This window comes from Borostomias antarcticus, assembly GCF_949987555.1.
Source record: "Borostomias antarcticus genome assembly, chromosome: 10".
In the NCBI taxonomy this organism is placed as follows: Eukaryota; Metazoa; Chordata; class Actinopteri; order Stomiiformes; family Stomiidae; genus Borostomias; species Borostomias antarcticus.
The window spans coordinates 22,119,608-22,407,965 of NC_140243.1; the positions used below are offsets into that span (position 1 = coordinate 22,119,608).

General features: G+C 44.4%; 5 protein-coding genes across 5 annotated transcripts; 2 read left to right on the plus strand and 3 right to left on the minus strand.

Moving 5' to 3' along the window:
- Positions 1-21,948: 21,948 nt before the first annotated feature.
- Positions 21,949-28,383, minus strand: gprc6a (G protein-coupled receptor, class C, group 6, member A; the record flags this gene model as incomplete). The annotated part of the gene is made up of 6 exons (XM_084444626.1): positions 21,949-23,027; positions 23,494-23,620; positions 23,771-23,935; positions 24,243-25,052; positions 25,380-25,680; positions 28,187-28,383. 6 exons carry the CDS (start codon positions 28,381-28,383, stop codon positions 21,949-21,951), a joined length of 2,679 nt encoding a protein of 892 aa, XP_084300752.1.
- Positions 28,384-37,350: 8,967 nt separating this feature from the next.
- On the plus strand, positions 37,351-98,348 carry znf236 (zinc finger protein 236; the record flags this gene model as incomplete). Its single annotated transcript, XM_084444627.1, has 33 exons — positions 37,351-37,402; positions 38,352-38,485; positions 40,159-40,323; positions 40,615-40,793; positions 41,230-41,360; positions 42,081-42,253; positions 44,260-44,382; positions 44,574-44,747; positions 46,021-46,180; positions 48,167-48,439; positions 49,857-50,060; positions 50,502-50,634; positions 54,895-55,155; positions 57,642-57,868; positions 59,366-59,467; positions 60,445-60,584; positions 60,703-60,806; positions 63,539-63,690; positions 63,990-64,166; positions 69,051-69,199; positions 70,560-70,699; positions 79,885-79,988; positions 81,002-81,403; positions 85,731-85,876; positions 86,080-86,290; positions 86,492-86,671; positions 89,196-89,366; positions 89,530-89,687; positions 90,640-90,768; positions 91,356-91,550; positions 93,322-93,451; positions 94,451-94,624; positions 98,218-98,348. 33 exons carry the CDS (start codon positions 37,351-37,353, stop codon positions 98,346-98,348), a joined length of 5,484 nt encoding a protein of 1,827 aa, XP_084300753.1.
- A 2,958-nt stretch (positions 98,349-101,306) lies between these two features.
- Positions 101,307-116,554, minus strand: LOC311314399 (myelin basic protein-like; the record flags this gene model as incomplete). Its single annotated transcript, XM_084444742.1, has 6 exons — positions 101,307-103,060; positions 105,856-105,939; positions 107,010-107,039; positions 107,877-107,903; positions 107,989-108,093; positions 116,465-116,554. 6 exons carry the CDS (start codon positions 116,552-116,554, stop codon positions 103,025-103,027), a joined length of 372 nt encoding a protein of 123 aa, XP_084300868.1. The 3' UTR covers positions 101,307-103,024.
- Positions 112,928-168,767, minus strand: LOC311314398 (myelin basic protein-like). Its single transcript, XM_084444741.1, has 4 exons — positions 168,561-168,767; positions 150,765-150,823; positions 137,160-137,229; positions 112,928-116,989 (listed from the first exon to the last, which is right to left on the minus strand). Exons 2-4 carry the CDS (start codon positions 150,807-150,809, stop codon positions 116,691-116,693), a joined length of 414 nt encoding a protein of 137 aa, XP_084300867.1. The 5' UTR covers positions 150,810-150,823; positions 168,561-168,767; the 3' UTR covers positions 112,928-116,690.
- An 8,760-nt stretch (positions 168,768-177,527) lies between these two features.
- On the plus strand, positions 177,528-184,944 carry LOC311314288 (galanin receptor type 1-like; the record flags this gene model as incomplete). The annotated part of the gene is made up of 3 exons (XM_084444628.1): positions 177,528-178,199; positions 178,349-178,414; positions 184,627-184,944. 3 exons carry the CDS (start codon positions 177,528-177,530, stop codon positions 184,942-184,944), a joined length of 1,056 nt encoding a protein of 351 aa, XP_084300754.1.
- Between the last annotated feature and the right edge of the window lie 103,414 nt (positions 184,945-288,358).

The window sequence follows — 288,358 nt, forward strand, 5'->3', positions numbered from 1 at the left end:
GGGGGTAGAGAGACAGCAAGAAGAGAGAGGAGGGGGGGAGAGAGGGAAGAGAGAGAAAAGAGAGAAGAGAGAGACGGAGAGAAGAGGAAGAAATAGGGAGAAAGAGAGGGAGAGAGAGATAGAAAGTAAATGAAGGGAGGGGAGAGAGCGGAGAGCAGAGAGAGGGAGGGGAGAGAGAGGGAGGAGAGATAAAGAGAGAGAGGAAGGAAAGGGAGAGAGGGAGGGGAGAGAAAGAGAGAGAGGGAGGAGAGAGAAAGAGAGACGAAGGAAAGGGAGAGAGGGAGGGGAGAGAGAGAGGAAGGGGAGAGAGAGGGAGGGGAGAGAGAGAAGAGGAGAAGGAAAGAGTACTGTGCTTCTGTGTGCTTTACTTGTGATGTCAGAGACAGCTGTTGTTTGGGCAGACCTGAGACACACACACAGAACTGAGAGCTCTACCAGTAATTAGACAAATGCTTCACTGTGGTGAGGGCTTATAGATGGAGGAACTTGATTCCTCTATCACTGATCTTACCCCCTCCCCCTTTACACACACACACACACACAAACGCACACACATACACACACACACAACACGCACACACACACACCACACCCTCCCAACCACAAAACACACCCCTCCCCCATCTCCAACATTTCTCTCTTTTTCTCTCTCTCTCTCTCTCTCTTTCTCTCTCTCTCTCTCTCTCTCTCTCACACACACACACACACACACACACACAAACACACGCACACACCAGAGGGATTCCACACAACACACACACAACACACACTCCAAATGAAGACAATAGCACAGAATTGAGCACAGAAGCCACGTACAAAAACAGCTGACTCTGAAGGTATCGGATCTCACTCACCCTATACTGAGTGTGACAGAGGGAGGAGAGCAAACCTCGCGTGTGTTCCTTTCCACTCAACTGAAAGGGGGATTTCTTTACAGCAAGTTCCTTTCCATCACATGTGCATTTGGAACCTGTTGCCTGAGTAGAATAGCTTTTAGACCAGTGCCGTTGTTAGTGATTTGCTGAAAGTGCTGAGCTGTAGAGGAGCTCATTAGAGTGAGATAGATGAGCCAGGGCATACATGAGGAGGATCAGGAGGAAGAGAGGGAGGAATAGAGGATAGAGGGAGTGGAGGGACTCACAGAGGCACCACTACACTCTCTCTCTCTCTCCCTCTCTCTCTCTCTCTGAGAGGGGGAGGGGAGCTTTAGACCCTCCCTCCTCCCTTTTGCTGTCTCTCTTCTCTCTCTCTCTCTCTCTCTCTCTCTCTCTCTCTTCTCATCTTTGTTGGAGCGCCTCATATACAACACCCTCTGCACCATGACAGCCAGCTGGTGCAATAGTTTTCAACTGCACACAATTCAGAAAAATGACAGGATAAACATGTTCAAAGACTGAGTGTTGCTATGGGAGATGTTAGGACACTTCCGGGGACAAAATTCCGGTTATGTGAATGTGACCTGTTTAATGAGCTAGTGCTAAAATGACGATACTGGAAGATCAACATGTGTATTACACTGGCAAAAACTGTATGAAGACGATATAATGTAGAACATAGCTGTCTTTGACTAGGTTATAGGTGAAAATAAAGATAAAGACAATATACATGGTTTTGTTCAGTATTGGCAATCTGCTCTTTATGATGCTTACTCATGAAGGAAGCTACTGGTGGTGTGATGCCTTCAGTTCGTGACATTCAAATCCCCTTTGTTTGAATGTCAAACAAAGGAGTCTTGTCAACAGCCATATCCTGTTGGGATACCCTTAGTGTAGAATGGGAATGACCCAAGGTTTTTGATCATGTGGTCCATCAATGTTATCAAGTGGCTGAGCCCAAGGCTATGTTTTGACTCTAAACGCAATGTGAACAGATTGGCTATCATTGAGACTACGGCCTGGGGACTGGCACACATAATGCTGCTATCTTGCACCATCTTGATCACCCAGATTGAATGCGTTCTATATTTTGCGCCCTACGTCTAATATGGTGATTGTTGTTTGCACATGTTGATCAACAACATCAAAACAAATAGATTGTGACATCTCAAAGTGAAACAAGCACCTTGCACCACCCCAAGCTTTCATGATATACCATAGAATATGTTCTAATGAAATATTGATGAGGTGTACTTTGTTGACGGATCAATTATTTATTCCATCTCAGCTTGAGGTTTCCACACCACCATAAAAGCCACTCTCACACTCCTCACATACAGTACACACACACACACACACACACACAAACATACTCATTTGTTTATTCAGTTAGCAAGGACAATGCTGTCTGATATAAGACCATCAGGTTCAACCGCAGACCATAAAGCTAACTGATCCAATAGCTACTATGGACTGTAGCATTACATAATGAAGAAGCATCTTGAAAGAAATGTTGCCGTACATACAAAGTTTATTCAATTCTGTTTTCTTTTTTTTGGTGGTTCTGCTTTGTGCCTCTTCTAGCGCTCTTTCCCTCTCCTCCCTCCCTCCCTGCTCTCTGTTTCTCCATGTCTGTTGTGCTCCTCACATCAGGCCCATTGTCATGTTAATGACATGTTTGTTCACCCCGCAGCCCAAACACCGTCCATCAAAGAGGCTGCTGGCGTTTCATCTGCCGTAGCCTATCTGCACCTGTAATTAGTTTGGGCGGAGGGAGTGGCCGGGTCTGGTTAGCACCCAGGGCAGACTCTGGCTACGCGCGGGCCGAGGGAGGGATCCGTGGGGGGCCGCCATGGCAGGGCATATAGTCAAAGGAAAGCCATCTCGAGGCCCCACATGGCCTAGAGCCGGCCCTGTTAGGACCAGACAGAGACACACAGGACATCAGAAAGAGCCAGTGCTGTTCTGGGAGCAGATCTTAATGCTTTCTAACTGATGGGGGACATCATGTGGTGATGGGTTCACAGCCCCGTTATCTTCACCTTCATCCTGAGAGCATCAGTATTAGTACAGCAGCCAGCTCATTGGCAGGAAGATAAGGTGTGTGTATGTGTGTGTGTGTGTGTGTGGGGGGGGGGGGGTTGTTACAATAATTGCCTGCCAGATGTGTGTGACTCAGGAAAACATGACCATTCCTGACCACAAGCCGATCCCATAAAGAACATGATATTATGATACTGTGTATGTAGAATTACAACAGAGGCAGACGGCTGAGCCAGATCTATACAGAGGAAGAGAGTAAATCAAGCTCTCATTTACTTCCTGCTGTAGTGTGTCTGTACTGTGGACAAACATAAACACACACTTGTGCGCGCGCACATACACACAACCACACATACTGTACAAACTCACAAATGGTACACGCACACACATACAGTACACACACACGCATACGCACAAACAAACAAATACACACACACTCACACACACACACACACACACACACCGCTCTAGTGACCTTCAGGATGAAATGAAAGCAGAGCAGGATGGAGTGCGTGTCGGACAGCCGCCGCTCTGCTCTCAAGACAGAAGCACATGCATTATTAACCAATAAACACTCATCCATGTTTCATATCTCGGAGCAGACGTGAGGCGGACACCAGCTCATTGGATCTGATCAGTCGTTAGTGTTATTGTGTTTATGTTCACAGAGTTCTGCAATGGTGATAACTGATTGCATAAGTTTGTTTGTTCGTTGTTGCCACTCTCTCCACATCTCCCTCAGTGAAACTCCACTCCCTTGTGGCAACCCCCCCCCCCCACACACACACACTCTCTCTCCTCTCCCCCTCCCTCACATACTCTGTCTCTCCCTCCGGGAATCTAATCAACAGTGTATTTGCAAAGTAATTCGATATCCCTGATTATTTTGGTCACATTCGGTTATTATTTACTGTAATGCTAATTTAGCAATTAGCCACAATTAGCAGTTAGTGTGTTTTGAATGTAACAACATGTGATACAACAGAAACACCAGCCTGCAGAGACGCTGGTCTGGGTAAAGGTCTTTCTCGTGATGCAGACAGACTGAGAGAGAGAGGTGCAGAAAGAGTCTCTTCACATCTCAGGCCCCCCCAGATAGCAAGCGGATCTGGGCCATATACAGGCCAGATCTGGCCCTTGTGGCTTAGTTCCGGCCCATATATGACCCAGAATCAATACACATCCGCTTGCTATCTGGGCCTTGTTGATGAGGCCACAGAGGAGAGGGGGACCATGGCGCCCGGTGCTGTCAGCTCTGATCTCGGTGATGGCTGTGAATGATGGGGCTCATGGAAGCAGCAGCTCCAGTCTGTCTGACAGCACGGCGGAGGCATCAGCACACCTGGGACAGGAAGCACTGGCAGGAAGTGGCACGTCCACGACAAGGTCACGCCTGAGGTTGTTTCCATAGCAGTCACCTGTCACCCAGTTTATGCCAAATCTCCAGATTATTCACTGGGAGATTTATCTTTGGGTGTGTGTGTGTGTGTGTGTGTGTGTGTGTGTGTGTGTGTGTGTGTGTGTGTGTGTGTGTGTGTGTGTGTGTGTGTGTGCGTGTGCGTATGCGTGCATGCGTGTGAATCATACACAACAATGTCTTTGTTCATAAGTGAAGGGTATGAGTTTTTCATTAAGTCTCCTCTCAGAAGCCTAGTACATCATTGTCCTGTACCCGTGAGCGAATGTTCTAATGCCACTAAAACATCACATAAGAAGTCTCAAATACAGAGAGATCATGTGATCAAAGTGACATCACCAACTCCAGGGCATGCGGAGGCGGGTCGAGTACAGAGGTGGTTCACTCGTCCTATTGTGGGGTCTGACTCAACGCCTGCACCTCCCTGGGCCTCGGCTTGACTGATCCAGTCTCTGCGGGCGGGGAGGCTTGTTAGTACGGGTTTCTGGGACTGGGTGCAGGGTAGGAACTCTGGCTGCTGCGCTGCGCACGGAGATGGGCTCTGCTATCCACCCCGTTGTCTCTACCAATGACAGTGACAATCTCCATGATTGATAGCGGCCCTCTTGACCACAGAGAGCGAGGGAGAGGGAGAGAGGGGGGAGGTGTGTCAGAGAGAGAGAAACAAGGGAAGAGAATGAGAGAGAGAAGAGAGGAAGAAAGTGTCAGAGAGAAAGAGGAAGAGGAGAAGGGAGAGAGAAACGGAGAAAGAGAGAGAAACAGAGTGAGAAGGAGAGATATAAACAGACACACAGAGAGAAAGAAAGAGCTATGTGAAACAGACCACAGGATAAAAAGGAGGGGTGAAGCAGGGGTGTGTGGACCATCCCTGAAGGTCAGAGCTGTCCAGTCTCTTGTTTTCAGTGGTGGTGAGAACAGTGGTCCAGGCCAAGCAAGCCACCAGGGGATATGAATAGCCGGTTAGCAGGCAGGAGCAGATGCTCCAACACAATGGTTTTGGACACTGCTGGAGCAAAATGTAAAATTACAAGCAATTACATTCAATTCAAATCAGTTCAGTTCAATTTAGTGCCTTATTGGCATGACAAAAACAGATTTGTATTGTCAAAGTTTATATTATACATCATTAGAAGCAGACATCATGTTAGCATGTCTCTCTTGCAAAATACCATTGTATCTCATTGAGATGATCCTAGATACATGTTGAATATGCACCCCTGCTTATCTTAACTAGAACTTCTCCTTTCTGTTAAGAGTGTTCTCTGCCCGCCTGCATAGCCACCGCAGTCTGTATCCTATAGACAGATCTACTCTGTGTGTAAATCTTACACTGAATCAAGAACATTCCACTTAATATCATTCCGCACAATTCATAGGTATTATCCAACTAACAGCTTTCTATGTAAATTTAAACCTGACATTGATGTGAACTGTTCGTTTTGTAAAGATCATCCTGAGAATGTTTATCATTTGTTTTGGTATTGCTCGTGTACAGAATTCTTGTGGAAAGACTTTTCTCACCCATCCATCCATCCATCCATCCATAAAAATATTTTATTTGGTTTTACAAATATTAGCTATACATACAAGAATCAGTATTTTCTTATCAACCTCATCATCATCCTTGCAAAGTTTCATATTCACAAATGTAAATTTACGAAAAGTAGCCTACTCCTTTGTTTACAGTTTTTGTAAAGGAAATTAAATAAGGTATTTGTCTAAAATTATTGGTGCTCCCTGGTGTATTATTATTTTTATTTTTTTTATTATTTGTTACATTATATCTTTGTATTGTTTAATTGAATTGTATTGCTATGCATGTCCACTGTGTAATGTTGGTTATATGTATGCTGACCTTGATTTAATTTAAAAAAAAGAGAAAAAAAGAGGGAGATGTAGGAGAACAACAACAACAACAACAACAAAAAAGAACATTCCACTTCCTGTCATAGTGACAGTATGAAAGCTTTCTTATTAATACTCATCTCGGTTCATTTATCCTCAAGGACAAACGCTGAGCAGTAAGTGAGACTGGGCTAACATACACAAGTGGTTTGCAGGACTACAGTAGCACTGAGATCAACTGTCCCCTCCACTCCCCATTTGTGCATTGGCAGAAAATGGAATGTCAATTGGTCTTGAATGAACTGTTAAAACAAGGGTTTGATAAATAAAAAATAAAAAAATAAAAACTTTACCAAATAGCTACACACAAAGCTAAAACAAATGTGTGGTTTATAAAGAGTGAGAGACGACTGAAAGTAAAAGGTAAGTCATAAGTATATGGTGTAAATGACGGTAGGCTAGTTTAATTCTGTCAGGAAATTGAGATGGCCAACAGGCAGTTATCTTATTTTAGCAGCACCGCTAGCTTGCTACCACCAGATCACCACAACAAATCTGGAGCCAACAAGCCAACACATTCATAACGCACTGGCTCCATCTGCTGGTGAGATTCTATTGTGCCTCATAAAACAAACTTCAACTATTACATGGTGAACAATGCATTACCCTTTTTCCTGGAAGTCATCCAAAATAAGAACAACTTTTTAAAGGTAAGAACACGAGAATACGAACTAACTGTCCTCAATGATTAGCTAAAAAAAAAAAAACTATTATAGGTTAGGCGGCTACTCCTTGGGTGTATTTTCATTTCCATAGTCTTCCAATGTTCTGTTCTGCTCTTAAACTGTCCACTAGATGGTGCTCTCCAGCTAGAGAGTCATAAAGGAGGGTTACAGTAGTAGACATTAGGGGCTTTTCCATGGTAGGGCCGAACGGGAATGGTTCCGAATGGTTCCAAATGGTGTTTCCTCCTGAAAACGGTTTGGTGCAAAATGCGTAAAAGCCATGCCGACGGTAATGCTGCGTTCCATTTGCTATGAGCGTGGGACACACGCATTTCAGACTACTGTCACGCTCACACGCCACACTTCACAATTCTCACGCAGACAAGCAACAAATCACCAATCGCCCAAATACTAGCAATTCAATTGTTTATAGGACCTTTATTTTGAAATTCATTGAAGAACGCTCATCTCGCCTCCCAGTCGTCCCTCGCGCTCAAAGAACACTACCAGATTTGTGACAGGTGACTGATTTGTGACAGGTGACTGATTTGTGACTCGAGGTGACTGATTTGTGACAGGTGACTGATTTGTGACTCGAGGTGACTGCGCGCTCGAACCGAACGGATGGTGGACGTTGGTTTTCAGTAAAATGGTAAGTAAGTTAATCACCTCATTCGAACCATTAGTATTTAAGAATACAAATACAAAGAGATTATATTGCTTAACTCCATGTGAGGTATAAATTGATACTGTGAGTTGGTAATTTGATTTTAATTGTACTAGTGCTAATTAGCTTGCTAGTTAGCTAACGTTAGCTTGCCGCAGTTAAAGGAGAAGGCTCTTTTTCGACAACCTGGACTTTATTTACGGCATATTATAAGACGCTTGACTCACCGAGATCACTTTGGTGTAGTTCGGAGGCCTGTAGAAGAAATTTAAAATCCAGCGCGAGCCAGTATATCCATGTAATGGCGGCACCGAGAATGCAGCTTCTAAAAAATCTACTTTCTTCCCTAAACGATTGTTTTCATCAATCTATTTTTATGAATCGCTAGTTGTGCTTCCATAGAGTGAGGGCTTGTTGTGGTTTTCACATGCCTCTGTAATATGATCTTTAGAAACGTCTTTAGAAACGAAATAAAGCTTCCCCACTTGCTCACATTCTCTACGCTATCGGCTTGTTGGTGCCTGGAATATTGTGTGCAATATGGCTAAATATTTATCAGATTTTGAGGATATAGAAGATGACTTAGAATATGATGGAAGCCGATCATAGTGTAGAGAATGTGAGCCGGGAGTGTAGCCTACAGATGGAGAATAGCCATCTGCGCGCTGTGCGCATGAGTGCTGGAGCAAGTGTTGAAGCTTTATTTAGTTTCTAAAGACCAGGGCTGTACGTTAACTTTTTTAGCTCCTAGCACTGGTGCTACAGAGGTAAAAAATTTGTAGCACAGGCCAAAATCTTTTAGCACAGGCCAAAAGTTTGTAGCACAGGCCAAATTTTTTTTGCACAATTTTAAAATGTCCGTTATCACCTCTAAAAACAATAAGTAATGCATTTCATCACTTATACACACTAGCAAAGGATATTTGGGGTAGTGAGTGACTTTGTGGTTGCCTCAAAGGGTGGGTGAAGGTTGAGAGAAGGTTGTGGGTTCGAATCCCGCTTGTCTCAGGTCCTTTCTGTGTGGAGTTGCATGTTCTCCCTGTGCTTGCGTGGGTTTCCTCCGGGTGCTCCGGTTTCCACCCAACACCAAAGACATGCATGTTAGGATATTCCTGTCAGTGTCCCTGACCAAAGGCACTTGCAAAAACATCTGGAGTTGGTCTGATTGTGAGGAGTTGCGACCCACAGCCATAACATTACATAGTAAAGCTAGTCTGTGGACAACTTAAACCATACGAATGCATACAAAGCACACCCAAACAACCTTGCGTTTTCAGAGAAAAACATTTATTTGCTCCCATTTAAGTGTATATATATATCTTTTACATAAATGTGCAAAATGTACATAAAAACCATTAAACACATAAATTGCTTATGAAACTGTGTGAAACATGTCACAGCTCTACAGTGTCTCATGTCTCTGTGTGAGCTCTACAGTGTCTCATGTCTCTGTGTGAGCTCTACAGTGTCTCTGTGTGAGCTCTACAGTGTCTCTGTGTGAGCTCTACAGTGTCTATGTGTGAGCTCTACAGTGTCTCTGTGTGAGCTCTACAGTGTCTCTGTGTGAGCTCTACAGTGTCTCTGTGTGAGCTCTACAGTGTCTCTGTGTGAGCTCTACAGTGTCTCTGTGTGAGCTCTACAGTGTCTCTGTGTGAGCTCTACAGTGTCTCTGTGTGAGCTCTACAGTGTCTCTGTGTGAGCTCTACAGTGTCTCTGTGTGAGCTCTACAGTGTCTCTGTGTGAGCTCTACAGTGTCTCTGTGTGAGCTCTACAGTGTCTCTGTGTGAGCTCTACAGTGTCTCTGTGTGAGCTCTACAGTGTCTCTGTGTGAGCTCAGTGTCTCTGTGTGAGCTCTACAGTGTCTATGTGTGAGCTCTACAGTGTCTCTGTGTGAGCTCTACAGTGTCTATGTGTGAGCTCTACAGTATCTATGTGTGAGCTCTACAGTGTCTCTGTGTGAGCTCAGTGTCTCTGTGTGAGCTCTACAGTGTCTCTGTGTGAGCTCTACATTGTCTCTGTGTGAGCTCTACAGTGTCTATGTGTGAGCTCTACAGTATCTATGTGTGAGCTCTACAGTGTCTCTGTGTGAGCTCAGTGTCTCTGTGTGAGCTCTACAGTGTCTCTGTGTGAGCTCTACATTGTCTCTGTGTGAGCTCTACAGTGTCTCTGTGTGAAACATGTCACAGCTCTAGAATGTCTGCTGGCCACTGCTTGGATAGTGGCCTCCTGGTCCTCTTAGAAGAGGACAACCATTTTGCTGCTACCTGACTAGGGTTGAATTCCTCCAATGGGCAGCCTTCTGTGCTGATACGGATCAAGTGCTCAGTAGTGGAGACATGGAGGCTGCTGCGGGTTGTGTTCTTGATGCGGTTTTGTGCTGAGAATCCCCGCTCACACTGAGCGGAGGAGATGGGCAGCACAAGCAGGATTTCAGCCAGGTGTAGAAAGTTCTGAAATAAAAGAAGTAACCTTAAATTATTTATTCATGAGAGTAGACTTGACTTTGTACATTTTGAAAAATGTAAAATGTTGCCCACACACCGCAAAGTCTGAACGATATGGCTCCTTGGTGAGGAGTGTCTGCCACAGCCCTAGGTAGGACTTGTCAGCAAAGCTGTTCATGATGAGGGGCTTCAGCAGCTCCCATTCCTGATGGACCTTGTCTAACTGACATCCAGCACTTTGTCGATAGAGATACAGGGAGAGACATAGGGAGGGAATAATGGGAACATTTTAGACATAAGAAATATGTGGAAAATGTTTTAATTAATTAATTAAAATAGGCTACATCTAATCCTGGTGTCTATTCTTAATCCATACTAAAATGACTTAAAAATCTGCTCACTTTCTGAGGAGGTTGCCATAATGCTGGAGGAGAGACTCAACCTCTACCCTGCCATAGTCCAGTAGTGCACCCTGACTCTCTGGCCATGCGTCATGGTTGAATATTCTGAAGCAGTTGACTACATCTTCCCCTGACTGTGTCAGAAAGCAGCTGAAGCGTGATCTCATCTCTGTTACTGCAATGTCAACAGCTGCTGCCACGTGTGGGTTACTGAAAACACCGTCAGTCAAAGGAACTTGCCCTTTCAGCTCCATGGCCTGAAAAGCATGGCAACACCAAATAATACCAACAACTGAACTGAAAAATGTATTGAAAATAGTTTCTCTTATCTGCTATAGGGAGCAGAAGTATGACATCACTTTGTAGGCAGAAAATGATCACAAAATGGCTTCCCCATTCAAATATCTCATTGACTTTTGGAAAAATGCTTCAAATAAGGTGTGTGTTTTACTGAGATGCACGAGAGTGGAGATGTTCTGTTCTAAAAGTTGTATGCTACTCACACAAGTTATTTTGGTGGAGTTTGGAGTGGAAACTCCACTCCAAACTCCACCAAAAGAACTCATGTGAGTAGCATACAACTTCTAGAACAGAACATCTCCACTCTCGTGCATCTCAGTAAAACACACACCTTATTTGAAGCATTTTTCCAAAAGTGAAGTCAATGAGATATTTGAATGGGGAAATAGAACTACACCACAGCAGCCATTTTGTGATTGTTTTCTGCCTACAAAGTGATGTCATCACTTCTGCTCCCTATTGTAACGCACCTGAAAGGTAACACTCTCTCCCTCAGGCTGTATGCTCAGAAACTTCTCTAACTTCCCTCCTGGCTTCGACCTCAACTTCATCCCTTCCAGTTCAGACACTGTTCTCTGGAGCTCAGCACAAGCCTTGGGTAGGATCAAGTCATTTGCCTGTAGGGTCCTGCTAAGGCTCCCTAGTACTCCAAAAACATCAGCCATGAAATGGCAGAATGCACAGAACTCTGCACGCTCCATCTCACACTTGACCTAAAAATAATTCAGAGATTGCAGCAAATTAAATAACTGGGGAATTTTCATGCTTTTTTCAGTTGTTTATTTGGATTATATGTGTGTAGGCCTTTTTAAAATCACTGTCAGTAGTCGTTTCCTATATATGGGGAATTACAGGCGCAAAACGTAAGAGAAAAGAGTCCAGTGATGTCATTGAGCTCTTTTCTCTTTGAAGTTTTGCAACTGTAATTCCCTATATATAGGAAAAGGCTACACCGACGGTGATTAAAAAAAAACCTGCACACATAATTTAAGCATCTAATCCAAATAAGCACAACTGAAAAAAGCATGAAAGTTCAGGAGAGGGAGAGACGACAGACAGGTGGTTCATGTGCTGAAGAGTTGCAGCATACTGGCCGCTGTCCTGTTCACCCGATCCAGCTTGTTTGAGAAGTGCATTCAATGCACGCTCAACATGAGGAATCCAGCGTGTGCCTTTGAATAAATGAAAATGTAATCTTGATTCTGAACAAAGCAGCAACAAACCAAAGAAATTACAACTAATAAACAACATCAACTTAAAGGTGTACAGTCGTGCTTTTTTCAGTTGTGCTTATTTGGATTAGATGCTTAAAGTATGTGTGTAGACCTTTTTAAAATCACTGTCAGTATAGCCGGTTCCATATGTGGAATTGCAGGTGCAAAACATTCAAGGAGAAAATGAGTCCTTTGATGTCATTGGTCTCTTCTCTTTGGTCTATTTGGTACAGTGCAGTGGTGGTTCTAGACCTTTTTGACTGGGGTGGCACAAGGGGGGCACAGAGATATGCCAGGGTGGCACTTCAGATTGTTTTTCACGCTTGTATTTGGGGTTCAGTTCAGGCTGGGGTGGATTAAACCATTTTGTACATTTTGCTAAGGGGTGTGTAGGCTCAACTATGACTTATCTCAACCTAGCCCTTCACTACTCACTGAGAGATTAATAATCACCTTTGACACTTGAAGGATTGCTGATGTTGACTCCCAGCATTTCGCCCACTGCCTGGAGCTCCCTCTGTGATTTGGGGCTAAAGTGGTAGGTTTTCCACAGTAGGTGTAGGAGATCATAAACTTTAGCTACCATGGGCTCCTTCTTTTGGACAGTCAGCATGGCCAATTCCAATCTAAAATTAATGACATCGTGAAATTAGATTTGATTATAAAAATCTAAATTAACTCCTTTCTTGATTTTATGTATATTAGATCAAAGTCAGTGTATTTCTAAACAGCATTAAAAATATTTACCGATGAGGCATGCAGTGGAAGGGAATGACATGCTCCCCGACCTCTTCTTTCAGCAGGGCAATGACACCTCCACGATGACCCATATTGACCGCTGCTCCATCTGCTCCGAAGCCCACTAGCTTCTTCATCCACCCAGTCTCCTCCGGTCCCAGCTTCTCAAAAGCAGTCTTGGTGCCTTGTAGTACTCCTTGAATGAGATGGATGAACATGTATCAGAAATAACATAACTTGCATTCAGTGTCCAAAATTAACTTTTTGCACAGCCAAATGGCTAGTGTGTGTTCAAATGCTATGCAATAGATAACTATTGTTGTTGCTGTATTCTTTTTGGGGGATGGTGAGCAGAAAATCTAACAGCTAGAATGTCACACCTGACACAGCACATGCGCGCACACACACACACACACACACTCCCACCCATTACATTACAGCCCCCCCCCCCCCCCCCCACACACACACACACACACATACATACAGGCAAGCACACACACTTGCTTTTGTCTGGCGACTGGCGCTAATTCTGGACCCTTAGCCTTATTGTCGCCGTCTCATAATAAAAAATATATATATAGTGGGGCTACTCACCTACTGCATGGCCGTGTTCTAGCTCCTGCTGTCCGACCAGCATATTGGCTGGTTTTCCGTTTTGGATGAGACGCACGTACACCATCTCACACTCCTTGTTAGAGGCATCTGTGTCACCGTCGATCATGACAGAGACATAGTGGTTTTGTTTGATTTCCTCAGCCAGGTTGGACTTCATTTGTTCTGCTATGGTCTGAACCATCTCTCCACAACGAACATGGTTGTCATAGGATGGCGTGATATCTGCTCCATTCTTTTTGCATAGTGAAATTAAAGGCCTAAACTTTGTAAAAGGAAGTTCTTCTTTTGCGATGCAATAAGCAACATTCATCTTCATCTTTACTTCACGGAGAGCAGCCTCGTCTGCTCTGGTGAGCCCAGCATTGAGTAGTTTAGAGACAGTACCAGCCCGGTTCGGTTTTTGTTTAGCATTGAATGCATCTCTGGCCAAAAGATGACGGTGAGAAGTGTTGTGTTTGCTAACGTTATCTCGTTTAAAAATGTTATTGCCTACAACATAAGGACTGTTGTCGCTCTTTTTCGAAGTTTCCTTACAGTACGAACAAAACAATAGCCCTTTCGCTTCGTCGAAGATTAGCCAAGGGAAGTCTTTTTTCCACTCTGGGTTGTACTTGTATGTTTTCTCTTTAGTGGTAACGTCTTTTTCTGTTTCAGCTGGAACAGTTATGATGCTGGGTTCTTCTCTTCCATCCCTTTCTTCCTGGCGAGCTCGTTTGCCATCTTTCTCGAGCGGCAGAAAAAAGCGCTTCATCTTTGAGCCTAGCTCACCTGCTCAACTTAAAGCGTTCCTTAAGCGGAAGTTGTGAAATGGACCCACTGCATTGTGGGAAATGGTGTTTGGTGAACAGGCAATTCTATGGTGAGGGAAGGACAAAAGGACTACAACTGAAAAACAAATGGCAACAAAACAGCCGGTAGCACGTGTGCTAGTATGCAAAATAAGTCATAGCACTGCCCATTTTTCCACTAGCACGTGCGACATATATGTCGCACTGTACAGCCCTGCTAAAGACGTTTCTAAAGATCATATTACAGCAGCATGTGAAAACCACAACAAGCCCTCGCTCTATGGAAGCACAACTAGCGATTCATAAAAATAGATTGATGAAAACAACCGTTTCAAGGCAGAAAATAACCAAGATGCTTCAAGTGGGAGCCCCCTACCTATGTCAGTATCAGCAACACACAAGTACAACAAGGAGCACCATATGTAAGATGCTGCGGTTGATGTGCTAGAATCTAGAAAGGCTGAATAGGAAAGTGTTGTTTTTGAGAGAGCTTCTCTTTCTCAAAAGTCTCCTGACAGTCTCTCAAATTAGGAAACTCTAAATTAATTTATCTGCAAATGAAATAAGGTATTATTTATAGTCATAAAGTCGCACTGAAACGGACATTTGAGATCATCTAACTTCCTAGTTTGATGTATTTCCGACACAAACAAGTTATGAGGGTGGGACATATGTTTAGAGGAATTTGATTGGAACATTGACAAGTGGACGGGTTTTAAGAACTTTAGACAGATTCGATAGAAGGAAAGCGTTGATTGACGGGTGGATGTCGTGAGATTATTGGCCTAAAATCGAAGGTACCTGTTGTCGTCATTGCACGTGACCTACCGTTTTCCAGGAAGTAAAAAATTATATACTTTGATTTTGTATTTTTTTGCGCATACATCGGTATAGGTGAACACTATGACCAATTATGTGAACCAAAATGGGACAGAATGCTTTTTTCATTTCAGTGCGACTTTAAGGCTGAGAGAGCTTTCGTAAGATCAAGGAAGAGGTGGCTGGAGGAGGGTGAACAGAATTTGTCATATTTTTTAGACTGTATAGATCATTCAAGAGTCAATACTATACAACAGCTGAATGGTTCTGTTACTGACAATCCAACAATAATTTCGGAGTACTGCCACAGTTTTTACTGTATTGTCTTAATTTGTATGGGTCTAGATATTGTGCAGTATCTGAGGCAGTTTTCTTAAATTCCCTCACGAATGTGAAAATGATTAATATGGATGAGAGAGCTTTGTGTGATAACTATTGCTATTGAGGAGATTGTTGCTGCTATACAACCTCTTAAGTGTAATAAGTCTCCTAGGACTGATAACATCACAGCAGAGTTCTCTAAATATTTCTCTGAGAAACTGGCTCCTTTTTGTTGGAATTATTCTGTGAATACATTCGGAAGCAATCACTTACAGAAAGCATGACTCAAGGGTTAATCACACTGATCCCTAAACCAAAAAAGGATTTACTTTTAATTGATAATTGGCATCCAATCAGTCTTCTACATTCTGATTATGAATGCCCATCCACATCCATTGTATGACCAAAACGGTGGTAGAGCAATTATCAACTTTCTCGAAAATGCTAGTTTTGTCAACGTTTTGATCTGAACCATTGTATATGATCATAAGTAACCTTAAAACAGGGCTAAACATGCATTTTCCCTTTACTACTCCTTTACTTGATTACTCTGATCTTATATCAGTTGATTGGTTTTGGAGAGTTTTTTGTTAATGTGATTAAAACTTTATATCACAATGGTAACAGCTCTGTCAAATTGAAGTGTGGTACCTCTCCAACATCTCATTTAAAAAGAGAAATTCGGCAAGGATGTCCTATCTCCTTTCCTTATCTCGACTGGGTGGTTTGGGATTGTGCTGGTTGTCTGTGTGGGGAGAAATCAATAAATTATGCTTATGTTGTTGCAAACTGTGAGATAATCAGAAGAACTTGAAAAGCTTATTATTATTATAATTAATTAATTAATTAACCCAGGCCTATTGAAGCATTTTTGCTATTCCAAATTATCAGAAATGGTCTCAAGAAGCAGGTATTGATTTTTTTTGTCACACGTGCGCTAGGCATAGAGCTAGGCTTTCAGCTATGCTAGCTAAAAGTCTCATGATATGGATGAAAATTAGCTTCTCTAGCTATCATCTGGTGCAATAAATGTATTGTGCATTCATACATCCAAACTTAAGGTAGGCTAAATATCCTTCGGTTGTATACAGTACTGGTGTTGCTGCTGTGTGTATCTTATCTTCTATCACATTCGCTAACCTGTCGCTCTTTGAATTGTTTGTGTAAGTCGGCATGTCTGTATGTCTGTCTGCAAGATGCTTTGCCAGGTTGGTCGTATTGGCTCCCTTGGTTTGTATAGATTTGTAGCATCGTTTACAGATGGGCTTTGTAATGTCTGTGGGCTTGCCCTCACTGTCAGCTCTGTAAGCAAAATATGCCAGATTTCGCTGCGCGCATCAGCTTTATCGACAAGCTGTGGACGGTCGACATTTGTACTTGTAGCCATCTCAGGTTAGCTACCGTCCTCTCGAACATGCTGCGTGCATATGAGGGGGGAAAACTGTTGCGCTGCTCGCTGCAGAGTGAGAGAGCGAGGAGAGAGAGAGAGTGCACTCACACCCACACACACACATACTGCCCCGCGACTCAGGGATCTTGGGAGAGAGAAGCAGAGCGCTATAGCCTACAAACAAACACGGCTTCACTGTCGCATGAACGCAACTTAACATATACAGCTCTTATTAAAACACTGTCTTTCTTAAAGTATCGATACTTTAAATTTGGGTATTGTACCGTTTTTGACGACAGTATCGCTGTACTTTCCTAGTATCGATACACCGTGCAACACTATTTGTTCTGGAACATTATGTTATGGAAGCTGCTGCTAGTTGTGACCTCAGTGAGCTTGTGAGCTAATAGTTCCTTCCTACAGCTGAGGTTTTATTAACAAACAGGCGGATAGGAAGCTGGCTGGACATTTGCAACTAACATTACGATGATTCTTGTAATGTTAGCTGTTTTTCCTGCTAATGTGAGTTTGAGTTTGCCGTCGTTTATGCCCAAGAAACAGCAGTTGAACCAACAGCAGTAAAATAGCTAACATGGAAGCTGCTAGTTGTGAGCGCATGAGCTAACTGGCTTTCACAGACTTATTGTGCTGGATTCGCATTGGAACTAATGTGTCCAGGTAATAAGACCTTAATTTAGCAGATGTCAGATTTCATGTTCTTTCAGTTCACAGCTAAAGAAACAAGCTGGCTCCAGCCCCTAAACCAGGCTGGATCTGGTATAGTGTTAGTGTAACATGTGTCACTGCGTCGCTTGTCAGTATAGCTACTGCCACACAGTTTGACCACACTGGTTTAGAATTTGGGTCCTCTCACACACATGACCAGCTCTGATAAACTTAGCTACCAGCTAAGCCAGCGAAAAGCTAGCAATTCGATGGCGCGGGTGTGCGGTATTTATACCATGGAGTGAGTTTAACCAATTAAACTCTGTTACACTCACCCCTCTACACACCACAGTGACACCAGTTGGTCGAGCTGAGCTCAACTGGGTATTCGGGTCACGGCACCACTTGTAACAGGTGTCACTGCATATGTTGCTCGTCAGTATAGCTTCCACCCAGAATTTGGCCACACTTAGTTCGAACTTGGGTCCTCTGACTTACACATGACTACCTCTTATTAACACCGCTACCAGTTACACCCCGAAAAGCCAGCAATTCGATCGTACAGGTGGGTGGTATTTATACTGAGGAATTCAACTTGGTTACACTCACCCCTCTAAACTCACTACACATACTACACATACTGTACAGTGCGTGAGCCAGGATCCCAAATTTGGGCCACCATTGCCATCTGGAGGGAATCATTCTCATTGTGATTTTTGGCAAGGTATACACCCCTAGTGCTAGAAAATATGTGATAGCATTGCAGCTCTGGTATCTTTCTCTGTGTTATCACTCCAAAACACACTTTTCAAAACTTTACATAGAACAGATTAGAATAAGGCATTCTGCTTCAAACTGATGGTTCTCTATTATTATTGACCCTTTCGCTTTGAAATGTGGTGGGAAGTTGTTACAATTAGCATTTCTACGAATGTTATCTATTACTGGCATTGACAACACAGTGACTACACAGTACATAAGATGTACTTCTGTTTTCATGAAAAATGTAACACAAAAGTTTCCTCTTTACATAACCTAAAGAATGAATACCTTGTTTACATACAGTACAGGGATTTGAAGGACATTTATTATGGAATTCAATAAACTAAATATAGTGTAAGTATGATCAGTGTTTCCCCTAGAATCCTTTTCAGGGGGGGTGGTAAACTGTCACGGATACAGTACATGGAGGGTCAACTCATTTACAGAGAAGTGGGACCTCACAAGGGCGCCGTCTACGTGTGGAAGATATCCTTTCTCATTCCCTTGGACCATTGCCCTGGGCCCTATCCACACCAGATGGGTTGCTGGGAAAGACAAATAAAGCTATACTTTGGCCACAAACTTACAAAAATGTAGTAGCAGACTCCCAGGAAACTCTGCTACAGTGGTTGATGGAATGAACTTGGTCCAAAGAGTGAAAGGTGATCAGGTTACTTTCAGAGATTCTGGGTATGACTCTGAGGGAAGGCAGTCAGAGCAGCCGAATTATTGAGCCAGCACCTGATGCTGCACATTTGCAGCAACAACTTTTTAAAATTAAATTGCTTTTCATTTTTGAAAGTGATGTAGCTGTCGGTCAGTATTTATTTCAGCAAAATCCTCTTGTTTTTTCAGGGAGTGGTGGTCCAAATATTTGGGTCACCAAAAATGCCTGGAGGGCAGCAATGTTTGCAAACAGTCCTATATCTGGTACACACCCTTTTGATGGGGGCCTTCAGTACGGAGACACTGTTGAAGAGAAACCTCAGAGGTAAATTAACCAACAAATTGTGGGGGATTACTGCATTTTAGGCACCAATGTGTACAAAACTCTAGCATTATGAAACACAATGTGTAGTGAAGTGTTTTTTGCTTTGACTGAGGATTAGAAAATGTAGTAAATGTCTTCTGAGGACCCTTGCTATTAGAGGACCTAATCATTTGTGCACATGTTAAGGAGGAAAGTCTCAGAGAGCAGCTGGGGAGAAGAGAGAGTGCAAGGACCCTGAAAGAATTCAGGCCAAAAGGGTGCGCTTTGTTTTTTATCTCTGTCTTAGCCATCACCATACACATCAGTTGTTTCCATACTTGTTCACCTGAACTATCTTTTTGTCAGTAGGTTAATGTCTGATATTTTCTGTCATTCCAGATGCTGTCATTAAAAGGTGTCCAGGCACTTCAAGAGGTATACTGAGCCAGGCCATGCATTCAAGTTACAGAGCTCAGGGTCCAAAATAAAAACTGTGAGGATAATGGGTGAGTTTATTTTTCTTATCTATCACCATGCACATTTTTCCATAGTTAAGCACACATGGACTGACTTTTTGTTTTCTGCGTGCTGTGCACATGCTTGCTGGAGCAAGTGGGGAAGCTTTATTTCGTTTCTAAAGACGTTTCTAAAGATCATATTACAGAGGCTCATATAGCTCACACTCTGCATTAGCTCTAGTCCAGGGCGTAGAGCTTTTTGCATGACATGTATTTCGTAGCTCTCTTTTACACCGTGCCAGGGGACAATACATTTCTCCATAAGCACTTTGGATTACTATTTTAATGACAATACAAATGGGTTGGGTATTCTAATATTATTCTGCAGGAGAAATGTCCCAATACCACCATTAATGAAGGTCTGTCTATATATATTTGTATTCTTAGACAAGATGACATGCCCGACAAGTTCCTGAAGGGGAAAGCCTTTGATAGAAAACAATTGACATGCCACGTTTTAAAAGATGGAGCACAGTGTTTATTGTTGGTTTTAGGGACAAGTAAATTCCACACATCAACCTGGACAGATTATCGTTCAGGTTGATGTGTTTACCGTGGAGCATTACACCTGTCAAGAGTCTTCTCATACATGAATAGGCCAGATGCAAAGCCCAAACTGAATAGTGGTCAATGGGTTCAAGGGTCGAGACGGAGCCAATGGTGCCCCCCACTTGACATTTTGTCAAGACAAGTTCCTGAAGAGGAAAGTCCTTGATAAATAGAAAACAAACATGCAGCTTTGTGAAAGATGGAGCACAGTGGTTAATGAAATTCCACACGTCAACCAGACTCCATTTTCATGTGCTCACCAAGAGTCTTCTCCTACACGATTGAAGAAATGAATAACACTTAAAACATTTAATATATTCATATTAATTAAGAAAATATCATGTTTCCACTCCATTACCACAAAGGAGCATGAGACATGGGTGGGGGACAACATACAGTATTTACTGTTCATCTGGCTTGTTTTCCAAAAGCTCTGAAATATTATCTAACAGTGTTACTTATTGTTGATTTGGATCGCCATTAACTGCCTAACTTATATATCTTTAATCTGTTCTTTGTTCCCACAATAATAACTATCTATCTTAACTAGTTTGAACAAGTACTGCATTTTTGGATGGAGCCATCAGGCAGTAATACATGATGCAGATATAAGATATTCAAGACTTTTAGAAATGTTCAGCAACTCTTCAGAATTATGATTTAAGAGAACAGAAATTAATGTTAAAGGAGAATGTTCTTTTTCGACAACCTGGACCTTATTTACGGCATATTATAAGACGTTTGACTCACCAAGATAACTTTGGTGTAATTTGGAGGCCTGTAGAATAAATTTTATGGCGGCGGACGGGGCACCGAGAATGCAGCTTCTAAAAAAATTATTTTCTGCCGCGAAACGGTTGTTTGGCTACACTCGCGGCTCACATTCTCTACGCTAATCCTGTAACTGTAATCCAGTTTTGAAATTATCCAAATGCAGTAAATTACAATTATAACGTGGATTAAAACTGGAGCATTCACAATGCAGACATTCACTGATTACAAGTGGCACCATTCAGAGCTATAAGGTTTTGTAAACAACAAGCTTTAGAAAATGAATAGATGCCAGGGATAGCCTACAATGCACTTGCTAATAAGATACATGGCCAATTCGATTATTGCGTTAAACCATCAACAGCAATGACCAGACTAAAGATAGCCTACCATGTTAGTCCTTATAATTTAAAGCAGTCAATTACACAGAGGTATCCTAATTATGGACAAAGCCAGACTGCGTACTGCAAGTCGCTATATGTTCCCCACACACATTACGGTTTGAGGGCGGTGACATGCGTTGATTGCGCACTGAGGCGCAGACTTTATTCATCCAACGCAACCTGAAGATGCACAGCACTCTTTCTCTGGACTGCCCAAGGCGCTGTTTACGCTGCGCTCGCAAATGTTAGTACATCAGCCCCTGTAGTGCGTTGTTGTCATCTGGTATTGCTAACAATGACTAACTTTGCGAGGAACTACAAAGATGGGGTGAAAGTGTGTTTTGACATCACAACCTTGGAAAATCCGATGTAACTGGAACACAGCAATAGGCCTCCGCGTGGCCTGCAGCCGGCCCTGTGTTCGTTAAAGATGTACTTTCAACGATCATAATGTCTGCCGTATCAGCTCCCAAAGCAAAGAAAAAATCCCATATATACAGTAATATGACATATAATATATAGGTCATAGTGTATTTACAAATAATGTGCACATATACATGCATATACAGTATGTACAGTACATGATACAAAAAACTGGATCAGGTAGAAAGCTGTAGAAATCATACACAAAAAGTTATTACATAAACAGCTACAGAATAAAAAAGCATGGAGGCATGGCCAGGGTCTCAAGTGGGATTGAGGTCTGGGTTTCAGAGAGTAGGTGAGGTCAGATGCTGCTGCTTCTTCTGAGAAGACCACGCCCAGTCAGCTGGCCCTGGTGTGCGGCTCTGTCCAGGCTGATGCAGAAAGGGGCACTACTGGAGGAAGGGAGGCTGCTGGATGAAGGGGTACTTGCGGATTTGGCTTCGTATGTTGACGTCTCCGAGATGGAGTCCACTCCACGGTGGGAGTACTCATGGATATCCTGTATGAAGGCGTCCTTGGTGTTGTGCTCCTGCTTGAAGAGGATCACGTAGCACTTGGGGATGAAGTGGGAGCCAAGGATACCGTAGGAGGAGATGAGGATGACCACCATCTCCACAGCTGGCAGGTACTTCCCCGAGGTGGTGATATACACGGGTACGAAGATCACCCAGGAGATGAGGTAGAGGAGCATGCCGAAGGTGATGAACTTGGCCTCGTTGTACTTCTGGGGCAGTTTGCGGCCTTTGAAGGCGCAGAGGAAGCAGACTAGCGCCAGAAGAGCAATGTAACCCAGCATCACGCCAAACGCCACTTTTGAGCCTTCGTCACACTCTTCCAGCACAAAGCGGGGTTGGGGCGTCGACTTGTGCTGGGGGCTCTGGAGAAGCAGCCAGAGGAGGCAGGTGAGCAACTGCAGACCCAGGCAGCCTCCGATGATGGCGTAGGGATGGTAGTGCCGGCGTAGCACCTGGTGGACCACTGGGTTGATCTGGAAGGCCAGCAGGATATTCAGGGACTTGACCAGGATGCAGGAGACACATAAGGTGAAGCTGAGGCCGAACAGCACCTGGCGGACCTTACACTTCAAGTTGCTGGGCTTGTCCACGAACAACACGACACTGATGAAGCTGCCCACCAGAGACAGCAGAATGACCTGGCACAGCGGGCCCCCTGCCGCCTTCACCACAGGGGTGTGGCGGTGTCGCAGGAACAGCGGCCCCACCAGGAACACCAGAAGGATGCCTAGAGCCGCCAATGCCAGCAGGACTATGGCAAAGCCATCGTTCCAGCAGAAGAACACCGTCTCCTTAAGGGTACATACAGAACTCCCATTGAGAGACCACTCACTGTCTTTGTCGCATGCCAGGCAGGCCAGGCTGTCTGCAGGGGAAAGGAGGCTGGATAAGTGTGTGTGCTTTTTATATATATATATATATATATATATATATATATATATATATATATATATATATATATATAGGTCACACTTTACAATAAGGGTCACAAAAACATTAATTAACTGTTAACTAATGCTTATTTAGGGTTAGGTTACTAATGTTAATTAATACCTTAGTTAAGGTTAGGGTTAGGGCTAGGTGAGTTAACCTTAGTTAACATAAATAACATTAGCAAATGGTTAATAGAGACATTAGTTAACTGTTACTTAATGCTTAATAATGCATTAACTAATGCTTATTAATGTACCCTTATTGTAAAATGTTACCTATATATATATATATATATATATATATATATATATATATATATATATATATATATGTAAGTGTGTGTGTGTGTGTGTGTGTGTGTGTGTGTGTGTGTGTGTGGAGAGATGGGGAACTCTTGCCTGTGGTGTTGGAGTACTGGTTCTCTGAGCAGTTGATGCAATCGTAACAGCATTTGTGCAGCTGGTCCTTAGCAGTCTGTATCATCTTTCCAGGGGCACAGCTCTCTACGCACTTAGACACCACATTCTGGTGAAATAACAGATGACATGACACAATACTTAAGACATTTTATTAAAAAGTGAAAACAATAAAATTGTATTAATAAGAATTAAAATTTAGTTTTTTGTGTTGCTGTGTGTGTGTGTGTTGTGTTTGTGTGGAAGAATGAATCATTACCTTCAGGTCTGTGAGCTGTGCTCTGCTGGACTGGCTGGTGTATGTGAAGCTGTTGTTGGAGACATGGTACTCAGCCACAGTGACCATCCCGTCTGACCTCCACAGAGTGACATCATAACCCAGGTCAATGTCCCCATACTCGTTAAATCTGTAGTTTCTCCCATCCTGCACAAATTGAGTGCTCCGTAGAGCTGCCAGGACCTAAAAATAAAATAAAAAAAAGTTTGGAATTTTGGATTCTAGCTCTACCATGCAGCTTGGCACTATGATATTGATTGATTGACCCAGCCAGTCCCAAAAACAGAAGCACACGGTCAGGATAAGGTCAACCTAAACCAAAGTAAACAACACTACAGTGCTTGGCTCCATCTGGGTTTGGGTCAAAGATGAGAACATCTTTATATGAGTAGCAGTGCTGATGATTGATGAGTGATGATGACATTTGATAGGTACAGGCCTAGGTGTGAATTACCTCCCAGGGCTGGACAGTTCCAGGACTTGAACAGTCACTCCTCTTGCCACAGACATCAGCCACAGCTCGAGCCACGGCCTTCACAGCCATCTCCACACTGAACACTCCACTTGCCTGGATGTCCTTCAGGAGACTCTCGGGGTCCCTGCTGCCACCTATCTGACTGTAGAACTCCTCCAGGAAGGAGTTGTGTCCTCTCGTCTCATCTCTAGTCTCCCCTAATTTCTTCAGGTAGTGATGGAAGGATGTCAGGTCACCCTTCTTGAAGGTGAAGCCCACCACCTGTCCAATGCTCTCCAGCTTCAGATCTCTCAGCACAATTTGTGAAGAAGACCAGATGTCACTAGCCAACCATACCCTCCCCCCTGACCCTGGTCTGGGCCTGGACCCCAGATCTGCTGACCCTGGATTAGGATGTGACCTATTCTCCAACAAGTTCAGCTTCTGGAACAGGAGCATCATGTGTTCAGGTTTGACAAACGCCACCACAACCTTCACCTTGGGGTTACTCATGATGGTGTTGGCAGCCCGTCTCACAGCTTCATGGATGCCAGAGTTGGTTACAGAGTTTGGGAGGACCTCCTCAAAGGCCACACAAATGCCCTCAACAAAGGCCTGTGACACCAGGTTTTCTCGAGCAGAGCGGCCATAGTCGCCGTCCATGCTGACCACACCCACCCAGTTCCAGCCACTGTCGCTGAGCAGCCGGACCATGGCACGTGTCTGATGCAGGTCACTGGGAACTGTCCGGAAGAAGCCGGGGAAGCGCCTCTTGTCGCTCAGGATAGAGGCACTGGAGGCATAACTGATCTACAAGGGCGTCAACAACATGGAGGATTTTTAGAAGCTAGGAACATGGAGCAAAACTAACCTTACGACACCAACCTTACTACCCAACCCTTCTAACCCTTACTAACCTCATCTAACCCTAATTAAACCTGACAAACCCAGACTAATAGCCCTAACTAACCCGGACTATCCCTAACTAAGTCTTACTAACCTAAATAACCCTGACTAACCCTAAATATTCTGGACTAACTACACATTACTCATCTAACTAACCCTTACTATGCGGGACTAACCCTGACTAAGCCTAACTAACCCTGACTCCTCTCAAGGCTGAATGGGTCTTTTTACCTGAGGAATGAGGTTCAGGTTCAGTTGCCTTGCAACTGCGATGGTCATTTCTGAATTTGCAGCCCCAACGACGGCTATGACAGGCAAGTCACAGCGAGAGGTGTTGGCCCTTCCCTCACCACACTCAGCAGGCCCCTGGTTGAGGTCTGTAGTGGCCCTCAGGGCCATGGTCACGTCAGAGCAGGAGTCGTGGATGCGGTAGCCAAGAGTCACACCCAGCTTGGTCAGAGCTGGAGACTGGTTGACGTTCTCCACCATGTTAATCATGGCGAGAGCATTGCTGAACACACCCCTGTTGAACCTGTTGGAATGGAGAGGGCATTAAACTCTAATTAAAGCTGCTACTCAGCGATGAGGCGGGGCCAGGCAATTTCCGACAAGTTTAGGAGCAATAAGCGAGAGAATAGGAGGACAACAAGAAAGTTGACATTCCAATGTTCATTTTGTACATTCGTATCGTATCGTAAAACATTTGTAAAACATTTCGATGCATTGTAAGCTCGATTTTGATAATTCAACAATCTGGTCAATGAGTTTGTGAATTACAGTCTGAAGATCCAGTGTAGCAAGTTTGGTGTTAATTGATTGAAAAATGTGGGATGAGATATGTTTATTAATTTTTACAGGTTTTGTTTGCTTTTCTTCATAATTGAACATTAACTTCAGCAGCTGTGTACTCAGTCAGTTGCCAATCAATCGATTTAGTCATTGTAATCCTCGGCGGGGGTTGGGTAGGGTTGCCAACAGCGATGTCTCCGATTTGTGGAGCTTGCGTTGGATTGTGGGTAACGTAGTTTTCTCTGTATGAAGTGTTGGTTTCAGAGGACAGAATTAAACATATTTTTAACAATTCAATTTTTGAGATAAAATTCTGAAGAAAATCACACTACATCTTGGATATGTGGCCAATGTTGTCACTTTTTATGAGGATGATCAGACATTGATTTGGCGAGAATTAATAGGAACTGTATACAGAACTGTTAACAGTAAAAGTTTTTGATGTGCTGTTGGCTCAATTTTTCATATTTCAAAAATCTGTGAGGATCGTTTGGTAAGGACAGTCTGAAGATACTCGCACAGAGCCAGAAATGTATTCATGGGCAGAGGTCTGTGCTCAACGAATCTGATGAAGCCCTTGCTAGGGGAAACGTTATGTAGGTTACTTGATGGGTGAATAAAGCATAGGAAAGCAGTATACTGTGTGCGGACATTTCCTTTTCTTTCATTTGAGTCTTTCTTGATCTAGCACTTTTTTGGGGGGATGTGCATGCAGTATACTTTATCTTTTCTGTGCTCTCCGAGCTAGGGATGCCCCGATAACAAATGTTGTGTCCGATACCGATCATTTATAATAATAGTCTAATAATAATAATAATAATAGTTAATAGTAATAATATATATCATATATAATAATACAACTTTATTTGTATAGCACCTTTCATACAAATAAATGCAGCTCAAAGTGCTTTACAACAGAGAATTTACATGCATGGAGTGCTTCACATAAAATAGACATAAAATGAACAAAAAGCAGGAAAAATAGGGCATTCTGATAGACATTTCATCTCTGACAGGATGCACTATCCATGGTTTAAGTACAATATAATGGGTAGTAGGGCATTCTGATAGACATTTCCTACCTGAATGTCTATCAGAATGCCCTATATTGTGCTTAAACCATGGGTAGCACATCCTATCAGGTAGGACATGTTGAAATGTCTATCAACATTTCCTACCTGACAGGATGTGCTACCCATGAATTAAACATAATATAATGTAGGTCATGTAGGAGGTAGGCCAACTTTTCAGAACGCCGGCCCTGCAAATGACGTCACATAAATCTGTACACACTGTCCCTGCAAATTATGTTACATAAATCTGTACACACTAGGGCTGTAAAATAAATACTTGAGTTTGGGGGGGGCATAATCGATCTTGAAAATGTAGATTTGATTAGTATTCTACCGCAAAGCAGTGTGTCACACAGCCTCCCGAGTCACACCCATCTTCTAATCATGCCAAAACACATTACGTTAGTATTCATTCACTTCAACATGGCCAAACAACAGCCAAACGACTGTATCTACCCAGTTCTGTATCTAGCCTATCTATCTAGGTAGCGAGAAAATAGCCTACCTTAGGCCTAACAACTTCCATAAGATCCGAGCGCGTCTTCAAGTCTACAAGCACTATAATTTATGAGCTCAGTTGACAGCCCTAGTACACACATACACCCAGACATATACTACACACATATACAGATGCATCTCCAAAAATTTGAATATTGTGGAAAAGTCCACTATTTTCCGTAACTTGATTCAAAAAGTAAAACTTTTATATATTCTAGATTCATTGCACATAAAGTTAAATATTTCAAGGTTGATTGCCTCCATGCCACACTTCACTTTGATGCAGTAATTTGTGCAAAAGGAGCCCCGGCCAAGTATTGAGTGTATAAATGAACATACTGTGAACATACTTTTCAGAAGGTCAACACATGTATTCACTATTCTAAAACCTTTTTTGGATTGGTTTTATGTAATCTAATATTTTTAGACACTGGATTTTGGATTTTCATGAGCTGTAAGCCGTAATCATGAAGATTAAAACAAAAAAAGGCTTGACATATTTCACTTTGTGTAATGGATCTAGAATATATGAAGGTTTCACTTTCTGAATTAAATTAGGAAAATAATGAACTTTTTCACAATATTCTATTTTTTTTAGGATGCACCTGCAAACACACACACACACACACACACACACACACACATATTACACAGTAGTGCCGGTAGATTTGCACTCACCCTACACACTTGGGTACATGGGGAGCTGAGAGTGTTTGTTCTTCCTCCACATCTTCATGGATAGGGAAAATCCCCCCGATGATGATGTTACCAGACCTTGTAGCGCCTGCTTGTTGGAGGTGTTCTCCTCTGGCATGTCCAGGCTCCTCCAGGGACAAGAGGATGGACAGAAACAGTATACTGCACACACTTGTCATCATGACCCTCTGAATTCTCCTCTGTGTTTCTGTGTCTCTGTTTCTCCTTCTCTCTCTATTGCTCTCTGTTTCTCCTTCTCTCTCTCTGTCCGTGCTTTTATCTCTCTGCCTGCTCTCTCTCCTCTACCCTCTCTCTGTCTCCTTCTCTCTCTTTTCCCTCTCTTTCCTTCACTGTCTCTTCTATTCCCTCTCTCTCAGTGAGTCTCTCTGGTTAGATATCCTTCTGTCAGCATCTTCAAGAAAACACACCTGTTGTTCCCTCCTACTCACACTTCATCACTGTGGGGCCCCTGCCCCCCCTCAGCCACGCCCCCTCAGCCCCACCCACTAGACTTGAGTGACAGGTAGCTGGACTGACTCACTGGCCTCAGGCGACATGGCATGTTTATCAGCTCACATGATCAGCATTGCTACGTCATCACTTCTCAGAGAAAATGAATTATGAAGGGGACTGTTAGTCATGCTGGTTAAAGGTAAAATCAACCAGGTGGCATCAGTGGCTGCCGGCATAATGTGAGAGCAGTGTGTATGAGTATACCTACAGACACTGAAAGAGGGAATTTCTTCCTTTATAACAATATCTCTGGTGGGAAAATGTCCTGTTTTCCAGCAATGGCATCACAACTTTACCAACCTTAGCTGACAAAAAAAGATCTTGTATCTCCTCTGCCTTAGGATAAAGTCCAGTGGAGGAGCTCCTTCCTCTATGACAGCCATCACTGATCATCTGCTACGCTCTAATTGTTGACATGACTAGAGCAGTCTAAAAGCTGTGAGTCACTCAGGTTGAGGGAAACTGTTGTCTGCCCCAAATGCCACATGACAGGAAATGATGAAAACGAACAGGAATGAGGAACCAATAATGAAAGGCCCAAGGGGTTTTTCACACGCACGCACACACACACACACACACACACACATCATTGAGCTGTGGCACCATCAAACCATTTGGCTTCTCTAAAAAGGGTTTATCTGCCACCTTATACCTCTGCCAGGCAGTAGACAGTGCTCATGCTCTTTTACATAGACAGTACTGTATACAGTGTATTACTGTACACTATAAATACACACAGGCAAAACAATGCTTGTTTTTACAATAAACAGTGGCTATAATACAGTACCTGTAACTTGTCTGTGTGAGAACCCTCAGGCAAACGTGCTTGTCATTTTCATCAAGTTTCTATAAACCAGCCCGTCTGGTTAGGTCACCACAAAACCAATGGGGGTTGGAGAGAGAGGATGTTCATATTTACCTCACTATGAGGTCATGTCACCAAATCAAGATCTTGATGTTCCCATCACAAAGATTATTTTTCCTCAGAAGCAACGGTTAAGCCAGGGTTTCCTCTGAACCGAGTACACACACTTCAGAAAGAGTTCAGCAGAAACTGATGGCACCCAGCATTATTACTGGGACCCCACCTGTGTGTGTGCTGTAATGTCAAACCCAGCTGGACTGGGGCTAGGACAGGACAAAACCCAGGGTGAAACAGGAGAGCAGTGGGATTTCTGAGGTACGAGCCCTATTGTCACTAAACACTTGAGAAAACGATCCCTTTTACCTTGAGGATGAAGAGCCACGGAGCTGTTCGCCTGAGGAAGAGCTGGTTGTGATCTATATAGTAGATAGTTTTGTGGGAATCTACCTTTATTCTTGTACAAAAAGCAAATATCTATGTTTATCAAAATCTCCTTTGCAGATGGCCTACTACTGTACATCCTTAATCAGGTCTTCCACTCTCCTGATTCTGAATGCTGAGTAAATAACAGATTGGACTGGGAGGACTGTATGGCAGACACCTGGCAGGACATGAAAAGTGGTGCATGTGCGTGCACTAGCGGATTTAGGTATGGGCGACATGGGCAGCCGCAGACCTGGGCAGTCCCGGAATGGTGACATTTGCACGTTCAGGATCGGTATCGCTCATTTGCACGTCGTCACGTCAATGATATGTCACATGAATACACACATTACCCTGCTATCTACTGTGTGAAAAAAAAAAATGAAATGTATCTACTGTGAGAAAAAAACGTATCTACTGTGAGAAAAAAACGTATCTGTGTGAGAAAAAAAAAAAAACGTATCTACTGTGGAAAAAAAAAAAAGTATCTACTGTGTGACTAGTCTGGTTTCATCATGATCATGAAGGTAACCTGCAGCAAAACGATTACAACCTAACTACTGTAGCACATTATTCATTTTAGTTAACTTTCATTGAGGTGACATCATAGATTGTTTCATAGATACATTGTGTGATTGTGTTGTATTGACTAGGTCCTGAGCTCAAAAAGGGGAATTTCCAATGCTGTAGACAACTTAAAAGACGGCTATAATATTGGGCTGATATTTTGTATCTTTTGTTATGTTATATTTTGTTATATATACAGGCCTTTTCAGAAATGAATTATAGTAATGATCAGGTTATTCTCTTTTTATGTGTATTATTCTATTTGTGTTATACTGTTTGTACTGTACTGTTCAAACACCAATGGCGGCAGCTGCCATGCAAGGTGCTAGCCTGCTCATTAGGAGCAATTTGGGGTTCAGTCAGTGTCTTGTCCAAGGACACTTTGACATGTAGACATGCGGACACCGCAGACCCGATTATTTATTTGTATTGTTCCAAATGAGTTCGCCCACGCGGAACCATACTACGTGTGTGTGTGTTTGTGTGTGTGAGAGAGAGAGATAGGCATGCAGACAGGTAGAGAGAGAGCAGATTGGTGGGTACCATTTCCTCACCTGCATGTTCTAAATATACCTGCTTCAGTCACCACTCACACAGACAGACTATACACCCCTGGAATGGCTTTTATTCTTGGCAGCGGTTGTGGTGTCTGAGCAGGGCCAGTGACTAAGCTTTTGTTGTCTTGTTCTGGCTGACGTACATATAACAACAGACGAGAGTAAACACCGCTGTCTGAATGCATGTCAGTAGACCATAACAGAGTGAAACTGGACCTTCCTCCCTGACTGAAACATTGTATCCATCAATCAAGGAAGTTGCACACTCCTGTTCTCTACATACAGTAGATTAAATGTGAAACCTATGAGATGTACAGTGCTGTATGTATGCATGTCAGCAGGACTGTCTTTATTCATTCAATAACTGCTCTGATGACAGTTAAGCTGGGTTCGCTGTTGTTCCCTTGTTGTTCCCAGTCAGTGGAGGAACTCAATCTTATCCAGGCCTGGGGGGGTGAGACAGAGAGAGAAAGAGGGGGGAGACAGAGAGGGGAGAGAGACAGAGGTTACAAACAGATTACAAACACCCAATACATCCTTAAAAACATATTTTTATATCTGCATCTGTATGCTTGCACTATCTGCACCACACTGACCTCTGTACATAGACTTACTGTACAAAACTGATACACTTCAACAGAACAGCTACACTTTAAATACATTTGTCTTTTTTTTGTGTGTGTGTGTTTACACTAATCTCTTATTTGTATTTATTTGAATTTTATGTTTAAAACTGCAATGTCCCATTCTTTTTAGCTTAGGTTATCTTTACTCATCTGTATACATACAGTATACACTATATGGACAAATGTATTGGGCCACCACATTACACCTACAGGAGCTTTTATGACATCACCTTGTAAATTCATAGGTATTAATATGGAGTTGGTCCCCACTTTGCAGCTATAACAGCTTCCACTCTTCTAGGAAGGCTTTCTACAAGATTTTGGAGTGTTTCTGGGGGAATTTTTGCCCATTCGTCCAGAAGAGCATTTGTGAGATCAGACATTTAGGCTATGTGGATGCAAAACAATCCCAAAGTATTAAAGATTCACCCCCATGTTTCACCTAGGCATGAGGTGCTTTTCAACATACTGTAATTGAATTTGTTGGATGCCAAACATATCAATGATGTGTGTATCCAAAAAGCTACATTTTTGTTTCATCTGACCACAATAAATGGTTCTAATTGTAGTTCAGATGTACAGTAGTTTGTCAAGTCACATTTTTCAGTCACCTGTCTTCAGATTCCTTCTTGGAACTCTGCCATGAAGGCCATTGCCATGTCACTTTTGCAACAAAATATCAAACTGAAGACCACGATTGATGTGTTTCACTATGTTTAACCCTAAAACATAGGTATTAAGCTGAAATAAGGTTTCACTGTAAAGTTACTGTTTAATATAGGGGGCAGCAAGGCAACAACACACAGCTATGGCGAAAAATCACAAATTAACACATTGAAAGTTTAAAGTTGTGGCTGGGCCGAGCCTCATCGACTGTTCTCCATTGTAACAGAGTTAACAGAGGAATGCTCAGCAGCGTTCTGGCAATGATTAACATGGTGGAGAACATCAACCAGACTCCAGCTCTGACCAAGCTGGGTGTGACTCTGGGCACAGCATCCATGACTCCTGCTCTGACGTGACCATGGCCCTGAGGGCCACAACAGACCTTAACCAGGGGCCTGCTGAGTGTGGTGAGGGAAGGGCCAACACCTCTCGTTGTGACTTGCCTGTCATGGCCGTCATTGGGGCTGCACATTCAGAGATGACCATCGCAGTTGCAAGGCAACTGAACCAGGGTCTCATTCCTCAGGTAAAAAGACCCATTCAGTCTTGAGAGGACTGAACTGAACAGGACTCTTGAGAGCACTGTTACAGCCTCAAAAGACAACAAAGTAACACAATCCAGACTAGAACATTTCGTACTTATATACACCAATATCCACTCAGCTATTATGGTATCCACTAGTCTGGCTTCGCGACCCTAATCACGTGGTCTCACATGCTGTTTCTCAAGAGATCACATGATCAGGGTTGCAATGCCAGGCTAGTAGACATCAGTAGATATGTGCTATTTAAGTGCTTTTTATATAAAAGGTGGGGGGCTACAGTAGCCTCCTTTGAGAAAAGGCTTTCATCTTACTAAAAATGTCTTTACTTCTGTGAGTAAAAAAAAGAATATTGTCCGTAGATGCGGTAATGTAGACCAAGTGAAACACGCGCAAATTCGTAATAGCTGCGACCACATTATGTGCAATTTTTGTGGACCAACCAACCGATAACCTACCGATTCAAGCGAGCTATAAAGCTGCTAGTCGCAATGCCTTTGCATTAGCTTCCCAATTTGCCAAAATGGTAAAATTTCAAATGCCTGCCATTTCCTTGTTTTTTTTAGATATCTGCAAATGTTTTGACATGGTAGAACATGGTAGTAGGCTACGCATGCACGGTCAGTTTCCTAGATTATTGTTGTAAAAATAAAAGCAAATTGTATCCAAATTATTTTTTTATTTTTTTATTTTTAAAGCCAATATCTCCTCCATCTTGGATTTGATCTCTCAGAGTGCATCTGCTTTGTAGAGTCAATGGCATAGTGGTACAGGTCAATGTCTATGGACCACATCTGCCAAGAGCTGAGCTTCCACATATTGAGAAATATGTTGTTGTTAAGGTGGAAGGCGGCCGCCGGATGAGTTTGCATCTGCCTTCTCATAATGTTGAATCCCATTGTTTCGCAAATTGAATGCGCGTGGCTGCACACCCGAATTAGCACAGGTAAACTCCCCCCCAGGCCCATATAAGGACATGTTTCCCATATATATCCCATATAAAGATATGTGACTAAAGGGTGGTACGCAGATGTCACTTGTCAGTATGAATACCAGTCATCCGCGCCCTTGATTCATCAACCTTTCGGTAGCCGGGGGCGGCTGTAGCTCAGTTGGTAGAGTGGGTCGTTCAATGATCAAAGGGTCAGTGGTTCGAATCCCAGCTCCGACTGTACACATGTCGAAGTGTCCTTGAGCAAGACACCTAACCCCAAATTGCTCCCAATGAGCAGGTTAACACCTTGCATGGCAGCTACCGCCATTGGTGTGTGTGTGTGAATGGGTGAATGAGAGGCCATTGTAAAGCGCTTTGAGTGCCGGTAAGGTGAAAAAGCGCTATATAAGTGCAGTCCATTTACCATTTAGTGTAGTGGTTAAGTCGGTGTTGTGTCAGGTGCATTGGCAAGTCAGTGGACTGCAGGTCAAATCCAGCGTAGGCAATCAAAATCAGATTTCTATTCAAAGGCTTCCTCCCACAAGGTATTTGCCTTAGTGCATGGCAATAAACATAGCAAGACAGGACGGCAATGGCAAAGTGATAGCCTACAGTCTACAAAAATGTTGGATATAAAATACACAGAAAGTCTGTCAAGCTCAAACAAAAATCTAAATGCGGTGGAGCACCAGACTCAACGTCATATTTAGTAGCGTCAGTAAGATGCATGGGATGATATTGATAGCCTCCTCATTCAGTGAACGCTGTATCTGGAGGACACACAGTTAGACTGGGTGCATCAGGGATATTATTGGAAAGACGGCACTCTCGCTTTGTAAAATAATGAAATAATAGAAGATATGTTAACACTTTAGAATAACTAGCCATTATAAATAGTTAAAAGACCAACCACAAACTGATAGTTCATGAGTTATTAATAATGTGTTAAATGTTTGTTAATAGTCAGTTAATGATTTACAACTATCCCTTATAGTTAGTAGATCCTCCACAAACTGTTAGTTAATGACTTATTAATGACTTATTAAATGTTTGTTAATGGTTAATGATTTAAAACTGACTTATAATGAATAAGCAATTAGTAAACTACAGTAGGACTCCACTTATCCGAACCCAACGGGACCGAAGGTCGTTCGTATCTCTGAAATGTCCGGATGACTGAAACTTATGTTAAAATGCACCAAATTCAATAAGTGGTATACTTGTTCCATATAGACTCATAATAGACCAATAAATAGGCCTACCCTTAATTACTTGTGAAAATGCATCAAAATTGCAATCAAATAGCCAACTAAACTCATATAGCCTAGCCTATATTAGACCTACAGTAGCCTATAATAAAATAATCGAATTTCCAATTGAGTGCTTGCTTTGATCAAATACTGTACTTTATTCTCAAATGAGGCTTACGCTGCATCGATAGGCTACTGTATTTGTAGAACAAAATGGTATAGCCTAAAAACAACCCAACATTAGAACAATTAGAGCAAATTATAATCAATAAATAAATAAATGAAATGACAGACAAGTTGTCGTGTCTTAGGCTATTGTAGCCTAAAATAAAGTCTCTAAAACAACCGATGTAGGCTAACGTGGCCTAGGCTGTAGGCTATTATTTAACAAATACAGTAGGTTTAGTAGGCTAATCTACATGCTCACAACACGTCTGTGTTCCTGAAGTCCATTAACTGGGAACGAAAAATGACTCGATGCTGCTTCAGGTTGCTGACGCGCTTTCTGGCTACCAAGGAATGCAGCTCTCGCGCAGCAGACTCGTTTGCGTTTTGCGCTCGACATTAAAGTAACAAAGAAATGAAACGTGACAGTAGGCTACAGCCTACAGGCAACATGTAGGTCTACATATAGTTCTGTTTTTATTCACAGTAGGATACAGTACTGTAATGAAAATCCCACCAGTAACCAGATAGCAGGCAAAAAAAAAGTAAGCCTGTCCGGTAGACCGGGAGGTTCGGATCTCTGAAGTTCGGATGAGTGGGGTCCTACTGTACTTACTATTGACTTGTTACGTATTTGTTAATAAATTAATAAATCTTTAGTGAGTGAGTAACAAGTCATTATGTAAAGGTTAGTAGGCCTAAATATATTTGTTAAGACCATGTCAATAGTTTATAGACCATATTGGGACGTTATTGTAAAGTTACAACTATTCCTCATTTGTTAATAGTACCAACTTCTGTTGTACACTTGTTTATTTGTACTTTTGTACATTTGGGTTTCTGTATCTATTGTAATTCTAGTCTGTGTTACTATCCTTTAATGCTGTAATAGTGCAATTTTCCCAGAGGATCAGTAACATAGCCTGCTACTACTACTAGGTCTACTAGGCAACTACTACTCCTACTACTAGGTCTACTAGGCAACTACTACTCCTACTACTAGGCCTACTAGGCAACTACTCCTACTACTAGGTCTACTAGGCTACTACTACTCCTACTACTAGGCCTACTAGGCTACTACTACTCCTACTACTAGGCCTACTAGGCTACTACTACTCCTACTACTAGGCCTACTAGGCTACTACTACTCCTACTACTAGGCCTACTAGGCTACTACTACTCCTACTACTAGGCCTACTAGGCTACTACTACTCCTACTACTAGGCCTACTAGGCTACTACTACTCCTACTACTAGGCCTACTAGGCTACTACTACTCCTACTACTAGGCCTACTAGGCTACTACTACTCCTACTACTAGGCCTACTAGGCTACTACTACTCCTACTACTAGGCCTACTAGGCTACTACTACTACTACATTCTGCTTTGCTCTAACTTATTTAATTGCATTTTGTTTTGATTGACCTGCTTTGGCAATATTTACTGTGCGGACTACTTCATGCCAATAAAGCAAATCTGAATAAGAATTTGGGAAAAAAGAAAGAAAGAAAGAAAGAACCATATAATAGAATAGAATACCACATAATTTAAAAAAAGAAAAAAAGGAGATGAAGCAGTTGTGGACTATCAAGGTAAGAGTGATGTCCAAACTCTTTTTTTCTGTGCAGTGGTCAGTGGTCCAGATCGGGCTTGAGTAATATGATGTGCTGTTTAAAGGTGGCATCTAGTTGCATTAGGGTCTATAACACTTTAGTCAATTATTGCTGTTTCCACGTGTTGAGAAAAAATGCCAATTAATGTAATTTATGGCAGAGATATTGCAGACACCCTACTATAGGCCTATAATAGGTCTGATGGATGAAACAGATAAATCAATGGGAATTTAGTCACGATACACAAGCTACCCGCTAGATGTCTCCCTTCTCCGTACTAAGGGAGCCTCGCAGGAGAAGCACGACGAGCCGTGTTCATGGGTCCGTGCCGCGGCTCTCTCCCTGTCCGCGGGTGCTGATCATGAAGCAGTAGCCATTTTGAAACACAAATCGTTCACAGTACACCCGCCCTGAAACCTGGAACTATGCCGCGGGGCCGGCCTCGCAAACTGAGGGATAAAACCAACAACGGAACAGGTAATCAGTACCAAAATCGCATCAATAAAAAATGCAGAATTTAGGCTATACGAGGAGGCTCGTGTTTTACCAACAAGCCACTGCGTATGTGATATAAACTGACTTGAATATAGTACATATAGTCCCCGGATATAGTATTGCTGGCGTCCATGGCTTTGTGCTAGAAAGGAGTGATTGAGGCGGAATGATATTAATAACATTCTGGTGGCTCTACTTATTCGGTTTCAGTCTAATTTAACACGCCGAGGGTAGAGCATCTGTCGTTAAGCATGGTCCAAAATCGACAATTAGGGTGTTTAATGGCGTGTTTATGGGTCGTGTTTTTGCTTGATGGCGCAAGCTAAGCTTGCATTGGCTACAGTTAGCTCAGGTAGCTAGCTACCGTCTCTTTGTTAGCTGTTTTAATTTGAATCACTACGTTAGTGCTACCTAACGTTAGCCCGCAATTGGGGCCACTGGTAATCCTACGCCGTCCAAGACCGAATGCTCTGCCAGCCACTATGCTCCTAACTCCAACATATCTTGCATGCTGGCTAACATTGGTGGACTATCGCAGTCATTAAGCAAGCTAACGTTAGCCATGGCGTAGTGTTTGCTTCCCTCTCTTGTCACATGGCTAATGTAAACATTCACGGAACCACACTGACTCGCCCGTGGACGAGTGTCTTTGGGCTGGTCATGATCTCAGGCATTTCCCCACAGTCATCACTAATCACACGTCCCTATGTTCACGGTTTCTTTAGTAAGCGTTATGAGCTACACGATGCATAATGAATGACAGGTTTATAACCTAAGCCTTATTTCGAGTCAAATGTATAGTACGATAGTGAGAAGTGGGTTAGGGTTAGAAGTGGATTAAGGTATGGGCCTGTCACCATTCTATTACCACCCCCTTGACTTCACTGTATCATCGTTGTAGCAGTTTCTTTCTCTCCTGCTCTGTCATCAGATCTATCTGAGTTGAAGTCAGACAGCTCCAGTCATGGAGAGCCCAGGGACATCAGGTGCTCTGTGTGTTCCCAGAGCTTCACCACAGAGACCCAGCTGCTGCGACACCAGAGGGACCACCAGGCCAACGACAAGGTCAGAACCAGCATGGAGACAAAGCCAGGGCCAGAGACAAAAGCTCACTCAGCAGAACATCAAGACCTGCGTCCAACCAGTAGCGGTTCTAGCAAGTTCTACCTGGGGTGGCAAAAGGGTGGCAAGGGTTCCCGCTATCTCCCTATATACACAAATAGGGTGGTAACTGGGGTGGCAAAGCCTTTTTTGTCCCCAGAACCACCACTGCTTCAAACACAGCAGATGTTTAAGTGCATTTGACTGAGGCATAGCTACTGTAGTCCACTTTATTTGATTAAGGCATAGCTACTGTAGCCTAGTTTATGCTAACCAAATCAAATGCGCCCCAAGTTACTATTATAATGAGGTAGAAAAAACACTAAATGAGTGGAAATATCAGCACTCCAAAGAAATATAGACAAGACCTTCGGCTCAGGTTCACTTTTTAAAATGTATTCAGCTTTATCGCGTTTCGGCACCGTGCCTTCATCAGAGCATCATAAAAATAAACATGATGTTACTGGCTCTTTTTGTATATTTCATGAAATCATCCCCACCCGTGTACAACACGTGTATATATATACAAACATCAGCTCAAGCATAGGAATTGTCAGGGAACCATAGATATCCACCTCGATTGTGCAACAAGTAGGTCTAGACCTATTGTAAAATCAGCAGTGTAAGAGTCCCACCCAGTACATAGGAAACCAAAAAACTAAACAAATTAAATAAAACCAAAAGTACACCTAAGCCCAATGGCTATTCCCAGCATAGTGGCACAATACGTAACACTGTTGCCTCACAATAAGAAGGTCCTGGGTTCAATTTCCTACTAAGGATGCTGTTATCACTGGGAGGGGGCAAGTTCTCCCCAGGGTAGTCAGTTACCCAGGTGGGGTATCTCCCGGGCCTTTCTGTGTGGAGGTTGCATGTTCTCCCCGTGTTTACAAGGGTTTCCCCCGTAAGAACCCATACAAAAAAATGTGCTGTAAACTAGACCGAATGTTCCTTGATAACTCCTATAACTCCTATGCTTGAGCCGATGTTTGTATTTATAGATGGTTTCCCTGTTACCCTGTATTCTGAGACAGTGTTACGTAATTATCTCATTGCTATAATATTTGTACAATATTAATAGTGCCGAAATGCATTAGCCTGATGCAGCCAAATACAAAATGTGAACCTAAGCCAAAAGTCTTGCATCTATTTTCTCTGGAGTGCCTCTATTTCCACTCATTTGGTGTGTTTTTCTACAAAGTATGGAATGTAGTTGAGCACCCCCAGCCAATTAGGCAATTAGAGGAAGCCTACCTGCTCTGCATCCCAACGTATTGTTCTAAGGTGCCAGGCTGTGTGTAGACGTTGCTATACAGAGTGTGTATAGCAACTGGCTCTGTTCCCAGCTCTCTCTAAGTCCTGAGAACCCAGGTGTTTCTGGTCCATTGAGATATAAGAGGATCTGAGGTATTGAAGTGCTGAATTAGCAGCTGTGAGGTTGGGGCAGCTCTTTTGTAGTGTGACACCCACACGCACGCACACACACACACACACACACACACACACATACACACATACACATATGTATACCCACGCATACGCATGTACGCACATACTCACACTCTCATTCATTAATTAATTCACGCACACACACACACACACACACACACACACTTTACCCCTTCTCTTTCCTCCAGCCTCATCGGTGTGACCAGTGTCCTCAGACGTTTAACGTGGAGTTCAACCTCACCCTTCACAAGTCCACACACACCACCTCAGACCCCAGCTGCCCTGTGTGCCAGAAGAGGTTCTCCCGCGTGGCCAGCCTCAAATCCCACATCATGCTCCACGAGAAGGAGGAGGTCAGTGTGACAGTCTCAGTGGCTCAGCTCTTCACCCACCCACATAGTTAGATCAAGGCTTAGATCAAATGTAGGCCACTGGTACACAGCAGGGTGTACACAGCACAATGGAGTTCTTATTTCTTGGCTTCCACATTGAGAGCTGTTACTACAGATCGGATATCTGGTCTTTCTATGAGTTCTTCCTGTCACATCACCCTCATCTTGCCTTTTCCCCTTTTCTCTTTCCTCTCCTCCATCCTTCCATCCTCCTCTCCTCCATCCCTCCATCCTCTCTTCCTCGTCCTCCAGAATCTGATCTGTACGGAGTGCGGAGATGAGTTCATCCTGCACAGCCAGCTGTCTCTGCACCTAGATGAGCATCGTAAGGAGCTAGCCGGCATCAAGGTCTACACCTGCAAGACATGCAGCAAGGAGTTCAAGATGGCCGCCCAGCTCAAAGAGCACATGAAGATCCATGTCAAGATGAGGTCATAGGCAACATCCAAACACCGTGTTAATTCATGTATATTAACACACTGACTGAAGACAACATCCAAATAGGGTGTTGGTGAACAATGCGCTGGCTGAAGAAAACAATCTTAAATATACTTATAGTATAGACCGCGGTATACTTGCTGCTTAGCAACGAGTCGTCATGTCAAGTTTTTGCGGCGCGTTAATTTCTGCGTACCTGCACATTCAACCACACCTGATGCTCCAAAGGAACACAGTAGACGTGCGTTAGCCACGCAGGAGACGCGGGGTAGACGCGTACGCATAGTTAAAATCAAGTATATTGTGGCCTTTAGGCCCCATTTTGAACAGTCTAGAAATGGATCCTTCCTTCCTCCTTTCCTTGAGGTAGTCTCTGATCTACTGCATATGTTTGTGTATTGTGTTTTATATGTTTGTTTCTTTGTCCAGGGCGTTCACGTCAAATTCCAGAAACTACAAGAAGAACATAGATCGCAGTGGATTCACCAATCGATGTCAGCACTGTGGGAAGACCTTTAAAAAGCCCAGCCAGCTAGTCCGACACATACGCATCCACACAGGTAAGCAGAGACACACAGGGAGCAGGGACTCTGGGTTTGGGAGTTTAAAAAAAAGATAATATGTTGCTTTTATATGGTGCCTTTCCAGATGCCAGTTCTTATTATATTTTCTAATTTCCTCTCATTTCCACTCAATGAAAGGTACTTTCAGAGTTGGTAATGGCCTAATTGGTTAGTGACCCTTGTCTGGGTGCCGCTGGGTGCTGTTCCAGTGTTGGACAGCAGGGGTAGCTGCTGACTGGGATCCTTCATTCACACAGGGTTTCTAGTTTCTCAGTCACAACAGACCTTGACTGAATGTAGGGAGATGCAGTACGAGAGTGCATGCACATCCACTTAATTCCAACAGGTGCAGGAAAGAAAGATGATTATATAGATAAAGAGACTATTCGCACAGTGATTTATTAGCTAGTACAACGTTTCGACCTACAAGGTCTTCGTCAGGTGCCTTGTTATATGTTGTAATAGCTGATAAATCACTGTGGGAACATAGAAAACAGTGTTATATTCTCCTTTTCTTCCGAATGGACACAGGATGGAATATGCCAAGGAAAAAAAACAGAGCTTCAACAACAGGATAAAAATGGATTCATAGATTATTAAGAATAATTGATTCTACAGACACTTGGTATTGAAATCATTTTTAGTTGTCTCTTCTATCCTATTTCTGCCCCCCCCCCCTTCTCGCTCTCTCTCTGCCCCCCCCTCCTCTCCATGCAGGTGAGAGACCCTACAAGTGCTCCCACTGTGGGAAGGCGTTTAATCAGAAGGTGGTTCTGCAGACTCACATGGTCCGCCACACAGGGGAGAAGCCCCACCTCTGCATGTTCTGCCCTGCCTCCTTCTCACAGAAGGGAAACCTACACTCCCATGTACAGCGGGTCCACTCTGAGGTACACACACACACACACACACACACACACACACACACACACACACACACCCTTGCCACCCCCTAGAATTGCCACTGAGAAAGACAGAGAGAAGCATCAACCTAGCCACTAACGGACCCGGAAGCAGTGCTGGCTCCTGGTGACTGGCTGTGGTTTCATGGAGAGAGTGGGCCAGTTTTAGGGAGCACTTACAGCATGTATGAGAGAGATAAACACCACTAGACAGCCACAGTAATGCTGTGTTCTTCTGTGATGCTGCTCCACATTGTAGCACTCAGGAAAAACACCCTGTCTGACCCACAAACAGAGCTCAGCATTCAGTCCAAAAAGCCTTTTCTTACTGTGGTCTAAATGTATCCTTCCCACCTGCTGTTTTTTTAGGGCCCTATTAAATCCATGTTGTTTTCCCCCAGATTCTCATGTTTTCCATTTTCTCCGTTTTATTTTTTCACAATTCAGATTTTTACATCTTTACCAAATGTTTTTATCAAGCAAAGTTTAAAAAATCACTTCACTGCTCCCCCTCGGCATAATAATAATAATAATAATACATACATAAACAATAGTAATACAGCTACCGGGTGGACACGCATTTATATATAAAAAAAACAAACAGCTAAAAACAACAACAACGCTATCCAAGGAGTTCACAGAAACCAGCGGCCATGACAAAACAGAGGGATATTGTGTAGACAAGCTGTATTTTAGAGCTTGCACTGTTGTCTCCTTGTCTGAAGTGAGTAATGAGCTTTAGGGTGCTGGAGACGAGAGCTGTATTCCAAGCGCGTTTTAGCGCTATAGCACCATGAGCTCTAGGCTTTTTTTGCAGTTGAAAAAAGTTGAACTTTTTGGGCTAGAGCCCAGGCTGTAAAAGGCTTTTCTGACTGTTCTGACGACGTCAGCGGCCATTTTTTTGCAAAACTGCAGAGACAGCAAACATTAGCACGAGCTAGCTATCTTAACTTGGCTAGTTAATCTGCAGGAACCTAGCCAGTGTGTGCTCTGAGTAGCTGTAAACTTGGCGCTGTTCAGCTACATACAGCTGGTGGACACATGTCATAATATTATTCGCAACATTGAAATGGATGTATTATTTACAATGTGGAAATGATGGATGGACGGATGGAGATGGATGGAAGAAAGAAAGAAAGACTTTAATAATCCCTAGGGGGGATTTGTGAATAGGGCCCTATGTTTGGTAGCAGGGGTGGTTTGGCCTGTGTGATGATGGCCTGTCCTGGCTGTAACGTCCCTAGTCATTGTCCAGCAGAGTGTGTTTATGTGTCCTCCTCAGCAGCCAGGCCTTGGTACACCTCATCCATATCACCACTTAAATGAGTGTTTTCACAAATCAGGGATTTTACATGACAGCACTCGGGTTGAACCAGCAAGCAGTGGCTGTAATTAGCACAGGGGAGCTTCGCTGCTGAGCTGTCCGCGTGAGCGCCTGTGTCTGCCGGGTCCGTTAGTATCCGCTGGGCGCCGTCGCCTATCGCATCTCGCATCTCGCTAATGACCATATTAATGAACAGTCCCGTCAGCTCTCGCAGAGTGACCAATCCAGTCAGCCTGCCTGTGAGCTCCCCCTACGGCCAATCATATGGTGTCTGTCCTTCTTAATAGAGCCTGTCATATTAGAGCGCTTTGGAGGGAGCAGCAGATGGAGAGGGTTTTGGCCGGCGTGTTTTGCCAGCGTCGGCGTTAAGTGGGCCTGATGCGGGGAGCTGATTGATTCAGTTCAAGGACATTAGAGAAAAGCTGGAGCTCAACTGGCCTCATGAGTACATTGTGTTCAGATGTGATGTGGAATATATTTCACAAACAGATGCACACAGCAGGGGTGGTTAGTTTAATATTAACAGCATAACAAACTGTGTATTGATGTGAATGTAGGGAGAGGGAAAGGGTCTCTTGGTTATTTTGTATGATAATGTATGACTTTTAAGACTTAAGTTGTTATTCATTACTGGTTTTCTTCCTCCGTGTGTGCGTGTGTTCAGGCCAAGGGTCCCGGGGTCCCCCTGTTCCCCTGCATGGACTGTAGCTGTGTGTTTAAGAAGCTGGGCAGTCTTAACGCCCACATCAGTAAGATGCACATCTCCATCATAGACGAGCCCTCCATCACACAGGTGAGCACGCCCCGCCCGCGTTGCACCTCTGATACATTTTTAAATGCAACAACGGCTCCCTAATCGCATCTGATTGACTTGGCCTCTAATACCTTTTTCCTCTCTCCTACTATTTTTGGTCCACTCTTTCATCTTTTCACTTCTATCCTGTCCTCTCTTCTGCCCTCTCATCCCTTCTTCTGCCCCGGTAGGAGGTGGAGGAGGCTGGTGGTGGTGGAGCAGGGGAGGAGGGCAGTGAGGTGGTCACAGATGTGATCCAGCAGCTTCTAGAACTCTCTGAGCAAGTCACCGCGGAGGGCACCCAATCACAGCCCCCGGAGCAAGCCATTGCCATGGAGACCGCAATCAACCAGGACATCCTGCAGGTGAATGTAGCCATACAATAAACACACACACACACACTAACAAATGTGCCACTTTTACTCCCTGGAGTAAGGGACCTAGCCTGGTATGACCATCCTAATGTAGCGAGCTCACTGCTTCGCTCCGCAATATCGGTGTGGCCTTCGCCCCATAGAGAGCGATTACGTGGGCGGGGGTACTTGCCTTGACAGACAAACACCTTCAGCCAATCAGCGTTCAGCAAACTTTTGCCAAATCCAGTCAAAAGAACGGCAAAAACGTATTTTCCACCGAGAAACTCCGCTAGTGCATACTCTTGTTCTTGTTTAAGTGTTGTGATTAAGTCTATTTCTGCAACAACTGCACTTAAAGCTGCGTTTATTCTTCTCACGTTAACGTTACCACTCGTTGCTTCGGGAGCCGCCATGTTTGTTTAGCGAGCGGCAGGGACACGAACCAATCAGGGGCTGCTTTCCACTGTGGGGCGGGACAGCAGTTAAAACGCAGTCCCTGATTGGCCTGGTATGGTCTGGATTTTGGCATAATCGCTCTGGAGGAGGTGAAGGCCAGACCGTTCTGCGTTAGTGAAACAGAATGTGAGCTCGCGAGAACAAGATGGTTGTATCAGGCTATAAGGGACCATGAATGTGGACATTTTATTTACATTGGTTAATTGTGGCCCCAAGGTGTGTACTGTATACTGTTATTCGTAAATGTACTGTATACATCAGTTCTGCATGGTGCTATTAGTTGACAGCTGAGAAAATAAACGTAAAAATAAACTTTGAAAAGTTTTCTCCACTCACAGAGCACGCACGGCTTTGGTCTGTGAATGGCTCATTTAGAGACAGAGACAGAGAGAGAGGCCATTGTAGATTGCTACTGCCTCAGATGTGAATGGAGAGACGTTCCTTTATTCCCACACACACAGTGAACCAGGGTTTGGCTGACATCTTTCATCTCTATCATGTATTCATCTCTTAATGAGTTCCCCGTCCCTATTTTACCCTTTTTTCTTTCGACCTTGCTAGAACACTTTGTATCTCACATCTAAATGAATCTCATGAACTCAGACTAGTAGTCTATTACACTCTCTGTTCAGTTCAAAGGTATATTTTAAGGTTTTATCTCTGACGAAATACAACTGACTTTCAACAAAAGCTCAACTAACTATCCTCTAACCTCTATTGGGTTTTGTTGCCTAACTACCATACGTGATGTACGTGTTGTGTCCGCAGCAGCACAGTCTAACATACACACGTTTCACATACGTGTGCTGTGTGTGTGTGTCCACAGCAAGCCCTGGAGAACAGCGGTCTGAGTGTGGTCCAGTCCCAGACCAACGGGGTGTCCGGCAGGCAGAGCCAGGTCCCAGACTCTAAGAAGCTCTCAGGCCAAGAGAAACCTGCCAGGAAGGAGAAGAGGAGCATCTTCAAGAAGCCTGTCCAGATGCCAGGTGAGGACACAGCTGCTGTGACCAAGGCTCCGAACTGGTTCAAGGAACGGAAACGAAAACAAAAAACGAACGGTATTTTACGAGGAACAGAAACAGGAATGAAAACAAAATGGTCTTTAATTGTTCAAGAACAGAAACGTTAATTTTAAATCTTTTAAACCGGTTAATAACCGTTATTTTTTCGTTCTTTGTAGTAGGCCTATATAACTTAAAAATCATTTTAAAAAAGAAGAAAAAAAAAGAAAAGCTGAGCCTTTTCCCGGTTGTATTGTTCCCCCGCGGAATACCGCTACCCGATTGGTTCGTGGAGCGCACATACTGTAGCCGTGCCCTGACACAGAGCCGAAGGCTCTGCTATAACTGTGGGCTCTGCCCTGACTGACAGTAAGTTTCTAATGGCTCTCGGAGAATGGCTTTGCCCTCGTGGGCCATGGCTAGCCTGGCTCGGCTCGCAACAAGTGCGGAACGGTGAACGGAACGTTATTTTTTGTTCTTAACCGGTTCAGGAACGCTATGTTGGTGGCGGAACACAAGAACGGAAACATTAAATATGCTGGTTCTGCTCGGAGCGAACCGATTGAAAAATAATGTTTTTAAGCTGGCTGTGACAGACCATCCCTCAATGTTCAGGATTAACAGATGAGCTAATTAATTTGTATCCAAAAAAGAGCAATTCAATTCTCTAAACAGTCAACCACAACAAGTTACCCCCACATATACCACCGTTTCTCTCTGGAAAGTTAGGGGTAGGATCAGTACAGACTGCCTAAGCGGAAGCAGGAAGAGAAAAACCCCATGGGGCAAAAAATATGAACGGTAGTCTATATCGAGAGATAAATAATTTCTTGATCCCGTTTGAATTGTGCCATGACCATAAACCTACTGTATGATGTTTGTCAATTTATCTAGCTGACATTACACTGGTTTAGCACTCACCAAAACCTTGTAAAGCCGATCACGCGTGTCAGCTCTCACAGAACTGACTAACTCTTCTTACGCATAGCTGCAACTCTCAACATGGCCAGACTAATAGTGATTTTAACCACTTTTAATAATTGTAAACTTTTTCTGGAATAACTGAGTTGTACAACAACATGCGACTTTCCTTGGACAGCGCTTTCTGCTTCCGCTTAGGCACTCCATATGTACACCCCCCCCCCCCTCTTTTCTTTCTGCAAAGTGCATTGTGTTACCTTTGTGTATGAAATGTGCTATATAAATAAAGTTTGATTAGATTCGATCACGTCCTGAACTGCTGAAAGGAACACAATACGAGTTCCCTCAGTCAGCTGGTCCTGAGGCTCCTCAGGTCGCTCAGGACATCACCGTCAGTCTGGCCTTACTCAGGGTAGCTGCGGGTCCTTAAAAAGTCTTAAAAGTATTACATTAGTTAGTGTAAATTAAAGGCCTTAATAGGTCTTATTGTTTTGAATTCATTACTCAAAGGTCATAAAAACACCCAGCAGAGGACTATTTCTTATTAGGCTCCTTAAAAACCTTTTCAATGTAGCAACCGGTCAGTGGGAGTGTTGGGGACTGTGCAAAATGATTGATTTCACTATTTAGCTTAAAAATCGATCAAAAATAAATTGGGTCGTAAATTGCACTCCAAGTGGCATTAAAAAGGCCCTAAAATGAAAAAATACATTAGGAAGGAAATTACAAAAACACAAAGTAAACTATTTGGATCAGACTTAGTGAGCACAGCTGGCCATAGAGACAGGTCCTCACAGGCAGCCCTGGATACCCAGGGACGACAGGCTGTGCTCACTCTGCTGACAGGGAGAGGTGGAGACAGAGCTTTATTTTATTTTACATTTCCCCATTTTCTCCATCCATGATGAATGTCGTCAGCGTGAACAGTGACATTAGGGTACCAATACTTAGGAGACATCTCTCTCTTTCTTTCTCCCCCCCCCCCCTCTCTCTCTCTTTCTCCATCCCTGCATTCCCTCGGCATCTAACCTACGCCAACCTTCCCCTCAGGCTCCATCCGTGAGGTGAATGGTGTCCGCTGGCACGGCTGCCCCTACTGCTCCAAGGAGTTCAAGAAGCCCAGCGACCTAGTACGCCACATCCGCATCCACACCCACGAGAAGCCCTTCAAGTGTAAGCAGTGTTTCAGGGCCTTCGCCGTGAAGAGCACCCTGACGGCCCACATGAAGACACACACCGGCATCAAGGCCTTTGAGTGCCAGTGCTGCCTGAAGTGCTTCTCCACTTCTGGGAGCATGAAGGTTCACATGAGGCTCCATACAGGTGAGACCGCTCACTTCTGCCGGGGAGACCACTCAGTTATTCTACGGGTGAGATCACTCTTCAACTGTCTGGCTCAGTTCAGTTTGACTGTTGAACGTTGTTAAGCTTAACTCTTTTATTTCTGTAATTAGGCTCAATGCAGTGTATGTGTCATATCTCTAGATCCCTTGCTATCGTCTGGTGAAGAGAACAGCAGGATGCAGCATCAGTCAGCTATGTGGGAGTTCTCTGGTTCTCTTAGCATTTAGACTCCACACCGCAGTAAGCAAACCCCACGTGTGTAGGATTAATGTTGTAGATTAGTCAGACTAAAGGTCAATAAGAGTTCCTTGCAACAGAGACTGCGTTGCAGAATGCCATTACAGGAAACCAAGCGCTGATTAGCATAATTACGCTAGACAAGGTTAATGAATTAATCGACACAGGTGGGTAGGATGTGTATCTAATGTAATTGTATTCATCCTGGCCCTGATGAAGATGTAGTTAGACCCAACGCCAGCTCTTAAAACACATCTGCTATTTGAGGATCATGTTGGGTGTTAATGGCTGTCTAAAGTGCTGACCTTAACATGTCTGCCTGTGTGCATCGGGTGGGGGTGTTAGTGTTGATTGATGTGGAACTGCTTCTCATGTTCATCACATATTTCTGTATGGATGCATCATGGTTCAACCTTTGGTATTTTTATTGAAACACTTGTTGAGGTGTGTGTGTGTGCCCGCGCACGCTCGTTCGTGCTCGTTCGTGCACGCTCGTTCGTGCTCGTTCGTGCTCGTTCGTTTGTGCCCGTGTGTGTGTGTATGCACACACTAGTTTGTGGTGGGGGTGTCTCCGTTCAAGATCCCTAGAGACAGTACTCAAATGGCAAAATATTCATTACCTTTTTGTTTACCCTATAAAGTGTTATTATTGTGAACGCAGTATAGGTCACTGAATATTCAGCTTCTTACAGTATGTTAAATAGATGTAATAGTCAATATAATGGCATCTGTTCAGTGTTTTCCCCAGCTGTCCTTAGAGAATAATCCCATGAATCATATATTTTTAACTATTCAGAAAAAACTTTTTTCAATGAAATACCAATGTTTTAGGCTTACACATAGTGATACGCATGGATCCTGGTCTTCATGTCAATATTTTGTTGCAAAAGTGATTGTGGTCTTTTATTAGGGAATCTGGCTCATTTCTGCTCCTAGTGGTTCATGATGTAGTTAAGCACCCTTTTCCCACGGTGCGATTTATGTATTTTTTATTTTACTTGAAGGGGTTGAGCAAAAGCTGGGGTAGATAGTTGGCCATCAATTCCAAACAGTTTTATACCTTTTCCTGTTTTTTTTCCTACATCCATTCATACATTCCTACCTGATTTTCCACTTCATGGATTTTGTGCCAAATGATTTCTTGTTCTGCTCTGGGCAGGCGTGCGTCCGTTCCCGTGCCCCCACTGTGACAAGATCTTCCGTACGTCAGGCCACAGGAAGACGCACATTGCCTCGCACTTCAAGATTCTGCAGCAGAGGAAAGGAAAGTTCATTCGCAAGACGCATAAGACCAAGGTGTCCAAGAGCAGCCTGCCTCTGCCTGATATCCACCTGCAAGAACCCATACTCATCACTGACCTTGGTGAGGGCATACACATTCACCTAACCACACTGCAGCCACGCAGTAGCCCAGTCGGGCAGCCGGAAACCCTGGTGCTCATGCATAATTCAGTGGGTAGAGAATAATAATGTTAATAACTTTATTTGAATAGCACCTTTTATCCATGAAATGCAGTTCAAAGTGTTTGTAGTACTTACGCCACTGTGGTTAGGGGTTCAAATCCCACAGGGGCTGCCCATACTGATGTATGCACTCACTGGCTGACAGTCATTTTTAAATGTCATACTTTATGTGTATTATCCTCCTCCCTCTCCTCCTCCTCCTCCTTCCTCTTTCCTCTCTCCTCCTCTTTCCTTCTCCTTCTCCTCCACCTCTTCCACCCTCTCCTCCTCTTCCCCCCCCCCCCTTAATCCTCCTCCTCCCTTTCATCCTCTTTCTCCTCTTTCTCCTCCTCCTCCGCAGGTCTGATCCAGTCTCAGAACCCTCGTCTGTCTCTGCAGCAGTATCTGGACATGGTGGATAACGACCGGCCTTATAAGTGCGTCTACTGCAGCAAGGCCTACAAGAAGTCCAGCCACCTAAAACAACACGTCAGGTAAACAAGCTCCAAAAAATTACATTCTTCCCTTTTTGTGACACCATTGTTTTGAACACACAAGTTTCATTTGTGTCTGAGTTGAGAAGTGAATCATCATCATAATTATCATGTATGATATGCATGCCTCTAGGCAGTGCCTGACTTGGCCTGAAATAGGTGCCGGTATGCATGTGTGGTACAGTTTATATTTACATGCTGGAGGAGCTCCACAACACCTTTGAGCTGATTCTACCATTGGCTCGGCTGGGGCAGTACTGTACAGTAGGTAGCCCAGTGGTTAGAGCCGAACCAGTGAGTGAAGGTTGCTGGTTCGAGACCGGGCCAGGCCACTTCACAATCATTGCCTACTGTTGTGCCCTTGAGCAAGTTACTTAAACCCAACACTAGCCTAAAACATTGTAAGCATTTCTTTGGATAAAAGCATATTGTGATCAAATTGTAAGTTGGTGCAGCAGCCTTTGAGGTGCCAGTGCGTCTGTGAGCTCCTGCCCAAGTGAAGCACTGCCTCAAGGAAATTAATAATTATGAACACAATAATTACTAATTATGTATCTGAGTTGAAGCATTACAGTATAAAGAAAAAAAGTGGTGGACTTAGAACAATGCCTTGCAGTATGCCCAGTTGAACTGATACAGTCTGACAGGCCATATGTCTGTCCTGTAAAACCTCCTGATCATGTCTCAGTGGGGTGTGTGGTGGAGGTTATGGCCTCCGCTTGGCGACAGCTGTTTTTGCAAAAAATATTATATTATCTTTCTATAAATGTAAAACAAAATAATATCTGACTCATGACAAACAAATCAGATAAACACTGACTGTATTAGGGAAACAAATACATTTTCTTACATTCGCCTGGAACATGTGGTATTACATATATATTATATGCTACATATAAATTATATTGCACTATGAAGAGCAAATTATTGATCAATTAATTATGTTAACAATGTTAACAATACTATGGCATCCTTTCATTTGATCTTATGATCTACAGTTCTCAAATCTATGCATTGTAACTCAGGTAAATATCAAGTAAGATAAAATCATTGCTTTATAACTTTTATTTGAAAACAAAACAACAGTTTTTAACAGTGCAGTTAAATAGCATATACTTCTATAAAAAAAAGTACATATTCAGTAGACGAAAGTAAGTCAAGTCCACTGAACAGGTGTGTATCCACTATTGACATAATCAACACGGGATATGTTTGGACTTGATAGACGTATATTAATACACTATACACAGATGGCATAACTGTACTCTTTTGACATAGTCAAGTAATATGGACATAACATGCATATTGTGTATCAATACACTATGTACAGATGGCATATATACTACTTTGAGGATTGTTGTTTGAATCAAAACCCTTATTAATACATAAAATAAGAGGACATGCTTCTTTGTTGTGCGATTTTCCACTTGAACAGACGCTATCAGACTCATACAGAAAGCTAAAATGAAGCACTGTGTAGTGGGTATTGAGAAACTACCTGCAACAGACACAGTTGCCTCTTCAATTTTATGGGCCATCTCAAACGTTAGCTGCAAGCTCTTCAGGTGGAAGTGCTCCTCATCTGTGTACACAAAAACACTCCTTTGGGGCAAGCAGGTAACCTTCAAGTGGTAGAGGTGGGTAAGGCAGTACAAGATGGTGGACTTTTTTGTGTATTGATACGACAGGAGGCTTCCCCTTTGCACCATCCCAAAAACTGATTCCACCAAAGGCATCTTATCTGTGATGCCCATGGTACTCACCAGTTTAGCCAGTGGGTCGAAGTGATGGTACTTGTTTTTTGTATGTGTCCACTGTAGGATTAATAATACATCACTAATATAATGCTCAATAATCAGTAATGTGTAAACACATTTCTGGCAACGACGGGACTCGATCCGGGAACCTTGGATTCAACTTTACTCTGACAGGTAGGGCAATAGCCTCTCCTAACCAGTGCTCCATACTGGGTCCTTGCGCCCTACGGAGGCCTGTGAGCCTGAGCACCCTTTCTAGTTTGTGTGTGGTTTCATTGGGTCTTTATAGGCCCTTTAACATGTTGCTGAGAAAGAAGCCCACATGGAGGAGCTGAGGTGTTGAGCTTGGTATTCAGCTTTTGTCTATTTCTTTGATAAGAAAATGGAAGATGATATATGGTAGGAATGAGTAATGGCACAGCCTCTCATACGTCTTGACCTTTGCATTTTCACCTGTTTCCCTTGCACTCACATTTCTCTTAATTTTATTAGAGAATGGCGACATTACAACTTGACCCATTTGATAAAGGTCACCATCCCGGTAGTGGAGAGGAGATACAGATAAACAATTTAATCTTAATCATGTTGTCACAGCCCCTCCTCTCCTGTCCTCTATTCCTTTCTCTTCATATTCCTCTGGGAGTTCAGTTACAGGGAGTTTATGATTCTAAGCAAACCTACATTTCCTCTGAGCACCACTGCTTCCTGTTGTAAAGATATCTTGCAAACCAACCGGCCGAGCATATATCTATAGAATACGACATAGAAACAACGTTGATGGCCGTATTTGCTAATATAGGTAATGTAGAGGCATCAGTATTAAATTGAGACGGTTTTATAACTCCAATCCTTGTACCGGTAGTTGCTTTATGAACAGGGCCAGTATTCAAAAACATTTGTGTCTCTCCTAATTTTTGTACTCCTAAATTTTTAGGGTAAGAGTATTTCGCTAAAGGTTTAGAGCTAAAATCAGCTCCTAAGTATTGGGTAAGTTAGGGGCCGTCAAGAGGACTTCTAAATTGCTAAAACCTAGTCACAAGTGATCTGAACATGCTTGCTCCCGGTAACATTTTAGGGACAATTGAATGATACAGAGTTTTTTTTTTATTTTATTTTTTAAGATACAACATAGCCTTAATCATAAGGGAATTAGGATCATACTAACAAACATACCAACAAACAAATAGATACAAATAGGTTCTAACAACGCTATTGGCCACAGGGAAAATGACGATACGTAGCGCAGACCAGCTCCTATTCTTAGCTTAAGAGTCCTTTGAATTCCTTGGTAAAAGTTGGTCTTAGCAGCTTTGTGAATAGGTTTTAAGAGGGAACTCTTTAGGGCTGTACCCGATGCTGAATTTTGTGAGTCGAATCCGATTTACCTGTTCAAACCAGAAATTTGAATATATGTCCCCCCCCCTTCACCCCATATGTCTAGGCTGATGGGAGACCACGGGAGTCTGGACAGCTGTCAAACTTTAAACTCAAACTCGCAGGCAGCACAATAATAGACACCTGTTTTTCTTGCTAAACATAATTTTTGTTCAATCATTGACCATATACTTCAAGATGCCCCCACATTTTTATGCAGTGTTTCCCTTAGCTTACATAAGGGTTGAGCGATTTGACGATAGTCTTCTCAACTGAGCATTTCAAAGCATGCGTGAATAGGCTCATGCGTTGGGCAGCAGTCAACAAGGAAATGTTTTAGCTGTCACTGAAGCATTTTCACGGGTGTTAGAGCTCAATCTGTGTATTTTTTCCCCCCTATGGATATCTTAGTTAATTCTAGAAGATTGATCTAGGAAAAGCAGTTTTATGTTGTGACATATTAGGAAATGCATGTGATTGCTGGCGCATAGTAGACAAGGCTAGACGCATAGCGGAGGGGAGAGGGGCTCCCTGCCTTCTTCCCTCCGCTATATCAGTCTTAAGTCAATTTTTCTGCACAACAAATATCTACAGTAATAGCCAAGGTCTAAAACGAATGATTGGCATGTGCTATATAAATCACAAGGCAGGTGAGTCATCTTAGCCCACCAGCGCATCTTGACAGTGGGCCCAAAAAAAGAAACGACTGCTTGACTTCAAGAATCTCAATCGACTGAAGTGTCTTGGACTCAAGATTCGACTCGTCAACTTTCAGGGGGCATCCCTAGAACTCTTAGCTGGGAACTTAAAGTGCAATTTAGGAGTACTCCTAGTGGTAAGATTAAATGTTTTGTGAACATCGGCCCCGGCATACAGCATGGGCGATGCATAATCCAGTATTTATAGTATACAGGATAATATGTATTGTGTGTGTCTACTATATTGGTTTCCTACTAAACTGTTTCCCCAGCCTCTTAGAAACAGTGTTTGTTTACCTCTGTGCTAGATAAGCCACAGAGTCTGCTACTCTTAATGGTCTCATTAGTTGTGCAGGGTTGATGGATGTGTTTTTAGATGTCCAATCATGTTGGCTGATAAATTGTTTTGTTTTGTTTTTTTGTGCTATCAGATCTCACACAGGCGAGAGACCCTACAAGTGCCTGCAGTGCAGTAAGGGCTTTGCATCCTCTGGGGTTCTGAAAGCTCATATCCGGACCCACTCGGGCCTCAAGGCCTACAAATGTCTGATGTGTGACACAACCTTCACCACTAGCGGCAGCCTGCGGCGTCACATGACCACGCACAGCGACCTCCGCCCCTACATGTGCCCCTACTGCCAGAAGACCTTCAAATCCTCGCCTAATTGCCGCAAGCACATGAAGACTCACAGGTACTGATGACCTCTGATATGGAAGCAGTAGGCACTTAGGATGTCATTGATGTTACTACTCTACGGCTGGGCTGGGACCGTTCAGAGATCAGAGATGGGACCGATCAGGTCCAGTATGGTTCACAGATCGGGTATTGATCTGACGTCGCCGATCCATGGCATGTACTGATCCAGATGAAGTGAAAGGGCTCCGGTATTCATTCATTCAATCATAGGTTACAATTCACGTTTCCCTCAGTCCAGCATCTAGTTCACCAAACTAGCCTACCTTCTCAGACCGTTCACTTATGTTTGCAAAACGTTTGGTGCGAAAACAAACGTTACGCTGAAAATAGTTTTCAAAGATTGTTTGCGAGTGAAAGTGAAAGTCTTGACTTGCATGTGCTGCTTGAGTTGGTTACACTAGACAGTGGCGGAGGATTTCCAAGGGCAAATGCGTCTATTTGGCAATATTTTTGATTTAAACCCAATGCTATTAGGGAACCTGATAATATTAATGAGGCAACCTGTAAATTAGAGCCATTTCTCCCTCTCCTTACTCTTGTCGGAAAATATGACACTGTTGCTCTCAACTGAGGCTGAGGAGTCAAGTGTGTCAAGTGTCAAGAGAGCAGAGCAGAGCAGACAGGGTCTCATCCCATGGTTATATTTTACAAATTAGTTATTTTTATTTGATGAAAGTGGGCGCTGATACACGAAAAGGAATATATAGTAGGATTCAAGGATTCTTTCATAACAAGGCCTACATCCAATATACAAGTAGCCATATGTAGGGTAAAATTGATGAGTAAAATTATTATGTTTTGGCTCCTCAACAACAAGATACAAGATATCCTAATAATAAAAACATCAATGCAGTACAGTAGCTATTCAGTAAGAATATGGTGTGTGCAAAGTGGCTAAAGTGCATGTTAATGATAATAATTAATTAAGTTGATAAATAATTATTCAAGAAAAAAGACTGCTGGTATCGGATTGGTATCGGCAGATATCCAAATTCAGGTATTGGAATCGGGATCGGAACTGAAAAAAGTGGATCCCAGTTTAGTCGAAGTTTAGAATTACTGGTGTAACATACTTGAATTTAATCTAGATTTAAATGGCAATTAAACTGAGATTTCCAAAGGGTTAGATTTAACCAGGATCTATGTCTAGAATTTGGTTCAAGTGGATTAAAAGATAAACCTTGTTTGAACTTAGTTTAAGATGTAATCCTTGTTTGTGCTTGTGTTTTACTATTACACTGTACAGCAACCCCAGAACGAGAAACCGAAACAGACAACATAGGCTTAGCAGACCCAACATGCATAATATAATTTCCACCAATATGAATAATAGCTTGTCCCCTTAAAGGAGTAGTAAAGGGAAAATGCATGTTTAGCCATGTTTTAAGGTTACTTATGATCATATACAATGGTTCAGATCAAAACGTTGACAAAGCTAGCATTTTCGAGAAAGTTGATAATTGCTCTACCACTGTTTTGGTCATACAATGGATGTGGATTGGCATCTTGAAAAATCATTCAAAAACATGTTAAACTCTCGATTTCAAAGACAAGAAACTCGCCTAGGTGTTAGTTGGCGTTCTGACATATAATTCGCCATAAAGTAAGATTCTAGTTCATCTGCAAAGACTTTTTAAAATATTTAGCATAGAACTATTTAGTCGCAGCACATACATGTGTAAACCTCCGCAAACTATGTAGCCTAGCAACATAAACAATAACAATAGCTACCATAAGTAGTTCCGCTTCCTGAATCCCCTCTGCGGATTGATCTACACATCTACAACGGTCGCTTCAATACAAGTCAATGGATTTCATAAAATGATCAATAAAACCCTACAGGATTCATACTTTGCGGCGAATTTGATGTCAGAACATCAACGGACACCAATTACACCCTCGGTGAGCTTCTTGTCTTTGAAATCGAGAGTTTAACATGTTTTTGAATGATTATTCAAGATGCCCATCCATATCTATTGTATGACCAAAAAGGTGGTAGAGCAATTATCAACTTTCTCAAAAGTGCTAGTTTTGTCAACGTTTTGATCTGAACCATTGTATATGATCATAAGTAACCTTAAAACAGGGCTAAACATGCATTTTCCCTTTACTACTCCTTTAAGGGGACAAGCTATTATTCATATTGGCGGAAATTATATTATGCATGTTGGGTCTGCTAAGCCTATGTTGTCTGTTTCGGTTTCTCGTTCTGGGGTTGCTGTACAGTGTAATAGTAAAACACAAATGCCATGTTTCTACCCCTTAACATGAATGATACCATGTTTCTACCCGCTAACATGAATGATACCATGTTTCTACCCCCTAACATGAATGGTACCATGTTTCTACCCCCTAACATGAATGATACCATGTTTGTTCCCCCTAACATGAATGAAACCATGTTTCTACCCCCTAACATGGATGATACCATGTTTCTACCCCCTAATATGAATGATACCATGTCTGTACCCCCCCCCCCAGGTATGAGCTGGCCCAGCAGCTCCAGCAGCAGCCCTCAGACGACCCCATGGGCGGGACCACCGTGTCACATGACCTGCAGGTGGAGATTGAGGCTGACGCCCTCCAGCCCCAGGCCCCTCCCACCGTGGGAGCAGAGCAGCAAAGCATGCTGGGGCTGGGCCAGGGGCCGGGGGTGGGCGACGGTCAACAGGTGCCGCTAGAAACCCAGCTGAGTGGCCAGGGAGAGGGTAAGACTGGCATCATTTACCACCACTATCAGAGGGTAAGACTGGCATAATTTACCACCACTATCAGAGGGTAAGACTGGCATAATTTACCGTCACTACTAAGGAAAAGGCAGGGAGAGGGTAGGAGCCTGGAGCAGGGTGAGTCTCATCAGTCTGAACCAGCTGCTCATTGTATGAAATCTGCAGTACCAGTGATGTTCCCGACCAATCCCAGCGGCCCACTGATCTCATTAGCATACATGCTATATCCTAACCTTTGCTGACCTTGCTTTCTAAATATTAACATAAAATGTAAATTCATATGAAACATTTAAAATCATTTTTACATAGCACAAAGGGAAAAGGAATAGCAGGGGAGAAGGATAAGACTTCAAATAGATTTCTACACTAACCTCTGACCTCTCTAGTAAAGGTGACAAAAAGAAAAGAGAACATTTAAAGTTAAACATAAATAGCAGGAACCCGCTCCAGTTTTATCGTTAAGTACTAAAGATTTTGTATTTATTCTGTTAGATTCCAGTAAATTCTGTTTTAAAGTCTGTATCTCCAGTCAAAAGACGGTGTAAAAAAGCTAAATTGCCTGCTGCAACCCCTGCCCTGTTTCCCAGAGACCCATTATCTACCCCTGCAGATTTGTCTGCTGTAAAACATCAGGGACAATGTTGGAAATAAGTGTTTTTAGTTTTATTGTCTGCTATATCCATAAATAACATCAATCAATCCCTGATTCTTCTCTCTGATGCTGGTTGCATGGACTCCCTCCGAAGACTTATATGCATATGGAGGTTTGCTGCCTGATGGAGAAAATAGCCTTGTCATTTCATGCTTGACTTTGGGTTTTGCAAAGACAGGTAGAAATAGGATCCACAAGAGACCCCACTGTGAAACAAAACTCCCACTGTGAAACAAAATGTTTTCTCCTTCCCCTTCTGTCACAAAAGTCATCTTTTTTGTCTTCCTGTAAATAGAAAGGTAGAGAGGATTATCTCCTCCCCCCCCCCCCCCCCCCTCTCTCTCTGTCTGTCTGTCTGTCTGTCTGCCCGGTGCATACCCAAGGTGCACCAGTGATGGAGTGGCTGGGGGTTGAGGTTGGAGTGGGAGAGGTAACCAAATGTCAGGATAGGATGGAGGGATACTCCAGAGGACATGTTGTTGTGACAACAAAAATAACACCAGTTCTGGGTCAATACTCTGTCAAGCTCCTTCCAGGAGAGATTCCCCACTGCGACTCTAAACCTGTCATGTCATCTTGCTAATCTCTGTAGGATTGCAGTTTGGCACAAGACCAGAAAGGACATTTACTGAATTTTCAGATGCTCTACTGTGTGCGTCTGTGTGTGCGCACATTTGTGTTTGTTTGTGTACGTGTACTCGTCTGTGTTTGCCTGTGATCTGTTTTTCAGCTGTTTCTAGTCAGAGACTAACCATGTTCTTTCCTGTTTCTGCCTGTCTGTCTATCTGTCTGTCTCTGTCTCTCTCTCTCCCCCCCCTCTCTAGACACCTTTGTGACAACTCAACACACATTGCCTCAGAATATCAGCCAGTTTGAGACACAGACTCTGCCTCAACCTGCCTTTGATCAGCAAGCACTTACACAAGGTAACACACACAGCCAAGTGTTTTCTACCTGTGTACTGGTTCCTAGTGATGGCGCTCATGGTAGCTGTCTCTGTGTCCAGTGTACTGGTTGTGGTAGCTATCGCTCTGTGTCCAGTGTTCTGGTTGTGGTAGCTATCGCTCTGTGTCCAGTGTTCTGGTTGTGGTAGCTATCGCTCTGTGTTCTGGTTGTGGTAGCTATGGCTCTGTGTCCAGTGTTCTGGTTGTGGTAGCTATGGCTCTGTGTCCAGTGTTCTGGTTGTGGTAGCTATCGCTCTGTGTCCAGTGTTCTGGTTGTGGTAGCTGTTTCTCTCTCTCTGTCCAGTATATTGGTTGTGGTTGCTCCTCTCTGTGTGCAGTATAATGGGTATGATTGTACCTACTGTCTACTGTCTCGCTGTGCCCATTGTTTTGGGCACGGATAGCTACAGGCTGCAGCTTGGCTGTTTTACAGCAGGCGTGGGCGGAAAGCATCTGGTCATTTTCACAGTGGGCACTGCTACCTTTCGTCTCTGAGCAGATGAAACCCCCCCGATCGTCTGTCCTGTTATAGATTTATTCTAGTAATCAAGAAAAACAATAGTCGAGAATGCCAAGTCCAAGCTTAACTATCTAGGGATAACTTTTATTCCAAATAGTTTACGAGTTTGCAAAGTCGGGCTCATGGAAAGAAGGAGCATCTTCAAGAGCCAAGATTGTCAGTAAAACAGAGCATTATAAACAGTGTGGGTGTGACCATACCTGCATATGCAAATACTTCACTAGCCAATTATGAGTGAGTAGGCTAGTTCTGAGGGTCAACAGCTGAAGTAAACATTACAGAGAGAAAAGATAGAAGGAAAAGGAGAGAACCCCTGGTGAGGTCTCCTGCCTTGTTTAGGCCTAGGATAGTGGGGTCAGGGCAATAAACAGCTGCTCACTTTATACAATGTCTTGAGCAGAGAACACACTCATTTGAATGTATCTATCACACTCCGCAGGCTTCACCATCACAGAGAGCTATGCACAGCCCCAGTTTACCACCGTCCAGCAGCTGCAGGACTCCAGCACTCTGGAGTCACAGGCCCTCTCCTCCAGCTACCACCCCCAGAATCTGCTCATCGTGCCCAGCGCAGAGGTGGTGAGTCCTGGGCTCCGTACCTGCCGCTCTGGCCTCTCCTCCAGACAAATGTGTGTATCTTTGTGTGCGGGACGCTTGATGCCGTAGGGTGAACGCGCTGGACGCTGTGTGTGTTCAGGCCAACGGGCTTCTTCAGGAGGCGCCCCAGGAAGACCTCCAGTTGAGCAGCCAGACACAAGACTACCAGGAGGACAGTGAAGACAGCAGCAAGAGGGCTTACAGGTACGCACCTCTGTGCGTGTGTGTGTACGTGTGCGTGTGTGTGTGCGTGGATGCCTGTATCTACCGAGGAGGCAGCATTTCCCTAGAAGGCAGCATTTTCCTAACATGCAGCATTATCAGACAGCATTTTCCTAACAGGTAGCATCATGCTAACAGGCTGCATTTACCTAAAGCCCAATTCACACCAATCGGACAGGTTGGCCAAAAAACAGTTGGGGTTCTAACCAGCGGGCCAGCACGGCTTAGTGTGAATACCTCATCAGCCGATGTTGGAGATGAACGGGAGAGGTCAGACTCACTTTTCCCTTAAAACCCCTGACACACCAGGGCGATAATTGGCCATCGTAAGCATCGTGAGTGTCGGTAGCCCAAGTTCTTGCGATGTGTCCCGTACCGTTGGCGGAGTATGTCTGAGTATGTTTTGGCCGAGTCGGGACAACTGTTGAATCGGCATTGGAGTCAGCGGGGTTGGTAAAGAGAGATCACTCTGATTGACTGTTAGAGAAGTTACAGGAATGACCTGCAGTAGGTTATTACTCCCAGTATTGAAACACATTACAGTAGGCTACTTCAAAGAACAGAAATAAGGCCTATATATAACATGACATTACATTGCAGTCATTTAGCTGACGCTTTTATCCAAAGCGACTAACAATAATTGCATTTAACTTAGGAAAAGCCAATGTACGACTACTTGCCAGAACTCACAAGTGTATCTCCTTTCTAACATATAGGCAACAGTAACAGCTCATATAGCCTAATATACATGGGGCAGGAATTAACCTATATATTAAGCTATAGAAATATATGAATTCAGAGATCGCCAGTGATGAAGACGAATAAATTCCAGTAGCCATCACTTAACTGCTGAACGGAGAACTGGCTACCGTCTAGGTCGCACGCTGCCTGAATGGCGCTCCTGATGAAGCTGATTCTGAAATTTCCAAGCGTTTCTCTTGAAAGCCGGGATATACAGTATCGGTTGATCAAACATGTCGCTCCGCTCACTCACCTTCTCTCCACACGTTTTTCATTCGATTGACATTCAAAATGCCATCGTTTTGACTCGCTTTGAAAAGTCTAAAATTAAAAAGTATAAAAATGAATCATTCTAAATCCCCTCTGTTTGAAGATCCTGAGATCTAGTCCCAAATCCCTACAACAACCAATCAACAACCCGACAAAATAATGATAGAATCAAAACAGCAAGAAACAGGTATTTTATTCTCTTTTTTGATAATACAGACTGATGCTGGTGTGGAGAGTTATTTCATCTCACGCAGGCGCTGAACGCACACGTTAGTTGCCCATTGATTGTCGTCAGAGTGGTGTGTTTGAGTGCAACTTTGCTGAACAGTGCAATTTCTCCCTGGTGATCAGTAAAGTACTATACTATTATCAGGTAACATTAGCTTAGCAGGCAACATTTACCTGCTGTAGCAAGCGACGCGGCCCTGGCAGGCAGCATTATAGCAGGCAGCATGATCCTAGCAAGCAGCATTTCCCTAGCAGCCAGCCGGCTCGGCTCTTTGTGATAACACCATCTGAATCTACTACAGCGGTGATTCCTATCTTCTTCTGCTTCTGGAAATAGAGCCATTATATGGTCCCTACGCATCGTTTTCACCCAGATCAATTAATATTCATAGGCTGAGCAAAAGTCCTGATACAACCTCAGTGTCTACTCTGTCCATTTTGTCTGTCCGTGAAGCCTTATATAAAAGTCCCTTTAAGCCGGGCAGGTAACATATCCTCTGAAGCCTCCTCTCTGTGGGAGTTTTGTTCGTGGGATTTTGTGGATGCATGTATCTGTGCGTCAGACCTGGAGCCTCCCACTGCTAATTCTTCTGCAGAATCCTCATGGAGTGGAAACAGACTGGAGGTGGACTGGAAAGAAGAAAAGGAAGGGAGGGAGGAGTGCTTTTATTCAACTGTGTCTCTGTGCTACAGGAGGCTCTTAGCAACAATGCGAGTAGAGCTTTTAAGCAGGCCTCTGATGTCATAGAGAGATGCACCATTAGACCCTGGCCAAGATCAAACAGAGAGGAGAAGACAGGAGCAGGGAGAAAGGTCGGGTGAAGGGACAGAGGGAGGGGGGGATAGAGTGAGGGAGATGTGTGTTTGGGTGTGAGCAATCCTTTTTTGATGTTCTACTGTCTCCTGTAGTGTTTAATGTTGAGTGAGGACAGTAATCAGTTCCGTCTGGCTCATGTATACACAATGATAGTAGACTAGGCCTTTGGTAGGGAGTACCCTGGAACACCTGTGTTGGTGGAGGAGGATGTATTGATATGCTCCCACGACGATGATCACACCCACCTCTTCCTCACGCACACGCGCCAGTTTTACAGTTAAATTACCCCCGTCGCCCAGTCTGGGGACCTTTTAAAGAATAAGTCTTGAGCTAATTTTCCGATAAAGAGCCAAGTGGTCTGTTGATTGGCCTTTACTTTGTACTCTTAGCATTGGATATGCCTTTGAGTCTATACCGAGGACGGACTGGTTTTCCTATTGAGACAGACAGAGTGTATTCTGTGTGTGTGTGTTTGTGGGTGTATCTGTGTCTGTGTCTGTGTGTGTGTGTGTGTGTGTGTGTGTGTGTGTGTGTGTGTGTGTGTGTGTGTGTGTGTGTGTGTGTGTGTGTGTGTGTGTGTGTGTGTGTGTGTGTGTGTGTGTGTGTGTGTGTGTGTGTGTGTGTGTGTGTGTGTGTCGTGTGTGTGTCCCTCCCTCAGGTGTAGCTGGTGTAACAAGGGCTTTAAGAAGTCCAGCCACCTGAAGCAGCATGTCCGCTCCCACACTGGTGAGAAACCTTACAGGTGTAATCTCTGTGGAAGAGCCTTCGTCTCTGCCGGGGTTCTCAAGTCGCACCTTAACACGCACACAGGTGAGACAGCAGGACACACACATATAGTCACACTTTAGATGAAGCTTATAAAGACTTCAGGACTACATATGTGTCACAAAGCATCTATAACTATATCATGCCTTATAAAGGGTTCAGAAATGTGGTATAACTTAATGACAATGTGGTCTAAACCCGTGAACTCTTTATAAAGCATGAAGTACAGTTATAGATGGTTTTTGACACAAGCTGCACTTTATATCACTTATTACTAAAGCAGGATGAACATACACACGCACACACACACAATATATCTCCCTCCCTCTCACACTCTGTTGCAGGTGTGAAGGCTTTCAGGTGTAACATGTGCGACGCCTCCTTCACCACCAACGGCAGTCTGAACCGTCACATGATCATCCATGTGAGGCCCTACAAGTGTGCCGTGTGTGAGGAGAGCTTCAGGACCAGCCTGCTCTGCCGCAAACACCTGAAGAAGGAGCATGCAGTAGAGGACAGAGGTACACACACACACACACACACATACACATACAAACACATACAAGCACACACACAAACGGTTCCCGCCCTGAGGCCGTTTTGATTAGGGCACCGCTCCATTGCACAGCGCATGCCTTATTGCGGCCAAATTTTTGACATCGATTGAATGATTTTATAGAAAACTGAAATGGTACTTGTTCGTGATCTGTTTTAAATCAATGAATCAATCAATGTACCTAACGGCAAGGGGTGCGTTTCCCAGTTAAGATTGTTCTTAAGAAGTTAAGATCTCTTCAAAGAAGAGGTCAGCTAAGACGAAGCCTTAAGTTAGTAGTGTTTCTCAGACGCGCACTTACTGGCTTTCTTAGGACATCGTTAAAGAAGGCTGGTAAGAAGCGTCTTAACCGGAGCTGTCCCCCACCTCGCTGCTGAAAAGAAATCAATCGTTGCCAGGCTAATCGATTGTTCCACACATTTACATGCAAAATTAGGTTTTGATGTAACAAGTGGCGTCCAACTCACCCCCATCAATAAAATAACACATGGAAATGAGGCGCCCGAATGCGATTATAATACTGATTGCGGGCTGAATCCACACATCTCCCATTCCCCTGCTGTTCTTCCTACCTATTCTATGTAGAATAACGTTATGTCCCATTAATTTGCAATGTGTATCTAATGTGCTAAACAAATTAAAGTGGTCCACGTTTGCAAAGCTACCTTTTTTCACAGTTTTTGCATATAGATTTGAGTGTCTGGGCCTACTAACACACAAAGTATTAAGTGAGTCAACCCAGTCAGTTTTGTTGAGGTCAGCTGAAATGAAAACATTAGAAAAAAAGTCAGTCCCAGCAAGCCGTTCAAATCTCCCGTGCCAAATTACGTCACAGTCGGGGACTCATTATAATAATCCCGCCCCCATTCGAATACCTCCAATCACCTGCATTTCATTACCTGGCTATAAAGACTGACATTATTTGCAGGTCCCGCTAGCTAGCATGTCTTCACACAGAAAATGCTCTGTTCTTGGATGTACTAAGCTGCACAAATCGCTACATCGTCTCCCAAGCACAAAGGGCCGAAGAGCTGAGTGGGTACATTTTATTTTTTATGGCAACCTTCCCGCTATAATAACGTTAGATATTTTATAGATTAAAAATGATCAAATGTTAAGAAGTGGACATCATTGGATTCCACGCGGCCTACAGAATCTAGCTTTCATGATTTGTAGTTGAATGGTGTCATGTAGCCTGATGGTGTCTAGCTAGCAAATGTAGCTAAAGGTAACAGCGTGCAACCGTGGAAATAATAACCGACTGTGTTCTGACTGCTGTTCTGTCCCCCAGTAGAATGTAAAGCCCTTTTTGGTTCCCATGGCAAAACAGTCTCCCGAAGCGACGAGCCCATAGGGGCAGTCTATTGCAGCCCCTAGAACCGTATGGTCAAAAGTTGTGAAATTTGGCATTCAGTACAGTCCCATGACCAAGTCTCTTGTCGACACCTCAAACTCTCTAGAGCCAAGTTGGAGGTGTGTTTATGCATGCAACTTTTGACCCGTATGCCCAATTTTCAAAAATGAGGTACTGTTGGATTCCATGGCCCGCTCAATACATAATTTATGTATTTTAGGAAGGGTATAGAAGGTATGACATACTGGGTGTTGCTGCCACATGAAGTCAAATTCGTTTTTTGATATCATCTGATCATCTTTAGCTTAATTGAGAACAATTTTAATCTCTTGAGAAAATAGTAGAGTAGGATCACAACACAGGGGTCTGTAAAACTCGCTGTTTGACAATTGGCGCAAAGTTATATCCTGTTCAACTAACCTGCAAAAAGTGGCCACCGAGAGATTGTTAGCTGGGGGAATAACGGTACCTTTAGGCTTCAGGTTGGGACCAATAGGATCTCAGATCAAATAACTTAAAAAGTTCTACTCTGGTTTTGAAAGGAACAAAGGATAAACCCTTAGACAATACTGACAGTTCATCAGGCGCCTGTCAGAAAGATTGATGATGTTCAATACCTCCGTCGTCTGTTCCCGATCTAAGGGTTTGTCTTTTGTTCCTTTCAAGTCTGCTGACTCTTTTCAAATCCAGAGTAGAACTTTTTAAGTTATTTAGATCTGTGGAAAAAAAAAGTTCTTTGACATAAGACCTTCCCCATTGCCTCAGATGCAGGCTGCCACTGCTCTTATTGAAGACCTGTCTTTTGAAACCACACCGAAGTACCTTTATTCCCCCTGTTAACAATCCCTCGGTAGCCACGTTTTGCAGGTTAGCTGAATAACGGTACTATTAGGCTTCAGGTTGGGGCCTATAGGATCTCAGATCTAAAGGATGTAAGTTAAATACTCTGGTGTTGTTATCAGACTTGAAAGGAACAAAAGATAAACCCTCCGAGAATACTGACAGTTCATCAGGAGTCTGGAGCCTGATGGAAAGGTTGACGACGTTCAATATGTGGTCTGTCCCAAAACGCGGCCGATTGCCAGATAAATGGAAAGGCTATGTTTTTTATCTGTGAGTACCGGTTCTGTTTTTGTGCATGGCTGTAAGCCAGCATCATAGATAGCGTTTGTCAGGTTGTCACTCCCCTCCCTCCCTCCCTCCCTCCCTCCCTCTCTCCCTCCCTCCCTCCCTCCCTCCCTTACTCCGTTGAATGTTGACCTGCATTTCTCTGTTGGCACCACAAGAGGCAGTAGTCCCAGCACACCAAAATAAAGAAGGACACCAAAATCACCGCCGATCTCCACTGCACAAGTAGAGTAGTGGTGAAAGTGAACTCCACTGCACAAGTAGAGTAGCAGATAAAGTATTGGACTCCCACCCAGGAGATTGGGGACCCGATGGGGATGATTTTATGAGACTATACCCCAAACCTCCACACATTCATCCTTTCATTCCAACCTTTTCCCAGATAGCATCTGTGTTTTGTTTTCTGCGTGGATCCAGTTATAATTAATATAATTCAAAGCATTTTAATAAATATGAGCATTGTGATTTGTCATTTGTGTTTGTCACTGGATGTTATCGAAGTTATGTAAAAATATGGTTACCTGGTGGTGCTATGTCAGTTATTGAATTATTGTGCAGTAATTGAACATTTGAAATACTCCCGTTTTGAAATTGTACCTACAGTATAGGTGTCTCAGTAATTACCCATTGTATATTAGACTATAATTTGCATGTATTTACCAGGTAAATGTTGAGTCATTGGGGGACTATGAAAGGAAGGGTTACCAAAAAAAAATTCAGATTAGGTTAATTTAGCAATAGAAATCCATAAGCCTAGGGCCAATGGGCCTAGGATATAGACAATAAACTACCGGTGGAATGCTGGTGGAGCAATAGCGGGAGCATTTCGGATTACTAGCGGACCGCTGTCCCTGACGCTAATAATCCCCCAGAGGTCTGCTTGCCATTTGATGTGCAAATGGCCAGGAACCCGCCAGCAGATTCGGCCGGAGGTCCGCCAGCTCGTCCATCGGGGACCCGCTGTAGGTCCACTAGCCTTGTGTTATATTGTGCCGGGGTCCGCCAACTCGTCCATCAGGGACCCGCTGTAGGTCCGCTAGCCTTGTGTTATATTGTGCCGGAGGTCCGCCAACCCGTCCATCGGGGACCCGCTGTAGGTCCGCTAGCCTTGTGTTATGTGGGTTTATCCCTTACCGTTGTCCAGAAACAGAAGTTGAACCAATTGCAGCAAAATAGCTAACGTTACAGGAATCATCAGTGTAACTGCTTTAGCCACTGACCGCTACCATTAATGTTATAGAAGCTGCTGCTAGTTGTTATGAGCTCATGAGCTAACTGGCTATCCTGTTCTTATTGTGCTTCATTAGCATTGGAAGCATTAGAACTGATGTGTCCAGGCGACAAGACCTATCTTAATTTATCAGACATTATTTCATGTCATTTCAATTCACAGCTATTCCAGTGGCATGACTTCATGGCATAGCTTCCGTCCTACCAGTCCTGAACAGAAACAAGCCGGCCATGCACATAAGCCAGGCTGGACCTGGCGTGGTTCTTCAGCTATCTCTCCTACCCGGCACCCTTTACTACTCTCAAATCCAGGAGTCATGCTCACTTTTATTCTTCACTTCATCAGTTCCCTGCACACATTTTCTCTCTGACCAAACACCACATATATATGCCCCAGAATCCCAAAACCTTTTCTCAAGGACTGTTTGCTATCTCACGGTACATAGAACCTGTTTGAACACTGGAAATAATTCCTATCACAGGTCGGGCAGCATGATAACGGGAGATGTTTGTAAACTCATTTTCAGCTCCTGAAAAGCTCATTCCAGAGATAAAAACAATCTCTCCAAAAGTTAATTCAAAAGAGACAGTTGTGCAGATATGAGCGGAGAAGCGTGAAGATGGGAGATATCCGCTGCCCCTAGTATATTAGCTGCTACTGAACTTTGGACTGAAGAAGTTTGAAGAGGTATCTTGGTTACAAGTTTGATACAAAGTGCATGCTAAGGGATATGCATGCAAAGGGGTATGCGCATTCATGGTCCTGCACCTTCACAGTTCCTGTGTGCTTATCGAAATGGCACGCTTCAAAACACACAAACACAAAGATATACACTCAAAGGTGAACACACATGCATACACTGGTACCCCCCCCCCCCCCCCCCCCACACACACACACACACACACAGGTATACACACACAAGAACATCACCACACACACACACACACACACACACACACACACCTAGATAGACACCCTCACATGCAACAGAGGTATATAAAGCTGTGATTATGGCCCTAAAACTTCAGGAGCATCTTAGCAACTTGACCATCCCATTGGTCCTGTTTTTGTTTGTTTATCTTTTTATTCTTTTGTTTAAACTGTTTTTCTCACTGCTCCATAATTTACTCTGTCAGTCCTTGAGGAAGAGGATGGCGAGGAGGAAGAGGATGGGGATCAGATGGCAACGAAGAGGAACCGTGCTGACATCATCACCTTCACGGAGGAGCAGGCGGCTGAGCTGGCCAAGACTGACCCTGGAGAGGAGGCCTCTGTCTCTGAGAAGGTGATCTGTTAACCCTGTTAAAGGGCAATGCTCGTTTTTGACAACCTGGACCTTATTTACGACATATTATAAGAAGTTTGACTCAGCGAGATCACTTTTGTGTAGTTCGGAGGCCTGTAGAAGAAATTTAAAATCCAGCGCGAGCCAGTATATCCATGTAATCACGGTGATCGGGGCACCGAGAATGCAGTTTCTCAAAATCTATTTTCGGCCGCTAAACGGTTGTTTTCATCAATCAGATTGGATGAATCGACAGTTGAGATTCCTCAACGCGAGGCATTGTAGTGGTTTTCAAATACGGGGTCTTTAGCCTCTGTAATATGATCTTTACACGCCTTTCCCCACTTGCTCCAGCACGCATGCGCACAGGCCAGCGCGCAGACTGGCTATTCTCCGGCTCACATTCTCTGCGCTACGATCGGATTGTTGCTGACGAATGACGACGACAATATTCTCGGCACCAACAACGATCGTAGCGCAGAGAATTCTCTGTCTCTGAGAAGGTGATCTGTTAATCTAGATACCCTAACCCTAATCTTAGTCCTAAAACCTGGAGAGGAGGCCTCTGCCTCTGAGAAGGTGATCTGTTCATAGGGCTGGGTTAAAAAAAATCGATTAATCGTTTCTGAATCAAATGATTCAGAATCGATTCATGAATCCCAAAATCTATCTTTTATTTAAATCAATACATTGTGATATTTGGACCTTTTCAAACATGTCTGGTGCTAATTCTCCAATTAGATTTACTAAAAGTAAGCTGAATCGTCCAGTCTACTCAGAAAGATAATACATTGACATTTATTACCTTTTAAAACTCGCGCCCCCAGGACGCAAGCATTCAGTCGAAGTGCGCATGCGCAACGTTGTGCTTAAGGGAAGACACTACAGTCAAAATTGTGTTTTTTCTTCTGAACTTAAATTTTCTGATTTTTTGATATTCTTCTACTGTAACATGTATACTATCTCTACATAACTGATATTGTGGAGCGAAGCAGTGAGCTCGCTAGATCGGGATGGTCATACCAGGCTACCACTGCTGAAGAATCTTTCTGGTACCTAGAAACCTCCTGCCAGGGCATGCTTTGAAAAAAAAAAGCCAGGTCTTCCACTCAACGTACAATAAAATAGTTATTATGTTCTTAATCACAATTATTTCTGAGGCAATTAATTGTCTAGCAAAATGTGTAATCATTACAGCCCTAGCTATTGCTTTTGTTGTTTACAGGTGTTGGTGTTGAAATGTTCTTTAAATAAAAGTGTGCTGTGATTGGAAGGTGCTGGAATGCTCTGTAAATAACAGTGTGCTGTGATTGGAAGGTGCTGGAATGCTCTGTAAATAACAGTGTGCTGTGATTGGAAGGTGCTGGCCCAGTCTGCGGCAGAGAGGGACCGCATCAGTGAGATCAAGGACAAGGCCGTGGAGCTGGAGACGGAGCCCAAGTTTGCCAACTGCTGCAGCTACTGCCCCAAGAGCTTCAAAAAACCCAGCGACCTCGTCAGGTGAGCTTCATACTCAGCCTGACGGACGGAGAGTCCTTACGGCTGGTTCCTGTCTGTCTCAATAACACTCTCAGAAACACAGGTCTCTCAGTAAAATAGATAGCCATGCCAAACATGTCGAAACATTCAGATTGAGACACATTTCACAGGAGAGCATACTGAGACTGGTAAGATTACACCCTGTGCTTCTCGTCTTGAAAAACCACTTTATTATCGTTTTTCCAACACATTTACGTATGCCCTATTGACTTCCTTTGTAATCCAGTGAGAGCCTGCATAAAATGTGCATCTAGCTCAATATAGGAACGATTAGTGAAATGATGGTCTCTATGTTTCAGGTTAATGGTAGACAGACCACAAATAGGGCTAAATGTCCAAAACAGCACACTACCCCTTTAACAATTGTAATCTTTTTTTCTGTTTACATGGACTCAAGAGAAAACATGATTCAGAAATAGTTTTCTTTATTAGACGGACCTTTTTGTCTGAGAGAGAATAAATAGTGGAAACATTTAATGGCATTCATGTAGGCCCATGTCATTCAAGAAGGCCATGTCATCTGCTGGCCTAGATGTCCTACAGCAGGTGTAATCAAGTAAAGTTCCAAGAGGTCCAGTTTGACAAAATGGCCTCAAGCCAGGGTCCGGTGGTGATACGTCCGTTTTTTATGCCCTCAACGCAGATTTGTTTCCTTGCATATTCCTATCAAATTGTTGTATAGCAGCAGGTATGTTACTGTGAAATACACATGGAAGTTAAAATATTGTTGACTTCAGTTGTATTCGCCTTATTCACCTCAGCTGCCATATTGGTCAGTCTGACGCAATTAGGGGTGCGGATGCGGAAGTGCCCGTTGCCTTCAATGTTAAAAGTTCACTGTAAAAACACCACTTCAAGAACCAAAATAACAGGCTGAATACACTATCGGGGTTACAAACTCATCATTACCAGACAGATTGTTTTTCGCTGCCGTTGTTTTCGCGTTTGGAAATACATCGGAGTGAATGCAGCTGACGGCTAACTATGGCTCATTCACCTTCATGTATTTCCAAACACGAAAACAACGGCAGTGAAAAACAATCAGTCTGGTGATGATGAGTTTGTAACCCCGATAGTGTATTCAGCCTGTTATTTTGACTATTTCGGTTCTTGAAGTGGTGTTTTTACAATGAACTTTTAACATTGAAGTCAACTTACAGTACTTTAAAATCAAATAAAGTAGGCTACATTTCTCTGAACATATGAGACAAACAGGTTTAGAGCTACCCGCGGGGAGAATGAACAACTCGGTCCACTTGATGGAAGGCCCTATTTTCAACATCTATTTTTCTTATTTTAGAGCACGGCATCAATCAATCAATCAAAGTTTTATTTGTATAGCGCATTTCATACCCAGAGGCAACACAATGCGCTTTACAGAGAACAAGGGAGGTGGGCATACGGCATGTAGAGGCTGACGTTACTTCTGTCTTATATTATATCACTTCCCTCTTCGTTTGTCGTTACGTTTCTCCGGTCATGCAGTGTCCAACTCCAACTAATATTAGCAAGGAATCACTCTGATAACAGTAACGTTAACGATAGCTAGGCTGTCACATGTAGACTGGGTGACGTCAGGCAATGAACACGCAGATTTGATTGGCTAGCGACGCGTGAGATAGTAAACAAATGCTGTAAAATACTCCAAAGGCTCTGCAGGCTCAAACTAGTTGCCTGCGCTCTGTCAAAAGGGAGAAATTCTCATTGATTTATCGGGTTATAAGACGCGGTCCGGATTGGAGGGCTTCTGGCTCCGGATCCGGACCGCGGTCCGCCTGTTGGTGATGGCTGTCCTACAGAGTAGGCTAATGAAAATGACCCAAAAAGTAGAACTGCCACAGAGACGAGTCACATCTCCAAATGAATCCATTCCTCTTTCATTGAGTGAGAATAGCCACCTCCCTGAAAACTCATACGAGATTTTGCTCGTTACCTTGCCGTTTCTCTCGTCAGCACAACCGACAAACAGTTGAGCGATCGTCAGAAATAGGCAGGCAAAGCGGAATATAATTTGAGAGATAAGAAAAATTGGGGGGGGACAAAACCTAGATTTTGAAATGTACCCTGAGAGAACTGCTGGCGTTTGAGTGACTGTGAGGAAGCACTAATATGAATTTTGTAATTTAGGCATTTTTCACATCGTTCAAAAACCAAAACGCAAACTCATCAAATTAATTCCAGATTTCACCCAGCCCTTGTCCCAGTGCTCAGCTTCCCCCGCGCCCGGTGGAAAGAGTTGAAGAGCTCTGGGGACAAAGGATCTGCTGAGTCTGTCCGTTGAGCAGTTCTGTGACAGCAGCCTGCCACCGACCATACTCCTCTGCTTCATTATGATGGCATACAGTGGGGGACTGTCATTGTCCATAACAGACAACAGTTTGCTCTCTGCCACCGTCACCAGAGAGCCCAGCTCCGTGCCGACCACAGAGCCGGCACGCCTGACCAGCTTTTCCAGCCGCATCGCTCCTCTTGATGTTTCCTCCCCAGTGTAACAGCCCAAGATATACCCCCTGCTCAGGCTGTACCGGGGGTTAAAGTTGGCTAGCCCATTTTTTACCCCAGGTATATTCTGGGCTAGTCCAGTTTATACCCCGGGCTATTATTTAGGCTAGGCTTCATACCCAGAACCCACTGGCTTTTAAGAAAAGGATCAAACCAAGGCTGTTAGATACTATCTCAAAATAATTATAGGCATACCAACTAGTGCTGTCAAACGATTAAAAAAATTAATCTAATTAATTACATCCAATCAGCTGCCATTACATGATCTGTAATTAATTAATTGCGATTAATCACAAATTTATCCTATATCCATTTTTTTTCTGGCAAAAGCCCGGAATGAAGATATTTCAATAGACCTTTCCGACCTGTCAATCACGCGGAGAATAAGGTTGCTTGATTTCTTAAAACCACACCTCTGATGTCCCACAAAGAAAGCTGGTCCCATGTTGTGTTCATAGATTAGACATTAGTTTGAAGAAAATGGTTCTTAAAACACACAGAAAACTGGCTTGCAGGCTGCTGTACCATAATGTTATAAGAAAACAACCTGCACTTCACGCCTCCCTCCACACATCAGTTTACAGCAGCTTGATGTACAGTAGCTAATTAGCCCGTAGCTAGTTGTTAACAGATCATTCCCACAGGCTTATTTTCTAAGAATGGATGCCACTAACTTACTCACACTGCTTCACATGTGCAGTAAGACTCCACGATTTTGTCCTGATGAATTTCAATCTGGAGTTTGTGAGGCGTTTGTGCCTTCCACATACATCGCCAACACCTAGCATCAACTCGTACTGTATGTTGTCACCTGCCCCGTCCAGAATCCAAATCTCATGGATATATCCTTGTGTAAAATAGTTCAGGCCTTTGCCTCTGAGGCTGACAGCTGTTAACATGTTTAGCATTGAATTAGGCTAAACATGCTTTGATGGTATGCACATGACCACACTCTTATTAAATCTCCTATCTTGGGAGTTTATTTTTAATTAAACTTTCGGTTTAGAGGGCAAAGCAATTGATTATCCGTCTCTTCGAGTTTGTTTGGCAATGATGCTTTTGCGTGACATACGACGTAGTCTACGGGGTCATTCAGGTACAAATTAAGTTTGTTGCCTCAATGTTAAATCAGGCATTGAGGCAGCAACTTTGCCACCTACAGCTGGATGAAATCGATGAATGCAATTCATTTGCACAAATTTTAATTAAAGCTTTAATGTTTGCATAATTAATTAACCTGATTAACACATTACATTGACAGCCCTAATACCAACATGACCAGTATTTGCACTAAAGAAGCAAACAGATAACCATTTTACTCCATAGCATATTTGAACTGTATGTATTAATTGTGTATACTTTTGAACTAGGATTGTGGTATAAATGTAAATGTTAGTACTGTATCTGTCACTGTTAATTCAATGCAATTAACGTGTTGTTTGATGGCCACCTGGGACCATAATGGAAATAAGTCCTGGACTTTACCATGTACCATGTCTATCCCTGTCAAAGACAAATATGTATTCCTGTCAAAGACAAATACATCTTTTATCAATGCATTCTGCACTTTTTGTATTATGCACAAATAAATCAAATCAAATCAAACCCCCCTAGGCCCACTTATACCCTACACACTCAGAAACACAAAATAATCAAGGAAAAAATATTCCATTTAGATTTTATTTCACACTCTGAAGCCAAGAGGCATTCGGAGCCATCACAATAGAAGTTAGTGTCTGTCCTACCTATCACAATAGAAGTTAGTGGCTGTACAGGTCACAATATAAGTTAGTGTCTGTCCTACCTATCACAATAGAAGTTAGTGGCTGTACAGGTCACAATAGAAGTTAGTGTCTGTCCTACCTATCACAATAGAAGTTAGTGGCTGTACAGGTCACAATAGAAGTTAGTGTCTGTCCTACCTATCACAATAGAAGTTAGTGGCTGTACAGGTCACAATAGAAGTTAGTGGCTGTCCTACCTGTCACAATAGAAGTCAGTGTCTGTCCTACCTAGAACTTAGTGGCTGTCCTACCTGTCACAATAGAAGTTAGTAGCTTCCTACCTAGGGATCTGGATCATTAATTTTTATTGATATTGATACCGTTATCAAGTCTGCTTAATGATCCGGATCCTTATTAAATAAAAAAAATAAACTTGCCTTGCCTTATTGATACCACTATCGATACTTTTCTATGGGAAAAAACGAGACGGACGGCAATACATGTTTAACAGAACTGGTTTTGCATTAATTGCTTTTTCGCCTCGTCTTTATCTTTCACTCTTGTGAAATTAAGCCAAGTACTTGACCGTTTTGCACGCTCTGCCATTTTCTCAACAAGCAAACTTGTGAACGAGTGTCAAGGCAATAAAATAACAGAGGTTGGCATGCAATTTCATTCAAAAACTTTATCAATCATATGTTTGTGCACCACGATCGGACAGGACGTATAATGTTGGTGACCAGACGTCCCGATTGCCTGTGTCAAGCCGGTTGTACCGAGAAATATCTGTAGAACACTCGTTTTCAACATTCACTGCCAACGGTTTTAACCACAACATAATGTGATGCTTGTTAACAGTGCTCACATGACATTTATCAAGTTAATATGATCTTTACATCGGCATTCGTAACAAGACTAAAAGTGTAGTTGAGTGTGTGCAGACCAATATGTTGCTTGCTGGGAAGCTGTCCATGATGCTGAATCTGAAATACTTGTATCATTCTGAATGAAAACACCTGGTTTTGGTGCTCGAGAATTATATATGCCTACTGTACTTGTGCGCTTGCATGAACATGCAGTAGCCTAGCCTACACTTTTGATGGTGCTGGTTAAAATAGTCACTCGGCTGTAGACTCGATAGCAGACCCGATAAGCTCCGACCTTATTGTTTACCGGGTCTTAAGAAATTTGGAACCGGGTCCTTTTGGACCCGGGTTTTGATCCCCATCCCTAGTGCTACCTGTCATAATATAACTTAGTTGCTGTCCTACATGTCACAATAGAAGTCAGTGTCTGTCCTACCTAGAACTTAGTGGCTATCCTACCTGTCACAATAGAAGTTAGTACCTGTCCTACCTGTCATAATATAACTTAGTGGCTGTCCTACCTGTCACAATAGATGTGAGTGGCTGTCCTATCTGTCACAATAGAAGTCAGTGGTTGTCCTATCTAGAAGTTAGTAGCTGTCCTACCTGTCACAATAGAACTTAATGTGTGTCCTACCTGTCACAATAGAAGTCAGTGGCTGTCCTACCTGTCACAATATAATTTAGTGCCTGTACTACTAGTGGCTGTCCTGCCTGTCGCAATAGAAGTAAGTGTCTGTCCTGCCTGTCACAATAGAAGTCAGTGGTTGTCCTACCTAGAGGTTTGTGGCTGTCCTACCTGTCATAATAGAAGTTAGTAGCTGTCTAACCTGTCATAATAGAACTTAGTGGATGTCCTACCTGTCACAATAGAAGTCAGTGGTTGTCTTACCCAGAGGTTAGTTGCTGTCCTGTCACAATAGAAGTTAGTGGCTGTCTTACCTGTCACAATAGAATTCAGTGGTTGTCCTATCTGTCACACATATAACATATAGACCCACTAGTGCATATTTTCAGAATATATAATATATAATATATAAAATGCATGCAAATAACCGACTAGGCCTAGTCGGTATTTGCCTTCAACATGTCATGCACATCCACAAACATTAGTACAGGACTTTGGTTAAGGTATCAAAATACACCTTTACTCTTCTCTATTCTGTGCAAAATAATATAATAAAACATAGGGCCTACTTACTTGGTTGAGTTGTATTACATAAATATGTAGTTTAAAGTTTAAATGAAAGGGGTATAGTCTGGCCTAGCCCAAAATATACCCCGTGGTCTAAACCAGACTGGCCTATTTTATACCCCGGGGTATATTTTAGGCTAGGCCATGCTATACCCGGGTATAGTTTGGCGGGGGGTTAAAGGAGTAGTAAAGGGAAAATGCATGTTTAGCCATGTTTTAAGGTTATTTATGATCATATACAATGGTTCAGATCAAAACGTTGACAAAACTAGCACTTTTGAGAATGTCTGATAATTGCTCTACCACCGTTTTGGTCATACAATGGATGTGGGAGGGCACCTTGAAAAATCATTAAAAAAACATATTAAACTCTCAATTTCAAAGACAAGAAACTCACCGAGGTGTTAGTTGTTGTTCTGACATATAATTCGCCACAAAGTAAGATTCTAATTCATCTGGAAAGGCTTTTTTAAATATTTAGCATAGAACTATTTAGTCACAGCACATACGTGTGTAAACTTCCGCAAACTAGGTAGCCTAGCAACATAAACAATAACAATAGCTACCGTAAGTAGTTCCGCTTCCTGAATCCCTTCTGCGGATTGATCTACACATCTACAACGGTCGCTTTAAAACAAGTCAATGGATTTCATAAAATGATCAATAAAACCCTACAGGATTCATACTTTGCGGCGAATTTGATGTCAGAACACCAACGGACACCAATTACCCCCTCGGTGAGCTTCTTGTCTTTGAAATCGAGAGTTTAACATGTTTCTGAATGATTTTTCAAGGTGCCCACCCACATCCATAGTATGACCTAAACAGTGGTAGAGCAATTATCAGACTTTCTAAAAAGTGCTAGTTTTGTCAACGTTTTGATCTGAACCATTGTATATGATCATAAGTAACCTTAAAACATGATTTATCAACATGATTTATCCCTTTACTACTCCTTTAATCTGGCCTGCTACACCGGCACACGACAGCCAGCCAGTTTGAGATGGAGTACTGCGCCTCGTTAGTGCTTCCTCTCTAGCTCTGTGTCTGTGGGACCGCCCACCTCTCACTACTCTGCTCCCCTGTGGCGATTGTCATGATTGTTCTCTTGGTGAGGAGAGGAGGAGAGGAAGGTGTCCCTCTGGGAGCTCGCACAAAAACAATCCTGGTCAGACTTCATTTCCCGGGGTGTTGGCATAGCCTTTCTTCTCCTCCTCCTCTCGTCTTATCTCTCCCCTCTTCTCCCCCCTCTCCTCCTCTATCTCTCCCCTCTCTCCTCTCATCTTCAAATCAAACTTCATTTATAAAGCCCATTTCATACACAAAGGCAACACAATTTTACTCGCTTTACAGAGAGAAAGGGGGAACGGTATGCACATACTAATCCTACCCCTAATTTTCCAGAAGAAGTAAAAAAAACAGTTCACCCATTTGAGCCAGTATACTGTAGGCGAACAGTACAAATTATTTCCTGACCTCTCAACGAGACGATCGAGCAAACTCCCCCCCCCCTCCTCCCCCCACCATTCCTCTCCCCCTCCCCTCCCTCTCCTCTCTGCTTCCTTTCTCATTCTGCCAGTAGTGTTCCACGGGCGTGTGATTGAAATTAGATTATTTCCTATTGTGAACAGGCCGTCCTCCTGACTCTAGTAAGACTAACTAAGGACAGGCTCGTGTCAGTGGATTGACTGAGGAGAGGGCCGTGTCTGTCGGACACCTCCGACCAGCCAGCTATCCAACCTGTCCAGGCTGAAGCAGAAGTGATAGACAGAGCTGGCAGGTTGGAGGACACAGATCAGACATCTGGCTCTTCTGGGCTCTCACACGGTCTGTTTGATACACTTGAACCAACAGTTGGCTTCACGGTCTAGTAAGTTTGTCTGTCAAGAAAATGGGCGTCCGAACTGGAATTGGAATTTGACGACCATGAAATGTATGGCTGTTATTAATGAAAGAGAAAATTCACTTTGAATTTTTAGATCATCAGTGTTTATAATTAATGCCCTCAGCACTCCCTCCCTCGACTAGGGATGGGATTAATTTTGAGCAATAGGCTATATAAATAAAGTTTACTTACTTACTTACTTACTTACTTACTGTATGTATGTACTTTCTTCCAAAAAAATATAGTTGAACGGTTTAGAATAAGAGCATGTTGGTCTATATGGGGCTCTATACGAAATGTGTCTCTGCCTTTAACCCATCCTATTGTCCTTTCCCACGGGCAGCCGGAAGCAGTAGGTGCATGGGCCGCGCCCAGGGACCAATCCAAGTGCTCCCGTTTGTCTTCGTCAGGGACGGACAGCTTTAGTGATCTGTCCTTCTGCACGTTTCTCATATTGGGTTCTTTATGGGGGAAACCCTTGGGGAGAACATGCAAACTCCGCACAGAAAGGCCTGGGAGAAACGTGACCTGGGTACCGGACAAACCTGGGGACTTGTCACAGCTGCTACGCACTGTGCCACCTTTACTCCAATATACTCAACGTATTACTTATAAGAAACTACACAGTACGGAGAACACTATGCTGAGTCACCCTTGCCTCGGGGATCCTGCTGAGTCACCCTGGCCCTGTGATGTTGAGCAGAGAGAGAGAAAACAAAGAGGGGAATAGGTGATGTTGAGCAGAGAGAGAGAGAGACCAGAGAGAGAGAGGGATATGGCCACATTAGCCTATGGTCAGACTCCGGCAAAGCTCTGGTTGTTATTTGTTGTGGTTATTGTACCATATATCTTTCCTTTACTTCAAATAGAAACATATCTCTCTCCTCTCCCTGTCTCTCGCCTCTCTGTATGTCTCCCTCCTCTCTCTCTCTTTACCTCTCTGTGTATCTCTCCATATCCATCTCTCCATCCAGGCACATCCGAATCCACACAGGAGAGAGGCCATTCAAGTGTGAAGAGTGCGGCAAGACATTCACAGTCAAGTCTACGCTGGACTGTCATGTGAAGACGCACACAGGTCAGACTACCACAGATGGATGGGTGGGTGGATGGAAGGATGAAGGAGGGATAGATGGATGGATTAGACTCCAAGGTAGAACAGGTAGACAAAACTGTCCAGACTGAAGCGGAAGTGATAGACAGAGCTGGCGGGTTTGAAGACACAGATCAGACGTCTGGCTCTTCTGGGCTCTCACACGATCTGTTTGATATGCTTGAACCAACAGTTGGCTTCACGGTCTAGTAACTTTGTCTATCAAGAAAATGGGCTTCTGAACTGGAATTGGAATTTAACAACCATGAAATCTATGGCTGAAATGAAAGAGAACATTCACTTTGAGTTTTTTTATCATTAGCTGTTTAAGATTCAAGATTCATTTATTTGTCCCAAGGGAAATTTGTCTCAGACATACAGGCTGCTACATACAGTACAGTGCAAATGTGCCATAACAAGGACAAAACAAAAAGCAGTGCAAACAGTTTAAAGTGCATTCATACATTCATACATAATACATCAACACTGAGTATGGTCGGAGTTTAGGAGACTGATAATGGAATGGCATTTATGATTAATGCCCTGTGTGTGGCAAGACATTCACAGTCAAGTCTATGCTGGACTGTCATGTGAAGACACACACCGGTCAGACTACGATAGATGGCTGGGCAGGTGGATGGAAGGATGAAGGATGGATAGGTGGATGGATTAGGCTCCAAGGTAGACCAGATTCAGGTAGGTCAGACCTCCAGATAGACCAGATTCAGGTAGACCAGACCCTCATATAAACCATACCCCAGGTAGACTAGATTCAGGTAGACTGGGCCCCATCACACTTGCATACAGCTCCTGTCATCCTTCCTCTCTCCTCTCCCTCTCCCACTGTACTCCCCGATAAATAATAGACTTATAAAATAGCAGCCGTATAATCAGCCTTGTGGAAAACAAGTATACCCATTGCTGTCCACTATTCTGGCCAGAGCATCACTATTGTGAGCTGTTGTGTATTAACAACCATGTTGTTGCCTGCCTTGCAGGTCAGAAGCTGTTCAACTGCCACATGTGCAACACCTCCTTCTCCACCAAGGGCAGTCTGAAGGTCCACATGCGTCTGCACACTGGCTCCAAGCCCTTCAAGTGCCCCTTCTGTGAGCTGCGCTTCCGAACCTCAGGCCACCGCAAGACCCACATCCAGTGCCACTACCGGTCCAGCTCGGAGGGACGCAAGGCCAAGCGGGCTGCCTCGGGCCGAGCCCAGCAGAGCCAGCAGGCTGGGGAGCAGGAACAGAACCAGGGCCAGCCCCAGCAGGTCCAGACCGGCCCAGAGGGGCTCCACCTGCTCCAGACGAGCTCGGCTGACCCCAACCTCTACCTCCCAGCAAACCAGGTCCTCACCGGCCAGTTTGACCAGACTCTTCTGCAACAGGCATCCATGTCAGGTAGAGTCTACATGGTTCTTCATACTCTCATACAGCTTTCTATTGAGGCTTTGAAGTTACGTTCAGAATCACCTACAGTACCAAATACATCCAGCACCGTGTTGGACCACAACTGACAAAATGTGGAAGCAAATTCTATAGGACTATAGGGTATAATGCCCATTTTGGTGTTATTTTCACATGTGATAACAAAAGATAAAGGCTTTGCAGTGAAGAATATACATTCTTGGACCTAAAGATATCCCTCTAGGTCATGGGCGAGAGTCCACTGTAGTCTGTGACAAAAATGTCCCGGAGCCCAACGCACTTTTGATCAGATTTATTGCAAGTTTGCTGGTAGTCGAACCCCCCAGAGAGTTGAGATTCAAATATGAAGATACATTCAAAGACTGTTTCCTTTATAATAGTAAATAAACAAGGTGTGAGCTCATGGATTGCCTTATCTTGGGGAATAAGCGTAACCTGACGCGTCAGATGGTTTGCTTTGATAACCATTTTGATATCTCCGTTCGAAGCTGTTTGGAAAAGGGCAGGTTCAACAATACTTGGCAGCTGATTGGATGAACTGTATGTCTATCACTGTCTATCACACGCTTACTTCACGCTTACTTCACAATAGAATGTGAGCTCGCGAAATCAGGATGGGCTTACAAGGCTAGAATAAGCAGTCCATTCACATAATTCTGGACTTTTCCCTTCTGCTCATTAAACTCATCTTCTGTACTCTGCTCCCTCCTCAAACATTGTGTCCTGTCTGCTACATCTTCCCTAACCCTTTTCTATTGCTTGGTCCTATCTGTCTAGTACTCTCTTTCACTGCTGTATGAGGCTATATCCTTCCACTGCTACTGTATAGACTATAGACCACCAACAAGTGTTTAATAAAAAGTGCAATTGAACTGGAATACAAAATACAAGGAACAGACATTATTCCAAGTCACTCCTTGAGGCTATGATAAGATTTGTTGTCACATTTTGCTGCTGTTATGAAAAGCATGTATTCTCATAATTGTAGGGTAGGCCTAAAGCGAGCACGCACACACATTTATCCTCCATCCTAATCACAGTCAACAAATATTTATCAGGAAGCAGCTGGCTCCTTAGGCAAAATTAAATACGATCCAGCATTTGTCCCCAATGAGACTGAGACGTATTTAGCCTATGCAGGGGACAGAGAGAACAGGCCTCCGTCCATGAATGCATTTTGTTGGTGTATCTGAGTAGAAATGGTTAAACTCACTCCTCAATATCACCCACTTGCACCATTGAAGAGGAAGCTTTTCAGTGGTGTAACTGGTAGTGCTATTTATGAGAGGTGGTCATGTACAGTATGAACGCAAATCAGAGGACCTGGGTATGATGTCAGTGTGGGCAAGTTGCAGGATTTAAGCGATACAGACGAGTGATGTTCTGACGTTACCTGTGAGATCAGCATGTGCAGTTGTTGACTCTGTAAATTGATAAAATAATCACACGGTGATTGATAGATAATAAAGCAGCAAGGTCTCTCTCTCCCTCTGTCTTTCTCCCTAGGATATCAGTGCATTTAGTAGGCGTAGGGTACAATAAAACCTCAAAAATCTTGACACATTTAATAACTATGAATAATTTTACTACTAAAAAAAACACACAAAACACTATAGCATACATGTATATGAAAAATCATGAAACATGATTAAATATTTTTCTTAAACATTGCAAATGCATTATGCCTATATTTGAAGAGTGTAATATTCGGGGGATAGTCAGGAATCAATCACCTATGGTCCATGCTACACCCCTCCACCGAGTATCGTGAAAATCGGTCTGGTATTTTTTGTGTAATCCTGCTAAAGAACCAACCAACACACGTGACCAAAAACATACAGTAGCCTCTCGCCCTGCGACTCAAGTCTATGCTGGACTGTCATGTGAAGACACACACCGGTCAGACTATGATAGATGGCTGGGCAGGTGGATGGAAGGATGAAGGATGGATAGGTGGATGATAGAATCCAAGGTAGACCAGATTCAGGTAGGTCAGACCTCCAGATAGACCAGATTCAGGTAGACCAGACCCTCATATAGACCAGACCCCAGATAGACTAGATTCAGGTAGACTGGGCCCCATCACAATGGGACATCACACTTGCATACAGCTCCTGTCATCCTTCCTCTCTCCTCTCCCTCTCCCACTGTACTCCCCGATAAATAATAGACTGATAAATGATGTATGATGTTACAGAGTGACAACGTCTGGGACATGAACAGACAGTTGGCAGTTCAGTAAGGATTGCTGACATAAACCCATTCAATAAGTCTTGTCATATTTAAAGGACTATGCTCGTTTTTGACAACCTGGACCTTATTTACGACATATTATAAGAAGTTTGACTCACCCAGATCACTTTTGTGTTGTTCGGAGGCCTGTAGAAGAAATTTAAAATCCAGCGCGAGCCAGTATATCCATGTAATGGCGGCGCACGGGGCAAAGGGAATGCAGCTTCTAAAAATCCATTTTCGGCCGCTAAACGGTTGTTTTCATCAATCACATTGCATGAATCGACAGTTGATATTCCTCTACGCGAGCCATTCTTTCGGTTTTCAAATACATAATCTGTAGCCACTGTAATATGATCTTTACACTGGCTATGCTCCCTCACATTCTCTGCGCTACGATCGGATTGTTGCTGACGAATGACGACGACAATATTCTCGGCACCAACTACGATCGTAGCGCAGAGAACGTGAGCCGGAGAATAGCAGGCTGCGCGCTGGCCTGTGCGCATGCGTGCTGGAGCAAGTGGGGGAGAGGCTTCTAAAGATCATATTACAGTGGCTACAGACCATTTGAAAACCGAAAAAAGAATGGCTCGCGTAGAGGAATATCAACTGTCGATTCATGCAATGTGATTGATGAAAACAACCGTTTAGCGGCCGAAAATGGATTTTGAGAAGCTGCATTCCCTTTGCCCCGTGCGCCGCCATTACATGGATATACTGGCTCGCGCTGGATTTTAAATTTCTTCTACCTGCCTCCGAACAACACAAAAGTGATCTGGGTGAGTCAAACTTCTTATAATATGTCGTAAATAAGGTCCAGGTTGTCAAAAACGAGCATAGTCCTTTAAGTCTCGTCATAATATGGGAGCTATAACTTTAAGTTAAAACGTTAAGTTAAGGAGTTAAAACGAAGGGATTATAAGGACTATATATTGGAGCATTTGGACTGAATTAGATTATTGAGTAGAGAATATTATTCAAAAAGAAAAGAGCAGGAGAGCTGGTGTGATGAAGGTACTATTTGGTCGGGGACACAAACTGAGTGTTACAGCTTCTGAACAGTCACAATGGTCAGGTGGCAGTATAGGTCCAAATAGCATTCAAGTTGACTTTGTGTTTTTGCGACGTCTTTCCAGTAGGTGATGTATATTGTACTCCCTGTTCACACCTGGTCTTGGGTGATCCGATCACAAGTGGACAGCTTTTAGTACGTCAGATCAAGTGACCACTTGTGATTGGATCACTTCCCCATCCTACTATATACGCAACTAAACATGTACATCATTTCTTTTTGCAAAGACCAACCGCATCGCTGTTTTTAATCAACGGCTTTTGTTATTAGGTTGAGACCGGGGCTTGATTGGATGTGCCTATCCATGTTCTTTTTTTCAGTGGGACTGAGTATGCATAGTATTTCCATGGCAAGTAAACCCTAGTCCTAAGTAGCACTGGTAAATTCATTTTCAGTGGGATGTCATGTTTGTCAGTGAAAGAAAACAAAGTGAAAATAATGAAATACTGGAGAAGAAATGGGTGACAAGAAACACCAATGAACATGCAGCTTTATTTATTTACAAAGGCAAATTATTTTCATGCTCTTCAATGGTGCTCCTGCTGAGTGCAGAATTGATTTTTAAATTGCATGCAGCTGTTTTTCCTTATAAGCCAAAGGAAAGTGTCTAATCAACTTTGATGGTTCAGTCTTTAATTATTAATATCAAAACGTAGGAATGTAAGTTGTTACTTTAGGTGCTTGTAGAATTTAATGTATTAATTTATTTTGTATGTTTTTTCTGGTATGGTCTCTCTCTCTCTCTCTCTCTCTCTCTCTCTTTCTCTTTCTCTTTCTCTCTCTCTTTCTCTTTCTCTCACCCTCGCCTCTTCTTGCTCCCTGTTGTTTTATCTTCAGCACCAGACTTCAGGAAGTGTTTGTTTCCCCTAGTCTCAGTCTGTTTCAGTCAAATTAATTTGTGTCTTGTCTGTGTGTGCCTGTCTGTCTGTCTGTCTGTGTCTGTGCCCGTCTGTCTGTCTGTGTGCCTGTCTGTGTGTGCGCGCACGCGTCCAGTAGGGGGCGACCTGACGGTGTCTCTGTCAGAGGGCCTTGCCACTCTGGAGGGCATCCACCTGCAGCTGACCTCTGCCAACTTGGTGTGCCCCAACGTCCAGATTTCTGGCATCGACACGAGCAACATCAACAACATTACATTGCAGGTAGCACTAGGAACTGTGTGCGTGGGCGTGTGTGTGTGCGTGTGACTGATGTTTGAGATAAGGCAAAATTGTATTAGGGAAACCCGAACCAATTTTGAAATCTGTATTTCACTCTTTTACTTTATTTTTTATTTCTCTCATTGTCTACTGCCCTCTTTTAATGTTCCTTGAAGTGACTCCTGGCCCCCACCTCTCTCCCCCAGATTGATCCGGCCATCCTGCAGCAGACCCTCCAGCAGGGCGGCCTCCTCTCCCACCCGCTGGCCAACGACCCCGGCCTGACCCCGCACCCCGGAGCCCACCTGCTGGTGCCCGGAGACCCCGTGGTGCTGCACCCCCTCACCAGCCTGTCACTGCAGCCCTCCAGCGTCAACACCGCCACCATGGCGGGCCTCGGCGAGCACGACAGCTCAGGTACGACACAGCGCCTCTCTGTTCTGGAACCCCCCCCCCCTAACCCTAACCCACCCCCACCCCCCAGAAGCGCTGGACGAAGGAGCTAGTTCATTGTACATTAAAGGTGAGGAGAGAAGAAGAAGGGAAGGAGGTGAGAGATTCATGTCATGATGGAAGGTCTTGTCCAAGGCAGGCTGTGCTCTCTGCCGCCCCCTGTAGGTGTCCAGGAGCTGAGTCATGTGCTGAGTGGCTCTGGGTTGGTGGCAGGAGGAGGAGGGGGGCAGGAGATCACGCTGACCATCAACAACTCCAGTCTGACCCAGGCTCTGGCCCAGGCCCATGCTGCCGGGGTTAACGCTGGAGCAGGGAACCCTCAGGAAATCACACTCACCATCTCAGGTAAAGGACCACACACACACACACACACACACACAAGTCGACAGCGTGCTGCACACCTATGGTCACTGGACAGTTGCTGACCAGTGCATCTAGTTTCATAGGCACACATTGTTGTGTATCGCATAAGCGAACCATCTGGTAGTTGAAACAAAGTGAACAGCAGTGAACAAAAATAGAAGCTGGACTGAGGGAAATGTAATTTTATGGTTGAATGAATGAATGATCATTGAATACCGGAGGCCCTTTAACTTCTATTACCAACTGATGTTAAATTATGTTGTACCAGCTGGACTACATCCAAAATATATCAACCAGAAAATCATCATTGATCACAGAACGGCTCTCCAGAAGTCACTGTAGTGTGTATAAACTCCTCAAAAATAGTTTGGAAACGTTATTTTGGTCGATTATTTCTCCCCTTTGGTATTGTATTTTATATTGTTGGAAATCCTGATATGTCACCTTTACAATGAGATACAACTTGTAAGAATTGTGCATTCATGGAAGGAGCAACACAGCTAAACGTATGGATAGCGCCCCCCCAAAGTGTGCCAAAATCCCCTGCAATATTCTTCTCTTGACTGTGTAGGGATGTTCCACACGCCACTTAGGTCCCTGACAGTATAAAATGAATGAAGTGTAAAAATTGCCAATATGTGTTGTTTTTTCCTTATTACTGTGGGAGAGTGCGATCATCCAATCCACCAAGCAACTCAAAACAAGAGTGAATACCAACAGAAGAATTATTCATTAATTACTTCATGACAGGAGGGGGAGTGAGGGAGCTATTGTCCGGGCATGACTTGGACATGCATGTCTTCAACATTATCTCTGGCTGGATAGATTGGATTTATTGTCCAACTCCTTGACTGAAAAACATTTCCTGTCAAGCTCTCCTACTCCTTGCCAATATTATACATAGAGATATTTTAGCACCAAATATCCATCCCAACAGCACTCCGGGACTACCTTAGCAAAAGATCTAATGATAGTGCCTGACACCAGTCACAGTAACCCTATGTAATAACATGAATGTTAAAACAAAATAGGACAGATTTTACCTTTATTTATGAAGTCTAAATCACACATTAGAATACCGTGGACGGGACAATCCTACTTTCTCCTGTTAACGCCTCGTATTGAAAATATGATGAATGTCTGATGTGAAGTATGGTGGACCCCGGGAAGACTAGCTGGTGACATTTGTATCAGCTAATGGGGATCACGTTAAATAAATAAAGTATCCAGCACTCCCAGCACTCACTAGAAAATACTATTTACAGTCTTTCTAGACCTCTGACCTCTCACTCCCAGTGTTCTTTCTCCTTTTAGCCTTTCGACTAATAGTTTGAGAAAGAGCACTGGAAGTTTGTGGGTTAAAGGTCTAGAATCCAGATACAGTAGGTTACTAGAGGGTAAGGAAACAATTTAGCATTGTCTTATCCTCCAGTAACCTATCTGGTTCAGTAGAACTCAAAAATAAATCAAAATGATTTTTTATTAAAGGAGTAGTAAAGGGAAAATGTTTAGCCCTGTTTTAAGGTTACTTATGATCATATACAATGGTTCAGATCAAAACGTTGACAAAACTAGCACTTTTGAGAAAGTCTGATAATTGCTCTACCACCGTTTTGGTCATACAATGGATGTGGGTGGGCACCTTGAAAAATCATTCAAAAAACATGTTAAACTCTCCATTATCCAAAAGGTATAATACAAAAGTAATTAAAAAATTGTCCTCAAAATGTGCACAAAATCTCACTCTAAAATCTCTCCCTAAAAAAGACTGTGTAGTGCTTTTTCACAAGAGTATATTATAGCGCCTGGTACTGTACTTACAGTATGTAAGACCACTTTCCAGAAAAGAGCATGTCACAAACCGGGTGTCTGAAGTGTCCAGGCCAGACTGCTGCATCAGCTGCTCAGACACCCCTCTGAGGTCAGGGGCTTCTCCACCCCTAGGCTGATCATCACAGAAGGGCCAGGTCAACCCTTCACCCCACAGCTCAACAGCCCTCACACACACACACACACACACACACACACACACACACACACACACACACACACACACACACAAGCACACACAAGCATGCTTACAGTACACTCATTCACCTCCAGGCAGGATCACTCAGTGAAGAACAGCAAGTACAAGAGATCACACAAGACAAGATTAATTCTCCTCCTCTCCCCTTCACACCTCTCTGCTTGTCTCTCTCTCTCTCTCTCTCTTATATCTGGTCTAATCTATAAATCCCCAATCCCTGCCATGCTCGCCAGCCTGGAACCTAATCAAACAGTAGCTTACCCCTTTCTCCATCACCCCCCTGGCTCCCCCGGACAGACAGGCACACACTAAGTAGAGCCTCATCCAAACCTGGAGCCTTAAATTCACAAATCCATAAAAATGACAAGGCTGCAAAGCCCCCCTTAGATATAGCCCCCGTTACGGGAGGAAGGCTGAGGGGTTGGGGTTCGGGACGCTGCCTCAGACCGTTTTCTTCTCTGTCCCCTTCTTGTCCAGGTCAGGACCTGCTGCCCCAGCACAGCAGCGCCCCCGCTGGAGGGGAGATGACCGGCAGCATCAGGCTGGCATCACCGCTGGTTACCCAGGCCACCAACGCCACCCTGACCCTCAGCAATGACCACCTCCTACCTCACAGCCACTCCAACGCTGGCATGGCAGGTCTGGACTGTGTGTGTGTGCATGTGTGCGTGCATGCATGCGTGGTGTGTGTGTGTGTATGAGTGTGTGTGAGAGAAAGAGAACCATCTATGACTGTTTATATAATAGAAATAAGCCTATCTGATTATTCACGCTAAGTTAATGAAGCCCCGCCTCCCTCCTCTCCTGTCAGTGGCCAGCCTGCCGCCTAGCACCTCCCTATCACAGACCGCCGCGTCACAGAGCCTGGTGATGTCATCTAGTAGCATGGCCAGCGATGGCAGCGTGACGCTCACCCTGGCCGACACGCAGGGCATGCTGGATGCTGTCACACTCAACCTGAGCACACAGGTACACACACACACACACACACACACACACACACACACAAACACACACAGCCATTCAACACATACACACACACACACACAGTGTCTGAAATACACAGGGGCAAAAAAGAGGTGACGTTATGCCTCCCAAACCACAAGACATCAAAAACATAGATTCAAGATTTCTGTACAGTCACTGTGAAATGTTGCTGCCAATTCCAAGATTATGCTCAGTAACAGATAGACTCAAATATGCAATTTACAAATTACAAATGTACAAATTACACAATAATTACCATTTATATACAGTATAAAATAAGGGTAAGAAAGATAGACATCGATCTGGATGGATGGGGGGGGGGGGGGTGGTTATGTACATGCTATAACTATGATAAATAATCCCGGTGGGGGGTTGAGGTATATAGACATTTGCTGACATTTGTTATGTGCAGTAGATACTCTATATACTAGATGTTCTACAACATGGAAAGTTAAAACCGACTGCATGTTATTCAGAATCAAACACTCATGAAAAATGAGGAGACGAGCAGCTGGCCTCGTCCTCGTCCTCGTCCTTGTGCCTTGTCCATTCATGGGTGCTGGCGTGGACTGGCATTAGGGCTCGCAGGCCAGTACTCTGGGAAATACAATGCTTCTCTGTCTCGGATCACCGCGCAAATCAGGTACGGTATGGCAACTCATCAAGTCGATATCCAGTTACTGAAGCTTGCCACCTTTTGATATACAATTAGCTTGCCTGATGGATTGGAAGTTGCGCTAAAGAGTTAATTGTCTTTCATTCAGGGGCTCTCATTCAGGGGCTCTCATTCAGGGGCTCTCATTCAGGGGCTCTAATTGAGGGTCTTTATCAGAAACCACATTGTTTGTAACAAACAAGCTGGAAACTGCGGCTGAAGAACACACACACAAACACATACACACACACACAGTAACCTGAGTCATGTCTCTTCCAGGGTCAACCGTTTCCTGCAGTGCTGAATGAGTCCGGTCTCCCAGGGCAACTGACAGGCTCCTCCCAGCAGGTCATCCTGGTTAGCCACGCCTCCCAGGGCCCCGAGGGACAACCAGATAACAGCTACAGGGTCTGTGTGTGTGTGTGTGTGTGTGTGTGTTTGTGTGTGTGTATTAGGGCTGCACGATTATGACAAAAAATAATAATTGCGATTATTTGCTTCAATATGGTAATTGCGATTAATAATTGCGATTAATATTTAATATATAATATTAATATATCATTACCAAAATGCTCCCAAATCACAAACGTTGATCCCTTTCTTGCTACTAACTCACTGACCTCGTTTTTTTGTTGTGCAGCCCTAGTGTGTGTGTGCTCTTATGCTTTAGCACTAGATTAGCTCTTATTCACTTGTTTAGAAAGGAGATGCACCTGTGAGTTCTGGCGAGTAGTAGTACACTGACTACATACGTTAAATGCAATTATTGTAAGCGGCTTTGGGTAAAAGCTTCTGCTAAATAACTAATGTAATGTGTGTGCGTGTGTCTGCACAAGTGTGTTTGTGTGTGAGGGAAAGAGCATGTTTGTACGTGAGTGTGTATTAATCTACACAAGATACTTCTGTGCTTATATTGTCTTTGTGTGTGTGTGTGTGCGTGCGTATGTGTGTGTACCTGTGTGTGTGTGTGCGTGCGTGTGGTCTACTGGCTGCAGCTGTGCGAGGAGGGCCAGGTGTGTGTGAAGAGCTCGGAGACGCAGCCCCCCAAGCAGCACCAGTGTTTCTACTGCGATCAGGAGTGCCAGAGCGCCAACACCCTGCGGCGCCACTGCCGGCAGGCCCACGGCAAGGAGCGCTGCCACGTCTGCAGAACCTGCGGGAAGGCCTTCAAGAGAGCCACACACCTCAAAGTAGGCCAACACACACACACACACACACACACACACACACACACACTTCAGTCTATTCCCTCCCTGGTAGGTCCTCTCAGGACTGTCTCTCTCATTTAATCTCAACGAGAGATTAAATGTTTTGGTGAAATGTTTGGTGGGGTGCTGCTGTCTTTTAACTGTGTTGAAATGTTGGAATGTAATTGAACTTTTCACATTCCTTTTTACCCCGCCCCCCACCACCCCACACAAGAGGCTGCTCAAATAAGAAATTGTTCTTAATGACTTGTCTGGTTAAATAAAGGTTAAATAAAAGAGAGAGAGAGGGGGGGGGGTGGGAGAGAGAGAGAGAGACACGTCAAAATAGCTACTGAGAAAAGGGTCTGTTTACCTTAATGGTCTCCCTCACTGATCTCTACCAAGGCTTTTAGGGCAGCTACCCGTCTGACCTCTTCTAAATACACTGCATCTTCTGAGAGGGGTTTTACATCATATAATACGTGTCCAAAATGAGAGAGAGAGAGAAGGGGGAGCACTAGAGAGAGAGAGAGAGTGTGTGTGTTCCTGGCTGTGCTTCAGGACAGGTTTAGTATTTAGGACATCTCGCAGAGGAAAGGTAAATTGGATAGCAGAGGGGTTCTGATTAGGGGACTTTGATGGAGCAGATCAACGGGTTGAGCATTTTCTGGGAGAACGATTAATCAACTGGTCTCCTCCGCTCCCCCTCCCCCCTGCGTTCTCTCCTGCTCGCTCCGTCTCTCTCACTTGCTCTTTTTATCTCTCTTCTTTGTTTCATTGTTCCCCTCCTCTCTCTCCACCCTCCCTCCCTCTCCCTCATCTCTCCTCCCTCTCCCCTCCTCCTCCCTCTCTCCCCTCCTCCTCTCTGATCCTATGTTCCTGACCCCTGCCTCAGAAGAGGAGCCAAGAGACAGTTTATACCAACTAACCCGAAATCAAACTGTATCCTCTTCACATAATTCCCAGACTTCAGACTTCAGGACCTGTGCACGCGCACACACACACACGTATACTGTACATACACACGCACGCACATACATACACACACACACACACACATTAGCGGCAGTCTGAAGGGCCCCGCTGTCTCGGGGAATGAGAGCCTCTCCATGTAATTACCCCTCTCAACACTGAAAACAGTCAGAGCTCCCCCTCTCTCTTCTCCCCCTTCCTCTCTTCTCCCCCTTCCTCTCTTCTCCCGTGTGTCCTGTCCTCCTCTCTCCAGCCCTCAACCTTCTTCTCGTCTCCTCTCTTTTTATCCTCGCGTCTCTTGTTCTCTCGTTCCCTCCCCTGTACTCTCCCCTCGCCTCTCTCTGCCTCTCCTCCTTCTGAAGAGACACCGTCTGCTCTTGGGGCTTTGAGGAGTTTGTTTGCACGACTGTGTTGGCGTGTGGTGAAGAGCCCCCCCCCCCCCCCCCCCTCCAGACTGGTGCTCATTGAAGATCTGAAACACTGTGGTAACCATGGCTGAGACCATATCAGAACTGCTACACTTCTGTTTCTGGGTGGCATCTGCCGAGGCGCTCCACTTCTGTCAACTTTCAAACTGAAAAGTTTCTGTGTCCTGACCCTTATGACCCTTATGACCCTTATCCCGTACGGAGCCCTCTAACCGCAACCCCATCTCTGCTCTCTGTGCCCTTCATGAATTCTGAGAACATCATAAACTGTGATACTATGGAGTTTGTTTGTTGGCGCGTGTGTGTGTGTGTGTGTGTGTGTGTGTGCGCGTGCGTGCGATGGGACATGACCCGTCCTCTCCTCTTCTCCACAGGAGCATGAGCGCGTGCACCAGCGTGGCCCCTCCCTCAGCGCCCACAGACCCCGCCTCTTCAACTGTACCGTCTGTGTCAAGGCCTTCGCCAAGCCCAGCCAGCTGGAGAGACACAACCGCATCCACACAGGTAACTCGCACACAAACACACACATAAACACACACACACACACTAACTTGACTGGCTCACACCTTCCAAAAGACATCACTTGTTGAGACTGAATGGCAGAGTTTGAAGTGGTCGGCCAGAGGACAATCTAATTGGCTCCTTCACCAAACACCATATGATACTGAAATTGAACTGGACGTTGACCGATAAAATGGCTGCCCGCAATCTGCTTTGCTTGCCTTAGAAGCAGGCCGGTGACTGACAGAATTACTTTTGCAAAGTCATTGTCATATTCAAATGGGGGCCTTTTAATATTTTTCTTGCCGTATCGTTGGGACTTCCCGCGCCGTGTCTAAGCCGCCCCCTGACAAGACGAGACCTTAACCGTAATTGAGAAAGAGCCCTGAGGAGCAGCAGCCGGGAGGAGGGCGGCCGGTGGCGGCTATTTGAGGATTTGAAGTTGGTAGCTGATTGGCAGTTGCGGTACAGCAATTAAAGATGTAAATGATGTTTTTCAACTCCAAATATTGAGAGTTTCAACACATATTGTACACCTTTGGGAAGCAGAAAATCTCATCTTTCAAACGATAGCCTATATAAAGGGCAGCTCCACTCCAGGTAATACTAGTCCTGAGCGAATATCACCTTTTAAGAATGTGAATAGATGTCCACAGAAAAAAGTGCCCTACTGTATCAATCCAGGTAAATTTGCACCTGTTAGAATGTCAGTAGAAGGGGGGCTCTTCATTGCCGTGGGTCTAACAGTAATATGCAAGGATACGCAAACTTACTTTTTTTCTTTTTTTTATATATATATTTGGGGGGGGGCTAACCGAACGCCTGTTTGCACGCCGTTTCAGACTAGTGCTGAGCTCAGAGGCAGGTCAGGTCTGCAGATCTAAGCCACGGTAAAACATTAACTCCTCATTTCTCAGAAGGCCTTTATTCACTGAAAATACCATGATGGCATTTGTGCGTGTGTGTGCGTGTGTGTGCGTGTGCACGTGTTTCTTGCTCCAGGTGAGCGTCCCTTCAAGTGTGAGCAGTGTGATAAGGCCTTCAACCAGAAGAGCTGTCTGCAGGTGCACATGGTGAAGCACACAGGAGAGAAGCCCTTCAAGTGTGAGGTCTGCAGCATCGGCTTCACACAGAAGAGCAACATGAAGCTGCACATGAAGAGGCTCCACGACTACGGTGAGTGCCGCACACTCCTCCACACACACACACACACACACACACACACACACACACACACACACACACACACACACACACACACACACTCACACACACTCACACACGCACACACTCATTCACACATACATGCCTACTAGGGATGGGAGAAAAAATCTATTCTGTTACAAATCACGATTTTTGTGTGTGACGATTTTTAAATCGCCATGCTGCCCCAAAATTGATTTTTTTGTTATAAAAAACAACCACCAAAAAACAACTTCCTGCTAGAACGGAACGCTTCGCGTAGTAGCTAGGTTACGGTCATTATTCAGTCAGAAGTAGGCCTAGTGTTGCACGGTATACAGATAATAGAAAGGTACCGCCCTGCCGTCAAAAACGGTACAATACCCCATTTTATTAGTACCGGTATTTGAGCCGTATTTCTGAGTTGGGTCGAGGCAGTGTGTCGGGGCAGTGTGCGTCTCTCTCCCTCTCTGCTAATCTGTCCCTCTGGGGCAGTGTGCGTGTGAGTGTGTGTGTGTAGAGATCTGCTTCTCTCTGTCCCTCTGCTACTCCCTTTCCTCTCTGCTACTCTCTAAGCTGAGTGCGCGTGCCAACTGTCTCTCCAGCTCACCAAACTACTTTCAGTACATTCGCTTATTTCTGCAAATGTTTGGGGCAAACACAAATCTAACGGAAAAAAAGCTGTAAATTAGTTTGCAAAGCCTGAGGCAGATCCAAACCCCCCGGAAACCACGCAGCCCGGCTGAGGGAATCCGGCTAGCCGAGTCAGCAAGGTTGACCGTTTATTTTTGATTTTTCCCTTTGAACGCTTTTCGTTTTGCTCTGAAGAAGCGTAAATTGTGCATACGAGCCGTCCGCCTTCACCTCAACGGCTGTACTCCACTCACCTCCTCGTCTTGCTTGTTACAACACACATAGCATGTATACATTCAAACACACCCACATGCACACATTCACACACACACATGCCCACACACAAATAACAAACAAACACCACACATGCACATATACAAACACTAGGGCTGGAATGATAACTGGCAATCGCAAAATAACAACCGTCACAACCTTTTCCAGCTCTATTCTCAAGTTAACTGGGCTCTAGTTTAGGATAGTCATTTCCAGTTCACGTTCATTCCTGGGCCATGCTCGGCTGCCAGCAGGCGCTAAAGCAGTCACCTCACATCAGCTACAGAGAGATGATGAAATGGAGTTGAGTTGAGTTTCACGCTCAGGGTTGTTTTGGCCTGGAGGCAAAGTCATGGGCGCTGATCTAGCAACATGAACTCACTCTGTCCATAAACCCGAGCTGCCTGTGACGTTGATGCAGCCACCCTGTTGTACAAGGGCATGAGTAGAGGTCGGGGATAGGAGAGTGAGCGTGCATTAGAAACAGATTCTGTTCTTCTATTCTGAGCCTGAAGCTTTGATCCGATGACACACTACTTCAGAGACACACTCACCTACCCACACAAACAGACCCACATGCAGATAGACGCTTGGGGGCCAGTGATGGAATAATTCCATGGGAGACTGGCAATAACTTTAAATTCGTCACGTAGTGGAGCAGATACTGTAGCAGAAAAAAATGCAAATGATGATCACAAGCATGAAATTTGGCTTGGTTGTTCTCCAGGGCTTCTTGATCAAATCTGCCGGATTCGCCATTTGAAAATCCAAGATGGCAGCCAAGTTGTTGTTTTTTTCATAGGAATCTGTGTAGTTGGATGATTTTAGTGATCTTGGTGTCGTTTTGTATGTTTTAAAACATGCTTGAATATTTGTTTTACTAGTTTAACACTGGTATAATTGTAGTGATATAAAATGACAGTAGGCCTAATGGAAAATGTATGGATATAATTATTGATCTCATCTGATTGTCTCTTCAGTTGTAATTCCACATAAAACAACTGTCTGTGAGTGTAAATTGCTGAAAGCCTGGCTGAGTGTTCAAAGCTGTGCTAACTCTTGGCCATGGTGAACCATTACAAACTTTACGCTATTATGGAACTGATAAACAAACACAAAACACAGTGATCAGAACATGTACTCATCAGTTTTAAAACGACAAGTGCAACATGAACACGAACAGTCCCATGAGTCTCTGCGCTTCCGCCAGCACATAACTAACGTGGCTCCGCCCCCGGGTGGTACATAGCCCCCACTAGCCCCCCTCGGTCCTGTTAGGTACGACCAACAACGCTGTCCATATCTACAGTCCCTTGTCCCAGCATAGACAATAACCCATAATTAAGTCTTATCGGCCTAGTCGGCAACGAAAAGCACATCTCAAGGTGTCACAGAGACATTTCAAAGGTACTCACAGTTGCATGAGGGTATCAGGAACATGGGCAGGAGGTTTTGAAAGCTTGGTGGTGCTAATAAACATTTTCAATATTAATCATATAATAAAATCAGCAAAATTTAATCCAACTGGCTCATTCAGATTGACCAACTCCACACATTTCTATGAAAAAATACTTTGAGAGGCCAATTTAGCAGCTATCTTGAAAAATGGCCACCATCTTGGATTTTCAAATGGCCAATCAGGCAGATTTCATCAGAAACCTCTGGAGAACAAACACCAAATTTACTGCTTGTATCTTAATTTGCACAGTTCCTCTCAAATATTGACGTTATCCACTCTGTTAATGGTAAAGTTTAAATTTTAAAGGTGACCTATTATGCTCCTTTTCAAGTTAATAGGCCTCTGGGGTAAAAAATAATTTTATACCCCTCTGTTTCAGCCCTGTTCTGGACACTACGTTTCCGTTTCTAGTTTTAATGCAAATGAGCTGCTGCTCCCCAGCCCCACTCTCAACTGCCTCCAGAAGTTCAAACAAGGCAAATGCAGTAGGACGTTTCTGAATGGCTAGTTAAACAGATAGTGTGGTATTTTGGACATCGCTCAAGTATTGAGCTCATTAAGCACATTGAGTCTGTGCTTGTCGCATGAAATGTGCTATATCAAATAAACTTGACTTGACTTGACTTGAGCTAAATCAGCATTTTCGTCTAGCACAACTTTCTTTACAATGGAAGTGGATGAGGCATAGGAAAACGTGAAAATGTTTAACATTTTCTGAGACAGGAAGCTCATGGTTTAATCTTACTTGGTCTCAGTATGCTGTCCTGTTAAATGTAGGCTATTTGTAAACCGAATGTTGAAACAGTTACATTTGAAACGGTTATTTCACTGACCGCATTACCACTGTAAACTTGTCAGTGAAAACACATTTTTAGACATTTTTTTTCACATTCTGATGGCAGAAGCTCCTGGAGGCAAATCTGAATGGCTGAAATCACGTTGAAATCACGTTTTCAGAATTTGGCTGTACACAAAAAATGATTAGGTTGTCTTGTTTCAAAGTTTGTGTGCTAGTACTGTAGACCCATCAGAATTCAGAAATCATAATGTGTGTACACAAGAGCTGAAGAGGCGAGTTAATCATAATAGGTCAAATATTAAATAAAGTTAAAGGGTTAAATAAATAATATTCTCTCTCTTGCTCGCTAACTCTCATTTTCTCTCTCTCTCTCTCTGTCTCCTGTAGCCCCTGCTCAGATCCAGGAAGTCACATTGGAGCCAGAGGAAGTGGAGGAGGTAGAGGAGGCACAGGCGCAGGTGGAGGTGACAGTCACCCCTGAGCTGGACCTGGAGGAGGTTGTCCAGGAGTCCTCAGGAGACTGGCAATGTGGCATCCCCAATGTCTTCCCCTAGGAGACCCTCGAGTGGCCTGCACGTGACCAACGATGACCACTTAACGGCTAAGCCATTGTTTGCCTATGGAGAGAGCATCTTATAACTTTTTACCCCTCTCTATAACCTAGGATCTCCCACTCTAACTCCTCTTATAAGTTAGGACTCCCCTCTCTAACTTAGAATCCCTCCTATAACCTAGGACCCCCCTCTCTAACTCCTCTTATAAGTTAGGACTCCCCTCTCTAACTTAGAACCCCACTATAACCTAGGACCCCCCTCTCTAACTCCTCTTATAAGTTAGGACTCCCCTCTCTAACTTAGAACCCCACTATAACCTAGGACCCCCCACTCTAATTTAGAACCTCTCTATAACCTTGGAACTCCCTCTCTAACCTAGAACCCCCTTATAACCTAGGATTCCCCTCTCTAACTTGGAACTCCTCTTCAGTTAGAAGCCCCCTATAACCTAGGACCCGCCACTCTATCCTGAACACACCTACCCAGCCTAGCCACACCCCCTTCCCTCCTGGAAGCCCAGAAACTATTACAAACAAATTGCACTTTTCTGAACTAGTTGTCCTTCCCAGGTATATGGAGGTGAAGTTGTCACATCGAGAACAGACATAAATATTAGACAAACCTTTATATTCTAATTTCTCTATCTCTGTAGCAGACATTGATCAAATACAGTGCATTGATTAGACTAAATGCAGGAAAGTATTTGAGGTGTGTTTGATTTATCTCAGGCTTAAAAGTTAGGGACTGTTTCATTGGTTTCTATGCACTGGATAAACTAAATTAAGCTCACCCAATCAGCAAGGCAGAGCCGTGAGTGTAACCAAGTTGGATTGGTTCAACTCACTCCTCAGTATAGATGCCGCCCACTTGCTCCATGGAATCGCTAGCTTTTCGGTGGCGTAACTGGTTAAATCGTTTATTAGAGGTGGTCACGTGTTCAAAAGTCAGAGGACCCGAGATCGAACCCAGTGTGGGCAAGTGAGGGTGAAGCCATACTGACAAGCCACGCAGTGACACGTGACATGAGGAGCATCAAAGGCACCTCAAATGTGATGTATGCATTTGAGCCAGGTCTGGCCATGCTCATCCATGCCACCACACTCAGCTGTAGAGCAGGCAAACACAAAACACAGCACTTTTGTGCAGTTTACTAAGAAAATTATTTTCCTTTTTTTTTTTATTACATATTTTTGCATATTTATATTGCACGGTTTTGTAAAGGCAAGCTAAAGTGACATGTATTTTGGAATGTTTTCAGTTTTATCAAATGTTTAATTGTAAAAAGAATCCAAATGTTTTTGCCATATAATATAAAATAGAAGGTGGCCTTGAATGGTGTGAATAAGTGCTATGAGGATCTTACACTCAAAATGTGCTACATAGACAGGAACAGTTTTGTCCCTATGGGAGAACCCTCATCTTATTAGTATAATGCTTTCAGTTTGAACCTTGCCATGGTTCCACTTGGAACCATCAAGAGGGGTTCAGAGGGTTCTTCCACAGGGACGACCTAATAACCTTCCTACTGTATGAGTGTATTCCGGATCCTTCTCCTGTCCATTTAAATCCCTTTGATGCAGACAAGAATATGTGAGACCACTATAGGTGTGAGACCACTAGCATCTGTAAGAGCTTCAGCAGCACTCTCTAGAACATGAGTGGACATCGACAAAACTCATGCATAGCCATTTTGTACAATGTTTTATTTTGTAAATAGTGTATGATAGATTGCATATTTTTTTGCTCTACCCGTTCTCTTGATCAAGTTGTCAGTGTACAGACCTTAAGCTGTTGAGTTTTTTGGGGCAGGAATATATTTTGTAATGTTTTGCAATGTTTAATAAAACCCAATTCCCTTTTCTATAAATGATATAGCTTTTCTAGTATTTAATTTCAGACCCACACAGAACATGAATTATTGAAATCCAATTGAATGAGTTCCATTCATATTTAATAAGTGAAGGTGGATTCCAGACTGCCCTCTCTCCCAGCCCCCTCCTGGCCAAAGCTGAGGCTGACACATTCCTCAGGCAATTATATTAAATAAAACTAGTTACCCAAGCAACTCTGAGTGAGCGCTGGTATTCCCAGGGAGACGTGGATGGCTGGCTTTAATAACCATGGGGGGGTGGGGGAGTCAGAACACTGGGTTTATTTCAGAAACATTCATGGTTGTGGTGACTGAAAAAGTGAGTTTATATGCTGCAGTGGTGCAGTTTTTACCTGAGTGTTGATCAAGAAGTAAGTATACTCTGTGTATGCATCGGAACATACAGTATGTGGTTCTTCCCTGTACACCTCCACTACACTATTGGACATAGTCCAGCTAACCTCCACTACACTATTGGACATAGTCCAGCTAATCTCCACTACACTATTGGACATAGTCCAGCTAACCTCCACTACACTACTGGACATAGTCCAGCTAATCTCCACTACACTACTGGACATAGTCCAGCTAACCTCCACTACACTACTGGACATAGTCCAGCTAATCTCCACTACACTATTGGACATAGTCCAGCTAACCTCCACTACACTACTGGACATAGTCCAGCTAATCTCCACTACACTATTGGACATAGTCCAGCTAATCTCCACTACACTACTGGACATAGTCCAGCTAATCTCCACTACACTATTGGACATAGTCCAGCTAACCTCCACTACACTATTGGACATAGTCCAGCTAACCTCCACTACACTACTGGACATAGTCCAGCTAACCTCCACTACACTACTGGACATCCAGCTAGCTACCAGGCTGGTCAACAATGTTACTGTGTGGGTGCTACTGTGTGCAAAATCCATCACATAGGAAAGGACAACACACTCAGGCAGGTTTTATGATTTTTAATTGATTTATTTGTTTTTTTTATTTCAAGTTAAGTGGCTGGTCATACATATATCTATCTATTACAGGTATAACAATGAGGGTCTCGAGTTTAATTTACATTCATTCACAGGACCCATATGAAAATACACACGCACACACGTAATACAAATGCACAAGCACACACATACATACTCAGACACATGTACACACATTTAGGCTGTGGGAGGGAAGGGAGAGGCAGAGAATGCTACAGATTACACACGTCTGTTTGACAGAACAGGAAGTCTTTATAAACGAGTAATTGACACTACGGTGGTAGTAAGCTATTTGTCAATCATCACCTCATCAGAGAACACTCAACCACTGCCTCCTAAAACACTTTCCTTTCATCTTTTCTGGTACATAAAAGCTTATTTTTTTACATGTTTAGTTACATTTTCGAGCACCATCGTGAAAGTGTTTGTGTTTTAAAGGTAGGTAGTACTTTATTGATCCCCTAAGGTGAAATAAAATCCACACAAGTCACAGAGAAAACACAGCACATTGTTTTTGGCATTTAGAAAAATGGCATTGCTGCAGCTAGCTGTTTTGTGTTTGTTTGTTTGTTTGTGCCGTGTTTCCAAGCTGGAGACAGTTAAGACAAGTCGGACAAGGCATCTACGGTACACTGCGCTACCGGGGAGGGTCTGAGTCCGGCTTCTTGCTGAGAGTGCCCACAGGGGTGGCAGCGCCGGCAAGAGCTGAGATTCAGAGCTGTCAACGCATGAACACGGGGGTCAATACAGTGCACGTCAGAAGAATAGGGTTAAGTCTTTGGCAGGGACAATCCCACAGCCATCCATAGCATTAGTGTCTTTCCTTTACTCCTTCATCCTAATGGACAGGAAAACATTTTTTTTAATCAATGTTAGAAACGCTAACATTATCCAGTGATTATTACAGTTCAGTGGATACTATTGCATAGACGTTAAGAATATTAACACTTTTTTTTGCAACAGGCTCACAGCCAATAGGAGACCCAGATGTAACATGTGGAGAGACAGCACATTCAAGACCAGACACCATAGAGCAATAGGGTGTGGGGGGGGGTGAACAAAGTCAAACCCATTTTTACACATGAGCGGATGAGTTAGTCCATCAATAAACCATGTTTGGACGTGTTGATAGAGGGACCTGCGTGGGTGGAGCTAGGCTAGGGGCTGAAGAATGAGAGACAGTAGAGACGAGACAGAAAACCTTTCTTCTCTGAGCCAGAGCTGAACCCGGCCTCTCCGGGCCTACTAACCAAGCTCTTGGTCGGGTCAGTGGACCAGCTGAGGCCCTATCCATCCCTGCACCAGGTCCAGTTCAGTCAGCCAGCCAGATTAGACTACTCTTCATAGACACAGACAGGGGGGCGCAGACTAGACAGGTACAGAGTGCTGAGACGGGTAGCTGGATAGCTAAGACAGAGCGAGAGAGCTCAGACAGGTACAGCGATCTACGACAGGTAGCTAACACAGAGGTGGGTCCCTCTAGGCTGTGAGTGTGAGTTGACGACTGCAGCTACAGTTCACATGAGGGAGGAAGAGGAGGAGGAGGAAGGCTACGTGGGAGACTCCGCGAGACAAGGCAATGCTGGGGGTGGGGGGCAGATCAGATTGTGTCGCTATCTACCAGCCAATGAGGGACCGAGGCACTGGGGTTAATGTCTGCGTTAGAGAGTTAGAGTAGCAGGGAGAGTGGTGTGAGCCGAGAGAAATCAACGTTTCCTCTTTGTTTTTTATTTTTCCCCCCCGCTAATAGTCTCTCGGTCTTCCATCTGCCCAGGCGCGGTTGAAGTGGGGTGTAGAGAGGGACCTCAGCGTTTGGCTGGAGAAGCACTCCGACTTCCTCCCTGGAACAGGAACAGGAAACACATCACACATCAGGAAGTAGCCTCAGACCTTGTCATGGTTTGTTACCTAAATCGCTGTTTAGCGCCATCACATTGTCACTAGTTTAGCTGATCAGAAACGGGCGCAACGTGGAGATCTGTAAGCACAGACATGCCGATGGCTACTGTGGGCCGTAGCTTTTCACATCCGTCATTAATATGTGGACTAAACTCTGATTTAGCACAGACACCAATAATCATCTAAAGGCCAAGGCCATTATGGTGGAATGGTGAAATGCTGAGGGATTGTCTAACTATTCCATCTGAGGATTATGAATAGTAATATTGTTCATATTCAAAGCATAATGGACAATGGGTTCTGAAGTTACACAGCAATCAAAATCAAACTGCAGCTGCCTGGGAAGTCCAGTTTAAACTCCAGACCAAGCAGTTGCTGGGCAGCAATCATGGCTTAACTGAAACCTGCGAATGAGAAGATAAACCTGGATTTAAACTCTAAACCAGTAGTGTCATCACCTCCAGATGGTTTCGCATGATCTTAGTGATGAATCTTAGTCTTGAATTTAAATTGAATTTAATTACTGCAATTCACCAATGATGCGCACAGGAAGGAACCCATCAGTGTGTTTTGTCATAGGCTGTTTTGGTCTGCAGCCTATTTTGTTCTGTGGCCTGTATTCTGAACTATATTCAAGTCAAGTCAACGCGCCCTCGAGATAATTAGGTAATTGGCAATTTCCTTTTTCAATGTCTCCAAAGAAATGTCTCCATTGTGAATGGAGACACCAGAAATCTCCATATTCAAGTTTGCCTCTTGGCTAAGGCTGCTGATGTGCTTCTCTGATGTTTACCATAATCTTATTCAAAGAATAGATATGAATTATGCATTTGTTTTGTTTTGATTAGAGAGAGTAACTAGGAGGAGGATTTGAATGGAATGAGCTTATACAAATGAGACAAAGCTTTAGGGAGAATGGTTGGACTAAAGATAATCCATATCGTACAAAGCCTTTAAATCTCAGCACACAAAGGAAACAGCCCCGGCACTGATTCTTCCTTACAGCTGAACTCATTATCTGTCAGAGAGGGAAACTAATTAGATTTGTAGAACTTGAAATAAAGAAAACAAATAAAATCAGAAAGAGCGTATTGGAAATGGAAAAAGCTTCTCTCCAGATGAGATAAGCTTCTGCTGCCTGCCTCCGTTTGGACAGAGACATGGGATTTTATTTAGAGGGAACAGAAATGAAAGAGGCTCTGGGTCTAACTTGACATTAATTAGCTCTGTGAGAGACCTTTGATACTCTTTGCAATAACAATATTTCATGCCCTCCTCACTTATCACCATCATTGTTATGCTTCATCATATAGAGGTGTGGCATAGATACAACATAGGTACACATAGTGTCTTGTTACAGCTAATGCCTTTCTCAACGCCACCCTCTCTCTCTCTCTCTCTCTCTCTCTCTCTCTCTTTCATATGAATAAAATGACTGTATAGACCCTTCTGTTTTTGAGTCAGCCAGGCTGAATGGTTCATTAAAGCTCCGCAGACAGACTTCCAGAGCGTGTCTCAAAGATTAGACTGCACCAATCATCGAGCCCCGCCTTTTGAGTAAAAAAAAAAAAAAAAAAAAAACATTAAAAAAAATCCAATATTTAAACAAGGTGCCTGCCACGGTGCATGACTGGAGTTCTTGCCTGAAATTAAAAGTCAACAGGAGATGTGAGTGGGTGGGCTGGGGAGGAGGTTCAAATGAATTCATAGACTGAGAGAGAGAGAGAGAGAGAGAGAGAGAGTGAGAGAGAGAGAGTGAGAGAGTGGAGGGAGGGGGGGCAAGAAGGAGAGGGAGAAAGAAGAAGAGAGTAAAGGGGTAGCTAAAGTAGAAACTTTTGGGGGGTATCATCAGTGGCAGCAGAAGAGCTTGTCAGGAAGACAGACAGCTGGATTAAGAGGGCAAACAGCTACATGAGCAGCAGCTAAACCTCTGAGCCAGACAGAGTGAATATGGGATGTTCAAATGGGTTCTTTCAAAGCTAGGAGCTAACAGGGCTTATATAAATCTGTGTGTGTGTGTGTGTGTGTGTGTGTGTGTGTGTGTGTGTGTGTGTGTGTGTGTGTGTGTGTGTGAGTGAGAGAGAGAGCGAGATAGAAAGTAAGTGTCCTCCCCCTTGTAAAAGGTAAAATTAAACAGTTTAACAGGACATTGTGTCCAGGTTGAACCTGACCTCACCCCAGTACTAGCAGAAGCCATACATTATAGCAGCGGCCTGTGTGGTAGATTATAGTTATCACTGCGTCGCAGCAGTTAGCAGAGCCCAGCCATTAGATGGAACCTAGTGATGAAAAACATGTTGTTTGCAGCTGATGTCATTTCTTTAATCGCTCTGCAAAGCAGCACAGGTGCAGCAACACTTCCTGTGAGTAAGAAGCGGTCCTGATAATAGTCCATTACAATGCTATCTCTGGCTGTAGAATGCCTGCGGTATGGACTGTTCTTGTGGTGTTATCTCGCTGAAGGTTGAATAATTTCTCTGGAGGTGTGAAAGGATGATAAGCCTGACTCATAGCAGGAACCCATAGTAAGTTAAGCATGTATCATTTATAACTTAGCGGTTACTCACTGAGCTGTGGTATCATCACTGGGGTGGAAAAGAGAGAGAGAGACATAAGGAAAAGAGAGGACATGGGTAGAGGGAAGGATTCCGTCTGTTTGTCTATGGTTGAAGAATAGGTGTTTGTAAAAAGGTTAATAAAATATGAGAGCATTGGTTTAGAGGTTTGTGGGTTTTACCATTTTGAAGATCTTGGACAGGGTTCCCTGGCCGTCAGTAGGGCTGGCCTTTTTAGCCTTGGCAGACTGTGACTTCTGAGACCCCTGCAGTAGAGAGAGAGAGAGAGAGGGGGGGGGGAGAGGGAGAAGGGAGGGAGAGGGTGGTAGAGAAAAGAAAGAACAGGGAGAGGTAGAGAGAGGGGTAAGTGAACTGACACTGTCCTGGACAGACTAATGCGAAGTTGCCACTACCAGCTGACCCAGAGTCAGTGCTCAGTTTCTCTCCCTTGTGATGAAGGCTCAGAGTGTGAGGAGGCTAATCTGACCCCAGAGCAGGGCAGAGGCTCACCCTCCGTCCAGAGAGTGTTGGGTACAAACCAAATCCCCGCCTCAGCGGACACGAGGAGTGGGATGTGGAACCTTAACGTCATATTAAAGGGCTCAACATTCTCTGATACCATAGATGTGACGGCACATTAATTTAAATCTCATCACTTCGAGCAGCTTGCAGTCATGAGGGGATTAAGATGAGGAACTGTTGAGATAAAAATGAGATTCAACATTCACGAGGGGGGGTTACACGGAGAGAGGGAGGCGGGGAGGGACTTGTGTGTGATTTAAAGATTTATTACCTTTGAGAAGATCTTAAAGGAATACTAACTCTATGATCCCTCTCTTTCACACACACATACTCTTTTCGGTATTAGTAAATGACACCCAATACACACACAAGGAGCGAGGGAGGAGGAGGAGCCGGGATGAAGATGACTGTTCACAAACACACAGTGACTCAATGAAATAAAGAGCTAGATGATGATCTAGCCAAAAACACCATGGAGGAAGACTTGATGGAGAGAGACTGATGGAGAGCTAAAGCCTTGGATTGGTGACAGTATTTTCTAAAAATGGCTTTGGCAATGGTTTTACACTTCACAGTTTGTAGTTTACAGTTTGCAGTTTACATGTATTATCCAGACACAGGCATCATGCCCCTGAAGTATATTAGGGTTCGGGTTAGGGGATTAAATTGAAGTATTTTGGGGGGCAGTCTTTAAATCAATCTGTGTTTCCAATTTGCCTCTTATATAGTATGCGATGACTAGTTAGGGATAGAGCGCCCCCTAGAGTCTGGGCACGCATGACGCCTCTGTCTGAAGCAGTTCTGAAACACCTACCAGGCCTAGTTTGGCTTGGAGTCCCCTCCACTGGTCATGTGAGAGACAGACAGACAGACAAACAGACGGACAGACAAACAGGCAGGCAGACAAACAGACAGAGAGGCAGACAGACAGACAGACCGACAGACAGACAGAAAGACAAACAGAAAGACAGACACACAGACAGACAGACCAACAGACAGACAGACCAACAGACAGACAGACAGACAGACAGACAGAAAGACAAACAGAAAGACAGACACACAGACAGACAGACAGACAGACCAACAGACAGACAGACAGACAGAGACAAGACAGAGTGGCAGAAAGAGAGGCAAACAGCCAGACACGCAGAGAGGCAAACAGACAAGGAAGGAGTGAGTGGGGGTGAGTGTTGGGAAGAGAAGGGAGACAGCTAAACAGTGGTCTTACTCAGAGCAAAGGCAGGGCGGCAGGGAGGGACAGGGAGAGGAAGTCCAGATCCGGGGCGGAGGAGGAGGAGGAGGAGGAGGAGGAGGAGGAGAAGGAGGAGGAGGAGGAGGAGGAGGAGAGGAAAGCAGAGGAAAGCAGAGGAGACACAAGTAGAAGACAGGAGAGGCGAGAAGAGGAGGAGAGGAGGAAAGGAGCGTAGAGGACAGCTCAGTGGAGTGGAGAAGAGAGGAATGGAGAGGTTGAGAAGAGAGGAGAGGAAAGGGTAGAGTTGGAGGAGAAGAGAGGAGAGGTGGAGGACAGAGGAGAGGGGCATTTACACAGGAAAGAGCACAGGTTCAGTGACATAAGGCACAGGCCAACATACAGCACTGTACAACTGAGAGAGACATCACATGCCATCTGATAATGGAAGTATAAGCACCCCGAGGCCAGGTGATGGGAAACGGGACTCACCCTAGACTTGGGAGGGGCGGGGGACACCTGAGGAGAAAGAGTCAGGGAAAGGTGACGTTTGGATACAACACTACACGGGAGGTTGCACAGCAGAGGAAATCAAGTGGCTCACCATGGTTCTGAAGAAGGTCACCACTGCGTTCTCCTCTCCGCGCTTACGAGGGGAGGCTGCTGCGGGCCTGGCGGGGGAGGAGGACAGGGCACCACGGAAAGACCCCTGCAGAGAGGAGGAGAGGAGTGGAGAGGCGGAGGAGAGGTAGAGGAAGAAGGAGAGGAGAGGTGGAGGGAAGGTAAAGAGGGCAGAGGAGAGGAGAGGAAGGCAGATGGGAGGAAGAAAGATACAGAGGAAAAGAGGAAGAGAGAGAGGGAGGGAGGGAGGGGTGGTGGAGGGGAGGGGAGGGGTAACATGTTAGGAAGTCACAGCAGACTGACACCCAGAGATGGGATCGTGTGGCCACAGGAAAGTGCCCGCAGGGGCACACACAGCCGTTTCCATGGGAACCAGCTGGGGGCAAATTGCCTAGCAGCAAGGGGGCTGACTCTCTCTCTCTCTCTCCTTCCATCCCTCCCTCTCCTCCTCCCTCCCCCCATCTCTCCCCTCCCTCCCTCTCCTCTTCCATCCCTCTCTCCCTCTCTCTCCTCTACTGCCCTCCCTTCCACCCTCCTTCATGGAGCTCCAGTGGTCTCAGAGTGATAAGCCCTCAGGACCCCTCATTAGCAGCAGTCTCACGACTGAAGCAGACCATGATAACGCCAGACTAAAACTCATTAAAAATCCCCCTTGAGCGGAGTGATTAGCAGCCCAGGAAGGGGTGAGCAGACTCCACAATAGAAACAAATATAGAATTCAAGAATTCAAGCACAATTGTTATTGTTTAGGGATTATCTATACACGGCTAGGTTAAAAGCCTTATATATAGTCTAGTATAATATATACTATAAATGAATTATATGCTGCACAAGTGAAGTGCAGATCGACATAATGCACATCTGGTTGCAGATCGAATTAACAGACCTTTAGAAGGAGGCTTGATACTGATAAACACAGTTACAGTACAGGTAGGTTGGTAGATATTTTATTAATCCCCGAGGGAAAATTGCACTGTTACCACCTCCTCCTCCTCCTCCTCCTCTCTCTCTCTATTTTGCTCTCACATGTACAGTACTTACACCCCCTCTACACTAGAGGCTTGATGAAAATCTGGGATCCTTCAATTATTCCTCTGCTTGATAATGACCCTGATTATGAGAGCTGTTATTTTGTGTGTTTACTTGTGAGTCTTCTGGGAGCACACACCAGCATGTCACATGTCCAACATAGACCTCCCTTGAGCTCAGTGAAACACATCTTGAAAACTCCACACACACACACACACACACACACACACACACACACACACACACACACACACACACAAACACAGTGACCTGAGGCGTGTCTCTTCCAGGGTCAACCGTTTCCTGCAGTGCTGAATGAGTCTGGTCTCCCAGGGCAACTGTCAGCCAGGAGAAAGATGTTGTGAATCTCTCTGATGTCCACCAGAGTGAGTCATCACTCGGACAGCCCAAGGCTTCAGCCCCGGACTTAACATTTCATAGTCTCTCACAGGAGCGGGTCTCCACTGGAATGCAGAGCAGGTGATAACTCCATGGGAAAAATGTGATCTGACCAGCATTTGAAGTGCTCCATCTGTGGTGGTTGCTTGGCTGAGCTGCAAACAGGCTGAGCTGAAGCAGGTGAGCAGAATATCCCGGTCATTGATGTTGTTGTTGTTGTTGTTGTTGTTGTTGCTGCTGCTGCTGCTGCTCTGCTCGCATGTGTGTCTGTGTGAAAGTGTGACCTGGCTGTGCTCCAGTCTCAGTCCTCTGTGACCAACATGGAGACAGAACTGATTGTCCACAGACCAACACTTATCTGCTTCATATAGAGAGACGGAGAGATGGAGGAGAGATGAAGGAGAGATGAAGGAGAGATGGAAGAGAGATGGAGGAGAGATGAAGGAGAGAAGGAAGAGAGATGGAGGAGAGATGGAAGAGAGATGGAAGAGAGATGGAGGAGAGATGGAGAAGAGATGGAGGAGAGATGGAGAAGAGATGGAGGAGAGATGGGGGGAGATGGAGAAGAGATGGGGAAATGAAGGAGAGATGGAGGAGAGATGGGGAAATGAAGGAGAGATGGAGGAGAGATGGGGAAGATGAAGGAGAGATGGGGAAATGAAGGAGAGATGGAAGAGAGATGGAGGAGAGATGGGGAAGATGAAGGAGAGATGGAGAAGAGATGGGGGGAGATGGAGGAGAGATGGGAGGAGATAGATGGTGGATACTGTATGACACATACAACGTCAGGCCTTGCCTCACTAAAGTCCTGTAGGGGGCGCTGTGTGAGAGGCTAGGGCCAGAGTCTCTGACGCTGACTTTGTGCAAATGCAAGATTGGACTCACAAGGTCAGTATCCCTGCACATTCTAAGATAAGATTAAATAAGAATAAATAATGTATACGGAATACAATTCTTGAAAGTATTTCAAGGCATTTGAGTTGTGTTTGATTTATTGGTCTATAGGTTCCATGTGATTTATGTTCCACCTCTGTACTGTTGGTTTTATGTGAACTAAATCTAGTCCACCTAAGAGATTTGAGCATTTGCTATACATTTGATAAATGTAGATCCAGATCTGCCGATGGTCCAGCCTGTTCCTCCTATGTGTGTGTGTGTGTGTGTGTGTGTGTGTGTGTGTGTGTGTGTAAGGAGAGCAGGGAAGCCTAGTGTGTGTGTGTGTGTGTGTGTGTGTGTGTGTGTGTGTGTGTGTGTGCATGCATGTGTGTGAGTGTGTGAGAGAGAGCGAGAGAGTGTGTGTGTGTGTGTGTGTGTGTGTGTGTGTGTGTGTGTGTGTGTGGAGCAGGGCTGGGACCAGGGCAGCAGTTTCTGTAGTAAAACAGAAGGTCAGCAGATACAGAGTGATCACCCCTGGTTGAACGGCTCCTCCCAGAGGGGCTGATTATCCCAGCCAGCCTCAGAGGTGACCGGCCAATCATTAAAAATGCATCCCAGTCAACAGTTCATTCTGATATAGAGAATACAGGCTCACATAGAGGGTCACCACCACCCTAGAGAGACAGGAGGGACGGGAACACACTCACTAACTCATTCACACACACGCACACACAAACCCTCGCACACACGCGCGTGCGCACACACACACACACACACACACACACACACACACACACTCATAAGGGAGCTAGTGGAAGGGGAAGAAAGACTGGATAATATATATATTATTGTTAGTCGCTTTGGATAAAAGCGTCTGCTAAATGACTAATGTAATGTATACTCAAGCACTGTGGAAACACTCATCTATAAATGTATTCATGAGAATGCATACCAATGTTGTTCATGTTTCAGTCCATTATATTGGCCAGGTAAGTCATAATAAAGGATGCTGAACGTTGAATTCAGTGGTGAAAAGCTCTGGGGGAACAAACCACAGGATAACATTTCCTTGGGGCCGTTTAGTGATTCACTTCAGAGGAACATCCACATCAAAGTAGGAAAAGAGCAAGGTTCACTGAAAACAAACAACATTCAGTCCAAAACAGCTCAATAAATGATCTGCTGCCTACACGGCTCAATGCACTCAAAAAGCTGAAGGTCAAAACGAATCTCTTAAGACTCATATCAACAAATGATAGATCCAACTTTGTGACTCAGCTTTAAAAGAGCAGACCTTTTCCTTAAATGCATGGGAACATTTGGATATAAAATGAGTACTGTGTGTAAAAATGCAAAGTGTAGGTCATTTTCATATTCATTAAACTAGCTTTAACCTCAAGTTTTACTGAGTGTAGATCAGGAGGTAAAGCGGACGGCTGGGGATCCAAGGTCCCTGGTTTGATCCCAACTTAAGGAGTGTGCCGAAGTGTCCTTGAGCAAGACATTGAACCCCAAAATCGCACACGTGCGGCACGGTGGCACAGCGCCTCACAGCAAGAAAGCCTCTGGGCCTTTCTGTGTGGAGTTTGCATGTTCTCCCCGTGTTCGCAAGGGTTTCCTCCCAAAAGAACCCAATATGAAAAACATGCAGAATAACAGATACAGTACTCTACAGTCTACCCCTGGAGGAGGACAGCTGGGATGGGTTAAATGCACCAGTCAATTTACACCTGTGACACAAAAACATAGCATGTGTGTGTTGTGTGCCATGTCACCCTCTCACCTGTATGTAATGTGTCACTGTGTGGCCTAGTAAATACCCCCCCTCTCGGGTCCTGTAATTATTATTATTATTATTATTATTATTATTATATCAATGTTTTGAATATCATCCAAATATTTTTTGTCAGTTTCCAAAACAAATTAAAATACATATACAGACAGATTTGCATTCCAAAATCCAGTAGGAATACTAAACTAATTCAAAAGAGCACACTAAACTAACGAGACCAGGGTGTGACCAGGCCATCACCGTAGCGTTGTTTATCATATGTAATGCTTCTCATACCAGTGAGGACCTAGACAATTAACCTAAAATTAACATATAAAATAAGTCCACACGACTGTGTTGTAGGGTAGTGATAAGACCAAAGATCTTCTTTCAAGTTCTAGAAGATTGGCGATTTGATCAATAAACCACGTCTGATACGACAGCCCTGTTCCAAAGGGAGCTCTTAAACGTCCGTCTACTGGAACTGCTAGTTCACCATCGGCACCAACAAGATCCAGACAGGGGATGAGGCCTAAGATCAAATTCTACATGCCTTTAAGCGACTTACTGTATGGTACTTAAACTGAGATAAGCGGTTACTCTTTTAGCATCGCCTATCATGCCGAAACTGCACTGTACTTTGTTTTCATTCTTCCATGTGCTTCCATGTGTTTCCATGTGTATCAGGGCTGTATCCACTACATGGAAGTACTGCATAAGGTACTTGTGTTTGGACTGAAAGTGGCGTTTTCACTGCTGTAGGTCCTGAGAGATGATGTCACATAGATGGTTAGCATCTTTCAAGTGACGGAAAAGTGAACATAACCAATAATGAAGCTGTCTGGGAGAACGTCTGGGTAGCATAGGCCTACATTACTGTACCATTATGTAACAAGGCAAGTTCACTGAGAACATACAGTATTCATAAACAGCCTCAGGGTGGGGGGACACACATACTGTACATACCAGGGAAGAATACACAGGTAGAGGACACACACACACACAGACACACACACACACACACACACACACACACACAGCACCCAAACACACACACAGGACAGCATAATGCTGCTGCATTGCCACTCAGCTAGAGCAGTGCACTTCCCAGTTGTTAGTGGAGGAGTTTAAGGATTGGCAGAGGATCAGACACAGATAAGAGACAAGATAACATAATTCGAGCCACAATAAGACAGAAAGCTGAGGTTATTTGTTAAAGAGTTTAATCAAGCCATAATCTAAACGCTTGGCGACCAGGATCAGATTAGGAAGAGGTCATTGGTCATTTACAATTCACAGGAAGTACACACGAATACAAGCATCGGTTGGATATCTCAAAGCGGTACAAAAGGGATCAAGAAATAGGATCCGCCCTGGGTCGCTGCAGCTCTTAGAAAAAAAAAAAAGGTTCTACCTTCAATCATAATGAGTTCTTTGGCTGCCCTTGGGAACCTTTGATTCCAGGTTGAACCTCTTCATTAAAACCATTCTACCAGGAACCAAAGGAGTGATCTTAAGATTCAACATTCTTTATTTTTACATCCATTATACAAGTATAAGAGAGTAACATTTCTCAGAGGATTCTCCCACAGGGACAAGCAAATAACCCTTTCGGAACCTTTTTTTCCCCCCTATGAGCACACACACATTTCCTGACGGGGTAAAAGACACAGAGTGAACCTGAGGTGTGCTAAATCCAGCAGGAGAGAGGCACTCACCTCCGACAAGCCTCAGACCAACATACTGGAGTGGAGTGCAGTATTAACTGAACCTCATTTATTTTTTGGGTTCTGCATCATCAGCGGAGGTGCTAATAAAGCCTGTGTTATCTTGATGATAATGCTTGATGATAACTCACATTATAACACAATATTTTTGGTATTTCCTGTCCTGTTTTAAAATATGTGGGTAAGTAGCTACAGTAGTAGTGCACACGAACACTCTGTTATCCTCTTTGTCACTAATATCACTAACCTTCCTTATCAGGGATTATTTGGAATTCAGAGAGCCACCAGGGGCAGGCAGATGGCCATTTAGATTAATTTCCTGAGATTTAACATTATTCATATTTTTTGGTGATGCCATGTTCATAAATGTGACATTGTTGCAGTTGTCCATGGTCGTATGTCTACTGTAACCAGGGAGAATGAGATGAGAAACATACGGTGTTAACCCAGACAGGACTTATACTGTATAGACACTGTCAGGACAATTAAAAAGGTTTAATGGTCGTGATTATTTCCATTCTAGCCTGTCACTTATGTTAAAGCCTTTCCAGATTAATTGTGACCCACTAAAACAGGCTTCATCAAGTCTTATAACAAACAATACAGTTTTACACAGTGTTCCACATGGCACGTTTCCAACACTTTCTCTGATCATGGCCAGTAATACTGAAGATGGATATCTAGAAAGAAAATATGTGTGAGAGTCTCAGACTTCAAACTGTTTAACGTTGTATAATAGGCTAGCTCCATCAAAAGCTTGAGTAAAAATATACATCTCTTATTTTCACGTGTTTAACGGTTCATCTGCTTTAGACAACAGAGGTGGGGCACACGTGTCTATGCTTGAGATATTAAACCAGTCATCTGAAGGCATAACCTTGGTTAAAACATAAATATCTTTTTATACCATACTGTATTGTACCTTACAAATTCCTACTATAGAACACATCTTGTTTTCTGAAGAAAGAGATCATGAAGAATGAGAAACTTATACTGCAGCAAAATGGTCCACTTTAAATGTTGTTCTTTCAATTCAGGCAACTGAAATTTTCACTTGGCAGGTGTGAATTTAAGAAGAATATATCTATGAAGATACACCTCCAAAAACCAGACGCAGAGCAGAAAAGGCCCAGGCAAAAAAAAAAAAAAACGTAAAATAACAGAAAACATTACTGTAAACTAGCAACATGAACATGTTTTTCCATCATAATGCGGTTATGTTGGAATAAGGCTTGCAACAATGCCTATTTTTGATACGGTACATAAATCAATCCTACAAGACCGTCTTTTAAAAACAATAAACTCTAAAAACTCTGAGCCAGAGGGTGATCGATCTCTGTCACTGTGCGTTCACCCACAGAGCTCGAGAGCAGGAAAAGGAAGTAAAGAACAGCTCAGTCGAGTTCACTAACCGGACCTCTGACATCTGCTCTGTTGAAATGGAACTCTTATTTACTGGCTCTGCTGCATTTCAACAGTTGACCAGTGTTGCAGAACCAGGGCTCAGAACCAGGACTCAGAACCAGGGCTCAGAACCAGGACTCAGAACCAGGACTCAGAACCAGGACTCAGAACCAGGACTCTGGGACTGGCTCAGGGTTGTATGCAGTGGATTAGCATATTGCAGAGACACAAACAAGGCAATGTAGGCTCCATCGCTGGAGCGTCTCCATGCCACAACGGCAACCCAAATACAGTATCACATTTGCTTAAAGGGTGTAGTCTACACATGCAGTATACAGGGTCGGATCAATGTGTTTTCCTGTATTATGTACAATTTAGGCCAATTAAGAGAGAGACGGGAGAGCGAGAGAGAGAGAGAGAGAGACAGACAGAAACACACTCACACTCTAACTCCACACCCCATTTAGATCCACAGTTTCAGAAGGGCTAACAACTCAATAGAAAATATATCACCATATATGATCAATCTCTTAGTCTCTTATCAACATTACTGATTAATCTCTTCCCAAAGTACACACTGGCATTCTGAAGAGTCTTCCAAATTATGACACCATTACATCTAAATAAGGATATAAGCACTGATGCCTCATGCACTCGCTGTGAAGTCATTCCTCTTTCTAGAAGTACTGTACCTGATACACAGCTTGCAACAAACTCATTAACTTAACATACAGGTACTGTTTAACCTAAACGCGTACTGTATGTATTTACTGTTGATGAATGAAAGCAAACAGTGACATCCGAGAAGAAAACGTCACCAATGCAACCATTCACTTGTACCAAGGTAAGAAACGTAATGTACCACAGATCTTTTGACAAAGTACCTTATTAAAAATAACAATTCCAAAGACTCTGAATCACAGCCTCTTCTGGCTCCACTACACACACCTCCAGCCACACCCACACCAGTTATCCAGTGTCTATTATATGCAACCTTTATGTAATTATACAAATAAACACATTTAGAACAATTTCATAAACAACATCAAATGTATGGAAACTGAAACAAACTCCATTCTGTCAAATTGTTTCATCATCGCAAAATCGCAATCATAATTTTGGAAGGTGTTCTGTAATTGCATTATGTGCTGTGGTAACTGAAGCAGAATATATTAGTCCCATCATTGCAGCGTGAACTGTGGTAACTGAAGCAGTGTATATTAGTCCTGTCAGTCTCCTCTCTCTGTCCTCACCTTGCTCTTCCTCTTCTTGTCTCCTCCAAAGAGGTTCCCAATCTGATCCAGGAGTCCAGGAGCCTTCTTCTTGCTGCCAGCTGATGCCATGGTGGGAGAGGTGCTAGTTTGGGTCGGGTAGCGCTAGTATGTTGGTCGGATACAGGGCTCTGTCTCTCGAGGGAGAGCGTAGAGTGTGAAGGGGAGAAGAGAGAGAGAGAGAGAGAGAAGGAGAGAAGGAGTGACTCTAGTCTAGGTCCTGTTCGGGGCTCTCTGATCCACACTCTGACCCGGCTCCGCTGTGCTCGTGGATGGTCTGCAGCTCATCTGATTCGGAGGGCCGGTCTTTGAAGGTGTTGTCCTCGCGTCCCGGGGCATCTCGGGAGAAGAGGCGGACCAGGTGGGGGCGGGGCGTCGCGGCGTCAGGGTCAGCTGTGCTGGCGTCGGTCCAGACCTCGCTGGGCCCCTCTACGCCCGGGGAGTCGGTCGCCGCCGCCGTCTCCGAGGCACAGCCATTGTTCTGGTTGACATCTGCCTCGGCCAGGCCTGCGCACAAACAACAAGGGTTATCTATGGAGCAGAACAAGCATGGGGGCATCAACAAGCAGCACCAGGACAATGGAGCTTTTTGACCAGGCCCAGCCCTGGGCTTGCTACTGCCTCTGGGTGGGTGGACGTGCCCTCCAGTAGACCCCTCCGTACAGCGGAGCAGAAGCCAGTTGTCAGACGATATCGCTAAAGGTAAAGGTTGCTACAGGTTGTTAACAAGGTACACTGGAACTCCACACACCATTTCACAGTGTGCGTCAATCTCGACTGAAGATTATAATACGTATTCAACTGTACAGGCGTGATATCATGACATCACCATGCACAGCAAGCGACCGCGCATTCATTCCGAAGAACCCGTTACTAGCTCTCTCTAGATTTAGAAACACTGCAATACTTCTAAATACGCACACTGTGTAACAATGACACTGACTAGTTAGCATTGTGCTGCAGTACACCCAATCCTCAAGTCACATCTCATTTCCATTTTATTTTGCCCCCAGCAGCGTGAACTCGTAACAGATATATGGTCTTTTACTGGAGCTGCGCAGACTAACTCTCCAAGGCACAGGGCCTGCGGCACAGGGCCTGCGGCACAGGGCCTGCGGCACAGGCCTCGGTGGAGAACAATCCTCTCTCTGTCCCAGCCTGCCTGAAGGAGCCCTGCGGAGGAACACCAGCCAATCTGCATGGCGATACTGCAGGAACACTGGCCCGTTGTCAGCCCCTGCATAGTTATTTCTGAGGAACAATGTAGCCAGTGTCACTAAAATAACTCCTATAAGTATGGATTTTCAGCCCCATGCACGCTGACACTTATCTGATGCGGGTCCAGTGAGCGGCTAGGCCCGGAGCCCTGCCGGGGATCTGGCTACTGTACGGCCGGACACCAGCTGGACACCCGACACTACGGACCACTACACCGTGATTCTAGAGGCAAGGGTTGTGAGGACAATTTGATGTTGAACAAGAGGGACCCTCTCCATTTGGGATCCCTTTATCAGACACACTGGGGCTGATAGGAGAAATGATGATGTAAGACGTGGAGAATGAGAGAGAGAGAGAGAGACTGGTTAGCCTGCTGGTGTGGAAGATAGGAGCAGTACAAGCCATCAGTCCTCCTCATAGACCACACTTCACTGGGAACCCTGGGTGAACAGATCCCAAATCAAACCAGCCAGTGCTGAATTGAGCAGATCCCTAACTTTGACTGAGTCTGACCAAGGTTAAGCCCTGTGGTCGATCCTTAGTGCCATTTGAATAAGCAAAAGGAGAGTTGATTACCACAAGTCTTTGTTCAAAGTTTATGACCCCTCAACAACTGAACAGTTAACCACCGTCTAACCAGTTGGGTGGGGGTTCAGCTATGAAACTCAGTTCAAAGAAGTTGGTAACACCTCTCTCTCAGCATGAGACTGTGGGAGGATCCTGCATCATGATGAGATGGGTGTGGAGGAGAACTGGGTTTTGATCCTTATCTACCAACATAGTCTTGTCCTTTGTCTCTTCAAACTGTTCAATGATTGGTTAAGAGATATGTAAATACTATGCTTGCATTTAGCTAAATTGATGTTTCGGGTGTATCTAAGTTCCTGTATAAAAATACAGTGTTCTGTAATCCAAACTCCGTTAGGGAACTGTTCACAGACTTGCCTGATAAACCTTCCTCCATTGCAGTGGTAAATTAAACTAGGTCTTATGCAACTCAAAAACAAGGTGACTTTTTTCTTTGTTTCTTAATATTTACAAGACAGCCGAAAACCAACCCGCCAGTCAGACAGACAGAATCGTCCTCCTAACGCTCCGCCGCTACCAAGTGAGAATCATTTCCGAATGCTGCCTAACGTCTGAATCCTTCAAAGCCTAATATGCTGTCTGCCAATCCGATGTGCCGTTCTTCAGCGTGACTGTGCATGTCTGAGGATGGTCTCGTGGGCATCATCCATGAGCCATCCGTTCTACAGCATAACCTCAGAACATCGGTCTCCCCATCAGCAGATGACAGTAAGGACCCCCTCTATATTCCACTGGCACCCCCTCCCTCTGCGACTGAAATGTGCAGAAAAAAAGTTTTCTTTCCCCTCTCTCTTTTACAGTGCTCGTCCTTAAAACTTCACCATCAACATAAAGAAAATGTTATCAGTACAGCGTTGTTTATGGAGGTAACGCCTTTATAAACACATTTCCAACCTTGGTTGGACAATAAGGTTGTATCTTATCTTATCTTAAAGGAGTAACAAGGTGGTTGGTCACACTTTCTAGGTTGTTGTGCTATATGCTGCACAAGAGGGCATTGAAGAAAGACAATGAAAGTATTAAATATGTCTGTTCTTTAGTTTTGGAGACGTAGGTGTGCTAAATTTATCATCCTATTTTCAACTGGTTGAGAATGTTCTCCTTGTAGTGAGTCACATGAGTCACAACCCATGGATAACTTGTGACCCATGGCAAGACACTGCACATAATTTGACTAATGTTAGAGTCACTTAAATCAGACTGCCTTTTAAGGACTATTAGACCACTTAGGTTATATTCACTACTTTGCTTTCATAAGGGGATGTTATTGATAATGTTAGCTAGCTGGTTTGCTTTCATAAGGACATTATTTTAACTAGTTAGCTGCAGTAGCTCTGTACCCGTGTGTCCAGTTCAGGTGCGTGAGACCCAGCCCCCTTCCCCTCGCACCCTTATGAGCGCAGCGCTCGCAAACCTACCCTAGTCTGGGGATGCGTCGTGTAGTGAATTAGTGACACAGGTGTGTCATGTAGTACAAAAGTGGGCATGTTGTGTAGTTTGCGAGGTCACCAGCGAGGATCCAGATAGACCCTTCTCGAAAATTCAGTCTCCCAAGATAAGCGCGTATCTAGGGGGTAGCTATGGCAACAAACAACGTGTGGAAAGTGGCGGCATCATAGCTAACAGACAGTTCTCATTACCAGGCCCAGACAGATTGGGTGAGCTTTTATAGTGGGAAATGTAGGCTTAGAATATACGTTTTAAAATGTATTTATGTAAATGACCGAATGCATATTTGTTTTGTTGTAGCCTAAAGACAACTGACAAGTGTCAAATTCAGCCACCTTGTTACTCCTAAACTGCACTTCATGCAAAGGACCCAGCCAGCTAATACAGAGGTTCCAGTTGGTACCAGCCATTACAGTTTTCTGTGAAGTTTGAACTTCAGAAATCCTGTTAAGCTGTAATGGGTTTGAGGAAGATGACATTTCATTTTCCTGGGAGCTTTAAAGTACATTTTGCTGTGACCCGTCATGGATTGCATCAGAAAGATATTACATGCAAGAGAAAACTCAAAAAATGAAAATTCAGTTCACGTAACCTTTGAAAATGTATCAAAACTTCTAATACACAAGGAGACAAGGGAACAGAGAGAGAGAGAAGGAGACAAGGGAACAGAGAGAGAGAGAGAGAGAAAGATTTAAAGCGAGACATGTCCTTGTGTGATCCTCATCACATTTAGGATGCCAGGCTGGACTCAGCAGATGCCACGGTGCAGATATTAGATATATCATAACACTACGACATGTACAGTAAACAACATTCAGGGTAATTACCCAACACGCTGATGCATAACGCGGGTGGGGGGGGGGGGGGGGGGGGGGGGGAGGAGGACGAGGGAAGGAGGAGGGATGGATGGATAGAGAGGAGGATGAGGGGAGGAGAGGGAGGGATGGATGAGGTGAGGAAGGAAGGAAGGAAGGAAGGAAGAAAGGAAGGAAGGAAGGAAGGAGCTAGAAAGGGGCTTCACCAATGCTGAGGTTATGTACTGTAGTAATCTCTCCCTCTGCCTAATTTCCTGCCCCCCTCATGAATACTGTATTATCCATCATTTGCTGAGATGAGAGCTCCTTCTAATGAGCTTCTCCAGCAGGTCCTTCTGGAGCTGAGGCTGGGGATGAGAGCACATTGAGTCAACTGATAGCACTGCTGGACTACTGGGATTGGTTTAAAGAAATACAGCATCGCCCCTCTCATCACCAAATGGTAATGAGTCCAGCCAGACCTTTCCCCAGCGTTCGCACAGCGTCAACAAAGTGCGGAGATAGATCTGGCTATGCGAGACTAGTCTATAGCACTGATAGCACTACTGGACAGCCAGGTCTAGGTTAGCACTGATAACACTACTGTACCAGGATTAGCCTATCACCGATAACACTACTGTACCAGGATTAGCCTATCACCGATAACACTACTGTACCAGGATTAGCCTATCACCGATAACACTACTGTACCAGGATTAGCATAGCACCGTTAACACTACTGTACCAGGATTAGCATAGCACCGTTAACGCTGCTGGACTACCAGGCCTAGCAGTACTGGAATACTAGGCCTAGTCTAGCACTGCTGTCCCTCCCTCTCCTTTATCCCCCTTTTCTCTGTCCCTCTTCCCTCCCAATCCTCTCTCCTCTCTCCCTCTCCTCTCTCGTTCCTCTCCTCTGTCTTTCTCTCCTCTGCCCCTCTCTCTCCTGTGTCCCTCTCTATTCTCTCCTCTCTCCTCTCCGGTTCCTCTCATCTGTCTTTCTCTCCTCTGCCCCTCTCTCTCCTGTGTCCCTCTCTATTCTCTCCTGTGTCCCTCTCTATTCTCTCTTGTGTCCCTCTCTCCTGTCCTCTGTCCTCTCTCCTCTGTCGGCCCAGCCCAGGCCCGTCGGTGTACAGATGAGCAGTGTGTGGAACAACAAGGAGGGTCCGGTGTGGGCCTGAGGCACGGGAGGCATGCCTCTGTAACGGTCCCCCAGGCATGTGGCCCCGGTCCAGGCCTCCCACCCAGGAGGCCCGCCCCCCCCCCACCACAGCATTCAGCAGGGCCATGCAGCTCCCACAGACCCAGGCAGACAGACCCTCTCTGTCCCGTCGGGCCCCCCGGCATGCCGGCTTATCAACCTTCCGGAAGATTCCTCGGCAGAGGACACAGGGTCTCGGGTGAGATGCGGAGGTTACAGTATAGCGCCTTCCTGTACTTCCACGTCCGGCCAAGCCCAGGTCATGACCCCGGAGCCTTCAGTTCCGGTGGCCTTCAGCAGGCCTGAACAGAGGCAGACCAAGACGGTGAGCTCTGCTGTGTGAGGCTACGTACTGCAAGGGAGGGAAGACCATCATGAAATGTGTCTTTTCTTCTGTTGCTCTGCATTGTGTAATTTTTTTTATAAGCCTTGATACGAGCTTTAGCACCATCTAATTATGAACCATGATGTTAATAGCCTTCTTGTTGTGATAGTTATTGATGAAATCACCCCAACACGGGATCAGAAGCGGCGACAGATGATAGATTAATTGTACAAAGATACAATCACATGGAACACTGGGATGTTTCCCTCGTCTCTCTCTCTCCCTGCTTCTCTGGGATGTTTCCCTCGTCTCTCTCTCTCCCTGCTTCTCTGGGATGTTTCCCTAGTCTCTCTCTCTCCCTGCTTCTCTGGGATGTTTCCCTAGTCTCTCTCTCTCCCTGCTTCTCTGGGATGTTTCCCTAGTCTCTCTCTCTCCCTGCTTCTCTGGGATGTTTCCCTAGTCTCTCTCTCTCCCTGCTTCTCTGCTGGCTGCAGCTGTGGCGCGAAGTCAAGGCCTCAGACTTCCCTCCCCGCATGGTGTTATCAGCACGTCTGCCTGCTGGGAGCAGCGAATCTGTCCGGCCGAGTTGCCTACCGCTTCCAAATCGAAGTCTTAAGGTTTGGTTGAGACGTTAAATAGTGCTCTCTCGGCCCACCCCCCACGCCTAGGCCTGCCCGTTTAGGGCCTAGTGAAGCTAGATTGGTGGGGGAGTGACCAGTGACAGTGTCACCTGTCACCCTAACATGATGTCTTAATCACCATTGGTTGTCAGTCTGGGTTGTGTCTGTTTATAGTGTCCCATAGAGATGTGTCATTGATACCCCAGAGGAGAGACCCCCCCTGTGGCCTAAGTGTGACCTCTTGACACCCACTACCCCGAACGGCCACAGCAGCATCAGCTGTCTCCCTCACTCTATGGACTACACAGTGTCCACGTGAAAACAAACAAACACATAATCAGCTTACATTGACTTTAAGACTCTGTAGATGTTATAGACATTTCTCCCTAGATTCTTCAGTGGGGATCACAGTCACCGAGTCACATTCTACCAGGTCATCATCATGTGAGAGACTTCCTGCTCTAGCATCAGCCTGGAGGGCTATATCAGCAGTAGAGATATATCTCAAGCCTTACAACCCAGTTCCAATCACCATTCTCTCTCTCTCTCTCTCTCTCTCTCTCTCTCTCTCTCTCTCTCTCTCTCTCTCTCTCTCTCTCATATCTCATCTCTAGATCAGTGCAAGCGATTAGAGCACCAACAGGCTCCAGTGGATCTCCAGATGCTGTGCCCAGGGGGCCATGTGCTCATGGCTCTCTGGTGAAGAGACCTGCCATGTTGCCCGGCTGACGTGGGCTGGACTTCAGGCTGCCTCCGGCCCCAGTGCAACACTGGCCTCCTCTCTCCCCCACCAACACTGCCTGGTGGGACAAAGGCAAACTTCAACAGCTAAGGAGTAAATCCAGTTACTCACAATGGCTTGTGTCATGTCGCGGGGACAATACAGCATTATGCTACTTTAACTGAATATACAGTATGGGCTAATGGGGGCATGCAGATGAACTTCATTTCTGCATGTCCTCTGTATTTCCTCTCATCAACTTTTGAATAATAGACCCGGTTTCATTTAGGATTTCAATGGGCCGGGACCCTGATATTGTGCATGCTGACTCACTGGGATGGCTGTGACACACATGTCAAAATAGCTACTGAGAAAAGTGTCTGTTTACCTTAATGGTCTCCCTCACTGATCTCTACCAAGGCTTTTAGGGCAGCTACCCGTCTGACCTCTTCTAATACACTGCATCTTCTGAGAGGGGTTTTGCATCATATAATATGTGTCCAAAATGAGAAAGAATGGGGAGCACTAGAGAGAGAGAGAGAGAGAGAGAGAGAGAGAGAGAGAGAGAGTGTCATATTCACACATAGACAGACACTTCCACATTCTAGAGGTGGGTTGTGCGTACATGTCAGGCTGGGGTAAGACAGCAGCAGAGAGTAGGCTTCAAATCCTAATGAACACCAGAGAGCAACGGTCCTTCCCAGCACCCCATCCTGTCTATCAACATCTACATCTTACTACATGGTCTCTCTACAGCAGGTTTACCACCTGGTCTCTCTACAGCAGGTTTACTACCTGGTCTATCTACAGCAGGTTTACTACATGGTCTCTCTACAGCAGGTTTACTACCTGGTCTCTCTACAGCAGGTTTACTACCTGGTCTATCAACATCTTACTACCTGGTCTCTCTACAGCAGGTTTACTACCTGGTCTATCAACATCTTACTACCTGGTCTCTCTACAGGAGGTTTACTACCTGGTCTATCAACATCTTACTACCTGGTCTCTCTACAGCATGTTTACAACCTGGTCTCTCTACAGCAGGTTTACTACCTGGTCTCTCTACAACAGGTTTACTACCTGGTCTCTCTACAGCAGGTTTACTACCTGGTCTATCTACAGCAGGTTTACTACCTGGTCTCTCTACAGCAGGTTTACTACCTGGTCTCTCTACAGCAGGTTTACCACCTGGTCTCTCTACAGCAGGTTTACTACCTGGTCTCTCTACAGCAGGTTTACTACCTGGTCTATCTACAGCAGGTTTACTACCTGGTCTCTCTACAGCAGGTTTACTACCTGGTCTCTCTACAGCAGGTTTACTACCTGGTCTCTCTACAGCAGGTTTACCACCTGGTCTATCTACAGCAGGTTTACTACCTGGTCTCTCTACAGCAGGTTTACTACCTGGTCTCTCTACAGCAGGTTTACTACCTGGTCTCTCTGTACAGCAGGTTTACTACCTGGTCTCTCTACAGCAGGTTTACTACCTGGTTTCTCTACAGCAGGTTTACTACCTGGTCTATCTACATCTTACTACCTGGTCTCTCTACAGCAGGTTTACTACCTGGTCTCTCTACAGCAGGTTTACTACCTGGTCTCTCTACATCTTACTACCTGGTCTCTCTACAGCAGGTTTACTACCTGGTCTCTCTACAGCAGGTTTACTACCTGGTCTACTATATCTACAGCAGGTTTACTACCTGGTCTATCAACAGCAGGTTTACTACCTGGTCTACTACATCTACAGCAGGTTTACTACCTGGTCTACTATATCTACAGCAGGTTTACTACCTGGTCTATCAACAGCAGACTTCCAACAAACCACAGCTGATTCCCATCCCTTGGGAGTCCTGATAGAGTTCACTCCACGATACAGAAAGCAAACAATGACTTTAGTGTTCCCGGGCTGATCTGAGATGTGTTTATTCTGTAACAGTGAGAGTCAAACCCCTAGGGACCTATAGCTCTGAGTGAGGACCGTCTGTTTCCTGGTCCGGCCTGGCTGCAACACTCACACCGGCTCACAAACTCCGATTGTTCGGCCAGATGGTCAAGACTAGATGACGCTGTGCTTGGGAATCAGAAAGCTACTCCTTCAGTATCTCTCTCTCTCTCTGACACGCACGCGCACGCGCACACACGCACACACACACACACACACACACACACACAGGGTGAGCAAGTTCACTGACATCCTCCCACTTTTGATTTAGCATTTCTAGCGCACAGAGAGGGAGTAGAAAGAGAGTGAACCGGAGGAAGAGAGAGAGAGAGGGTAATGAGAGAGGGTGGGAGAGGAGAGAGAGGAGAGAGATGGAAGAAGCGAGCAAGGAGAGACAGGCAGACGAGAGAGAGAGAGAGGGGAGAGGCGAGAGAGGAGGAGAGAGAGAGAGAGAGAGAGAGGGAATGTGAACGATGGTGTCAAAGTAGAGAACAGTAGTCTAGTGATGGATGGTTCCCTTCAACAATCACAGCTTTTGAGTGCTTAAGAGGCCGTGCCAGGCTCTGTACCAGCTAGTGTTAGCACCAGCCACAGAGGCAAATGCCCAAGACATCAGGGGCCTTTATATATCACTGACAAAACACACACAGCGGCACATCACTCAAGAAATACAAGCACACACAGAGGGATACACACAGGCATAACACAGACGGATACACATACAGGCATAACACACACAAATACACACACACACACACACACACACACACACACACACACACACACACACACACACAAGGATAGCACACACACAAACATATACACACACGCACACACACACATACAGGGATGCACACACGAATAGAGGGATACACACACATACAGGGATACACACACACACACACACACACACACACACACACACACACACACACACACACACACACACACATACACAGGGATCCTCCCAGGACTGTAGTACAGGAGCGGAGGAAATCTAATTCCCTGGGCATGTCATGTCTCTGTGTTCGTTCGCCATCCTGACCCCGGGCTTGCGATGGCCATGCAACTGAGTTAGCAACGACCAGCTGGAGGCCCTCCTCTCTCTCTGGCTCATGCCTCTCCATCTCCCCCATCCCCCTCGGCTCCCCTCTCCCCTCCTCTCTCTCATCCCTCTACTCTCTTCCTCATCCCTCTCCTCCTCTCCTGTGCTCAGCCTCTCTCTGATCCCCCTCCCCTCTCCCCTCCTCTCTCTCATCCCTCTACTCTCTTCCTCATCCCTCTCCTCCTCTCCTGTGCTCAGCCTCTCTCTGATCCCCCTCTCCTCTCCTCTCCTCTCTCTCATCTCTCTCATCCCTCTACTCTCTTCCTCATCCCTCTCCTCCTCTCCTGTGCTCAGCCTCTCTCTGATCCCCCTCTCCTCTCCCCTCCTCTCTCTCATCTCTCTCATCCCTCTACTCTCTTCCTCATCCCTCTCCTCCTCTCCTGTGCTCAGCCTCTCTCTGGTCCCCCTCTCCTCTCCTCTCATCTCTCTCATCCCTCTACTCTCTTCCTCATCCCTCTCCTCCTCTCCTGTGCTCAGCCTCTCTCTGATCCCCCTCTCCTCTCCTCCCATCCAGCCCTCTGTGGGGTACTGGGCCAGATCAATGGTGGGCTGAGTAGTTCCACACACAGGCCTGAGGACAAGCCAAATCCCAAACCCAATTAGGGGCTCTTTCTCGGTCGCCCCCAGGCGAGCCCTCCCTCGGCGCTTCCAGTCCGTCCGATCCTTCATGCGTCTATCTGGCTAGCTTGCCAGTGCTTTCCGCCCCTGCATCTTTCTCGAGTACGTCCACACATGCTCCTGGTCTCTCTGGCAGTGACCAGCGAGCCTCATTCTCCTGGCTGCTATTTTCTCACTCACCCTTGGTGACCCTCCCCATACAGATGCTTGTTGGTAACATGCTCGTTCTTGTTGATGTTAAGTGTAGCACTCATCTAAGGACAGCAGGCTGATGTCATCCGCATAGTCCAGCTCCATTAGGACTACAGCAGGGTGTCGTCTCGACCTCTTAGGTGTAATAGTGAGGTCGAGTTCCTGCTTCCGTCCACTGATGGCCGGCCTAAGTGCGTAGTTCAGGAATGAAGGGGAAGGATGTCAAATGCCTCGCTGTTGTGCATCTTTGCAATGATACATGTCAGACTGATGCTACGGTAGTTGTCTGGTTTCGAGAGATCTCCAGATTTAGGCACTAGGGTTATGTTAGTGAGAGACTACATACTGTATCAGGCTTGTTGTTTTTTTTATCAGAGAAAGATTGCAAATCTCCAGGATGATGTCATCAAAATTACAGTTCTTAATGACCTCTAGGGGAATGCTGTGAGGCCCAGCATATGCATGTGAAAGGAGGCATAATTGACTTAAACTGATATCATTCAATCTTCCTGATGGAGACCGGAAGGTAGGGTGAGACGGGGAGGAAGGGTGAGAATTAGGGTGAGACAGGGAGGTAGGGTGAGAAAGGACTTTTAAGGTGAGACAGGGAGGAAGGGTGAGACAAGGGTAGGGTGAGACAGGGAGGTAGGGTGAGACAGGGTTAGGGTGAGACAGAGAGGTAGGGTGGGACAGGTTAGGGTGAAACCAGGTATGTTGGAACAATTTTGTGTGCATGGGGGGGGGGGGGGGGGTTAGTAATATGGCAGAGGGCACATTAAGCGGGGGTGTGGGGTTCCTCCCCCAGGAAATTTTGAGGGAAACACGTCAATTCCTGCATTCTGGTGAATTTTATTTTTGATGCACCAATTTGTGCTGGATTAGCTTGTCTCCCCTTCTGTGGTTGTATGAGTTCATAATTCATATTCTTATTTATTTTGGGAGTAAAAAAATACCTAGTCTACTAGAGCAGAAGAAAATCAAAAGTCTTTCGGCAAATCATAGGCCCTTGAAGGTACAAATATGTGTAGCCTACTGGAACGAGAGACCACTTCTGAATGAAGGCTGGCTATTCCATGGTCATATGTCTTATTAAATTGAGTGAGACAGAACATGAGGCCAAACGAAAATAGGAAAAAATAGGTAGGCCTACTTGCAGTTAGCTCAGCTGGTGCATTGAACCTTGCACATTTGGACACTTTTCACAACTATACTTTTTGTCTATTATCTACTGTGCATTTTGCCTGCATTGACTGAAATGAGCCGTCATGTGTGCACGCGGTTTATGGCTCTATTCATATCTATTATAATATTATTAACAGAATCCCCTCTCCTACATTTACTTGCGTTTGCATCATTTGGTGCAGTAGAGGGAAGCTGTCAATAGGGGGTGCTAATGCACCCCCGCACCCCTACTTCCAACATCTATGGGTGAAACAGAATGGTGTCCTTGAGAAAAGAACAGGCCAGGTGTAAAGAGGTACAAGTCATATCCCTCTCAATGTTTCTCAGGCCATTAACCAAGGCAGCCCTCTCTCTCTCTCTCTCTTTAATCAGTCTATCCAACACCTTCAGCATTTCATCAAGGGTTCAGCAGACCCGAAAAGTGGCGTTCAATCCAATTAACTGTTCTGGTTTTGAAGGTAAAGGTACGGTACCTACAGTACTATACATCATCTCACATTTGAAATTAGCAATATGAAAAGCTTTAAAAAATAATAATTTGATTAATAATATTTGTGTGATGGATTCTATCCCCTAAAGCAGCTCTGTGCTAAAACAAAGAGCATTATGAGATTATGAGAGAGGGGTGGATTAAAGTAGCTTGCGGTGTGTGTGTGTGTGTGTGTGTGTGTGTGTTTGTGTGTATGTGTGTGTCTGTGTACTGTATGTGTCCTGCTGAATACCTTACCACCAAGTACAGGTTCGGAATATAGCATTATGAGCCATGTTAACGGCCATGTTAGCATTATCAGCCATGTTTACGGCCATGTTAGCATTATCAGCCATGTTAACGGCCATGTTAGCATTATCAGCCATGTTAACGGCCGATATCAACGTTTCAACCGTCAAACGGTGCACTCTCGAGATATAGTCCGTCGCCGCCAACACACTCAATGGATCCATATAAGTGCAGAGACAAAATCCCTCAAAAACACCATAAACTCTAATTTTCAAAGACAGGATACTCACTGAGTGGTCACTGGTGTCTGTTGATGTTCTGACAAACAAATAGCCACAACGTTGCTTCCGATCGGGTTTTATTTATAATTTAGCATAGAACTATTTTCAATCGCAGTACATACATTTGTAAACTTCCACTTAAACTTTGGGAGGTCTTGACTGAGTTTGGAGGCTTCCGTAGAAGACGAAGAGCTGCTTCTTGGTCACAGGTCTACACAACAACAAGAAGTCAAGAAGCCTAGGATTGCTTTGCAGCTTTCATTGATAGTGTTAGGTAGAAGTGTTTGTTGATCAAAACAAATATGGGATGCGGATAAATCTAAATACTGTATCTCTGGCTTTGTTGTCAATCCAAATCAATGGATATAATATGATCAATAAAACCCGATTGGAAGCATACTTTGTGCCCATTTTTTGCCAGAACAACAAGGGACACCAGTGACCACTCACTGAGTTTCCTGTCTTTGAAAATGAGAGTGTATGGTGTTTTTGAGGGATTTTGTCTATGCACCTATGGATCTATTGAGTATGTTAGCGGCGACAGGCTATATCTCGAGAGTGCACCGTTTGACAAAACTTTTGATATCGGCCATTCTATATGATCGTAAATAACCTTATGACATGGCTTATAATGCTTAATTCCAAACATGTCCTTTAAGAGTGGATTAACCGACAGTGAGAGAGTTCAGAGTGACTCATTCCTCTGTGGGCGTGTGGCTGTGTGTGTGGAGTATAGCGAAGAGGTGACTAACCCAGAAAAACAAACTAATGAGGATGAAACAAAGTCAATCTGGTCCAGCGTGGTCTCAGCTAGACTAATTCCTCTTTCCCAGACAGAGAGACAGGGGAACTAAGATGAGACAAGGAAGGTAGGGTGAAACAGGAAGGTAGGGTGAGACAGGGAGGTAGGGTGAGACAGGGAGGTAGGGTGAAACAGGGAGGTAGGGTGAGACAAGGAGGTAGGGTGAGACAGGAAGGTAGGGAGAGACAGGAAGGTAGGGAGAGACAGGAAGGTAGGGTGAAACAGGGAGGTAGGGTGAGACAAGGAGGTAGGGTGAGACAGGGAGGTAGGGTGAGACAGGGAGGTAGGGTGAGACAGGGAGGTAGGGTGAGACAGGGAGGTAGGGTGAGACAGGGAGGTAGGGTGAGACAGGGAGGTAGGGTGAGACAGGAAGGTAGGGAGAGACAGGAAGGTAGGGTGAAACAGGGAGGTAGGGTGAGACAAGGAGGTAGGGTGAGACAGGGAGGTAGGGTGAGACAGGGAGGTAGGGTGAGACAGGGAGGTAGGGTGAGACAGGGAGGTAGGGTGAGACAGGGAGGTAGAGTGAGACAGGGAGGTAGGGTGAGACAGGGAGGTAGGGTGAGACAAGGAGGTAGGGTGAGACAGGGAGGTAGGGTGAGACAGGGAGGTAGAGTGAGACAGGGAGGTAGGGTGAGACAGGGAGGTAGAGTGAGACAGGGAGGTAGGGTGAGACAGGGAGGTAGGGTGAGACAGGGAGGTAGGGTGAGACAGGGAGGTAGGGTGAGACAGGGAGGTAGGGTGAGACAGGGAGGTAGGGTGAGACAGGGAGGTAGGGTGAGACAGGGAGGTAGGGTGAGACAAGGAGGTAGGGTGAGACAGGGAGGTAGGGTGAGACAGGGAGGTAGGGTGAGACAGGGAGGTAGGGTGAGACAGGGAGGTAGGGTGAGACAGGGAGGTAGGGTGAGACAGGGAGGTAGGGTGAGACAGGGAGGTAGGGTGAGACAAGGAGGTAGGGTGAGACAGGGAGGTAGGGTGAGACAGGGAGGTAGGGTGAGACAGGGAGGTAGGGTGAGACAGGGAGGTAGGGTGAGACAGGGAGGTAGGGTGAGACAGGGAGGTAGGGAGAGACAGGGAGGTAGGGTGAGACAGGGAGGTAGGGAGAGACAGGGAGGTAGGGTGAGACAGGGAGGTAGGGTGAGACAGGGAGGTAGGGTGAGCACAGCTTTGTTCTACACTTGTTGCTCTGACACCACCAACATTCTACAGGCACATACTGAAGGCACATCATGCACTAAATGAGGGTACTCTTTTCTGGTTCGTTATTAACTGTTATTAAAGGAGTAGTAAAGGGAAAATGCATGTTGCACCGAGGTGTTAGTTGGCGTTCTGACATATAATTCGCCATAAAGTAAGATTCTAGTTCATCTGGAAAGGCTTTTTTCAAATATTTAGCATATAACTATTTAGTCACAGCACATACGTGTGTAAACTTCCGCAAACTAGGTAGCCTAGCAAGTACACAAACAATAACAATAGCTACCGTAAGTAGTTCCGCTTCCTGAATCCCCCCTCTGCGGACTGATCTACACATCTACAACGGTCGCTTCAATACAAGTCAATGGATTTCATAAAATGATCAATAAAACCCTACAGGATTCATACTTTGCGGCAAATTTGATGTCAGAAAACCAACGGACACCAATTACCCCCTCGGTGAGCTTCTTGTCTTTGAAATCAACAGTTTAACATGTTTTTGAATGATTTTTCAAGGTGCCCACCTAGCCCTTCTCAGTCCTGTTGTCGCATGCTCACTACTGCCAGACAACAGTCCTTTCCCACTCCATTGACTTCGCCGTCAAAATAAATCGGTGTCGGCCTATTTAGGAGAGGTGCTCATGAGTCAGATAAACATGAAACTTCACTTACCTAAGCAAAAGGGTCTATTTAAACAAATGCTGGGTTTTGAAGCCTCGGCGCTACCATTAAATAACTTATTTAGACACGTTCTGTCCGAGTGAATTTATTTTTCCGAGGTAGTCTTCTTCTGTGGTGGTGGCGGTGCTTTGAAGCTTCAACCCAGTATTTGTTAAAATAGACCCTTTTAGTTAAGTGAAGTTTCATGTTTATCTGACACTTGTAAATATGAGCGCCTCTCCTAAATAGGCCGACACCAATTTATTTTGACGGTGAAGTGAATGGAGCGGGAAAGGACTGTTGTCTGGCATGAGCGAGCATGCGACAACAGGATTGAAAAGGGCTAGGACTAAACATGCATTTTCCCTTTACTACTCCTTTAACACTGACTTTTTTGTGGTTAACTTTTCACATGTTAGCCCTGTAAGTACAAAAGCCAACCTATGTTTTACAATGTGACAAAATAAAAGCAAACAATTTTGTTGAGAAACTTTAGAAGTAGCCTGCATGAGCCCTTGATGCCCTGCTGTCAAATAACCATGGTAACTAAAGAGACGACAGGGTCAATCATTGTCATATCTCAGTGACAGGGAGGATGATCATTGAAGCAACATGGTACAGATTATGGTCCAGAAGAATGAAATGTCATTCAGCCGACCGCGGTTGTCAATTGTCATGTCACAGTGAGAATGTAGGTGGATTATTACACTACATTACACTGATGTCACGCAGGTTCTGCAACCAAGATGTGTGTGTATCCCCAATGCATGTGGGTCACAACAAAACACCAATGCATGTGAGTCTGCAAGACATATCCCATTTACCAAGGTTAATTTGTGCCTACCACTGGGTGACAAGCTGTCGTAAGCGGAACATTTTTTTCAATTATCAGATTAGTTCGATAGCTGTCTTCCTGGTTTTCGACATGTGGACAGGAGGAGCCGGGATTTGAACCGCCGACCCTAAGATCATTGGACGACCCGCTCTACCTCCTGAGCCACAGCCGTCCCTAACTTGAACAAGTGTAAGGGATGAGCGAGTGATCCAAACAGGCAAAGCCAGAGCCAGGAGCCTGGACCCTACATGTAGGCTGGACACAGACCTGGTCAGTGGGGTGTGCATAGCGTCAGGGCTAGTAGCAGCAGCATCAGGTAATGGATGCTAATGGCCTTTACACAGGACGCATGGCTGGGGAGCTATTTGTCCAAGACTGGAACATCAGAGCAAACAGAAAGACTAGCCAGGGGACCCACAGACCTCTTGGGGCAGCTGTAACTCGGTCGGCGACACTAAAACCACCACTCACCCTGCCGCCATAAAAACGCTTACTCCACAGCAATGTAGTGGAAATTCCTCTTTTTGCTAGTTTCCACAGCCTACAGTTATAATTATATCCACTGGCGCCAGATTGTTCACATCACAGGAAGTACGTGGTCTAAGTGGATTCGGAGTAGTCTGTTCTCTTCTCTGTGCTCTGATAAGACAGCTGACAGAGAACAGCAGTTTTGAGTGCTTATCAGAATGAAACACTAACACTACAAAGAGGTTACATATTAACCAGTCCTCTGACCCAGAAAGCACCAGACTTAGGGCTGACCAGTAAGACAACAGTGTCCACTAAAGCTTGATCTAATCAGCCTTTACAACCTAGAATGTTTCAAAGAACAGACAATGGATTGTTTTGTATTGTAAAGAAAAAGTGTATTATCAATATTTTCATATGAACTAAAATGTTCTTGAAATATTGTGCTGCTTGCATTTTACCTTGCTTTTATGATAAGTGAGAACAACAATAATTTAAAACCTTGTACAATATTGAAATGGCTTTTGCACACTGTAATGTACTGAAAACATTGTAATATTTATATAATATCTAGCCTAATCAATCAGAAAAAAAAAAAGTTTTCCAACTAATCAATTGTCTAAGTACAGTAATCAAAAGACCAATTTGATCATCAAAACAGTTGCTCCCCTCTAATTACCTTGCAAGGCAGATGCGGTGCGGCTGTGGAGACAGTGACCTAGGATGGCCTCAGCATCAGGCCTCTGTTATCAGCTGCCTTGGTTCGTGGTAATCACTCTAAAAGCCAATTTGCTCACATGTCTATAGGGTGCAGCTGGAGGGTGCGTCGAAATAATGACAGCAATGAAACCTGTCCTCATGATAAATGAAATGGGACCAGAATTTTACCAGAATATTATGGGATGCTGCAGCCAGGTATCTACTCCTGAAGCGATCAACGCTTCAGCTTTTGAGGAAGAGCCAACTTAGCTGTCACCATGACAGCAAAATAGTAATACAGCTACAATCCACCTGGTAAACCATTGACCTGTGTGGTGTTTGGAGTACACTGCTTGTCTGGATAGTTGTTCAATAGCTGTTGATTTGAGATGTTTGATGGTGACGCATGGTGACACAATATATATTCATTAGTTACAGACAAATATCGAACAGATCAACGGAAATGCTGTGTAGTACACACACGCACGCACGCACGCACGCACGCACGCACGCACGCACGCACGCACACACACACACACACACACACACACACACACACACACACACACACACACACACACACAGGAAATGACTACTCCTATTGATCTTCTGCTCATGGTTACTGAGGCACACTGAGCTTTCATCTCCTTGCCTGTGTCTTGGGACACTCTTCTCCAGGTGATATCCTGCTCTGAGGGTCAAAGCAAAACAACAGCCTGTGTGAATTCGGGGCTCTGTTTACATCAAGCTTTGCTCATCACAGCCGAGGAGAAGTGAGAACATGCGAAAGTGACAATTACAGATCTCACCGCAACCTGCAGGCACCATCTCAGCCTTGTGGTTAGTGTCTGCTGCTAGTGTATGCAAGGCTGGGGATTCGATACCAAGCTGAGCCAAATCAACGAGTCCAAAAATATGCTTCTTGTGTTTTCCATACACAGAAAAGTTTAATTTTACCACTGCAGTGGAGGAAAGTTTTCATAGCAAACACAAGTCAAAAGTGTCCTAGAAAAGCAACATTTGAACATTCACATTCTGTTTTTATACTGAAACTTAGATACAACCCCGAACCTTCATTTATCTACAGTAACTAACTTTCCCATCACTATTCCACCACAAGGGAAGTCATCGTGTGAGCAGAGTTGACTCAGCTTGGACATACAGTATGTTGGAAACAATGTCCAAGATAGCTAGCTACCTAGTGCTATAGTTATACAGCATAGAACTAGGCTATAGTTAACCAGCCAGCATTAGCTAGACTAGTAGCTAGCACAATAAGATGGCAAGCTAAGAAATCCAACCCTCGGATTCAGACCGGATGCGGACCTGTCAACCAGTGCTATGTTGGAAACAATGTTGTTAACTAGCATGTTTTTGACGATAATTCATGTTAGGGGACAGTGATAATGAAACTGTAAATGAAATGAAACAAATCTGAAGCATTTTCATGGTGTTGTCAGCGACGCTGTGAACCAGTCAGATTGTATGGTCAGAACCACTCATTATATAATCAAACAACAGCACACAGAGGGAGTGCTTTACCGTGGTTATTGGCACAGCTGTGCTGCCACAGAGGCATGACACGAAGCGGAGGGTCTAGTGAGCCAGACCCTGGTTCCTATCCTATTCACCCCTATACACACCCCCTGTAGAATATATTATGATTTGGTTAGGCTGGGTTACCAAACACATCTCCTGTCCCAGGCCCTAACCCTGTAACAAGACTGACAAGGTGCTATTGGCGTGTTCATCTGATCATCTGAACTCAAAATGGTGCTCAGAGAGCACAGACTTCCGCCCCTGAATGCATTTCATGGCTCTGTGGGTGCCAAAATTGAATGGGTGCTAAATTGGCCCATGCTACACCCCTCCATTTAGTTTCATGAAAAGCGTGGTGGTTTTTGCGTAATCCTAGCCCAAAAAATGAATGGAGGTGAATGGCCGGCCCGGCTGTGTTTGGGCGGCTCGTGGATCCGCCCAATGATTTGGATCGACTTCAGAATGTAATGGGTTGTTAGTTGACCCATGCTACACCCCTCCACCGAGGTTCATGAAAATCAGTCCGGTAGTTTTAGCGTAAAGCTGGTCTAAAGAATGAATGGAGATGAATGGAGATGAATGGCCGGCCGTGATTTGGATCCTCTCCAGAATTGAATGAGCTGTAAGTTGGCCCATGCTACACCACTCCACCGTGTTTCATGAAAATCGGTCAGGTAGTTTTTGCGTAATCCTGCTGACAGACGTACTGTACGGATGTACACAATCCACCGAACACATTACCTCTCTGTCCTGCGCTGTCGCTGGGGCGGAGGTAGTTAAGCGGACCGTACTACATTATAAACTGCCACGGCTTTCAGGGTCTTTCTCGGAGTCATGGAGACATAGAGCCGTGTGAGGAAACGACAAAGTAATTAATTTCTCCTTCAGTAAATATGGGTAAGTGAACAGAGCTTTCATGAAACACATTCCAAGTTAATTTGAAACGCGCTCAGACACTTCAACAAACCTTGACAAAGTGTATGCCAATGAACTTGAATGATTCCTTTTCCTTATTGAATGTCAACTTAATTAGCATTGGGTGTCGTTCCAAAGCTATCTTTTAATGCTGTATGATAACAAGACACCCTCGCCTGCATGAAGAACACACAGAACAGTGAGAGAGTCATTCTGCAGTAAAGTACTACCTACCTACTACTACTACCTAACTCCCATGAGCACTGATGCCTGTGTTCAACTGACGGTCCTGTCCTCCTCAGAGACTTACTGAATGAGGAGAGCTGCAGCGGTCAAAGCACCGCAGGCTGACACGCCTAGCACGGCGCTAGCAACTCTGCCCATCACTCAATGGACTCTGCCCCCATCTGGTGGCTTGCAGTACTACGGAGGCAACGTTACTTAGACTGACTGAATGTGTTTCTGCCCCTAGACAGTTGAGAGAAAATGTCTGTGAAGACGAGGAGGAATAAAGATAGCGGGTGAAAGACTGCAGGTTTGAAAGAGAGAAGCAGGAGGCTTGGGGTGGAATCCATATTCTGACCACTCCAGAGGATGATGAAGCTCCTTACCGAAGACCTCGTCCTGTGACTCAGGTTCTGCTGTGATCTGCTGCTCTGAGACTGGCTCTGGCGATGGAGCCTGCAGAGAGAACACACACACGCGCGCACACACACACACACACACACACACACACACACACACACACACACACACACACACACACACACACACACACACACACACACACACACACACACACACACACACACACACACACACACACACACACACACACACACACACACACACACACAGATGAGGTGCCATGGCAACAGAGTAGATAGGAAAATCACATAGCAGAGCGGCAGAATCTCAAACCAATTAGCTGTTTGTTTAGCAGTCCATCTACAATTTCAGACATAGAAAATGCAGGCACATTTGCCATCATTTGTCTGTCATTTATTAAAAACATCGGTAACTCGAATACCCTCCAATCACCTCATCCAGCTCCACACACACACACACACACACACACACACACACACACACACACACACACACACACACACACACACACACACACACACACACACACACACACACACACACACACACACAGCAGAATCAGTTGATTCAGCTCACGGTGAGCACACTCTCTCAAGGCTGAGACAGAGGACTATCCACTGAGATGATACTGATTGATGAGCTGCATAGAACACGTTACTGAGGCTAAACTTCTAGGAATCATTCTTGTCTATCGTGACAGAATAACCTAGACAAAATAATTGGGTAAATAAAATCAGGCTCACACACGCCAAACCCTACACTGTGTGCGTGCGTGCGTGCGCGTGTGTGTGTGCGTGATGTGCCTGTGTGATTATGTCTGTGTAGTAAATTGTCACTCATAAGAATCCATTTGCAGGAGGAGAGCTGGTGGTGGGCGTTGCGGTGACACGTGACCCCAGCTTGTTCCTAACACACCTCCTAACACCCAGCCTCTGGACCACTGGTCTCAGTCAGAACTACAGTGCACCACGGCCTGCTCTGTAGTCCTGCTCTGTAGTCCTGCTCTGTAGTCCTGCTCTGTAGTCCTGCTCTGTAGGCCTGCTCTGTAGTCCTGCTCTGTAGTCCTGCTCTGTAGTCCTGCTCTGTAGTCCTGCTCTGTAGTCCTGCTCTGTAGGCCTGCTCTGTAGTCCTGCTCTGTAGTCCTGCTCTGTAGTCCTGCTCTGTAGTCCTGCTCTGTAGTCCTGCTCTGTAACGGCCTGCTCTGTAGTCCTGCTCTGTAGTCCTGCTCTGTAGTCCTGCTCTGTAGGCCTCTGCTCTGTAGTCCTGCTCTGTAGGCCTCTGCTCTGTAGTCCTGCTCTGTAGTCCTGCTCTGTAGTCCTGCTCTGTAGGCCTGCTCTGTAGTCCTGCTCTGTAGTCCTCTGCTCTGTAGTCCTGCTCTGTAGTCCTGCTCTGTAGTCCTGCTCTGTAGGCCTGCTCTGTAGTCCTGCTCTGTAGTCCTGCTCTGTAGGCCTGCTCTGTAGTCCTGCTCTGTAGTCCTGCTCTGTAGTCCTGCTCTGTAGTCCTGCTCTGTAGGCCTCTGCTCTGTAGTCCTGCTCTGTAGTCCTGCTCTGTAGTCCTGCTCTGTAGTCCTGCCCTGTAGTCCTGCTCTGTAGTCCTGCTCTGTAGGCCTGCTCTGTAGGCCTCTGCTCTGTAGTCCTGCTCTGTAGTCCTGCTCTGTAGTCCTGCTCTGTAACGGCCTGCTCTGTAGTCCTGCTCTGTAGTCCTGCTCTGTAGTCCTGCTCTGTAGTCCTGCTCTGTAGGCCTGCTCTGTAGTCCTGCTCTGTAGTCCTGCTCTGTAGTCCTGCTCTGTAGTCCTCTGCTCTGTAGTCCTGCTCTGTAGTCCTGCTCTGTAGTCCTGCTCTGTAGTCCTGCTCTGCTCTGTAGTCCTGCCACACAGCCGGTGATGAAGTACTCAGTCTCTAAATAAGTCCAAAATGACCTCTCCAGTCTCCTTCCAAAAAGATAATGGCCCAATTTTCTCTTTTTACAGTCTTAACCCCTCCCCTTTTCTCCGCTCCTCTTTCCTCTCATCCATACCCGTAGGGCGATGAGTAGAGAAAGTCCTAAGCCGCTTCGCTGAAACACTGTCTCATTAGTAGCAACCTGTCACCACCTCCATACCCCCACGCCAAAATGCCACCAGGACTACATACTAAATAAATCTGGCAGAGCTGGGCCTCCCTCGGGGGAAGGATACAGGGGCGTAAGGGTGTAATAGGTCCCCAGAGCCTCGTCAATCAGCAGTTGAGAAGATCTAGTTCTAGGAGACCAGATGGAGGGGTTGGTGTTTACGCAGCATAAGCACTCTCCAGGAAACCGCAGGCAAAAAAACAATCTGCACTGAACTATCTTTAAGGGCTTGGCAATGAATGTGGTTTTTTGTCTCTTTTCAATTGATGCCAGTTTAATTTTCAGAGTGGAGTGGAACTGCGAAACTACTGAATACAACAAAATATGTTTCCCTATTTTCAGCCAGTCAGACAAGGAGAGAGAGTAGAGAAACATTTTGAATAAAGTGGACTGGTCTGGTCTAAGAGGGGAGGAGGAGAGCTGGGAGGTGAACTCATTACATCTCTAGCCTTTTTATTGTGATTTTTACTGTGATGTTGTATTGTGATATGTATTTGACTGGTGTGATCTTACCGAAACAGAATTAATTTCCCTTGTGGACATTAAATACATGTGTAATCTAATATAATCTAATCTAATCTACATGACCTGGTAGTTTTCTTAGAGGACAGGTGAAAGGTAATGTAATCTGTGATACTGTGTTGACTGTGATAACTCTGACACCAGACTGTTGTGACACTGCTCCTGTGAGAAATGTTTTCACACATACACACACCACAATAGGTCTGTTTTTGTATAATATAATGAATAATACATCATCCAACACACCCTGAGTAACACAGTGTGGTGCATTCCAAACGGGAAGGCAGATCAATACTGCCTGTAGATATAGATCTCTTCAGGAAGCAGACACACACTGAGAAGAGTCGCATCAAATTATAAACATGTTTGTCTCAAGGCCAGAATGAAATTACTAGTGGAATCTTCAAGCTTCTGGGAAATCATCTCTCTCTGTTGGAGGAGGATTAAAGGTCATATCGATCATATTTTTATGTAGACAAATCATAGAAAGGTGCAAACTAGGAGGGGTCGTGTAGGACTTCAATATTGAGACACCCTCACACTCACTACTGAAACACTCTTACATTTACTATTGAAACACTCACTCACTCACTCACTCACTCACTCACTCACTCACTCACTCACTCACTCACTCACTCACTCACTCACTCACACTACATACATACATACATACATACATACATACATACATACATACATACATACATACATACATACATACATACATACTACTGAGACACTCACACACCCCACTGAAGCACTCTCGCACACCACTGAAACACAGGTACACTTTTTTCAGTTATGTATATATGCTCTTACATGTAGATGTGGGAGTGTTTCACATCCATTTGTACAAGTAATCTCAGTAGAGTGTGTAAGTAATTTCACTTGCAACGGAAGGTACCAGTAGCCTAGGAGTTCTTTAGGGCGTGACTTGCAGAGCGTGACGGGAAGGCTAACACAGACATTTCAGGCAGCCTTAGCAGAAAGTTGGTAAACGTTAACTATTTCAAATGTATTTTTGTGATTCGATATGAAGAAGCAAATTCTATATCTTTTGGTTTGCAGGCCTTATTCGTAATTGGCAATCGCGATGAGGATGACATTGTTGATTCTTTAAATAGGGTGCTGCGTTGTGTTGAAGGCCTACAGCAAAACCCAGGGGAAGAGAGATGTTTTGGAGAGCTTAATGACCAGTTAATCAGCGTAGGTGATAGGGCTGTACTAGGCTTGAATCAGATTTGCTTGTTCAAACCAGAGATTCACTGATTCGTTCATTCATTCGTTCCTCCTTTTCTCCCTTAGGAATGTATTGGTGTGCTTTTCTGCCTGAATGGCCTGGGGAGTGGAGAGGAGGAATGTGAGAGGAGAACTCTGACTGGGACTGCATATCACAGGGAAAGGGCAGGAGCACGAGCTTGCTAGCTGTTGTTCAAGAGAGGTCAAGGTGGAATCAAATCACCTTTGAATTTAATATCCTTCTTTAACATGCACATGCCACATGGGGCTTTACAATAATCTATGTCAAGAACCAACACCTGTGGATGATAGCAAGGCAGTGGTGCAATACAAATAAAGTTTGATTTGATTTGATCTGTAAATGAGAACTTGGTCTCGGTGGGCTTCCCTGGATAAATGAAGGTAAAATCAAAATAAAGTATCCATGTTGAGTCCCAGGGTGTCTTGTCAGGCAGGAGCAACAGTGGAGCTGAGGCCTTCTGCTGTGGTCTGAGGTCTGAGGCTCCCCCCTCTGGGGACTCCACACTGCTGTTAACACATACTCAGAATCTCAACACTCCTCTAAGCACAGAACCAGACCAAATACTCAAAATACTATCATTTTAATTACTTATCTGTGCACTATGAAACCAATGGGCTGTTGTCAAAGGGGCAAACTTTTGGGAAACTCCACCCACTTACACTCCGGGCTGGCTCAAGCAAACGATAAATCAATTTAAAGGATTTTGGACCCAGGAAGCTGGTAATAGCATTTCTAGATGTCCAGAGTTGGACATATAGCAGGCTGTTGTAGTTGTTGGCAGAGAAGAATAGGCCTGGAGAAGAATACATCACCATCAGATACGGTCTGGCGGGATTGAATGTTCTGGAAACGTTGTTCACGGGATAACAAGCATGGAGTGAATAGCATCACCAAGTGAATTTCATCACGACGAGGTTGCCAAGAGCAATGTGAGGTGAGAAAACGAATTGCAACTTTTTAATCTCAGAACTTTAGCCGAATGTTTCCTCTAAAGGAGAAATGAATGTGCCGTTGTCTCTCTGTAACCTTGTGGTTTTGACAGAGTGGACTCTCAGAGGTAGTTTGTGTGTGCGGTCAGGGGTGAAAAGTGGCAGTCCCTGCCCTGGAGCTTGAGAGCTAAGGTGAGAGATAACCTCCCTATTGAGGGATGGTTAGATGGAGACAGGAAGAGGAGAGCAGAGATTAAACTCTGCTTCCTTCCCAGATAGCAAGCGGATGTGTAATGATTCTGGGCCATATATGGGCCGGAACTAAGCCACAAGGGCCAGATCTGGCCTGTATATGGCCCAGATCCACTTGCTATCTGGGTTTACTTCCATACTGAGTGAACTCCTGATAGCTTCTAGATAGAGAGAAAAGAGAGTAAGAGAGGAGATCAACCTCGCTACCTCTCTCTCCTCCACCCCCTTCTCTCCCTTTAATTTGAATTGCTCCCTGTTGGAGTGTCAACATGACGACCGGCTGTGATGGCCAAAGTCCATGTTATACCCTGATTAATGGGAGAATAAAGAGAGCATGCAAGCTTGTAATATCAAGTGCTCCGTTGTTTGAAGTGAAATGTTTTGATTTAAACAATTATTTTCAGTTTCCTGAAAGTTTCCAGTTGCCAAGAACAACTGGAACTAGAAAGGGTGCTCAGAGAGCACAGGCCAATGAATGCATTTTGTTGGTGTAACCAAGTTGAAATAACGCAGTATAAATATCGCTCTCTCACACCATTGAAGAGTAACAGACGAGTGATGCACTGATAACGTTACCTGTACCTGCATTTGTTGACTCTGTAAATGGATAAAATAATCACGCGGTGATTGAGAGATAAGAAAGCAGCAAGGTCTCTCTCTCCCTCTGTCTTTCTCCCTAGGATATTGGAGTGCATTTAGTAGGAGTAGGGTACAATAAAACCTCAACAATAGACCTTGACACATTTATTAAACTATAAATAATTTACAAACTACAAAAAAACTCAGAACACTATTATTATAACATACACTATATGGACAAAAGTATTGGGACAACAACACATTATACCTACAGGAGCTTTTGTGACATCCCATTCTAAACTCATAGACATTAATATGGAGTTGGTCCCTCCTTTACAGCTAAAATAGCTTCCACTCTTCTGTGAAGGCTTTCTACAGGTTTTGGAGTGTGTCTGTGGGAATTTTTGCTCATTTATCCTCTAAGAGCATTTGTGAGGTCCAGTAGCTTGAAGTTGTTGATAATCTCAGTTTATCCCAGCTGGTTACTGAGCCCACCAGGCAAAATCCAAATAATTATACAAGATCTATCCTTATTGATTTAATCTTCTCTAATAGATGTAACAGGATTTCAGCATGTGGGGTTTTTGACTTGGGTATATGTGACCACTGCCCCACGGCATGTGTTAGAAGTATGAGATTGGTACTGTAAGGAGCTGTTAATCATCCCGACGTTCCCCTCCCGGAGGTTGTGGCTGTGACAGGGCTGCCCTTCTGGAGCGCCGTCTGCTACGGGTCAACCTCCAAGCCTGCGCCTCGTCTCCTCCCGGCTATGCCCAGCCTGGAGATGTTTGTGGAGGCAGGATGGGGCCAGCCTGCTTCCCTGAGAGCTGTTGTAGCTCCTTTGCACAGAGAAAAGGGGGGGGGATGCTTGTGAGTACAGTCGTTCGCTCCTGCCCCATCCGAAAACTTTGCTGTCTTCGGTTCGAGCTGCGGTGTCTTCCCCTGTTATCTCAGCAGACGTGACAGCCGCTGGAATCACTGTTGAGGCAGGCAAAGGTCGATGTTCAATGAGGTCCAGCTGTGCGTTACTGCCCCGTTTTGAGTTTTCACAACCCCGCGGTGGTCATGAACCCATGTCAAGCGTCAGCGCCCTTCCCGGTCTGTCGAACAGGTAGACCAACCGCACGTTTAACAGGCAATGAGTGTAATCTCGGGGTTGTGGGGTCCACGATTCGAGCGGCGGAATGCTTTTCTGCTTCTACAGCAAATAAAACATTCTCTCGTTTCGCTGGGGATAGACAATGTGAGAAACAAGAGCCTTTACTAGCTATGCAAATCAGTGGGCAAGAATCCGGTTTTCTGCGGGGTTTGACACCAGTCCTCAGCCTCCATTGAACAGTAAATCTGTTGTGAATGACAGTGTTCGCACTTTTTTCTCACAAAGTGCATGAGTCGGCTAGCTCACTGTAGCTGTTCTGTACATTACATTACATTACAGTCATTTAGCTGACGCTTTTATCCCAATAATTCCATTTAATGTAGGAAAAGCCAATGTACTACTACTTGCCAGAACTCAAAAGTGTATCTCCTTTCTAAAACAAGTGACTAAGAGCATAATCTACTGTAGTGCTGAAGGCAAAGTGCAAGAATAGCAATCTAACGTCCATGACAATGTCCTTGCGAGTAGGACCGGGACGAGTTTTCCAGTTAGGAAAAATGTTGTTTCTGATTGGTGTTTGGTTTCGCTGGCAGCAGTAAATGCCTTGCCGGTCTCGGCTGCATATGCAAACGAAGTGACAAGATTCCCTGTTCCCAAGTTGTGTGACGTCAGGGATCTGCATTTGTCTCAGGGCACCGCCGTCTCGTCTGAATGGACAAAATTGCGTAAGGTTGCCTTTGTGGACATGGCCACTCACTTCCTCTTTTTAGGACTGAAGTGGTCCCCGGCCAGAATTCCATTCACCCTTGCACAGAGGCACGGGGCTTGTTCACAGAGGCACGGGGCCTGTTCACAGAGGCACGGTATTTGTATGAGTATCTGTTGTCGGTCAGAGCCAAAATCATTTATGGCCAGTTCCTCGATCATGTGCCATGGTCTCCGGCGCGGCTTCTCTCGGACCACTTTGCAGTCTGGCAGGAAAGCTTCTGGACAGCTGGCTACAGCATGTTCTGATCCTTGCATACCTGAATGACCTGCTGGTTCTGGCTCCGTCGCCTCTTCTGGCCTCGAAGCATACCGCCGTGGTGGTGAGCCATCTCACCGACCTGGGGTTCGCTGTCATTTGGGAAAATAGCTCCCTGTGGCTGGCCCGTCAGGTTGTTTATCTACTATACTGTAGGTATCAGCCTGGACACGGGCTCCATGAGAGTGTGCCCATCTGAACCAAGGAGACAAACGCTGGAGAAGAGTCTCAGCGTTTTCCGTCCCTCTGCGAAGGTCTCGGTTCTGTTAGTAATGCGTCTTCTGGGTCTCATGGCGGCAGCCCACGTGGTGGTATCACTGGGTCTGCTGCATTTAAGAAGCACCCAGAGGTAAGGTTGCACAATATAAAGAAACTTCAATGGCATCGCTATACCAAAATTTCCTAAATGTATACTTTCAATAAATATTTTTTGATATGATATTCTATCAAAAGCACAAAATGCACTTTGAAACTGCGCAGCCAGTATACAGAATACAACAAGTAGCACAAGAGACATTTCCTTTTTGGCCCAGCAGTGACGCCATACTCCCACCGGTTGATCTTTTATCAAGAAAAAGAAAACAGCTGTAGTAACATATGGGATTATTTTGGTTTACAGCCCTACAAAGATGGCAGTTGACAACAACAAGCCCATCTGACGAACGTGCTATAGCACTCACCTTTCACATTCTCTTGGAGAAGATCCTTACACTATTATTAAGCTGAAATGGAACAAGAAAAGATAGAATTGAAGAAGCAGAAATTGGATTTATAGAAAACTGCTTCCAGCGCAGGCCATAGGCCTGCACCACACATCTTTGAAGAGGGGAGCGCTCTTTGAGAATGCTGCCTAAAACAAAAATACAGAAAAATAGTAGGCTAGCCCGTAGTACAGTAGTTAGCTAGCAATTAAACAGCTAGTAAAACAACAAAAATAGAATGGAATACAATACAAGGCTATTTATTTATTGAAAAATATTTTCTTAAAGCAGTCAAAACTTCGCTGCCACTGCCGTGGCAATAATAATAATTATTGTATTATTATTATTGTATATTTTTATTATTGTATTACCTATGCACTTTGAGATTTCTCTGAATGTAAAGCGCACTACAAATAAAATGTATTTTATGTATGTATTTATTTACCGTGCTGCTCACAACGATGTAGGACGAATTGTATTGCAGTTTGCATGACTGTATCCTTCGCCCTGCGACATTGTTGCTAGGCGGAGACAACAACAACTAGAACAACACAGTATTTCAGACTTTCAGTCTCTCGGCCTCCTAGTCTCTCAGCCTCCGTTCTGTTCTTTCTCCTCCCTCATGCCTTTTGAAACCCCACGCAGTGCAGCTGTTAATGGCTGCTGTGTTAAAGCTTAATTATGGTCAGAGCTGAATCCTAATTACTCTCACTTTCTCTGCTGTGGTTTGAAAAGCTTTGACAAACCGACTCAAGACAAAGGTTCATCGTCTGATGTCATTAAAGAACATTGCTTCTCACTAACCCCCCCAACCCCCCTCCCCACACACACACACACTCCTCCCACGTGAGCCACAGAGGGCATAATAGGTGAGCTGCAAATTTTACACTTGGAGAGCAAAGAGCTGTGGAGAGAACAAACTCATCTCCTAATCATCCCTGTTCTATTCAATTAAAGGCCCATTATACGCAACTAGCTCACAGATCTGGCCACAGCCAATCAGTTTGGCCACTGTGGTATTGTCAAACCCATTACCGCGCAGAACCATTACCATGCATACCAATTAGCATACAGAGCCATTACCAATTTGTAACATAGATACTGCTTCAATGTACCAAATGTGCTTCAAAAAGTCCTAAACCACACCACACACTTTGTTTAACTTACTAAATTAATATTTTCTATGACCAGCCCGGCCTAATAAAACGTGGAGAAAGTGAAAGGGGTGTGCAGACATTCGGGCTTGACTGTACATAGTAGCAAATATACATACTGTAATAGAGAACAAGGAATATACTGTGTATGCTGTATTCCAAACTATGCTGTACTTTTCCACTGCTGAAACGCCCAACACCCCCCCCCCCACAAGCATTATTAAGGTTCATATCTATCTATCTGAAGCTTGTTCAGCTCCTTTTTGCTGATGGAACTTGGAAAGAGGAGTATCTTCTTACACGTAATACAGTTGATTATTTCTTTCCCCATTTTTTCCCCATTATTTTGTCAAGATGAATCTGCCACGATAGTGGCCCATCATGAATGACTCCTAGAAGTTCAGCCTCAGTAACTTGTTCTATGCAATCAGTCTCATCTCAGTTTATAGGCTTGGATCAGCCTTGAGAGAGTGTGCTCACCATGAGCTGAATCAACTGATTCTGCCGTGTGTGTGTGTGTGTGTGTGTTAGGGCTCTCAAATGAGCTCAGAAATGATGTTCGACTTTATCTTTTAAATATTTTCCGAAAATGGAATACATTCGATTATTGGTATTATATAAATTTGCATAGAAAATGAAACATACAATGGAACAACTTCTAACCACAAGGGTGTACGCCTCCTATTGTCATGAACAAGCGCCAATGGAACTTTCGTGTCCGTCTGTGTTCACAGGATTCAAGTATTCAACTAACATTAATACCCAGTCAACAGTATATTTTACCTACAGTATACTGGTGCTGTGGAGTGGAACAAACTACCTCTCTCCATAAAAGAAGTTGAAAGTGCAGTAGATTTTAAAACAAGGATTAGGAAACTGCTATTCAGCGATCTTCCTTTATAAGCCATGTTTGATGATGTAACATTATGTGAGGATGTATGTATGTATGTATGTATGTATGTATGTATGTATGTATGTATGTATGTATGTATGTATGTATGTTTGTATGGATGTATGTAGTGATTCGGTGCAACTTAGAACTTAGTATTGTAGTACTATTGTACTCTCTATTGTATGAATGCACTCATATTTTTGTAAAATTGCACTAAGCACTCTAAACAGATGCATGTCTCCACTTGGACTTCTGCTACAACAGGGACAACGATGAAAATAAGTCGTGGACTTTTCGTTTTATCCCTGACAATGCAGACACGTAAAAAAAAAAAAAAAAATCTATATACTTATGTATTGCGTTTGTCAATCAAATCAAATCAAATATGGGTGACATTTATCGCAAACAGGGTCCTTTTATCAGGCCTATATCCTAGCCAACTGAAAACAAAATAAGAGAAATAGCCTATAGCTCTGGTCCACTTGATCGTATTCAGTGCTTGTTTACAATGTTGCCTGCCGGCTGCCGAGCAGATGTGCTAGGATTTTAAGGAAGTAAGGTATTTCCTCGCCACCTAGATAGATAGATAATGTAGAGTGGTTTTGCTGATTTTTGGCCATGTTGAAAAGATTGCATGCTAACGTACAGTAATGTGTTTTGGCATGATTAGAAGATGGGCGGGACTCGGGAGGCTGTGACACGTCGCTTTCTGGTAGCATACTAATCAAATCTACGTTTTGAAGCTCAATTATGCATTTTTTCCCCGAAGTCGATAACAAGTCGAAGTTAGAGTATTTATTTGACAGCCCTAGTGTGTGTGTGTGTGTGTGTGTGTATATGTGTGTGTGTGTGTTTGTGTGTATGTGTACTGTATGTGTGCGTGCGTGTAAGATGGGTGATCAGGTCATCCTCATTGGACAGCTGGGGTTTTTAGACAGGTTGACAGATGGGCTCTTGTTGATCATTGGCCCAGAGCTAATGTCAATCTGACTTCTCCCTGGACGGTGTTCAATTGCTCATCTGATCCATTAAATTTCCCATTCCTGGTCACAGAGACACATGGTTCACCAATGCTGATGCTGTTGATACAACTGTATTGTTGGTGTGGTTGTTGTTGTGAGGAGCGTGAGGTGAGCATCGCCAGTGTTGATGAATGGTTTTCATTTTAATGGGTTTAATTGGGTTGATGAATGGTTATTAGATCACATCCCTCATCTCAGTTATCTAACTTTGTCATTGGTGGGAATTCAGCTGTCTACACATGGTGTGTACACGCCCCCTTTGTCCTTAACTCACATGCTCATACTGCTGCACCAGGTCCATTGATACCTGGCCCACAGGTGCCCTGTCTCTGTGCCCTTCAAGTTAACTGGCAATGGGGCATGTCCATCTGTCCTGCTCTATAGCAGAATTTATTTGTGATTAGTCTCTCACAATCTCAATAAAGTCATTAATATAATATCAGTAGTTCTCAGTGTTCAGGTTAGTCATGCTCCATCTGTCTAATCAACATAATGATCATGAATCTCTGCCTAAGAATGAGAACTAAATACACATTCAACATTCACCTCACACAACCTTTGGACATCCCTCCAAAGACCTCCTTTAAGTCTACCTCTGTCCACCTCTTCTGCATCTTCTCCCCACCCCTCACCTCTCCTATTCTTTTGATATTATTGTAGACTTTATTCCACAGAGTGCCTTCTGTTGTGACGAACATTGTAACATGTTAAAGGTCGTATGTCACACCTGGGGGACTGGACAGCCAAAGAACCAGAGCCAGGCCCAAAGTAAAATGAATCAAAAGAAAAGTTTTGCAGCACACCAGGCTCCACTGATAAAGGCCTCCAGCTGTGAGTGAGTAGGCGATAAGGACCAAACACAATGAACCACTTTCACACAAACAATACACACTTCATAACAAAACAATTCACTTGCTTTACTGTTCATTATAAAATGGGTAACTCAAATCAAGACATCTGAATGGTTCATAGCTGTGATATACTGTATTTACCACGTCTAATTAATTTGCACAATTTAGTATCACTTCATGTCTGACAAAAAAAAAGCTGCAGACAAAAGCTGACAAAAAGCTGTTGTAATTTTAGCTCTGCAACTGTAAATATGTCACATTATGAAGTTGTAATATGTTTTCAGGTGAGAAAGTAGCTGCATAGATTCCCAATATGTGGTCAGTAAACAGAGATTTGTCTGAGTTCACAGGCTGGGTCTGTAGCCTGTGGGTCCTCTACAGCTGAGTGCTCTCAGGCATCCGCTTGCATCAAACACTATGAATTGTTTTGCACTTCTGAATCACATATAGTTATTTTGCGATTACACACAGTATTATTCTTTTGGGCGATTATTAATTTTCCAAGATAGAGCTAGTAAAGCAGACTGGTAGCCTATGGATTTGTATTCCTTCACTTACAGCACATCCCGCCCTCGCAATTCAACTGGCAGTGAATGTACTTGAGCCGAGGCTACAGTACAACTGGCAGTGACATCATGCATATTTGACGTGAAATAAGTTATTGATTTGGGGACAATGAGGTGTCTGGCTAACAGCTGGCTAACATAAGTTTTGTTGGCAATTAGTTTTGACAACTGGACAGTTGATGTTGCACAGCAAATATACTTTAGCCTAACTTCAAGGCTACACTTCGTTCATGGCTAGCTAGCATTAGGCTGGTCATGTCTGGTCAGGTCTGGCATTAGTTTTCGTTGCTAGGCTTGCTGTTTGTTGCTATGGAAAGTGATTTAGCGCAGAGGGACTATAATGAAAGTCAGCAGTGAGCAAAACATAAATATGTACCTAAGTGTGTATACTTTTGTATTGCCATACTTGGTGACCGTTTTATAAAAGCAATAGTTCACTTCAGGCTTGTGGTATATGGTTATTATACACTCTAATATTTCCACGGCCTGTCATGAGCTATTGCTTAAATATGATACAGCACACAGCTAATATATTTTGTCTACTTGTGCTTGAATAAATAAACCCCAAACCCCTTACTAATCCTACATTTCAGTACAGTCCCAAGCACTAAAAGCTTATGTCTAATCCCCCTCTAAGGAATCTTACCTTGCTCTCTTGATGTGGCTCGCGCTTTCCTAGATGCTGTCCCATGCTGTCAACAGAGACTGTGGAGGGGAGAGAATAGAATCAGAGTTACATTATAGTACCAGGACTACATCAGAACTACATCATAGTACTAGGATTACATCAGCACTATGTCACAGTACCAAGACTACACCATACTACCAGACCATACTACCAGGACTACACACAAGAACTACATCAGGACTACATTATAGTATCAGGTCTACATGATAGTAGCACAACTATATCACAGTACAATGCCTAAATCAGGACAGTACTGCATTATAGTATCAGGACTACATTAGGATTAGCCTACCAATACTAGCCTACTGTACATCATAGGACCAAAACTAGGCTACATCGTAGTATCATGACTACATCAATGTACCAAGACTAGATCAAGGCTACATCATAGCATCAGGACTACAGTAGTACTAGCCTACATCATAGTACCAAGACTACATCATAGTACCAAGACTACATCATAGTATCAAGACTACATTGTACCAAGGCTACATCAGGACATCAATCAATCAATTTGATTTAAAATGCAGAATCACCATGCAGCGTGGTCCCAATACACTTTAATTAAATTAATACATAAAGAAAAACATACAGCAAGCAATAATACAAATTAAAATAAAAACAACTACATCATAGTACCAGGACTACATCGGGACTACATTGTAGTATCAGGACTGCATCACAGTAGGCCTACATCATAGTATCAGCCAGGACTACAACATGACTATATATCAGGACTATATCATAGTATCAGGACTACATCAGGATACAGGACTACATCAGGATACATCATAGTACCAGCACTACATCACAGTATCTGGACTACCATAGTACCAGGACTACATCATAGTACCAGGACTAAATCACAGTATCAGGATTATCATAGTACCAGTACTACAGTATATCACAGTATCAGGACTACATCACAGTATCAGGACTACATTATAGTACCAGGACTACATCACAGTATCAGGACTACATCATAGTACCAGGACTACATGTATCAGGACACTCATAGTACCAGGACTAAATCACAGTATCAGGATTATCATAGTACCAGTACTACAGTATATCACAGTATCAGGACTACATCATAGTACCAGGACTACATCATAGTACCATGAGTACATCACAATATCGGGACTACATCATAGTACCACGACTACATGTATCAGGACCCTCACAGTACCAAGACTACTGTACATCACAGTGTCAGGACTACATCATTGTACCAGGACAGTGTTTCCCCTACCATTGCCTACAAAGGGACCTCCCGCCCCTCCTGAAAGACCCAACAGATCGCTAACATTTTTGTGATAATAGATCGCTAACATTTTTTGCATAATTAAATTGAGTTTAATATAGCAAAAATTAGCATTGCTAATGCACGATACTAACAAACATAGATGCTAACAAACACCTTACTGCGCACGTCTATGACAACACTGTTGACACCATGTATCCAGACCATGCAGGACAACACTAGTTTCGGGGGGCCTACCACCCACCCCGAAAAAAATCCTAGGGAAAGCACTGGAGGACCACCGTAACAGGACTACAGTACATCATAGTACCAGGACTACAACACAGTATCAGGACTACATCACAGAACCAGGACTATCACAGTATCAGGACTACCATAGTACCAGGACTACATCACAGTATCAGGACTACATCATAGAACCAGGAGAATGATGACTAATTAGTAGAGGAAAAGAGAGGGTAAGAGTGTAATTTAATTAATTGCATACAACAAATCAAAATTTGTGAACCACTTAGATCTCTCTGAATCTTGTTGACAACCATCCATTCCTGAGCTCAGAGATAATTACAGAAAATGCAAAGTGAAATCTGTCTGACATTTAATCAGTCAGCAGCAGTGAGCAGAAACACTCCATTCTCCCAGCTCAGTGGGGCCACAGCTAGGATAAGTCCACTGCAATAGTCTGCTTTAGTGTGTGTGTGTGTTTGTTTAACAAGTGGATGGTAGTCAGGACATGAACTTCAGGGGAGGGAATGTCCTCAGGTAGAGGGCAAGGTGACATCATTCAGCAAACACACATATACACGCACACACACACACTAATGAATTCAAGGATTTGATCAGATGTATCCAGTCACAGAGGTACTGCAGGATGGAACCTGCGTCAGTACCCAGACCTTATCCTTACCTTAACAAAAGGTCAACTTCATAAACACACACACCCCTCCTAATGGCTGCTGCACATTAGCACATGAAACACAGAACAGGATGGAACAGAGTCAGAGATAAACCACAGGATACTGGCCATGGACCTTGTGCCAGCTGAGTGCTGTGATGTGTCAGAGAGAGACAGAGAGTGATCAAAGCTGCAGTATGGAACTTCTGCACCGGGAGCCTGTGACACGCTAGTTACGAGCTAGCAGCGTGGGACATTTCTGTCTGCCAAGTCAGTGAACTTCAATCTCTTGGTTTGTGGGATTGTGTACCCATAAGGTCATAGAAGAATGCTCCGTGCTGCTGGTGCTCTGGTGTCGAACCGACACCAAATTGCAATAAAAATAGTTCTGATACCTGTTAGAGCACTATGGACACCAACTAAATGCAGTGCATCTGCTATCACTCCAGCATAGCCCATTATTTATCTGCTAGTTCTGATGCCCATTGGAGCAATCAGTGATTGGCCATTTAGTCCATTATCCATCTCCCCCCGAGAACATTGCGGACATGTTATGTTTGGCAAGTCCCGTCTGAAAGCCTGGTTTGGCTATTGTTTGCAAGCTAGCTAGCTACTACTATTGGGTGGACAACATAATGCAGTAATGTTGGGCAAAGCAGAGCTACGGCAAAATAATTCTAGAGCTGGCATGAGGTACTAGTTCAGTATGTGTATCAGGACTGCCTCACTAATTTTGCTGCAGCTCCGTGCAGCTAATCAGCAGGCAACATAATTCTATAGTATGCATGTGTATGTATGTATGTATGTTTTTAATGCCATAGGACAACTTACAGACAACAAAGCAAGTGGCCTGGACAACATTACAGCAGAGCACTTAAAGTTAGCTGGGCCCAGGTTGGCAGTGCTGCTGTCTATCTGCTTCACAGGGCTGATGACTCATGGCACATTGCCAGACTCCATGTTGTCGGTTATGCTTGTTCCAGTAATTAAAGACAAAGCTGGTAAAGTAGGTAGTATTGATAACTACAGACCCATAGCACTAGCCAGCATTCTGTCCAAAGTGCTTGAAAAACTGCTACTTGACAGGTTAAGTGTCTATATAACCACCACGGATAATCAATTAGGCTTTAAGCCCAGGCACAGTACTGACCTATGTATTTATGCTCTAAAAGAAGCGGTAGAGACATATAGAAGGCAGGGCTCTACTATGCTTATTGGTTTTTTTGATGCATCTAAAGCCTTTGACCACGTCCACCACTACAAGCTTTTTAACAAGCTTAAGCTTAGGGGTGTGCCTAGTATACTAGTACGCATCCTAGCTTACTGGTATGCTAACCAGCAGATGCAGGTAAAATGGAGGAGCATATTATCCACCCCCTTCAGTGTTGGTAATGGGGCCCGGCAGGGGGGGCTTTTATCCCCAGCCCTCTTCAATCTCTATATGGACGACCTGTCTAAGCAGCTGGGGGGGTGCAGGACAGGATGCATGATAGGTGAGACCCTGATCAACCATTTTATGTATGCGGATGACCTGGCCATTCTATCCCCCAGTAGCGCTGGGTTTCAACAGTTGCTTAATATCTGCTCAGTCTATGGGGTTGATTTTGATGTTAAGTATAATGCCAAAAAGAGTATGGTACTGATATGTAGGACTAAGGAAGACCTGGACCTTGAGTTTCCTGTGTTTCATCTCTCAGGGCACACCCTGTGTGTGTCCAATAGTACAAAATACCTGGGACATATTATCACTGACACAATGGAGGATGACGCTGATATGTACAGACAGAGGAGAATGCTCTATGTCCAAGCTAATATGCTGGTCAGAAAATTTCACTACTGTACTGTTGTCAAAGTGAACCTGTTTAGAGCTTACTGCACCCCTCTATATACAGCTCCCCTCTGGGTGAACTATAAGAAGGAGAGCTTGCGCAAGCTGCAGGTAGCTTACAATGACTGCCTTAGGATTCTGCTGAAGAAACCCAGGAGTACCAGAGCCAGTGAGCTTTTTTGTAACCTTGGACTTACCACCTTCATGGCCCTGTTGAGGAACCTGACCTTCAAATTTATGTGCAGACTTGACCGCTCTCGGAATGACATAATTGAACTGATGACAGATCCGGACCGTAGCTCTGTCAGGTACTTGTCTACCATCCGGGAACACTGGCATGAGTGCCTCTTTTAGCCTTTGTGCCTGTTATGTGCTTCTAATTGTAGAAGTGTGTGTCTAATTGTTTAAAAAAAAAATATATTTATATGTAATGTACTGTCTTTACTATGTGGGCTACGAGCCTGTAATAAAGTTTATATATATGCAGCTGGGATGGGGTGGGGTTCTATTCAGAGCAGTATTTCCTTTTTCTTGTTTTTTTTTTCTTTTATTATAGAAATTTTGCATACATATTAAGAATAAACAGATAAGACATCCTGAAAGCAGGTACTAATAAGACAAGAGAAAAAAACCACCAAACATCACAGTACAAAGTCCACAAAAGGTTACTAGGGCACATTGTACAAAGAAAAGAGGATATCTATTGATCTCTGACGTGCTGCAACACCGGGTTCCATATTCTGAAGAACCTCTGAGGGTCACCAAACAGTTTCAATCTTTCTACATGTAAAATGCCCACCAATTCACTTAATCAAGTCTCACATTTGTGGGCTGGGTCAAATTTCCATTGTTTCAAAAAAATCTCTTGGCAATAATCATGCCATATATCAAGGCTGAACAGGCACTGTGGTCTACATTTTCCACAATAGTGGAGTACCTCAATAGAGCAGTTTCAGGGTCAGGGGTTAAAGTTAGATTTAAGGTGTTTAAGGTAAAAATAAAATAAAAAAATAAAAAACATTCCGGCCCTGTCCTGGTCTATCTGGGACCCCTGCAGATACCCAGGCCAAATATGAATGCTGTCAGGCCGACGGTGTCGGATAGAGGGACGGACGGATAGCAGACAGACAGCAGAAAGACAGACAGGCCGGCCAAGGGTAGCTCTAGTATAGATTGCTGTAGCAGAGCCAAACAGCAAAGACAGTTTTCACAGAGTTCAATCACGTATATCTCTTGATTTATCACAGCAATATACTGTAGCAATATTTAAATGTTTAAAATCTTACATACTGCAGCTAACACAGTGTGGGGCTAACCCTAACTCTTACTATATCTGCTAGATCATGGGTTCCCAAACTCCATCAATGTGGGCCTCCCCTCTGAAAACAGTGACACACCCGCGCCCCCCACCAACCCCCCAAATTTGTCCATTATGCAAGGCAGCGTTAGCTAGCCCATAACGTTACACAGCTAATTTAGCTCGGTGGCACCTGTTGCTAGTTAACGTTATGACATTTTCGTACAATACATTCATGCCTGAGGGGGGAGGCTCTCTCTGCACTATCCACAAATTTAGTATACATCTTTACCATTATTTATTTCGATCTTCTGACCTTTGAAATCATGTTTCATTCATAAAAACCATACACATTTCAAAAATAAAAAAACATGTTTTTCCTTTTTTTTTCTTCTAACCATCCCTCCGCGCCTCCCCTGAATTTCTTTGGGGCCCCCCAGGGGAGGCCCGCCTCACAGTCTGGGAATGCCTGTGCTAGATCATCTAATGCGGTCTGCTGCTGTAGATCATCTACAGTAAGTAGGTTTTGAATTGAATTGAAACCTTTATTGCCCCAGAGGGGAATTTGTTTAGCACACGTCAAGCATACAGAAAACATTAAAATGTACGCCCATCACCAACACCACAATGTCACCAACCACCATCATCGTCATCACCATCCTCACCAACATCATCGCATCAACATCATCATCACTGCAACAGGCATCAACAGCTGTTCAATAATTTAATGCTTCTTGGCACAAAAGAAGTGCTGGCTGGTTTTGTCCTTGTTTTGGGCATTCTAAACCTGCGTCCAGAGGGGAGTAGGGGGAACTCTGAGAAGAGTGGATGGGAAGGATCGTCCAGTATTCGTCTGGCAAGGTTGATGGTATATTGATCAGAGAGCTGAGAGATACTCTGAATATCTGAGCCAGTGATTTTCCTCCCCGCCTTAGTAACCTTGTCCAGCATGTTTCTGTTCTGGATGGACAGACTTCCACCCCAGCACTGGATGGCGAAGGTCACCACGCTCTGAACGAACGTCAGGTAGAACAGTCTCAGTGTTGTTACGTCTGCCTTGAAGCTGCGTAGCTTCCTTAAAGGTTTGCTACTGTAGATCATCTAAGTAGGTTTGCTGTAGATCATCTAACTAGGTCTCCTGTAGATCATCTAACTAGGTCTCCTGTAGATCATCTAACTAAGTCTGCTCTGTAGATCATCTAACTAAGTCTGCTGTAGATCATCTAACTAAGTCTGCTGTAGATCATCTAACTAAGTCTGCTGTAGATCATCTAACTAAGTCTGCTGTAGATCATCTAACTAAGTCTGCTGTAGATCATCTAACTAAGTCTGCTGTAGATCATCTAACTAGGTCTCCTGTAGATCATCTAAGTAGGTCTGCTGCTGTAGATCATCTAACTAAGTCTGCTCTGTAGATCATCTAACTAGGTCTGCTGCTGTAGATCATCTAACTAAGTCTGCTGTAGATCATCTAACTAAGTCTGCTGTAGATCATCTAACTAAGTCTGCTCTGTAGATCATCTAACTAAGTCTGCTGCTGTAGATCATCTAACTAAGTCATCTAACTAAGTCTGCTGTAGATCATCTAACTAAGTCTGCTCTGTAGATCATCTAACTAAGTCTGCTCTGTAGATCATCTAACTAAGTCTGCTGTAGATCATCTAACTAAGTCTGCTGCTGTAGATCATCTAACTAGGTCTGCTCTGTAGATCATCTAACTAAGTCTGCTCTGTAGATCATCTAACTAAGTCTGCTCTGTAGATCATCTAACTAGGTCTGCTCTGTAGATCATCTAACTAAGTCTGCTCTGTAGATCATCTAACTAAGTCTGCTCTGTAGATCATCTAACTAGGTCTGCTGCTGTAGATCATCTAACTAAGTCTGCTCTGTAGATCATCTAACTAAGTCTGCTGTAGATCATCTAACTAAGTCTGCTGTAGATCATCTAACTAAGTCTGCTGTAGATCATCTAACTAAGTCTGCTGTAGATCATCTAACTAGGTCTGCTGTAGATCATCTAACTAAGTCTCCTGTAGATCATCTAACTAAGTCTCCTGTAGATCATCTAACTAAGTCTGCTGTAGATCATCTAACTAGGTCTCCTGTAGATCATCTAACTAAGTCTGCTGTAGATCATCTAACTAAGTCTGCTGTAGATCATCTAACTAGGTCTGCTGTAGATCATCTAACTAGGTCTGCTGTGAGACTGTGGTAAAAAGAAAGAAAACACACACCCAATTTGATGAGGTGCTGACCCAGGGACACAATAATCTAAAATTTAAAAAGGGAGGGTTACACACTCCATAGCTCTAATGAAAGTATATACTTTCTTCTTCTTTCGTGTAACATCAGAGATCAAAATCGGTGTCGTGCAGCCATGCCCTCGTCTCTGGTCCAACGTCGAAAAGCTGGCTTCCGAGGGTGGTCTGTGTAGGGGGCAGGTGGTAATTATGTGTTCGGCAGTCTGCTCAGGCTTGCCGCACTCGCATGCGGCGTTGTCTGTCAGGCCCATGGATGTATTAATAGAACTGGATGTGGTGACTACGTTGACGCCTCGTTCTTGAGAGTGAAGCTTTTTGAACAGGCCACCGACCCCTTTTGACATGCGCAGTTGTGTTTTCTCGCGTCACAGGCATGCGCAGTTGTGCTTTTCTCATGTTTTAACCACGTGATACTTTGGGGCTTACTAGAACTCCAGACGTTTGTTATCGACGTGCACCTCCAGTTCCCTCTTAGCTTCTCTGGTGCTGAGGTGGTATGCCACTGTTACTGTCTTACCGTTGCTGAGCTGTAGACACCACCTCCAAAGGTAGGCTGCCAGGGTGCCCATGTCTTGGTTAAGGCTGTCTTCCATAGCCTTCCATGTTGGTCGTCTCAGCATGGCAAGGTCGTCCATGTAGCCATACTTTCTGGATGCTGTATCCGGTAGATCATATATGTAGATGTTAAACAGCATCGGCGAGAGAACCGTCCCCTGCAGGACACGGTTCCTCAGTCTTCTGAGCCTGCTGCGCTGGCCGTCGCTGGTCTGTAGGACGAAGGCTGCGGTTTAACAGCATCTCCATGATGAACTTCACCATATGCCGATCCGGGATTGTCGTCAGCAGCTTCAGGTGGAGTCCACGGTGCCAGACGGTATCGTATGCAGCAGTCAGGTCCAGGTATAGTACCCCAGGTTTCTCATTGTCCTGGAAGCTGTCTTCGGTGTGTTGCGAAAGCAGTGTTACCTGGTCGACTCCACTGTTGATCTACTACTATGGAAATCGGCTTGTTCCCATGGGAGCTGTGGGTCCATCACTGGGTCGATGCGGCTATCGATCATTCTCTCCAAGATCTTGAATGGGACACAGAGCTGCAAGATGGGACTGTAGGCCTTGGGTCTTCCGCAGGTTTGTTTGTCTTCAGCAGGGCTATGACAGAGGCACGACGGCAGATCTTTGGGAGCTTGGACCTCTGGTAGCATGAAGAGAAGAATGCACAGAGCCAGCCAGATGTTGTGTTCTGGGATGTGATGGTGTCTGCTGTGATCAGGCACCTGGCGGTCGTTGTATTTCTGCCTGTTAGCTGGTTGATAGTCTTCCACGCCTTACGACTAGAGTGGGTAAAGTTGATTGATTCAACGACTTCAGTCCATCTGGTCTTACGGGTGACGTCCATCCTCCGGAGCAGTGCCGCTGCAGTCACGTCCACCTCTTCCTTGGAGCTAGCCCGCTGGTGGTCCCGTAGGAGACGGCTGCACTCCTCATCCCAGCCCAGGATGTAGTTCCTGTTGTAACCGTGCGGGATGGTCCTCTGTGCTGCACCCAGGAGGACCCCGCAGTAGGCTGCGTCCACATCGGTTGCCTCTGGGTCCAGCAGACCAGCTGACCTTTTTTCCGTCTCCTCAGCAAACGACTCAGTTGGCCTGTCGGAAATTCCATCTTTTGACAGGTTTTCCTGTTACCGGTTGCACCAGTGATGGAACTTTGTAGTATACTTGCATTGGAGCTACAGTATGGTGTGTGCGACCCATCCACTGCTGCAACACTTAATCCCACTTAAACGGTGTTGAATAGATTCAACATATGATCCCTCTGAGTTGCAGGCCGGCATGTCTTCTGTTACACAGGCTCTTGTCTGACTCAATGCAGAGCCACTTCTGTGTGACAGTGGGTTATTACAGTGGAGATAGAAGTTTACATTTCATGTCACCTGGGGCTTTTAGAGAAAGTGTGATTAGTTTTGATAGAGCCAATGTGAAACATCTAGCTTTCAGCTTAGCTGTTTTAGTATACTAGGGGTCTACTGTAGCAATGTCCATTTTGTCAATAGAAACTATGATGAAAAATACTAATTTACATATTATGCCATGGCGAAAAAAAAACAAAAATGTGATGACACCTCCATAAAAAACTATGATAATGTGCAGGTGAAAGGAAATTAATTTTTCCACAAGGCATTATAGACTACTAATCTGAGTGTTTGTACAAAAAGGAAGCTGCTTGGCAGCCATATCCTCATGACAAGATTTGGACACTATGAAGAACCAGAGGTTGAAATTGAACTATGGTTCTTTGAGTTGTCAAGGAGACACTCTTCAAACCACTCATTTTATGCCTTTCTTTTTTGCTCTCATTCCCTCTCTCGGTTTCTCTCTCTCTCTCTCTCTCTCTCTCTCTCGCTTCATCCTGTGAAGAATCAATTTCTACTTCACCACCTGGGTGCAAGTTTTCAAACACAGTAGCCTTTTTTAATATATATTTTTAGAAATATTTTGAGAGAACATTTCTGCTTTATTATAGGACAGTATATAGACTGGAAAGGTGGGAGAGAGAGAGGGAGAGAGAGAGAGAGAGACATGCAGCAAAGACACATGAGACACATGCAGCAAAGGGCCTGGGCCTGCATTAAAGACTAGCCTTTACATGGTACGTGCCTTAACCCGATGAGCCACCAGGGTGCCCCAAACACAGTAGCCTTTTAATTCATGTAATAATGCAATTATTGTTAGTCGCTTTGGATAAAAGCGTCTGCTAAATGACTGTAATGTAATGTAATGTAATGTCCTCACATTTAGTCTATAAATGATCTATAACCATGTCCAGGCTCATAATAGTTTTACTACTTCACTTCTATTGTGTACTTTTTGTGTACCTTACCTCTTGTTTTATTGTGTTTCTATTATGCATATGCAAGTCCTCTGTGCACCATCCATTGAGTCAAATTATTTGTAAGTGAAAATGTAGTTTGGCAAATTCTGATTCTGATATATCAACTATCCTGTATGACTTCAGCTCAGCGCCCCTCCAACACTCCTTCAGAAACTGGATTTACAGTAATACTCTCTTTAACAAAACATTTCACTAGTAGCTGCAGAGGGCTGAGTCATGATGGTGTGTAGAGTCATGATGGTGTGTAGGAGGCTGTGTGATTATAGCAATACCAAGAACACACACACACACACACAAACACACCTCAACTAGTTGGAAACCATAGTGAAAACCCCCACCTTGTAGCACCAGTGCTATGTGCTAAAAAAGTTGTACAGCCCTGACCCTGAGGAAGAGTCTTTTGAGCTGAAAAGTCTTTTTATATTTGCCACAGCCATGGATCAATAAAGGCTTTTTACTTCCACCCAAGAGACAGCGCAGGGCAAGAGGTAATGTTTTCGGTGGTGGTGTGTACATCTGTACGTCCATCCGTATGTCTGTCAGCAGGATTACGCAAAAGCTACTGGACTGATTTTCATGAAACTTGGTGCACTGGTGTAGCATGGGTGAACCTAGAACCCATTACATTTAGGAATGGATCCGTATTACGGGGCGGGTCCATGAGCCACCCAAACATGGCTGGCCATTCACCGTCATTCATTTTTTTGACAAGGATTACACAAAAACTACCAGACCAATTTTCTTGAAACTCAGTGGAGAGGTGACGCTGGGGCCAACATAGAACCCATTAAATTTAGAAGCAGATCCCAATCACAGGGAGGGTCCACGAGCCATTTCTTGGTTTGTTTGTTTGTTTGTTAGCAGGATTACGCAAAGACTACCAGACTGATTTTCATGAAACTCGGTGGAGGGGTGTAGCATGGGCCAACTTAGAACCCATTACATTTTGGAAAGGATCTGAATCATGGGGCAGGTCCACGAGCTGCCAAACCATGGCTGGCCATTCACCTCCATTCATTTTTTAGACCAGGTTTAGGCCTGGTTCATAGTCAACGCAAGCTACGCTGACGCGGTTGTGAACGCAGCTCTATGCAAGTGGTTCACTCACGCGGGGGACACTGCCTTGCGTCGGCGCCCCTATGGTTTTGTGTGAAATAGCATTTGCGCTCGCGTAAAGTTACACATTTCTGCACGACACGTTGCTACGCAAGGACGCGTCAACGTCACCTTGCGTAGCTTGCACTAGCGTAGCTTGCGTTGACTATGAATGAGCCCTTACGCTACCACCCTATTTTTCATTAAACTTGGTGAAAGGGTGTAGCATGGGCCAACTAGCAACCCATTATATTCTGGAGTTTCATCACTGGTGCAACTGGTAGCAGGGAAATCTGTCAAAAGATGCAATTTCTGACAGGCCAACTGGGAGTCGTTTGCTGAGGAGACGGAAAAAAGGTCAGCTGGTCTGCTGGACCCAGAGGCAGCCGATGTGGACACAGCCTACTACAGGGTCCTCCTGGGACACAGCCTACTACAGGGTCCTCCTGGGAAGACCGTCCCGCACGGTTACAACAGGAACTACATCCTGGGCTGCGACGAGGAGTGCAGCCGCCTCCTACGTGACCACCAGTGGGCTAGCTCCAAGGAAGAGGTGGACGTGTCTGCAGCGGCACTGCTCTGGAGGCTGCACGTCACCCGTAGGACCAGATGGACTGAAGCTGCCCAAACACGGCTGGGCCAGCCATTCACCTCCATTCATTATTTGGACTAGGATTACACAAAAACCAGACCGCTTTTCATGAAACTCGGTGGAGGGGCATAGCATGGGCCAATTTATAGCCCATTCAATTTTGGTGCACACAGAGCCACGGAATGCATTCAGGCCTGGAGGTCTGTGCTCTCTGAGGACCAGTTCTAGTTAATAATGTTTTTGACGGAACAGTGTGCCTTGGACTTTCTTTAAATTGCACAGAAGTACTGTATTCTACACATTGAGCGTGTGTGATTGACCCACACATTGCTCCTACCCTTTTGAAAAGCTGAAGGATGGCCAAAAGAAATGTCTATTGTGATGAGCACAATGTGGTAGAACACCGTGGAGAATTCTGAGGAAGCAAGAGAATGTTTCAAGAATGTTTGTGTGTGTGTGTGTGTGTGTGTGTGTGTTGGTGTGTATAATGTTAATACACTTAAGGCCTTGGAGAGTAGTTTCACTCTCAGCAATGTTACACAACCTCTGTTTGGCCTCTGCATGGACTTGCAGACGGAGACGTTGCATAACACCTTAAAAACATCCACACTGCAATTAAAACTCAGCACTGCACAGCACTGCTAGAGCAACAAAAGGTGCTTATTTCTTTGGCTTGCCGTTGTCGTATTGGCCTCTATAATAGCCCATTCTCTGAGGGAGACTGAGTATAATAGGGAATAAGCAAAGGAGTGAGAAACAAAGAGGTAGAGCAAGCACAATTTTTTCTTCCTGTCCCCGTCTTGTCACTGTGTGAACATTACACACAGACACAAACAAGAACACACCCCTACACGCATCACAGGGGACATGACCTCATGTACGTAGGGCGGCTGTGGCTCAGGAGGTAGAGCGGGATTTCCAATTATCATATGGTCGGCGGTTCGAATGCCAGCTTCTCCTCTCCATGTGTTGAAGTGTCCTTGGGCAAGACAACCCCAAATTGCCCCCAATGAGCTGGCTAGCACCTTGCATAGCAGCTGCCACCATTGTGTGAATGGGTATATATATATAGATATAGATATATATATATATACAGTATATATTCCTCCCCCAGCTCTTCATGTTCCTCTTCTCTGTTCTTTACAGAAGAAATGGAGCGAGGAAGGTGAGAGGCCAGGCCACAGCATACGGATCAAGTGGAGGATAAAGGAATTGAATCGTTAAATCCCTGCCTCCCACTCGCCGGCCAGAACGATGGTTTCCACTGTTTATCAACACAGAGAGAGAGACAGAGAGAGTGGCCAATCTTCCTTTGAATCACAGAGGGCAGATAGTAATACAAGTATTAATTTCTTCTGCTGAAGAAATGGAAGGGGATATTACCTCAGTGTTATACGATTCCCTCTCCGGGGATAAAGGCTATTTGTGCGTGCAGACAAGAGGAAGTAAGGATTTGCCTGTAAGAAAAACAGTGTGGCTGATACAAGTCTGCCAGGAGTGATACAGCGCTACCAGTTTTGCACCGTCATCAGCACTCCCTCTCATCACCTGAACCCTGCAGTCTCATATTAGTTAGCCTATCAGTTATACAATCTCAGCTTACATAAATGAACACTATAAACATTCATACAACTGCTCTAAACTTTACTGTTTCTCCTATTCCACTCAGTGCTCAGATGCCCCTTGTTGACATGGGGTCAATCATGAATGCCTTTTCGATTCAGAGCTCAGATCTCTCCAGTTGACATGGGGTCCATCATGCGTTCCTATTTGACTCAGAGCTCAGATCCCTCCTGTGGGATCAATCATGAGTTACTAGCTCAGATCCCCTGTTGACATGGGGTCAATCAAGGGGACCGTTTGAGTCAGAAGAGGCTGAGTGGTAAAGCCAAGATTACAATTCACAGTGGGGAACAGTTTTTCTAAGACAATGTAGCTCTTGTGCTACATTTTATTATTTTCTAGTATATTATATTACAGTTTCTACCAGAAGGTCTTACATCTATCAGAAGCCTTGACTATCCCTAGTCTGTCCATCTATCTATCTATCTATCTATCTATCTATCTATCTATCTATCTATCTATCTATCTATCTATCTATCTATCTATCTATCTATCTATCTATCTATCTATCTATCTATCTATCTATCTATCTATCTATGCCTAGTGTAGCGTCCCTCAGCTCAGCTGTGTGTGGTCTGGTAGCGGTGGTCACGCTGCCCTGTCCAAGGTGCTGAACACAGACGCGTGCTCACGCGTACACACACACACACACACACACACACACACACACACACACACACACACACACAGTAAGGATAGCATGACACCATAGGTACCAGGACCGTGTGGTACTAATGTGTGTCTTCTGCTGGCCAGGCAGCCTGACAGTGGTCCTTGTGGACAGACAAATGCTTCATTTAACCCTCCCCTGGGGAGTGTGTGTGTGTGTGTGTGTGTGTGTGTGTGTGTGTGTGTGTGCATGTGTGCGTGTGTGTGCTGAAACTGGGAGGGTTATGTCATCCTCAGTGACACTAGTCTCGTCTCAACCAGCAGAGGATCATGGGAGAGCTGTAAGGTCAAAGGTCAACATCTGTTCTGGAGGAGAGGAGATGTGTCCATGAGCAGACTTCCTCCAGACTGTAAGGAAAGAAGGAAGACCCTCTGCTTTAATGTGGTCTTCTGTCTTTCACTCCTTCCATCTCTCATCCCTCCCTCCCTCCCTCTCTTATCCTTCCTTCTATCTCTCATCCCTCCCTCCCTCTCTTATCCTTCCTTCTATCTCTCATCCCTCTCTTATCCTTCCTTCTATCTCTCAATCCTCTCTCATCCCTCCTCCTATCTCTCATCCCTCCCTCCATCTATCTCCCACTCTATCTCTCATCCCTCTTTCCCTCATCCTTCCCTCTATCTCTACTTCCCTCCATCTGTCACTCCCTCCATCTTGTATCTGAGCAGTTTGACCAGACCACCAAAGGCCTGGGTCTGTCAGTATTCTTGTTCAACGTGCCATTCCTACGAGCTCGTTGTATTTCAACGGCCATGAAGCCCAGTTTCAGGTTAGTTGAGAACTTCTCTATGACACCTCTCTGACCGAGTCTGAGCAAGTCTGTGCATGCTGTGCATCTCAAAATGAACCCTCATCCCCACATCGTGCCCCCTTCCCCTCCCTCCACCCCACCCTCAATGTCTGCCGCCACTTATGGTTTCTTTCCAGAAACATCTCAGCAGAATATTGGCGCTTTTGCTGCGGAATGTGGGATGCTTCAGGCTAGGCACGTAAACCTAAGCATGTTAACCTTTTTTTACATTGCGTTTTATACTGTATGACCTTTTATGCGTTTCTTGCACTGATACTTTAATGTCTCATGTAAAGCACTTTGAATGGCCTTGTGGATGAAATGTGCTATACAAATAAACTTGCCTTGCCTTGCCTTCAGGATCAAACAAAACAGTTATGACAGAAACTAAAACCAAATTATGACTATACATGTGTCATGGTGGCTGGTGCAGACTGTACAAGCTGTCACCACACCTCAGGGAAACTAAGATAAGGTCACATGGGAATGTAAAAAGAGTGACGTGGACCAACCTGACTGATACCCCCAAACACACACACACCGTCAGGACACACACTGTCACAAGGACACACACACACACACACACACAAACACACACACACTAAGGCACACACAGACAGTAGAGGAAGTAAGCCAGTAGAGAGGAGGAAGTGGGTTACGTAGTGAAGACGGAAGTTGACAAACCACAGTGATTCACCTACTAGTACAAACAGGCAGTCTCACGTATGCACATAGGCAGTGCCCACACCCACCCGTACACACACACACACACACCGACCCAGCCACACACACACACACACACACACACACACACACACACACACACACACACACACACACACACACACACACACACACACACACAGGCCTATGCAATCTCTCAGACACAATGCAGTTGTCTCCTATCAGTAAGCCCCACAACATACTCTGGGTCTAGTGGAGATAGCTAGTTCCCCCGCCTACCCAAAGGGCTTAGACATTTAAACCCTGTTTGCAACGTGTGCTGTGTGTGTGAGAGTGGAGGGTACAGTGTGTGTGTGTGTGTGTGTGTGTGTGTGTGTGTGTGTGTCTCAGGTGCGAGAGGGTGTGCTTTGTGAGTCAAACAGAGGTGGAATGCTGCGCACATGTGACGGCAGAGCAAACATAAGCCTGAGTTCCTAGTACCTCTCTGCCAAGTTAGAGGCACTCGGCAACAACAGGGCCTTCTTTCATCAGCAACCAACACCGCGCGTCTCCTACCCTGCTCACAACGCATAGCTCCTGCCAACGCCAACTCAACTCCTGAAATCTGCACCTGAAGGAGTTCTGTGTGACTTTAATAGAATTACTCTAAAAGTCACAACTCCAGAGACCAATTTAGCACTCTACTAAGTGTCTATTTTTTTTCCTGTTACCCCACTTGAAAATCTTGACAAGTGCTGAGCTGCGATATGCCTTGGGCCAGCCCCTAAAACAGACATCTCCATGACAAAGGTTGAAGTGATCACAGCATTGCTACGCTCACCTTGTTACACAGGTATAGGGTTAAGGCAGACAAGGCCTGACGTGTTGCTTCCTTTATTAACTCAGTGCTAGCAGGGTGAAGGGTTGGGCCAGCCCAACTCATTAAATGTCTGTCAAATTGCAAAATTGCCATAGAATTGCCAAACATTTCTGACTGTCCACTGAGATGCAGCAACCTGAACCTGCTCTGGCCTGGCTTCACATGGCAGATTGTCTTCCCCTCTCCATTACAATCACGACAGGCCTTCATCTGTCGCTGCCGATGATATGCTGCAGGAGTAATTTCCCCTTCTCCTGGTGTGAACATCCGACGTGTCTCGAGGATCATGGCTGTTAAGGTTTTGCATCCTTTGTCTGAGATGAGTTTATAGAGCAACAGCCACTATTGTGTGTGTTTCTCCATAAAACACGTCAGTGCATCTCTCTGGGGGCTTTCTCCTGCTTCTTTTTTCTCTGTAAAACACGTCAGTGCATCTGGGGGCTTTCTCCTGCTCCTAGTTTGCGTCACTGGTCGAACACATCAGTTCCCCTCAGTAAGAAAAGCTTGGCTATTCCTACCTACTGATTCCCAACCATTCAATAAATATGTTCAACATAGGCAACAGGCTATAAAACCAGGTAAAACTGAATTGTGATTTCTACACTATAGTATACTGTAGGCTATCTAAATCTAGCAGACTTGTCATCATCAGTGATGTAGCGCTCGGGTCGCAGGCTCCAGCAGTGGGCTGCCCTAGGGGTGTCAACACAAACACAGCCCACAACAGTGACGCCGCTGCTGAATGGAGGCGTTTGACACTTGTCACGGCAGTAGGCTATATTTTGTTTCGACCAAGTCTTGAATAAGGTGATAAATAAAACAACATTCCAAGCATATGTCACTGTGTTCAAGCCACGCGCGCCCCAGACAACGTAACGACGTGTTTACTACACAATACTCTTCATGTACAGTAGCATGGTGCAAGGCATGGCGATAACACGGTCGCCAATACACGGTTGAGCTTTGGTTATAACATATGGGTTATTGTAGATGTTCTGTAGCCTACATACCCTTCTCCGCGCAGTTTGAATCAAATTCATCCACAACGGAGGCTGTGATTTTGATGTATAGTAGGCTCTCTTCTCGGACACCACCGTAATTGTTGACGTTGTTGTTTTCACAGTCTGTCTTCAGTAGCTACTTGTCTAGTCGCTTCCTGTTTTAGGTGCAGTCAGTGCTGTTTCTCGGGGTGGGGCACTGGGGCGGAATGCTACTCCGTGAAGAAATGTGGGCTAAAGAGCGCGCCCGTACACGCACCCACTTGTTATCTTGCTTGCTGTAATCTGTCACGGGATTAGGCTACGATGGTCCAAGGGTCTTTGTGTTTGTTTATGACGATGATGCGGACTACGATAGACCTGTTTATATTTTATTGTTTTACAGTAAAAGTGGGGATTATCCTAAAATACAACCGGCGGTAGCTTCATTTATCGTTGATCGCAGCAATTGGTGTAGACATGTTGCTTAATTCTGTCAAGTCTTGATTCTTATATTATTTGGTTAACTACAGGTTAATTGACCGTAGGCCTGCTAATTCACGTCTACTGATGCTGTCGATCGAGCTGGCAGGCACTTTGATTGACATGTGCGATCACCTGCAGTCACCTATTGGTGGAGAGAAACTTTTGTGTCTCATCAACTGGGGGGGACTGGGGTTCTGATTGGTAGAGTTAGGGCTCTGGTGGTCATTTGAATGTCCTGCTTTTGAAGCTTTTGACGACCCCTATCTCTTCACAAAGTTATTTCGTTTTTAATAACAGATTCTGGGCAGTGCAACTGTGTGCTCGGATTGTCAGATTGTCAATTCAATTATTAAAATGAAGAGCCCTAGATCAACTTGGGAGAGCTCTTATCAAGAATTCAATTTTCACAAGGACTGTTGAATTACAGAAGGCAAAATGATAAAAATTGGGGTCATCTCTTTCACTAGGCTACTGCCCATTGCTGTGCTTATTTTCAAGCAGTGCATCTATTCATTTCATATTTCATACGTTTCTTTACCATGACATATGACATTGCTGTACAATTTCTGAGTATCATAAATACCTTATACTGTAGGTTCAGCAGGAGGGAACTTTGTCCTTTTTTCTCAGTACAATCTTTGGCAACGCACCCATTCTAACCCAACCCAGAATAGAAATCACACTACTCCCTCCCCATCTCCATTTACCTTGACATGGGAGTGAGGCAGAACAACACCTAAGTGTGCAGGGAACAAAACCTATTTCACCTCTCACCAACCACTGAGGTAACACTCTATGCACTTCAATTTCCTTCAATCTTTTTTAAGACAAAACTATTAAAATTGCTAAAATAAAATGTACTAGGCCATGTGGCTGCACATCTGAGGAGGCTAGAGAGGTAGAGGAGAACAAAGCTCAGGGGAGAGAACCGAGAGAACCTTCAAGGACCGTAGCCCCTCTATCAGGAAGGCCCTGCATGGCCAAGGCTCCTTCAACCCCACATCAGCCAAGGTGAGAGAAGACACACAAAATTAAAACATTTGAACTTTGTCAAGGCTATTAAAGGGGGGGGGGGAGATATTTAGAAAACCCCATCATTTTTGGCCTAAAGAGGATAAATGATGCAAATGTAAAACCCAAACGTATAAAACAAATATTGTCAAAATTATTTCCCCAGGCAAGCTAATCTGGCCAGGAAGCACACAAATAAAACGACGTGTTTACTGTATGAGTCTTTTTTTTTCTTTTTTCTTTTTAGCGTGCAGATAGTTGGTTCAAAAAGTAGAAAAATAATTTGTGCTCTTTTCAACTAGTCCAATTTTTTTTTTTTTTTTTATCAGGTGCGTGAGCCAGAAACATATGAGATAAAAATGGAAAGAGCTCACACACTGATATAAGACAAAGAAAATGTCCACACTTAGGTTAAGGATGCAAAAATAATCTCAATCTTTCAAAACATAGTGCTGTACGAAAAAAGTGTGCTACCCAAAAGTGTAGGGTGAGGAAAAAGGGAGAAACGTTTCGGTCAGATTAGACTGACGTTTTCTGACCAAAACGTTTCTCCCTTTTCCTCACCCTACACTTTTGGGTAGCACTCTTTTTTGTGCTGCAAAAAAAATCCCCTATGTTTTGAAAGATTGAAAATATATTTTTGCATCCTTAACCTCAGTGTGTGCATTCTCTTTGTCTTATGTGTGTGTGAGCTCTTTCCATTTTTATCTCAGAGGTAGTTGGTTGTCATGGAAATGGTTAGCTCTCATCAGCAGTTATCCTCTCAGAGATACAGAGCAGCTCAACCAAAAGCACACTTTTCTCCATCTTTCATATATATTTTTGCCATTGCTCATGCAAGGGAAATACTGTAATTGTACTGTCAAGAGTCATCTCTGTGTTGCACACACTCTAGAACAAGATCACATTTGCATTTCTTACCTCCATCTATCTTCCCACTGGTTGGAATAGACTGTGGCTACAATCTTCCCATCACCCACCATGACAGAGAATGCAATTACTAGGATTGGATATTTAAATACATCGCAAGGTGTTTTCCTCTCAACCAGGCAGCAGGAAGTTCAGAGATCACTCTGAGATTTTCCATCTAGTGATCCTTGGCGCTGGCATTGTTTTCCATCCTGTTCATATGAAACAGCTGGAGCTGTACTGCTGTCCTGTGAGGACAGATGGAGATGGCTATCAGGCAGAGTCGTGGTGTCTGCTGGACCCTAATCAGCTAGAGTGGCAGCTAAAGCCACAGTCGTGGCACTGCTGCACCATAACAACAGTGTGGGTGAAATTACATTCCGGGGGGCTAACAGATCTGCTGTGGCTGTGGAGCATTGTTAAATCTGTTGCTATACAATTATGTTTATAACAACTAATACCGTGCCCGTTGTAGCCATTCTGCGCATTGCTATGCATGCCCGTCGAGGCCCGTGGCCGTACAACTCATGACAAATTATCTTATAAAGGCTATTGCTATGCTTTCTTTCTTAAATTCACTAAATAAAATGAATTGACTCATACTTACATACTTACCCATACAATAATGTTAGGCAACTTGTAACAACTCCCCTTCCTTAAAGGGGAACGCCGCTGTCATAGCAAGTTTAGTTAGCTGCAGTTAGCTCCTTTTTCCTCTGTGCGGCACTCCCTTTATAATGGAGGTCTATGCTCTGCTAAAAACTATGATAAACATGCATTTTCAAGGCAGGAAGTGCCAGGAAGGCCCTTACCGGTCTCAGTAGAATGATGTCTTGTGAAATGAATCGCCATCCCCATGTGTTGACGTGTTAGGCATGGCTAGGAGGATGTAAACAATCGTCTAGCATTAACGCGCATGCTCACGCTCTCTACAACGTGCGGCGGAAGTTTATAGTGCGAAAGGAATGGTGTAGTGCATTCGGCAAATGGAGCTTTTATTTCAATATTTGGTTTGAGAATGCAATATATTTCACATGACAGCATAATGACACCGGTAAGATCACACCCTGCACTTCCTGCCTTGAAAATGCATGTTTATCATAGTTTTTAGCAGAGGCCCATAGACCTCCATTATAAAGGGAGTGCACGCAAGAGGAAAAAGGAGCTAGCTTACTACTGCACGGATCGGTTAAATATTGGTGTGTACAGATCGGTTTCATTGAGGACAAAGCGACATTTGAGCTAAACGTGCTATGACAGCAGCATTCCCCTTTAATGAACAAATTAACACAGATTTAGATAAATAACCAGAGTACTAACCACATTTTACCTCTCTCTCTCTCCTCCCTACTATGTTGCCGGAGAAGTGAGTTCCACTCCAGTGACTCCTCTCCAGGTCTTGTGTATCCCAGCTTGACTAAAGAACGGAGCTCCACACTGGGTCCTAGTCACCGTTGGGTAGCAGGCCTGTCGGGAATGGGCCGAAACAGGCATTTTGTTTGCAGACCTGATGATCCAAACAACTTCACACGCAACACTGCATGTCCTAGGGTCCTGAGCAATGCACATGCTGCATATCAGCTTTATACAGCGTTCCCGAGATAGTAGTGAGAAGGAAGGATGGACATTCAGAGATTCCTGCTTTTATAGTTAAGATGAACAGGTGAATGTGAGTGTGGAACAAACCATTGTAGCTATTGTACAATGTACTGTATGCAGCCTCTTTAAATGGGTTCAGATGAATCTGTCAAATCATTTGCAAAGACCATTCTGAACTAGTATCTTGTGATGTTGTAAAACCTCACTTTTATTAAGATTTGATTTAGTTTAGGGGTATTTATTTTAACAAGGACATAAATCGTCATTCCATATACAGTAAGGATGATACCTTGGTTGTATTGTCTCTTATCTTCTGGTCAACAGAGACTCTGAACTAATCCCAAAAATGTGTGTTGTTCAGACACTTCCTGAGGGCATCCTGCCCGCCTTCTTCATCTCCTGGCAAACGACAGACAGGTAATTGGCGTGCCAGCGCAGGCTGAAACACAGCCACATCACAAACAGTGATTTAGGACCTCTGGAAATAGCCATTTTCTTCTCACAGCACTCTATGGCCACTGACAAAACAACACGCACTATTGACAAGACAGAGACAAAGCGAGAGAGAGGTGAAACGCGAAAGAGAGAGAGGTGAGAGAGAAAGAGAGAGAGTGTGTTTTGTTGTGTTATGCTTTTAAACCTGTAGCACTCTGAGATTTTCAAATGAAAAGTGCGTCATAAATAAAATGTATTATTATTATCATCAATATTATTATTATTAGAGAGGGGGTGGAGAAAGAAAGAGAGAGAGAGAGAGAGAGAAAGAGGAATGAGAGAAAGTAGAGCTTGCATCAGAAACAGTACAGGGTTCCTGGATACAGACATTCTTCATCAACACATCATCAATGGCATTAAACCACGCACGCACGGACGCACGCACGGACGCACGCACGCACGCACGCACGCACACACACACACACACACACACACACACACACACACACACACACACACACACACACACACACATACACAGACTAATCTCCTAATGGATCGTTTTCCCTCTACGCTACATCTCTGGGCTCTGTCATTCGCTCGCATGGCTTCTCCTATCACTGCTATGCCGATGGCACCCAACTGGTCCTGTCATTTCCCCCTTCTGATACACAAGTGGAGACACGCATAGCTGGGTGCTTGGCTGACATCTCGGAGTGGATGACGACACATCACCTCAAGCTCAATCTGGACAAGACTGAGCTGCTGTTCCTCCCGGGGAAGGGCTGCCCGCACCGGGACCTGGCCATCACCATTGAAGACACAGTGGTGACCCCGACTCGGACTGCAAGGAATCTGGGCGTGACCCTGGATGACCAACTGTCGTTTTCCGCACATGTCACATCCGTCACACGTTCCTGCAGATTCATGCTCTACAACATCAGGAGGATTCGCCCTTTTCTCACTGATGAAATGGCGCAGGTACTCATCCAGGCCCTGGTCATCTCCCGCCTGGACTACTGCAACTCCCTCCTCGCTGGGGCACCGGCGTCAGCCATTAAACCTCTGGAACTTGTCCAGAAAGCTGCTGCTCGCCTGGTGTTCAACCACCCTAAATTCTCCCACACAACTTCCCTCCTCTGTTCCCTACACTGGCTCCCTGTAGCGGCTCGCATCCAGTTTAAAACTCTGGCGCTAACCTACAGGGCAATGAAAGGAACAGCCCCCTCCTACCTCCAGGCCATGGTCAAACCCTACACCTCCTCCCGACCGCTACGCTCTGCTACCTCAGGGCAACCCCGTCACTCCGAGGCTCCTGCGGTCAATCGACACGGTCACGGCTCTTCTCTGTCCTGGCCCCGCAGTGGTGGAATGAACTGCCCACTGATGTCAGGAGAGCAGAGTCGCTGCCCATCTTTCATCGCAGGCTCAAAACTCATCTCTTCAAGAAGTACTACAACAATCCTCCCGCCTAAGCACTTATTGTATTTTATTGTATTATATTATATTGCACTGTACTTTAGATTGCTATTCTTGCACTTTGCCTTCAGCACTAGATTATGCTCTTAGTCACTTGTTTTAGAGAGAAGATGCACTTGTGAGTTCTGGCAAGTAGTAGTACATTGGCTCTTCCTACGTTAAATGCAATTATTGTTAGTCGCTTTGGATAAAAGCATCTGCTAAATGACTGTAATGTAATGTAATTTAAATGTAATGGATCCCACCACACACCGTATTGCACAACCTGCCTGACCAATTCTCCTGCTTCAACGCTCATCAATACAGAACAGCCCCATCTAGTGGAGACTAAACGATCTCAAAACAGGCACAATTATATCACAGTGAACTGAAACAGTAATCTTTTCAGGACAAGATTTCACAGCCTAGATGTGAAAAGCAGCAGCCTAGTGCTATACTCAAAGGTATATTGACAATGATGGATGACTCTCTGTGGCTGAATCCTGTTGTGCTCCACCATCCTGTCTGCATGTTTCTGCTGATGTGATGGATGTCGTCATTTACAAGTCATTAGGTACAGGTGGCATAAACCTGACAGAAAATATCATCCACACTGTTTATTGAATTCATTTGGATCACTTAGACTAGATTAGATTAGATTGCTTTTATTGTTGCCTCTGCCCCAGCGACAGTGCAGGGTGAGAGGTTATGTTATTCGGTGGCGTTTGTTGGATGGATTTTCATGAAACTCTGTGGAGGGGTGTATCATGGGCCAACTTAGAACCCGTTCAATTTTGGAGCGGATCCACATTACGGGCCAGGCCCACGAATCACCCAAACACGGCCGGGCCGCCCTTTCACCTCCATTCATTTTTTGGACTAGGATATATGCAAAAACTACCAGAGCGATTTTCGTGACACTCAGTGGATGGGTGACTTCAGCTCAGGAGATAAAAATTCCCCCCATTCATTGTCAATGGGGGGAATTGAAACAGCAATATCTTGACATAGGAAGGTCACAGAGACCCGGGGTTTGGACTGGCATAAAGCGTTCGACCTAACAAATGTAGCAATACCAAACATGTCCTGCTCACATGCATGTGTGCGCGCGAACAGAGCCGCACAATGCAAATTGCTCTCCGAGCACCATTTCTAGTTGGAAATGTATAACTTATCAGTGATGGAATTGTCCATTGTTGCAATGGCTTGTTAATTACCATTACCAGTGTGAATGTGTGTGTGTGTGCTTTTGCGTGACGTTTGTGAAGAGCCTTATACTCAGGCCACCCTTTTGCAACTGTGTGATGCTGTGTGTGTGTTTGTGTGTGTGTGTGGGTGCCACTCTGCGTGTCAGTGTATACTGCGACTATGTGTAAATACACCTGACATGACCGCTAGCCAATGATGAAGGGTGTGTTGGCAGTGACACATCTGCGGAGCCATTCAACCCTCATCCAACACAAACAGGGAAGTGCATGCTCCTTCCTATTGTGTGTCCCTGTTGCCATGGCTGCTGGTACTGGATGAACCTGCAGCCATTCCATTTTCCCATCCAGCTGAGTCCAGCTGTGGCAGACCACGCCATAGGCAGACAGTGAGAACACATGGTCACATGACCTGTCAGGTGACCATCGTTTAGGTATATGTAAAGGAAATGTTTGCCTGTGCCGTTTTATGTCTGAAGAAGGGCTTGTGCCCGAAACGTCACCCTGAGCTGGGAATACATGTTCATGGGAGCGTATGTAGCGTGCGGATTCTGTTTTCCAATCAGAAAGCGATAACGTGCCTTTTCTTCCCTGGCCTTTGCCTGCCAGTCCTCTTATGTAAGAACAGCAATTGTTGTCTTCAGACATGATCACACAGCACAGTAACCCAGTATTAACCCTGACCCCGACCCCACAGCCCTAGTCAAGCGGAGAGTCAGTATTAACCAGAACCCTGACCCTGCAGCCTTTGTCCAGAGTAAGGCCAGTACCATATACATGAAGTTTATTTTTTACCCATAATATACATGAAGTTAGGGGCTGGGTAGACTCACAAATCAGAGACTAGGTGGGGATAAGGTGAGGTTGGGTGGGAGGTGACATAGTGGATCCAAACCCAGGTAACCCAGGGGTAAAATGTGCTGCAGTCTATTCACTATTCATGTATTCCAATGTAACTTGGGGACAGGAAGATATATCCATTCTAGTTCCATATGGTGGTGACAGATGCCAAGTCCAGAAGAAACGGTTCAACTGTAAAATTACATTAACAAGGGCTGGAACTTCCCTTTGGAAACACTGTCGGTGGACTAGATGGCGCAAATTGAAGGAGCCAGATGACTACAATATGGAGTTGTGGAGAGTTCTCCCAGCTAGCAATCATTCGTTCTAAGAATGTTCCAAGAATACGAAAACATTAGCAGAACGTGTTGTTGTGGAAACATTCCCTGTTACAGTAGCTGGGCTGGCACACTGAGCCCCATCTTCAGTTAAACAGCGACTAAAAGCTTTCCTTCATAGAGGAAAGTGTTTATTCCACGTCTTTGTCAGCGTTTTCACATTGCATGCCAGTTTGTTGATCTTTTTTCACCACCTCTCCATTCAACCCCATCTGTCGATCACTGTCATCCACGTCATCCAAATAGTTCGACATGGTGCCTCTGAGCACGTTGGCATCGAGCCAAGTTTGGCATGTTTTCCTGGGCGGTGGTACAGCGCTGACGTGAAATTAGAGCCCAACCCTTCATATAATCTGTAGGAAAATCGTAGCGAGGACGGGTTTTGCGCTGAGAGCGAGTCAGCAGCGCGCCAGGGAGGACGCATCAACGTGCGCATTGGAGAGCCCCGCTACGCACGCAGGGTTAACGCCACAGCAAACACAGACTCTAGAAGTCGGCTCTGAAAGAGATATTTATATATGTATGTGTTTGTTTTCTTTTCGTTGTATTGGTTGTGAACGGGTAATTTGTTGTCTAATAAGGGGGTCCCCTTTACCGTTCTAAAATAATGTAATAGGCTCGGCTTACTTGATAGGAACGCATATGTTTTGAGGGCACGTGCCATGCCTGTATGCGCTACTTATGATTCACAGTTTCTCAAATAAAGAGTGAAAAACACGATGGACCTGTCAGTTTTAGCGAACTTCAGCGATGAACCGTGGGTTCCATGGAACAGGACGGACGACGAGGATGCCGCCGACAAACTATTCGGGATAGGCACGGACAACTTCATCACACTCTTGGTGTTCGGACTGATCTTCACTTTGGGCGTCCTGGGGAACTCCATGGTGATCACGGTGCTTGCCCGGAGCAAGCCCGGGAAACCAAGGAGCACCACCAACATCTTCATCCTCAACCTCAGCATCGCTGACCTGTCCTATCTGCTCTTCTGCATCCCCTTTCAGTCAACCATCTACATGATGCCGACCTGGGTACTAGGCGCTTTCATTTGCAAGTTCATCCATTATTTCTTCACCGTGTCCATGTTAGTCAGTATTTTCACCCTTTCCGCGATGTCGGTAGACCGTTACATCGCTATTGTGCACTCCAGAAAGTCGTCGTTGATCCGGGTGGCGAAGCACGCGTTTATCGGTGTGGTGGTCATTTGGATACTGTCCCTGGCGATGGCTGCGCCCATCATGTACCACCAGAACATAATTAAAGGACTCAAGAATAACACCTTTTGTTGGGAAGTGTGGCCGGATCTGAACCATAAGAAGGTCTATGTTGTATGCACATTTATATTTGGCTATGTGTTACCCCTTCTACTGATTTCGTTCTGTTACGCAAAGGTAAGTGAACTTAAATTGGAGTATAATTTTTCGTTTTAGTAAAATCACTTTAATTGAGCATGGCAGCCTATAATGTGCTTAATCTGCGCTTTTATATTTTATACTTCAGATGTGAGTGAAAACATGAACATTTGTTTATGCGTTTACAGGTTCTAAATCACTTACACAAAAAACTCAGAAACGTGTCCAAAAAGTCAGAGGCATCAAAAAAGAAGGTACGTATGACGTATGAACATTAGATATCTGCTTATTGCGCTGACATACCTGATACTGATGAGTTGATGGGTTCAGATTCATAGTTAAAGTCAAATTTAGAACAGTAGCATACAAACTATAATTATTAAGTACACTTTCCTTTCCATAAATTCAGATTTCCCTGTTGCATGCAGCCAGCAGCAGAGAAACACACCGGGCTCTGAGAAAGGTCCCCTATTTTCTTATGTACTGCATATCTGTAGCCTACAACAGGTCCTCAGAGCTCAGACTGCCTTGAAATATCACCATCATGTATGAAGAAAAATCTCATGCAGAATATACTGTGTAGCCACATAGAAGACACCACTTACTGGATAGGGGGATAAAGACAATTGAAAAAAAGAAGCTCAAACCATTAGACTACTGCCATTCTGTTTAGAACAGACTGTTTAGTGTCATAATATATATCTGACGTTTGAATAGCCAGGATCATGCCTGGCATCACACTGTCACGCTCACACCAAGCAGCGGAGTATAGTGCTGTCAAACGTGACTGATTCCTATTACTCTCCCTAATGGCTATTTGGCTGTCTGTGCCAGTGGCTGCTGCGCTGCACACTCTTCTTTTCATGTATTTTCTGCTCTACCCTGTGCTCTGTTATGTTCTGCTCTGTTCTGCTCTACCCTGTGCTCTGTTATGTTATGCTCTGTTCTGCTCTACCCTGTGCTCTGTTATGTTATGCTCTGTTCTGCTCCGCTCTACGCTGTTCTGCTCTGTTATGCTCTGCCCCGTTCTGCTCTGCTTGTCTGTTGGGCTCTCAGACCTAAAGATGTGCCCCTGGAGTTATAATCATGATCCGCCTGGCCGGTACTCTGCAGACATTGTTCAGCAGATACTTATACTGTACTCCAGGTCTATGCATTGGGTCTTTCTTGTACTCCAATTTCTATGCGGTAGTATTCCAAGGTCTGTGAAATCTACCGGGGCTATCTTTGGTTGCTTTACTGGGTTTAAACTGTGAATGCATGAGTGATGGTCAGTAGAATGTGTGTATACACTGGGGGATTATACATGACCTGACTGCAAAGGTCTGACAGTTAAAGACCAGATTCCCAAGGATTTTTATTTGTTGAGATTATAAATGTGTAATACCCTGATATGGCCCGTGCAGTTCTGAATCTGTCTCTGTTTGTTTGAAGTGTAGCTGAGGGGAGCACTCATGTGGATGCATAATTAAATGAAGCTTACACCAAGAATAAACCCAAATTAGTCAAATGAGGAAAGTAAACGGTTGCTGTGTGTTGGTAGTGGATTGAGAGAAATGCTGTTCAAACTCCTATATAATGAATAGCTATAGACAGTGGCTCTACAGTAGTTTCACCATCTGGAGCATTTCCCCAGAGCTGGGAAAGGCTGCATCAGAGACAGCTGGGAAAACAAGCATCCTATCACCACTGCTTCTCTAAAACACAGCCAGTTACCACACACACACACACACCCACACACACACACACACACCCCAGGATAGATGTTTTTGCACTGACCTGTGGAATGCCAGTAACAAGCCCCGTGAACATGGAACACACAATGCACTCTTCAGCATCACCTAAACTCCCATTTGAGGATTAACAAAGACTATCATACTGCCATAGAAACTACTGCACCCATAATGCAGCCACTGCAGTAAGCTTCACCTTCAAATACCTTATACTTGAAATACCTTGTGCTTCATATACTCAAGTACTTTTCCTTTGGGAGTTTGATGCAAATTTGTGTAAATGAGTCACCAGTAATTGGTTAAACTCCGCCCAACCGTGCCATTGAATTGCCATATTTTCGGCAGCGTAGCTGGTTAAGGCCAGGTGCTTAGGGAAGCGGTCTTTGCTCCCAGACCAAGATCGAACCCAGTAAGGGTAGTAGCCAGTAAGGGTGGAAGCAATACTGACAAGCAACGTGACACCTGCTTGCACCTGCTACCTGTCTCCGTATTAGGGATGTCACGAGAACCGATAGGCTTCGGTACTAAGCCGATGCCAACATTCAGAAAATGTGATGGTAGTTGTTTTTTTCCACAGTACCTTATCGTAGGTACTGGGGATGCAATTCTTATGGACCTGACGGGTGAATATTACCCCTAGTGTACCGCTAGCATAGTAGGCTAACATTAGTTATTGGATTGAGGAGACACAAAACAACACAAACAATTAGTCTCAGAATGGGCTTGTATGTGGCTGCTAGTCCAGTGATGGCCCATTCATACTCTACGCAAGCTACGCTAGCGCAAGCTATGCAAGCTACGCAAGGCTAGGCAAAGTGACGTTGAAGGGGCCTTGCGTAGCAACGTGTCATGCCACAAATTGTAACTGGACGCGAGCGCAAGTTCTATTTCACGTGAACCGATAGGGGCGTTGATGCAAAACAGCGACCCCCGCGCAGTCAGAGCGTACGAAAATACTTCGGTAGAGCCCGCATTCACAGCCGCATCAGCGTAGCTTGCATAGAATATGAATCAGCCTAAAGTTTACAATGAGACTCGATCAACTTTCACTTTACATTAGCTTTGTGTCACCAGGCTCTCCTCATACTTTCCCGTAGACATTCTACATCCACAATCTCTTGAAAATTAATGGGTGAGTTAAGTAACTGAGCGCTCACGCTTATGCTGTGTTCACACGGGCGCGGCGAGAAAATTCATGCCGCCCAGTTCGCCCAATCTCGCCGCGGGATCAATGGGTAGAATGCTCCCTGTGAGTGCTGAGCGCATTTTAAATTCTCATTCTGAGCGCTGATAAACCCTCATATGTCAAAAACATTCACTGAAAATGGCTATGCAAAAAGCAGTAGTAGGTGCGTTATTCAATGTTTTGGTGGAGGAGGCAGTGACATCCCTTCATGGATGCGACTCATTTCCTCTTCGGTCACTAAAACGGATGCCTTTATGGCGCGTTCCAGGCAACCCGTAACTCGTGTTTTTCTGACCTCCTACACGTGAAAATGCTCTGGAATGGCAGACAAACCCGTAACTTCCCACCCGTGAACTCGTACAGATCGATGTACTCCCAGTTGCGCTTTCTGACGTCACACAGCCCTCTAAGCAAGATGGCAGCCCCCATGGGTATGGCGACAAAGATAACTTTAGGGCAACGTAAAGTAAATTTGTACGTTGTAATCAAAATAATACAAACGATTATGCACCACAACCCGCTATGTGTATGTAATGATGCCCAAATATGTTGACAAGAGATAGCTAGTGCTAGCTAGCTAACATTAAGGTAAACCTGAACATGACCATGCAAACGGCGAAAAGTCGATGATGTCAATAAATAAAATGTTAAGTACGATTTCTAGGCATACAATGTTTAGCTTGCCAGCTCTGACAATGTGCCATATCTCAAGCTTTTACCATATCGGCTTGTTTACATTTATCCAGAATGCCACGCATTCAGACAGTTTGCCTTGAACGCTATGAAGTCGTGACTTGAAGTCGTAACTTACAAGCTCAAAATCCTATCTGGAACGCGGCATTAGTGTGCCATCAGCACTGGAGAGGTATAGGCCTACCTCCATGAGGTGTCAGTCTGAGCGTAACTGAGCAACCCGTTAAGTGCGTTCTACGCTCTGAGCGAAGCTGAGCCGCTCAGTTACTTAACACTCTCAATCATTTACAATTCAATTTCATGAATCTGTTTTGTACAACTATAAACTAGAGGACTGATAGTAGCCTACCAAAATCAATCAAAAACTCGAAATGGCTTAAAAAACATTTTTGGTTGTTTGGCTAGTGCTACAGTACTTGCTAGCTTAGCTAGCGCTAGCCATATATCACTTGCTAGCTAACGTTGCCTAGGTAGCTTGTTCTATACCCAGTTGGTTTCTTATGCCAGCATTCTTTGGCACGTTTGCAATAAACATTTTTGAATGTATCTCTTTGTACCGTTCGTGTCGGCTAACCTTAGTTTATCATATTTGTCCCACAAGCTGCAGGCCATCCTGCTATTTGTTAACTAGCCAGACAGGTTGTTTTGCCTGCTCAGCCAGCTAGATAGAACAAGCCAGCCAAAGCAAAATATGCAGATATAGATTGCTAAGCTTATGATAGTCTTGGCTCAAGCTTTAAAGAAACATTTTAGCCCATCAGGTATTTTTTATTTTGCATGATGCCTGTGTATCCTGCTGTTTTCTTACAGTCACTGAGCTAGGCTATCTGATAAGTGAGGTCTTATAATCTTCCTTTTACAGTACAGTATCAGACAGAATGTTTGTTTTTAATAAAGTAGGCTGTATGTTGAAGTAGGCTACATGTTTTTATTTTTTATTTTTACCATGGTATCGAATTGGTTATTGAGAATCGTAGAATTTCACTGGTATTGGTATCGACTTCTAAATGTTTGGTATCGTGACATCCCTACTCCGTATACAGTATTTCGTATCACACACAGATTACTCTTTCTCTCTCTCTCAACCCCTCTTTCACCCTCTTGAATTTCCTGATGTGTTTTATCTGCATCTCCCTCCTCCTTTGTGTATAGTTCAAGCCCCCAGGATTCAAAATCTAAAGTGAAGCCCTATTGAACCGCGCCATCTTGGCTAAATTTGTAGTCATTTGGCTATTTCCGGTGACTTTTGTACTTGCGCAGTTGTGCTTTTCTGTCCTACGCGCGTCCACGAACAAGTTCACGTTTATGTGAAATGCAATGAAATGAAAACCGGCTTGCATATTAACCTGTTTTTGTCAAATATATCCATTGGAGACATTATTTTTTATCCAGGCATCTTAGTTTTAACAGGTTAATTATAGCTGAACATGTTTTGTTTGCTAGTAGATGGTATTCATTCCGTTCGCGATAACGTTATTGCAGCCAAGCTAAATTCCTCCAGGGAGCCAGTGACAGGCGAGTTGAAAAGCTTCACTCCCCCGCCAGCAGGAGCTTTGGCCGCTGCTACCGCATCTTGGATAACTTGGACTTTTCCAGAAATGGACAGAAACGGGATCTTTTTTTTAGAATAACAGGAATTTATTCACATACAATGGAAAGGAGTTGATATGTAGGCATAAAGATGAAACGATACACTGCCATTCAACAATCCACAATAATTAGCCTACATGGTTAAGTTTGGGTGTTTTCAGTCAACGTTGGCGTTGACCGCTTCTAGCTTCTATATCGAATGGCTGACTGGTGTAAGATGGATAGCCTAAGGTTAGAGAGATAAATGTAGGTTATATTAATGAAGCTAACAATGATGTTGTAAAATGCATGCAGCACTGCCGATCTGAAAGATTGATTCATTATTACCATGGATCGGTATTGGGATTGATCAAGGGCGAGTGTGAAATAGCAGCCACGAAATCAGCGGGTTATCCGAGATGCGTTAGCAGCGGCCAAAGCTCCTGCTAGCGGGGGGTGAAGCTTTTCAAAGCGGGGAGAACCGGGAACATGCGTCTACATTTTGTGAACTTGTTCGTGGACGCGCGTAGGCCAGAAAAGCACAACTGCGCAAGTACAAAAGTCACCGGAAAGCCAGAAAAGCACAACTGCGCAAGTACAAAAGTCACCAGAAATAGTCAAATGACTACAAATTTGCCAAGATGGCGCGGTTCAATAGGACTTCATTTGTGATAGCGGTCAGTGAATGGAGTGGCTGTATCCAGTTCTATTAATACATCCATGGTATAGTTACTGTATCACCATATTTCCTGTTATATCCCCCCACCAATGCCCTCCACAATGTGTGAAAGGGTCCATATGCTTCCCTAGCATACTAATTTCTAATCACCTCCAGTCCTGTCTTGTGCCTCCTCTGAACTGTCCCACGTTGAATGCTTATCATGTGGTAAATGGCACATGATAAGCACTCTATCCACAGCAGTAAATCCATCTGCTACTGGTGGATAGGGAAAGATGCAGCAGACCAGCAAGCGTGAAATTGACATTATGACACACTCTTGATAGTTTTGGCTAACAAAGTATCCAACATTGCTGATATCACGAGGGACAAACAGGAAATGTGGGACTGTTTCCACAAGAAGATTCAAGCCAGGTTTTAGCCATAAATCAGATTCAGAAGAATGAGCTTCCATGTAGATGTGAGGGAGAAATGCTGATGATGGCCGATAGTGAGGGATTGTGTTCCTCTTCTTTTAGGGATTGTGTGCCTCATGAAAACAGGTTTGCAGATGGTTTCGATCATTTCAGAGTTCTTACCCTGACTTGCCCATCCTCCCTCCTCCAGACGGCCCAGACGGTGCTGGTGGTGGTGGTGGTCTTCTGCCTGTCCTGGCTCCCCCACCACATAGTGCACCTCTGGGTGGAGTTCGGCTCCTTCCCCCTGAACCAGGCATCCTTTGTGTTCCGGGTGGTGGCCCACTGCCTGGCCTACAGCAACTCCTCCGTCAACCCTGTAATCTACGCCTTCCTGTCGGAGAACTTCCGGAAGGCCTACAAGCAGGTATTCCGCTGCCAGATAACCAGCGAGTCTCCACTCAATGACATCAAGGATATCCGCAGCAAGGCAGACACCCCGCCCTCCACCAACTTCACCAACGTCTGATCTGCAGAAAGCCAGATGACCCACCCTCCACCAACTTCACCAATGTCTGAATGTCTGATTTGCTTGAGGGTCCTCCTCAACCGAGGGTGCATAGACATGCCAGGATGTATTTTGTGTATTCTAACTTTTACTTAACCAGGCAAGAACCATGGACCTCTTGGTTTGGCAGTTTTGGAGTGGCCTGTGACAAACTGTTCTGCAATGTACTGTACATACCCTAACCCGTAATCCTAACGCAGCTCTGAAGAACCCTGCTGGTCCTATGAGAAGAGTGGAGACAAGTGGTGGGGTGGACTGTGTCAGAGTGGAGATGGGGTGGACTGTGTTGGAGTGGATATGTTTGGGTGGGTGTGTTGGCAGTGGATGTTTTGGGGTGGATGTGTTGGAGTAGATGTATTAGAGTGCATGTGTGTTGGAGTTAGATGTGTTGGGGGGGGGGGGTGGATGTTTTGCAGTGGATGTGTTGGTTTGAATGTGCTGGGGTGGATGTGTTGGAGTGGATGTGTTGGGAGTGGAGGTGTTGGGAGTGGATGTGTTGGGAGTGGATGTGGTAGGGGTAGATGTGTTGGGAGTGGATGTGTTGGGGGTAGATGTGTTGGAGTGGATGTGTTGGGGGATGTGTTGAAATTGATGTGTTGAGGGTAGATGTGCTGGAGTGGATGTGTTGGGTGTGGATGTGTCAGGGATGGACTGTGTTGGGAGTGGATGTGTTGGGGGTAGATGTATTGGAGTGGATATGTTGGAATGGATGTATTGGGGGGGGGTTGAAGTGGATGTGTTGGAGTGGATGTGTTGGAGGTAGATGTATTGGAGTGGATGTGTTGGAGTGGATGTGTTGGGGTGTGTGTTGGAGGGGTGTTGAAGTGGATGTGTTGGAATTGATATGTTGGGGGTAGATGTGTTGCAGTGGATGTGTTGGGGGTAGATGTATTGGAGTGGATGTGCTGGAGTGGACGTGTTAGGTGTGAATGTGTCAGGGATGGACTGTGCTGGTAGTGGATGTGCTGGGGGTGGATGTGTTGGGGTGGATGTGTTGGGGTGGATGTGTTGGAGTGGATGTGTTGGGGTAGATGTATTGGAGTGGATGTGTTAGGTGTGAATGTGTCAGGGATGGACTGTGTTGGCAGTTGATGTGCTGGGGGTGGATGTGTTGGGGGTGGATGTGCTGGGGGTGGATGTGTTGGGGGTGGATGTGTTGGGGTGGATGTGTTGGGGTGGATGTGTCTCAGGTCACCATTGTAAATAAGAATTTGTTCTTAATGACTCGCCTGTTGAAATAAAGGTTAAATTAAAAAAATAAAGAGTGGATGTGTTGGAGATGGATGTGTTGGGGGTGGGTGTGTTGGAGGTGGGTGGTGAAAGGATAGACCTCTGAAGATGGCTGGATACACCCTCCAGCAAAATCATTCCACATCAGCGCTGTTACTTATCCCTGAACACCAGTGTATCTCCACCAAAGGAGAAACACACTGGACACATTTGTCTCTCCACCTTTCTTTGTGGTCTGTTCATCATCAATACAGAAAGCTGAGTCCTTGGACACATCTTCTGAACGGAATGTGATTAAATGTGTTACACGTCATATCGTTCTAAAAAAGAAAAAAAGAAAAAAACATATCTTAGTTGCACATTACTGTATAGAATACTACCTGACAATGTTCCTTGTGTTGCCATTGTAGTTTACAAGTAAAAGAGTATAGTAAACCTATCAACTATTCATGCAAGATATTGCCCAGAATATCAAAAAACATTACAATTTCATTTTCCTTTCAAAATTGTTAACTCTTGATTAAAGTTGCAGTGTGTAAGTTCTACGCTATGAGCCTGCTACGTGCTAGCAATTAGGGAAAACTTTGGCAAGTTAAATTCAGTCTGCTTCAGTCTCGTGGTTTGTGGGCTTAGATACCCATAAGGCCATAGAAGAATGGAATGCCCCATTTTGCTATGCACACATTTCAAACCAAGTGTGGCAATCCTTTACTTGAAACCAATTTATAATAATTATTATAATTGCTGTAGCAGAGCCAAACAGCAGTCTACAAAGACACAGTTTCCAAAGGGAAGCTCAATCACTAATTAATTTAGATTTATCATAGCAATATATGTAAATAGGTAACACCTTACAAAAATCTTACATACTGCAGCTTTAAGTCTAATATATGTCCTTCTTGTTTGAATGTGTCGGCAACGTGCTTGGGGTTTCCAGGGTAGCTGTGTGGGGGAACCTCGCCTGAAACTATGTTGTCATGTACTACACAATTTTATGTGAGAAATGTAAGCTTTGCATAGTCTTTTGGCAGGATTTGATAAGCATAAGCATTGATATAGAAATTATATATTTGTAATGTGCTCTCAAATAGAAAGCTACTGTACTTCTGTATCTTCTTAATTTCATGTTGAAGTATATCATGGGAAGCTGACACCCTCATTTATCTGTTCATGACTTTGTCTTTCAATTGGGCTGTAACAGCTTTTAGTGATACAACATGTGGTCTTTTCTGAGTTTGCGGTCATGATTTCCATTGACAGATGTGTTGTTCTGGAATCTGGTTTCCTTCTCTTTCTTTTCCCCAGCATTTAAAAATGGCAAATCGTTAAAATCTTTTCAACAAGAGAGTGAAAGTGTTCCCAAGGCAGCCACAAATTTACAAAACACATTTCATATTTCACATTCAGGCTTTTGTGTACTTTTTATTGAATGTTTATTGAACAAGGTCAGTTAGTTAAGAACAAATTATTATTTACAATCACTGCTGGCAAAAGGCGAATGGCCTCTTGTGGGCAAGGGCAGGGGAGAATGGGGAGATAAACCATGCTTGTGTCACATCCCATTCTTCTTATTGTTCTATTATGTGTAACTATAGCAGAGTAAAGATATGTAAAGTGATACCCACGCATACTCCCTTTAAGGCTTCACAGTTCAAAACATGCTGAGTGTTGAGTGATGTCATGCCTTTGAGTCATTCCTAGTGTTGATACAAGATGTTTGGTTTGAGCTTAGAGGGTTTATTCTAAGTCTCAACTCACATGTTCTATGTCTACAACAATGAGTGAATAGACCTCTCCCTTTTAATGAAGGCTGAAGTGAAGTGATATGGAATCTTTGTTTGCACTGTTGATTGCTTTAGAAACAAAACCCACATAATACCAAATTATACACCTTGTAATAGTTAGTTTTACAGTGCATGAAACATTTAATTAAAGTGATAATCTCAAACTTTTTCATAGTAAATACATTTCAAGTTTAATTATTATCTATCGCCAATTGAGGTAACACAATAATCATTCAGCCCATGCCCCATTCATGAAAGCCTTTCCATTTTCTTCAGAGAGTTCTGAGAGCCTGTTCTGAGTGCTGACATTCTCAGCAAAATGTTTTATTTCAAGTCAAATAGCAGTGTTTGGTCCAGCATAGGGGATAGGAAGAACTATTGTTCTGGCTGCCATGTTGGAGGAGCACACTCTACAAGCGTTTGCATTGACAAGTAGTTTAGCGATCATGGTTGAGCAATCAACAAAAAGGCTGCTGCCTGCAGGTGAGCAAAGATCAGGAAATATACACAAAAAGAAACCACAGGCAAGACATTCAGGTGAACACAAAATATCTAAAAAGGAAAGCGACCATCCGCTGACATCATACAAGCTGACATCACAGAAACTACACGTTTAGATTAGAAGTGATCACTGGGAAATACAGTTTAATACATCTTCAACTACCTTGTCCCAAAAAAGTAACTAAATGGGAAGTTTGAGATTACCACTTTAAGACTATTGAGATATTTAAGTTTAGCCTACTTTAATCCTCCCCCACACACCTTGTAGTTCTTGCTTGTTGTAATGTGCTTGAATCAAAGATGTATCTACTGGAAACAAATAAACACAATTATTGCTTTATTTTGTCACTTTAATCTCTGTATTCCAACTGCAACATGTAACTTTTGAGAGTAGCTGTCAGATATCTCTGAAGTGTATTTCCATTCACTGTTCTGAAAGAAATGTACATTATATTTAATCCTGATGCAGTGTCTGCTTGTTGGATATTAAACCGAGTTGCAGAGAAACATTTACATTTCCCTCCACAAAAGGGAAGGGAATATTTTCTCTTCATATATTATTATAATCATATATTTATATATTATATAATAATAATTATAATCATGGCTATTTAGTAATAATTTATAGAATTATCCCTTTAAAAGCCTTTATGAACCATTTGTAGAAAATTAACTATCTACTGTATTTAAAGCCCCATTATGTGTTGTGCACTTTAGCGGCCCCTAAAGGCCACTAGATCCATTACAACCACAGTACCATTGTTGTAAAATGCTGAAAGACGCCTGTTACGCCTCTCACTTGCATTTGTTGACAACTGACAAGCTGAGGAAAAAACTGAGTTTGCCGGCAAATTCAAAGAGAAGAGCTAAAGGTAAAGCAGAACATTCATGCAAGAGAAAACCGCGGCTCGCAGTCAAAAGTTGCAGTGCAAATACAGGCTGCCGGACCCCTCTGTGGGAATGGAAGAGGTACTGTTCTTGCTATAATAATCCAGCACACCAATAGATCGACTTTGAAACTGATATTTTAAGATGAAATCAACAACATACAGTAGTGGGGCTTTAAAGCTGCAGTATGTTACTTATATGCCATGCACCTGCTACAAGCTAGTGCACGGCTGCACAATTTGAACCTGGTGTGACCACACCTCCAAGCTTTACTTTTTTCCCCTCCCAAATCTCTGGATGTCAAATCATAATAATAACTAGAAAGTACATTTCCTGGAGAAAATGTGAGGTGGGATAGCTGCTGCAGCTGTATGTAACAGCTACTGCTAGAACTACTACGGACCGGGCAATCTCCATGCACCCACCGGCGAAGACTGTGCGTCTCTAGCCCACTCAGGGGCTGAATTGTGGGGTCTGTGGCGTGGACAGTGGCATGGCAGCGAGACTCCGCCCCCTCAGGTCAGAGCCAGTCGGGGACAGTGTACCCCTCTACGGGCCACCCACCTGACTCCACCGGTGAAGATCATGTGTCTCTAACCCACTCAGGGGCTGGGTTGTGGGGCCCGTGGCGTGGATAGTGGTGTGGTAGTGAGACTCTGCCCCCTCAGGTCAGAGCCAGTCGGGGACAGTGTACCCCTCAACGGGCCACCTACTTGACTCCACCAGTGAAGACCGTGTGTCTCTAGGCCACTCAGGGGCTGAGTTGTGGGGCCCGTGGCATGGATAGTGGCGTGCTGGTTAGGCTCCGCCCCCTTGGGTCACAGTTAGTCGGGGACAGTACAGTGACCTCCAGGCAATTTCCACCATTAAAAACTGTGTGTCTCTAGCCCACTCAGGGGCTGAAAAGTTGGTTCTGTGGCGTGAATAGTGGCGTGGTGGCGAGGCACCGCCCCTTTTGGTCATAGCCAGTCAGGGACAGTGTAAGGCAAGGCAAGGCAAGTTTATTTATATAGCACATTTCAGCCACAGGGCAATTCAAGGTGCTTTACATGAGACATTAAAAGCATTAAAACAAAAAGCAAGACATTTTAGACATTTAAAACAAAAGGCAGGACAAATTAAAAGCATTAAAACAAAAAGCAAGTCATTATAGACATTTAAACAAAAAGCAGGACAAATAGAATACAGGAATAAAAGTTACAGTGCAGTATACTGATAAACATAACTCCTCTTAGAAAGCAGTGGCAAAAAGAAAAGTCTTCAGGCTTGTTTTAAAAGAACCAAGAGTTGCAGCAGACCTGCAGTTTTCTGGAAGTTTGTTCCAGATATGTGGGGCATAAAAACTGAATGCTGCTTCTCCATGTTTTGTTTTAACTCTGGGGACAGAAAGCAGGCCTGTGCCAGACGACCTGAGGGGTCTGGATGGTTCATAGCATATGAGCAGATCAGAAATATATTTTGGCCCTAGACCAGGGGTGTCAAACTCATTTTGCTTCAGGGGCCACATACAGCCCAATCTGATCTCAAGTGGGCCGGGCCAGTAAAATAATAGCAAAATAACCTAGAAATAACGTCAACTCCAAATCTTTACCTTTGTTTTTCAATATTTCAATATTATGCCTTAATTTATCATTTAGCCTATATATGTGCATTATAACTCACAGATCACAGTGGATCTACAAAGGCACAAAACATTTATTCACAGATAGGCCTATGGAACTGAAAAAATGGCATTTCACTTTGATTAAAACTTGTTTATTTTAATGTACAGTAGATACATTTTCACATCTGACCACCTGAACTGACTCACCACACTATGCACAAACTAAAGTGGGAGCTATGAAGAACGTTATCACCCTGCCTTGTAAATGTATTAAATTTGTACATTTCAAAAACCCATAAAAGTGATAGCAGTGCATGAGCAATAGAGTTACACCAGACCAAACTATTTTGTGCTGAAGCTGCTGACTGATACTATACTGCACAATGTTCATGGTCTTTAAATATTACATTACCACAGTAAATGTTATTTTTAACAGAACTGTATTCTTCAGAGTGCTCTCATCAATTGCAACCGAAAATGCAACAAATGACTTGACTTTGTGATTCATTTGGCTGTCCAAGTCTGCCGAGAGATCTGAAATTCGATCTGCGACAGTGTTCCTCGTTAGGCTAATGTTGGCAAAGGCCTGTCGCTTTTCAGGGCACACGATTTCTGCAGCCTTCAGCATGCATGTTTTCACGAACTCGCCCTCAGAAAATGGCTTGGATCCTAACGCTATCTCGTTAGCAATAAGGTAGCTAGCTTTCACCGCTGCATCACTGACCTCTCGGCTACGGGTAAAAACAGACTGCTGTTTCTTCAGACCCACTAACAATTCATTTATCTTCTCTATTCTCAGTTGTCCTCGCAAATGGTTGTATTTTTCACCATGATGAGTCTCATAGTGGCGTCGAATATTATATTCCTTGAGCACTGAAACTTGCTGATTACACACCAAGCACACAGGTTTCCCTTTCACTTCTGTGAATGAATAAGAATCAGTCCATTTTTCTTGGAAAACTCTGCACTCTGTGTCAACTTTTCTCAGTTTTGACAGACATTTTGGTAATGACGGTGCAACCGTGGGTAATTTTGACAACAAGAGCTTAATAACGATAAGGCAAGATTGCCAGATGATTCTGGGCGCGTTGCTGTCACGTGCTGTTTATTTCCGGATCCCTCGTTATGTCAGTGCGACCTCTGCTGGACAAATTTGGAATATCTGTTCCTTTTTATTAATTTTGGACGTCGTCTCGTGGGCCGGTTTGAACCATCTGGCGGGCCGGTTTTGGCCCGCGGGCCGTATGTTTGACACCCCTGCCCTAGACCATTCAGTGCTTTATATGGTGTACTCCTCTCCGGGCTACCCACCGGCCCCCACCAGTGAAGATCATGTGTCTCTATTCCAGTTCTGTGCTACCACATTAGTTATAAAAGGGTGCCTGTACCTAAAGCCTTAAGAGAGGCTGCACATGCACACAAATTCAAAAAAAGCAACAGCTGCCACCACTTTAATCCCAACTGACACTCTGATCCTAGACATGGTCCGCTTCAGACAGCTCTATCATGAAAACTATAAATGTCCGTATAGTGTAAACACTGTAGGCATGGCAAAAAGTTAGAAAAAGGCTAAAAATGCAAAATTAGCAGCTCAAAAGTTAGTACCATATGTTTCAATGGGGAGCGCAGTTGCCGAACAAATCGTCATACCTCAAAAACGGTAAGTCACACAGCTTAGATACTTACATTGTACGAATCAGCACAGTTGTGTGAACATTTCTATATATAATATGTGTATGAGCTGTTAAAACTGTAGGCATAACGACAAGTTAGAAAAAGAGTAAAAATGCAAAATTAGCAGCTCAAAAGCTAGAGTGCAGCGCCATACGTTTCAATGGGGAGTGCAGTTGCCGAACAAATCGTCATAGAGTGAAAACTGTAAGTCACACAGCTTAGATACTTACATTATATGAATCAGCACAGTTATGTGAACATTTTGATATATAATATGTGTGTGAGCTGTCAAAACTATAGGAGTGCCAGCAGTTTACAAAATGTGTGAATATTTTCAAAGCAACTGCTGCCACCACTCTAAAAACATAAAGTTTCTGAACATTCCAAAAGCAGTTTCAAGCAGTTTCAATGGGACATAGTAATAGTTTTAAAAGTTACATTTCTAAAAAACTATAAAATATAAAAAATCTGAATGGATCCGTTAAAGAGCTAAAGATGATGAACATTTTAAAGTTTCTAGCACAAAGTATGAAGAGGTAGTTAAGGGCCAAGAAACTGGGGTGAACTAGAATAAGAAAGAAAGAAAGAAATAGTGGGAATATCACAAGTTGGGCTAGCTTCTACAAGCTAGCCCACCTAATAAAGAAAGAAAGAAATAGTGGGAATATCACAAGTTGGGCTAGCTTTTGCAAGCTAGCCCACCTAATAATATTAAAAAAAGAAAGAAATAGTGGGAATATCACAAGTTGGGCTAGCTTCTGCAAGCTAGCCCACCTAATTATAACTGCTGTAGCAGAGCCAAGTAGTCAACAAAGTCACATTTTTCACAGAGGAGCTCAATCACACCCCTCTCAATTTATCATTGCAATATAGCAATATATAGGTTTAAAATCATATGAAAATCTTTGGTTAATGGTTTGTAAACAGTTATACCGTAAAACTTCAATTAATAGCCCAGGCTTTTATTTCCTTCAATCTCTGAACTCAACCGGCCTATATTTGGGAAAGGCGTCTATATGGAACAGGCCTTTAATATCTTTCCTACAAAACTTCCTCAACTTGTTTATTTAAACCAGTATGAATCATTAATTTGATCTGGCTTCGAGACAGCGCATCTACAGTAGGCTAGGCCATGCAGGAGAGAGAGAGGCCTAGAGCCTACTAAATACCGGCCTAGAAAGGATGAAAGCCGAAAAAGGTTATTTCAAGCCTACCGGTATTTATTTCGTCTGAGATGTTGTGCCTGCATGCTATGGATCTGCATGCATGCATCTGTATGCATTTTTTTCTCTAGCTCCTTGCTAGCATTCTTCCTTCCCCCGCTACGCAGTCTGGCCCTTTTACCGTCTTCCTCGGACAGGCGTTGAAGTTCTGCTTTATTTTTTCGCCACTCTCTCACTCTCTTAGGATCAATGGAGAAATGTCGTGCTGCCGTTTCTCCTGAGTTTTCTTCAGCAAATTTGATTACTGATAGCTTGAATATGAGGTCATATTTCTTTCTCTTTGTCGCCATGGTGGGCAAATGTTTGAATGCAATGGTACGTGCAAATTTAAAAAATGCAGCGTTGCATGGCAACCAGATAAACAATTTCAATAGGCCTAATGTACTGTAGACCCGGCTTCAAATTGAGACCGGCCTTTATTTATCAAAACGTGTAGCCAAACCCAGCGAATAAAAGGGACAGGCATCTATTTGGGATGCAACTTTTAATTGAAGTTTTACGGTAAATGGAAATATAAAGAATGATGCTAGTACTCTTTCAGTAGTCTAGACTTTTTCAGTAGTCTGTTGTTAGTTGCAAGTCAGATAGTTTACCTTATACAGTAGCCACATCTTCAGGCTTACAGTTTAGCCACCTTCAAGAGTTATTTGGCCTTATATATCTTGCTGTAGTTTTTTTCTGTGTGGCACCGTTTCTAACTGGGTCAATGACGTGACGCCAACGTTTTCTGTCCAACTGAATTTTTTACCTTAAAAAACCCCATCAAAATACTTAAAAAGATAACATGTATTTCTAATACCTTCCCCATATACATACCCACTCTAACCTCTCCAAACATTTTAGTTATTGGTCATTTTTCTGCATCTGAAGTGTCAAAACATCATGTGGGGCGACCGTCCAGCCTTGACTTCTATTTGGACAACCGGTTTAAAATCACTTTAAATTGATTTAAATATATCCCTTGCCCTATTTGGCATAATTTCAAACATGTTTTGCATTCATTGACAAAATTGAAGCATTTGCACATATATTTCCATCATAATATACAAACGAATGTTGTCCGAATATGTTCACTTTATGAAATATCATCGGGGGCGACCATCAAGAAAACACAATTGTGGGACTTTTATTTTGAAACCACCTCAAGGACAGATGGTGCATCAGCCAGTCACATGTGAGAGACCCAGACAAACAACTGGCAGGTTAGTAAATCTCTCTCATATTTGCAAATACATCTCTTTTATAACTGCTGTAATGTACTTGCCACTTTTGGATATCATGTGGGACGACCGCCCCAAAACTGTGAATAATGAGTTTTATCTGCAAATCTATATTTTGATGATAAATGTGATAGTGACATGTGGTAAGAAGTAGCTAGTTTGGTTTCTGTAGCTGCAGGCTAACTGTCTGTAATATTTGACTGAACTTGAAAATATCATCTGGGGTGACCGAGTATCATGTGGGGCGACCACTGCTGAGTGTTTTAAATGATAGATATATGTCCTGTATTTGTAGTTTCTATATATTTATATTGTATTCATGATTTATACATAAGGTTCTTTGTTTTAGCATTACTCTTTGTATACTTTAAGATATATTTTTCTAAATTTCAGTCATTTTCCATTCCTATTTAGGAATGAACGTTTCTTTTTGATTATTGTACAATCTCATGAGAGAAATTTAAAAACTGTATAGCATGACATTCCATTTAGGTAATTGTACATGTATAAGTCATGTTTAACTAGTTTAACCTATTTTCTAGATGGCACCACAAACAAGCAAACAGAAGACTGTTCGCTACAGGCAGCGGGTCAACGCAGACCCTGCAGCAAAAGCTGACTTATCTTGCCAGGAAAAAAGAAAGTTAAAAAACTATAGGTAACATGCAGTAGGCTACATCTTTCTCAGTTGTATTTCAAACTGTCATGTTAGTAGGATTAGGAATGACCTTTTCTGTAATATCTTGAACTTAAGTTTGTATGTAATTTAGGCCACCAGAATCAGTATCACATTATACATCAAGAAATCAAGAAATTATTTGTTTATCGCCATTGACTACCGTACATATTTTTTCTGAATTAAGGTCCCATCCATGGGACGTCTTTTCCTGCTTCCGCTTAGGCACTATATTGTAGGCTAGACATGCAACGTACACAAACACCATCCATGTGACACGGGTCAGACAGGCTGATCTACTGTACAAATTGGACACAGGAGTGTTCTCATATGGAACAAGGCTAGCACAATTGTTTTAAGTCCAGCAGTAACCTTAGTGGTTTAATTTCTGTCCTTTGCTTGGCTATTCTTGTCAGGGTGAACTGACCAGCTTTATTCATTCATTCATTTCAGACACAGGGGCAACACAATAATACAGGCACAATATTTTGAAATAAGATGCCGTTGGTCAATGTTGTGTTTTTGTTTTTGTATTTGCAAAAAAAAGGCTCTATACACCCATCGAAATAGATACACAAAACAAAGCCAAACGTGTATCAGTAGTGCACTAGTACTACTACCAAATAGCCTGCTACTGTTGAGTAGGGGTCCATGTCACATTACTGAATTTCCGGGAATCTGCCCTTTTCTTTTAATATTATCAATTCAATAATCTAATTCAGGCCAAATGTTCCAATATATAGTCCTTATAATCAGTTCGTTTTAAGTCCTTCATCCATTCCCTTACGTTAGGCTATAGCTCCCATATTATAACGAAACTTGAATATGACGAGACTTATTGAACAGGTTTCAGTAATGACACAGAAGTTTGTAGGCCTACTTGTGAATAAATAGGCTGTCCCCGTCCCGTATGTTGTCACTCTGTCACCTTCAAGAGATAAATAGGCTTACTATTTTAAACCTAACCGCAGATATGGGCAAACATGATTTAGGCCTATTATCAGATCTGTATAATAATTGAACAACGAATTGATTTGTTAAGTCAATGATCAAAAATAATGATTTTCTAATTTCTAATGATTTTCTAATCTGATAATTTCCCTAATTCCCAATCGAAACAATGTAGGGATAAGTAACCTTAAACAGGGCTAAACATGCATTTCGCTTTACTACTCCTTTAAGGTTACTTATGATCATATACAATGGTTCAGATCAAAATGTTGACAAAACTAGCACTTTTGAGAAAGTCTGATAATTGCTCTACCACCGTTTTGGTCATACAATGGATGTGGGTTGGCACCTTGAAAAATCTTTAAAAATAACATGTTCAACTCGATTTCAAAGACAAGAAGCTCACAGAGGGAGTAATTGGTGTCCGTTGGTGTTCTGACATCAAATTCGCCGCAAAGTATGAATCCTGTAGGGTTTTATTGATCATTGACTTGTATTGAAGCAACCGTTGTACTGTAGATGTGTAGATCAATCCGCAGAGGGGATTCAGGAAGCGGAACTACTTATGGTAGCTATTGTTATTGTTTCTGTTGCTAGGCTACCTAGTTTACAGAAGTTTACACACGTATGTGCTGCGACTAAATAGTTCTATGCTAAATATTTTAAAAAGCCTTTCCAGATTAACTAGAATCTTAATTACTGGCAAATTACATGTCAGAACGCCAACTAACACCTCGGTGAGTTTCTTGTCTTTGAAATTGAGAGTTTAACATGTTTTTGAATGATTTTTCACGGTGCCCACCCAGACTTCTCAAAAGTGCTAGTTTTGTCAACGTTTTGATCTGAACCATTGTATATGATCATAAGTAACCTTATATTAAAACAGGGCTAAACATGCATTTTCCCTTTACTACTCCTTTAACCAGTGGTGCCCTCAGATATTTTTTATAGGGGTGGCCAACTGGCCATAGGGGGACATACTTGTAGGGAGTTTACAAAAAATGAAAGGACACACAAGCCTGTCTTTCTTAAACTGTTTATTTAATTACTGATACTTGTTAAAATATTAGTAATGTTAAGGAAATATATTAATTTTGAGATAAATTACGGTCGCCACAAATTACTTTTTTTTTTAAGCCATGTGCTATTAATTCAACTTTAAAAACATTAAAATCTCTTAATTTGGGGTTTTTGCATAAATGCATGCATGTTTGAACAATGGCCAAATATATCCTTATTTTTAGTATTTTAAAATTGGCCTATTCAAAAGTCTGATCCATCAATGACCCAACCACAGTAGAAGTCGTCATCAGGTGTGGGCCTACTCTCACCCACAATTGGAAGTCGTTCCCACCTCAGCTAAGCAAATTGCCCTGTTGGCTGGCAGTCAGGGCAGGACCTCCCCTCCTGGCATAATTAGCAATCAGTGGCAATAACCCTTATGCCCAGTTCAGACTACCAGCTATTTTAGTCTTTCATGATGGTCACCATATCAGATTAGGCAATCACAGCTCCATTAATTATTATTATAATTAATTATTGACGACCAATCATTGTATGCTGTGTTTCACGACCATGCACGTCATTGCGAGAGTTCTGGCATTCTAGTCAAGAAATTGTCAGTCATGGAAGAAGCGCTGTGTTCGTTTATTTATACTTGAAATTATGGTTGTGCCGAGTGTTGTGTGTTTTGAGTTATCTTTTGACTCCCCAAACCATATGTATCTATTATCTATTGTCTATTATCTATTATTATATCTATTATTGTAGATATTATAGCAGAAGCCATAGGCTTGCATTGCGATGTGGTCATCTTAAATAAAAAAAGCTATCAAATCATGACGAGCAACTGGTCAGTGTTGCTGAAAGCTGAGCCAATCTCAGGCGCTTTTCCTCAACTTTTTGGCTCTTAAAGAGATATGGATCACACCAGAAAACACTACCACACCTGCAGCTCTGTCAGATGCGTACTCCTTCTCCCACACTCTGAGAGCTGCGCAGTGCGGTGGTGGTACTGGCCTGCTTATTTCCCCAAAATGTAAATACTCTCTTCTCTGTTCCACAGTTTTCCCTGCCCTCTTTCAAATTCCATGCTGTCACTGTCACTTGTATCCTATCAAGCTCACCATTGCTGTGGTGTATCGCCCACCAGGCCCCCTTGGTGAGTTCCTGGAGGAGATTGACACATTAGTCTTGCTCCGCACTCATCCTTCTCAGAGACTTCAACATCCATAGTGAGAAATTGGAACATCTTTCTTTCCTCTCCTCCTTTGACCTTCACCTCTCCTCTTCTCCTCCAGCCTTAGGTATGTACAGTATGTATGTATGTGTATTCCTAGAGATATCCATTTATACAGACTGGATGTATATATGTACAGTACATATTCTATTCTATACTGTACACATGCTGCACATATACTGTAAGGATGTTTATACTCCTTGTTCTTTTTTATGTTTATTGCTACTATGCATATTCGGTATCTACATTTCCAACCTTTGCTGTAATTTTTCCACTACTGAAATGCCGAATTACCCCATAGGGAGCTCATTAAACTATCTATCTATCTATCTATCTATCTATCTATCTATCTATCTATCTATCTATCTATCTATCTATCTATCTATCTATCTATCTATCTATCTATCTATCTATCTATCTATCTATCTATCTATCTATCTATCTATCTATCTATCTATCTATCTATCTATCTATCTATCTATCTATCTATCTATCTAACCTTGTAAGGCACACTTACAAGGTCTGAAGTTTCTCTCCAGAGATAAAAACATCCTGTACTACAACATTACTATGGACCTTGGAGAAGAACATACAAACTGTTTTAGAAATATTAAGTTGTAAGCAACAGTTGTTAAGCCAGCTAATGTACTGTAGCTTTTTGTAATAATATTGGCTTCGAGCTATCTGTATAATAATTGAACAACGAATTGATTTGTTAAGTCAATGATCAAAAATAATGATTTTCTAATTTCTAATGATTTTCTAATCTGATAATTTCCCTAATTCCCAATCGAAACAATGTAGGGATAAGTAACCTTAAAACAGGGCTAAACATGCATTTTCGCTTTACTACTCCTTTAAGGTTACTTATGATCATATACAATGGTTCAGATCAAAACGTTGACAAAACTAGCACTTTTGAGAAAGTCTGATAATTGCTCTACCACCGTTTTGGTCATACAATGGATGTGGGTGGGCACCTTGAAAAATCTTTCAAAAAACATGTTCAACTCGATTTCAAAGACAAGAAGCTCACAGAGGGAGTAATTGGTGTCCGTTGGTGTTCTGACATCAAATTCGCCGCAAAGTATGAATCCTGTAGGGTTTTATTGATCATTGACTTGTATTGAAGCAACCGTTGTACTGTAGATGTGTAGATCAATCCGCAGAGGGGATTCAGGAAGCGGAACTACTTATGGTAGCTATTGTTATTGTTTCTGTTGCTAGGCTACCTAGTTTACAGAAGTTTACACACGTATGTGCTGCGACTAAATAGTTCTATGCTAAATATTTTAAAAAGCCGTTCCAGATTAACTAGAATCTTAATTACTGGCAAATTACATGTCAGAACGCCAACTAACACCTCGGTGAGTTTCTTGTCTTTGAAATTGAGAGTTTAACATGTTTTTGAATGATTTTTCACGGTGCCCACCCAGACTTCTCAAAAGTGCTAGTTTTGTCAACGTTTTGATCTGAACCATTGTATATGATCATAAGTAACCTTATATTAAAACAGGGCTAAACATGCATTTTCCCTTTACTACTCCTTTAACCAGTGGTGCCCTCAGATATTGTTTATAGGGGTGGCCAACTGGCCATAGGGGGACATACTTGTAGGGAGTTTACAAAAAATGAAAGGACACACAAGCCTGTCTTTCTTAAACTGTTTATTTAATTACTGATACTTGTTAAAATATAAGTAATGTTAAGGAAATATATTAATTTTGAGATAAATTACGGTCGCCCCAAATTACTTTTTTTTTAAGCCGTGTGCTATTAATTCAACTTTAAAAACATTAAAATCTCTTAATTTGGGGTTTTTGCATAAATGCATGCATGTTTGAACAATGGCCAAATATATCCTTATTTTTAGTATTTTAAAATTGGCCTATTCAAAAGTCTGATCCATCAATGACCCAACTACGGTAGAAGTCGTCATCAGGTGTGGGCCTACTCTCACCCACAATTGGAATTCGTTCCCACCTCAGCTAAGCAAATTGCCCTGTTGGCTGGCAGTCAGGGCAGGACCTCCCCTCCTGGCATAATTATCAATCAGTGGCAATAACCCTTATGCCCAGTTCAGACTACCAGCTATTTTAGTCTTTCATGATGGTCACCATATCAGATTAGGCAATCACAGCTCCATTAATTATTATTATAATTAATTATTGACGACCAATCATTGTATGCTGTGTTTCACGACCATGCACGTCATTGCGAGAGTTCTGGCATTCTAGTCAAGAAATTGTCAGTCATGGAAGAAGCACTGTGTTCATTTATTTATACTTGAAATTATGGTTGTGCCGAGTGTTGTGTGTTTTGAGTTATCTTTTGACTCCCCAAACCATATGTACCACAACTAGGCTATATTTGCCTCATTAAAACTACAGTTGATTACAGCTACAGTTGGAAGTATTAACTTTTCGTCTGAGATTCATCCCTTTTTATACCAACTCAGTACTGTACCATCCAGTGACCTAAAGAGGCAGGCTAATCACAATAAATGTGAGGAGGGATTAATAATATAATACGTGAATGTAGTAGGCATATTACTTGTGAACTATTATGTAGGTTCCTATTCCAAGTTATTATATTACAAGTGCTCTTGTAGTTTATTATTGTAGATATTATAGCAGAAGCCATAGGCTTGCATTGCGATGTGGTCATCTTAAATAAAAAAAGCTATCAAATCATGGCGAGCAACTGGTCAGTGTTGCTGAAAGCTGAGCTCATCTCAGGCTTCACATCCTTGCTTTTCCTCAACTTTTTGGCTCTTAAAGAGATATGGATCACACCAGAAAACACTACCACACCTGCAGCTCTGTCAGATGCGTACTCCTTCTCCCACACTCTGAGAGCTGCGCAGTGCGGTGGTGGTACTGGCCTGCTTATTTCCCCAAAATGTAAATACTCTCTTCTCTGTTCCACAGTTTTCCCTGCCCTCTTTCAAATTCCATGCTGTCACTGTCACTTGTATCCTATCAAGCTCACCATTGCTGTGGTGTATCGCCCACCAGGCCCCCTTGGTGAGTTCCTGGAGGAGATTGACACATTAGTCTTGCTCCGCACTCATCCTTCTCAGAGACTTCAACATCCATAGTGAGAAATTGGAACATCTTTCTTTCCTCTCCTCCTTTGACCTTCACCTCTCCTCTTCTCCTCCAGCCTTAGGTATGTACAGTATGTATGTATGTGTATTCCTAGAGATATCCATTTATACAGACTGGATGTATATATGACAGTACATATTCTATACTGTACACATGCTGCACATATACTGTAAGGATGTTTATACTCCTTGTTCTTGTTTATTGCTACTATGCATATTCGGTATCTGCATTTCCAACCTTTGCTGTAATTTTTCCACTACTGAAATGCCAAATTACCCCATAGGGAGCTCATTAAACTATCTATCTATCTATATCTATCTAACTAACCTTGTAAGGCACACTAACAAGGTCTGAGGTTTCTCTCCAGACATAAAAACATCCTGTACTACAACATTACTATGGACCTTGAAGAACATACAACAGTTGTTAAGCCAGCTAATGTACTGTAGCTTTTTGTAATAATATTGGCTTCGAGCTAAGTCGGGCTCGGGCTGAGTAGTTGCTTAACTCGTCGAGCTAGGGTAGGGCCGGGCCAGAATTGTTAGGGTTTGAGGCAGGACCCAAAAGCAGACGGCAGGCAAGCAGCTCAGGTTCAAAATAAGGGTTTTAATTTCCAAATAATACCGGGAGGAAACACAGGGGAAACACACTAACATTGACAATGAACTGACAGAGAACAAAGGAAACAGGAGGGCATATATACACTGGGAGAACAATCAAGGAACAATGTACAGGTGTGCAACAAGACATAACGAGACACAGGTGCAGACAATCACCCAGACAAGGACATGGAGGGATTCCAACAAGACACCAACACAAGGACACAGGAACAAGGACACAATGGAAGGGAACGGGGAACAAGGCTGGGACAGGGAAAGGGACCAGGCAGAAGCAGAGGGGGGAACTAAAGGGCCAGGAGAGGAGGGACTTGAGTGACGTGAGACTAGTGAGGGGACAGGTGTCTAGAGCTGGGGCTGGGAGGACACAAACCAACATAGAAGACAAGACAACGAACACAAGACCAAACACACAAGGAGGTAGAACAAAACCAAGTGACAAAGTGTACAATAGTCTCTGGGGGTAGTGCAGGGGTAGTCACTGGGAGAGGAGGTGCTCAGGGTCCAGGAAGGTCCAGGGGGCACAGGAGCTCAGGGTCAGGAATCCAGGCCAGGATCAGGGGGTGAGCAGGGCGAACCAGGGGTCCGGGGCAGGGGCGAGGGTCTGGACCGGGAACAGGGGGTGAGCAGGGCGAACCAGGGGTCCGGGGCAGGGGCGAGGGTCTGGACCGGGAACAGGGGGTGAGCAGGGCGAACCAGGGGCCCGGGCAGGGGCAAGGGTCTAGACCAGGAGCAGGGGGTGAGCAGAACAAACCAGGGGCCCGGGGCAGGGGCGAGGGTCTGGACCAGGAGCAAGCAGAGTGGACCAGGGGTCCGGGGCGAACCAGGGGTCCGGGGCGAATCGGGGGTCCGGGGCGAATCGGGGGTCCGGGGCAGAAACGGGGGTCCAGACTGGGAGCAGGGGGTGAGCCGGGGCGGACCCGGCCCGAACCATAACAGTACCCCCCCCCCAAAGGCCGAATCCCAGACGGCCCAAAAACCCCAACCAGGGAGGGCGGAGGGGGCCCGGAGGAGGGAAACGGACAGCACCGGGAGCCCTGGGCGGACGGCCCGGGAACTGGCCAGGGACAGTGCAGAACTCCTCCGGCGGACGGCCAGAGGGCTGACCAGGGACAGAGCAGAACGTCCCAGGCAGGCGACCAGAGAACAAAACGGCAGGGCAGGTCCGGAGGACGACCAGGAGGCCCGGCCGAACGGCGGAAGCATTCGGGAAGCAGAGCTGGCCTCCAGAGGCGATGGCAGGACCACCGAAGCACTCTGTAGCGCAGGCAGGGTCGCTCAGGGGACCGACGGCACAGGCAGGACCGCTCAGGGGGCCGACGGCGCAGGAGAGACCGCTCAGGGGGCCGACGGCGCAGGAGAGCCCGCTCAGGGGGCCGACGGCGCAGGAGAGCCCGCTCAGGGGGCCGACGGCGCAGGAGAGCCCGCTCAGGGGGCCGACGGCGCAGGAGAGCCCGCTCAGGGGGCCGACGGCGCAGGAGAGACCGCTCAGGGGGCCGACGGCGCAGGAGACCGCTCAGGGGGCCGACGGCGCAGGAGAGACCGCTCAGGGGGCCGACGGCGCAGGAGAGACCGCTCAGGGGGCCGATGGCGCAGGAGACACCGCTCAGGGAACCGACGGCGCAGGAGAGACCGCTCAGGGAACCGACGGCGCAGGAGAGACCGCTCAGGGGGCCGACGGCACAGACGGACCCACCTAGGCGGCTGGCGACGTAGACGCAAGCCCCGAGGCCGGCGAAACCGCTCAGGTGGTCGGCCATGAAGCAGGAGGGCAAGAAGAGCGGTGTCTGGGGGAACAGAGCGGGAAGATCGCCAGAGGACCAGCCCTGGGGCTGGGGTGGCCACAGGGCCTGGCATGGCAGCTGAGCCAGGGGTATCTAGGAGATCAGAGTCCGGATCCCCTAACTGAACAGGGTTAGATAGCCTGGGCCTAACAGGGCTGGAGCTAACAGGGCTGGAGCTAACAGGGCTGGAGCTAACAGGGCTGGAGCTAACAGGGCTGGAGCTAACAGGGCTGGAGCTAACAGGGCTGGAGCTAACAGGGTTGCCGGGGTCAGGGACAGCCACCACTAAGGGGACAGGAACTGGGTCAGGTAAGGAGTTGGAGTCTGGAACCGGAATTGCTACCGCAATAGCCACAGCTATGGCTACAGCAATGGCGACGGCTATAGGGTCAGTGTCAGCTGCCGGTCCAGGGACAGCTACAGGGCCTGGAACAGGGCCCTGTGGGGGCGCAGCCATGGAGGACTGCTGAGGCTCACGAGGAACAGGAGTCTCTTGTAGCTCAGGGAACAGCACAGCCAAGGGGGCCTGCTGGAGCATAGCCATGGAAGGCTGCCGGGGCGCATGAGGAACAGGAGATGCTTGCAGCTCGGTGTCCAGGAAACACTGCAGGTCACTGATGGGTGACAGCTGCGGCTGGGCAGCTGGGACTCCGTGGATTGCTGAGGCATGGAACACAGGGGGCGTCTGTGGCACAGAGACCTGGAGGTGCCCACGGTGCAGAGACTAGGAGGCGCCAGAGCGCTGAACAAAAGATGCTCCGGGGTGCTGGGTTGAGCTCGAGGACACTGGACAGCGGAGTCACTGGGCCGCTGGTCAGCAGGGGAACGTCTGATACGCTGGGGAGCGCAGACGCCGGGGCAGTGGGGAGCGCAGACGCCGGGGCACTGGGGAGCGCAGACGCCGGGGCACTGGGGAGCGCAGACGCCGGGGCACTGGGGAGCGCAGACGCCGGGGCACTGGGGAGCGCAGACGCCGGGGCACTGGGGAGCGCAGACGCCGGGGCACTGGGGAGCGCAGACGCCGGGGCACTGGGGAGCGCAGACGCCGGGGCACTGGGGAGCGCAGACGCCGGGGCACTGGGGAGCCCAGACGCCGGGGCACTGGGGAGCCCAGACGCCGGGGCACTGGGGAGCCCAGACGCCGGGGCACTGGGGAGCCCAGACGCCGGGGCACTGGGGAGCCCAGACGCCGGGGCACTGGGGAGCCCAGACGCCGGGGCACTGGGGAGCGCAGACGCCGGGGCACTGGGGAACGCAGACGCCGGGGCACTGGGGAACGCAGACGCCGGGGCACTGGGGAACGCAGATGCCGGGGCACTGGGGAACGCAGATGCCGGGGCACTGGGGAGCGCAGACGCCGGGGCGCAGGAGCGGAGGCAACGGCTGCCACGGGAACGCCACCGCCTCTTGGATGCCCTCTTAGGACACCGGGGGGCATCAGGAAGAACCTGGGGTCAGAGAGACACTGCCATCTCCTTGCCCTCAGACCAGTCCAACACCGGATCAATGTACTCAGTGGGGTCAAAGTAGTAGTCGATCTCAGTGAGGTAATCAGGCTTGTAATCAGGCTGCAGTCTGGCAGATGCCAAGGCGATGGCGGAGGTCAACCGCTTTGTAGTCCCGGCTAAAGAGTCTGCTAAGAAAGGCCTGCTAGAGATCTCCTGGAGAGCCAACTCATAAAACCTCTTTTCATCAGTCAGGCGAAAGGCATAACCAGCCGCCTCCACAAAGCGCCAAACATTCGATGGTACCTGTCTTAAATCGTCCGCTGGGTCCATAATTGGTCAGTTCATTCTGTTAGGGTTTGAGGCAGGACCCAAAAGCAGACGGCAGGCAAGCAGCTCAGGTTCAAAATAAGGGTTTTAATTTCCAAATAATACCGGGAGGAAACGCAGGGGAAACACGCACTAACATTGACAATGAACCGACAGAGAACAAAGGAAACAGGAGGGCATATATACACTGGGAGAACAATCAAGGAACAATGTACAGGTGTGCAACAAGACATAACGAGACACAGGTGCAGACAATCACCCAGACAAGGACATGGAGGGATTCCAACAAGACACCAACACAAGGACACAGGAACAAGGACACAATGGAAGGGAACGGGGAACGAGGCTGGGACAGGGAAAGGGACCAGGCAGAAGCAGAGGGGGGAACTAAAGGGCCAGGAGAGGAGGGACTTGAGTGACGTGAGACTAGTGAGGGGACAGGTGTCTAGAGCTGGGGCTGGGAGGACACAAACCAACATAGAAGACAAGACAACGAACACAAGACCAAACACACAAGGAGGTAGAACAAAACCAAGTGACAAAGTGTACAATAGTCTCTGGGGGTAGTGCAGGGGTAGTCACTGGGAGAGGAGGTGCTCAGGGTCCAGGAAGGTCCAGGGGGCACAGGAGCTCAGGGTCAGGAATCCAGGCCAGGATCAGGGGGTGAGCAGGGCGAACCAGGGGTCCGGGGCAGGGGCGAGGGTCTGGACCGGGAACAGGGGGTGAGCAGGGCGAACCAGGGGTCCGGGGCAGGGGCGAGGGTCTGGACTGGGAACAGGGGGTGAGCAGGGCGAACCAGGGGCCCGGGCAGGGGCGAGGGTCTAGACCAGGAGCAGGGGGTGAGCAGAACAAACCAGGGGCCCGGGGCAGGGGCGAGGGTCTGGACCAGGAGCAAGCAGAGTGGACCAGGGGTCCGGGGCGAACCAGGGGTCCGGGGCGAATCGGGGGTCCGGGGCGAATCGGGGGTCCGGGGCAGAAACGGGGGTCCAGACTGGGAGCAGGGGGTGAGCCGGGGCGGACCCGGCCCGAACCATAACAAGAATGCCACAGGCATGGACCAATTTCCCACCCTCTCAGACCACTTCCCTGCAGTGGATCGACGTGGTCGTCCTGTGGTGGTGGACGGAAGTAACCACTGACGTTAGGACAGCAGAGTTGCTGCCCAACTTTCGCCACAGGCTCAAAACCTCCTTCCTCCTTTCTCCCTCTTAAGCTCCTTTTGTATTTACATTTGGCCACTCTTGCACTTTGGCTTTAGCACTAGATTATGCTCTTAGTCACTTGTTTAGACGGCAAGGCAAGGCAAGTTTATTTGTATAGCACATTTCAGCAACAAGGCAATTCAAAGTGGTTAACATGAGACATTAAAAGCATCGAGACAAAGTGCAAGAAACACATTATAAAGGGTCATATAAAATGCAAGGAAAAACACATTATAAAATGACATTTAAAAAAAAATGCCAGAAAAATAAATTACAAGAATAAAAGTTACAGTGCAGTGTACAAATTAATAATTATATGATTGAATAAAAAGCAGTGGCAAAAAGAAAAGTCTTCTGTCTTGATTTAAAAGAACTGAGAGTTTCAGCAGACCGGCAGTTTTCTGGAAGTTTGTTCCAGATCTGTGGAGCATAAAAACTGAAGGCTGCTTCTCCATGTTTTGTTTTAACTGGGGACAGAAAGCAGACCTGTGCCAGACAACCTGAGAGGTCCAGGTTTCCCAGAAGCTTCTTTCGTTAAGAGGCTCTTTAGCCCATTCAGTTGACCAATCAGAGAGCTTGCCCAGACCAGGTGACCCATCAGAACGCTCTAAATGAATGGCCCAAGAGCCTCTTAACGAAAGAAGCTTCTGGGAAACCTGGATGGTTCATAACGTAGCAGCAGATCAGAAATATATTTTGGCCCTAAACCATTCAGTGCTTTATAAACCAACAGCAGTATTTTAAAGTAAATTCTTTGACAGAGAGGGAGCCAGTGTAAAGACCTCAGTGGTCAGAGTGATGTGATCCACTTTCTTAGTCTTGGTGAGGATTCGAGGACTCGAGCAGCAGCGTTCTGAATCAGCTGCAGCTGTCTGATCGATTTTTTAGAGAGACCTGTAAACACAACATTACAGTAGTCAAGTCTACTGAGGATAAACACATGGACACGTTTTTCCAAATCCTGCTGAGACATAAATCCTTTAATCCTTGATATATTCTTCAGGTGATAGTAGACTGACTTTGTAGTTGTCTTAATGTGACTGTTGAAATTCAGGTCTGAGTCCATGACAACACCAAGATTTCTGGCTTTGTTTGTGGTCTTTAGCATTACTGATTGAAGCTGAGCGCTGAATTTGAATCGTTCTTCTTTGGCTCCAAAGACAATTACTTCAGTTTTATCTTTGTTTAGTTGAAGAAAGCTTTCATCCAATCGTTGATTTGTTCAATGCACTTACTCAGCGCTTGTATGGGATTATAGTCCCGTGGTGATATGGTGATATAAATGTGTATAATCTGCGTGGCTATGGTAATGTAACATAATTTGAGCTAGTGGGAGCATGTAAATGCTGAACAGAAGAGACCCCGGATTGGAGCCTTGGGGAACTCCACAGGTCATTTTTGTCTGCTAAGATTTGTAATTGCCTGTAGACACAGAGTAGTCCCTGTCCTTCAAGTAGGATTCAAACCAGTCTAGCACTGTGCCAGAAATTCCCAGCCAGTTTATTATTGTAAGTCACTTTGGATAAAAGGGCCCTCTGATGATGAGGACGCGGGCTGCTCTAATTATGGTGGTGACAACGATAACAGCTAAGTTGGTGAGGTTGTTTTCCCCTTCTCGTTTACAGGTTTAAAGAATAAAAACTCTGGAATGTTCTTTTAATAATTCCTTTTCACAGATCTCTTTTTTTTGTAAAAAATTTCTTATGTATTTATGTGCACAGATACATGAAGATAAATTCTGGGCCTCAAAATGTCACTCTAGGTTTGATAGGTGAGAGTCTAGTCTGTGACAAAAACGTCCCGGAGACCAATGCATTTTTGAATGATATCAGAGCAGAGATAGTTTCCTTTATACTAGCAAATTGCCTTGTCTTGGTGAATAAGAGGCCCATTACTAGACTGACTAGACAACTGACACCAATCAGGCACACTTACAAGGTCTAAGTGTCAACAATAGGCTTTAGAAAATTAATATGCCAGTGATAGAGACAATTGGCACCAATCAGGCACAATTACACACACACAATTACAAGGTATTGTCAACAATAAGCTTTAGAAAATGAATAGATACCAGGGATTAAGCACCTATTGTATTTTTAGTTTGCTATTCTTGCACTTTGTCCTCAGCATGAGATTATGTTCTTAGTCACTTTTTTAAGAAACGAGATGCACTTGTGAGTTCTGGTACACTGACTTTTCCTACGTTAAATGTAATTATTGTAAGTTGTTTTGGATAAAAGCATAATGTAATAGCCTACAATGACTAAAACAGGGAGATTGGCAGTGGCACGCAATCAGTGCACTTGCAAATAAGATATATTATGACTGATGTGATAATCATGTCAGCTCAATGAGATAACTTTTTTTTATAATTCAATATTCACCTTTACTTGCTATTTATGAATTGTCCTTAGGAAGACCCCAAAAATCATTTTCATGACATGAGACTGCATGAGACCCTGTGAATTTATTAATTTAGAATTTCGGTGTACTCGTTAGTACACTAGCGGGCAATCTTGTGGTGGAAATGGAAGTGAGGCGTTTTGCGTGTCACATATCAGGAAGACAATAAACACTTAGCAAATCTATGAAATCTACATGCATCTAAAAGAAAGAAGACCGGTATTTACCAGCATTGAAGCCATCCTTCCTGAAAGTCCATTGAAGTAGCTACAATCATCCAATCCAGTCTGCTCCACGAGTGTTTGTTATCATGCCCCCCCCCCACCCCCCCCCCCCCATCATTACAATGAGTGAGTGGGGGATTGTGGGAAGTGTGGTTCTTAAAACGCAGTGCCGATTTTATCACAACCAGAGGGGCCGCCAAAGTGCCGAATTATTTCATGTAGCTTTAAACTAATCATCAACAGCATATGACCAGCCAGATATCACATCAGTAGCCAGACTGCAGCCCCTCAGCTGAATCATACTCCCACTTTAATTTTTGAAATGCGATACAGGGTCTGGAAAGGCTCTCGTCCAGAGTGATTTCTCCAACCAACTGATTTCTCTGGTTCTTCCAACCAGGCCAATCAGCATACTTTGAATGCGATGTCAAGTTCTGTGATTTGTTAGGGGATGAACTAAGCCCTGAGGACTCCCTCTTTAGCAACGCCCATCTCAGAAAATGGCTGCAATGTGAGCTTGTTTAGACTCAATAAAGACGTGGGATGAAATGGCAATTCAATGTGAGTGTACTATTTTCTTCTTGCCAAACCACTGCTGCCTGGGCACGATGATTGCACATGGCACCACTGTTGATGGAAGTTAGAATGGGGCTTTTGAGGTGCCGACCATCAACAGCAATGACCAGCCTAAAGATAGACTATCACATCAATCCTCATAATTTAAAGCAGTCAATTACACAGAAGTAACCTAATTATGGACAAAGCAAGACTGCGTACTGCAAGCCGCTATATTTTCCCAGCGCACATTGCGGTTTGAGGGCGGTGACATGCGCTGATTGCACACTGAGGCGCATGCTTTGTACATCCAACTGAAATTGAAGATGCACAGCGCTCTTTCTCTGGACTGCCCAAGGCGCTGTTTACGCTGCCTTACATCTTACGTACATCTGCCCCTAAGTGTAATGGTAGTAAACTTTGAGTACACAGCGAGTTTACATACTGTACAATTTTTATTTTGTCCTGAAACTATACTGTGAACTGTACTATAAGTGAACTTATATGTACTAGTTATACAGTATACTTCTAGTCCACTTTTTAGTTTATGACAGTATACTTTGAAGTATACTGCAAGTAAACATATATACAGTATATACTTTTATTTTCCTAGTATGTAATACTAGTACACATTTTAGTTTATGAAAGTATACTTCAGGTATTCTTTACGTGCAAGAGTAGTAAACTTATTTTGTACTGCACCTATACTCTAGTGTAAACTATGCGTAAAGTGAACTTACTAGTATACTGTTTATTAGTTTACTAGTTACATACTTCTATTCCACTTTTGAGTTTAGGAAAGTACACGTTTAAGTATACTCTGTTACCTACTAGTTTAATCGTTTTTATACTGCAAGTATGCAGTATACAGTAGCTTTCTGTAAGTGAACATCATACTTATAGTTTACTGCTTATATATTATAAAAACCTATACTACTATGTATACTATTAAACTATACTACTAGGTTTCTATTTAGGTATTATTTCTTATACTTGTAATTAGTTTAATAAGTAATATGAACACTACACATAACAATTCACAATACATACAGTACTCAGGATTAAGAGCATACATGCATGTGGTTTTTATAAATCAAAGTGTTCAAACAAATATTGTTTTGGATGCCAAAATATAAGACATTCCAGTTCAAAACAAAACAACAAACACACCGTATGAACGCTGTGTTTAGGTTGATATTTCAATTTGTATCATGCAACCTCTCCAAGATCAGTCCCTGACTGCCCACAAGCAGGTTGTACTTCATTCAGAAGCTAAGGCGAGATCAGCTAGATCTATGAAACCTGTAAGTCCGTAAAGAACTAGTTCACCCAAAATGCAACCAAGTAACCCTCTGTGGCTGGTGCCCTGCTGGCTTGGTGGATACTGGGGGAATCATGTAGTGGTGAATGGGGTTTGTTCACTTTGGTCTGATGGTGGCGCTAGAGAAAAGATTGTGAGGTCACTAACATTGTCAGGGTTCATCCTCTAGGCAGCATGGATGTGTTTTCCAAATGTGTTTCCTCAAATCCACTGTTTAGATTTCAAGATATGTCTTTAAGTTACCGTAACTGTTGATGGACAGACAGACCAACTGAAACTGCCTTCTTAAGCTCGGCCTTCCAGATGGACAGAGAGACAGATAGAAAAGAGAGATGAAATCTCATAAGACTGAAGACATGGTAAATCATGACCACATTTGGAGCACATTGGAGCGCTAAGAGTTTGTCTTCATTCTGTAGGCTCTACAATGACCAGAACCTGTAGAATGTGGAACACATCTTGAATACAGTATTCCTTCATGTGGGTGATTATCTCTCACCTTTGACTGCAGCTTTGCACACAGCCGTCATTGGAGCACTCATGAAAGGAGACAAGCTCATCTGAGATTCATCATTCACTCATCTACATTAGCCTAGAGGGGAGGAGGATAGGAGGGCAAACATCAGGGGCTCTAGACAAAATTACAACTACACACACAGCCTGGCAAAAGTGTGTGGCTCACAGAGAACCAAACTGACTTAATCAGGCATGTGATTGGCAAAGGACAAAAAAAATGGAAATTATATAGTGAAGAGAATGCAAGTGAGTACATTTAATCATATTGTTATTGTATGTTATATTACATTTATATTATTATATGTTATATGGCTAACTGTGCGTGTGTGTGTGTGTGTATGTGTGAGCATGCGTGACTATGTTTTTAGGAGTAGTTTATATTTGCACTTGCCTAGGCCTGCTTTATCATATTGACAGCTTTCGTAGTAGTTCTGGTGCCTTGACTATACCTTCACTGCCGTGTTTTTCTTATAATTTCTCTTAGATCTGATGATGACATCAATACAGGACCCTCCACTTCAGGTGGACAACCCCTTTCTTCTCCACCTTCAGTGAGGTTGGCTACTTAACGGTCACTGTAAAACCTAACCCCTCACCTGGAACGCCAACGACAACATGTCAACTTGTCAGACATGGTACGTCAGTGTTATGCGTCAGAGTATTGCGTGTTGTGACTCTAGGACACCCTGGAGTTTGCTGCACAGATAAGAGAGTTTACTCGTCAATCCAGACTTTTATGATGAACTTCAGTTAGCGGCAGAGTATCTCAAAGTGACTCCAGGATCCCGGACTGAGAGTGACCATTGAGTATACCTCACTGATGGTGGAGCAGAACGGGGCCATCCTAAGATAAATTATATAACAAGAATAAAAACATTGCAGTGACGTCTAGCCAAGCAGGTCAGAAAAGCAGGAAATTCTGTTTAAACAGGAAAAATCACATCCCTGCTTAATTGATGTTGTAGACCCACTGGGCTAAGAGCGGCCTGTGCCTAGGTCAGGGTCTGGTTCTAGGTGTGGTGGATCTGGGTCTAGGTGTACTTGTTCTGGGTCTATGTCTGGGTGTGCTTGCCATGCGTCTGAGTCCTGCAGCAGGCAGACATACCTCTACCCGGTGGAAGATCTGCTCGTTGCTGGCCATGTCCTCCTGGAGGAGCCTCTCCAGCTGACTGCTCAGCTCCTCAGGGCCCAGGGGCCTCCCAGACAGCACCACCTCTGGACTGGAGCTCTCCGACACAGTGAACTGGAGCTTCTGAGGGGGAGGAAGAGAGGGAGAGAAGGGAGGGAATAAGGATGGAGAGGAGAGAGGGAAGGGAGGACAGGAGAGGCGGAGAGAAGAGGAGAGGGAGGGTAAATAAGAGCTAATTTGTCTTAAAAAGAGAATATATCGCTTAACAGCTATGCACATCAAATTTACATGTCACATTCAGTTCATTCAGTTAGCAGGCAGGCTCTGCAGAAAAAAACCCTTGGAATCAGTATGAAGTGAACCCTATAATAAAGGGCCTCAGATAGTCACAGGAGACAATTCCTGACTCCTGAGAAAGAGAGACGTTAAACATACATCTACACAACAACAGCTTCAAACAGTCACACTGAAATCCTTTCAAACACCTTCAACATTTGCTGAAGCCCATGGTGGCAGGCAAGATCAATAATGCTCAGGAAGTGTTGAGCAACAGGTGATGTGTGTTATCCTACAGTAAGAGTGTTGAGAAGTGATAGTGTTGTCGGTGGTGTGAGTCCACCTAAAGAGTCCTCTCATAGAGAAGCTCCCGTCCGCCCAGGGGACCAGAGCTCCGGGGAAACACACAGGGTCTCTACCCCGCCCAGGGGACCAGGGCTCCGGGGAAACACACAGGGTCTCTACCCCGCCCAGGGGACCAGGGCTCCGGGGAAACACACAGGGACTCTACCCCGCCCAGGGGACCAGGGCTCCGGGGAAACACACAGGGTCTCTACCCCGCCCAGGGGACCAGGGCTCCGGGGAAACACACAGGGTCTCTACCCCGCCCAGGGGACCAGGGCTCCGGGGAAACACACAGGGTCTCTACCCCGCCCAGGGGACCAGGGCTCCGGGGAAACACACAGGGTCTCTACCCCGCCCAGGGGACCAGGGCTCCGGGGAAACACACAGGGTCTCTACCCCGCCCAGGGGACCAGGGCTCCGGGGAAACACACAGGGTCTCTACCCCGCCCAGGGGACCAGGGCTCCGGGGTGTTGTCCTACTGTAAGAGTGTTGTGAAGTGATAGTGTTGTCGGTGGTGTGAGTCCTAAAGAGTCCTCTCATAGAGAAGCTCCCGTCCCTCAGCACAGGGCAGAGCAGTCAGATGTGGGCAATGTCTGTAGTCATGTCTGCCAGCTCCAGGGTACCTGCGAACCTGGGGAACACACACACACACACACACACATACACACACACACACACACACACACACACACACACACACACACACACGCACACACACACACACACACACACACACACACACACACACACACACACACACGTGCATACTGTACACAGCCTGTTGGCACAACTCAGAGAGCAGAGCAGAAGCATGAATGCAAACAGGTAAGGGGTAAAAATTGTGGATAGAGAAAACCTGACACAACTACTGTTTCTGTGTGAGCTAACAACATAATATCTGATTCTCATTCACAATTAAAACAAATTACATTTTCTTAGCCTGGATCCTGTTGTAAGCTATTACATATAAACCGAGATGTGATTTTAACCATTCCAATTGAGTTACACCAACAAAATGCATTAATGTGCAGAGGCCTGTGCTCTCTGAGCACCCTTTCTAGTTTTGATTAACATTTTCAGGTGTTGAAAAGCAGTTAGAGCAATAAGCTGTGATGGCAGTGGGCATGGCCTGGAGTGCACAGTGGAATGTACAGAAAATGTGGGTTATTACATTAAAGGAGTTAGAGACTGGTGACTTGATCTGAATATCCATTGTTAAAATACTGTAGGAAAAGCGATCGTAGTCTCCTACTGGGAAAACCTCTACTCAACTTTCAACGGAAATGACATGGTAGGCCTAATTGCAGCTACGTGGCAACTTCCTTGTACTAAGACTAAGTTCCACTGATTGTCACACCTGAGTGTGTGAAATTTGTTCTCCGCATTTCACCCATCCCCTGGGGGAGCGGTGAGCAGCAGCGGTGCCGCGCTCGGGGAAAACAGAACCCCTTCAATCAAAAACAAACCATTGTTTCTCAATGCTAATGTCTTAATTTATAAGAAATCTAAAGTTAATATTTCAAAGTTTTTAACATAATTTTATATATCTGGGGGCCAGTGAGGGGCTAGCACTTTTGTGGGTGGGCCTTACAAGCCCACGTCAGGTGTGGATAAAGCATAGATAGGCTACAGCACAGATACAGCAATGGGCTGTTGATAAATTCCCCAGCCTGAGCCCACAGATGTTGTTTTTCTCAACCCCCCCCACCCCCCCACCCCCCCACACTCACACACACTTTGCTGCTTATTGTACTGTGCTACTGTGACAAAGACATATGTACTGGAAATGAATAAACAGAACTATTTGTATGTCGCTTTTTGGTCTCCCTCCATTCTAGTAACCTGTAACTCTTAGCTGTCAGATCTGTCACACATTAGCTGTAAGATTCTGTCTCTGGCTTGGTTTCCCACGGCCGGCTCTGTCCCCCACCACCGCCTCCAGCGAGTTCCCTATCTGTGTTTGCTGATCCAGCTGATGTGTAGCTGTCAGAATGATGATGGATGCTGTTTCGTGACTGGGGGTGTGTACACTCCATTGTATAAAACTGTAAACATCTCCCAGTAGCTGCCCTCAGTGGAACAAATGAAGTGAACAGCCATCATTAATCAATTGTCTTGATGGGAATAAAACACCTACTGTAGCAGGACTGCTGGAAACTGCAGCACAGTAAACATCATGCCACCCTGAGGCCCATTCTGCAGATAACTGGTGCCATGTTTATGATCCAATAGAGATTATTTGCTACATCTCTAAAAATGCACGGAGAACTGCTGCCAAAGAACTGTTACTCTTTGAAGAAAGCTTTCCATGACCGTAGTGTAGCCAGACTCAGACTGTATTAGGTCCACGCAATGAGAGTACTAACCTCACCTCACTTCTGCAGAATGAAAACAATATCTGGACGTGTCATTTTTGGATAGACTTTGAACTTTCTATTGCTAGCGAAAAGAGTGACGGGTGCATTTTCATTGCATATTGATGCTGTGACAGAGGACAGAATCCGAGGAGTTATTTTGCCACTGGTTGCTGCTTGTATGGAAGCCATGCTCTGAGGTCACAGTGATCGAGTCAGATCCTTGCCCTGGCAGGACGCCTCTGTGAAGAAGAGGAGCAGAGAACCAATTACCTCAGCAATGCCAGTATTCCCAGAAAGGTATTTATGGAGTCAGCATGAGTCTCTGACTACAGGGTACACATGGACCTCCACTCCAACACGACACACACACACACGCACACACACACACACACACAGACACAGATGTCCCCTCCAACACGACACACACACATACACAGACCTCTCTAACACGACACCCAGGCATTAATTCGTCCCCTCCAACACGACACACACACATACAGACCTCTCTAACACGACACCCAGACATTAATTCTCTCCACCACAACACACACACACACACACACACTCGGACACACACATGGACAGTAATATCTGATTGTACTGTACATTCTACAGTATGTGTTAGCCAGCCTATGACATGTATCTTCCGGGTGTGTCTGCCTGTAAGGATGTTGAGAAGTAGTCGAGTATAGTATCTTCTCCTGTCAGACTCTCTGTCTCTCCATTCTCAGGGATTAAACACCCAATGATATTCAGAGGCACTGCAGGAAATCAGATGTTTTGTTTTCAGGCATGGTTCGGCCGCCCCAGGCCCTCTCTCCAGGCCCTCTCCACTGCTGGGACATGGGCAGGAGAGGGTCTCTAAATCACCCCAATAATTCCCTCTCCTCCACATGATTAGGGAGAGATAAACAGTACCTGGTGTCCCTGCCTGACCTGACCCACGGTGCTCTCTCTCTCCCGGCAGACAGGAGGGGATGCTTACATCCTGGCTACACCGGTACCATTATGGTAAACAGAGCACTCCTCAGAGAAAGGGCACAACTCGCTCAGCATTGCAGAGGGGAGGCGAGATGAGAGGACAGGAGAGAAGGGGAGTGGAGGGGAGAGGAGAGAAGAGGTGGGCAGTTGGGACAGGAGAGGACCCTATAAGAGAAGAGCAGGGAAGGGGAGGAGGGGAAAGGAGAGGAAGGGGAAGAAGAGAAGAGGTTTCAAGATCAACTTGAATGGAAAATTTGGCTTAGGCTTTCATCCATTCCGCAGCTGTAAAAAGACAGCATTCACATATAATACAGATGATACAAATATGTTAGTACATGAAAGTGCCCTATTGCACCCATACAAGCATAAGACAGTTAAAATGCAACATTCAATACAAATACAATGCAAAGATACCCCAATAAGGACAATAAATATCCTTGTCTTCCCTGGTCTTGTCACTACTTCATCTGCAGCTATTTAAAGGTTTTATTGGCACAAGGATAAATAAATTATTTAATTCTCTAATTTAGTCTGCAAAGAGGAAACCTGACCCTCTTCCCAGGGGGCAGTAGCTGATACTAAGAGTGCAGAATGTGGGAGGGGTATGTAATTTTCTTATTGGCTTGCCTAAGGATACCATGTTTGTAAGTAGATGAGATGAGAGGACAATTAATCCTCCAATTAAAGGGGGGCGGCTGTAGCTCAATTTGTAGAGCGGGTCATTCAATGATCGACCTAACCCCAAATTGCTCCCAATGAGTAGGCTGCATGGCAGCTGCCGCCATTGGTGTGTGAGTGTATGTGTGAATGGGTGAATGAGTTTGTATTGAATTGTAAAGCGCTTTGAGTGCCGCTAAGGTGGAAAAGTGCATTTAATAAAACTTTCTATACTCTCCGAAGTTCTGGGTGACTACAGTATATGCAAATCTGTTCTGTATCTGTGAGCCTCCATGCAAATGAGAAAAAAAAGTAATTTATAATATAACACCTTTCATACAAATTGCAAAGTGCTGTGATAGGAAACCTACAGTACTGTAATTGAAAAAGCATTAACATGACTAAATAAAATGTGACATCACAGTGGTTATGTTAATCCCAGGATAAAGTTGCCCTCTGCCTTCAAGCTCAATTAAACACAACAAAAGAGGAAGGGAAAAGTGTGCTATTTTGGACATTAAGCCCTATATATGGTCTGTCTACCATGAACCCGAAACATAGAGACCATAATTTCACTGAATGTTCCAGTATTGTGCTAGCTGCAGTTTTTCTGCTGTCTCTCACTGGGCTACAGTGAAAGTCAATGGGGCATATATAAATACGTGGAAAACCTTTGATAAATGTGCTTTTCAGAAACGGGAAGCATAGTGTGTAATCTTACTGGTTTCAATATGCTCTCCTGTGAAATGTATCTTAATCTGAATATTTTTACATGTTTGGCATGGCTTGGACGTACAGTAAGCATTCCCCTGGCGCTTATTTTCACTGCTCCCATGGAGCAAACACCCTGTGCTTCCCGTCTCAGAGCACAAGGTGTAAAAAGCAAATTTCAATGCATTTTTCAGTGCATTTACATATTCCCCATTGACTTACACTGTAGTCCAGTGAGAGCCGGCAGAAAAACCACAAATAGGACTAAATGTCCAAAATAGCACACTGCCCCTTCAAAGTGTTGTATCCTGTTCTCGATTATCCCCATTGTGCTTTGGCATCAGATACCATTATATTTAATGCTAATAAAGCTCATAATAAAGCTCAGGAACCAGAAACACGGAGAGGCAGCTTAGTTTCTATGCGAGATCTCAAGACGTACCTTTTCGACCTAGCCTACAGTCACTAGCCAGGACCTTGAGACACAGAAAGGCAGCCTCAAACCTACCTGTGAATCCTCTGTATACATTGGTATTTATCCTGCTATGCACTGTATGTATATCAAGTAGTGTACAGAAGCTGGTTACCCTGAAACAGGCTTGTTCTGTTCTGACAGCTGTGTTGCTTCAATGGCTCAGTGTGCTACTAACCGTTTTTTGCCTCCCCTAGTGCCTCTCTCTCTCCCTCCTACCTTCTAACCAGGTCCAGTGGATGCCCCAGTGTCGCCCGCAGACCACCCTGAGTCCGATAGATACCCCTGTGTCAGCTGTGGATGTCGTAGCATTTAGTTAACACACACACACACACACACACACACACACACACACACACACACACGTACACACAGACACACATCAGTCCACATCTGGCTTAGGCCTGGACCTGATGCTCTTAGCCTTTCTTGCTCTGAACATTTTATTGAATGTAATTTATTGCTCTATAAATGTTCTTAGCCATTAGACAAATATATTCCAGAAGCTTGCTCCAGGTTGCCTGTTTTAATATCTGTGTTGCTTTTATGGCTCTGTGTGCTACTAACCCTGTTCTGCCTTCCCTCTCCCTAGTGCCTCTCTCTCTCCCTCCTATCTTCTAACCAGGTCCAGTGGATGTCCCACTGTCACCAGCAGACCTCCCGGAGTCTGATAGATACCCCTGTGTCTGCTGTGGATGTCGTAGCATTTAGTTAACACACACACACGCGTACACACAGACATACACCAGCCCACTTCTGGCTTTAGGCCTGGGCCATAGCAAACACACACCAGTATTTGCCATGTCTCTCCTACAGGTATGATGCTTTTTTAGCCTCTCTTAGTCTGAAATGTAATTTAATGTTATGTATTGCTTTATAAACGTTCTTAGCCGGTAGACAATCATACTCCAGGAGCTTGCTCGATCGCCTTGTTGAGAGGGGTCAGGGAAGAATTTTTACAGCTCACTTATCTGGCCCCCGGGTGATACTGTTTTTTTTCTTCCCTCTGGAATATGTAGAGGTGAGTCGTATGCCCACCTCCCTTGTTCTCTGTAAAGCGCATTGTGTTGCCTCTGGGTATAAAATGCGCTATACAAATAAAGCTTTGATTGATTGATTGATTTGAATTGAATTGAAATTGAATACCTCAACACACCTTTCTGATAAAGCCGTCCTAAAGGAACACTTGTACCGGCCGGGCCACAGACCTTCTCTAATGGAAGTGACTCAAGTGAGAAGAGGAACAAGATTAAGCATCACATCTAGAAATTGCTCTCTACGGTGAGTTCTGGTATGGCAGAATAAGCAAACTTCTCTTATTTCAGTTGATGAGTTAACGGCGATCTCAGATAAGCGTTTGTCTCTGCAGAGGAGAGAGAGGAGAGAGGGTGGTGGTGAGACACTAGTTTCTCCTCGGAGATCACTCAATAGCAAGACATAACCTCACCAGTCTCACAACCACTCACCCTGCCTCTCTCTCTGCCTCTGTCTCTCTCCCTGCCTCTTTCCCTGCCTCTGCCCCTGCCTCTCTCCCTGTCTCTCTCCCCGCCTCTGCCCCTGCCTCTCTCCCTGCCTCTCTCCCTGTCTCTCTCCCTGTCTCTCTCCCTGCCTCTCTCCCTGTCTCTCTCCCTGGCGCTGTCCCTGCCTCTCTCCCTGCCTCTGTCCCTGCCTCTTTCCCTGTCCCTGTCTCTCTGCCTGGCTCTGTCCCTGGCTCTGTCCCTGCCTCTCTCCCTGCCTCTGTCCCTGTCCCCGTCTCCCTCCCCATCTCTCTCCCTGCCTCTCCCTGCTTCTTTCCCTGCCTCTGTCCCTGTCCCCCTGGCTCTCTCCCTGCCTCTCTCCCTGCATCTGCCCCTGCCTCTCTCCCTGCCTCTGTCCCTGCCTCTCTCCCCATCTCTCTCCCTGCCTCTCTCCCTGTCTCTGTCCCTGCCACTGCACCTGCCTCTGTCTCTCTCCCTGCCTCTCTCCCTGGCTCTGTCCCTGCCTCTCTCCCTGCCTCTGTCCCTGTCCCCGTCTCTCTCCCTGGCTCTGTCCCTGCCTCTCTCCCTGCCTCTGTCCCTGTCCCCGTCTCCCTCCCCATCTCTCTCCCTGCCTCTCCCTGCTTCTTTCCCTGCCTCTGTCCCTGTCCCCATCTCTCTCCCTGGCTCTGTCCCTGCCTCTCTCCCTGCCTCTGTCTCTGCCTCTCTCCCCATCTCTCTCCCTGCCTCTCTCCCTGTCTCTGTCTCTGCCACTGCACCTGCCTCTGTCTCTCTCCCTGCCTCTGTCCCTGTCTCTCTCCCTGGCTCTGTCTCTGCCTCTGTCCCTGTCTCTCTCCCTGCCTCTGTCCTTGTCTCTCCCTGCCTCTGTCCTGCCTCTGTCTCTGTCTCTATTTCTGTCTCTGTCCGTTTCTGCTATCTTCCCTGTCAATTCAATAAGCTTTATTGGCAGGAAATATTCAGTACGTGAATATTCCCAACGCATACAATTAATTAAATAACAAACAAACAAACACAAAAAAACGAGTGATAACAACATTGTATCATTATACACACACACACACACACACACACACACACACACACACACACACACATATATATATATATATATATATATATATATATATATAACACACACACACACATATATATATAATATATATATATATATAATATGAAACACTATAATAAATGGCACTATAATAATAATAATAATAATAGGCTAATAATAATAATCACAATGTGTATATGCATTTGTTTGTGTGTGTGTGTGTGTGTGTGTGTTTGTGTGTGTGTGAATATATGTGCATGCTGTGCTGCATCTCCATCCCTGTCTCTGTCCCTTTCTGTCTCTCTCTCTCTGTCCATCTCCACCCCGTCTCCGTCTCTGTCCATTTTTATCCTTGTCTCTGTTCATGCCTCTTTCTCTGTCCATCTCCAACCCTTTCTCTGTCTCTATCTTTCCATGTCCATCCCTGTCTCATGGCCAGGGACAGTCTCTTTCTCTGCCAGTATGTGCATCACCATTTTAAAGGTGCTCTGTTCGATTTACTGCACTTTTTGTAAAAAATAAAATAAAAAAAAGAAATCCAATATATGCAATAAATAGGTCCAGGGGAGTCATAACTATCTGTACAGAAAATATAGCCAACGGTGTAGTGCCTGTGGAGCAAATGCAGAATTTCTTTTTATTATGAGTGAAGCGAGCCCGGCGCTGAGCCCCACCCCATGAACGGCACTGTATATAAGAGGGGCAGCGTTATCTTGATGGACGTTTGAGACATGGCTGTTGGGAATAGGCCTATATAGCTAGCGTTAGCTGAACATGGCTGAGAGAAGTTATAGTCCGGGAGCAAAGACAATATTTACTGTTGAATTATTTCAACTGACTAGCGAATATGCGGCTGGAGGGGTGGGGGTGCATATCCATATATGGAGTGAAAACGCCCACTTGTTTATATCTTATACGCTGCACCACTGCCCCATCTAGTGGCCGAAAAAAGAAAAGAGAAATTGAACTGAGCACCTTTAAGGATACCCAACTTTCTTTACTGAACCCACATTCTAAAAAAACCTAGCCATGAATGTGAGTTCAGCTGCACTACAGCTCAAACTGCTACTATTGCTACAGTTTGCAGTTCTTTCCCAGAGAATAGTGAATATTATCGTTCATTCCCCATGGCCGTTCATGCCACAGTTTGTACCAGTTTTGGAAAGCTAATTGCAAAGTGCGCAGAGCCAAAACAACTTGTGCCTCGCCTGCTGGCCTTGGGTCATCAGCAGAATACTTGGTACCACTTTACATTACAGCACGGTAATAACATAGTAATACCCTGGTAATATCTACATTATTACTAAGGAATTAACAACAACAAATTACTAGTAGTTACGAGGAGTAGGTACCAACTAATAAGCCATGTAATAATCTACAAAATTACTAGGACTATTAGTTATCGGTAGTTATTAGTAGTAGATATAGTTACCCCCCAATCCCTATTTAAGGTACAATTTGTTACCTAGAAACCTATAGTTTCCATGTAATAATGTGGAGACTGAGCTGGAAAATGCAACTTCACCTGTTTCTATGTAATTATATGGTTATTATCCTTCCTAACATCCCAATTACGCTCATGATTTATTATCTGGAAACAGAGGTGGTAATTTCTATATAATAACATGGAATCTGAGCTGGAAAATGCAACTTTACCAGTTTCGAATTAATTATATAGTTAAATCCTTCCTAAAATCCAAACAAAGTTCACAGTTTATTACCTGGAAAAAGAGATGGTAGTTTGTGTGTAAGTATGTGTTACTAGTTGATCCACCTACAGTTGGTCCCATCTAGCCTTCCATCAGGGGACCCATCTTAATATATTAATAAATGGTTAGAAGTGAGTAACAAATCAATATAAAGGACAGTAAATACATTTGTTAAAATCATATCAACAGTTTATATACCTTATTGGGACGTTCTAAAGTTGAAACTATTCCTCATTTGCTAATGTTTACAAATGTTATTTTATATTAGTAAATTGGTAAGTAATTGTTATCAACTAATTTGTTAAAGGTCAGTTAATATATTTGATAATACCATGTTCATGAGTTATAGACCTTTTGGGGATGTTATTCTAAAGTTGCAGCTATTCCTCATTTACTAGTGTACAGTGCCCTTGGAGCCGTCATGGTTGTTCTCTTCTATCCATCCATCCATCCATCCATCCATCCATCCATCCATCCATCCATCCATCCATCCATCCGTGCACTAGTGTAAATGAGAAATAGCTGCAACTTTAGAATAATGTCCCAAAAAGGTCTATAACTCATGAACATGGTTTTATCAAATATATTTACTAACCTTTACATAATGGATTTGTTACTTCTAAGCATATATTAATTTGTGTTTAGATCATTTTAGATCGTTTAGATAATTTTTGTTTGTCAACTATTAACAAATACTTAAGAAGTCATTAGTAAGTAGTTTACTAATTGCTTGTTCACAATCTATTAACTATTTATAAGGTGTAGTTTTAAATCATTAACATTGGTTAACAAACATTTAATAAGTCATTAATAATTCATTAACTAACAGTTTGTGGATGATCTATTGACTATATATAAGGGATAGTTGTAAATCATTAACTGGCTTAAAAAACATTTAACACATTAACTGAACAGTTTGTGAATGATCTATTAACTATTTATAAGGGGTAGTTATTCTAAAGTGTTACCGTGAGTTTTTTCAAACCTCATTTATTTACAGTAGATATTTCATCTCTGTCATTTCAATGTTTTTATTTGGAGAGAATGACCCTTATCCCTAAGCAGTCGTAGGATAGAAAACTTGGCATAGCGTCATTTCCACGCCAAATTCGACATCATCAATTTGGACATGAGTGGGGACTGCGACCAAATCTCACGTCAAGTCTCAGACTGTGTACGCAAGTTTGAGAATTGTCATGAGACTGATTCTGACTGGCATCTAAGCGCAGCACAGCCACATAGGTCTAAAGGCCCTAAATGCATATGCGTGTGTTCCCATGTGTCGCCCATTGCACGTGTGTTTGAGTGTGCTGTATGACAAAGACTTCTTCTTCCTCGTCTTCTTCTAAATATCATTTGGTTTTGACATCACTGTGTGGAGAAAACACTGTCTTTCAATCAGGCAGGTGTGGGACAGAGATACAACACACCAGGCTCTTTCTATGGTCTCTTCATTCATTCAGGATCAATGGTTCTTTCCTTTTAAAAGCTCAGCCATAATCTATTTCCTGGAGCCAGACACTGATTCTGGTTATCATAACACAGGCTTTGTGTTTCTTTGAATCTCTAGCTCTGTCTCGCTCTCTCTCCCTCCTCAGTGTCTGAATCATCATGCATTGATGGAGAGATCTCCACAGGCCTTCGTCTCCTTCCATCTGATCCATTTCTTTCTCCTTGTCAGAATACACAGAAGCCCAGAGCACACACTCCCCTTCCTCTCAATCAGCACAGACCGCTCTTGGCCTGGAGGTTAGTTTGAAAATCAGCTACATCATGAACATAACATCATTCCAGAGCATAAGGAGTGCAGAAAATGACACTTTAGAAATGAAATGCCCTCTAAAATGAAAAAAAGGAAAAGGAAAGGCTTTGCACATAACATCATTAGGCATTAGGCAACTTGAGTGGTTAGGTTTAGAGTTAGTAGAAAAAGCAGAAAGAACATTAGTACAGGGTTAGGGTTAACGTTAAGAGTCATGATTCAGAGCCCATCATGAGAAAAAACAAAATCAGTTGCACAAATTAGCTGTTTTCGAACCTGGGACCCATGGATTACAAGCACTGTTACTCCCTCCCACGCCTTCCCACCCCCAAACTCCCCCTCCTTCTCTCTTTCTGTCCCTCCCTCTGTTTATCTTTCTCACTCTCTCTCTAGCTCTCTCTCTCTTTTGTCTCTCTCCCTTCCAGACTGGTCTCCATAAAGCATATTTAGTTGAAGAGCATAATGAACCAGCGTCATAGGTCCTACTGTAAGTGGAACAAAAAGCTAATATAATGTTCTGTGTAGTCAGTGTAGTGTACTGTGCAGTGTGTTGTTATGGGCAGTGTAATGCACTGTACAGTGAAATGTATTGTGCATTGCAATGTTCTGAATATGATGTTCTGTACAGTGTAATGTTCTGTGCAGTGGAATGTGCTGTTCAGTTTAATGTACTGTGCAGCGTAATGTTCTGCTCATTGAAATTTGTACTGTGCAGTGAAATGTATTATGCATGGTACTGTGCAATTGAATGTACTGTGCAGCTGTTAATGATATGAGTTCAGACGGTCAGTCTGTCTGTCTGGAGAGGTCTGTTAAGGTGACAGCTACTTCAGCTCACCTCAGATAACACAACCTCTTGACCTCTCGTCAGTAGCTGAGTGAACCTGGCTTTTGACAGCCTGGCATAGGCGATTAGGCAATTACGTGACAAAATGCATCTCCTCTCGGTCCTAAAAATAATTTAGAGGTCACAGTGGAGGATAATGGCTAGTGGGATTGTGTGCTTATGAAGGTGAGAGCAGCAGCTGGGTGAAGAGCAGGGAAAAGACTCCATGCTCTTGTCTTATATTCAAGCAAAACACAGGTACGGCACTGCGAGGATGTTATTGGCTAACTCATTGCACGTCATATGAAATGGCAGGCGTGGCCGAGTATACAGATATGTGACATGAGAAAAGGCGGCAATTTCTTGGAGACAAAGGGACAAAGGATGGTTATTCTGGAGTAGACATTTCTAGGTGGGTGGACCTCCTGGAGGCCATCCCGTCTATGTGAACGGTTGAGGGAGGTGGAGAATTACAAAAAGGAGAGAGAGAACAAAGGTTTAAGGTGTTTGGAATAGGAAGGTCTTGAGGCAAGTTGTATTTCTGTATGTAATTCTATGACAATCTCCCCCATTTGTGGCTGACCAGGCACATAAAAATCAAATGTAAAATCCAAACACAAAGTGTAAACATTCAGCTATGCTATACATGTGGAAAGGAAATAATCTCTTCTTGTCCACTAGGTGGCGCAGAGTAAAAATGAACTTTATTGTGAAATATTTAACAAAAATTAGATTATTTTCTTTCCACATGCAAATCACGCACCAAAACTCTTGTTTCAGAAATTTGACAGGAAACAAGGTAAAAAAGATGACATGATTACTAGTCTAAAAGTGGACAACCATTCACCAAAAACCTTGATTTAAAGTTTGACAGAAACAAGGTAAAAAGATGACATGGTTACCAGTGTAAAAAGGGCAAAAAAACCTCTTGGTCAATTTAGAGGAAAAACCCCCCAAAAAAACCAAACTCTTCAAACTCATTTATCAACTCATGTTTCCACCATTGTAACTCTTCTAAACAAATATGATATTTTTTCAAGATAATTTCAAAGTTCATTCACTCCTGTTGTGAACAATCGAATGTAATTTCCTCTTCTGGATCATAGCTTCCATGTTTGCGTCTCTGAATGTCCAATGTAGGTTCCAGTGTGTGCGTGTTTATGTGGTGCAGTCATTGCTGTTGAGCTTGTTCACGTTGTCATAACAACGACCACGAGAAGGAGGTGACCGGCAAGGTCACTCTCCGATTGCTCATCAGAGGAGAGGGCAGTGTGGCGGTGACCGGCAAGGTCACTCTCCGATTGCTCATCAGAGGAGAGGACAGTGTGGCGGCCCACTGCTTTGCCCTTGAGATCTCTGGTTCAGCTGCATTGACCGTCCTCTCAGCTACTTTTGACAGCTATTCCACACAGTCCTGAATGCCATGGTCCTGATTGTTCCATCTTTGACGGGTAGGTTCACCCCGCTACTTCTACTTCTCTTCCATGTCTTCTGGCCTCTTCTTCTCAGGCTGATCATCTGCTCCTTGGTTTGGGACGCAACGGCTCTCATGGACCCACAAAGTTCTCTCAGCTACTCTGGCAGCCGTCTGCGTGGTGAGTTGAATCTGGTACGGCCCCAGGTCGCGGATCAGGACCCAATGGCCTGGTTGAAGATGATAAGAAGAAGCCCTCTCTGGCGTCCGGAATGGTCGCCTTCCCTTAGTGGGGACTTCATACGGGGCAGGTCAGCAATGTCTTTGAGAGACATGGGAGGAGAGACCTGTGAATCCACAGATGAGAGAGACAGCATAGACAAAACAGAAGAGCAAGAGAAGAGTCCTCTGGTCTGGTCTGGTCTCCCTGTTCCCCTCTTTGGTCAGGAAGCCCCTCTTTGGTCAGGAACGCTTGAGTCTTTCGGACCTCCCACCCAGGGCGCAGTCCCGGGCTAGACCCCGTTCCGTCCGAGGCTCCAAGCCAGGCTCCCCTGAAATGAGAGCTCAGCCTTCTGCTTCCCGGTGTCTTCTTTTCAAAGCCCACCGATCACAGAAGCACTACTCGCCTACTAACGCATTCGCTTTTGGCTTGTAGTGGCCTGACTGTACATTGAGCCGAGCGCGGCGGCCATCTCGTGGTCTTACTGCCATATGCGACCCGACCGGCCGGTGACCCAGTCGATAGCGATCCCGGACACCGTAGTGATTGTTAGTCACCCAGCTCAGAACCGACGGTCTGATCCTAATTCCACATGTGCTATGAATATTAGAACTTTGACCGTGTTCATCAGCCTTGCCTATTCACAGAGGTCGTCTCTTACACCCCTCTGCTGAGGTGTGGACTGTCGTCCACGTACCACACAGTGCCAACCCCTTAACGGCGACACAGATCTGACTAGACGGTACCAGAGCAGTATGTTGATTCATACTTCATCAGACACGGGGGCCTTCAGTCACCTCCCCAGCACTATATAACGATTTAGCGTGCCCTTGGAATCTCACAATTCCGCCCCCGTCTGTTATGGGCTAGGTCCAGGGGTGCCCAATCCCCCTACCTAGCCCACGTTAAAACAAGCAAAAAAACATATGCCTGCCCGGCTGAACCACCAGCCTCTTGGTTGGAAGCTAAACTCTGCTTAGGCTACACCAACCACCCGGGATAAAGGGGAAAACGTTTCTCCAAGAAACGTGGATTGGACACACCAATCACTCCCGTAGCTACATTAGTTGGTAATCGTTCTAAAACGAAACATCAACAATCACTTCGAAGCTAGTTGGCAATCGTGCTAACACGAAACATCAACAATGGGGCTTAAGCTAGTTGGCGATCGTTCTAAAACGAAACATCAACAATGAGGCTTAAGCTAGTTGGTAATCGTTCTAAAAACGAAGCATCAACAACAACGAGCGCCCTACCCTCGGTAGGAAACACCCAACTCCCCCCGCGGGGCTTTGTTTTCAGAACACGCCAGACCAACACAATCCGAAACGAAAACAAGGCAAATACAACTCAGAACCATAAGAGGGTTCGTTCAAACGTACCTGTGAGTTCAAAAAGCCAGTGGAAGAACTGAGGAAATAATCTCAGCGTGCGCTTTGGCGCAAGAGAGAAAATTGATTTTCCAAAAAACCCGACACGTCTGCCGACCAGTTCATCAACTGGAATCTCGAAGCAACACAGGCAGTCCTCCCTTTCATCCGCGTCGCCAATTGTAATGGATTTTAACTGATCTAGTCAAAAAGGATTTACCAAGATTCGCTCAAAAGGTTAAGTCTGGTTTATTGAGAAAACAATACGAGCGCAAGGACTTCCGGACAAGCACATGAGTGGTTCATCCAAAGAAGTGAATTCAAAGCTGGTCATGCACAGTCTTATATTCAAGCAAAACACAGGTACGGCGCTGCGAGGATGTGATTGGCTAACTCATTGCACGTCATATGAAATGGCAGGCGTGTCCGAGTATACAGACATGTGACATGAGAAAAGGCGGCAATTTCTTGGAGACAAAGGGACAAAGGATGGTTATTCTGGAGTAGACATTTCTAGGTGTGTGGACCTCCTGGAGGCCATCCCGTCTATGTGAACGGTTGAGGGAGGTGGAGAATTACAAAAAGGAGAGAGAGAACAAAGGTTTAAGGTGTTAATAGGAAGGTCTTGAGGCCAGTTCTATGACAACATCAGATTCATCCACATTTGTGTATGACAAAGAAAGAAAAACCGACGACTTCAATAAGAAAGGCTGCTTTTCTATCAGCCATGAGACAGACTGGCAAGGCCACCGTCTGAGTCTATGTGTTTGCTTTCATCCACATCTTGTATAATAGTAGTAGTACTTTATTAGGGGTGGCACGTAGCTCGGGAGGTAGAGCAGCCGGCTGGAGATCGCAAGGTCCCTGGTTCCGGAACGTGCCTAAGTGTCCTTGAGCAAGACAAACCTCAAAATCGCTCACGTGCGGCACGGTGGTGCAGTACCTAGTACTGCTGCCTCAACGCAAGAAAGCCTCTGGGCCTTTCTGTGCAGAGTTTGCATGTTCTCCCCGTGTTCACAAGGGTTTCCTCCCAAAAGAACCCGATGTGAAAAACATGCAGAAGAACAGATCGCTAACACTGTCTGTCCCTGACAAAGATAGACATGAGCACTTGGTTTGTCCCCGAGGCGCATTCCATGCACACTGCCTTCTGTCTGCTCCCAGCTGCCCTTGGGGGAAGGATGACAGGATGGGTTAAGCGCAGAGAACATTTCATTGGTGATCCTAAATGCATGCGTGTGTGTGTATGTTCCATTGTGTCATCCATTGCATGTGTGTTAGAGTGTGCATTATGACGAATAAAGATTTTTCTTATTATCCCTGGGGGGGGGGGGGGGGGGGGGTGTTGCACTGTTACAGCAACAGAGGACAACAAAGTAACACAGATTAGAAAATAAACTTTAAATAGTATGTCAATCAGACAGAGATACCGGAGGTATTTAGAAACAGAATAGTAGAGTCCCATTAAACTCGCCTGTATAAATCAAACCAAACACATGCAGTCGCTGCTGGTGGAGCTATAGGCTAATAGAGAACACTGAGTCAGTCTTACTGCTGAATGTTTAACTAAGAGGAATACACTGACTTCATACTGAAAGCATGGGGAGTGAGTTTGTTTACAGAACTGTAAACCGTTTCTCTCTAAAATATAATGAAATGAGAGATTTTATTTAACCTTTATTTTAGCAGAGACAGACATTTTGATGTCTTTGAGACAGAAGTCTCTTTTGCAAGGGAGTCCTGCACAGATAGAGAGGGAGAAGGGTGGGAGAAAGAGAGAGAGAGGAAGAAAAATAATTAGATAAGAGAATAGGTTGAGAGAGAGAGAAAGCACGGGAGAGAGGGTGAGAGAGGGAGGGATTGATGCTGGTACCAACACACACACACTCACACACACACACACACACACACACACACACACACAAACACACACGCGCGCACACACACACACACACACACACGCGCGCACACACACACAAGGGTAAACACATTCAGATGAGGCATGTCTCTGGCTGGTGTGTGTGGGGGGGAATTTATTGAGAGAACTTTGCGGGTGCAACATATGTGTGAAGAGACTATGGGATATCAGGGATGTTTGCTCCACAGGTGCTCCCAGCCTGTCTGCTCCACGTGTTCCCAGCAGCAGCGTGTTAATGCAGAGAAGAGACCGTGATGTCTGAGCCTCTCCACACAGCCTCCACACGTACATATAAATAATGGATGAAAACGCATCACCCTGCTCCCGGAGAGAGATTTTTTATACCCTCTGTCCATTCTCGCTATAGTGTTGCCTCATTTTGGAGGAACAAAAACAATGCCAAAGCAAAATAATTAGGCCTAGCTTGTGGGGGCGTGCTCTGGGGCAGGGGGCTCTGGGACTTTGTTGTTCTCACATCTCGGTATGGATTCTGAAGGTGTCCTATTTAGTTGAGTAGCAAGAAGGTGGTATCATGCACCACCCAGAAATATACTTCTACTCAGTGTTTCTAGAGTAATGAGTTGGTAGATAAAAAGGGATGAATCCCAGACAAAAACTTAGTTAAAACTGTAGTTTTAATGAGGCAGAACCTATAGCCAATAAGTTGTGGTACATATCATGGTTTTGGGAGTCAAAAGATAACTCAAAACTCAAAGATAGTGAAGGGGAGTCAGATTCTGCCAGGGAGTCGGAATTCAGCCCCCCGCCACCATAATTTCGAGCATTAATAAATCTTGTATACAGTGCATGACCGACAATTCTTGACCAGACTACCTGACTCACGCAATGACACGCATGGTGGTGAAAGACAGCATACTGTACGATGATTGGTCTCGGTAATTTGTGTATTGTTGCCAGTGTCCCGGCCAAGACATGGCAAGAATTTATGCAACTGTGATCTGGGGGTGTACCGGGAGCCCACTATTTGTATTTGTATTTGTATTTGACAGTATTGACTGTATTCAGAAGTGGGCGGGGCTTAAACCGGAAGTCGGTTCAAAACGGTTTAAACTGAGGGGAAATGTCATTTCTTTAGCCTAATATTAATTGGCATTGCAATTGCTGTGCTTTCAACGCATCAGATTTGCTGTTTATATATATTATTATTATTATAATTAATTATGAAGTATAATTCCTCCTCATCATCATCCTGTATGTTTTTATTTTAACAAACTAAGGAGTGTCAGAACCCCACCACCTCCCTTAACTGGGGGACATTCTATATTTAGTTAGAAACTGAAAAACATTTTTCTAAATCAAAATATAAGTCCTCATAGCAACTTTGCTAGAACAGCTATAGTAGCTCTATTTCTCCCGTGTCATAATATCTAATGTATTATCTGCAACCAGGTGACACAAGCAGCGTGGTGTAGCCTACTAGTAATGGTTTTAACAAACCCAGCAATAAACATGTATTACTATAAATATAATTGAAATTAAAGGTATAATATGTTATATGTGGATTAAAATAAAATAAAATAAAAAATAATACATCCATAGGGCTTTGCGAAGGCTGCAGAGTAAAATAATTGCTTTTCCATAAAAAATGATATTTTGTCTGAAATTATTACATTATGAAATTTTGACGGCCCGACAATGACACTCTGTTGATATCATACCAGCCAATAGTATTACAGCGTTGGTACTGCGCGTTGGGTTGCCCGGTACTATTCTAGCTTCACCACTGTGAGATTAGCACAGCAAATGTTATACTTCCATGAATTAACAGCATTATAGATGTTGGTTAGCATCAAGTGTCTGTGCGACTTTAAAACGGCAGCTTTTCCGTCCACTTCCGCTCACTCTTTTCAGTTAAACATATGGTAAAATGGTTGAGTTTCGTCATCCTGCTTCTCCGCCTGAGCCCCGGTGAACTGTGCGATATGAATCTCAAAAGCTAAGTGACCGAAGAAGGAGCAAAAGTCTGATAAATATCGGGCCAGCCTTTGCTCGTTGGACGGAGTTTATGGAGTTTCATAAACTATAAAGTCGCATGGTGACATGGCTACTTTTCTACTAGACCGCCAAGCTAGCTAACTAGCTATTGTTATCTTTCTTGGAATCTGCATAGCCAGACCTAACGTTATCTCCACACTACAGCATCTAACGTAACTAATTACATGGCACTCTGAAATACTTGATTGTGATTACTGATTAGTGTAACGTCATGTTCCTCTTGGAGTGAAGATCTTATCACAGTATGAATGAAACATTGCATTCTCTGGCATTTTGGCAACCAATACGTTGTGTTGTTGCAGTTCTTATCTTTAGACACTAGATGGGGGAAATAATCCACATACTACATATTATACCTTTAACTAGGGACAAAAGCCCTCGCTATCTGGCTCCAAACTTTCTCTCCCTCTCCGCGTTGTCTAGACTTCTAGACAGACAGCAGGTGTGAGACTGCAAGCGTGTGCGCCTCTGTCTCTCTCTCTCCCTCGTCGTGTCATGTCAACAAGCAGACAGAACGTGCGCGTATCGCTCGCTCATACGGTATTTGACTGTTCTCCCTCCTCCCGAATATTTTTTACAATATTCGTACGAATTTACTATTCGTGAAAAAGCTACTATTTGTGCTCATCCGAATACCATATTCGTATTCGGGCACACCCCTACTGTGATCGCCTAATCTGACATGATGACCATCTTGAAAGACAAAAATATTGTGTAGTCTGAACAGAGCATAATATGTGTTGCTATTGTTTGGGTGTCTAATGTTGGTCACTATCTTTATATAGGGTAGCTAGGAGTCAACGTGGATGAGTTTCCTGATGCTGATTTTGTATGGCAGGTAGGTCCATCTTATTTTGTTTGTTTGAATATTGTTCAATTTGTGCTTGATCGCTCTTTCCTGCATGTGTATCGGTGGAAAGAGGCTAGCTAGCTAACATGGACGTGTTTCCTGATGCTGATTTTGTATTTTGTGTGGCAGAGATTACAAGTTCTGTGACCGGAAGAGAGAAAGTGTCCGCAATCTATTCAAGAGGAAATTCACAACACAGCCAGACGCTGGTCACACCAAGTTGCTGCTCAAAATGGTGGGGGAGGACAGGAACTCACTTTCAAGACTAAGGTTGGCCTGGCTTGCCTTCCTCCACGCTACTCTGAAGCCACACGTCCAATGTGTGAACCACCGTGACGCCTTGTGCAAGTGAGCTGAACTGAAAATTTAGAGTTTACTAACCCTGAAACCTGAGAAAGAAAGGCAATTCAAGCCTGTTTCAGAAAGAGTTAACTGAAAGTATGTGTCAGTTACCATGGTAATTCACTCTGTGAACCTAACCTGCTCGCTACCCATTAGTAATATACAACATGGCCGCTGGCGTGGGGAAAAGACATGGGAAAGAAGCCCAATATATTTGCAAATAAGCCTGTAAGAAATTCATAAATACATTGGAATATCATGTAAATGCGATTGGATAGTTATGACACGCATTTCCCCAAAATTGCTATTCTTGTTATAACTGCATTCATTGTCCCAGGCTTCTTGTAGGAAATACATTTGATTCCAATGTAATATCATGCGGAGTTGAAGCAGCTGGAGCACATTTCCTCATTTAGCCTATCCGATTGAAATGAATTTGCATACTGTAACCTTGGCTACTCTGGAGATGATTTTGAGACCGCATTTACATGTGCCATCATTCCCAGTTAAAGGAGTAGTAAAGGGAAAATGCATGTTTAGCCCTGTTGTAAGGTTACTTATGATCATATACAATGGTTCAGATCAAAACGTTGACAAAACTAACACTTTTGAGAAAGTCTGATAATTGCTCTACCACCGTTTTGGTCATACAATGGATGTGGGTGGGCACCTTGAAAAATCATTCAAAAAACATGTCATCAAATGCAACACAAATACAGCACATCCTTTCAGCTCTTTCTTCCAACTGTAAACAATGCAAATACTGTAAATAATATAATAGCTTTCAATGCATTTCCATAAACATAAATCATGTAACCTGTTAAGTTACACTTAAGTTTAGATTAACACTATAGGTTAATTAAAGGGGTAACAACAGTGGTTGAATGTGACACATGCTGATGTCAGTTATCTGTAGGTAACATCCAAGTGAATATGAAATAAAAGCAGGTCTGTAACAAAAACGGTGTGTAAAAATAATAGGCCAGGGTGAGATAACTGTTTAAATCGTATTCTTTGACAGACTGTGACTAACATTTTCAATGCAACTGCTTCTTCTTCAGTCACAGACTGTCAAAAAAACATTTAAATGGTTATTTCACCTCGCTCTATCATTTTCACACCCATTTTCACACCCCATACAGACATCCGTAGGAGCATGTGGACACCTTCACATTTGAGATACACTGTTGGGAAATAAATAAGAAGTGCCCAGGAGAAGTGATGTAATTTCCACTGTGCAATGGATTCTGAATACTCTAGCTAGAAATGTCTGCTGGCTTGCATACTGAAAATACGACCAGTAGGTAGTAGGACATCCTGGTATTTTTGCCATACTGCACGTGGCATGTATTAGGGACATACTACATTATTTTTTGGCATACCATCTAGTATGGAAGTATGCGATTCAGAATGCATGCATGATCTTTCTTGAGCTACCTGCCAAGTGAGAAGCATGTATATGTCACAGGTATGTAACATGGATGTTTCAACAGCTTCCATAAAATGTTTTTAAAAGGCACCATGAGGGGTAAAAAAAACTAAACCAAAGACTAAACAATAAAACCAAGGTACACACTTGACAAGTGGAAAACAGAAGACAAAGCTTACAAGCTTACAAACTTACAAGATGGCACAGGAAACACCAGGGACAACGCGCAGCTACAGTATAGCAAATAATGAACAGACAAAAGTACTGGACTGGGGTACGGCTGATTTGTTATGATTTTTTAAAGTTTTAAACTTTAGACAGTTGCTGTAGTGACACCATCAGGACTATTGCGGGGCGGCTGTAGCTCAGTTGGTAGAGCGGGTCGTTCAGTGATCGAAGGGTCCCAGCTCCGACTGTCCACATGTCGAAGTGTCCTTGAGCAAGACACCTAACCCCAAATTGCTCCCAATGAGCAGGTTAGCACCTTGCATGGCAGCTACCGCAATTGGTGTGTGAATGGGTGAATGAGAGGCCATTTTAAAGCGCTTTGAGTGCCGCTAAGGTGGAAAAGCGCTATATAAGTGCAGTCCATTTACCATATTGGCTCACAATGCCAGTTGATGAATTTTGGCATACTGTAGGACTGGAGCTATCTGCAAAGTTTGTTGATTTTTCAAGCATTGGAAGTTCTACATGGTTGGGAATCATTTTGCACAAATTACTGCCTCGATGCGCCATGGCATGGAGGCGGTCAGTATGTAGCATTGCTCTGGAGTTATGGAAGCCCTCCAGCTCCTCTGTGTTGTTGGGTCTGGTGTCTCTCATGTTCCTCTTGACAATACCCCATAGATTCTCTATGGGGTTCAGGTCAGGTGAGTTTGCTGGTCAGTCGAGCACTGTTATAGCATGGTTATTAAACCAGGTATTGGTTGTAGTACTGTATGGGCAGGTGTCAAGTCCTGCTGGAAAATAAAATCACCATCTCCATAAAGGTTCTCAGCAGAAGGAATCATGAAGTGCTCTAACACCTCCTGGTAGACAGCTGCAGTGACCTTGGACTTGAGAAAGCACAGTGGACCAGCACATGGAACCCTAAAACATCACTGACTGTGGAAACTTCACACTGGACCTCAAGCAGCTTGGATTCTGTGCCTCTCCAGTCTTCCTCCAGACCCTGGGACCTTGATTTCCAATTGAAATACAGACTTTACTCTCATCTGAAAAGAGGACATTGGACCACTGAGCAACAAGTCCAGTCCTTCTTCTCCTTAGCCCAGGTGAGACGCTTCTGACGTTGTCTCAGGGCGTATTCACATATGTTAATGCGCACCATTGATGCGCACCAAAAGCGAAAGTGATATATTGTTTTCATTTCTCAGCTACTGCAGTTCGCTTTCACACAGCACTTTATTTACTCTGGTCCAAATGCAGCACCACAAGTCACATGAAAAGGCTCAGTGCTGTCATTGGTCAATATTTTTCTGGGGGCGGGTGCAAGAGTGTCATGAAAAACGTTTTAGGTCAAACATGTGGCGTGCACAAGGCAGTTGCGTCGGTCCGAGGTCGCGCGGTTTCACACCATAACTGGTGCGCACAAGAATTTGGTTGAAGCCGCTACGAGACCACCCCTTCTGGAGGGTCTCAGTGTGACTGTTTTGGTGCGCACCTGAGTGCGATTGCTGTGTTCACACAGGCCTAAACGAAGTGCTCTCGGGCCCAAAGCTCGTTTGGTGCGCACTAAATAGTGTCTGTGTGAATACACCCTCAGGTTCAGGGGTGGCTTGACTTGAGGAATCAGACAGTTGTAGCCCATGTCCCGGATACGTCTGTACGTGGTGGTTTTTGAAGCGCCGACTCCAGCCTCAGTCCACACCCAGTAAATCTCTGCCAAATTTTTGAATCATCTTTGCTTGACAATCTGCTGAAGCCTACACTCAGTCTATAACTTTTGCACCTTCTTCTGACACATTTTTTCCTTCCACTTAACTTTCTATTGATATGGTTGGACACTGCACTCTGTGAACAGCCAGCCTCCTTAGTGATGACCTTTTGTGACTTACCCATTTTCTGCAGGGTGTCAATAGGCTCTGTGCACCATCTCCACTACTTCCTAAGGGAAGTGGGCATCTTTATTTCCTGTCCTATACTATTGTATTAAGTGATTGATCAGGTGTGCGGTACACCCAACGCACTCCTGATAAATCACTTAATCCAATAGTATAGGACAGGAAATAAAGATGCCCACTTCCTTTCAGGAAATAGTGGAGCTGGTGCACAGAGCCTATGACGGTCTTCTGGACAATTGTCCAGACAAAGTCTGCAGTCTTGCAGATACTGAACCAAACTGAGATACTGTACAATTTAACAACATAGGAAAACTTTGCAGGTGTTTTGAGTTAATTAGATGATTAGAGTGTGACACTCTATAATAACTGAGAAGTAAATGCAGATTTTCTTCACACTATTCTCATTTCTTGAAATACTGTTTTAATGGTTCTCTGGGCCATACTCGTGGTGTCTTCTTCAGTCTCAAACCAGACGCTGCTTATCTCATCGACTATCTGTTTTTCTTGGTCCTGGTCTAAACATAATTGTTTATCAGTTTAGTCACACGCCAGAAGCTCTACCCATCTCTCTCTCTCTCTAACCCACCGTTCCCTCTAACCCACCGTTCCCTAGGGCATGGGACTGAAGCTGAGGCTGTCCTCTCGTCTCAGAGCCCCAATTTTCCCAGAACCATGAGGACATAAAACCAAACTGTTTCTCTTTCAATTAAACTGTGGGTGTTAGCTTGAGTCTCTGGGTAGGCCAGCTTAGTGCTGAGCCCCTATCATCAAAGTATTGGAATCTAGTGTTTCAATCTAGTGTATGAACCTAGCATTTCAATCAACTAACATCACAAGTGGATCAAGGTTATAATAGTTTTGGCTTTTTTCATTATTTTTTATTTTTATATCGTTTTAACTTTTAGTTTTCAATTTCAGTTTAGTTTTAATTAGTTTTTAAAGCAGATTTGCTAGTTCAGTTTAGTTTTTAGTTTTTGAAAATGCTTAGTTCTAGTTTAGTTTTTATTAGTTTCCGTATTAGTTTTGTTTTTTTGTCTTCTGCGCCAACCTTGTGAGACCATCCTGATCTCAGGAGCTCACATTGTTTCACTCCGTGCCAAACAAAAGATCTGGCGCATGTCAGGTTACTTCTGCGCAGGGGCACTGATAAAGAAAAAATAGATAGAGTTCATATCCACCCAAAATACTAGGCTTATGTATGAAATGAAAAAGACTAAAACTAAGGACATTTTCTCTATAATTTTAGTTAGTTTTTTAAAAACACAACACAGTTTTAGTTAGTTATAGTTTTTTTTTGTAAAGCCTCGTTTTTATTTTTATTTCAGTTAACTAAAAGGTAAACTAGGGCGACTCTGACGAGTCCCTCTATGAAAAGACCAAGCTATTACATTTCTTTTGAGATCCAATGTTTTATTATAATTGTAAATGGTTTGCATTTTTATATAGTATACAATTGTATTTGTATACAGGGGTCATTTGTCTCCTGTATCTCCCCTGTTAGTGTAAAGGAGTAATACTGTAATATGGTTTTCTAATGCCTCAACAATCCAGAGACTGGCTATAGAAGAGCAGGGAGAGAAGACTTCTTCAGCAGAGCATCCTGACTCCTGATGAGCTGGTTCTCTGGGCCATACTCGTGGTGTCTGCTTCTTCAGTCTCAAACCAGTTTTAATAAAGGCTAGAAATATTTAACTTTGTGTGTAATGAATCTATAATCTATGAAAGTTTCACTTTTTTTTAAAGGAATTATGGCCCCAATTTTTTTTTTTTCCCATGATATTCAATTTTTTTGTAACTGATCTGTATGTATGGTTAAGGCACAGGGGCGGAGCAAAGCTACGGCCGTAATTTGACTACACAGGCAGAAATGCTGGAATAACAAGACGTGGCGACTGGTAGGGGTAAGTCTTTGAAGTAGGATGCTATTAGGATGCTATGGCTCAATGAAACAATCAGAAATCAGGTGGTTTTAATTAGTTTTGAAAAAATGTGTGAAAGAAAATGAATTATTGCAACTTCAAACTTATCTGGTGTACTCCACTCCCACCTCGCCTCCTGTCTGCTACATCTTCCCTAACCCTAATCTACTTGCTTGGTCCTGTCTTTTATGTACTTCAGTGTGACCTATCACTGTTTGTACCTGCACACACACACGTGCGCGCACACGCACACATACACACACACACACACACACACACACACACACACACACACACACACACACACACACACACACACACACACACACACACACACAAGCGACTCTTCATTATTTGAACTGAATCCTAGGCCTTTGGGCCTCTATCTAGCCCCTTGTCCTTCACCAGCCAGCTTTATATAAGTATGTAATCATGAGCTGCAATTATAGGAAATCACACAGTCTCTCGCCCAAAGTCAACAGCTGATTGTTGGAAGTCCCAGACAGGCTAGAGTGTGCCAGAAAATCTGTCTGGGGAGAAGCAAAGAAACCCAGCACCTGAGACACCTAATGAGGCCTGGGGACAGCATGGAGAGATGATGTCTTCATGTACTCTCTTAGTCCGTCTGAGTCACCAGGGACAGGAGGGTGAAGAGGCGCGAGGAGGAGGAGGAGGAGGAGGAGGAGGAGGAGGAGGAGGAGGAGGAGATGTTGGCAATCACTCGGAGAATCAGTAAACAAGAATGTTTGATCTTCAATCTTGTCTGAGCACTGTGGCAGCTGTTCACCAAGTTTGATTTCGTGAAATAATCTTGCGATATGATGAAAATGATAATTTGCATATGACTCCCACCTTTAGATTCAGCAGAATAAGATGTGGATCTCTCATTCGCAGCGGATGGCTGTGGACATACATATTGATGATGGACTGCATAAGTGCGCTGTCTGCATAATTTCACATATGCAGTCTTTCCAGGGACTGGATGTAGAAGAACAGACGCTTTCACTCTCGGGTAGGTGTCTCTGTAGACAGTGTGTGGGGGGGGGGGGTGGCACCTTTGCAGATACAGTATATCGTACACCAACTCAAAAGGTAGCGTGAAAACCCTGTTTAGAGGAACATTATGCAATATATTTAAGCAATAAACCACTCGAGGCCGTGTGTTATAGTGATTTTATAACAGCTAGGGGGAGTTGTTAGCCACGACACGAAGCGGAGTGCCTAAACCCCCCCTAGCTGTTATAAAATCACTATAACACACGGCCTCGAGTGGTTTATTGCTTTTATACAACGGTTACTACAGCTATTAGTGTAAAATAAACACACAGCAATGCAAAATATTAACATTTATTCAAAACGAAGCATCATTCCCTCAATTCCGCCGCGCAAAATAGTTCCCCTAACAAAAGGGTTGCCAAGCAACAACAACAACAACTACAATGCATTGGATCAAATGGGAGGCGCGTTAATACTGAAAATGGAACGATATGCGGTCCCAGGTGTGTGTTACAAAGTATTTTAACACGGCTTCCAGCCAATCAGAATCAAGAACCAGAACTAACCGTTGTATAATTTAGGTTTACCAACAGAAAGAAGTGGTCCACATCAACCCTGAGAGTCGGTTACCAAGAGAATGGGGAGAAGAACATATTCTCCCGACTGATGGAGAGCAGGACAGAAGACATGAGTTCCAGTCTGAGAGGAAGAAGATGCTGGGAGGTGGGGGATAGGACAGGAGGAGGTGGAGGACAGGAGGAGGTGGAGGAGAGGAGGAGGTGGAGGAGAGGAGGGGTGGAGGAGAGGAGGGGGTGGAGGACAGGAGGGGGTGGAGGACAGGAGGAGGTGGAGGAGAGGAGGGGTGGAGGACAGGAGGGGGTGGAGGACAGGAGGAGGTGGAGGAGAGGGTGGAGGACAGGAGGAGGACAGGTGAGGGGTAGGTGGATGACAGGAGGGGGTGGAGGACAGGAGAGGGTGGATGACAGGAGGGGGTGGAGGAGAGGAGGGGGTAGAGGAGAGGAGGAGGTGGAGGACAGGAGCGGGTGGAGGACAGGAGGGGTGGAGGAGAGGAGGAGGTGGAGGACAGGAGGGGGTGGAGGTGGAGGACAGGAGGGGGTGGAGGAGAGGAGGGGGTGGAGGACAGGTGAGTGGTAGGTGGAGGACAGGAGGGGTGGAGGAGAGTTAGGGGTGGAGGACAGGTGGAGGACAGGTGAGTGGTAGGTGGAGGACAGGAGGGGGTGGAGGAGAGGAGGGGGTGGAGGAGAGGAGGGGGTGGAGGACAGGAGGGGGTGGAGGACAGGTGAGTGGTAGGTGGAGGACAGGAGGGGTGGAGGAGAGTTAGGGGTGGAGGAGAGTTAGGGGTGGAGGACAGGTGAGTGGTAGGTGGAGGACAGGAGGGGTGGAGGAGAGTTAGGGGTGGAGGAGAGTTAGGGGTGGAGGAGAGTTAGGGGTGGAGGACAGGTGGAGGACAGGTGAGTGGAAGGTAGAGGACAGGAGTCTGCTGGAGTGGGAGGTGGTAAAGAAATGAAGCAAGGTAAACTAGGGTGACTGAAGAGTCCATCTATGAAAAGACCCAGCTATTACATTTCTTTTGAGATCCAATGTTTTATTATATTTGTAAATGCATTTGCATTTTTATATAGTATACAATTGTATTTGTATACAGGGGTAATTTGTCTCCTGTATCTCCCCTGTTATTGTAAAGGAGTAATACTGTAATATGGTTTTCTAATGCCTCAACAATCCAGAGACTGGCTATAGAATAGAATAGAATATAGGTGTCTGCTTCTTCAGTCTCAAACCAGACGCTGCTAATCTCATCGACTATCTGTTTTTCTCGGTCCTGGTCTAAACAGAATTGTTTATCAGTTTAGTCACACGCCAGAAGCTCTACCCATCTCTCTCTCTCTCTAACCCACCGTTCCCTCTAACCCACCGTTCCCTAGGGCATGGGACTGAAGCTGAGGCTGTCCTCTCGTCTCAGAGCCCCAATTTGCCCAGAACCATGTGGACACAAACGCAAACTGTTTCTCTTTCAATTAAACTGTGGGTGTTAGCTTGAGTCTCTGGGTAGGCCAGCTTAGTGCTGAGCTCCTATCATCAAAGTATTGGAATATAGTGTTTCAATCAATGATTGAACCTAGCATTTCAATCAACTAACATCACAAGTGGATACACCCAGGGGTTGAAGTGAGATTTGTTATGCGGGGAGGCGGCTGTATTAGCGGGGTTGGCAAGGATCGCATGGGTGCGTGCCGTTGCAGCAGTGATGATGGCGCTTAATACTGCTTCACAAATAGCAGATATCAATCTTAATGATCTATATATCTTTGAAGCAAGGTAAACTAGGGCGACTCTGACGAGTCCCTCTAGGAAAAGACCCAGCTATTACATTTCTTTTGAGATCCAATGTTTTATTATATTTGTAAATGGTTTGCATTTTTATATAGTATACAATTGTATTTGTATACAGGGGTCATTTGTCTCCTGTATCTCCCCTGTTATTGTAAAGGAGTAATACTGTAATATGGTTTTCTAATGCCTCAACAATCCAGCAGAGCATCCTGACTCTTGATGAGCTGGTTCTCTGGGCCATACTCGTGGTGTCTTCTTCTTCAGTCTCAAACCAGACGCTGCTTATCTCATCAACTATCTGTTTTTCTCGGTCCTGGTCTAAACAGAATTGTTTATCAGTTTAGTCACACGCCTGAAGCTCTACCCATCTCTCTCTCTCTCTAACCCACCGTTCCCTCTAACCCACCGTTCCCTAGGGCATGGGACTGAAGCTGAGGCTGTCCTCTCGTCTCAGAGCCCCAATTTCCCCAGAACAATGTGGACACAAACACAAACTGTTTCTCTTTCAATTAAACTGTGGGTGTTAGCTTGAGTCTCTGGGTAGGCCAGCTTAGTGCTCCTATCATCAAAGTATGGTAAATGGTAAATGGTAAATGGACTGCACTTATATAGCGCTTTTATCCAAAGCGCTTTACAATGGCCTCTCATTCACCCATTCACACACCAATGGCGGCAGCTGCCATGCAAGGTGCTAACCTGCTCATTGGGAGCAATTTGGGGTTCAGTGTCTTGCCCAAGGACACTTCGACATGTGGACAGGAGGAGGCGGGATTCGAACCGCCGACCCTTCGATCATTGGACGACCCGCTCTACCACTGTATTGGAATCTAATGTTTCAATCAATGATTGAACCTAGCATTTCAATCAACTAACATCACAAGTGGATACACCCAGGGGTTGAAGTGAGATTTGTTATGCGGGGAGGCGGCTGTATTAGCGGGGTTGGCAAGGATCGCATGGGTGCGTGCCGTGGCAGCAGTGATGGTGGCGCTTAATACTGCTTCACAAATAGCAAATATCAATCTTAATGATCTATATATCTTTGAAATTTAAGGATTTTTGTTTAAATACAGCTTCTCAATCCTATGCTGTGCTGCTCCCCCCTGTGCTGCATCACTCTCTAGTAGCTACTGCTGGGTTTGGCCACTCAATCCTAAATTATAGCCGCTCCGCAGCACTGGATCGGGGACGGGCGTTTTGAGGAGAAAGGAGGAGACAAATGACAAATACATGAGGGTCTCTGCCCGGATCCTAACTTTTTAAATAAAATAAAAACTTACACCATGTGTCTGAAATCCAAACAGTACAAAGCTTTGCTGCATCACCCGAGGCTTGAACTCACCTCAACCATAGACTCTGAGGGAAGGTCATGTTCTTGTTGAGCCAAGTGAGAAGCTGACAGTTTAACCTTCGCTTGATCTTATAAATAAAACATATTCAGTTCTACAAAAGAACGTTCTCAAACAGCCTTCATGTATGTATGCATAGGCGATTTTACCCTCCGAGAGTAGGGGGGGCAACATTTTGATGTGAGAAAAAAAAACAGTTCTGCCGTCCCGTCCCATCTATTTACAAAGAATGCCAGTTGTGAACAGTATGCTAGTAAGAAATCTGTATGACAATTCATTATGCATAACGCATCAAACTTCATCTAGACACCACAAGCATGTCAATATGACTTTATGACCGAGCACTAGGCCATACCCAATATCACATCAAACTGCAACTGCCTGCTTGTGCTAGTGTGCTAATATATTTTTTTAAGAATTTGAACAGAGTTGGGCTGGCCAATCAGGGGGGGCACTTGCCCCCCCTATAAAATTGCCCATGTATGTATGTATGTACGTACGTACACTCTACACACACCCAATCTCCATTAGTTTATTGTTTATTGTCCCTTTTACTGTTCTGTTTGATTTGTTATTGTGCTTTCTTTGTCAATTGTTGATTTCCTGATACATCTGTAAAGCGACCTTGGGTCCCATGAAAGGCGCTATATAAAATAAAGTTATTATTATTACCGGGCCCAGGGGCCCAAGACCTCAGGGGGGCCTTTGCATTTCTTGTTGCAGGGACACCGAATTTAGGGGGAGATTCCTTACACAAACATAAAAAAACATTAATATTTTGAACAGTTTATAGGGGGCCACGTCTTTTAAAAAGCTTGTGTGGGCCTACATACTGTGATGGGAATGAGTAGTGGGACTCTGGACTGAACATAGATTCACTAATTGACCTAACTGATTGGATTGAACAGAGGTAGGACTAATTAGCAGACAAGACTGGTCAGATGAAGAGATGCAAATTTGATGAAGAGTAACAGTACCTTAACTGCTACAAATTAGGAACAGGTTGGCCTGATCTAGCTTGAAGCTGCATTAGCATTTTCTTAACTACTATATGGTGACAAACATTTTAAAAATACTTATTACTTATACACATTTAAAAAAGTAAAACTATACTGGGATACTCCCCTAAGGACAAACTGTGCATAAAGGCCAATAACTATGCTAAATGAAACTATGGAGAAGTGTGCATGAGGTAGAAGGAGGAAAAGGAGACAAATGACAAACTAAATTAATTAAAAATCATGTCACACAGCACAATGAGTATACATTCACATTTTTATTCTGCATCACCCTGGCCATGAACTCACAAAGTTACACCAAGGGCAAGTCTAACAAGTTTCAACAAAATGTTAAAGGCACCATGAGGGGTAAAAAACTAAACTTAATACTAAACAATAAAACCAAGGTACACACTCAACAAGTGGAGAACAAAAGACAAGGCAAGCTTACAAAATGGCACAGCAAACACCAGGGACAACGCACAGCAAATAATGAACAGACAAAGAACCGGACTGGGGGAGCTACATGTACAGGTTAGGCTATATAAACACAGACTAACAAGACAGGTGGAAACCAATCAGACAATCAGTGGCACAGGTGTCCTCTCAATCAAAGTCAATTTAGCCAGTTGTAGTCCTAGGATATCCTATAGGGCTTGGTAAAATGTAGTCCCAGACACGACCATCTTGTTTTTACACAGGTGTATCTATTCTCTGATTGCATAGGATTCTATGCAGTAGAGCCAATCAGACAAATAGATACACCTGTGTAGAAACAAGATGGTCATGTCTGGGACTACATTTTCCCAAGCCCTATTGGGGTGGGGTTTTGTCTTTTTTTTTTTCTTCATGAACATCTGAGATTTATTGAGGGAGTATTTGCAAAAGCTGCATAAAGTAGGCTACTGTTTACAGATGTGCTGTGGGCTCAATTTTTGATATTTCAAAAATCTGTGAAGATCGTTTGGGGATGACAGTCTTAAGATGTAGTATAGCAATTGGGATGTCAATTGACTCAAAAACGTGGGAGGAGTAGGATTTGATAGGTTTTACAAATGCAAAGTGATATGCAAAGTGATAGCACATACGACTGATTTGTTATGATTTATTTTTTTAAAGTTTTGACGTACAGTATGTGCAAAGTTTGGTGATATTTCATGCACGGGGTCACTGAGGGAGACGAGTCCACCTACAGGTGGGAGATCAACCAGCTGCTGTCCTGGTGCGGCCAAAACAACATGGAGCTCAACACTCTCAAGACAGTGGAGATAACTGTAGACTTTAGAAAGAAACCACCCCCCCCCCATCACACTGACTGACACCCCAGTGACCACTGTTGACTCCTTCTGCTTCCTGGGCACCACTATCTCCCAGGACCTCAAATGGGAACTAAACACCAGCTCCCCTGTGAAGAAGGCACAGCAGAGGATGTACGTCCTGAGACAGCTGAAGAAATTCGGACTACCAAAGAAAAGGATGGCACTCTCCTACATCTCCGTCATCGAGTCCATCGTCACTTCCCCCGTCACCATCTGGTACTCCGCCGCTACAGCCAAGGTCAGGGCCAAACTGCAGTGCGTCATCCGATCTGCCGAGAAGGTGATCGGCTGCAACCTGCCCTCCCTCTTGGTTCTGAACAACTCCAGGACCCTGAAATGGGCCAGGAACATTGTGGCCGACCCCTCCCAGCACGGCCATAATCTCTGCTCTCTCTCTGTAGCTCTTTTTGCCCCTCCGCAGCTCCCTCTTCAGTTCCATCTGAACTGACCTGCTCTCCTTTCTGTCCTTCGCCATAAAGGGCCTCTTTTTTCTGTTGAGCAGGGCTTTATTGTCCTTATTAACCCATAGTTTGTTGTTAGAGAAGCATTGTACCTTTTCAGTGGGTATGATGCATTCCTTGCAGAACCGGATATCGCGTCTCGTGCAGTAGCAGAGACCGTCCCCGTACTCCTTGTAGTCCTCTGTGAACAGGCCCCAGTCTGTTGATTGGAGACAGTTCTGTAGGTTCTCCGCAGCCTCTCTCGTCCACACCTCCACGGTCCTGGTGGTAGCCGGCTACCACCTACAGTAGCTACAGGCTTGTACCGGGGGACTAGGTGAATCATGGGTTTGTGGTAAGGGGGGATGTTATTTTCACACTACACTGTTGCCCTAATGTGTGGGAACTGGGACCTCCTCAGATTCGTGACCACTATGTGACTCGTGACTAATGCCGATTCTTGTGACTCTCTCTCTTTCTCTCTCTCTTTCTCTCTCTCTCTCTCTCTCTCTCTCTCTCTCTCTCTCTCTCTCTCTTTCTCTCTCTTTCTCTCACTCTTTCTCTCTCTCCCCTCTCTCTCACTTGCAGTTGTTGACCATATTCTCTATGATATTGTAGAATACATTATGCTGTTGAATGTTGCATATTGAATGGAGAAAGCAGGAGATAACAGTAGGGCAATATGGCCTGCCCTGACTCATGACGTTAAAATTAGAAATACCTACAGATCAACCATCAAAGCATCCTGTGAGGCCTGGTCAGATGAGTCATGGTTGGGTTTCATCACGGAGGCATTTTAAAATTACATATATAAAAGCCTTTGTATACAATTAAATATATAAAAGGCTTCAATTCAATGCCGGGTTTTCCTTTGTGTTTTCTTAATGCTATATAAACTCTGGGTGAAATATCTGCAGGTCTTCACTCCTTCACTAACAAGTTGTGCTCTGAGAGAGGGAGAGAGAAAGAGATAGAGGGAGAGACCGAGCGAGAGATACTGTATAAAGGGAGAGAGAGAGTAAAAGAGAAACGGAGAGGAGAGAGACTTTCTCTGAGCTCAAGCTTCACTACAGTAGCTCTAATGCATAATTTTGGGCTTGTTTTTTTTATTGGGGTATTTAATCAGTTTGACTGTTTACCAATTCAACCAGTGTACAGATAGAAGAGAGGGCTATTCCAGAAAGCAGGTTTGGTGAAAACTCTGACTTTGATAACCCTGAGATTCAATTCAATGTCAGGCTTAGCAAACTCAGAGTTTTCACTAAACCCGCTTTCTGGAATACCCCCCTGAACTTCTCCAAAGGTTTGACCAGTTTTAGACATAACAGTCAACTTCTCCAATAAAGAGATGATTGATCAATTTTAATGTCTTAACATTTTTCCACATTTTCAGTGCAAGTTTCAAGTTTCAATCATGCATTGTATTTTGCACACACACACACACACACACACACACACACACACACACACAAGCAGCCCACCTATTTTCTCAATTTCCTGGAAAAGAGGAGAGGAGGAGTGCTATGCTGGCTGGTGTGTGAATGACTCGGCTGGCAGAATGGAGAGACAAATTGATCTACTGGAGGAAAGAGAGGAGATAGTGGAGAGAGAGACAGCCACAGAGAGAGAGAGAGAGAGAGAGGAGATAGTGGGGAGAGTAGAGCGGAGAGAGAGATGAGAAAGTGGACATACTTGGCGTCTCAGAGTTCAATCACAGTTCAGTGGAGTATTTGGAGAACAGAGGGCTCAGTCTCTGTAGTTGGCAGTTTCTCTGGAGTGCTGGTCACTTTAGTCCTCACTGGCCATGTTGTTTCAGTCAAGCATATAGCATATATTTGGCAGCTATTCTATCTATCTATCTATCTATCTATCTATCTATCTATCTATCTATCTATCTATCTATCTATCTATCTATCTATCTATCTATCTATCTATCTATCTGTCTGTCTGTCTGTCTGTCTGTCTGTCTGTCTGTCTGTCTGTCTGTCTGTCTGTCTGTCTGTCTGTCTATGAGCAATCGTTCTTTCTTTCTTTCTTTCTTTCTTTCTTTCTTTCTTTCTTTCTTTCTTTCTTTCTTTCTTTCTTTCTTTCTTTCTTTCTTTCTTTCTTTGTTTTACTGTCTAATGATACACAGTCCTCCTCTTCCTCATGAGAACACAGCGTGTTTTACTCATGTTACTGAGAACTGAGTAGGTGCACCACCCTGGGATCTTTGACTGTGGGTCACAGTATACTCTGTGTTAGGGTGCCCCCTAGAGGTCGACCTGAGCCTCCTATATCCTGTTTAACATTAGCCAGATGGGTTATATAACAGTGTACCTCCAGCAGGTGTCATGGGACGTGACTGCAATAATAACAGGCTGCAGTGGATGGACTGCTTCAACTAGAGTGTGTGTGGGAGTGGAGTGTGGGGGAGTTAAGTGTGTGTGTGTGTGTGTGTATGCGTGTGTGTGTGTGTTTTTGTGTGTGTGTTTGTGTGTGTGTGTGAAGTGAACGCTGGCAGTGTCCACTAAGCAGAGCCCTGCTCATTGTGCCCAGTGATTCCAGAGGCAAAGTTAGCATGAGCATCCCAGGCTGCTCATGAAGAAGAGGGAGAGGATGATGAAATGTGTCATCATCCGCCTCCAGAATTGACTTCTGTCGTACTGTAGCGATGATAAGCAGGGCAGAGGACGGCGTACGCATACAGACACGGAGACACACACACACACACACACGTGTGTGCACACACACACACACACACCCACACGAATACACCCACATACACACACACGCACACACACGCACACACACACACACACACACACACACACACACACACAGACGCGCACACACACACACACACACACACACACACACACACACACACACACACACACACACACACACACACACATGAACACGCACACAGAACTCTGGAAGTCTCGGAGGATCTGTGGGGACCAATGGGACTCCAGAGAGCTGAGAGGAAACTCTTCCATCACTTTCAATCATTCCAAAACTTTTCCCAGCCTTTGCAGAATATCTCAAGGGATCCTAGAGGACCTTGGTCAGTGGTCCATAGGGAGATGGTTGGATCAGAGAGCCCAGGAAGCTGACCATATTTGGGCTGTGTTGGTTGGTGCATCACTATTCTAACTGGGCATGGTGGCTGCACTGCCAGAAGGTCTGACGCAGGATACAAAACTAGCAATGTCATCCCTACAACTTCATCCCTCCAGTAAGGTACCGTATCTATAACCTCATCCCTCTATCCAGTTATGACAACCTCATCCCTCTAACCAGTTATTACAACCTCATCCCTCTATCCAGTTATTACAACCTCATCCCTCTAGCCAGTTATGGCAATCTCATCCCTTTAGCCAGGTATTACAACCTCATCCCTATACAAAAACAACTATTTTAGCTGAATATTATAGGCAACTATATGTTAGCTATGTCCCAGTAACCCATTATAGGACACACAATACCACATTATAAAACCTACATAATAAAACACTGAATATTTAACAGCAAACTCCTGGAAAATGCTGAGTAAAACTAAATATAACAACCAGACAGGAGTGAGAATTAAAGTACCGAGAACAAAGGGGGGTGATGACTTGATTGGAGACAGCTGGTGACACAGTGAGATGGAACTGAACGTGAGGGGAAAATGAGGGGGGGTCTCTACTGGAAACAGGGGGACCTCAGGAGGACCTCTTCTGGAAACAGGGGGACCTCAGGAGGACCTCTTCTGGAAACAGGGGGACCTCAGGAGGACCTCTACTGGAAACAGGAGGACCTCTTCTGGAAACAGGGGGACCTCAGGAGGACCTCTTCTGGAAACAGGAGGACCTATTCTTGAAACAGGGGGACCTCAGGAGGACCTCTTCTGGAAACAGGAGGACCTCTTCTGGAAACAGGGGGACCTCAGGAGGACCTCTTCTGGAAACAGGAGGACCTCTTCTGGAAACAGGGGGACCTCAGGAGGACCTCTTCTGGAAACAGGAGGACCTCTTCTGGAAACAGGGGGACCTCAGGAGGACCTCTTCTGGAAACAAGAGGACCTCTTCTGGAAACAGGGGGACCTCAGGAGGACCTCTTCTGGAAACAGGAGGACCTCTTCTGGAAACAGGGGGACCTCAGGAGGACCTCTTCTGGAAACAGGAGGACCTCTTCTGGAAACAGGGGGACCTCAGGAGGACCTCTTCTGGAAACAGGAGGACCTCTTCTCGAAAACAGGGGGACCTCAGGAGGACCTCTTCTGGAAACAGGGGGACCTCAGGAGCACCTCTTCTGGAAACAGGGGGACCTCAGGAGGACCTCTTCTTGAAACAGGGGGACCTCAGGAGGACCTCTACTGGAAACAGGGGGACCTCTCTGAGACTTGGGTATAATACAAGTGGGAAACACACTAGGGAGGAGAGAGGGAGACAGAGTTAAGCCCAATTTATGCTTCGTCGCTTGACACTTTTGACGTCATGGGTGACACTTTTTGTGGAAAGAAAGTGTCGCCGAGGGCTGTCGCGCACCGTTTTTTTCTAATGTCACTGACTGTCACAAATTGTTGCTCAAGTGTGATTGGATAGCTAGATAGAAGGCTCGTGCGTTGCCATGGATATGCTTGTTCCGCAGACTTGTTTTAGTTTTGGCTGTCATTTGACGTTTGTCTGTCATGGAAGGAGTAGAGGAACAGCACTCCGAGCTTGTGAGGAGATATCCCCATCTATACAATTCATCCCTGCCCCTTCACAGAGATGCCCAAGTACTGCGGAAAAGAATGAAAACAAAACACAAGGAAAACCACCCTCTGAATAACCTCTTTACCGCAGATTAAACTCTTTCCCTCAGAAAGCCGTTTATCTCAGAATGACAACAAATGCGCAACAAAATGAAAAGTGCGCGGCTGATTGTTGCCATAGAGATGACGCGAAGTGTCGCCCAAAGCATAAATGCTACATGTCGAGCGACACTTTTCAAGAAGCATAAATTAGGCTTCAGTGGTGTTATCTATAAACTCATAAGCCTGTTATTATTGAAAACCTCACCGCTCTAGCCAGGTATTACAACCTCATCCCTCAAACCAAGTAGCCTAGGCCTATTAGAACCAAATCCCTCTAGTCAGGTAGTACAACTCATCCCTCAAACCAAGTATTAGTACCAAATCCCTCTAGTCAGGTATTAGAACCTCATCTTTCTAACCAGTTATAACAACCCCATCCCTCTAACCAGTTAGAACAACCCCATCCCTCTAACCAGTTAGAACAACCCCATCCCTCTAACCAGTTAGAACAACCCCATCCCTCTAACCATATATTAGAACCATATCCCTCTAGTCCGGTATTACAACCTCATCCCTCTAGCCAGTTATTACAACCTCATCAGTTTAGTTAGGCATTACAACCACATCCCTTTATCCAGGTATTACAACCTCATCCTTTTAGCTAGTTAACCTCATCCCTCTAGCCAGGTATTAAAAACTCATCCCTTTATCCAGGTATTACAACATAATCCCTTTATCCAGTTATTGCAACCTCATCCCTCTATCCAGGTATTACGACCTCATCCCTTTATCCAGTTATTGCAGTTTCATCCCTCTAGCCTGATATGATCTAAAACATCATCCCTCTAGCCAGGTATTATCTCATCGTTTTACTGATTCGGTCAGCTGTATCAAGGTCAGACATTATTGATGATCATGTTCATCAACATCATCAGAGTCTCCGGATCTTCATCATTTGGAAATAGTCAAGTGCATCAATGTAGACTTTTCCTCAGCAAGGCCAGTTTTGACAGTAGATTATCACTGTCCTCCTACTGTAGTTCACAGAGCCGTCCACTTGGGGGCATCATTGTGTTTCTAATGAACACAGCCCTGCTCTTGTAAGGTAGATCCAGCTAATTCACCTCTGTGTATCAAACTGTCAAACTAATAGACTTTATTCACCACTTTGACATTTTTGTTTTTGGTGATGGTAAGATAAGCACATTTGTGTTAGAAGGCTCAGTCCTCATACTAAGTCACACTCACTGGAACTTGCTGGTTATTCTAAAACATTTCATAAATGGTCAATAATGTGCTTGATCGTGACACCATGATCGTATTCAGTTTTTGTTATATAAAAAACTTTTCAGCAGTCAGTGTGCTTGAAGCAGATGGCAGAGAGGAGAGAGCATTAAAGATGCCTATTTTCTTCGTAATAGTTGTTGGGTCTTCAGCTGAAACAAAAAAAGCCTGAAAAGTAAAGTTATTTCACATTGAGCTGTTTTTCGAAGAAGTTGCTTTTGTTAAAATCCAATATGGTTTAAACACAGAGGAGGGGGAGAGAATACAAATATCTCGCACATGCCGCCAGAAGCTGAAAGAATACCATTATGTGTATCATTATTGATGGAGAGGCAGCCCATACTGGTCTCTATCTGTTTCTGAGTTCAGATGGTTTGTCCCTGACCCGTACTGCAGACAGCTTTGTGGTGCCAGTAGTGGGCTGCCATGCTCCGCTACCCCCAAATCACCACGTCCCTCCGGCTTTCACCACTTCCAGGCCTGGGCCCCTTTTGATGACATCATCAGCGCTGTCAGTCTCATCCCAGACAGGCCCCTGGGTAAAGGGTGTCACGGACTGTTGGACACCGTATCTGTCCACTCATACAGACTACTCTTGCACACCCATGCACACACACACACACACACATGCACGTACACACACATACACACACACACACACACACACACACACACACACACACACACACACAGCCTCCCTGCGATATGACTTTTCAGCTGAAGATTATAGTTGACAACTTCATCTTAATCACATTCTATTTCATTTTCTTTTATCTCCACAGCTCTACGGTACACTGCTCACTGACAACTACAAAATTCACACAAAATCCACACATACACACACACACACACACACACACACACACACACACACATGCCACAGACACACACCCAAACACCACACTAAAGAGAGAAGGTATTGTATCTTGGTGTCTCAGTGTTGTTGTTGGGTGTTGTCCTCAGTGTTGCTGTTGGGTATTGTTCTGTTGTTGTTGCTGTTGCTGTTGGGTGTTGTCCTCAGTGTTGTTGTTGTTGCTGCTGCTGGATGTTGTCCTCAATGCTGTTGCAGTTGTTGTTGTTGTTGGGTATTATCCTCAGTGTTGATGTTGTTGTTGTTGTTTGGTGTCAAAGAACGGATTGCTCTCCAGTCCTGTCCCTGACCAGGATATGGACTGAGCACTTGGACTTGGTCCTGATGAGGGTCACTGCTCCTGGCTGCCCCTGGAGGAAGACAGCTTTGGATGGGTGAAACGCAGAGGACAATTTTCACCAGTAACCGCTAAAAAATGCATGCATGTTCTGTGTTGCTGCTCTTTACAAGGCATGTGTGTTGGTGTGTCAATTGCAGTGTGACAAATCTGATGAAATCTTGACTGCAAATTGGGAATGTTGTTCTTAAAACTATAGCGTCTCATAGCAGCTGTTGAACCCTAACCTTAAGAGATAGTGGGCCTCTGGATGCTATGGTCTGGGACAGAACTGTCATACCTCTGACACTGCCTATATCAGCTGTGTGTGTCTGTCTGTGAGCTCTTTTCGGGTAGCAGTAATGGACATGTCCAGGTGCTGGGTGTGTGTGTGTGTATGTGTGTGTGTGTGTGTGTGTGTGTGTGTGTGTGTGTGTGTGTGTGTGTGTGTGTGTGTGTGTGTGTGTGTGTGTGTGTGTGTGTGTGTGTGTGTGAAATAGAGAGAAAGCGGTCTCTGGGTAGCAATACTGGACATGCCCTCGTCCTGCCCAGGCCACTGTGTGTGTGTGTGTGTGTGTGTGTTGTGTGTATGTGTGTCTGTGTTCTGTCCATCCATTTGTTGGATACCATTAGCTACAAAAGTGCTATTCTTGTCGCTCTTTCTATCTGAAGGAGAGCGCATGGGCAGAGTGCAGGCTCAGTCTTCGGTCAGTCTGAAGTATGGTCCCTCCAATGGTCTTTGAGCACGTTTTGACCTTGGTCACACTCTTGACTCCAGACGCACACTCAGACAAACATGGTTTTCCCAGACACATGGCGTGGAGCCAAAACAAATAACCTGCCCTCGAAGTGTCGGCAGAACCACAAGAAACCCAACACCGGGTCTCGGGGCCAGCAGCACTCACACACAGGCTATCAGAGAATGACTTGTTGAAATTTTAATTGTCCGAATGCATCATGTGGTTTGGAAGCAAAATCAAATCAGGTCGGATCATCCTTCCTGTGTGACACCAGTCCAGGGCAGCATTTTTGATTAGGGGTTTAATTTATTTATTTTAGCTGACTCTGATTTCCAGTTCAGGTTACACCAGCTTGGGGGACAAACGGATGACATTGTATAGATAGGTAATCCAAGAGTCTGCATGCTTCGATCTTCACAGATAAGAGGGAGAGAAGGGACAGGTGTCCAGGAGAACAGAAGACATCAATCTGGAAACTCAATCCGCACGTGCTGCATCAAACAATTCCACAGAACAGGGCCGTGCAGTATTAATGTCAGTTCTCTGTGAAGCAGTTTTTTTCCTGCCAGTAATACTGTATGTTCCCTTCATTTAATAGTGTGTTGTCAATGAGGATCAATTGACAATTTCAATTCTTACAGTACCCAATATCATTTCTTTTGCCATCTCTGTCCGGGACTGAATGTTCTGTAACTGTACTTGGGTTGCATACAGTAGGTGGCCTATCAGGAGGAGTGGTTACTGTAGCCGTTGGACATCCAGTCCTGTCCTGTCACACCACAGGATCATCTGTCCAGCCACACCGCTGTCGCAGATGTACATGTGATTAAAGAAACACTAGAACCAGACACATACTGAACAAGGAAATTGTTTGTGTGTGTGTGTGTGCGTGTGTGAGTGTGTGCGCGTGCATGTTAGAGAGAGGGAGAGAGGGAGAGAGAGAGAGAGAGAGAGAGAGGGAGAGAGAGAAAGAAAGAGGAAGATTAAACATACCTTGATTGATATTGGATGAGCATAGTTTCTTTTTCCATGAACGTATACGAGGTCAGAAAGCCCGGTACAGTTGATACTTGGAGGTCTCTATCTTCTGATATTTCTTCTCTGCTTTTGACTGCAAAATGTTTGTGTAATACTGTATGTTCACCCAATTTGACTGATTTGTCACATATTTTCTATGGCTTGTTGATAATTGTTTTATTGTGTGTTTTTTTTGTAAAGGCAATGCAAATTTTGATCACAAAAAAATAATAAGATAACAGATGATCACAGATGAACATCCATGGGAAACAACATTTGAGAGATAAATCCAATCCTGAAGTGAGAGCCTGTTTAGTTTGACTCCATCTCAAACTTTTCTGTGTTCCAGAAGTAGATGGACAGATGAGAAGCAAGAGCGTTGACTGATAATATAGATATTACCATGGCATATAGGGGGAAATGCTGGCAAATATACTCCTGAAACGCCATCGTTATGATAATTACATTCATAACACAACTCTTAGACAGCGTATCGCACGGTGGAATTCTAATTGCTTTGAGGTAGCCATCTTCCTCTTCTTATTAATCGCTTAGGTCATCAATAACAGGCCGTTAATATTGATTACAGCCCTCCATATCATGACAAAAAGGCCCATGTCTGGCCAATTAAAAATGCATAAGGAGTAATGGCTCTTTATGAATAAGTTAGCAGATGCCTCTCCATGGCTGCAGCCTGGCCACAGTAACAATCCCCCCTCATACAGCCTATCCTGTCAGTGCTCTCCGCCCCGCACCTATGGAACCTTCTGGAAGATAAAGTCATTGGGCCCGCCGCAGACCAAAGTCACATACAAATAAGTATTTGAAAGTATTTCACTTGTGCTTTATTTAAACTTTTTTTTTTTAACATAACACATTAACACAGAAATAGCCAGGAGTATAGGCACAGGGACATAAACAGTGTCTCTATTCAGCCTGCAGTTTGTTTACCTCACCAGAGGGCTCCCAGATACAGTATGATGTGTCCAGTAGATGGCAGGTTTGTATCAGTAAAGCTCTGAGTGGTCAATTTGTCTGTTAGAAACTTTGTTCCTATTGTACTGTATACTGTATATAATGGTCAGTAATTTGATTACTTACAGAGTCGACTTATGCTATCATAGACTTAGTACAATGTGTGTTATCTTATCCTACTATATACTTAGTACAATGTGTGAACAACATGAAAATAAAAAATCACACCCAGGTGGTGAAGTAATGAACAATCTCTACTGCCCTCTGCTGGTGTGCAACGGTATTGGTGACTCCTGACTGGTCTCTTGCTACTGTGTGAACTGACACACGCCATGTACAGTATAGAGGCGGCTGTAGGCTACTCAAGTTTTATTCAGTTTTGTCCCATTTAAATGAATGATGGAACGTTCAATTGTTCAAGTGGAGGCAGTTGGTGATTTGAAAATATTCACACATTTTAACTCTTCATACACATATTATATATGAACATGTTCAGCATTTTACGCTGTCACTCACATCCAAATATGTAAGTGATGCCATTTATAGTTTTTGAAATATCCAGTGTTATCAGAAAACCATGCTCCCCATTCACACAAATGGTGGAATGTTTAATGCTCCACTTGGCAGTTGGTAATTTCAAATTCATATCTGTTTTCTAATGTGTGACCACTCTTAAGCTACACAGACATTTCAGTCGAGATCACTTTTGTCAAAATTGACCCATTATTAGCATGCATCTAAAAATACATAGCATATGAATTTTGGCAGTGTGCTCTGTTCGGGGGCCCCCTGCCTTCCACCGATGTGGAAAGCGCGTTAGCAGGGGGAGCAATCTAGGTGTTCCCCCCAGCTGGGCCGCTTGGCCCAGAGAGCCAGAAGGGGGAATGGCATCTACTGTAGACCCTGCCTCTATGACGATCAGAGTGGGCCGCGATCGGGAAGACGCTCGGAGGTAACTCAGTCCACTAAGACCGTCAAAGAGAGCCACAGGGGGACTGCTGTACATTATAGTCCCCGGCCTCCACAGGCTGACGCTTCATGGAGTCCGAAGGAGATACAGCCTAGTGTCTCTGCCTCCATGGTGACCGGAGGGACCGCTGGATGGCCATCCGGAGATGTTTCAGTCCAAAATATTTAAAAATCTTGTGTCTGAAAGCCAAAAAGTACAATGCCAGAGTAGGCATTAGCATGTTCATTCTGCATCACCAGGGCTTGAACTCACAACCATAGACACCAAGGGAAGGTCAAGTTCTTGTTGAGCCAAGTGAGAAGCTGGCAGTTTGACCCCCCCCCAAAAAATATGAATCAATCAATCAATCAATCAAAGCTTTATTTATATAGCGCATTTCATACCCAGAGGCAACACAATGCGCTTTACAGAGAACAAGGGAGGTGGGCAGACATCCCACCCCTACATATTCCAGAGGGAAGCAAAAAAACAGTAAGTTAACAGTTAGCTATGAATGTCACAGCTAGATATTTACACCATAGGAATCCTGCATGAACATTAATATGCCTACATACTGTGATGGGAGTGAGTTGTGGGACTTTGGACAGAGCATGGATTCACTGATTGACTGAATTTGATTGGATTGAACACAGGTGTGACTGACTGAGATGCAAGCAGATAAAAAAGATGAAGAGATGCAAACAAGATGAAGAAACAGTAACAGATACAAATTAAAAATAAGTGTTCATGTCACACAGCAATGCCTGAGTATGCATTTGTGAGCATTAGCATTTTTATTTGGCATCCCCCTGGGCAACTCTTGTTGAGCTACAGTACCTGCCATGTGAGACGCCATAGATGGTTTCACACTTTGGCTTAAACATCACAATCTCAAGGTTTGCATGTAAATGTCACAGGTGCATGTAAGTTTCAGCAGTTTCCACAAAATGTTTGTTAAAGGCACCACGAGGGGTAAAAACCAAAACCAAAGACTAAAGAATAAAACCAAGGTACAAACTTACCAAGTGGAGAACAGAAGACAAAGCTGACAAGTTTACAAACTTACAAGATGGCACAGAAAACACCAGGGACAACGCACAGCTACAGCAAATAATGAACAGACAACGAACTGGGAGCTACATGTCTATACAGTAACTACACAGACTAACAAGAAGGTGGAAACCAAGCGAACAATTTTTGATATTTAAAAAATCTGTGATCGTTTGAGGAGGACAAGCTGAAGATGTAGTGTAGCAAATGGGGTGTCTATTGACCAAAGAATGTGTGAGGAGTAGGGTTTGACAGGTTTTACAATTTTTGAGAAAAACTGAGTGATGGACTTCATAATTCCTACCAGCTTGAAGCATATGGACGTTTCTACTCACTTAGGCCTACATTTTCATGTCAGCATGTCAGACTCATTTCTTATGATTTTTTTAAAGTTTTAACCTTTAGACTGTTGCTGTAGCGCCACCATCAGGTTTATTGGCCCACAATGCCACTAGAGGACATTTGGCATAGGACTGGACCTGCTGTATGTGCAAAGTTTGGTGATTTTTCATGCATGGGAAGTCAGACTTGGGAAATACAAGAGGGACCGTCAGCTGAGGCTGCCTGGCCCCGAATAATGAAAGTAAAAATAAAGTTAAGAAAAGTGATGTGTATTATCCCCTCACCCATCATTGAGAACTAAGTATGGAAGTCTAAGAGGTTTTCACTTTGTGGCTCATCAGTAATGCTTCCATCCTCACTCGCCTCCTCCTCTGGGTGTGATCTCAGGTCCTCCGACGCACCACACCACCTCTCCTAAACATTAGCGATTTGATGGCTATTTGAACTAAGGGATGTTTAATCTTGAAATAACGTTGAATTGTAACAGCAACATCCTGGTCCTGTATACTTTCACAGCTGCATCTCTCTCTGGTCTAGATCAGCCCGCCTGGCCTGCCTCTGCTTGGACACCTGGAAGGGGGGAGGACAGCCTGCTAGGACCATACTGAATCATATCGGAGACATATAGACCATACCATACAGTCTTTCCCTGGCCATATCTGGATGGGTGTAGACGGTTATATGGATAGAGCACCTTGTATACTGTACATCTTTTGTTGATTTTGATTTTTTTTGTTGCTGAATTTTTGTCCATTTGAGCACATCAGCACCTCTCATCTGTCTCCTGCATACATCTCCATGTCTCCCAGCCAGTCACTAACCCAGCCTCACACACACACACACACACACACACACACACACACACACACACACAGAGCAGAGTTCAGTCACTAACCCAGCCTCACACACACACACACACACACACACACACACACACACACACACACGCACACACACACACACACAGATCAGAGTTCATTCACCAACCCAGCCTCACACACACACACACACACACACACACACACACACACACACACACACACATACACACACAGCAGAGCAGAGCAGAGCTCAGTCTCTAACCCAGCCTCACACACACAGCAGAGCAGAGTTCAGTCACTAACCCAGCCTCACACACACACACACACACTCACACACACACACACACGCACGCACGCACGCAAAGCACGAACGCACGCACACACGCACGCACGCAAGCACACACACGCGCGCACACACACACACACACACACACACACACACACACACACACACACATACAGATCAGAGCTCAGTCACTAGCCCAACCTCATGCACACGCACACGCACACACGCACGCACGCACGCACGCACACACACACACACACACACACACACACACACACACACACACACACACACACACACACACACTCAGATCAGAGCTCAGTCACTAACCCAGCCTCCCACACATACACAGTAGACTTAGAAACAATACCTTTGCGTCTGAGAGAGCGTGAAAGTGTCTGGAGGCGACCATTAAACACAGAGTGTGTGACATGTCACATGTGTTTATCCAGAAGATGACTGGATAAAGATCACAATATGACACCTTTGCAGTTCTGTCTGGCTGAGCTGTCTGCCTGCCTTCCTCTCTGCCACAGCTCCCCAGGCCACCATAGTGATGTCAGGGATCACAGCCTCCACACCCGTACTGTTCACTTACTATTTATGTATCTGTATGGAATTCTCTGTAAACTGTACAATGATTGATTGAATGGTTGATTGGTTGATTGGTTGATTGGTTGATTGATTGAATCATCTGCTGTACTTGGGCAGGTAGTGACGGTTCTACATTAGTACAATAAAGAAAGATTCTGTCTATGTTTCGATCTGTTATTTCTTGCTACAGTATCACTTGGTTTCAGATTAATCCAGCAGATTTGTAAGACAAAATTAATAGGTATCAAAAGGTAGAATAGGTGAAAGGTGAATCAGTTGATGTTTAGACACCTGTGGTACCATAGCCACAGTTACAGATCAGTCATTCTCTCCTTGCAGCACCAGTGTTGCCTCCTGTGTCAGTATTTGGAGGTGGAAGTGCTTGTCTTGTCGGGTGGAGCTGCAGCCATTTAACATTGAGTCTCTGGTCCCATAGTCTAACATGGCTAATAGACCTAACCTCTGCCGTGACCTGCTGAAGTCTATTCACTCTTATTATGCTCCCGTTTTGATTTGTGGATATGAGAACCATATTTTTCACCCTGGTGTGGCTTTGCTATTTTTCTTTCCTTGTTTCATTCTGGCTGTTGAGTTATTATGCGCATGAGGGGGCACCCGGTGCTTACCAGAAGCCCTCCACCTTCCCCATTCTTCTAGAATGGGCCCAAACAAATCAATAAAGCAGGCCAAAGCATTTTTACAGTATAATGTATATACGTGGTTATTAAGTCATAAGCTACAGTATGTCACGCTCCATTTCAGCAATAGCTGAGGCTTGCGGTCTCCCTGCCCTCCCCCTCCTCCCCCATCCTCCCCCCGCACCTCCCCCGTCGCTCCCACTGGGGGCATTATGATCATCATAAATAATACCTGCTAATTAGATATGAATTGATTACGTGGTAGAAAGCCTGACGCTCTCAATCCATCATTCTAAATGATGTTTAACAATGGATTACCAGCCAATAACTCCCCCCAATATGAGATTAAATAAAATAGCTGAGGCTCGTTTCAGCAGACCCCCCCCCCCCACACACACACACAAACCCTCCCTGCCATTTTCCACGGGCGAAAATAAATCTGTTCAATTACTGTACCACCCATCCGTTTTTCACCGCTAAGGACAGTATTATTTCATTTAGGACTTGTTCATGCATCATAGATTATTTCATTTCACTCAGTCAATAGGGAGAAGTGCAGTATTTTATTTGATCCACTGGGGCCTTTGGTAAAGTGGGCCATTGATGGAGAGAGCTGGGGCCCACAGTGGAGGACTGGTGTGCATGCGAGGAGGAGGGGAGGTTGGCTGGGACCCCGGAAGCAATTATAAAACAACATGTTTACGTATTAATCTTTTCACATATTATATTTTCTCACAGGGGCACATATAGGCTATATATATAGGCCTTAGATATCCTCAGGCATCTGACAAATACGAGCCCAAAGGTGCTCCCCCCAATGTGGATCAATTGAAAGTGAATTAGCTGTTCCTATAAGATGATCTGGGACATCACCTCCATCCCCAGGAACACTGGGAATTGGATAACACACATGCTTACTACCAGGGCCTAACACTTAGCAACAAATCACGTTACGTTTTTCAGAGAAGCCAACGTTGTGATGGGTTATTTTTCCTTTAATGACATCAGGCTGTACCTCTGAGGCTTGGCTTGTGATGACCTGTGCTAATGTGGCAGTGTTCCAGGGAGGGAGAGAGACCCTCCTGACAGCAGCTGTCTAGGTGTCAGGATCAACAAGCTGTCTGGGTTTTCATCCTTGTTGTGACTTGCTGTCATTGTTGAAGAAAGGCCAGCATATGGAGCCGGCAGCAGTTAGCATGTGTTTCTGACATCACTAGGCACCCCTCACACTCTTAATACTACACTCTTAATAATCACTAGAGACAAGAGAGAGAGGAGGGGGAGGAGAGAAGAAGAAAAGAGAGAGAGAGAGAGAGAGAGAGAGAGAGAGAGAGAGAGAGAGAGAGGGAGCGGACAGACAGATATAATTTCCTTCTGTGAGCATCTGCATTATTTGTTGAAGGAGGACTGGGATGGCCCACTGTCCAGGACTGGTCTGGTCACTCTGTAGCTGCTCCCGTCCCATCATGGTGACCCCATGGTTCATTGGGCCGTGAGGTCGATTTGGTCCTCAGATTCTTGGGAGGTTACTTGTGTATCAGTTCCATAGACAGACCATTGACATGATACTAATCACCCCACTCAATAACATCCCTGTTGTCAAGGACTGGCATTTGGGTTCTAGCATGTGTCTCAACTCACTGTAGGCTATAGATTTCGATGTCAATCGCATTGAGAGGTCAGAGGTCGGATTAGGGATGACACAGATTGGGGATGGGAGTCTTCACCCATTCTCCCACTGTCTCCAGCAGGATGATCCCCTCCACCCTCTGTTTTCTCTCTGCTCCTACTCTGCCTTAGACCCAATCAGCCCCCCCCCCCCCGCCCCTCAGAAGCCTCCTCTCAGCTCCAACCCCTCCATCCCTCCCTCCCTCCCCATGGGTAGGCAGCACAGAGGGCCTGTCTGGCCCAGCAGCCTGGCTGGATTGGGAAGAGGTGGCTGTCACTGTGTCTGATTAATGACCCGTCCGTGGCATGTCCAGCCACATTAGGTCTCCATGTGTCTGCTGCGTCCGCACGGGGGCCAGGGGCTTTGTTCTGAGGAGGAAATGGTGTCAGCGGCCCACGGCCGTTTGCCTATAAAAAGATAAAGATTTACTGTCATCAGAGGGCAGATTAAAGCGCACAATGCCCACATTGATTTTTACCAAAAAATTCACATTTTGGGAAAACTCATTCCTGTGCCGAGGGAGATATGATCAGCTTATTTGGAGAAGGATAATATGGAATCTTTTCACAGAATGAACTTTGAAAGAAGTAAATTGTAAATATTGATTTCTGAAATGAAGTGTCAATCTTGGTTGGGGCCAGATTATTCCTATCATCTTGCTCAACCCCCAGCAACCATGAATTCAGAAGTGCTGACAAAGTGCAAGTGTATAGGATTTCTGTTAGGGGCAGTCGTCGGCGCTTTACCGCATGGCCGGCCCGCGCCCCCGCCGGTAATGGCTGTTCAATTTTATCAGATAACGGAGGAGATCTCATCAGAGGCGAAAAATGAAATGAACTGTGACTCTGAATCAGGATCCCTGCTCTTATCCCGGCAAAAATCATCCGACCAGGGCCCAGGGCTTTCCATTATTTCAGGTCACTTCATTACTGGCCGGCACACAGGACCCAATTGCTGCAAACAAAGCAAGGCCTTCCTGTCTCACCCAGGGGTCGGTGTGAGGGCCGGTTTGATAGGCTCCTGACGTGTCCCGGGTTATCCTATTACCACTTAAGAGGGCTGCTGAAAGCTAGCAAATCTCAAGCACTTGTTTGTTATCCTTTCCCCCAACCTCACCTCTGAATCATGGAAGCTTTTATTTCTCACCTTGTTCCCTTGCCGTGGGATAATTCATCTTTTCCTGTAATAGTTTGAAATTGAATTGTTTTCTCCTTTCTCTGTCTGTCTGTCTGCCTGCCTGTCTGTCTATCTCTCTCTCTCTTACACACACACACACACACACACACACACACACACACACACACACACACACGCACGTGTTTTGTTCATACTGTATGTATGATGAAGGCCAGTTGGGATGAGGAACATTAAAGAACATAAGAAGGTGTCATGTACAGTAGAAAGATCAATGAAACTACCATGCTAGATTAATATCAGTTCCCATAAACTGTCTCATGTTTAAAGTAGTAGAAGTAGAAGTTTCTGTTCAAAATATATACAGGACAGATTTAAATGAAAAGAAACAACAATATTTGCATCTCTATGATTAAACATGAGGTGTATGCGTGTGTGTGTGTGTGTTTGTGTGTGTGTGTCTGTGTGTGTGTTTTACTTAGCATAATGAATGATCTAAGCTGCTATCACAGAGGAATTTGTGGCTTTCTGAGTAATTATAGTTTTTGTTCCAGCCTCCATAGGCCCAGTATTGATCTGTGAGAGCAGGCTGGTTCGATACACATGGGGGCAGGGGCACTTGATAGCTACATGGGAGAAAAATGACGTTGGTGTGAGCAGGGAGATTTGTAAGGGAACGATAACAGGAAGTGGAGTAGAGCCAGAAGCACCCACACAATACAGTACTGTAGTTGACTAGCCAGACACAATAGTGTGTATTCAACTGTGTTGTGGTTTCATTCCTTTATTATACAAAAAATATGAATTGAATCACAATGGTTGACAATAGCAGAAAACCATTAGCCCATGTAATGTAAGTACCTTACATTTTTAGCTGGTGCATAACGATGCACTGTTGTGCTGTCTACAGTATCTCACTAACCAACAACCTTCTGACTGTCTGTCTCTCTCTGGCTATCCCCTGTCTCTTCCAGGTGAAAATCTCCACTCGTCTGACTTCCACAGCTTTAGCTTTCTTCCTTAGTCTCCGGTCCTTGTTCTCTCTGTTCCCATCTTTTAAGTACGGCTTAGAGGCGATGGTACTGGAGAGCTCATGGAAAATTATCAGAGGGATCTCTCCTACTGGCTCTAGCGTGGATCCATACATCGACCCATGCAGGCTTGAGTTACATTGTCCCAGCACAGGCCGCAGTAAGATCACACTGATACCAAACCTCCATTCTAAGCATTCCCCTGCGGTCACACACATTTCAAATGTAGGTGATCTAAGACTATTGCTGTTATACTCGTTGGTACAGTATCAATCCTTGATCCTGGAACAGAGAGAAAAAGCGATTAACTGTGATAATAACAATGGATATTGATGATGTCGCAAGTCAACCTAAAAGATACAAAGACGTACCTGTCAAATGTCACTCTTCCCTTTGTATCTGAGGAGAAACGTACAACGAAACAGTGTTTTATCATCATAATATGCAATAAGCACACCTGCAGACACCCAGGATAAGAACCGAAAGATACAGGATGTCTCCCATCCACTCCCTGACAAGAATCTTGAATGACCATTTTAAATATTGAATGTTTGTTCTATTGGTAATTTGAGTTAGCCTAGGTTTATTGTATATATTCTTGTAAATACTCATGCATTTCAGTTTTCAACTACCATATGAGAGTCAAATAAAAAACTTGAACTTGAATATCAACCAGAGCCTGTGTCAGCAGCAATGTTCTAGTAAAGTAACTACTAGCTCTGGAACTTGCTGCAAGTTGTCCTAATGGATTGTTCTAATGCTCTAATTGCTCTTGCTAATAGAGAGGTGAAGTACGAAGTTCATCAAGGTCCTTGGTGTCCATGACCAGTGGACTATGTTAGGATGAGACAGAGAGGGTACGTGTTTTCTGACCAGCCCCTCCTCTGGGTCAGGGAGGACCGATGCACCTCGGTGACACTCTGAGACACTCGCTATGTGATATCCCCTGGTGATGTCGGTTTCCACTTCCCCTGATTAAGCCGTGTTGAAAATCACCCATCCTTCCATCCGTCCTCCATGCCTGCTCATGGAACACGTGAGACAGTTGTAACAAGGGCCGTTGGTCCACTGATCCCAACACTGCAAAGCACAAAGTTTACACAAAAAGAAAATTAAGAGAGAGAGAGAGAAAAGTCTGGAAAGAAACTTCTTGCCTGTGGTTACGTTTCAGAGCACAGGGCAATTTAAAAGCTGAAATGTGGAATTAGGGGGGATTTGATGCGTTTCAAATTGAACGGAGGGGGGCACAGTTAGTGGAGTGGCACCGTCAGCCATGATTTAAGAAACGTCTTGTGGCTGGTTTGATGCGCGGAGGTAAGAGCAGAGAAATGAGGGATTTCTGCAGAAGCCTCTCCCCTGCATTATCTCCCCTCTCCAGAAAACAAGCAGCTACACAAGTAGATTCAGATCATACAGAGTTTATGTTTGAGCTATCTGGGTATTCACTCCACACAGCATCTAAATCAGGCCAGTCCTCCACGGCCCGAGTCCAGACCTTATCAGAACACAAGCACAGGCAGATAACTTGATTTGCTTAAGGAGAAGAGGAGATATTAACAGCTCTTGACTATAGCAGTGGCCCCTTCTGTTGTTGGTATTAAACCCATCCACCACTTCATTATAGCCGCTCTCTGGAGAGTACCGGTACAGTGTCTCTTTATCTCCTTTCTCTCTCTCTCGTCTGCTCCGTTGCCTCCTCCTCTTCTCCTCTCTCTCTCTCTCTCTCTCTCTCTCTCTCTCTCTCTCTCTCTCTCTCTCTCTCTCGCTGTAGCATCTTGGTAGCAGACAGAAGCATCATCAGCATGCGCTCTGCGCGGGTGTCATGCAGATAGCCCCTGTTCTGTTGTGGTGATGGAGGCACAGCGATCGATGTGGAGAGAGGTTGCGGGGAGGAGGGCCTGTTCGGCTGGCCCCTAATCCTGGTGAATAATGTGTCTGTCATAACGGAGAGGATCATTTAATGCTGACACTTTGCTCTGTGATGAATAGCCTGCCACAAACCAGAGGACCATGTCAACAGCCCCCTGACGAGTTCTGAAATATTAATTTCAGTCTGAATTCTGGCGGCGGGAGAGTAAACCGGTGTCCCGGTTCAGATTACAAGATCAACTGTGTTGCTAATGTCAACGGTTATAAGTTGTTTTATTGTATGGGTGGGTCTGCAGAAGGATTCATTTGTTGGCATATTTTTTGTTCTACTGCTGCTATTTTTTCCATTCTTTTATGTTTTTAAAACAAGACATTTTTATTCAAAAAAAAAAACAACAACTCATAATTTATGAGATTACTAAACATTGTTTTGGCTTTGTTCAACCAGGTCAGTTGAACATGCTCAGACTGTAAACGACTCTTGACAGTGTTTTGAAGGCTTGGGGCAGTGTAGTCAGTGGAGCGCTGGTAGTGAGAGTGATTGGTTGTAGACACATCCCATCTCTACAGCCCAACTCATCCATTTACAGTGGCTTCACGTTGGAATGGTTCTCAGCTCAGCCTGTGCTCCGGGCACACTGGGGCTTGGTGTACAGAAGCTTAAATTGATTTGATTCCTAACTCCCTTATCTATAAATGTTTAGGAACAGAGCAGTTTTTTATGATTTATTACTTCAAAGCTATAAAGTCTCCTGTTGACACAAAACCAAAGAACTCTCTTACTTCTTATCACGTTGAGCATATCTCCAGCTCCTCCTCGCCTGGACCAGATGCTTCTGCTCCTCCACACGCCTCAAAAAGGCATTTTGATTTTGTTGACAGAGGTTATGGAGGGAAATAATGAAAGAGATAAAAACTTCAATTATGATTTCCCTCAAAAGCATTGCTTCAATATAGCAGATGGGTTGATAAATGACCTATTTTGAAGTCTGTTTGTTGTTGAAGATGTGCCGATGGATTGCGGTAACGGAAAATAGGCTAACATGACCTTTTCTGAGATCCAATTGTTTGGTCCCTGGATGCAGCTCTGTCATACGATGTCTAGAAATGATATGAAGTGAGGAAGCCATTCTATAGAGAACTAGTAAACCAGCCTGCTGCTTCTGTTTATCAGAATATTGTAAATGTTACATTATCTTGCAAATGTCTACAATGTCGTGCCGTCCTCTTATTCATGTCTAAACCATCTCTGTGGCCTCGTCCTTGTGTACATAGCACTGGAGCAGACGGGGCCAGCAGAGCTGCGAGAAAAAAACACAGACATCTGACCTTGGAGGGCTTATTTGCTCCGTTGGAACAGCCTAAATATTTACCTGCCATTGTCGATGATAGTCTAGGATTCAACGGCTTTAATGTTTTTGATGGAGACCTGGCTGCCTGTGTGATGGGATTGCAAAATTAAGGCGGTTGGATGATTGGGTCGTATTATCAGGACACTGGGCTTAATTTGCTATCTTATAACACAACTGTCTTGGCTGTGGAGAGGAGGCGGGTGGGCGAGGACTAGTGGAGAATCCTAATGGAAAACGATGTGTCAACCGGCCCAGTTTAACCTTGGTGAGATCAACTCAACCCCAGCATATGTAGTGGTGGTGGTGGTAGTTTGGAGTCATGCTCTATTGAGAAGAGTTCTAAGTCCACATATTACCTTTTTTTGGACTATAATGATGAGCTCTTGGTCTAATGGTAGACTAGGGTTCAATCCCCGCCGTGTAGACATACATCAGGAGGAGCTGATCAACTGTCTGCTGCTTCGTGGCTGTCTCAGTAGATCAGGAGATCCTGGGCATCTGCATCATGTGAGCATCGGGCCTCACGGCCCCTGCATCAGCCTTCAGCCTCTCCCAGCCTCCAGCATCCCCCAACCTCTTCTAGCAGGCTGTGCCAGTGAGGTCAGAGTCTTTGGGTCTCAACGCCTCTCGCCCAGCCCCCATCCCTCCCCAGCCTCTAGCCTCTGCCAGCCTCCAGCCTATCCCAGGCTCCAGTTTCTAGCCTCCACTAGCCTCTCCCAGTGGGCTATGACGCTGAAGCCGGAGTCCCTGGGTCTCATAGCCGCACACCTGAGGGATTACTGATCTCCATTAGAGATAGTGGTCCTCAGTCTCTTATCACTTACAGCTGTCCAGCCGTAAACAACAAAACAAAAAAAATCATAGAGAGAGGGATGAAAGGAGAGTTAAGGGGAGCTGCGTCACCTCTCCCTCAGAGGGGCAGTCTGCTGCCGCTGGCCTACTTACCTCGATAACCATCCACATCATAACTGTTTACACTGCTGTCAGCTACTTATCCCCAAACCGGACGTTTTCCATTTTCAAAATTGATTTGTTTCAGCACCTTTATCTTCTCAACAAGAGCGTCAAGGCTTTTTTTTTTTTCATTAAAACTTTTGATTGGTCCTCAGGCTGAAGCGGGGTCCTTCGGAGCGATGCTGGGAGGGAGAGGCAGCGCGGGGCCCCCGGAGCCACGCTAGGCCATTACTGCAGCGTGTTAATGCAGAATGGGCCCCTATAGAGCACGGCCACTCACCCAGATGCACAGTGCAAACACCCACCATTCATTGTGCCATCTGCTTAATACAATAAGGTAGCATAATGCATTTTTAACCCCTCCTAATTGGCTAAGACATTTCATTATTATAAATATTAGGTATCTATAATAGGGAACACTAATTCCTTTGACTAGACTAAAGATTCCCACCTTCGAATAAGCATACTAATCTAATTAGGAAGGTAGCAGAGCTGAACGACTACATTTTCTCATACTTAGCGCTGGAGAGCCGGGGCTTGGCGGAGCAGATGTGCTGTGAAATTAATTTCCTCTGGTGTAACCGGAGACGACGCTAGGGCTACGGCTCTGTTATGCAATTTCCATTTCACAGATGATAACCTATTATCACTTTATTCAAGGGAAACGTGTTAATGGCCTGGAGGAAGATTGAATTATTCATATTCGCTCATTTCTATTCTGCTGCACTGCCCTGCTCTTTTCATGCTCTGAGAGAGGGCTAATGTAAACATGACCAGAATCCTTGTAAATTGGCTTGTAGAGGAGGCTGTTAGCACAGAGCCTGGGGACTGATGCTAGATGGGGATAACGACTGATATCTGTAAAGTACAGCCCGTGTTTATATGTGTCTGTGTGTCTTTCAATTTGCCTGTGTGTGTCCGTGTGTCCGTGTGTGTGCATGTGTGTCCGTGTGTGTGTGTGTGTGTGTGTGTGTGCATGTGTGTGTGTCCGTGTGTGTGTGCGTGTGTACATGTATACACATGTCTGTGTGCGTGTGTGTGGCCGCCGTGACTGCGATGTGACCAGGTGGCAATGTAAGCTAATGAACGCTGCGTTGGAAAGCAGTTAGCAATTCAGCCAAGTACTGCACATATGCTGCGCACGCATACAGGGAAACGGGGCTTAATTGATCTGGCTGAGATATCGCTCTGCTGGTTGAACATTACATGTCTGTATATGTGGTTGATCCATTCATAAGGGGTTGAGGAGGACATTACCCAATATCTCACGCTGAGACACATTCACCTGGATATCCAGATCTGTGACACAGTTAGATGTGTGGGAGAGAAACAAGGAAACACAGCATTTATTTATTTTCCACTGTTGATGTTCCCTGGCTGAAAACGCTTCAGTATGGCGGGACAGGAAAGAGCCCATTCAGCAGTAATGAGGCTGAATAGTGACGTAAGTCCACTCATCCACTATGGGGATCAGACCAGGGCCTGGGGGTGGGGGGGCATCCTTTATCAATGGATGCAGGTACAAGGTAACATTGCAAAAAAGAGAGAAAACATGATGTACCGCACTATTTCAATGCAGTGTGTCCACAAATGGAAGTCTGTATTTGTGATGTTAGTTCTTTGTTTGTTTTTATTTTATTTTATTTATACAATTTTCAGACCCTGCAATTCTTTGTAATCTTATTGAGGTGAGTGGTGCCGTTCTCGGGCAGGAGGGGGGCATCCTAACATTCAAACCTGGATCTTGGATGTGGGTATAACTTGTGGGGCAGGCACTACATTTTCAGTGATCAATGTTTTATTAGATTTTATCTTGGAGTTAATTTAACAAATCATTGTGTCAAAAATACAGAGCATCTTAAACCTGGCTGATGAGCTCTCTCCTTGCTTGGCCCCAGTCAGCCCTGAGACAAACCTCGGCAATTATTTTGCATAAATGTGGAGTGACACATGGATTAAGATGTAATTATCCACCGTTTGCTGAGTAAAGAGAAAGGCTGTATTTGCCGTGTCAATGTACATGGCTCTCTGGAGACCAGCGAGCAAGGCCTCAGTCTCTCTCTGTGCTCCACACCTGCATCCCACCTGCATGAATAATTATTGGATAACAAAGGGATAATTAAGAAAGTATTATTGTATTATTATTTTCTCCTTATCAGTGATACAGGGTGTTATCTCCAAGGTACAGTAAAAGCAAACAGATGAATCCACTTGTTTAATTAATATATGACAAATACTTTCAATTTATGAAACCATATTATTATGTATTTTGTAACTTTGCCCAAAAAGGTTTTCGCTTGAATGAAATCTGTTCTGTTTTTTTCCCATATGTCTCAGATGGCAGTACAGTCTGTCTGAAACAGAAGTGATGTGTGACTCTGCTAGAAGCATTTAGGAGAACATTAAGATTACATTTCCCTTCCAGACTCTTTTATGAAGGGAATTAAGTGAGGCCAACGTCATGCTGAGCACGTCTCTGAAAGCTTTCATTGAGACCCATTCTTTAATTTTTACAGCCATTAATTAGATTATAGCGTGGCTGTAATGTGGCCATGCTCTTTCCCCTCTGTGGTGGTCATCACAGATGTCTCCAAACCAATTATCTGCTGCTCTCTCTGTCTCTTACAGAGATCCTCTAAAGATGCAGAACAGTAACTCAACCCTGCTGGGAGACGCACTATCATTAGAGTCACATCACATCAGACACATGACGTCTGGAGGTTTTGTGTAGCTTGTATAGTTTGACATTCATAGTACTGTATTTAAAAAAAAGGTGAACAGAGATGATAGCCACATCGTATCAAATAGTTTTACATTTTAATAATTTAGCAGGCGTTTTTATCCAAAGCAACTTCCAAATCTGCACTTCCTCCTATTAGATCCCCTCAGACACAGCCTCAAAAACTGCACATTTACTTTAGTTTAAATTACAATATGAGGTTATCTATTTTTGTCCCTTTATCATTCCTGGGGCTGAATTCCAGTAATGAGGCAAAGATAAAATGTTGACATTTTAGATTTGTATTATCTGAAAATGATGCATGCATGTATTTGATCACTAGGTGGCAGTATAACATCCTGTATAATTGCACATATGCATGTGTTTCTACATATGGAGCACTCTTGACTTCACTACGGATCCATTTGCCCCTCAATGAAAGCACTAGTGTGCATGAAAGGCTTCAATTTGAAACAACCATTGTGATAAGCTTTGTTAGAAAATACATAAACAGACTTTTATTCATTTTACTTGATAGCCTATATCACTGGTATAATTTGTGACACATGATCACACATTATTTACATTATTTAATATTTGACATTGAATTTAACAATGTCTACATTTTACCTATTCCAGTGCATATCGGTCTAAAATCCACCTTTAACACTTCACATTTGAGACAGATTTTTGAAATTATTTCAACATAATTGCAATCATTTATAATATATTAAGCACTGAATTTAAGCTTTTAGGCAACAGGAGACTTCAATAATCATCAAGAATCAAATGCTTACAAGGAGGAATCAAAATAATGCTCTAATACAGCATTAAGGCACTGTTGGAAGGGACTGTTTTCAGATCAGAACTAGTCTTCAGTCTCCCCTGTTGTGCACAACTGTCTTTTAAACTGTTGAAACGCTTCAATGTCAAATTGTGAGAAATTCATAACAATTGAAGGCTGAATTAGTGTGAATGGCATCCAAACCAGAGGAGGCACAAACTTGACTAATAAAGTGACTCTCTGACCGCAATCACTTTTGAAGACCTCTCTATTATAATGCTGCTTAACACAATCCATACCAATCCAAACCCTTATCAATATCAATTTACTCATATCAATAAAGACCGGCCTTCCTTTGGATCAGCTCTCACAGGCATCTGTCTGACATTGGAGGCCCCTCATCTCCTCCAGATAACACACACACACACACACACACACGCACGCACGCACGCACGCCCAAACGCACACACATACACACACACACACAAACACACACACACACTGCAAGCCCTTGACTTGGGCATCAATAAGGCTGACCGTCTTTGTGAGAGTATCGACAGTTATCAAAAAATGCCCTTGATGTAATTTCATGCCTGTCGACACTCATAGGCCATATGCTAAGGATTATGGGAGGCTAGTGTGAAGTGTGGGTATAAAGTACCATAGGGCCTGGGTCGGTGCAGGGGTGTACTTACCCATTAGGCAAAGGTAGGCAATTGCCTTGGGCCCCCCACCTACAAAAGGCATAAACACCTCATAAAATTATAGTTAAGAATTAACTATACAGTAAGTTTAAGGAAAGGAATAATTATTGTCAATGATTATTCCTTTCTAAAAATCCATACGCTAAATGGCGTCAGAATGCCCAATTCATGAGTGTCTCAGTCAGCCAACCCCCCCCCCCCCCCCCCTTCACTACATTGTACTATTCAATAACAGTGCGTCAGCGAAAATGATTCAGTTCAGACACTCTCAATGCACTATTTCAAAACTGAAGCAAATGAGCTAACGTTACCCCAGCAATGCTGAACAAAGGAGGAAGCAGGAGTAAACTTAGGACAACAGAAGTTTTTTTTTAATTTTTAGCAAAACTGCCAAAGGTAACAACCTTTTTCACGGCAACTGCTGACAAGAAAGAGCAACAAGAAGCCACTGTTGCGCTAGTAGTGTGAGCATCGCTAATACTAGTAGTGTGAGCATTGTTAATGTGAGCATTGCTAACACTAGTAGTGTGCGAATTGTAAATACTAGTAGTGTGAGCATTGTTAATGTGAGCATTGCTAACACTAGTAGTGTGAGCATTGCTAATACTATTAGTGTGAGCATTGCTAATACTAGTAGTGTGGCCATTGCTATCACTAGTAGTGTGAGCATTGCTAATACTAGTAGCAAAGAGGACCTACATTACAGGAGAATCCTCCTTCGACTGGAGATGGTAACGTAGCTGATGAAGATGGCGATAACAGATAATAACCAACTAGTGAGTAGCCGTCACCCTACTAACCATTGTCAGGTCAGTTTCTTCCCCCAGCATTAACTCAAGTCAAACTAAGTCACTGCCAAGCCCAATGATTCATAATACCTAGCTAGCTAACACTAGCTTAATATGAGGTGATTAACATTACATGAGACAATTATGCTCGCTAGCTATAATGTATCTAACTCTAGGCCTACTACTAATGTAGTTATCTTACTGACATCTTGTTATTATCAGCAGCATTGCTATCTTTAGTAGATGGGCTAGTATCAGTGGAATACAAAATACTAGTAGAGTCGTTATTAAATAAGGATTGAAAAAGGTGGAGCACAAGGCATGTTTAGGGCCCCATGTTTGTGTTACCTTTGGCCCCAAAATGACGAAGGTGTTGCCCAGTGTTGCCAATTCCTCTGTAAGGGAAGTAGTCATTGGCTCTCCCAAAAGTATCTAGAAGTAACTAGATGATGTAATCAACTAATTAGCATAACATGCAATTCTGAATCAGGCAAAATTAATAGGAAAGGCTGACCAAGTAGTTTACAAACTACACATTTATTTACATATTTACACACATTTTTTGTTGCCATATAACTATGTTTTTGTTGTTGTTGTTGTTGTTGTTGTTTTTACAGATATGCAGCGGCCTAATGAATGTAGACCTACAAACTATTTACATATTTGCTGCTGCTATCTAGTCAGATTGGCCATGTGAGTGCTGTGTGAGTGGTGAGGAGGAGGAGACGGTAGCCCTTACTGTAGGCTACTCGGTTCCTGTGAGCTCGGTCGTAACGTGAACCATGGGATGGGATATGTTAGATGATTTTGCAGAGCTTTGTCGACAAGATCATTCCCCAAATGACCAGAAAAACTCGCTAGATTTGTCGCTAGTCACTTTTGACTAATTAAGTCACCAAGTTGGTCTGGAAAGTCACCAGATATACAGTCACCAAGTTGGCAACAATGAATCTGCCCCTGGGTGGATGACTGGAGGGTTGGAGGTCTGGAGAGGTAGGAGCGTTTCTAGGATTCAAAGAAATTAGGGGCTAAGAGAAAAGCATCAGGGACTGAAGCAGCGTTGCCAGATGTACGATAATTATCATATTTGTATGATAATTTTGCCCTCTGTATGATGTACGATCAATAATGCCAGTAATCTGATAATGTACTATACTTTGATCATTTTGTGACAGTTGTAATTAGTATAGTCATTCATTTCCCAAGTCCCCACAAGATCAGAATACTGAACTTCCACCCTGCAGAGGAATGTCATCTCTAAAACGTAAACAGAGCGGAAGTTTACAGTGGTAGTGCGGTCATCGAAATAGTTCCGTCTCAAATGTAACTGTTGTTTCAACATTCAGTTTACTTTGCAAATAGCAGACCAAAGATTAAATAATGAGCTTCTCGTCTCGGAAAAGGCTACACATTTTCGGCTTTTCCTGTTCCTGTCCACTTCCATTGAGTCAGACAAAAATGTTGATCTAGCTCAATTCTTGAGTTATCAGTCTCTATGTTTCATATGGAAGAGCATTAGGGCCAACAGTGGAGTTTTTCTTTTTTTAAGCTTCTTAGTTTAAAGTCAGAAATTCTGACTTTTTTCTCAGAAGTTATTTCTGACTTTTTTCTCAGAAATTCTGACTTTAATCTCAGAAATTCTGACTTTAAAGTCAGAAATTCTGACTTTTTTTCTCAGAAATTCTGACTTTAATCTCAGAAATTCTGACTTTAATCTCCAAAGTTATTTCTGACTTTTTTCTCAGAAATTCTGACTTTAAAGTCAGAAATTCTGACTTTAAACTCAGAAGCTTAAAATAATAATGTTGGCCCTAATGCTCTTCTGTAGTTTCAGGTTCATGTTACCGCAAATAGGACTAAATGTCCAAAATAGCACACATTGCTGCACTCTCTGACAGCATCAAATATGTAGGCTACCCCACCAACAAGCACACCGGCAGAATAGAGCCACAGACAGCGACTCAGATAATTTAATTAGCCTAGCTGATGGCCAAAATGTTTCATACAGATAATGAACAGGCTTCCAGACAGGGCTAGATGTAGGCCTAGTAGTAACCAAGCACCAGATGAGAGAAACAAAGTATGAGCTTGTGAGAATGGTTTTATGAGGCTAAAAAAGTTGTTTGTCTTAAATAATAATACTTTTTTTTTAATTACACATTTATACCTATTTATCTTCGTACAATAATTTTCCTCAAAATACGATAATTTTAAACCTCTGGTACGATACAGTGCTTCAACATTTCTTATCTGGCAACGCTGGGCTGAAGTCAGGAGCATTTGTAGGATGCATCAGGGGCGTATCTAGCTGCTTATCCCCAGAAATCTTTCTGTGGTGAAAAATTTCACCCTACAATTTCAAGTTATTCAAGTTATTTCTAAAATGAATATGGTGCAGCATGCTTTCTTGGCGAGAGCTGAGTTTAAAGTGAAGAAGACTGAGTTAATAAAGTCACAACCGCACCACCATCTAACATACTTTAACCCAATCCAGAGAACAAGTGGTGCACAACACAGCTGCTAGCTAGCTAGCTAAAATTAGAGGCTAGCTACTTTACTAGCATCTAACTGACGTTAGCCTGTTCATTTGCATTTATATTAAAAGTAAAAGTTAAATTAAGTGGCAAGCACCTATGTTGTTTGAGTACCACTGCTAGCTAGCTAATGATAGCTAACGCTAAGCTTACACTAAGATAACGCTAAGCTTACACTAAGCTAACGCTAACTAGCTAGCTAAAGAGCCTTTGCACCAACCTGAGCTTGTACCGGCATTCTCACCCAATTCCTCATCAACAGCAACAAATTCCACCTCTTCTCGCTTCGCCTGATCGTTAACTGGGTCCTTTTCTTCTCGAAAAAGCTTATATCCATCTTGCCAATCTAACATTAGACTACCATAAACAATTACAAGTCTAGTCCTCTAACCAGTGCATTCTTCTTTCTCTCTTGCGCAAATGCACACTTGAATGACACACCGAGGACCCAAAATGTAGGCTACTTGTGTATGGTATACAAGGTCTTTAATACATGATTGGAATGACAGATATATATTTATAGCCCCGGAGGATAGGAGGATTGAAGGACTGGAGGGTTAGAGGACTGGGGAACTGGAGTACTGGTGGATAAGAGGGCTGGGGGACTGGATGACTGGGGGGGCTGGGGGACTGGATGATTGTGGGAATGGAGGGTTAGAGGTCTGGAGGACTGGTTGGGAGGGGCTGAAGGACTGGGGACTGTAGGACTAGACTGGGGGGCTGGTTGACTAGACTGGGGGACTGGAGAACTAGACTGGAGGATTGGAGGACTAGACTGGAGGACTGGAGGATTAGACTGGGGGTCTGGAGGACTAGACTGGGAGACTGGAGGATTAGACTGGGGGGCTGGGGGACTGGAGGACTAGACTGGGGTGCTGGAGGACTAGACTGGGGTGCTGGAGGACTAGACTGGGGGACTGGAGGACTAGACTGGGGGGCTGGAGGACTAGACTCGGGGGCTGGAGGACTAGACTGGGGGGCTGGAGGACTAGACTCGGGGGCTGGAGGACTAGACTGGGGGGCTGGAGGACTAGACTCGGGGGCTGGAGGACTAGACTGGGGTGCTGGAGGACTAGACTGGGGGACTGGAGGACTAGACTGGGGGGCTGGAGGACTAGACTGGGGTGCTGGAGGACTAGACTGGGGTGCTGGAGGACTAGACTGGGGGGCTGGAGGACTAGACTGGGGGGTTGGAGGACTAGACTGGGGGGCTGGAGGACTACACTGGGGGGCTGGGTGACAGGAGGAGGCACATTGTGTTGCCTCTGTGTATGAAATGTGCTATATAAATAAAGTTTGATCTGATTTGAGGACTAGAGGACTGAACGAGCAGAAGACTGAATCACATGGTAGTAATGTCTGTCTGGTTGTCCTTTGGATCTACAGTGACCGGGTAGAGTTAAGTGACCACTGGTGCTGTGTGGGACTGGGAGCAGCAGAGGAGAGGCCAGGCAGCAGCAGCCCCCTGATCACATTAACTTCGCCTGTGGACGGGTCCACACTAGCAACCACAGCATATGGCCAGGTGTCAGTGTGACACTGAGCCTTTTATTATGTGCTGCATGCACCATCTCTAGTCAAACATGCATATTGGGACTGAGAACCGTTGCTTGTAATAAAATATAAAAGGTGTTTTATGTCTGTTTTTCCATCCTTCATATGGGTCAACGTGTCATTGAAGAAGAAGACATATTCCATTTATGGTTGTATGAGTCACAGGAGTTCTGTCCCTCCCTACGTGGTTCAACAGAGCTCCACTGTGGGTCATCACTCAAGACTATGAAGGGAGCACCAATATAATTATGCATTAATCATCAAGGGTGTGGGGTGTGTGGGTATAAATATTCATTTCAGATGTCCTTAGAAAGCATCATCAGACTTAATTCAATATCAGTATATACTGGAAAAATTATAATAATAATACATTTTTACAAACGTGGAATGACAATTTGTTTTTCTTTTTATCACAGGGAAAAAGACATGAGACAATCAATACTAAACATACTCCAACACTGTATTCTTTTATTTAATGGTCCAGTGATGTTTCACGCCAAATGGATGATAATCAAACTTTTTAAGTAAAAATATAAACCTTAACTTGAAACTTATAAACAGCCAGTGCTAATGCAGATATTTCAATGTATATTTTCAACATGTGAAAACTGATTTGTATCTATTTTTTTTGTAAATGTGTTTCATATATGTGTTCATCTATGTGGGAAAAATCACACTTGTAGAGCTTGTGCCTCCAGGACAATGGCCAAATGTGACAGTCTGCATACACTTCATGTTGTAGTTCAGTGGACTACTGTATAGTCATTTTACTTACAGTTTATTTTTTATACCGCAACAGAAGAAAACTACAGCATCAATGCATTGTATTTGAAGCGCCAATATGAGGAGTATTTGGAGCAATCAAAAGCCATAAAATAACCATCTCAGAAAGCTACTGAACCTGGAAGAAGTTCTGGAAGATCAACCTCCTTCAGTCTCCTTCCTCACCCCTCAAACGGTCTGAGGGGTCCTGCTGATATGTAGAAAAGAGTCGACTAAGAGTGTCTGGCCTGAGAACTGCACTTTAAGTCAGGCTAATGCTTATCGGCGTCAGGTTGGCAGGTAAACGCGGTCTTGTGAACCATAGAAGAAAAAGGTTCGATTCCGCTCAGTCACATTGTCAGCATTGTCAGTTACTGTATCTGAAACTTCACTAACCCTTTAACGAGCACTCCACACCCACTGCCCGCCAAACATATGGGCTTAATTTGTGCAGAATGCAAATGCAGAAATAGATAAACAATCATCATTGGCTCACGGGAGGTTCTCCTTGTGATAGTCATGCAGCACATGCAAGAGCTGGAGTTTGCCAGTATTAACTTGGCTTGGCTCTGTTTTAATAGAGATGATATATCTCTGGACCCCAAGGTAGCAGTTTCCCCGTACTACAAGAGAAACCAAACATATCATTTTTTCTGAAGCTCTCAGTTGTGCGTGCGTTCATCTTTCACTATCCAGTCTGGAGTTTTTATCCGCTGTGGTGGCGGTTCCTTTTTCATCCTGTTTTGTTTTTCTCCCGCCGATGGGGACCGAGGCAAGCGCCTTCACTGTTTTGTAAGCATGTGCACATCCTGATCTCTCATAATATTAGTTGAAATCAATGTGCTGCTTTTTTAATTATTGCTCATGCTACAAAGCGAGGAAGGCTCATTTAGGAGGGGATCGATATGGGAGACCGATTGGTGGACGGTGGAGCTGTACATCAGGCGGCTTGATGTGAAAATCATTGGGGCCTGCGCAGGCTGCTGCTCGCACCCATCAGACTGGTTAGCCCCCCAGCTGGCTGCAGGGCGTGGGTAATGGCTGAACCCTCCGTGAACCAGCATCCTCAGCCCCGGTACCGGCCCCTCCGAGCCCCCCGCACCAGCTCCGGTCTAACACGGGGCAGGAGGAGAGGAATAACATGCAACATACTCTTTTTTTTTTCTCTCTGGCAGAAATAGAATGGGGGGGGGGGGGGGGGGGGGAACAAACAGAATCTCCCATTCTCTCACTCGATTCGATTCTTCGTTGTCTCGTTGATTACCTGTGGTGGGGGATTTTTCTTTTTTTATTTGCCCCTCCTTCTCTCACTCCTGTTTTCTGCCCTCGTCTCATCACTGGGTGTGACATTATTGCCCCTGCCCATGCATCTGTACAACACGTTCCTCCTCTCTGTCCCTAGCTGCCCTCCCCCAGTCCTGCTGCTCTACTCTGTCCACCCCCCCATTCCTGCTCCTCTACCCCCCCCCCCCCCGCTCTACTCTGTCCACCCCCCCATTCCTGCTCCCCTACCCCCCCCCCCCAGTCCTGCTGCTCTACTCTGTCCACCCCCCTATTCCTGCTCCTCTACCCCCCCCCCCTACTCTGTCCACCCCCCCAGTCCTGCTCCTCTTCTCTGCCCCCCTCAGTCCTGCTCCTCTTCTCTGTCTCCCCCAGTCCTGCTCCTCTTCTCTGCCCCCCCCAGTCCTGCTCCTCTACCCCCCCCAGTCCTGCTCCTCTTCTCTGTCCCTGGCCCCGCATCCCTGACTGGCCGCCTGGCCCGCTGCTCAGCTCTCTGGGCCCTCCAGAGGTTAATAACTTGGGCCAGCAGACCTTATTTAAGGGCAGAGGAAATGTAACACGCTCCTGTCCCTGTCGCTTCACACGCACCTCTGACCTACAGCCCGTCCCTCTCCTGCCCACCACACAAACACATCCTCACATCTTCAACATCTCTCTGTCTCTCTGTCTCACCCGCTGTCTCTCTCTGTCTGCTTCTCCCCCTTTTGTTCTTTCTCTCTATTTCTCTCTCTCTCTCTCCCTCCCTCCCTCCCTCTCTCTGGTTCTCTGAGTCTTAGTGGGGGCCAATTCAGATCTCCTTCATCATGTGGTTTGGCCCCTCTGGCTCTAAACTGATACAAATGATGTTAATCTGGGATTGTGTGGACGGCAGCGTTTCCCAGACCCGCGCTGTTATTTGTCACCATTTCCGTCTCCGAAATGGCTCCGTTTTGCACACAGATACAGAAGTTAAAAGCCCAAATCATTGTTTTCATCATTAGGTCATTCAGCGTTTATCAGTCTGTTTGTGTATCAGCGGCTCTCGGGCAGTGGATGATTTATTCTGGTTCTCCAACCAGCGCTGGTCACTATCAGGAGGTTATCAATCCAGATCAGCGCCAGGCGAGCACGCCATCAGCATCCAGCGCTGCACGCTCAATGTTCCCAAACGGACAAATAAAAAAGAACAACTTCCATCCCCTTTGTCTTCCATCTCTGTACAACTTTAGGGAGAAGGTGTGGAAATTAAAGGCAACCACAACCTATCAAGGTTTGGAGGACATTGAGTCGAAGTATGAACAAAAGTAGGCCCATATATTTTAAACTATATAAGTATACTATACTAAACTATATAAACTTTTCCTGCATAAAAAAATAAAAATATTTAGCTGATTTCTCCCCAATTTGCCAAAACAGAGAGATCTCTCAGCAATGGCCTCAGCCATCTCCCATCATTTCAGCTGCCAAACTCTCCTACTACCATCATGTTAACCATGGATATCCCTGGTGAGCTCACATGCCCAGACTCAACCCATCACACAGCATTGCCCGGGCAATCAGTATTAAAGTTCCTCAAGAACCCCTTGTCGAATAACGATCATATTTGATCATCAGCGCTGGAAATTGCTGCAACCTCTTTAAATCAAAAGCAGATATTTTGACAGGCAGCTAGTGCTTAATATGTCCAATTAGAGCTGTATAGTGGCTGGACAGAGCCTCCGCTACTCTGTGTCACATTCTGGTACACTAATGGAATGGAATGTTTCTCATTTGGCTTGTGTTTTTCAGATGATTATCATATATCATTTCAAACATGAGAGCATTGTGCACATACACACATGAACACATGCGCGCGCGCACACACACACACACACACACACACACACACACACACACACGCACAGGGTTATTGCGGCATCAATCATCCATCCATAAGAGTGGTTCATTTACTAATTAAAATCATTTAAAAAAAGGAGAGCAAAATTGACTAAGCACTAAACACTTAATCACAAGTTTTGACTAGACTCTGACAAAAAGCAATCCATTGGAAGATACAGTATCAATCAGACCCATGCAAATAGCTTTTTATGAGCTGGTCTATTTTGTCCGATCACCAAGGTCATTTATTATCCTGTTAATCCCCCTCTTAGTACCATGTATTCAATCATTCAGATGGTGTTGTTGGGGGGGGAGGGGGTCTCCCAGCGTCCCCCCTCAGATGACGAGGCACATCACATTAAAGGGAAAGTTTGCATCCACACTACAATAAATTACATGCATACTTAATTTTCCACCCGCTTGTCAATGTTTGACATCTGTCAATTTCCAAGGAGCCTGCGTTTTATTCTAATGAAGTGGAGTTGCAGGACCGCAGTATTTCATCTGTTGAAAATGCTCCGTTCGGACAGATTTCAGATGAAACGATGCCAGTGGTTATGGATCTTGATGTATCTCAAGGTCGCCTGGTTGATCCAAATGTAGCGTCCCATCTGCTCTGCTGAGTCCTCACTTCCTACTGTAACACCATCTCACTGAATTAAACATCATCGTTATGTTGCCGATAATCACAATATAAAACATAAAAGCCTCGACATTCAGTTATGCACATAGTAATGCTGCTACATTATAATTAGGCTAGAGGATACTGCAGGACACAATGGCTGTGTCTCAATCGCAAGGCAGCTGCCTACAAAGGCAGCATTTTAAAGCAGCATTCACTCATCCTTCCTTATAAGACACGTCCCAATTGAAAGGCTGCATAAAAGGCTGCCTAGTAAGTTCATTATGTGGGTCTTTAATTTTTTTGTACAACATCGCATGATGTACCACAGATCCTTGTGATGAGCTCAAAAACCGCAACAATATTTCAACAAATGAAGAATTCGTCTTTAAATGTGAGTATATCAATCAATGGATTAACATTTTGATGTAGTCACTTCCAAAAATGTTTTTATCCACAGCTTTGTATTAATTCCTTGTGAGACAAGCCTTATGTGGAGCGTACTAAGCATGTGTTATGTTCTCCTTATCCGGTCCCCAGAGGTCAGCATGGCTGGGCCGGTTTTTCAGTTTGTTGATGGTCAACACATTACAATCAACAAGGACATCGCTGTTCTCACACCTTCAAAGTGAACATGTGACACAGAGCAAGGCCCCACAACGTGAAGCACATAAATCACCAATAATTCCCACAGACCTAAAATAGCCGCCTTTAAATGTTGTACGCCTACAGTTTTCCCTTGTTTTCAGACAGTTTAATTTTAGAATAACTTGATTTATGGTCAACACGAGAAACACTTTGTTGTGTGCGTGGTCTAGCGTGAACCGACATGGGGCAGGCTGATAATGTAAATGACTCCGAATCAGATTAGTAGCTCTGGTTTGGTCTCGCCATTAATATTTTCCATGATATCTAAACATGTAAACTGTAAGTTGCCACTACATCATTCCAGCAGAGGAAAGGCTTTAGACCCAGCTGAAACACACTCAGCCTCACACTCCCACACAGAGACAAGTCTCCCTTTGATGGGCCAATGTAAATGTGTCATTTGTACCTGTCTTGTCTTTTATCATGATAAAGCAGTCCGTACTGCAGGGGAGGGAGGGAGAGAAACGCCGGCAGTCGCTTCATTCATCGCCTGTCCTGTTTCATTCACACGGCTGTGATTCTCTATCATGCTCCTCTCGGCAGGCACGAGCCCTCGCGGCCACTGAAACAAATCCCTCATATTCGGCTTTTTGATTTCATTCTTTCTCTCCCTCCCTCTCTCTTCCCTCTCTCCTATTAGCTTATTCATTCTTCACATGTGACTGGCAGCCTGTTAAGGTCATATTAAACCAAAGCAATCCACTCTAAATGGTTATCTACGACGAGCATTAAAAAGCTCTTTGCTGCCCTTTAAATATTGTGATTGCGTTATAGGGAGGGGGGTTGTGGGGCTGCTGTTTCGCTGTGCTGATCGCCTCCCAGGAGCCTGCTTCAGAATATAAATGGAGTAATATTATGAAGGCGGGAGCGGGAGCAGCGCAGTAATGAATAGGATTCATGATCTGAGGAAGAGCAGGAGGTCAGCCTATAGAGTGAGGGTCTCTAATAACTCACATACAAAATCGCACACATGATAGTACATTAACTGAGACGGAGCTTGTAAATCTTGTAAAACCTTCTTTCCGTCGTCTCTGCCCATATCAGCTTTATGTTTGTTTAAGCTTGGGAGAAAGAAGAAAAAATGAAAGCTTGATATTAATGGTGGTAGTAATGTTTTTTTTTTTTTTTTTATGCCATGTCAAACTCCTGTTTTCATTACAGTGGTACAGGAGCAAATCAAATCTTGGACAAATCTTTCTAATCTTCTAAGTATAAATGAATAAACAAAAAGCTGATTTGGATTCCCTGTAATTTCCCCGTGACTCCCAAACATCTCAAGTCCTCCTGCAGGTCCAGCAGAGGCAGGTCAGGAGCAGATTAGTCCAGCGCAGGGCCTCAGCAGCAGCAGATATTAAAGATTTCACATCTAATCCCCCACCATTATGATTTTTTTTGCTTGTTTGTAAGGAATTACATTCATCATCTTACATAGTAAGCCTTGTTGATATGAGCTGGACTGTTTGAGATGTTATCCTGTCAGAATGAAACGGATCAAGCCGGTCTCATTGGCCTTCTGTCTCTCCTGGCTCCATGTCTGGTCTCTCCTAAGCACCTGGAGATCTGGCAGGCATGTTATCTAACAGCTGAATGCGGATTAAAAACCAAAGATTTACATAGTGCCTCGTCAAATATCCATTTGTAGTGATACATAAAATAAAGTTGGTGAATTGTAAACATTTACACCCGTATCGTGCTCTTAACTGAATTGGTAGGGTGGCTCTCTGTCAGGCTGTCTTGATGGAGTGTGCGGGTCTGGGGTGGGCTGGGGGGGGGGGGGGGTTGCAATCAGGCACGGTTAATTCCACATGTGATGACACTGGCTCGGCAAGCACAATAGTTTTCAAGTGCTGACATTGACCAGTAATGACTGAAGGAATGGAGAGAGAATAGAGAAGGTGATAGAACGGACAGAGGGAGCAGAGAGTCTGTGAACGAGACAAGTAAAGTATGAGAAGAGAGAGAGAGAAAAGAGACGAGAGAGAATGCGTTGAGTCTCAGCTGCTCTTTACAATCGCTCCTCAGTATCTACAGTGCCGGGGCCAAAATACCATTAATACAAGTGTCAGAGGACCAGGCCTCGCCGACCGACAGGCTTTGAGTGGCTGGAGGAGAGAATATCCGCCATCCTTCGGGGACGGGCCTGTCCAAGACGCTGCCCATTCTCTCTGCCTTTTGTGTGGCTGCCTCGCTGTCCGTCCTCCTCCTTTTATTTGTGTAAAGATTAAATTGCACATGATTTCTAATGTCTCCTCTGGCGCGCCTGTCGCAGGTCGCACCCCCACGCCTGCCTCAGATAATAGATACATGGTCTGTTTGTCTGGCAGAGGAACGCATGGCCTCCACAGCCCAGTAACCCGCCATTGTCACACAGTCTGAGGCAATTAAGTCAAATGCTGAATGCGGCCTCGATGCCTCCTCTCAATATTTATTACGTCCTCTCTGTGAAAAGAGCTATTTAGTCGCTATATCTGAGATGATCTCTAATGCAATTACAAGCGCATTTAGAATAGGCATTAGTGGCAATCTTCACCCTGCTCCAAAAGGCAGCGCACTTAGACGCGGGGAGATAACGGAGAAGTTGGAGAATGATCCCGTGTTTCCCTGGGAATAACAAATTAAGCCACCTGGGCGAGGGAGGCGTGAGCGCCAGCCCCACGCCAGCTCCACCCCAGCCCCACGCCAGCTCCACGCCAGCTCCACGCCAGCTCCACGCCAGCTCCACGCCGACGCACGGCATCACACCAGCTCCACCCCAGCCCCACGCCAGCTCCACCCCAGCCCCACGCCAGCTCCACGCCAGCTCCACCCCAGCCCCACGCCAGCTCCACGCCAGCCCCACGCCAGCTCCACGCCAGCTCCACGCCAGCCCCACCCCAGCCCCACGCCAGCTCCACGCCAGCCCCACGCCAGCTCCACGCCAGCTCCACGCCAGCTCCACGCCAGCCCCACGCCAGCTCCACGCCAGCTCCACGCCAGCTCCACGCCAGCTCCACGCCGACGCGCGGCATCACACCAGGGACGCTTTTATCTCGAGAAAAGTGGCATGTTGAAGATTCTCTCACTCTGTGACTGTCTTTCCCCGGATGGAATACGTGGGAAACAATGGTTACCATGTACATATGCCCCCCCCTCTCTTTCCATCCCTCCATAGAGCCTGCAGACCCACTGTTTTCCAGCTGAGAGCTGAGACATCCCCTTCCTCATCCTTCTCCCCTTCCTTCACCACCTCCTCTTCCTCCTCCTCGTCCACCACCTCCTCTTCCTCCTGTTCGTCTACAGAGAAACTGTCTACTGCAAGCTTGGAGCAACCCCCCCCCCCCCGCCCACACACACACACACACACACACACACACACACACACACACACACACACACACACACACACACACACACACACACACACACACACACACACTTAATTGACCCTAGAGTTTGATGTTTGATAACACATGCCAGTGTGATGGGAGCCTGTCTGTCTCCCTTGTGCTCAGAGGAAGGAGCTTCTTCAATAGAAGATCAATCAGTCTATTAAGATAACCAGGGACAGGGAGGGGCCATACATACATGTTGGTGGGGGGCTGGGGGGTACTCAACATGTTCCCCCTCGCACCTCACTGTACAGAACATACATGTATACCCGCTTGTTTGTTTAGTATGAGTGCATCTTCAAGCCTGGTTGACCTCACTCACATCACGAGGATCATGCATACAGTATCTATATCTCTGTTAATCCCTCTGAGATGTCTTGCTTGTACAGTATGCAGTAATGCAGACAGCTTGCATGTCTGCATCATTTCATCATGGTGGTTCCATTTGAGCTGTGAACAGTGGGCTAAGCAGGACAGGTGGCCTGGATATTCCTGTCATTCCATAATTCTTCAGATTACTCCAGATTATTCTTGGGATTTGCTTTCTTTATTTTTCATACTTTAAGACCTCTGCAGTAGACCTAGCCAAATAACCTGTCCATGCTACCACAGACCAACTATTAACTGTGTATTCTTTCATTGTTGAGATTAAAATATTTTTTTGATTAAAATGTATAATATTTCAGAAGCCAGAGGCCTGTAGGAATGTGTGTATACTGTAGGAAGCAGTGTGAGTTCTATCAGATGACAGAAAAGCACAAATGATTTAAAGGTCCATAAGGAGACATACTTGTAGTGGGCCATTAGCAAGAGGGCTAAAAGTCTGCCGAGACTATTATGGACCACGT

Excerpts from the sequence above, each read along its gene's own strand:
- LOC311314398 (XM_084444741.1), bottom strand. The coding sequence starts at position 150,809 with ATGGGACAGCATCTAGGAAAGCGCGAGCCACATCAAGAGAGCAAG. Across the intron at positions 137,230-150,764 it reads AGCCACATCAAGAGAGCAAG|GCTCCATCGCCAGAGCCAGT; the intron begins GTAAGATTCCTT and ends TTCTCTCTGCAG. Across the intron at positions 116,990-137,159 it reads GTCACAGGACGAGGTCTTCG|GCCTGGCCGAGGCAGATGTC; the intron begins GTAAGGAGCTTC and ends GTTTGTGCGCAG.